The sequence below is a fragment of the Scyliorhinus torazame genome, chromosome 14, assembly GCF_047496885.1.
Source record: "Scyliorhinus torazame isolate Kashiwa2021f chromosome 14, sScyTor2.1, whole genome shotgun sequence".
Classification (NCBI taxonomy): Eukaryota; Metazoa; Chordata; class Chondrichthyes; order Carcharhiniformes; family Scyliorhinidae; genus Scyliorhinus; species Scyliorhinus torazame.
Window position 1 is genome coordinate 210031065 of NC_092720.1, and position 288358 is coordinate 210319422.

Genomic DNA, 288358 nt, shown 5'->3' on the forward strand with positions numbered 1-288358 from the left:
AAGGTCGCACATAGCAGATTAATATGTAAAGTTAAAGTGCATGGGATTATGGATGGTGTCTTGAGATTGATAGAAAGCTGGTTAGCAAACAGGAAGCAAAATGTTTTCTAATTGGCAGGCAGTGACGAGTGGGGTACTACAGGGATCTGTGCTTGCACCCAACTGTTTACATTATATATTAATGATTTGAACGAGGGCAATAAATGTATTATCTCCAAATTTGCAGATGATACAAAGTTGGGAGGGAGGGTGAGCTTTGAGGAGGATGCAGAGATACTTCAGCGGGATTTGGGCAGGCTGAGTGAGTGGGCACATGCATGGCAGGTGCAGATTATTATTTGAATAGGAAGGCATATTATTATTTGAATGGGTGTGAATTGAGAGAGGTGGATACTCTGAGACTTTGGGTATCCTCGTGCATCCGTTGCTGAAAGTAAACACGCAGGCACAGCAGCAGGCAGTAAAGAAGGCAAATGGTATGTTGGCCTTCATAGTGAGATAATTTGAGTATAGGAATAGAGATGTTTTACTGCAATTGTATAGGACATTGGTGAGGCCACACCTGGAGTATTGTGTGCAGTTTTGGTGTCCTTATCTGAGGAAGGATGTTCTTGCTATGGAGGGAGTGCAGCGAAGGCTGATTCCTGGAATGATGGGAGTGTCATATGAGGAGAGACTAAGTCGGTGAGGATTATATTCATTGGAGTTTAGAGAAGAGAGAGGGGATCTCATAACTTTAAAAATTCGAACAGGATTAGACAGGGTAGGTTCAGAAAGAAAGTTCCTGATGGTGTGGGAGTCCAGAACTGGGGGTCATAGTTTGAGGATATGGGGCAAACCTTTTAGGACAGAGGTGAGGAGAAATGTCTTCACTCAAGAGACTGGTGAATCTGTGGAATTCACTCCTTCAACAAGCAGTTGAGGCCAAAATGTGTAATTTCAGGAAGTAATTGGATATAGCTCTTGGGGCTATAGGGATCAAGGGATATAGGGGGGAAGGCGCGATCAGGTTATTGATCAGCCGTGATCATAATGAATGGTGGAGCAGGCTCGAAGGGCCGAATGGGCTCTTCCTGCTTCAATTTTCAATGTACGTTTCTATATTACGTTATGACCAGACGTGATTTTAAAATTGTTTTGGGGTGATGCAGGCTAATAAGGCCTCTGGCCCGGATGGCTTTCTGTTCGAATTTTATAATAGGTTCTCGGAACAGCTCACACTGTTAGTATTAGATATGTTTAATGACTCCCAGTCCCACATTTCATTGCCTCTGACCCTTACCCAAGCCTCTTCCCTTGCTCCTTAAGAAGGACATGGAGGGACTTCCGGGTGCGGCTATGCAGAGCTAGGTTGCATATTTGGTCGCTCCCGCTTGGAACGGACTTTTGGGCTCCTTCGCAGGGCCCCCACGGCATTTGTTTGACATTTTCCGGTGTGGCAAGAGGACTGCAGCACTCCCCTGACGGTGTCCCCCAGGAGTCTTGTGTCTTTTGGCTACCAGACCTGGCAGAAACAGTAAAGGATTTGGCTGCAACAGGATAAACAGGGCCTCTTCCAGCGTGCAGGCGGGGGAAGGGCAAGCTTAAAGCTGCAAACTACCTGAGGGCCTTTATCAAAAGTGAACTCGAACAACTGTGAAAAGATCTCACCAAGGCCACTGAAGAAGCGGGGACGAGGCTTCCGGTGGGGGCCATGGAGGAGTAGGTCGCGCATTCGGCAGCTCCCGTCTGAAACGGACTCTTAGACCTTTTTCAGGAGTTTCCACAGACATTTTGGGGCAGATTGGTGAAGCGAACACTGCCAAAAGGATTCCCTCTCGAGACTTTTGGGCTCTTTTCAGGGCCCCCAAGGGCACTTTTTCGAAGTTTCCCGGTGTGGGAAGGAGTTAATAATAGCTCCCCGTCAGTATATGGCTTTAACTCGGAGCGTGGTGACAAAAAAGGTGGCAGTGGACCAGAAGAAAGGAGGGAAGAAGGACAAAATGGCGGCGGGCGGAGACCAGGCAGCGGGGCGGAGGAGCAACAGAAGGGTATCCAACGCTGCCTCAGAGATTAAAACGGACCTGCTAGAGCCGATGAAGGCTTCTATTGATAAGCTGCTGGAGACACAGACGGCCCAGGGGGTGGCAATCCGAGAGGCTCAACAAAAGATCTCTGACAATGAGGACGAGATCTCAGCCCTGGCGGTAAAGGTGGAGGCGCACGAGGCGCTCCACAAGAAATGGCAGGAGCGGTTCGAGGAGATGGAGAATCGGTCGAGGCGGAAGAATCTGCGGATTCTGGGCCTCCTGGAGGGGCTGGATGTGGGGGCCTATGTGGTCACCATGTTAAACTCACTGATGGGAGCGGGGTCCTTCCAGGGGCCCCTGGAGCTGGAAGGGGCCCATAGAGTGTTGGCGAGGAGGCCCAAGGCTAACGAGCCTCCGCGGGCGGTGCTGGTGCGGTTCCATCGGTTCGTCGATCGGGAGTGTGCGCTCAGGTGGGCCAAGAAGGAGAGGAGCAGCAGGTGGGAGAACGCAGAGGTTTGGATATATCAGGACTGGAGGGCAGAGGTGGCGAAGAGGAGGGCCGGGTACAATCGAGCGAAGGCGGTGCTGCACAGGAAGGGGGTGAAGTTTGGCATGTTGCAGCCGGCGTGATTGTGGGTTACCTACAAGGACCGGCACCGTTATTTTGAGTCTCCGGAGGAAGCGTGGGCCTTTGTTCAGGCCGAGAAGCTGGACACAGACTGAGGGTCGGGATGGGCGATTGGGGACTGCGGTGGATATGTTATGCCTATTTCTGGTGGGGGGGGTTGGGTTTCTTTTTCTCCTGTGTTTTTCTCTTTCGGGTTGGGCACTGTTTTGGTTGGTGGCGGGGCCTGGTAGGTGGAGGGCGCGGGATTTTTTCCCGCGCCGAAGACTGTGGGGGGCGGGACTGGGGCGGGGAAGCGAGGAATTTTTTCCCGCGCTGAGAACGGAGGGGGAGAGCCTGTGAATGGGGAGCTGGAGAGGAGGGTGTGCCACACAATGGGAGGAGTCGAAGGGGAGGCGGGAGTGGCCGGGGTCAGCAGGAGTCAGCTGACTTGCGGAAGTGCAATGGGGGGAGTAAACCAGCTAGGATGGGTCCTAGCCGGGGGGTGGGAGGGGGAATCGAGTTGCTGCTGCTAAGCTCAAGGAGGAGCTGGAGCGAGTGGGGTGGGTCGAGACGGGGGTATGCCGCTGTGGGGAACGGGCCGGGTGTGGGGTGCGGGCGCGTGGCTGGCCGAGGAGGGGTCATGGCTAGTCGGCGGGGGAGGGGGGGGCGGGTAGCCCCCTAATCCGGCTGATAACCTGGAATGTAAGGGGACTGAATGGGCTGGTTAAGCGGGCCCGCGTGTTCGCACACCTGAAGGGGCTGAAGGCGGATGTGGTTATGCTCCAGGAGAGAGACCTGAAGGTGGCAGACCAGGTAAGACTGAGGAAAGGGTGGGTAGGTCAGGTGTTTCACTCGGGGCTAGATGCCAAAAATCGAGGGGTGGCGATCTTGGTGGGAAAGAAGGTGTTATTCGAGGCGCGAGCATTGTGGCAGATAATGGCGGTAGGTACATAATGGTAAGTGGTAAGTTGCAGGGAGAGAGGGTGGTACTGGTCAATGTGTGTGCTCCGAACTGGGATGATGCGGGTTTTATGCGGCGTATGTTGGGTCGAATCCCAGACTTGGAAGTGGGGGGCCTGATAATGGGGGGAGGCTTTAACACGGTGTTGGATCCTGCACTGGATCGCTCCAGGTCTAGGACGGGTAGGAAGCCGGCGGCGGCTAGAGTGTTGAGGGGATTTATGGACCAAATGGGAGGGGTGGACCCTTGGAGATTTGCAAGGTCGGGGGCTAGGGAATTTTTATTCTTCTCACATGTTATTCTCGAATCGACTTTTTCATTTTGAGTAGGGCGCTGATAGCGAGAGTAGAGAATAGAGTATTTGGCAATAGCCATTTCGGACCACGCCCCGCATTGGATGGACTTGGAGATGGGGGAGGAGAGGGACCAGCGCCCGCTGTGGCGCTTGGTGGTGGGGCTGTTGGCGGACGAGGAGGTGAGCGAGCGGGTCCGAGGAAGTATAGAGAGGTACTTGGAGACCAACGACAACGGGGAGGTCTGAGTGGGGGTGGTATGGGAGGCACTGAAGGCGGTGGTGAGGGGAGAGCTGATCTCCATCAGGGCCCACAAGGAGCGGAGGGAGCGGGGGGGAGAGGGAGAGGCTGGTGGGGGAGATGGTGAGGGTAGACAGGAGGTATGCGGAAGAACCTGAGGAAGGATTGTTGAGGAAGAGGCGCAGCCTCCAGGCCGAATTCGACCTGGTGACCACCAGGAAGGCGGAGGTGCAGTGGAGGAAGGCCCAGGGGGCGGTCTACGAGTATGGGGAAAAGGCAAGTCGGATGCTGGCGCATCAGCTTCGGAAGCGGGACGCAGCTAGGGAGATCGGGGGAGTTAAGGACAGGGGAGGGAGCGTGGTGCGGAGTGGGGTTGGTATCAATGGGGTCTTCAGGGACTTCTACGAGGAATTGTACCGATCCGAGCCCCCACGGGAGGAGGGAGGGATGGGCCGTTTCCTGCACCAATTGAGGTTTCCAAAGGTGGAAGAGGGACTGGTGGCGGGACTGGGGGCCCCGATTGGGCTGGAGGAGCTGATCAAAGTGATAGGAAGCATGCAGGCGGGGAAGGCACCGGGGCCGGACGGTTTCCCGGTCGAGTTCTATAAAAAATATATGGACCTGTTGGGCCCGCTGTTAGTTAGGACCTTCAATGAGGCAAGGGAGGGGGGGGCTTTACCCCGACGATGTCACGGGCACTGGTCTCCTTGATCCTGAAGCGGGACTAGGATCCCCTGCAATGTGGGTCTTACAGACCGATTTCCTTGCTAAATGTAGATGCCAAGGTGCTGGCGAAGGTCTTAGCCACGAGGATTGAGGATTGTGTGCCGCAGATCATCCATGAAGACCAGACTGGGTTTGTGAAGGGGAGACAGTTGAACGTGAATGTGCGGAGGCTTTCGGAGTAAACCCGCGTTTGCCAGACGGCAGGTGGTGGAATTCCCACGCCTACTGCCACACACACTACAGGACAGGGCGCTCTCGGGGGGGGGGGGGCGGGAGTGGGGATGATCTCGGAAACTTACCAGGTGATGCAGGAGGAGGAGGAGGAGGCCTCGGTGGTGGAGTTGAAAGGTAAGTGGGAGGAGTTGGGAGAGGAGATCGAAGAGGGGACATGGGCAGATGCCCTAGGGAGGGTGAACTCTTCCTCTTCATGCGCGAGGCTCAGCCTCATACAGTTTAAGGTGCTGCACAGGGCACACATGACCGGGACAAGGATGAGGACAGGTGTGTTAGGTGCTCAGGGAGCCCAGCAAATCACACCCATATGTTCTGGGCATGCCCAGCGCTGGAGGAATTTTGGAAGGGCGTAGCGAGAACGGTGTCGAGGGTGGTAGGATCCATGGTCAAACCGGGCTGGGGGCTCGCAATATTTGGGGTGGCAGAGGAGCCGGGAGTGCAGGAGGCGAAAGAGGACGGAATTCTGGCCTTTGCGTCCCTGGTAGCCCGGCGAAGGATTCTCCTGCAGTGGAAAGATACGAGGCCCTCAAGCGTGGAATCCTGGATCAGCGATATGGCAGGGTTCATTAAATTGGAGAGGGTGAAATTCGTCTTGAGAGGGTCGGTACAAGGGTTCTTCAGGCGGTGGCAACCGTTCTTAGACTTTCTGGCAGAACGCTAGACATTGGTCAATGGCAGCAGCAGCTCGGGGGGCGGGGGGGGGCGGGTTTACTTTATTTTTGTTTGTTATTTGCACTGGAAGGGTCTGAGGGGATGTATACACCTGTTGTCTTAAGTCGGGGTGTTAATGTTAATTTATTATTTAGGTACAGGGGGAGGTGTTTGGGGGGTTGCTTTTTTAGATTGTGTTTTGTACCTAACCCTGTTGGGTTCTTTTTTCTTTCTCATTTTGTTATTGATATTTTATGAAAACCTTTAATAAAAATTATTTTTTAAAAAAAGGACATGGAGCCGAACGAGTACGGTTCACACTGACCCATCTCAATTTTAAATAGAGATTTCAAACTGTTCGCTGAGCCGGTTGGAGCCTTGCCTTCCAAGTATAATCTCGGAGGATCAAACAAGCGATGTAAAGGGCCGTCATATCAGCCAATATACGGTACCTTTTAAATGTTATACTATCCCCCTCCCCTGCATCAGAGCCAGAGGTGATAGCATCTCTCGACGCTGAGAAAACTTTTGAGTGTGGAATGGGAATATTTATTTGAGATTCTCGAGAGACTTGAGTTTGACCATAAATTTACCTCATAAATTTACTACAAGTGCTTGTTGTGTAATGCCCCTACTTTATATTCAAACTGCTTACCCTTGAATAGAGGCACCATGCAGGGCTATCCACTTCCTCTACTTTTATTCGCCCGGACAATAAAGCAGCTATCTATAGCCCTGGGGATTTTGAGTCAATGGAGGGATATTAATCAAGCTGGGGTGGAACATCGGGTATCTCCTTATACGGATGACCCACTTATATATATTACAGACCTAACTTCCTCCATCAATGGCATAATGAAGACACTGAATACATTTGGCGCCTTCTCCGGCTATAAGTTAAATCTAGGCAGGAGTGAATGTTTTCCGGTCAACCCTCCTGAGGTACATTGTCCTTGCAGCTCTCCAGTACAAGTTTGGGGTCAGGGTAGCCCAGCATTGGGCCTCACTTCGTACATTGAATTATTCAAGCCTGATTGTTAAGACGGACCTACAGAGGTGGAACGACTTTCCCTCAATCAATTGATTTTTAAAAAATTACTTCTTCTGAGTTACAAAGCCAGGGCTCCGAGTATGGACAGCTCCTAATCCAGCTCCTCGTCTGCTCCAAAAAACAATTCAAATTCAAATTGAATCCAATTCATGGTCCCCACAAGGGAGGCATACCAGATCTCAGCCAATAAGAACAGATACTACACTTGATCTTAACCAAAAGGCCGAGAAGCGATACTTTCCTTCAATCAATAAAAATTAACATATTCCCTAGGTTTTTACTTCTCTTTCAATGCCTCCCCATTTTCCTGCCCAAATCCTTTTTACTAAGATTAGTAAATTGATATCTGCTTTTATTTGCCACACTGCTTACCTTTGTTCTGCTTAACACATTCACCCTCATTTACATTTCTTTAGTCTTTCTGGTCATGGCATCTTTGTCAATCTCCAGCTATCTCTGGCCCTCTATCCAGCCCCATCTCCACACCCCCCACAACAGTATAAATCTGACCCTATTTCCAGTTCTCCAGCTTTGATAAAGAGTCATCCAGACTCTACGTTAGCTCCCTTCCCTCTCCACAGATGTGTCAGACCTGCTGAGGTTGACCAGCATTTTCTGTTTCAGATTCCAGCATCTGCAGTTATCGGCTTTTATTTGAGTGGGTAAGTTTCCCAGAAGCGACTCCAGAGGGACAGGAGGCTTGGCCATCCCAAACCTGTTGTTATATTTACTGGGCTGCCAATATTCAAAAAATCAGTGATCCCGATTCAATTTGAGGCCAAATGCAGGCTCGCTCTTGCACTGGTGAGCAGCATGGTAACGCAGTGGCTAGCACTATGGCTTCACAGCACCAGGGTGCCAGGTTCGATTCCCGGCTTGGATCACTGTCTGTGCGGAGTCTGCACGTTCTCCCTGTGTCTGCGTGGGTTTCCTCCGAGTGCTCCCGTTCCCTCCCACAAGTCCCGGAAGACATGCTATTAGGTAATTTGGACATTCTGAATTCTCCCTCTGTGTACCCGAATAGGTGCCGGAATGTGGTGACTAGGGGCTTTTCACAGTAACTTCATTGCAGTTTTGATGTAAGCCTACTTCTGACAATAAATATTATTATTATTACATCCATTCTCCTTGACATAGTTACTGCATCCTTGCCCTTTTCTCCCATTAGATTCTCCTCGAACCCAGTGGTGGAATCTGGAAACAGGTTCAGTAACATTTTAAACTCCTTTCCCTGTCTTCACTGACCCCTATCTGTAACAACCGCCTAATCTTACTTCTGGACTGGACTCAATATTTAACTCATGGAAATTGAAGGGACTCTAGAACTTTGGTGACCTATTTGTGGAGGGGAGGTTTGCCAGCTTTAGAGAATTAGTAGAAAATTTTCAGCTGCCCAACTCTAGTCTTTTCGTTACCTTCAAGTTTGGGATTTCTCTCGCAAGGCTTTCCGTTCCTTTCCTCTGGCTCCACCTTAATCCTTGCTGAAGAGGCCCTTTCCAGGGTCAACTCCACGTCTTCATGTGCCCGATTGGGCCAAATTCAGGTTTAAGTTGTCACATAGGTCATGCTTGACCAAGGTGAGGATGAGTGGTTTTTATTCCAAATATCGAGAATAGATGTGATCACTTTTCTCTTGCCCCAGCTGACCACAGTCCTGTCCTAGACTTGCCAACTTCTGGGCTTCCTCTTTCAGCACCATGTTGGAGATGCTCAGTTTGGAATTACTCCCATGTCTGCTGGTAGCCATATTTGGGGTTTTGGATTTACCAGCAGTTCACTGGGGTGGAGGTGAACATTGTCGCCTTTGCCTCAGTAATAGACTGGAGGTGGATGCTCCTCGGTTGCAGGACTCTCGCTCTGCCTAGTGTGTCTGGCTGGGTGGGGGGATTTAACACTCTCCTTGCACTCGGAGAAAATTAAATTCACCATCAGGGGAGCAGTGGAGAGATTCTACCTGAGATGGTAACCGTTCATTTCCTCTTTTAAAGATTTAGACCCCCATCAGTTGTTCGGGGTTTTAGGTAGTGTTTAAGTTTTTAATTTTTTCTGTTTCTGGTACTTTGATTCTCGTATTTCTGTTGATGTTTGTTATTATGTAAAACTTTAATAAACATATTTTTTAAATAAACAAACAGCACAGCTTTGTCACTGTGTGAGAGTCAGTCAGTGTCACTGGGCGAGTGCGGGCCTGTCGCTGGGCGACTTTGTGGGTCCTCTGTTTCTTGTACATTCCACAGAAGGAGATTAAAACATTCCCTTCATTCTGCTCGCTGGATTAATGCCAGATTCCACGAGGTGACAGGATTTAGAAGGATCACACACTGATATGATTTGTTTCATGTTGCTGTGATATATTAAGACACTGAGCTCAGTGTAGCTTGCTGTTTGGGGAGGGGGGACAGACATATGACCCCTAGTTGATTAACAGAGCAGTGATGTGAGGTGTTTGGTCAAGATGACTTTATAGTGCTTGTCATATTGAACTGATCTTCTGCCAGGAAGATATTTCTGATCCTCTGCCTCAGAATGGGGTTGTGGTAGCCAGATCTCCTGTGTTGTGGAGAACGGCACTGTCATTGATTTGGTGTCTGGAGACTCTAGTCATCCTTACAATATTCAGCCTTACCCATGAAAGGCACTGACTGAGACACTGGAGATCACTCCGAAGAATCACGTGTTTGACATGAGGGAACAGATGGGTGCTGAAGCAATGTTTCTAGAGTCATATAATGCGATTATCAAGCAGCATCAGCTCCATCACATCCACATTCAGGAAGTGTTATAAAATGAGACAGCACAAGAGGCCATTCAGCCCATCTGTCTGCCATCTTTGTACAATCCTATCGATTTGTTTTCTCCTGTTTTATAAAGGGTTTATCTGATTCCCTTTTGATGTGACTATTGGCTTCAGTTCCACTGGCCTTTGAGGTGCTGCGTTCCAGATTGCAACAGGTTTCGCCATCCCTCCCCTCTTTCTCTGCCAATCCCCTTCAATCACTGTCCCTCTGGTTCTTGACCCTTCTCTGCCTTTATTCTTAACAATACCATTCCGGGTTTAAAACCCCTCAATCAATTCTCCACCTCAACATTCACCACTCAACCCAGGGCAAACCCGACTTCTCCGGACTGTCTCTAACTGAAGTCACCGTCCCTCATAAACCTTCTCGACTACACCCTTTCTGTGTTCTCATGAACATCCAAAGTTGGCCATTTGGTGAAGTGGGTTTGAAGACCCAAAGGAAAATACGATATTTCAGGGGGGGGGGGCGCATGTGTCACAGTGGTTAGCACTGAGACTGCGGTGCTGAGGTCCTGGGTTTGAATCCTGGCTCTAGGTCACTGTCCTTGTGGAGTTTCAACATTGTCCCCTGTCTGCGTGGGTTTCACCCCCACAACCCAAAGATGGGCAGGTTAGGTGGATTGGCCACACTAAATTGCCCCTTAATTGGGAAAAAAAATAATTGGGTACTCTAAATTTTTTTTTAAATATATTTCAGAATCTGCTGAGATGCTTTAATTTCAACACATGCAGACAGAACTTTTTTCTTTGCCATGTGAGCTGGCAAGACAACCATTTATTGTCCATCCTTAATTGCCCTTTGAGAAGGTGGTGGTGAGCTGCCTTCCTGAACCACTGCAGTCCCAGAGGTGTAGGTACACCCAGTGCTGTTCGGGAGAGTTCCAGGATTTTGGGCCAGGGACTGTGAAGGAATGGTAATATATTTCCAAGTCAGGAAGGTGTGAGGATTGGAGGGGAATATCCAGGTGGTGGGGTTCTCGGGTATCTACTGCTTTTGTCCTAGATGCGAGAGGTTGTGGGTTTGGGATTTGCAGTAGAATGAGTCTTGGTGAGATCCTGCAGCCCATCTTATAGACGATACACACGGCTGCCACTGTACATCGGTGGTGGGAGGGAATGAATGTTGTTAATGGGGTGCCAATCCAGCAGGCTGCTTTATCCTAGATGGTGTTGAGATTCTTGTCTGTTGTTGTAATTGAGGTTTATATTAAAAGGTGAAGAGTTTGGATTTGATTTAAGCGGTTAAGTGATCTGAGATGTGGAGACACACGTATAAAGGTAGCAGATAGAAAGATTAGAATTATTCCCTTGCCCCTCAGTCGCATCCCTCTGGAGCAAACTATCAAGCAATAATGCGGAGGAAGTTACTGGAATTAATTTGAATTCAGTGTAAAAGAGAATAAGTTAACATTCCACAAATTGTCTATAAATTGAGGCGTCTCTCTGGCCACTGTAAGAGAGAAAAGTCCATACAATGGCAATGGTGTCTCAGTTAAAGCCACTTGATTGCACCATATCTGAAGTGGGAATGCTCAACATTAACAGGGGCTTCCCAAGGTGAAATAATAACCACTGACATCATCAAAAGGGTCATCCACAACTCCAATACAAAATTAGTTTCAGAATCGGAGAATGAACTTTAATTTTACTGGGGAAAAAGTTAGCATTTCTTCCACATGTCCCACAATGTCCCAGAGCACTCAACTATGTTTGAAATGTAGTCACTGATGCACTGCAGGAGGAATCACAACCAAATTGCATATATCAAGTTCACACTCAGCCCAACGCATCACACAAGCTTGCCACCCCCACATTGATTCTGTCTACACCTCCCGCTGCCTGAGGAAGGCAGACAGCATTATCAGAGATCCCTCCCACCCAGACATTGCCTTCTTGCAGACCCTTCCATCAGGTAGAAGATACAGAAGTGTGAGGACTTGCACATCCAGGCATAGGAACATCTTCGCCCCCACAGCTACAAAACTCCTCAACGATTCCCCTTCGGACTAATCTGTTCCCTGTAAGAACACTATTCACAAAACCCTATGCTGCTCTTGCTCATGTATTCGCTTTGTTTGGCCCCTTGTTCTTCACTGTAACCAATCACTGTTTGTCGATGTACCATTTGTCAATGTTGTCTGTTGATTATTCTGTTGATGTACCATTTGTCAGTATTCTCTGTTGATTATTCTTTTGTCTACTATGTACGTACTGCGTATGTTCCCTCAGCCGCAGAAAAATACTTTTTACTGTACTTCGGCACATGTGACAATAAATCAAATCAAACATAGACCGCTTGAGTTAACTCTGGATCATCTCTCATAGCAATCTTGGTTGAGCATACACAAACAAGGAGTCGGCCATTCATTCTCTTGAGACTGCTCAGCCATTGGAGACATGATTGTGCAGTGGTATTGTCACTCGACTGGTAATCTAGAGACTCGGGTTACGAGCACGGGGAAGCACTGCTGCCTCATGGTGTGGCATAGTGGTTAGCACTGCTGCCTATGGCACTGGGGACCCGGGTTCGATCCCGGCTCTGGGTCACTGTCCGTGCGGTGTTTGCACATTCTCCCCGTGTCTGGGTGGGTTTCACCCCCACAACCCAAAGATGTGCAGGTTAGGTGGATCGGCCACGCTAAATTGCCCCTTCATTGGAAAAAATAATTGGGTACTCTAAATTTATTAAAAAGAAAAAAAAGCACTGCTGCCTCACAGCGCCAGGTACCCAGTTTCAATTCCGGCCTTGGGTGTCTATGTGGAGTTTGCACGTTCTTCCTGTGTTTGCGTCGGTTTCCTGCAGGTGCTCCGGTTTCCTCCCACAGCCCAAAGATGTGCAGGTTCGATGGGTTGGCCATGATAAATTGCACCTTGGTGTCCCAAGATGTGCAGGTTCGGTGGCGGTGCAGGGATAGGGCAGGAGAGTGGGCCTAGGCAGAGTGCTCTATCAGAGGGTCGGTGTAAACTTGATGGGCTGAATGGGCTCCTGTATTATAGGGATTCTATGAAAGCACAGCAAATGGTGAAATTTCAATAAATATCTGGAATTAAAAGTCTAATGACGACCATGAAACCATTGTCAATTAATGTAAAAACCCATCTGGTTCACTAATGTCCTTTAGGGGATGAAATCTGATGTCTTTACCTTATTAGGGATGGGTAATAAATGTTTTCCTTGCCAGTTACAACCACATCCCATGAATTAATTTTTAAAATAATTATATAAGATGATGACAAATCTGATAGTAACCACAAATCTGTATCCCGCCGGCCCCCGATAATCTTTCAAGCCCTTGCTTATCAAGTTTCTATCCACCTCTGCCTTCAAAACATTCAAAGACTCTGCCCCCACACCCTTTTCAGGAAGAGAGACATATAAATACTGGTCAGGCCAACAGGGTGAACATCCCTTCGGAAGAGCAGCTTCAGCACAAGCCTCTGTTTAATGTCTCATTTGTAAAGGTAGAACCTCTGGCAGTGTCACGCTCCCTCTGAACTGCAAAGACATTTCAGCCTGGACTATCTGCACATGGAGTGGGGTTTGAATCCATGATTCGATTCTGACGAGAGTGTTACACCCCGAGTCACAGCTGACACACGGGGAGGATAATGCTCCTGCACTTGTAACCTGGAGTGTTCAGCTCATGCTGTGGCCAGCTGTGAATTTCAATGAAGCTGTCCTTTTGTCAGAGTTGGCACCAGAAAAAATCAACGGCCTCAAAATAGCCCGTCTTGTTATTAAAACCTAACTGATGCCCTTCAGGGAGATGAAGCAGCTTCAGACCCTCCTTCCCCCAGCCAGCCTGGTCTTACCTGCGACTCCAGTCCCCACTCTACACTTTGACTCTTAATGCCCCTTGATATGCCCTCTGCATGACAACCAGGCATTGAGCACCTTAGGCCTGGACAATAACTACCTGCCTTGCTGGTGACTCGCCACAATCCCAGAGAAAATATAACACAGAGTCCTAATCCTATCAGAGTGCATTGAAAACATGGTACACTCACATGCTGTGACTGCTACCAGCATCCTGTGCACATTCCTGCCCAGATTCTGGTTTTAATCCCTCCCTGGTCTCTTCCCTCCCAATCTCTGTCATCTCTTCCAGCCTCTGATTTGGGTCTCTTGAGTATCTTTGATTTTAATTGCCGTGCCTTCAGCTGCCAGGCCGTAAGCTCTGGCATTCCCTCCCTAAACCTCTCCATCTCTTCTCTCTCCTCCTGAGAGAGGCAGGTAGCAGAAGGGGGTGAATGGGAAATGTTGATAGGATGAGATGGCAAGGGCTGGAGGAAAGGAGCTCGCATGGGGTATCAACCAGGTGGGGCAAATGGCCTGTTTCTGCATTGTGAAACTGCGTAATGCTGGAGCCTATTGACAGGCTCGGGCAGAGTCTCACACACAAGGGGTGGTGGGGTCAGTAAGTAAATAGAACATTGTAAGTGACTTGGAATCCATTGTCCCAAGCGTAGAGGAGCTTGTCCGTTGGGTTGTAGTCCAGCTGGGTGAGGTAAGAGTATTTGCTGTGGATGATCAGCCCTGGGTTAGACTCGAAACCGGTGTGGGTATCAAAAGCGTATGTGATTGTGCCTTCCTTCTGCTCCCCCCGCAGGTCCACTGCGTAGAAGACCCCGCAGATGAGGAAATAGTTGCTGTACCAGGACCGCTGCACTTGGGTTTTCCAGGTAGTCTCCTTCCTGGCGGTCAGATCAACGGGGTCCAGCTGGCTGAGCACAAGGACCTCCTCGGGTAGGTAGCCAAAGTCGCTGGAGAAATAGGCCACCCAGAGGCCTCCCTCATCCACTGTGAAGTCCACCTCGGAGTAGCCCTTCCAGCCAAACAGTTGACTGGGCCCGGTCACCAGATCGTCCAGCGAGGCCCAGCTGGCGGCCGCACGTTGCCCAAGGTCATAGCGGATGATGTTCCGCGTGTAGGCCTTGTTGTAGTAGAAGGAGCCGTTGTAGATAGCGTGGCCCGTCCCCATCCAGCTGTACGGGAGTTTGTAGGTGTTGCTCCACCGGCCTGGGGAAAGCAAGCATAATGGATGTCAGCCATCTTTACAACAACAACTTCAATTTCTGTAGCACCTTATATTCACAACCTCAAGAAATCTCGAGGCCCTTTACAGCCAATGGTGCTCTTGAAATGTCAGGGCTGGTGGAAATGTAGGAAAGGCGCCAGTCAATTTGTACACAGCAAGATCCCACAAGCAGCAACATGCTAATCTATTTTCAAGTCATGTCAGTTGGTCAGGCTCCAGTACACCGGGTAGAACTCCCTCACCACCTCCCCTGGACCCCTCCTCACCCAAGCCCCTCATTCATATTCATAGCGAATATGAGATCTTGTCCATCCACCTGTGATAGTAGGCGGGATGTCGATCAAACGTCTCGTCCAAAAGCCCTCGGGCAGTGCAATGCTCCCTGGGTACTGCACGAGGGATGTCAGCCTGGGTTCTGTGCTCAGGATCTCTGAGGCATTAGTCTGACTCAGAGGTAGACGTGCTGCCCACTGAACCATGGCTCTTGGTAGCAGCAGCAACAACAACAATTTGCATTTACATGGCAACATTCAGACAATAAAATATCCCAGGGTGCTTCACAGGAGGGAACAGCAAAAGAAATTTGGTTTTGAGTTGAGGGAGGAGATATGAGAGAGAGAAAGAGGGCAGTTTCGAGAAGTCTTAACGAGGCAGAGACAGAGAGAAGGCAGGGCAAGATCCCAGAGGTCAGGACCCAGGCAGTGGATGACATGATCACCAATGGCGGAGCAACTGAAATCATGGAGGGTCAAGAGGCCAGAATGAGAGGAGTGCAGAGATCTTCAGTGGGCCGAGGAGAGATTACAGAGATCAGAAGGGGTGAGGGAATGGAAGGATTTGAACACAGAAATGAGAATTTTAAAATGGAGATGTTGCTGGACCGGAGGGGGAGCCAGTGTACGTCAGCGAGCACAGGGAGTGACGTGTGAACCATGTTCATATGTTTTGGTCCTGTCCAACACAGGAGGGGTTTGGAGGGAGATTTTCAACAGTGGTACATGTGAGGCTTGAGCCGGGTCCTCTGGAGGCCATATTCAGGGTATCGGATCGGCCGGGGTTGGACGCGGGTGCGGAGGCAGATGTTTTTGCCTTCGCCTTGCTGATCGCCCGAAGGCGGATTCTGTTGGGGTGGAGGTCAGCTTCTCCACCCTGTGCCCTGGTGTGGCGGGGGGGGGTCTGTTGGAGTTTTTAAACACTTGAGGAGGTGAAGTTTGAGTTGAGGGGAAGGATGGAAGGGTTCTACAATTCTTGGGCTTTGTTCATTATTCACGTAACTACATAAACACCGGCATCGGGTGAAGCATACAGGGGTGGTGTGTTAATCAGCCAGTCCATAAGAGGGTCCTTTAGGAGTCTGGTGACAGTGGGGAAGAAGCTGTTTTTGAGTCTGTTCGTGCGTGTTCTCAGACTTCTGTATCTCCTGTTCGATGGAAGAATTTAGAAGAGTGAGTAAGCCAGGTGGGAGGGATCTTTGATTATACAGCCTGCTTTCCCCAGGCAGCGGGAGGTGTAGATGGAGTCAATGGATGGGAGGCAGGTTTGTGTGATGGACTGGGCATTGTTCACAACTCTCTGAAGTTTCTTGTGGTCTTGGGCCGAGCAGTTGCCATACCAGGCTGTGATGCAGCCCGATAGGATGCTTTCTATGGTGCATCTGTAAAAGTTGGTAAGAGTTAATGTGGACATGCCGAATTTCCTTAGTTTGCATCTAAAATGTTTGTTAGTTTGTATCTAAAATGTTGAGGGTTGTTTGGGGGTTGGTGTGAGGAGGGGATTGTTGACCAAGGGTTTGACATTGTATTTGTTATTGTTGATTGTTGGTGGGTGTAAATTTGGATGAAAATGTGAAAAAGGAGGAGAATAAAAAATTTATGAAGAAATAAATAACTAAAATGTGGAATGGAAAGCTATAGTCTGAATAATGGTGACCTATCATCGATTGTCGTAAGAACGCATCTGGTTCACTAATGTTCTTTAGGGAAAGAAATCTGCTGTCCCTTACCTGGTCTGGCCTACATGTCACTCCAGACCCATGGCAAATGTGGTTGAGTTTTAACTGTCCTCTGAAATGGCCGTTAGGGCAATTAGGGATCGGCAGCAAACACTGGGCTTGCCACACATCCCACAAAATAATTTTTAAAAAGTTAACAAAGACATAAGTGAGTGAAGTGGCCCATGTCTACAAGGTCAGACAATCACGTTCCGACCAATTTAATCTCCGAACAGCTCGAGTTGTATATGTGCTGGCTTTGAACCTGTCCCAAGGTGTCAGCTCAGGCTTAAGTTACAAGGGCGAGTAGAGGAAGAAAGATGGGAAGAGGTGCAAGTGAAGCATATGAAGGACAGCATAGATTGGATGGGCCAAATGACCTGTTTATGTGCCTTACATCCCATGTAATCCCGTGCCAAATACAATGCCTGTCATCTTGTCTGTGTCTGGAATCAATCCCAACTTGTGGTCCACAAAATGCCTTCGAACAGCACTCAGTGTGAATGTGTCAGACAGTTGAGAGAGAGAGAGCGAGAGAGTGGCAGGGGTCCCACTCCCTTCAATTGCAATGCCACGTATATTGAGTGTGAACCACAGTTGAAGGCATCCCTGAGCTGCACCATATTAATTATGACCACAACAGTCAGACCATCAGCACTCTGTGGGCTCACTGTGGGAGAGACGCCAGTCCCACTGCAGGAGGATCTCACCAAGTTCGAGTCCCATTGCAGAGACTCAGCACAAATTTCAAGCTGAACCCACCTGTACGGAGGAATTTGCTTCTCTTTATACGGTGAGCTGCTGTGATCTGCTGTTTGGAAGCGCGGTCGAGGGGGATTTAATAGCAAGAGGTTTGGACAATATTTGCAGGATTATAAGGAAAGTGTGGCATCTGGGGTTGAATGAGAGTGGAGCAAATCCTCAATCGAATGCCTTTACAACTTTAAGCACCTCAATGTGAGGTAAAGAAATTGTCACTAGAACTGGCAATCGAGACCCAGGTTAATGCTCTGGGAACCTGGGTTCAAATCCCACCACAGTAGCTGATGGAATTTAAATTCAATAAAAATGTGGAATTAAAAGTCTAATGATGACCATGAACCCATTGTCGATTGCAATAAAAAAAAACATTTTGTTCACTAATGTCCTTTAGGGAAGGAAATCTGCCATCCTGACCCGGTCTGGCCTACATGTGACTCCAGACCAACAGCAACGTGGTTGACTCTCAATGCCCTGTGAATTGGGCTAGCAAGTCATTCAGTTCAAGTGTAATTAGTAATAGGCAATAAATGTTGGTCCAGCAAGCACCAGGGTATATAATAGAAGCAAATGTGACATTGGGGCCGAAGAGGTAGCACCTGGATGATGGGCTGAATAGCCGTCCACATCTCTGTGACCTAAGATGGGGAAGCTGGTGTGTGGTGTATTCAGAAGCCTTACCCAGTCTGAAATGCTCCAGGCTGCGGAACTCGATCAAAGTGGTGCCAAAGAAATAGTTGGCGACGTACACTCGCTCCTGATTGATCACCGAGTCCTTCATCCAGACACCTTCCCCACGCCCGTAGCTGCTATGTGTCCTCGGGTCCCTGATCATTACTGGAGTTCCACCACAGCCATCCTCCTGAACTAGACCCCAGAGAGACAGAGAGAGGGAGAGTTTTTTCTGGATCAAAACATTTACTTCAGAGGAGGCAGCTTCAGGAACAAACCACCTCTCTCCCATAACCACCAAACTAACAAAACTACTATATTCGCCAAACTAATAAAACTACGATAACCACCAAACTAACAACGGCAAGGTAGCACAGTGGGTAGCACTGTTGCTCCACAGCTCCAGGATCCCAGGTTTGATTCCCGGCTGGGTCACTGTCTGTGCGGAATCTGCACGTTCTCCCAGTGTCTGCGTGGGTTTCCTCCGGGTGCTCCGGTTTCCTCCCACAAGTCCCGAAAGACGTGCTGTTAGGTGAATTGAACATTCTGAATTCTCCCTCTGTGTACCCGAACAGGTGTCGGAATGTGGTGACAAGGGGCTTTTCACAGTAACTTCATTGCAGTGTTAATGTAAGCTTACTTGTGACAATAAAGATTATTATTAAAGTTACTGTAGTTATCAAACTCGCAAAATTACCACAACTGTCAGATGAACAAAACTGCTACAACAACCAGGCTCCCGTAACCACCACATTAATAAAACTGCTATAACCACCAGACTCCAGCAACAATCACAGTAACAATATTTCAATAATTGCCACATTCCCATTACTCACTTTCGTCACACAAACTCAACAATCACACACACAGGACCAGTGAATAATAAAGCATTTGAAGACAGAACTAATCTATACCAGTTACAAGAGAGCTCAAAAATATTTGGGATTCACTGCACATATACCCACACACATGAACACGTGTACACATACATGAACACAAACACACAAACCTACAGACACATATGTAAGTCACATGCTGCTTTCCATCCTGCTTCAGTAATTTATTTATTTTGGTCCAATTAAGGGGCAATTTAGTGTGGCCAATCGACCCATCCTGCACATCTTTTGGGTTGTGGGTGCAAACTCCACACAGACAGTGACCCAGGGCCGGGATTCGAACCCGGGTCCTCAGCGCCATAGGCAGCAATGCTAACCACAGTGCCACCGTACTGCCCCCCCATCCTGCCTCAGTAATGACACGTGCACAAATTTGCACATTCAATATCACAACAGTGACCACCACACTTCCAGGCTGTGCCTTCCAGACCCCAACCACTCGCTGTGTGAAAAGGTTTTATCTAACATCACATTTGCTTCTTTTGCAAATTACTTTAAATAAGACCATAAGACATAGGAGCAGAATTAAGCCACTCAGCCCATCGAGTCTGCTCCGTCATTCAATCATGCCTGATATTTTTCTCATCCCCAATCTCCTGCCTTCTCCCCATAACCCCTGATCCCCTTATTAATCAAGAACCTATCCATCTCTGTCTTAAAGACACTCAGTGCCTGCGGCAAAGAGTTCCACAGATTCACCATCCTCTGGCTAAAGAAATTCCTCCTCATCTGTTTTAAAAGATCGTCCCTCAACCGTTCGTCATGTGACAAGCTCTTCATTCCACGGATCATTCTTGTGAACCTTGTTAAGACACATTTCTGTGCCGTCTTGTACTTGATCATTTTATGAGTGGGAACAGTTTCTCCGTGTCTACTCTGCTGCACCCCGCCCCATTGATTTGGAACAATACCTATCAAATCTCCGCTCAGCCTTCTTCTCTCCAAGGAGAACAGTCCCAACCTCTCCAATCTATCCTCATAACTGAAGTTTCTCATCCCTGGAACCATTCTTGTGCACTTCTGCACTCTCTCCAATGTGTTCACAACCTTCCTATAGTGTGGGGGCCAGAACTGTACACAATATTCCAGCTGAGGTCTAACTAGTGTCTTGTATAAATTCAGCTTAACCTCATTACTCTTTTACTCCATGTCCCTATTAATGAAACCCAGATCACTGTATACTTTATTTATTTTATATTTTTAAAATGTTTTATTCTCCTCCTTGTTCACATTTTCTCCCAAATTTACACCCACCAACAATAAACAATGAGCAGTAACGAATGCAATGTCAATCCCCACATCAATAACAACAATCCCATCCTCCCACTAAACCCGCATGTTGACATAAACAAAAAGGAATCAGGAATCACGCATAGACACCATTAACACAAAAAGTCCCCTTCCCCCCAACTCTCCCAACACCCCCCCCACCAAAATGTTCGATGTAATCCAATTCTCGAAAGTGCATAAATGAATAACGCCCATGAATTGTAGAACACTCCACCCTTCCCCTCAGTTCAAATTTGACCTTCTCAAGAGTGAAGAATTCCAGCAGGTCCCCCCCCGCTACGCCAGGGCACAGGGTGGAGAGGTTAATCTCCACCCCAACAGGATCCGCCTTCAGGCGATCAATAATTTAAAGGCTACAACATCTGCCTCCGCACCCATTTCCAACTCTGGCTGGTCTGACACCCCAAATATGGCCTCCTGAGGGCCCAGGTCCAGTTTCTCGTGCCACTATACACTGTATTAACTACTCTTTCCACCTGTCCTGCCACGTTCAGTGATCTATGCACATATACACCCAGGTCCCTCTGCTCCTGCACCCCATTTAGAATTGTATCCTTTATTTTATATTTTCTCTCAAGACTATCACAATATTGTGATTGGTCACTCACTGAATACAGAGGAAAGTGCCTGGACCAGTTGATTGGTCACTCACTGGATACAGTGGGCAGTACCTACACCAGGTGATTGGTCACTCACTGGATACAGAGTGCAGTGCCGACACTGGGTAATTGCTCACTCATTGAATAGAGTAGTCAACCCCTGCACAAAGTGATCGGCACATACTGGACACAGTGGGCAGTGTCTACACTAGCTGACTGCTCACTCACTGGTAGAGTGGGAGCGTCTACACTCAGTGACTGGTCACTCACTTTATGTCATAGGCAGTGCCTAAATCAGGTGACTGCTAACTCACTGGCTATAGTGAGCAGTGTCGACACCAGGTAAGTGCTGACGCATTGGATAGAGAGAACAGTGCCTACTCCAGGTGAATAGGCGCTCACTGGAGACAGTACACAGTCCCTACCCCCAGATAATTGGTCACTTACTGGATACTCTGGGTGGTGCTTACACAAGGTGATTGGTCACTCACTGGATACAGTGGGCAGTGCTTACATCAGGTGATTAGCCACTCACTGGATGCAGTGGGCAGTGTCTACACAAGGTAACTGCTCGCTCACTGGATACAGTGGGCAGTGCCGACAACAGGTGATTGCTCACTTATTAAATAGTTCAGACAGTGCCTATACCAGGTGAATGGTCACTCACTGGATACAGTGAACAGTGTCAACAGCAGATGTCTACTCACTCACTGGACATTGTCAACAGCAGATGTCTGCTCACTCACTGGACACTGTCAACAGCAGATGTCTGCTCACTCACTGGATACAGTGGACAGTGTCAACAGCAGATGTCTGCTCACTCACTAGATACAGTGGATAGTGTCTACACCAGATGTCTGCTCACTCACTGGATACAGTGGACAGTGTCTACACCAGATGTCTGCTCACTCACTGGATACAGTGGACAGTGCCTGCACTAGGTGATTGGCCGCTCATTGGACACAGTGGACAGTGTCTACACCAGTCAAGCCTACTCTCAATCATCACCTTCCAAACAGCCTAAGACAATGATAATGGTGGAATTCTAAGGATTCCTGGATTTTTGGAACCATCATTCCTGAACTTACTCATGTTTCCGTTCTCATCCGGAGGTGTTCCAGTAACTGCCTTGGTGAAGGGGACTGCGGGGTGAGCAGTGGTTGTGTGTGGTCTCACCCAGGGAGTCCGAGTGGCCGGGGACTGGGAGCTGGACAAATATTTTGGGCTGATGTTCTTCGACATGTTCCCATTCAGAGATGATGGCTTGCTCGGATTCAACTTGACCAGGCCCTGCAAGACAGCAACAGATGTTCTATAAAGCAGAGATGATAAAGTGTTCAAAACCAGGTTTTAACAGAAGAAATATAATACCAGAGGGCTCAGTAACCAGAGGGTCGAATAATCTAATCTTTATTGTCACAAGTAAATAAAAAGCTCAGCCGCCTGAGATAAGAGTCCAGAGGACAGGATATCCTGCGCCTTCTCAACGTTCTGTCTTCATCTGATCCCGGGTATGGAGGGACCACCAATGAGGAAAGATTAATCAAGTTGGGTCTGTACTCCATGGAGACCAGAAGAATGGGAGGTGATCTGATTGAAACATATCAGATTCTGGCGCTGAGACAGGATAAATGTTGGAAGGATGTTTCCACTTATGGGGTAGTGTAGGACCAGGTGGCATAGTCGCAGAATAAGGGGGAGCTCATTTAAGACGGATTTGAGGAAGAATTTCTTCTCTCAAAGAGCGGTGTATCTTGGAATTCTTTACCCCGGGAAGCCGAGTCCTTAAACATTTTCAAGGCTGAGATTATTAGGCTTTTAATCCCTAGGGGATTAACAGTTACAGAGAGAAGGCAGCAAAGTGGATTTAGTAAGTGTTTGATCAGCCATGATCTTATTAAATGGTGGAGCAGGCTTGAAGGGGAGAATGGCCTACTCCTGTTCCTATCTGTTATGGTCTTAATGCAGCAGAGTCTGTCTGCCACAGTGGAGCTCCCGAGCCACACCAGGTGATGCTGAGCAAAGAGTTGACTATCATAGCACAAACCATCACCTGCTGAGCAGAAGGACTGGAGCAGATCAGGAGTTTGGAGTCCTGCGATGAGTAACACACATCCTCAACCCCTGAAGCCTTTTCACCATCCAAAAGGCACAAGTCAGGAGTGTAATGGAAAACTCTCCACTTGCCTGGATGGGAGCAGCTCCAACAACACTCAAGAAGATCGACACCATCCAGGACAAAGCAGCCCGCTTGATTGCTCCCCCTTCCACAAACATTCACTCCCTCCACAACTGATGAACAGTGGCAACCGTGTGTAACATTTACACGGTGCATTGTGGGAACTCACCAAGGTTCCTCAGGCAGCACCTTACAATCCCGTGACCTCTCCCATATGGAAGGACAGGGATAGCAGGTACATGGGAACACCGCCAGAGAGTCATTACAGTACAAAAGGAGACCATTCTGCCCATTGAGCAGACGCTGACTCTCTGCAGAGCAATCCAATCAGTCCCAGACTCCTGCACTGTCCTGTAATCAGGCAAAGTAATTTCCCTTAAGTACCTGTCTAATTTTCCTTATGAAAACTCCCCTCCCATCATCTTCATTGTCATTTCCACTCACTGTGTAAAATAAGTCTTCCTCACCTCCCTGCCTCTGTATCTCTTACCAAAACTTTAAATCTGTGCCGCCTTGCCTTTGAACCATCAGCTAAAGAAAACACCAGGGGATACTGAACACCTGGTCTTCAGGTTACCCTCCAAACCTCACACCATCCTGAAATATATCGCCGTTCCTTCACTGGGTCAAAATCCTGGTGCTTCCTCCTTGCACCACATGGACTGCAGGAGTTCAAGGAAGCAGCTCACCACCACCACCACCTTCTCAAGGGACAATTAGCAATGGACAAGAAATGCTGTCCTAGCCAGTGACAGCCATACCCCATTGAAGAATAAAAAGAGGTTTGAGGTTTTCAGTGACGGAGCTCACTGTCATCACAAGCCACACATTTTTATTTATTTATTTTAAGTTAGTGATTGATTAGATCATTGAGGGATCCCCTCAAACCCTGTCATGTGCAAGTACCTTTAAGAAATGGGTGTTTATCGAATAGCTGTAGTGGGTGTACCTTTAAGTAATGGGTGTTTGTCAGATAGCTGCAGTGATGTTCGAGAGTGGGTGGAGCAGAGCTGTCTGTCTTTCACTTTTGTTTTTGAGCAGGCAGCTACAGTGTGTTTTAGTTTCGTTTTGAGAGCTGGATAGCTGCAGGCAAAGCAAACAGTTGTATAAGGATCTCTCTCTGCAATCTAAAGACTGTCTCCAGATCATTTGAGGATTTCAAAGTGATAACTGCTCTCAGTAGTGAATTTAAACCTGATCTCTGTGTTAAAAAGGTCTTTTGTCTTATGGCTGTTGTCAGGAAAGATTAAGGGTTACTTATAGAATACTGTATTCTTTGGGGGAGTATTTTAGTTGATAGTTGCTAAGATGTTTACTGTGTGTGTTTAAAAATATTAATGGGATTCATGGAATAAACATTGTTCTTGTTTAAAAATACTCTTAGTTCTCTATTGCATCACACCTGGAAAGTGGGCCTTTGTGCTCCCCATAACCAAAATCTATTTAAAGTTGTGGGTCAGGTGAACTCCATGATACACTTTGGGGTTCTCTAAACCTTGGCCCATAACAAACCCTGTGGCAGAACCTAACAGGCGGTTGGTATTCTGTACCCGCTGGGTGCCTCGCTGCACTGGTACCTTTGCAGATGTATCCGGTGGGAAGAGCTGCTGTTTCTGCAGTAGAAAGTTGAGTTTGCTGATCTCCTTCCTGGCATTCTTCATGGTGATGGAGAAGTTCTGGTAGATGAAACGATGCTGAACAATCCTTTCAAAGGTCTCTTTCAGGAGGGTGTTGACGCTGGGCACATTACGTTCCAGCCTCTAGTTCAAAATAAACACCCCCATGAATGCAAAATGTCATCAAACAAATACAACAATCTTTGCAGCCACTTCCTTAATGATATAGAATGTACAGCACAGAAACAGGTCGTTCGGCCCAATTGCATCAGACTACTCCTTAACTCTCAATCATGGGGGAACCAGTTATCTGCTTTTGCTGATGGCATTAAATTAAACAGCACCATTAACTAGGAATGATGGAGTAGCAGAGAGTCAGGGGGCCACATACAGGAATCACTAAAAGCTGACAATAGTAATTTGGCAGTGCAGAACTAGAGTATTGCTAACAATGTCGAAGCTTAACTTCTTATACTCATCAGGACACTTTGCAACCATACCAAAAAGGGGAAACAACAATTTATACTGGATAGGAAGAGGATTGGCAAGTGGTCTCTGATTTGTACAGGCATTGCCATGGGGAATGCACCAGTTGATGGTGACTGATAGTGAACTGAATAGTTATTTTGCCTCAGTCTTCATGGTGGAAGACGCCAATGGGATACCAGAACTTCAGGAAAATCAGGGGACAGTGGTGAGTGTCACTAAGGAGAAGGCTCTGGGGAAACTGAAAGGTCTGAAGGTGGATAAACCTGGGCCGGATGGACTACACCTCAGGGTTCTAAAGGAGATAGCTGAGGAGATTGTGGAGGCATTGGCGGTGATCTTTCGGGCATCACTGGAGGCAGGGAGGGTCCTAGAGGATTGGAAAATGGCTAATGTTTAAGAAGGGAGGCAAAAGATGGGAAATTATAGGCCAGTTAGCCTGACTTTGGTCATTGGTAAGATTTTAGAGTCCATTATTAAAGATGAGATCGCGGAGTACTTGGAAGTGCATGGTAAAATAGGACTGAGTCAGCATGGCTTCGTCAAGGGGAGGTCATGTCTGACAAATCTGTTAGAGTTCTTTGAGGAAGTAACAAGGAAGTTAGACAAAGGAAAACCAGTGGACGCAATCTATTTAGATTTCCAGAAGGCCTTTGACAATGTGCCATATAGGAGACTATTAAATAAGTTAAAAGACCATGGTGTTAAAGGTAAGATCCTGGCATGAATAGAGGATTGGCTGACTGGCAGAAGGCAGAGTGAGGATAAAGGGGTCTTTTTCAGGATGGCAGTCAGTGACTAATGGTGCCCCTCAGGGGTAGATGTTGGGTCCACAACTTTTCACAATATACATTAATAATCTGGAACAGGGCACTGTTGCTAAGTTTGCAGATGGTACAAAGATTTTATTTTTAATTCGTTCATGGGAAGTTGGTGTTACTGGCTGGGTCACTTATTGCCCATCTCTGAGGGCATTTAAGAGTCAATTACATTGCTGTGGATCTGGAGTCACATACTGTTGGATCTGTAGGCCACACCAGGTAAGGATGACAGATTTCCTTCCCTAGAGGACATTAGATGGATTTTTACAACAATTGACAATGGTTTCAAGGTCATCTTTTAGACTTTTTATTTTTATTTGAATTCATGGCAGGATTCGATCCCGGGTCCCCAGAGCATGACTCTGGGTCTCTGGATTACTAGTCCAGCTGCAATACCACTACACCACTGCCTCCCCTGCAGATGAACAGGTAGTATTGAGGAAGCGGGGAGGCTGCAGAAGGACTTGGACAGGCTAGGATAGTGGGCAAAGAAGTGGCAGATGGAATACAATGTGGAAAAGTGTAAGGTTAAGCACTTTGGTAGGAAGAATGGAGGTATAGGCTATTTTCATAATGGGAAAAGGCTTAGGAAATCAGAAGGACAAAGGGACTTAGGAGTCCTAGTTCAAGATTCTCTTAAGGTAGGGTACTTTCCAATTAAAGGGCAATTTAGTGTGGCCAATCCACCTTCTACATTCCTTTGGGCTGTGGGGGTGAGACCCACGCAGACATAAGGAGAATGTGCACATGCCACATGTACAGTGACCCGGGGCCGGGATTGCACCCGGGTCCTTGGCGCCGTGAGGCAGCAGTGCTAACCACTTTGCCACCGTGCCGCCCCCAGATTCTCTTACGGTTAATATGCAGGTTCAGTCGACAGTTAGGAAGGCGAATGCAATGTTAGCATTAATGTCGAGAGGGCTAGAATACAAGAGCAGGGATGTACTTCCGAGGCTGTATAGACTCTGGTCAGACACCATTTGGATTATTGTGAGCAGTTTTGGCCCCATATCATAGGAGTATGTGCAGGCCTTGGAAAGGGTCCAGACGAGGTTCAGAAGAATGAGCCCTGGAATGTAGAGCTCCTAATATGAGGAACAGTTGAGGACTCTGGGTCTGTACTCATTGGAGTTTAGAAGGATGAGGGGGGAATTTTATTGAAATTTACAGGATACTGCGAGGCCTGGATAGAGTGGATGTGGAGATGCTGTCTCCACTCGTCGGAAAAATTTGAACCCCAGGGCACAGGCTCAGACTGATGGGACGATCTTTTAAAACTGAGATGAAGAGGAATTTCTTCAGCCATAGGGTGGTGAATCGGTGGAACTCTTTGCCGCAGAAGGCTGTGGTGACCAAATCATGGAGTGTCTTTAAGACAGAGATCGATAGGTTCTTGATTAATATGTGGATCAGGGGCTATGGGGAAAATGGGGATGAGAAATATATCAGCCATGAATGAATGGCAGAGCAGACTCGATGGGCCGAATGGCCTAATTCTGCTTTTATGTCTTATGGTCTTAACTGCCGAGCATTGTTTGACATTTAAACCAGGCTGCTTGATTCTGATTGGTCAAGGCATTACCATGAGGAATGAACAAGCGAATGGCTGTCACCTATTTTATTTAGCTGAAACAGGCTCAACGTGTGTACAGGTTCTTTTTATTAGCAAAACCAGGGCCCTGTGTATTAATATGTGTAACTTCCAGCACAACTCAACTGACTATCTTAAATTGGTTGTCAACGTAATTCTCAGCCCACTGAAGATTATTTAGCAAATGTTGTTCAATCGCAGAATCACATTTAATGTCGGAACCTGTGTTTTGAGCTTGCCGTTTCCTGCTGGGTGCAAGGCCAACAGCTTTGCTGTGTCTCTTTTTTCAGCAAAAGCTGGTGAACATCGATGTGACGACTCTGGGAAAATGTCCTAAGTCACTTCACAGGACACATATCTAACGCTGAGCGACACAGAGTTTTGTCAGAGTGGCAGATTTTAAGGAGTGCCCTTAAATCGGAGGGAGGTTTAAGGAGGGAATTCCAGAGCTTGGGGCCCAAGCAGCTGAAGGTACAACCACCAATGATGGGGCAAAATAACTGAGGGATGCTCATGAAACCAGAATTGGAGGAGCAGAGATATCTCAGAGGGTTGTGGGGCGGGAGGAGAGGACAGAGACAAGGGAGGGGCAGCGAGATCATGGAGGGATTTGAACACATGGATGCAAATTTTTAATTTGTGGCAAATGCCGGAACGGAAGCCCGTGTACATCAAGGGGTACAGAGGGTGACCCACTTTCACACCATGTCTCTCCTCTGACCAGAAATGCAGTCAATTGTCTTTTTCACTCTCTGATCCAATTCAATAATTTGCCCTGTCAGGGTAATTTGATGTTGTGGAATTGGATGGTTGCAGGCAGGAACGCAGCCTCCATGCAGAAACATTTACTGCCCCAAGATCAGCTGGTGAGAAACCAATCCTCACGATCACCATCCGCACCAATTCCCCACTGCCTTTAGTTCCAGGGCTGTCGGCGCTTGGCCAAGGTGCCAGTTTCAGCAATGGGAACCATCGTTAACACCGACATCCAATCTCCCTGACATCCCCATCTAATTCCTCCACACTTAGCACATACCTGGATCATTCCTGTAGAATTATCCTTCAGTCATGAGCTGACACTTAATAACTCGATCCAGGGAGTATGTTAGTGCAATGGCTATGATACTGTATTAGGAATTTAGAGATCTAATAATCCAAGGAATATGAGTTTAAACTTTTTCCCATTGCACTGCACCCTCCCCCCCCCGCACCCGTCCCCCCACAATGTCTCCCACCCCAACACTGACCCCAGCCCTCCCCCATTCCCCACTCCATCCTCAGTTTGAGAACATGAGCTCTGTGGAAAACTATCTGGAAATAGATAGCTGGGCTCAGTGAAGTGACCATGAGATTATCAGACTATCGGAAAATCTCAACTAGAGTTCTGAAGGAAGGAAGCCCAGTGTCCTGACTCAGTCCAGCCATATATGTGACTCCAGCCCCACACTACTGGCAAGTCGCCAGTTGGACCCTTCCCTGTCCCTGGGTCAAAATCCTGGAACCCTCCCTAACAGCACTGTGGGTGTACCTACATTACATGGACTCCAGCAGCTTCAAGGAGGCAGCTCACCACCACCTTCCCAAGGGCAATTGGAGATGGAGAATAAATGGCAGCCTTGCCCACATCCTGAGGGTGAATGTCCACATACCTTCTCCAGCTTCTTCAGTTGACTGTTCAGTTTGGCCGAGAAGGAGTTTAGTCTCTTCGTCTCTGCGTTGTCGAAGATCTCTTGGAGGTCAGTAGCCAGTGCCTGGATCTGTGGGAACCAAAACACCAGAGTCAGATACCAGGGGAACCTGGGTCTGCACGAACCATGAGGGGTCAAATGTCACAGTGACCAGTGAGAACAATCGGCTGGACTGCTGGGTGGGAGAGGGGGAAATAACATTCACGCCACACGTGCCAGACAATGACCACCTCCAACAAGAGAAGAAATCTAATCATTGCCCCTTGACAATCTGTGACCATTGCTGAATCCCCCACTTCCCACTGACCAGAAACTAAACTGGACTAACCATATACATACTGTGGTTGCAAGAGCATGTTAAAGGATAGGAATTCTGTGGAGGGTAACTTATCTCCTAACTGCCCAAAGCTTCCCCAAAAAGTATGTATAAAGCACAAGTCAGGAGTGTAATGGAATACTCTCCACTTGCCTGGATGAGTGCAGCTCCAACAACACTCAAGAAGCTCAACACCATCCAGGACAACGCAGCCCGCTTGATTGCCTCCCTATCCACAAATATTCACTTCCTCCACCACTAACGAACAGTGGCAGCGTGTGTGCCATCTACAAGATGCACTGCAGTAATTTGCCAAGGCTCCTTAGACAGCACCTTCCAAACCCACGACCACTACCATCTAGAAGGACAACAGCAGCACATACCTGGGAACCCCATCACCTGAAGATTCCCCTCCAAGTCACTCAACTCCCCGACTTGGAAATATATTGGCCGTTCCATTACTTTCCCTGGGTCAGAAGCCTGGAGCTCCCTCCCAAACAGAACAGTGGGTGTACCTACACCACAACGGTTCAGGTAGGCAGCTTATCACCACCATCTCAAGGGAAATTCAGGATGGACAGTAACTGTTGGCCTCGCAAACAACATTCAGATCCTATCAACAAACATTCAAAAGGTATTGGAGGGAGATATGAGGGCAATAAAGGATATAGGGAATGCTGGAAGGAGTGAGAAAGACCTATGGAGCGAAGGAAGAACAGAGGGAACACCAGCCACCCATCATTACGCGAGAGGTAATGTTTGCACTGCTCTGACTGCATTATTCCTTCTCTCCTTCCCTGTCTCCTTTTCCTCTTTTTTTCCTTCTGCCCCTTTTCCTCTTTTTTTCCTTCTGTTTCATTCACTGTGTTTCTTCCAGCATTGATGACAGCTGAAACATTTTCTCCTTGCAGACTGACTGACCTACTGCATATTGCCAGCATTGGCAGTCTGTTGGTTCCTGTACTATCTGTCCTGGTTTACCATGTGGCCTACAAAATTCACCAGACTGTGAGCCTTTCACCGAGATGTGGGCACGATTGGCTGTTCTCATCTATATTTCTGTCTCTTGGTTTATGTCCTACCACAGTCCTCAGATGACAACGCCAAAGACTGCTGGTTAGACTCTGAAACTTACTGTTGTTAAGTCCGAGACTTGTATCTTTGTCCTCACCGCTTCCTGCTTGCTCTTGCCTTCACAGGGGTCGACCCCGCAGTAACACTTGCACTTTGACGCCGAGCTTGCCATCTCCTGTGGGTGGAGGCCCCCGGCCCAAGCTTTGTCACTGCTCCACCCTGTCTCCTCAGGGCTGGGCATTTTGAAGGCGCAGTTACAGTCAGCTTCCTCAGTTCTCCTCAACACAGCCTTGATCTGAGCAGGTTAAATAAACACATAAAATTACACAGAATTTACAGCAGAGGAGACGTCCATTCAGCCCATATGGTCAGAGCGGATTTGCTGAGTGGCCCAGTGTTAAATAAAAGGAAGTGTGCTCTGTGGATGCTCATAGGCCAGCTGCAAACAGTAAAGTCTTTCAGTGCAACAGTTTTATGGGAAGATAGCCGTATGCAGCTCCCAAACTAAAGAAAGCAAAAACCTTGCTTTTATTCAACTCCTTTGATGGCCTCAGATCTCAACAAGCACTTTACAGCCAGGAAAATTATTTTTGAAGTGGAATTACTGTTGTCATGTAAACAGTTCATTTGCACACAGCAAGCCCCGCCCACGCATGGTCACATGATAAACAGCCAGATGAGTGATTTGAAGTGATTCTATTTTTTTTAAATTTAATGTACCCAATTCATTTTTTTCCAATTAAGGGGCAATTTAGCGTGGCCAATCCACTTAACCTGCACATCTTTGGGTTGTGGGGGCGAAATCCACGCAAACACAGGGAGAATGTGCGAACTCCACACGGACAGTGACCCAGAGCCTGAGTCCTCGGCGTGTGAGGCAGCAGGGCTAACCCACTGCCCCACCGTGCTGAAGTGATTCTATTTTAAAGGGATAAATATCGACCAGGGCACCAGGGAGAGTTTAGCTAATTTCCGTCCAGATTGTGGGATTAATTAGATTCACCCGAGCGGCAAGACGGGACCTCAGTTTAATATCTCGTGGGAAAGTCAGCACCTGCGAGATTGCAGCATTCCCACAGTGGTGTGGGAGTGGAACCCACCACCGTCTAACTCGGAGATGGGAGAGAGCTGGGCGGCCAGCTAATTGCTGACAATGTCCCAGAGAACACCAAACATCCTGACTCAGTCATCGTATTACCACGGCATCCACGTTCATAAAGCACACATCACACACACACATGGGAGAGTGAGATTTAACATTCTGAAATAGCATCAGATATTTTACATTGGCTCAGTGGTTAGCACTGCTGCCTCACAGCACCAGTGACCCGGGTTCAATTCCAGCTTTGGGCGACTCTCTGTGTGGAGTTTGCACATTCACCCCGTGTCTGTGTGGGGTTCCTCCAGGTGCTCCGCTTTCCTCCCACAGTCCAAAGATGTGCAGGTTCGGTGGATTGGCCACGCTAAACTGCCCCTTAGTGTCCAAAGATGTGCAGGTTACAGGAACAGGGTGGGGGAATGGGCCTATTTAAGGTGGTCTTTCAGAGGGTAGGTGCAGATTCGATGGGCAGAATGGCCTCGTTCTGCACTGTAGGAATTCTATGGAACACAGACATATAGAGAGGAAAGCGAGATTTAACATCTTGAAATAGCACCGGAAATTTTACATTAGTAACACAGGCGCACACAAACACCTCACTTGCACACGTACCCCCACACCCTCCCCTTGCCCTGATCCAGGCTGGTTTCTCTAGTGGCACTAATTCTGTTGCTGGGTTTTAAGTAACAACAGAATTCAGAAAATGGGAATGAGGAACATTGAGGCAGGAGACCATTCAGCCCCTTGAAACTGTTCTGTACTTCAATTAGACGCTTGTTGCTCTGAATATTAATCCCATCAATCTGCCTTAGCTCCTGATTCTTCAGTACCCTTTACCTAACCAAAATCTATCAAGCCCAGTTTTGAAATGTTCACCTGCACCCCCCACAAAACACCTCCCCTGTACCCCCTCGCCTCCTTCCCCCATTAATCTCCCAGATTCAACAGTATTTCTTGGGCGACAGATTTCCTGACATAACTCCCCTTTGTGTAAAGATGTGCTTCCCAACATCACCCCTGAATATCCTGGCTCTAAGTTTAACGGGGCAATTCTCCGAGCCCCCGCTGGAGAATCGTGCCACGATGGCCCGACGTCCAGCTCGCTATTCTCCGAGGTGCGGAGAAACGGCGCCATTTACGACGGCGCGTTTGGTCGCTGCCAGCGGGAATCTGCGGGAACGCTCAGGGGACGGCCTCCGGGGGAGGGGGGGGCCTCTGATAGGGTCTGGCCTGCGATCGGGGCCCACCAATCGGCGGGCCGGCCTCTTCCCCCTCCCCACTTTCTGGAATGGCCCGCCCCTGAACACCGACCCCATGTTGGGTCGGGGCCGGCGCGCGTAAGAAGTTTCCCGCGCATGCACAGGATGGCGCGGCCCAACTGCGCATGCGCAGGATTGAGCTGTCCCAACTGCGCATGCGCGGGTTGGCGTGGCGCCCATTTTGCACCGCGTACGGAGGCTGGAGCGGCGTGATCCGCTCCGGCGCTGTGCTGGCCCGTGCCCTGTTCGCGCCGTCATGAGACGCAACGGCGTTCGCGACGGCGCGAACACTTGGCCGCCATATTGGTGAATCGCCCCCTAAGGTTGTGCCCCTCTGGAGCCATGTCCCTCCCTTCCCTCCTCAGGCAACTAAGGAAACCATCCCTCTCTCTCTCTCTCTCTTCTCTCTTTCAAGTCCTTGAACCACCTTAACAGTCCCAAAGCACTTTACAGCTCTGCAGTACTTTTGAAGTGCTGTTAGTATGTAGGAAAGTCAGCAGTCAATCTGTGCACAAGACCCCATGAATATCATTGGGATCATGGTCAAATCATCCGCTTTTTTGTGATTTTGCTTGAGGGATGAATAGTGCACAGGTCATCCCCTCCCTCACGACCCTCACCCCAAACCCCACCCCCATTGGCTCATCTTCCAAACAGTACCATGGCGTATCTAACCCACCCGAAAGGGCACACAGGGTCCTTGGTTTAATGATTCACTCAAAAGACAGCACCTCTGACAGCGCAGCACTGCCCTCACTGGGCGTGTCCGCTGGAATCCACACTCAACTCTCTGGAGTGGGACTTGAACTCTGCATGTTCAGACTCCAAGGTGTGTGAGAGAGAGGGGGAGAGAGAGAGAGCTGCCCACGCAGCCACACAGGAGTTAGTAAAAGTGGTTGTGAAGCTGTCAAACTCGTGCAAATCCAATTGTTTCCCTGATGCCTCTTTGGGGATAGAAGACTGCCACCCTTAGCTCTGGGTGACCCCAGGCCCACACCCAACTGGTTCCTGACCCACTTAGGGCAGCTCGGTAGCACAAGTGGTTAGCACTGTGGCTTCACAGCACCAGGATCCCAGGTTTGATTCCCCGCTGGGTCACTGCCTGTGCAGAGTCTGTACGTTCTCCTAGTGTTTGCGTAGTTTTCCTCCGGGTGCTCCGATTTCCTCCCACAGTCCAAAGACGTGCAGGTTAGGTGGACTGGCCATGAAAAATTGCCCTTAGTGATCAAAAAAAGGTTAGGAGGGGTTATTAGGTCACAGGGATAGGGTGGAAGTGAGGGCTTAAGTGGGTCGGTGCAGATTCGACGGGCCGAATGGCCTTGTTCTGCACTGTATGTTCCATGTTCTTTCATGACCCACTACCAGGGTTTGGGCAATTCCGCATAGCCAGTAAGTGCCAGCCTTGCCCACAACTTGGGAATGAAGTTTAAAATCAGAGATCTCAATGCCACCATTAAAGCACACTCCACCACTCAGCACATCGGCTGCCAGCCGGCCCACATCCCCTAGGAAATAAACCCTCGTCCTTACCTGGGATAAGGTGACCAGCACGGAGTTGAGCAGCAGTGTAAAAACCATCAATCCAGCCCTCATTGTATCACTAGCTCGGCTCGCACCTCCTGCCCCTACAGCTTGCACTGCAACATCATCCCGCCCAGTCCAGGAGCTGGCATCTTGGCAGAGTCAAGCCAGGGTGCCACTCTGCCTCTCCATCCTATGCCAGGCTAAAAAAGGAGGTGGTGGGTTGGGGTGTCAGGAGCAGAGTAATCCTTGCGCTAGAGTTCCATCTCTTTCTCTTGTCCACTGAGATTCTGTCAATCGCAGGTTAATGCCCAGTTTCCCAGGAGCAGCGTGGATTCAGTCTCTCAGGGTGGTGGTTGGGGTAGGCGGCTCGGTGTTCACAGCCCCACCCGTGTCCTCACCCTCACACCAATCAGCATTTAAACACGATGCAGTGTCAGGCACGACTGAAGAGGGCATGCACGCCAGTCCCGTTTCCTTTCGCTTTCTCTGTCGTCCTGTCTAACACTCTCTCTCTCGCTCTGCCTCTCTGCACATACCACCCTGCCTTTGTTGTGCTTTCTTATAGCCTATGTTAGTAACTGCTTAACCCGTCACACGCTAGGATTGCACTCCTCTAACATCCCTCTCCAAGCCAACAGCACCACCTGGAGGCAGAGCACAATGCCAGCAGCCAGGAGCCTGCACCCTGTTCCACCAGATGGCAGCAGAGCCCGACTATTTGACCACAGAGGACCACAGCTGAGATCCCCAGGCTACATACATGCAGGACTCACTGATCGTTTATATTTATTAATTCACTTCGGGTGACACAGTGGTTAGCACTGCTGCCTCAAAGCTCCAGGGACCCGGGTTCAATTCCGGCCTTGGGTGACAATCTGTGTGGAGTCTGCACGTTCTCCCCGTGTCTGCGTGGGTTTCCTCCGGGTGCTTCGGTTTCCTCCCACAGCCCAAGGATGTGCGGGTTTGTTGGATTGGCCATGATAAACTGACCCTTAGTGTTCAGGGATGTGCAGGTTAGGTAGGGTCACAGACATAGGGCGGGTGGACAGGGGAGTGGGCAAGAGTAGAGTGCTCTTTCGGAGGGCCAGTGCAGACCCAATGGGCCAAATGGCCTCCTTCTACACTGTATACACTGTAGAGATGCTATGATTTATGGGATGTGGGCATCACTGGATAGGCCAGAATTTAGTGCCCATCCCTAATTGAAAAGGTGGTGGTGAGCTGCCTTCTTGAACAATTGCAGTCCCTGAGGTGTAGGTACTATTGAGGAGGGACTTCCAGGATTTGGACCCAGTGACAGCGAAGGAACTGCCAATATATTTCCAAGTCAGGAGGTGAGTGGCTTGGTGGGGACCTACAGCTGGTGGTCATTGAATCAGCAAATTTTAAAGCACAGAAAGAGGCCCATCGTGTCTGCTCCTGCCATCAAGCACCTATCTATTTAAATCCCATTTCCCAGCACTTGGTCTGCAGCCTTGCATGCTATGATGTTTCAAGTGCATATCTAAATGCTTCTTAAATATTGTGAGGGTTCTCATCTCTACTACCCTTTCAGGCAGTTCTGAATTTATACACCCCTTTGTGGAAAGGTTTTACCTCAAACCCCCTCTAAATCACCTGCCCATTATCTTAAACCTATACCTCTTAGTTATTGACCCCACTACGAAGGGGAAAGGTTTCTTCCTATCTACCCTACCTATGTTCCTCATAACTTTGTACACCTCAGTCAGGTCCTTCTCAAACAAATTACCCCGACCTAAGCAGCATCTGTTCATAGCTGAAACTCTGTCAACATCCTGGTGAATCTCCACTACACCCTCTAGTGTAATCAGCTTCTTCCTATAGTGCAGCGACCAGAACTGCACACAGTAGTCTAGCTGTCGCCTACAACTGTTTTATACAGCTCCATCATAACCTTCCTGCTCTTATATTCTATGCCTCAGATAATAAAGGCAAGTATCCCAGATGCCTTCTTATCTAGCTTATCTATCTGCCCTGCTGTCTTCAGGATCCCAAGGTCCCTTTAATCCTCTGCACTTCCTAGCAGCTAACCATTCATTATATTCTCTTGGCTTGTCAGTCCTCTCAAAATGCATCACCTCACACTTTTGACAAGCTGCCCTGGTAGCCACAGTATTAATATGGCTAATCCAGTTCAGTTTCTGGTAACTCCCAGGATGTTGATAGTTAGGGATTTAGTGATGATAATGCTATTGAATGTCAAGGGGCGATGGTTAAATACTCTCTTGTTTGAGATGGTCATTGCTTGGCACTTGTGTGGCGTGAATGTTACCTGTTACATGTCAGCCCAAGCCTGGATATTGCCTGCTGAGACTGCCTTTCCTCCAACCATTTCACACTCCAACAGGTGACTTCCCTTCCCATCACTCAGGAGGAAGTTCCGCCTTAGAGAGCTGTCGGCTCAATCTGATTGGCCAGCAGCTGTCCAGTGACTGAAGCGCCAGAAACTGCAGTGGACAGAATTGGCACTTCATGCAGCCTCAGGTCCAGGAGCGAAGGAACAGGTAAGTTTTAGGGGAGGTAAGGAAAGGCCTGAGAGGGTGGGATTGAGGTGTCGGGGAGAGGCCAGGATGGGGTGGGGTTGAGGTAGTTCCAGCGGTAAGTGGTCCTTAAGGGGGTGGGTGCCTGTAGTGAAAAGGGGGCTGCTGGACTGGAACGGCCCTGAAACAGCTGAATAATTAGTCTCTGAAGGCTTTGGGACAATATTGGCAGCCTGTCCGAGACCTATTATTTGACGATATTCAGGTGTATCTCTCTTCGGTGCTGTAGATAGAGGGAGGAATGTTGTCCAGGAAACTGAGAGAATTTACCTGCTCATTTTCAACATGCAGATAAGTGGAACACTGTTTACTGAAACTCTGCATATTGGGTTAAAATTACTCAGAAACATGTTTATGGTTAGATTGTAACATCAATCGTTTAATATTGAAGGATTACTGTTGACCTCCAAAGTCTGTCCAGCAGAGAGGAACAGTGTGTGGGAAGTACAAAGTTCTCTCCACAGTGCACAGAGCAGGGAAAATGATAGGCTCTGTCTGTCCCGGGTTTTTAAAATATTAATTTCCCTGATTTATTTGAGAAGGGAATAAACAGATGAAATAGTCACTGACGTTTGAGCACATTATCGAACTCATGAATCTCTGCATTGAATTTCACACGCCATTTGTCTGCCTCTTCCACCAGTCTGCCCCAGGCCTGACCCCTGGGAACTTCACCATAAGATATTCTGCAGTTCGCAAAACACACATTAGAAATATAGAAATTGGGAGCAGGAGGAGACCATAATGATAATTATTATTATTTTCACAAGTAGGCTTACATTAACACTGCAATGAAGTCACTGTGAAAAACCCCTAGTCGCCACATTCCGGCGCCTGTTCGGGTACACAGAGGGAGAATTCAGAATGTCCAATTGACCTAACAGCAAGTCTTTTGGGACTTGTGAGAGGAACCTGGAGCACCTGGAGGAAATCCACGCAGGCACAGGGAGAACGTGCAGACTCTGCACAGACAGTAACCCAAGCCGGGAATTGAACCTGGGACCCTGGAGCTGTGAAGCAATGGTGCTAACCACTATGCTACCGTCCTTATTTTGCTGGGCAGCCTCAGGGCTCTGTTTAAAGAACCGCTTGTGAGCCGCTGAAATCCCGCCTGACAACTAGGTGATAATTTGGAGCTGGTTCCTGTGTTTTGGGCAGGAATGATGTGAACAGAGGAATAAGAAGATGAAGAGCACAATGTAATGTTGCAGTGTGGGTGTCAATCAGTGTGTGTAATGTTTGAATGGAGCTGCTGAATCAGTGGGACTCAGGGTGACAGAATGTGGTGAGAAACCTGAATCAGCTGAATTTGGGACATTGTCACTTTCTAAAGCCCGGGGCTCCGAGGCCTTTCCCACGCTTCCCTCGCGCGCGTGCGCGTGCGCGCGCTTCCCATCACGTGACGCTGTGCCGCGTACAGCCCCTCCCCTTGCTGACGCTATCTGATCCTCCAATCAGAGCCGCGCTTCTTCCAGCGCTCTCTCTGTCTTGGGCTTCTCGCGCTCACTTCACTTCAGCTGAAATCAACTTTGAAAATGTGGATTTGATCCGATCCGAATATCAGTGACGCAACAATCACAATATGATGTCACAATGGAAAGAGACCATTCGGCCCATCGTGTGTGTGAACCTTCAAAGACACTCCCCATTTCTCGGGCTGTTTTTAATGGGGAATTCTTTCCTGCAGCACCGACATTCTGTCAGCAGGTGCTCTTTGTAACAATGAAAGACTTGAGTTCACACAGCCAAAATGTGCAAGGTTGGAGGGATCAGGCCGGGGACTGGGAATCGGTAAAATGCAGTTGCAGAGAGCTAATGCCAGTGACAGGCCGAATGGCCTCCTGCACTGTAAATATTCTGCGATGGGGGTGTGGGGGGAGAGACGGGGTGGGGGCAGAGTAGGAGGATGAAATATGACTGATGTATATACTGTATAATAAGTTCCCATGTTAATGTCAATAGAAAAAGCCCTCCATCAGCACCAAAATAATACTGCAGCTATTACTCTAACTCATGGCCAGCCTGTGTCTCACAGCAAGAATTCAATGTGGAGTAGGTCTCAGGAGCAAGGAGAATTGAAAATAATTAAAATAAAACCCACAACAGCACCCGTTTTCCCCAACCAGTGACTCGTTTCTGCAACAACACCTTCACAGAAAAAGCCCAGCGTTGTTTATTTGTTTCTAAAAAAGGCAGTATTTTCACCCAAATTAAATGGTCACTGCAATTATGTACAGGAAAAAAGATTAAATATGAAGAGATAAACATATTTTCTCCACCTCAAATAAATGTGCTTTTTACCCGCTCAACTGAACTGACAAAGTGTGTGTTTGGTGGGTGGGAAACTGGTGAATTTCTCCTGACGCACAATTTTAAATTTGTTGGGTACTCAGTGTACACACAGACGGTGCACCAACCTTATGGCGGCTCTGTCAAAATAATTCCATTTAGATTATGTTTTATCTCCATCTTTTCCGGATGGAAGTTCACCACTTCACATTTATCCACATTAAATCTCATTTCCCATGAGTCTGCCCATTTCACCGGCCCTGTCCTCCCGAAGTCAGTTACTCTCCTCCTCACTAATTAACTTGCTGATAAGATTTGTATCATTCCTTAATTTAATAATTGTACTTTCTATACTTGTCATAGAACATACAGTGCAGAAGGAGGCTATTCGGCCCATTGAGTCTGCACCAACCCACTTAAGCCCTCACTTCCGCCCTATACCCGTAACCCAATAACCCCTCCGAACCTTTTTGGTCACTAAGGGCAATTTATCATGGCCAATCTACCTAACCTGCATGTCTTTGGACTGTGGGAGGAAACCGGAGCACCCGGAGGAAACCCACACAGACACGGGGAGAACGTGCAGACTCCGCACAGACAGTGACCGAGCAGGGAATCGAACCTGGGACCCTGGCACTGTGAAGCCACAGTGCTAATCACTTGTGCTACCATGCTGCCCACTTAACCCATCCCCCTGCCCACTTCCCTCAGCCCCTCCCTCTCTCCACAGCCCCTCTCCTTACCCCATCCCCGAGTCCATTAACACCCTCCCCCTCCTTGACACCTTCACTTTTAGAAGCTCCCCCTACTGCACCACCTCCCACTTCCATGTTTCCTCCTCCTGCTCTGCCCCCACCCCTCTCCCCCCAATATTTACAGTGCAGGAGGCCATTCAGCCTATCACTGGCACTGGCTCTCTGCAACTACATTCTACCTATACCCACTCCCTGGCCTTATCCTTGTAACCTTGCACATTCTGTCTGATAGAAAATCACAGATTAAATCTGTCTGAAATTGCTTCCAATACTTTCCCCACTACTAAGGTTAGACTGACTGGCCTGTAGTTTCCTGCTTTATCTCTTTCTCCCTTCTTGAATAATAGTTCCACATTGGCTATCCTTCAGTCCTCCGGCACCTCTCATGTAGCCAGAGAGGAACTGGAAATTATTGCCAGCGGCCTTGCTATTTCTTCCCTTGCTTCAACAGCCTGGGATACATTTCACCTGGTCCTGGATATTTGTCTACTTTTAAGCCTGTCAGACCACTCAGAACCTCCTCTCTGTCTATGTTAATTTCTTTAATCTTTCCACAGTCGTACTCTCTGATTCTTATACCCACGTCGGCCCTCTAACATGTGAGGGGTGAATCTCTACAGTGCAAAAGGAGGCCATTTGGCCGATCGAGTCTGCATCCCACTTGGCCCCACTTCCCTTGCCCTAACCCCACACATCCCTGGACACTAAGGGGCAATTTAGCACACCCAATCCACCTAAGCTGCACATCTGTGGACTGGTCCTGAAAGCAGATTTTAGGGAGTTAGGAAGGAAATTAAAAAGCAGAACATCAACAGCAGTAATCTCAGGATTACTCCCAATGCCTTATGGAATAGGACGATTGAGCAGTTCAATACATGGCTGAAGAAATGGAGTAAGAGAGAGGGCTTCAGATTTGTGAGGAATTAGGACTAGTTCCAGGGCAGATGGGTCCTGTACAAGAAGGATGATTTACACTTTAACAGAACTCGGGGAGGTCTGCTAGTGTTTTTAGGGAGAATTTAAACTTGATTGGCAGGCGGATGAGAACTTGAGGGGAACTCAGAGTGAAAAGGAGAAAAACTGGCAATGGGAAGGAGAGAAGTATTAATTGATAAAGAATATTAATTAGAGAGTACTATTAAGGTAAACAGAATACTCGGCGAGCTTGATAGAAATACAGTCGGCATTAGATGGGGTCAGAATAAGGGGGAAATTTTAAAAGTAGAAATCAGGATTAATGCACATGTATGTTAGTGTACAGAGAGTTGTTAATAAAATTGGTGAACTACAGGCACAGGTTGACAAATGGAACTATAATATTATTGCGAAAACAGAGACCTGGCTGAAAGAATGACTGGGCTGGGTTTTAAATATTCCTGAGAGACAGGAAAGGAAGAAAAGGGTTAGTGGAGTGACAGTATTAATTAAAAATAGCATGACAGTACTGGAGAGAGAGATTATCCAGATGGGTCAAGGATGGAATCTCTCTGGATAGAGTTAAGGAATGAAAAAGATGCAACAACATTGATTGGCGTAGTATACAGACTCCCAGCTCATGGAAGGGATGCAGAGAAATTTGCAAGGAAATTACAGACGTACAAGAATTATATGGTGATTATAATGGGGGACTTCAATTATCCAAATATAGACTGGGAGCAGAATAGTGCAAAGAAGGGTGAGAGTTCCTGCAGAGCGTTCAAGATCATTTTCTGCAGCAGTATGATTCCGATCCACTGAGAGGACAGACACTGTTGGACCTGGTTCTGGGGATACATTTCTAGCTCATGGAATAAAAGGGAAAATTTGCATCTGGATAAGAATTTGGCTGAGTGACTGGAAACAGTCTCGACAGGTTTTCATATTGGGGAAGGTTTGTTGTGGAGATCCCCAATGCTCAGCGTTGGGGTCCTTGATCTTCCTGATATATTAATGACCTGGACTGTGACGTGCAGGACATGATTTAAAAATTTGCAGCTGATAAAAAGATTGTGGGCGGGATTCTCCGTTGCCCGACGCTGAAATCGTGTTCGGCGATCAGGCGGAGGATGGGCTCCGACACTTTGCGATTCTCCGTCCCCTCCAAACCTGCCTCATCCTGACGCGCGCTGTGCGCAGTCGCAATGCCGTTGGCACCACATGGGCCTTCCCACTCGCGCTAGGCTGAGTTCCCGACAGCGCGGGACATGTTTCCTCGCAAAAATCGTGAAACCGGCGTGGCAGCTGCGGCCGGTGTCCAGCATCGCCACATTCAACCGGGATCCGTGCCGCTGGTCGGGGGAGGGTTCAGCAAGGGCTGGGGGGACTGGTGGGGGATGGTCAGGGTGTGGGATCGCAGTTTATAGGTTGGGTCCGGCACGGCCCGCGCCACGTTGCACAGCGTGACCGCTGTTGGTCGTTAGCCGTGCATATGAGCGGCCTGGGACCCGGCCATTCTCCAGCTGTTTCAGCGCGGGTGGCAGGAGTTTTGGTCGGCACCGGTGCTAGCCCCTCACCGGCCTCGAAATCGGTGAGGGGTTTGCACTGATTGTTTACATGTGGAACTCCTGCAGAGTCTCCGTTTCAGCCGGCACTTAGCCACAGGAACAGGGAATCCGCCCAGTATCTGTGATTCTGTGAAGTGCTGACTTTTTGATTTGTTCCAGGAGCCAGAATTTTGCTCAGAGTCTGTTGTGTGGCACTGTATCAAAAGCCATTTGAAAATCCATATACCACATCAGCGTTTTATTTCTTTTTGAAAAAAACTTTATTGAGGCTGTTATATATTTACACATCAAACATAATCACAAAACAAAACAAGTCAACAGGGCTGCAAATAACCAAATCAACTAAATCGCTGGCTTTTAAAGCAGACCAAGGCAGGCCAACAGCATGGGTTCAATTCCCATACCAGCCCCCCCGAACAGGCGCCGGAATGTGGCGACTAGGGGCTTCTCACAGTAACTTCATTTGAAGCCTACTTGTGACAATAAGCAATTTTCATTTCATTTTCATTTCATTTTTCAAATACCCTGCCAATTGCTAGCTCCCCAACCTCCCCATTTTATCCCCCCCCCCCCCCTCCCCCGCTGCTGGCATCTTAACTGTTCTCAAAGAAGTCGATGAATGGCTGCCATCTCTGGGCAAACCCCCCCACAGACCCTCTCAAGGTGAACTTTATCTTCTCCAGCCTGAGAAATTCTGCCAGGTCCCTCACCTATACCCCTGGTTTTGGGGGCCTCGAGTCCCTCCATTCTAATAATATCCATCTCCGGGTTACCAGGGAGACAAAGGCCAAAACATCGGCCTCTCTCGCCCCTGGACACCCGGGTCTTCTGACACTCTAAAGATCGCCACATCTGGAGTCTGGACCACCTTCACCTTCCGGACCTCCGACATAACATCGGCAAATTCCTGTCAGAATTCCCCCAAGCTTCGGACAAGCCCAAAAACATATGGATATGATTCGCGAGCCCATACGCACAATACCCACACCTATCCTCCACCCCTTCAAAAAACCTGCTCATCCTGGCTACCGTCATGTGTGCCCCTGCCTACCATCTTGAACTGAATAATGCACAACGAGGATGCATTCATCATCCTCAGAGCCTCCTGCTATAGCCCAGCCTCCAACTTCCTGCCCATCCTTTGCTCCCACTTGAGCTTCACTACCCCTATCGCGGCTCCCTCCCAAATATCAACTTATATATTTACGACACTTTACCCTCACCTACCCCTGTTCTTAACACCACCTTCTCCTGCAGCCCCTGGGGCGGCAGGTGAGGAAAGGACAGCACCTGTGTTATGGGCCAGGGTTTAGAGAACCCCAAAGTGTATCATGGAGTTCACCTGACCCACAACTTTTAATAGATTGTGGTATGGAGAGCACACGGTCCACCCAGGTGTAGTACTGCAGAGGTTGAAAAGTAATTTTTAAAGCAAAACTATGTTTATTCTATGAACTCGAGTTAACCTTTTTAAAACATAGTGAACATCTTAGCAACTATTAATTCAAATATAACCCCCCAAAGAATACAACACTAAGTAATCCTTACTTTCCTTTTAACATCCATAAGACATTAAAAAAAAACTTTTAACAGAAGCACATCAAGTTTAAATTCACTATTGAGAACAGTTATCACTCTGAATTCACCAAATGATCAAGAGATAGTCTTTACATGGCAGAGAGAACAACATTACACCTTCTGTGGCTGGCTGCAGCTCCAACACTAAAAACGAAACCAAAAGTACACAGACACACCCTTAAATTCACTATTGAGAACAGTTATCATTCTGAATTCACCAAATGATCAAGAGATAGTCTTTACATGGCAGAGAGAACAACATTACACCTTCTGTGGCTGGCTGCAGCTCCAACACTAAAAACGAAACCAAAAATACACAGACATACCCAAGCTTTTCTCAAAGTGAAACTAAAAGCTGACAGACAGCCCAGCTCCACCCACACTCTGACACTACTGCAGTAACATGAGCTGACAAACATTTCTTAGTGACATTCTCATGACACCTGCTTCCGGACAAAATCCCTCATCTGTAAATACCAAAACCCATTCCCGGTGGGCAACTCAAACTCCTCCACCAACCCCTGCAAGCTTGAAATGCTGTCCCCCATGAAGAGATCTTGAAACCGCTCAATCCCCACCCATTGCCACCCCTGAAGCCCCCCATCCAGTCCCCCTGGAACATCTGTTCCACGATGGAGGCTAGGCCAGTTGCATGCTCCTCCTGTAGGATGTGGGTGGTGAGGGATACCACCGGTGTCCCCGCTGACTATACCTGCGGGAAGTGCACCCAACTTCAGCTCCTCAAAGACCGTGTTAGGGAACTGGAGCTGAAGCTGGATGAACTTCGGATCATCCGGGAGGCAGAGGGGGTGATTGAGAAGAGTTACAGGGAGGTAACCACACCCAAGGTACAGGACAAGAATAGCTGGGTTACAGTCAGGGGGAAAAAAACAAACAGGCCGACAGTGCAGGGATCCCTCGTGGCCGTTCCCCTTCAAAACAAGTATACCGTTTTGGATGCTGTTGGGGGGGATGACCTACCGGGGGAAGGCCCTAGCAGCCAGGTCTCTGGCACTGAGTCTGGCTCTGGGGCTCAGAAGGGAAGGGGGGAGAATAGAAAAGCAATAGTTGTAGGAGATTCAATGGTTAGGGGAATAGATAGGAGATTCTGTGGTCGCGAGCGAGACTCCCGGAAGGTATGTTGCCTCCCGGGTGCCAGGGCCAGGGATGTCTCGGATCGTGTCTTCAGGATCCTTAAGGGGGAGGGGGAGCAGCCAGAAGTCGTGGTGCACATTGGTACCAACGACATAGGTAGGAAAAGGGGTGTGGAGGTAATAAACAAGTTTAGGGAGTTAGGCTGGAAGTTGAAAGCCAGGACAGACAGATTTGTCATCTCTGGTTTGTTGCCGGTGCCACGTGATAGCGAGGCTAGGAATAGAGAGAGAGTGCAGTTGAACACGTGGCTGCAGGAATGGTGTAGGAGGGAGGGCTTCAGGTATTTGGATAATTGGAGCGCATTCTGGGGAAGGTGGGACCTGTACAAGCAGGACGGGTTGCACCTGAACCAGAGGGGCACCAATATCCTGGGAGGGAGGTTTGCTAGTACTCTTCGGGAGGGTTTAAACTAATTTGGCAGGGGAATGGGAACCGGATTTGTAGTCCAGCAACTAAGGTAGCCGATATTCAGGACGCCAAAGCTTGTAATGAGGCAGTGGGGAAGGGAACACTGACAAAGGAGAGTATTTGCAGGCACGGAGATGGGTTGAAGTGTGTATACTTCAACGCAAGAAGCATCAGGAATAAGGTGGGTGAACTTAAGGCATGGATCGGTACTTGGGACTACGATGTGGTGGCCATCACGGAAACTTGGATAGAAGAGGGGCAGAAATGGTTGTTGGAGGTCCCTGGTTATAGATGTTTCAATAAGATTAGGGAGGGTGGTAAAAGAGGTGGGGGGGTGGCATTATTAATTAGAGATAGTATAACAGCTGCAGAAAGGCAGTTTGAGGAGTATCACCCTATTGAGGTAGTATGGGTTGAAGTCAGAAATAGGAAAGGAGCAGTCACCTTGTTAGGAGTTTTCTATAGGCCCCCCAATAGTAGCAGAGATGTGGAGGAACAGATTGGGAAACAGATTTTGGAAAGGTGCAGAAGTCATAGGGTAGTAGTCATGGGCGACTTTAACTTCCCAAATATTGAGTGGAAACTCTTTAGATCAAATAGTTTGGATGGGGTGGTGTTTGTGCAGTGTGTCCAGGAAGCTTTTCTAACACAGTATGTAGATTGTCCAACCAGAGGAGGGGCAATATTGGATTTAGTACTGGGTAATGAACCAGGGCAAGTGATAGATTTGTTAGTGGGGGAGCATTTTGGAGATAGTGACCACAATTCTGTGACTTTCACTTTAGTAATGGAGAGGGATAGGTACGTGCAACAGGGCAAGGTTTACAATTGGGGGAAGGGTAAATACGATGTTGTCAGACAAGAATTGAAGTGCATAAGTTGGGAACATAGGCTGGCAGGGAAGGACACAAGTGAAATGTGGAACTTGTTCAAGGAACAGGTGCTACGTGTCCTTGATATGTATGTCCCTGTCAGGCAGGGAAGAGATGGTCGAGTGAGGGAACCATGGTTGACAAGAGAGGTTGAATGTCTTGTTAAGAGGAAAAAGGTGACTTATGTAAGGCTGAGGAAACAAGGTTCAGACAGGGCATTGGAGGGATACAAGATAGCCAGGAGGGAACTGAAGAAAGGGATTAGGAGAGCTAAGAGAGGGCATGAACAATCTTTGGCGGGTAGGATCAAGGAAAACCCCAAGGCCTTTTACACATATGTGAGAAATATGAGAATGACTAGAGCGAGGGTAGGTCCGATCAAGGACGGTAGCGGGAGATTGTGTATTGAGTCTGAAGAGATAGGAGAGGTCTTGAATGAGTACTTTTCTTCTGTATTTACAAATGAGAGGGGCGATATTGTTGGAGAGGACAGTGTGAAACAGATTGGTAAGCTCGAGGAAATACTTGTTGGGAAGGAAGATGTGTTGGGCATTTTGAAAAACTTGAGGATAGACAAGTCCCCCGGGCCTGACGGGATATATCCAAGGATTCTATGGGAAGCAAGAGATGAAATTGCAGAGCCGTTGGCAATTATCTTTTCGTCCTCACTGTCAACAGGGGTGGTACCAGGGGATTGGAGAGTGGCGAATGTCGTGCCCCTGTTCAAAAAAGGAACTAGGGATAACCCTGGGAATTACAGGCCAGTTAGTCTTACTTCGGTGGTAGGCAAAGTAATGGAAAGGGTACTGAAGGATAGGATTTCTGAGCATCTGGAAAGACACTGCTTGATTAGGGATAGTCAGCACGGATTTGTGAGGGGTAGGTCTTGCCTTACAAATCTTATTGAATTCTTTGAGGAGGTGACCAAGCATGTGGATGAAGGTAAAGCAGTGGATGTACATGGATTTTAGTAAGGCATTTGATAAAGTTCCCCATGGTAGGTTTCTGCACAAAGTAAGGAGGCATGGGATAGTGGGAAATTTGGCCAGTTGGATAACGAACTGGCTAACCGATAGAAGTCAGAGAGTGGTGGTGGATGGCAAATATTCAGCCTGGATCCCAGTTACCAGTGGTGTACCGCAGGGATCAGTTCTGGGTCCTCTGCTGTTTGTGATTTTCATTAATGACTTGGATGAGGGAGTTGAAGGGTGGGTCAGTAAATTTGCAGACGATACGAAGATTGGTGGAGTTGTGGATAGTAAGGAGGGCTGTTGTCGGCTGCAAAGAGACATAGATAGGATGCAGAGCTGGGCTGAGAAGTGGCAGATGGAGTTTAACCCTGAAAAGTGTGAGGTTGTCCATTTTGGAAGGACAAATATGAATGCGGAATACAGGGTTAACGGTAGAGTTCTTGGCATTGTGGAGGAGCAGAGAGACCTTGGGGTCTATGTTCATACATCTTTGAAAGTTGCCACTCAAGTGGATAGAGCTGTGAAGAAGGCCTATGGTGTGCTCGCGTTCATTAACAGAGGGATTGAATTTAAGAGCCATGAGGTAATGATGTAGCTGTACATAACCTTGGTAAGGCCACATTTGGAGTACTGTGTACAGTTCTGGTCGCCTCATTTTAGGAAGGATGTGGAAGCTCTGGAAAAGGTGCAAAGAAGATTTACCAGGATGTTGCCTGGAATGGAGAGTAGGTCTTACGAGGAAAGGTTGAGGGTGCTAGGCCTTTTCTCATTAGAGCGGGGAAGGATGAGGGGCGACTTGATAGAGGTTTATAAGATGATCAGGGGAATAGATAGAGTAGACAGTCAGAGACTTTTTCCCCAGGTGGAACACACCATTACAAGGGGACATAAATTTAAGGTGAAAGGTGGAAGATATAGGAGGGATATCAGAGGTAGGTTCTTTACCCAGAGAGTAGTGGGGGCATGGAATGCACTGCCTGTGGAAGTAGTTGAGTCGGAAACATTAGGGACCTTCAAGCAGCTGTTGGATAGGTACATGGATTACGGGAAAATGATATAGTGTAGATTTATTTGTTCTTAAGGGCAGCACGGTAGCATTGTGGATAGCACAATTGCTTCACAGATCCATGGTCCCAGGTTCGATTCCAGCTTGGGTCATTGTCTGTGCGGAGTCTGCACGTCCTCCCCGTGTCTGCGTGGGTTTCCTCCGGGTGCTCCGGTTTCCTCCCACAGTCCAAAGATATGCGGGTTAGGTGAATTGGCCAATGATAAATTGCCCTTAATGTCCAAATTGCCCTTGGTGGTGGGTGGAGGTGTTGAGTTTGGGTAGGGTGCTCTTTCCAAGAGCTGGTGCAGACTCAAGGGGCCGAATGGCCTCCTTCTGCACTGTAAATTCAATGATAATCTATGATTAATCTAGGACAAAGGTTCGGCACAACATCGTGGGCCGAAGGGCCTGTTCTGTGCTGTATTTTCTATGTTCTATGTTCTATGTTCTATGAACCGAGCCAAATTCAGCTGGTGCAGCTGCTCTCACCCCCGCGCCACCTGAATGCCCAGATACTGAAAGTTTCCCAAAACCACTCGACGCTGCAACTCCTCCAACATCTTCTCCAGCCCCCTCGCTTGTATTGGAAAAACCTCGCTCTTCCCTGTATTCAATTTGTACCCCGAGAACCGGCCAAATTCCTCCAATATACTCATAAACCCCCCAATACCTCCCAACAGGTTTGAAATATAAAGCAGCAAGTCGTCCGCGTACAGCGCGACCCTATGCTCCACCCCCTATACTATCCCCTGCCAGTCCCTTAACGCTCTCAGCGCCATTGCCAATAGCTCTTTGGCCTCGTCCCCCAATGCAGCCTGAAATATTCCGAACTTACCCGGTTCGTTCGCACACTCGCTACCAGTGCCCGGTACACCAGCCAAACCCAATCCACAAACCCTTCCCCAAACCCAAACTGCTCCAGCACCTGCCACAAATAGTCCCACTCCACCAGTCAAAGGCCTTCTCTGCATCCATGGCGACCACCACCTCCTCACTTCGTCCCTCCGGGGGCATCATAACATTATAACATTCAACAGCTGCCTGATGTTGGCCGACAAATGTATCGCCTTAACAAACCCCGTCTGGTCCTCCCCTATCACTCCCAGCAGACATTCCTCAATCCTTGAGGCCAAGATCTTGGCCTATAACTTGGCGTCCATATTTAACAGCGAAATTGGCCTGTAGGACCCACACTGCACCGGATATGTGTCCCTCTTTAAAATTAAGGAGATCAAGGCCTACGATGGCGTCGGGGGAGCACCCCTACTCCCTCACCTCATTAAATGCTCTTACCAGCGGTTGCCCCAGGTATCCCGAAAACATTTTGTAAAATTCCACTGGAAACCCGTCTGGGCCTGGGGCCTGCCCCGCCTGCATCGTCCCATACACCAGGTACTCCTCCACCCTCGGGAACTCCAACCCCTCCAAATAACGCCTCATTCCATCCACCCCATTCACCTCCACCGGGTCCAAGACCACCTTCCCTCCCCTATACTTCACCTTCCCGATCTCCCTTGCTGCCTCAATTGATGTTCCAACATCCTACTGCCTTTTCTCCATATTCATATATCGTCCCTTTAACTCCCCACAAATGCCCCACCGCCTTACCTGTGGATATCAGTCCAAACTCCATCTGTAGCTTCTGCCACTCCCTCCGAATATCTCCTATATCCAGCTGCAAAATCTCATCCACTAATCTCGCCATCTCCGCCCGCTCTGTCTTATTCCCGTATCAAAATAACCTCCCCCCTTACTACTGGCTTCAATGCCTCCCACAGCAGCTGAACACCCCCCCCTCCCCAGCCGGCCCCCTCCCCCCCACGCCCTACCGATTCATCTGCAAGTCCACCCAGTGCGGTGCATGGTCCAAAACCACAAACGTCAAATACTCCGAACCAACCACCCCCGCCAACAACGTGCTGTCCTATACAAAATGGTCGATTCGGGAGTGCACCCTATGCACGTGGGCGAAAAACCAGAATTCCCTCGCCCTCAACCTGCCAAATCTCCATGGATCCACCCCCCCATGCGCTCCAGAAACCCCCTCAGTTCCCTCGCCATCGCCGATACTCTCCCCCTCCTCGGACTCAACCAATCGAATTTCAGCTCCTGAATCCCCCCAACCCCCCCGCGCCCATTGTCAACCGGTGTGAGTCCAAGTCCGGGACATTCCCCAACACCGCCTTATAAACTCTACATCACCCCAGTTTGAGGCATAAACATGCACCAATAACCCCTCCAATTTCCCACTCACCCGAACGAACCTCCTCCATTATGTTCCCCACTTCAAAAGTAACCCGTTTATTTATCAAGACCACCACCCCCCCCATCTTCAAATCCAGTCCTGAGTGAAATGCCTGCCCTACCCACCCTTTCCTGAGCCTATTTTGGTCACCTATCTTCAGGCGCAGTTCCTGTAAAAATGCCGCTACTGCCTTTAGGCTCCTCAGATGCTTGAACACGCGAGCCCTCTTGACTGGCCCATTTGGCCCTCTCACATTTCATGTGGACTACCAGGTCGCACCCCTGCCCCCTCCCCCACCGATCAGCCATATCCCCCCCCACCGGGCCAGCCTCCAGCCCGCATCCCGCACCCCCTCACATGTCCACTGTCATCGACCCTCCCCATACCACATTTCAAAATGTCAGCATTTCCCTGTCAGCAGTATCCCCTGCTCCCCCCCTCAAAACAACAATCCCAACCCCTATCAACACTCTAACCACCTGCTCACCCCGACTGCGCTTGCATGAACTAGCTCCCCCAGCTAGCCTGGCAGCCCCCACCCATGGCGTCTAGCATGCTACCCCCCCTCTGATTCCCCTGCTCAAACACTATCCCGATGCAAACAACTCCAACATTGAAAGACCAAAAATATAGAAAAAAGCAACCACCCACCCCCAGAGAAGTACATTGGATAGTGGCCCCCAAATAAAAAAAGACCTCCTTCAAAGTTCAATATCCTCCTTCTCCTCCCAGTCCATTGTCCTTCAAAAACTCTCATCGCTTCCTCCAGGTCCCAAAATAATATTCTCAGCCATTGTAGGTCACCCAGAGGTGAGTGGGGTACAGCATCCCAAATTTCACCCCCTCCTTAAAGAGGGCAGCCTTCACTCTGTTAAAGCCCGCTCTCCTCTTGGCGAGCTCTGCACCCAGGTCCTGGTACACGTGGAGTTCACTGCCCTCCCAGTTACACCGCCTGGCCCACCTCAGGATCTGCTCCTTATCCAGAAACTGATGCAACCGCATCACCATCGCACTCGGCGGCTCATTACCCTGCAGCTTCCACATCAGTGCCCTGTGCCCCTGGTCCACCTCCAGGGCCATTCAAAGACCCCCCTCTCCCAGCAACTTCTCGAACATCCTGGCCACATACGAGCCCGCATTCGCTCCCTTGCTGCCCTCCGGCAGCCCCACGATCCTCAGGTTCTGTCTCCAAGACCGGTATTCCAAATCCTCAACCTTCTCCTGTAGCCGCCTCTGAATATCCCACATCAAACCCAACTTGGCCGCTATCGAAGTGAGCTGCTCCTCATACTCCCCCATCATCTCCTCCACTTTCCGGAATGCCTGGCTTTGAGACTCCAACCTCATCTCCACGCGGTCGATCCCCACTTTAATCGGATCCACCGTCCTCGCCAGGTCTGCCAGAGTCTCCTTTCTCTGCTGGGTGAACTTCTCGTTCAAGACATCCACCAGCTGTTCCTTAGACCACTGAGATGTTAGGGCCGATCGCTTACCCTCCGCCATCTTCCTCTGTGTCACAGGCACAGTTTCTCACTCCAACAGCTCCTTTCGCTAAAAAACACTTCTGGTCCATGAATCCATCCATCGGGGAACACACTCTTCCATCACTCCAGCACCTTTTCCCATCAACAGGTCCGCCTGATAGCCGGGGAAAAGGTCCATAAACACCGCCGCAAACGGGAGCTACTAAATGTGCGGCCAGTCACACCATGGCCTCCACCGGAAGTCCCAACAACGTTTCCTTTACCGACATTCCCAGTTACGTCCATAGTAAACTGAGCAAGTTACTGAAACCTGATTTTTCCCTGAATGAATCCATCTGGCACCCCTTCATTATCCAGTACTTGTCCACTTAGGTGGATTGGCCATGATAAATTGACTTTAATGATCAAAAAGGTTAGAGGGGTTATTGGGTTATGGGGATGGGATGGAAGTGAGGGCTTAAGTGGGTCGGTGCAGACTCGATGGGCCGAATGGCCTCCTTCTGCACTGTGTGTTCTATGTTCTGTCCCAGTGGCTGCTGATTTTACTGAAGTTTCCGATAGTTTCCCTCCCAGTGAGGTTATACTGACTGGCCTGGAGTTCCCGGCTTTATCCTTGTTCCCCTTTTTGAACAAGGCTGTAACATTCTCAATTCTCCGGTCCTCTGGCACCATCCCTGTTTCCAAGGGAGACTGGAAGATTATCCCTGGAGCCTCTGTAATTTCCATTCTCCCTTTCCCCACTAGCCTTGGCTGCATCTCATCCAATCCTGGTCCTGATATTCGAAAGTAAAGAGCGTTTCAAATACCTCCATCTTCTCAATTGTAAATTCTTCTCATGTCACCGTCAGCTCCTCACCCCACCCGACTCTGAGTGACAGTCACTGTGGCCAATCCACATTCTCAGTTCCCAAATGCCCGCCTCTCTCCGTCTGAGTGACAGGTGCTTTGGCCAATCCGTCTCCCTCAATCTCTGCGATCTAACCAATCAGCTTGCTCATTCCCTGAACCCCCGCCTACCTCACTCTGAGTAACAGGAACTCCGGCCAATCCGCTTCCCCATTCCCCGGAAACCCGCCTCCCTCACTCAGTGACGACACAAACAACATGTTGAGTTTCTGCTTCTTGGATTTAATGATGAACTGTGTAAACTTTGAGAAAAACTGTTTCTATTCCAGTGGTTCTCAGATTGTTTTCTTTTGTTTAAAGAATCAGTTTAAAATGTAATCTGGAGCCCCCAATGTAAATTATAATTCTCTATAATAACCAGAATATGAACAGGTTTCATCAGTTTACAGCTGGCAGGAGGCAGGGAGATGGTGTGAAAAATGGGATGGATCTATTAGTGATCTTTAATCCCACAGATTGTCAGCGGGGCCCAGTTGTTCCTGTCGATATTCCATCCCGGATTGAAGATGGGAAAGATTCTCTCAGTGAAAGTGTGGGTGAAAGTGTGGAGATGGGACATGTTGTCCGCATTGTAAAATGACACCTGTCCCCCCTCATAGTCCAGGAAAACCCCGATCTTCCCGGGATGCACACTCGAGGTGAGGCGGGTTGATGAGGGGGAGGTGGTGGCAAAATACCCAAATCCGGGATCCAACCTGACAATCCAGAATCCAGACTCTGAGCTCGGGTAGATTCCCCCTTTCCTGGTCACAGACTCTCGGGCCACTCCCAGCTCCCACCAAGTCTTCTCCCCACCTGCACCTCCCAGTAATGTCTCCCTGATGTGAATCCCTCTGCTCCCAGGACACATTCCCAGGAATCAAACCTCTGCGGGATGTCAGTGAGCAGCTGCCGTTTGTCTCCAAGTCTCACACTGGTCCGGTCCTCAGACACAATGACCCAGGAATTTGCTGTTTTCGGATCCAGAGTCAGAGAGGCTGGAGCTGGGGAAAAGTTAAAATAACACAGTCAGTGATTTCACGAGGGGGTGGGAAGGGGAGAGAGTGTGAGGAGTGAGGAGCAGAGGAGAGAGGTTTGGGAGAGGAGAGGAGAATGAGTGTTAGAGGAGAGGGAGCAGGAATGGGATGAGAACATGGAGAGAGGGGAAGGAAGAGGGGAGAGAGGGAGTGACAGAGACATGGAGAACAGAAGAGAGGGGAGGGGTGCAGTTGAGAAGAGAGTAAACTGGGCAGCAGTGAGAGGTAGTGGAGGGAGCAAGTGTGTAAAGAGGGATAATAAGAGCAGGATGAGGGAGAGAGTCCAGATTAAAGAAATTGGGAGAGGGTGAGAAAGAGAGGGCATCATACAGAGAGCAGGATAATGTGAGGCTGTGAGAGAATGAGATGGATCGGTAGAGAGCTCAGGCTGGCAGGGAGAGAGTGTCAGACAGACAGCAGGAAGGTGAATACAAAATTGGGAGAGTGTAAGAAATAGAGAGTGAGATGGTAGTGAGAGCAGGAATGCGGGAGAGAGAAAGGAAGAGTGTGTGAGAGATAGAATGGGAGGGAGAATGTGCAAGACAGGACAGGAAAGAAAGCGGCAGGGAAAGTGGGAGGGCTGTAGCAGAATGATGAGGGAAAAGTAGAGGAAGTGGGGAAAGAGTATGTGTAGGTGGAAGACAACATGGGAAGGTGCTGAGAGGGAGAGTGGGTGGAGAATGGAGATTCAGAGCTGGAGGTACAGATGAGTACATGGGAGGAAGAGGGAGCGATTGTGGGGAAGGGAAGAGAGATTGTGGGAAACACTGAGGGAAGGAGGAGAGAGGAAGCTAAAGAGGGAGGGAGAGAGTTGAGGGGAATGAGGAAAGTGTTGGTGGAGGTCGGCACAGTGTCATTGTGATTAGGACTGCTCCTTTTTGGTTTGGAGAAGTCTTGATTGGCCGAATGGCCTCCTTCTGCACTGGAGGGATTACGAGAATACAAGAATTAGGAGCAGGAGGAGGCCATTCAGCCCCTCATGACTGATTTGATTGAATATATTTCATGACCCAGTCACTACTGCTCACTGGGGAAGAGAGTCCCAAACACTAACAACCCTCTGACAGCAAACAAATTCTCCTCATCTAAGTCTCAAATGTCAGATCCCTCATTTTTAAACTGTCCCTTCATGCTCGACTCCTCCACAAGGGAAACATCCTCTCAGCATCCACCCTCTCAACTCACCTCAGCGTTTTATATGTTTCAATAAGATCACCTCTCATTCTACTAAACCCCAATGGGTATCGGCCCAACCTGCTCAACCTTTCATCATAAGATAACCCCTTCATCCCAGGAATCAGGCGACTGAACCTTCTCTGAACTGCTTCTAATGTAATGCTCATTTAAGTAAGGAGATCGAAATGGTAAACAATACTCCCGATGTGGCCTCACTAAGACCCTGTACAACTGCAGCAACATGTTTTTATATTTGATTCACCTTGCACTAAACAACAACATTCCTGTACCTGCAGACTAACCTTTTGTGATTAGTGTACCAGGACAGCCAGATCCCTCTCCATCGTACAGTTATGCAGTTTCCTTTAGTGCGATATCAGACCGGATGCCCAAATGTGTTATGATCTTGGATGAGACCCCCATATTTGATCATGTTCCAATTAGGAACCATCAACCTTTTTTGTTGGTAGACCAAATTTGAAATCCCAGTTAGGTACTAAGAGACTAAAGACATAAAATTCCATGATTGGAAAGAAACAGGTGAATTTAATTACGCAAGAGTCAACAAAGCAAACAGTTAATACTGCCTCTCTTATATTCAAAAATAAATAATTGTTATGGGCCCAGACTCGAACCACAATTTTGGTTAAGATGCCACACTAGAACCCAACTATATGCATTTGGAAGAGCCGTGAGAACCTGCACCACCGGAGTGATAACACTGACCAGTCGATAGCTTTAATATTGAAACAAACTTAAATTTGACTGAATTAAGCAGATTAGAAACAAAGAAATAGCTTTACAGTTAACAGTTACAACATTTAACTTGTTTCCTGAAACCTACCTCCATGTTCCAATTAAGCAAGCCCAAATATTTCAAATACCACTAATGTATGAAGCTAACAACCAGGTTTTACTTGCTTATCTTGGTGCAGAGTCCTTGGAGAAAGAAAGTTTTTTGGACAGAACTGAAATATCTGCCTGAATATGTAAAGGCAGGTTCTTATTAAAACATTATTTCTAATGTAATTACACCCCTTTATAATCTCAGATTCCATTTCTGTATAGACTTTCAGATTCAACTGCTTCACCTCTGAATCCTTCTGTTGTAACTTTACCAACTTTCCTGAGCTGAAAAGATATCAGCTTCATACCCCACCTGCTTCTGTTCTTTATGAACCATCTGGTCAAAGATTGTTCATGATAACTGAACCTCAGCCTCCCTATCTTTACTCCTTGAATTCACCTCCTCCAGTCTCAACCTGTGGCTTTGTAATCTTGTTGCCACACAATCTGTCAGCACCCCAGAAAATGCTTCTTGCAACACCCCAGTTGTTTGACTTTCCACAGGCTTTCCAACCACAATCGGCATCACTTCTACCTGTGATTCAGTTATATCGTTACCCAGAATAAACTGTACCCCAGAAAAAGGTCATTTCTCTTATCCTCCTACCACCACTTTTCACCGGACTTTCTGACCTTACCTTACATTGACAAACTACTCAATTTGTCATTAATTCCACAGATTATCACCGTTTCTGGCAATACTCCTCCTGAACTACATATCTCCTTATCTCTCACCATTCGAGATTAAGTTGTTCCTGTGTGTGGTAAGATTTTACCTACTGCATCTTGTACACTTGAATAAACCTTGCCCTCAAAAAATAAAATCTTTAACAAGACCCGATACCGTTTATTAACCAACCACTGAACAGGCTGTGCAAACGTTTGCACCTTCTCAGCTGTAACCCTGGTTTCTTTTGCCACTTTATTAAACCCAACTGGCTTATCCTGTTTTATAGACTCTTCCCGGAATTTTTTGTAAGAAACCAACACTGCAAATTTGTGTGTCCAACTTTATTACAATGAAATCATCTGAGTTTTCTGATCTCTCTTTCACTCTCATAGATTTCCCTTTTAACCTGAGGCTAAATCTCTTTAATATCCCCAACATTTCTCCTTTGCCTTGACCACCTGTGGATTTTTCACTACCTCAGTTTATATCCTTCACAGACTGAAAACAATGTCAAAAACCAAAACTTGATTTGGTTGCCTGCCCGGTGTCAGGGTTGAGGGCACCTGCTCAGAGCTGGAGAGGAACTTACATTGGAAGTGGGAGGATCCAGTCATTATAGTCCATGTCGGTGCCAACGACATAGGCAGGACATGGAAAGAGGTCCTGCACAGTCAGCATGAGAGACTCGGTACCAAATTAAGAAGCAACACCTCAAAGGTAATAATCTCTGGATTATTACCTGAGCCATGTGCAAACTGGCATCTGAAAAATCAGATTACAGAGATGAATGATTGGCTGAGACTGGTGTGGGAGAAGTGGGTTCCGGTTCATGGAACACTGGCACCAGTACTGGAGTTTGAGTAGATGTAGCAAATCCAGGGGTAGATTCAAGGCAGGAGGCCATCATAATAATATGGGAAATGAGGATCATACAATAACAGGAAGAGACAGTCATAAAACCTAAGAATACACCAATAGTCAAGACTAGATGGTACAAAGATAATAGAAAGACAAAACTAAAGGCTCTGGGCTGGATTCTCCGTTGCCCGACGCCAACATCGTAATCGGCAATCAGGCGGAGAATCGACTCCGACGCCCAAATCGGCCATGCTCCGCCCCCTTGGAAATGGCATAATCGCGGCGCGCGGCGCTCGCCATTGCAACGGCGTTGGCGCGTCATTGGCCGGCCCTCCCGCGATGCTCCAATCCTGATGGGCCGCATTCCCTACTGCGCGGGACACGTGTGGTTTCAGCAGTCAGGAACCTGGCGCGGTGGCTGCGGGCTGTGTCCAGCGCTGCCACACTCGGCCGGAGTCCATGCCTCTTGCTGGGGGGCTTCTGTGAGAGCTGAGGGGACTGGTGGGTGGTGGCTAGGGGGTGGCCTGTGGGGTTGCAGATGGCGGGTTGGGTCCCTGCATTGCCTGTCCATGGTGCACCGCACGACCTCTGTAGGTCATCAGCCATGCGCATGCGCGGCCTGGGACTTGGCCATTCTCCGGCCGTTTTCGGCGTGGGAGCCGGAAGTTTCATCCGGCGCCACTGCTAGCCCCTCACTGGTCCCGGTGAGAGGTTGGCACCAATTTTTTCACGGCAAACCTGTGAATTCTCCATTCGAGCCGGCTGAAACAGCGAATCCAGCCTTCTGTATCTGAATTCACACAGCATTCGTAACAAAGTAAATGATTAGATAGCAGACATTGAAGTAAATAAACATGATCTGTTAACCATTATGGAGACCTGGCTGGGGGAGGACAAGAATTGTGTCCTGAGTATTGAGCGGTATTTGACATTGAAGAAGAATAGTAAATTCGGCAAATATAAAGACTCAGGAGGCCCAAGAAGGTAAATTCAAAAGACGTTTAATTCGGCAACAAAAGTAAAGGCTACAACGCGGCTTACAGTCCCAAAGTCCCACTCGGGACTCCTGCTCATGTCAGTCCCATTCTGGGCCGGCTTTTATGAGGTGATTTTCACAAGCCCCAGCTGATGGGCCACTAGCTGGGAAGCTCGTATTCCATGAGTCTCACGGAGAGATTTATTTGGGGTGTCCGTGCGGGTTATTACAGTAGAGGTGCAGGGGTAGCACTGCTGATCAAGGATGGTCTCAGGACAATAGCTGGAGGTGACCTTGGTTCACGAGATCGGGATGGACAATTGGTTTGGGTGGAGATGAGGAATAGTTGGGGGAAAAGTCAACAGGGGGAATGGTCCACAGGCCTCCCAACAGTAACCACAATGTGGGCTACAGTATACCAGGAGAAATATTGGGTGTTTCTGATAAAGGGATGAGAATAATCACGGGTGATTTTAATCTACATATAAACTGGAAAAATCAGATTGGCAGGAGTTGCCTGGATGAGGAGTTTATAGAAAGCGTTCAGAATAGTTTCTTATAGCAGCACGTTCTGGAAAAGACCAGAGAACACCATAGAATCATAGAATCATAGAATTTACAGTGCAGAAGGAGGCCATTCGGCCCATCGAGTCTGCACCGGCTCTTGGAAAGAGCACCCTACCCAAGGTCAACACCGCCACCCTATCCCCATAAACCAGTAATCCCACCCAACACTAAGGGCAACTCTGGACACTAAGGGCAATTTATCATGGCCAATCCACCTAACCTGCACATCTTTGGACTGTGGGAGGAAACCGGAGCACCCGGAGGAAACCCACGCACACACGGGGAGGATGTGCAGACTCCGCACAGACAGTGACCCAAGCCAGAATCGAACCTGGGACCCTGGAGCTGTGAAGCAATTGTGCTATCCACAAGGCTACCGTGCTGCCCTTACACCTTACATTAGACTTGATATTGTGTAATGTGACAGAATTAATGAATCAACTCAGAGTGAAGGCAGCCCTAGGTAGCAGCAGCCACAATATGATTGAATTTGAAATCCTGTTTGAAAGGGAAAAGAGTGACTTTAAGATCAATATTTTAAACTTAAATAGGAGCAACTATGTGGTGATAAAGCTGAGCTAGCTGTTGTGAACTGGGACACCAGGCCCGGGGATACATCAATAGAGAAGCAGTGGCAGAGATGTAAGGGGACATTTCAGAATAGTAGATTCAACGCGGCCTCCCCCCCCCCCCCCCCCCCCCCCGGCGATTCTCCACGCTCGACGGTCCGAATGCCTGCCAAGTTCGGCCGAGTCCCGCAGGCGTCGTTCGCGGGTGGTCCTACCTGGCGGGAACTCGGCGTTCAGGCTGCGGGGGCCTTCCTGGTGGGGTAGAAGGGGGATCCAACTCCAGGGGGGGCCTCAACGGTGGCCAGGCCCGCGATCGGGGGCAGCCGATCGGCCGGCAGCTAATTGCGGGAGGCACCTATGTTCCTCCTCGCTGGGCCCCTTTGGGCTCCGCCATGTTGCCCAGGGCCGGCACAGAGAAGGTATCGCATGGACATACTTGGACCGGCGCCAGCTGTGGCGCGCATGCGTGGGCCCGCGCCGCCCATGCTGGTGCCCATATTGGCAGCTGGAGCTGCATGAAGTGCTCCAGTGCTGTGCTGGCCCCCTGTGCGTTGGGGGATCGCTGCTCCTAGTGGCCAGATGACACCGTCGTAAAACGCTCCGGCATTTACTACGCCGTCAACACTCTGCCACTTAAACGGAGAATCCCATCCCATGTCTCTGTTGGCTCTGATCTGCAGAATCCAGAGGTTTGTGCCATCTGGCTAGATTTATTGTTCAGGGTATGGGAGAAGGAAGGGTTGGAGAGGCTTAGAGATGTGTTTCTGGAGGGTAGGTCCGCCGGCCTAGACAAGCTGTTAGAGAAGTTCCAGCTCCTGAGAGGGAACGTATTTAGGGACTTTCAGGTGCGTGATTTGTTACGTAGGGAACTACCTTCATTTCCGCTGGTGCCATCGCCTTCGCTAATGGACAGGAATCTGTCCGTGGCCGAGTATGGGGACGGTAACATTTCAGAGGTTTATGGGCAGATGTTGGCAACTGAACAGGCATCGTTGGAGGAAGTAAAGAGGAAGTGGGAGGATGAGCTGGGATTAGTCTTGAAGGGGGAATATGGTGAGGCTCTTCATTGGATCAACTTCACATCCTCGGGTACGCAGTTGAGCCTGATCCAGTTCACAAGGTTGTGCACAAGGTGCACCTGAGCAGGGCGGGTATGAGTGGCTTCTTCCTAGGGGTGGAGGATACATGTTAGCGGTGCTCTTGGGGTCTGGAGAATAGACACATATGTTGATCTTGCCCCAAGCTGGTTAGTTTCTGGGGTTCCTTGATTGACGATGTCAGGGATTTTGGGTGTTCAGTTGGAGCTGTGTCCATCGGTGGCCATTTTTGGAGTATCGGACTCGCTGATGCTGCAGATGTCTTCACCTCACTGATAGCCCAGAGGTGAGAACTGTTTGGGTGGAGGTCCTCGGTGCCGCCTAAATCCTCAGCTTGGTTGGGAAACCTAATGGAATTTCTGCACTGAGAGGAGATCAAGTAGACTATGAAGGGGTGGGTGGCAGGATTCTACTTGAGGTGGCAGCATTCATCTGCTTCTTCAGGGAAATGGTCACCATCAGCTGTTAAGAGGGGGGTTGCCTCTTAGCTGGGTTAAGGGTCATTCAGGCTTTGTTTTCTGTATGGGGGAGGGGAGGGTGGTTTGGGGGATGGGGTGGGTGCAAGGGGACTGGTTGTATTGGTCGGGGCTTGTTTGTTACAATGCAAACATTTTCTTGAATAAGGTTACTCTGTTCATGAGGAAAGCGTTTGCAATAAATATTTTTTTAAAGAATATATAGAATGGCAGAGATCAAAGATCAAACCCCTGCAATTATGTAGCAAGAACAAAATCGGTATCTAGTGTTCCCACACTAAACATAAGGAGAAGCCTCAATGTCTCCAATGAGCTTTGCGCACAAGCAGTGGGAGAGAGGCCACATCTGGAGTGAAGCCACAGGCAGAGTGAGCTTTAAGCTTCAAACTTGGGAATTTGAAGCCGAGCGGGTATTCGCTGCACAGTGGTAAGAGGTGCTCTTTGCTTTTTCTCTTAGCTTTGCAACTATTAAATCTTCACAGAAGGGTCTTGCCCTGCTGTAGCTGATTGATAAGTAGTGGACAAGGATGGTAAGTCTTTCCAACTTTCATCAATTATAGTTTGAAAATAAGTTCTGTGGTTTATACTCTGTAAGGGCTCTAATTGGTAGTAACGAGGACAAGCAAAGAAGGGCCATAGAAAATTGGATTTAATCTAATGTCAAGCATCTTCAAAAGCTGTAATTCAAAAGGGTAAGTCATGGCAGGAGAACTCAATATAAAACTATTGAATTTACAGTGCAGAAGGAAGCCATTCAGCCCATCGATTCTGCACCGGCCCTTGGAACAAGCACCCTACTTAAACCCATGCCTCCACCCTATCCCTGGGGAGAAATTGCAAATTTGACATAGACAGTTGCCCGAGGCCAGAATTGAACCTGGGACCCTGGAGCTGTGAGGCAGCCGTGCTAACCACTGTGCCACTGTGCCCACCCCCAAGCCTTGGTTTGCACCTCTTGCTCCATGTGGGAGGCTGAGAACATTTCCAGTGCCCGGGCCAACATTTGTGCAGGAAGTGGCTCCAGCGACAGCTCCTGGGGCTGGGGACACTGTGGGGCATCCGTGCGGCGGAGTGTGTCGTTGATAACATGTATAGAGAGGTGGTCACACCGCAGGCTCAGATGCCACAGGCAGTAAGGGAATGGGTGACACCAGGCAGTGCAAGAGAGCTCGGCAGGCAGAGCAGGGATTTCCTGTGGCCTTTCTCCTACAAAACAGATATAATGTTTTGGATACTGTTGAGGGGAATGACCTCTCAGGGGAAAGCAGCAACAATGAAATGTTTTGCACCACGGTTGGTTCTGCTGCAGAGAGGAGGAGTAAAAGGTCTGGGAATGTAATAGTTATTGGGGATTCACTTGTATGGGGAACAGATAGGAGTTTTTGTAGCCGCAAACAAGACTCCAGGATGGTATGTTGTCTCCCTGGTGCTTGGGTCAAGGATGTCTCGGAGCTGTTACAGGACAGTCTGGAGGGGGAGGGTGAACAGCCAGTAGTTATGGTGCACATCGGTACCAAGACATAAGTTAAAAAAAAGGGATGAGGTCCTGAAAGCAGAATATTGGGAGCTAGGAAGAAAGTTGAAAAGTCAGACATCAAAGGTAGTGATCTCAGGATTACTATCAGTGCCACGTGCTTGTCAGAGTAGAAATAGCAGGATGTATCGGATGAATACATGGCTGAAGAGATGGTGTGAAGGGGAGGGCTCCAGATTCCTAGGACATCGGGACAGATTCTGGGGGAGATGGGACCAGTACAAACTGGATGGTTACACCTGGGCAGGATCAGTACTGATGCCCTTGTGGGGTGTACTTGCTAGAGCGGTTTGGAGGGTTTAAACTAATATGGCAGGGGGATGGGAACTTATGTAAGGATTCAGAGCAGGGGGAATCAAGAACAAGAGAAAAAAACAGAAAGGAGAATAAGAAAAGTGATAGGCAGAGAAATCAAGAGCCTATATCAGTTGACACTGTAAAAAATAGTAGCGAAGGGACACGTTATATTAAAAGAACTAGCCTTAAGAGTGTGTACTTGAACACATGGAGCATTCAAATTCAAATGGATAAATTAGTTGCACAGATAGATGTAAATGGATATGATATAGTTGGGATTACAGAGACATGGCTCCAAGGTGACCAAGGATGGGAACTAAACTTTGAGGGCTATTCAGTTTTTAGGAAGGACAGATAGAAAGGAAGTGGAGTTGCATTGTTGATTAAAGATGTTATTGATACAATATTGAGGAAGGATATTGGTACAGTTGATGTGGAATCTGTCTGGGAGGAGTTATGAAACATCAAGGAGCAAAAACATTCATCGGGATGGTATAAAGTCCACCGAATTGCAGTGGTATTGTTGGGAATAGTATTAGACAGGAAATCAGAGATGCAAATGAGAAAGGAACATCTGTGATTATGGGTGACTTTAATCTGCATATAAATTGGGTGACTCAAATTTGTCACAGTACAAGAGGAGGAATTTCTGGAGTATATACAGGATTGTTTTCTGGACCAGTATGTTGAGTAATGGTAGCACAGTGGTTAGCACGGTAGCACAGTAGTTAGCACTGTTGCTTCACAGCTCCAGGGTCCCAGGTTCGATTCCCAGTTTGGGTCACTGTCTGTGCGGAGTCTGCACGTTCTCCTCACGTCTGCGTGGGTTTCTTCTGGGAGTTCCGGTTGCCTCCCACAGTCCAAATATGTGCAGGTTAGGTAGATTGCCCATGCTTAATTGTCCTTAGCGACCAAAGAGGTTAGGTGGGGTTGCTGGGTTATGGGTATGGGCGGAGGTGTGGGCTTAAGTGGGGTGCTCTTTCCAAGGGCCGGTGCAGTCTCGATGGGCCGAATGGCCTCCTCCTGCACTGTAAATACTATGTCTATTCCATGTCTAGGAATCAACAAGGGAACAGGCCATCCTGGACTAGGTGTTATGCAATGAGAAAGGATTAGTTGGCAATAGAAGCTTTGGGGAATGTGTGACTATAATATGGTAGAATTCTTTATCAATGTAAATAGTGAGGTAGTTGATTCTGAGACCAGGGACCTAAACCTCAATAAAGGTAATTATGATGATATAAGGCATGAGCTGGCAATAACGGACTGGGAAACATTATTTAAAGGAAGAACAGCGAATAAGCAATGGCAGGCATTCAAGGAACGAATAGGTGAACTCCAAAACTTCTTTATTCTTATTTGGTGCAAGAGTTGAAAGGGATATGTGGCCAAACCATGGCTTATAAGGGAAATTAGGCATTGTATTAGATTCAAAGAAGAGCCATACAAATTAGCAAGAAAAAGCATGTGCGGCATGGTGGCATAGTGTTTAGCACTGCAGCCTCACAGCTCCAGGGACCCCAGTTCAATTCCGGCCTCAGGTGACTGTCTGTGTGGAGTTTGCACTTACCCCCGTGTCTGTGTGGGTGTCCTCCGGGTGCTCCGGTTTCCTCGCACAGTCCAAAGATATGCAGGTTAGGTGGATTGGCCATGATAAATTGTCCCTTAGTTTTGAAAATGTTAGGTGATGTTACTGAGTTATGGGGATGAGGTGACGGTGTGGGTTTAAGTAGGGTGCTCTTTCCAAGGACTGGTGCAGACTCGATGGGCCAAATGGCCTCCTGCTGCACTATAGATTCTATGATTCTACCTGAGGATTGGGATCAGTTTAAAATTCAGCAAAGGCAGACCAAGGGATTAATTAAGAAGGGGAAAATACATTTTAAAGTAAACCAGCGGGGAACATTAAAACGGACTGTAAAATTTTCCATAGGTATATAAAGAGAAAAAGATTGATAAAACTATTGTAAGACCCTTACAGTCAGAAACAGGGAAATTCATAACAGGGAACAAAGAAATAACTGAGGAACTCAATTCGTACTTTGCTTCTGTCTTCACAAAAGAAGACATGAATAATGTACTGGAAGTTCTGAGAAGCACAGGTTTTCGTGAGGAGCTGAAGGAAATTAGTATTAGTAAAGTAATGGTTTTGGGGACATTAATGGGATTGAAGGAGGACACATTCCCAGGGTCTGACAATTTGTATTCCAGAGTACTTAAGGAAGAGGTCCTAGAAATAGTAGATCCATTGTGGTCATTTTGCAAAATTCTTTGGACTATGAAATAGTTCCTCAGATTGGAGGGTAGCGAATGTAATCCCGCTATTCAAAAAGGAGGATAGAGAAAACAGGGAACTATAGACCAGTAAGCCTGACGTCCGTAGTAGGGAAGTTGCTGGACTCCATTATCAAGGATTTCATAGCACAGAATTTGGAAATCAGTAGTGTAGTCAGACAAAGGCAGCATGAATTTACGAAAGGAAAATCATACTTGACAAATCTACCAGAATTTTTAAAGTTGTAACTAGGCGAGTTGACCAGAGAGAACCAGTGGGTGGTTTATTTAGACTTTCTGGAGGCTTCAACAAGGTCTCACATAGCAGGTTAATTCTCCCCGTATCTGCGTGGGTCTCACCCCCACAACCCAAAGATATACAGGATAGGTGGATTGACCATGCTAAATTGCCCCTCAATTAGAAAAAAATGATTGGTTACTCTAAATGTATTTTTACAAAGCACATGGGATTACATGTCGTGTCTTGAGATTGATAGAAAGTTGGTTAGCAGACAGGAAGCAAAAAAGTTGGAACAAATGGGTCTTTTTCCGATTGGCAGGCAGTGACTAGTGGGTTACTGCAAGGATCTGTGCTCGGATCCCAACTATTCACATTATATATTAATGATTGGGATCAGGGAACTAAATGTTTTATTTCCAAATTTGCAGATCATACAAAGTTGGGTGGGAGGATGCAGAGATGCTTCAGCGGGATTTGGACAAGCTGAGTGAGTGGGCACACGCATGGCAGGTGCATGGCAGATGCAGTATAATGTGGATAAATGTGAAGTTATCTGCTTCGGTAGCAAAAATAGGAAGGCAGATTATTATTTGAATGGGTATAAATTGAGAGAGGTGGATACTCAGCGAGACATTGGTGTCCTTATGCATCAGTCGTTGAAGGTAAGCGTGCAGATACAGCAGGCAGTAAACAAGGCAAATGGTATGTTAGCCTTCATAGCAAGGGGATTTGAGTATAGGAATAGAGATGTTTTACTGCATCTATATAGGACATCGGTGAGGCAACACCTGGAGTATCGTGTGCAGTTTTGGTGTCCTTATCTGAGGAGGATGTTCTTGCTATGGAGGGAGTGCTGCAAAGGTTTACCGGGCTGATTCCTGGAATGGTGGGAGTGTCATCTGAGGAGAGACTAAATCAGTTAGGATTATATTCCTTGGAGTTGAGAAGAGCGAAAGGGGATCTCATAGAAACTTACATAATTCTAACAGGATTAGACAGGGTCGATTCAGAAAGAATGGGCGGGATTCTCCGACCCCCCCGCCGGGTCAGAGAATCGGCGGGGTGCGGCGTGAATCCCGCCCCCGCCGGCCCCCGCAGTCTTTGGCAGGGGCGGGAATCGTGCCGCGCCGGTCGGCGGGCCCCCCTGGCGATTCTACGGCCCATGATGGACCAAAATCCCGCTGGTTCTATGCCGGTCCCGCCGGCGTAAATTGGACTAGGTCCCATACCGTCGGCACCTGGCAGCGCGGGAGGGCTCTGGGGTCTTGGGGAGGGGCGTGGGTCAAACTGGTCCCGGGGGGTGCCCCCACGGTGGCCTGGCCCGCGATCGGGGCCCACCGATCCGCGGGCAGGCCTGTGCCATGGGGGCGCTCTTTTCCTACGCGCCAGCCATGTCAGGCTCCACCATGGCCGACGCGTAGGTGAACCCCCTACCTGCGCATGTGTGGGGATGATGTCAGCAGCCGCTGACGCTACCGCGCATGCGCAGACCCGTGACGGCCGACGGAATCCCTTCGGCCCCGGCTGGCATGGTGCCAAAGGCCTTCCACGCCAGCCGGCGGGGCGCCAACCACTCCGGGGTTGGCCTAGCCCCTAAAAGTCCGGAGGATTCCGCACCTTTGGGGTGGCCCGACGCCAGAGTGGTTCACACTACTCTGTCCTGCCGGGGCCTCCCGCCCCCGGGTATGGGAGAATCCTGCTCAATGTTCCCAATGGTGAGGGAGTCCAATACTAGGGGTCATAATTTGAGGATAAGGGTAAACCTTTTAGGACTGAGGTGAGGAGAAATTTCTTCACCCAGAAAGTGGTGAATCAGTGGAATTCACTACCACACAAAGTAGTTGAGGCCATTTGTGAATGGTGTGTAATTTCAAGAAGGAATTAGCTATGGTTCTTGGGGCTAAAGGGAAGGTGGGATCAGGATATTGAACTTGATGATCAGCCGTGATCATAATGAATGGCAGAGCAGGCTCAAAGGGCCGAATGGCCTCCTCCTGCTGCTATTTTCGATGTATGTTTCTATGTTACACCATCTGAGATACCTGGAGACTCAATTCTATCTTGATCTTCCACTGCACAGCGATGCCCCACACAGAAGAACAGCCTGTATAATGGTCTGATCACTGGTCTAAGAGGGATCACTAGAAACTGCATCGTAAATCATGCAAGGATTGTGTTCCCTTTCTTTCCTGCCTAATATTTACATCACAAACATCATCAAAACATAAAACATCATCATTCTCACAATGCAGTTTCTGGGATCTTGCTGTTCACAAATTGGTTTTCTCATTTCCTACATTACAACAGTGACTGTTCCTCAACAATATTCCACTGGTTCGGAAGTTCCGGGAATGAAGGCAGTTTTTAAGTTCAAGGTCCATTTATTGTGCAATGATTTCTCCGTGACCAGGAAGTGAGATTTTTCTTACTGCTGCTCGCCGCTCTTTTCCCTCTCTCACCCCCGCTGTATAGTCAAGTCACCCCCATTTCCCTCACCGGAGTCAGAGGAGAGTTTCCTGTCTCCTGTCCCCTCCTCAGGAACCACAGAACCACACTGCAAACCCGTGGGAAACTGGACAGTGATATTGTTCTGAAGATCAGGCCTCAGAATGGACTCTGAGCAAATTCACATAGCGAGCAGTGGCTTCACTGGTTCACTACCTGCTCCATCAATGGAGTCACTCAAAAAATCAACCTCACTCAATCCAAACTCCCTATTCTAGATTTAAAACTATACCGACTTTGATCTGGACTCTGTGACTGTGTTAAACCTGTGGATTTTTGCATTCTCCCTTCTGTTTTGAACCTTGAACATTTCAATAATATCACCACACTCCCTCCCTTATCCAGTGCAGACTCGCAGTTTCTGCAGCCCCTCCTCTTGATGAAGGTGTCCAATTCCACCAGCCAGATTCTCTGCCGTTTAACACTTGCTCTCTAATGTCTCAATGTCTTCCCGATAAACGATGACAAAAAATGTTCCCCAGAAAGACAGACGGGACCAGTCCAGTCTCCTCGACAAATTGGGTTTCCCATCCTGAGATTGGTGCTCTATTCCTCTGGTTAGACAGATCCCTTCACTGCTTTGACACACGGTGCTGATGGCTTCAGACACTCACCCAGAGGAACCCACAGAGAGTCAAATATGAGAATGGAGAGGTTCCCGAGGATTAACAACCGGCAAAGTGAATATTTAATCTGGGACCTTGGAGACCCTTTAGTCCCTTCACAACTGGATTTAAAATCAGAAAAATGAATAGACGAGTTTTACCGGGGTTAATGGAGTTTATCATTTCTCTCCACGCTATGTACTGTAAAGGGCCTTTGAACTTCCCGATAGACAGGGCGGCAGCAGAAACTGAGAGTGAGCGAGTCTCATCATTAATCCTGTATGTTAAAAAAAGATGCAATAAATGTGTCTGTGAGAAGATTTTAGAACGTGTTATTTTCAGCATTTTTGATGATAGAGAAAATGTACAAAGTGCAATATTAATCACGTTTCTATCACTGAGAAAGGGATAACTTGGAAATTCAGAGGCAGAGAATGGAAACCCCCATGTCCTGAAAAAGGTTCACAGTCTGATAACAGATTAGTTACCGGGATATACAAATCACAGGGGAAGAGAAACATTTAGCCTGTCCACTTGCTGTTTTACAAACAAAGCTTGTAGAACAAAGACAAAGGCTGAAAACATCTGGAACTTAATGTTCACCTCTGTAATAACTGATCCCACAACCCGCCGAGATTCCTGCTCTCCTCTCCTGGCATCTTGAATATCTCCGATTTTAGTCCCTCCCCCATTGGGAGCTCGACCTTCAGCTGCCGAGGTCCTGAGCTCTGGAATTCCCTCCCTGATCCTCTCCGTCTCTCTGTCTCTCTTTCTTCCTCAATCACTCTCTCTAAAATCCACGTCCGTCATCCGGATTAATATTTCCTCATGTGTCTCTGTGTCACTTTGTGTTTTTTAACGCTCCTGTGAAACTCCTTTAGACTTTATTTTCCATTAAAGGCGCTATATAAATGCAGCTCCTTGCTGTTGTGGTTGTTAAGGACACAGAACCAGTTTGTATCACAGGATAAAAATAGAATCCGTTCCCCCTTTAACGTCTGAGTTTCTCGGGTTGCTCAGGCTCCATGCAGGGACATGGATGACTCTCTCCTTGGATACATGGACCGTGCGGCTCTCTCAGGGTCAGTCGGAAGGTCACAGACACTAACAGCCAACATTAGGCAAGTGATAACTTCCAGCCTGGGAACCAGGTTGTATTATTTACCTGACTTCTTGCCATTTATACAATATTGTGGAACAGTTCTAGAAAATCTAATACTGTCTAATCACGGCCATAAAGATAGTTAGTATAAAGCAGTTTTATGTGAATTATAAATGGAATTGTTGGCGTCCGAAGAACAATCCTTTAAAGTTGTGACAATCAAGAAATAAATCCACAAGAATTTTACTGAGTTATTTGATCAAACTGCAGATTTTCAGTAAAGAACATGTCCTACCTTCTCTTCCGACAAGCTTCCTCCTGAAAGAAATGAATGAGGAACAGTGAGGATGACAGTAACAGATTTCAGGAGGAGTTAGACAGGCTGGTGAAATGAGCAGACTCAGAGCAGATGAGATTTCACACGGAAGTGGAAAATTATGGATTTTGGAAGGAAGATTGTGGAGAGTCAAATAAACTGGAACTGAGCATCAGCCCCACTCACAGACACAGTGACTCTCACACACCGTACCAGACACACCCACACACTCACAACATGGTGGAACTGAGCATCAGCCCCGCTCACAGACACAGTGACTCTCACACAACGTACCAGACACACCCACACACTCACAACATGCTGGAACTGAGCATCAGTCCCGCTCACAGACACTGTGACTCTCACACACCGGACCAGACACCCACACACTCACAACATGCTGGAACTGAGCATCAGTCCCGCTCACAGACACAGTGACTCTCACACACCGTACCAGACACACCCACACACTCACAACATGGAACTGGAACTGAGCATCAGCACCGCTCACAGACACTGTGACTCTCACACACCGGACCAGACACACCCACACACTCACAACATGGAACTGAGCATCAGCACCGCTCACAGACACTGTGACTCTCACACACCGGACCAGACACACCCACACACTCACAACATGGAACTGAGCCTCAGCCCCGCTCACAGACACAGTGACTCTCGCACACCGTACCAGAAACACCCACACACTCACAACATGCAACTGGAACTGAGCATCAGCCCCGCTCACAGACACAGTGACTCACACACACCGTACCAGACACACCCACACACTCACAACATGCAACTGGAACTGAGCATCAGCCCCGCTGACAGACACAGTGACTCTCACACACCGTACCAGACACACCCACACACTCACAACATGCAGCTGGAACTGAGCATCAGCCCCACTCACAGACACAGTGACTCTCACACACCGTACCAGACACACCCACACACTCACAAAATGCTGGAACTGAGCATCAGCCCCGCTCCCAGACACAGTGACTCTCACACACCGTACCAGACACACCCACACACTCACAACATGCAACTGGAACTGAGCATCAGCCCCGCTCACAGACACAGTGGCTCTCACACACCGTACCAGATACACCCACACACTCATAACATGCAATTGGAACTGGATTACAACGGAGGTTCTAGGAGAAAATTAAAATTGGAAATACGGAAATAATCGCAAAGCAACGATCAAGACCAGGAGAATTACTTTCGCTCCGTAGTTTCTGCAGATAGTGTGGGGGCCGTTAGTTCAGAGACAACAGCAGAATAGTTCAGGAAGGGAAACAATTTCAGTTTAATTCTGATTCTAATGTATCAGTAAATTCTATATTAAGTTCACAATTATCATCAGTTACTTTGTGACTCTGAAGTTTCACTGAACTGACCCGCAATATATTCCCTCACCTTCAGAAATATCAGCTCGTCTTTTTGCTCCATCTGTTTCTGCAACTTTGACAGTTTCTCCTCAATAGAATTTAAATTCTCCTGAATCTCTCGAAGGTTTGCCTCCATTGGTTCCAGAATCCTCTCCTCTTCTTCCCTGAGATCTCTGAGTAAACGCTGCTCTTTCTCAGTGAGAATCTGGTGCATTTTACTGAACTCGGATGTGATGTGGGTCTGCAGACTGCTCGACTGTTCCTACCAAATTAAATGTGAAACATAATTAATGTCCCGCGATAAAGGGAACAAAACTAACCGAGATCCCAGAAAATCAGCACAGGGAGACCTTACCCTAACTTCAGAAATCTTCCCTTTCTGTTTCTGTTCCGTTTCGAGAACCGCCGATTTCTTCACTGTGAGAGAATCTAAGGAAGATTTCAGCTGATCCTGGGATTGGGAGAGAAAATCACAGAATGAAAACGTCAGAGCAGGAAAATGGGAGAAACCTATCAGTTTATAAAATATTTTCTAATTTACCTTGTAGATTTCAGCAGCTTCTTTAATCTGCAGGAAGCGGTGCCCTCTGTGTTCCCGCGAATCGCTACAAATCAGACAGATCAATTTCTTGTCAGTTTCACAAAACAGCTTCAGTTCTTCCTGATGTTCCTCACAGTGAAGTTTACTTTCCTTCTCTTTCCGATTCAGCTTCAATTTTCGAGTTTCCTCTGTCAGATTCACTACGGGCAGATTTGCCCTGAAGTTTCTTTCCGGAAACTCCTCTCTACATTCCGGGCAGGAATTTATCTCCTTCTTTTCCCAACACTGGGAGATACAGGAGCGGCAGAAGTTGTGTCCACAATCCAGAATTGCCGGATCAGTGAAGAAATCGAGACAAATGGGACAAATTGTCTCCTCGGTCAATCTCTGGACCTGCTGTCTGAGAGCCATGTTCACACTCAGCACTTCCTGATTCAAACTGGTTTTAATTTGGATGTTACCGCATTCCTGAACTCATCCAGTTCCGCGATTTCCTGATGACGTTCACTACGATACTGTGATAATTATTATTAAAAGCTACTTACTGTCCTGTCAATTTTTTCACGGGCTGGAATAAAACCTTCGTATTTTAAAGGACAACCCGGTTTAAAACAGGGAGTGCGGATTGAACCCTGGCTGCCAGGTTAAGGTCCATGGGGTGTTGGCAGTGTAGGAGGAAGGAGTTGGAGGGTGGGGACTGATATTATATTGCCCTCTGCCCCAGACTTAACTCGCTGTCGAATACAGAGCCTCTGGTGAAACACAGGCTAAGATCCAGATCCAGAAACTGAATCGTGTTCATGATCGCAGCCACTCAGCCGGAAACACAAAGAGACGGAAACGTCACGGAGTTATTCTCGATGATCGATACAGAGAAGATCTTTCCAGGGATTGGACCTGTGAGGTTCAAATTTATTTGTAAGGTAGTCTTGCATTCATATAGCGCCTTTCACAACCTCTGGGTGTCCCAAGTGTGTTAAAGGCCACAAAGTAATTCCAATGTGGAGATGCTGTTGTCATAGCAACATAGAGTTTACAGCACAGAAAGAGGCCCTTCAGCCCATCGGGCCCACGCTGTCCATCAAGCACCTATCCATTCTAACCCCATTTTCCAGTACTTGGTCAGTTGCCTTGTGTGCTTTGGCATTTCAAACACTCATCTAAATGCTTCTGAAATGTTGTGAGGGTTCTGCCTCTCCCACCCTTTCAGACAGTGAGTTCCAGATTCCCACCCCTTCTGGGTGAAAAAGCTTTTCTTCAAATCCCCTCTAAACCTCCTGGCCACTTTCCTTAAACCTCCTGGTTATTGACCCCTCTACTAAAGGGGGCAAGTTTCTTCCCATCTACGCTGTCTATGTCCTTCATTATTTTGTACACAGTAATTCCCCCCCCCCATCCCCCACCCCCGGCCTTCTCTGCTCTAAGGAGAACAACACCAACCTAAACAGCCTCTCTTCAATGCTGAAACTCAGGCAACATCTTGCTGAATCACCTCTGCACATTTTCTACTGACAACCAGGACTGCAGTCAGTGGTCTAACTGTGGCCTAACCAGTGTTTATTCAGCTCCATCATAACCTCTCCGCCATTATAATCTATGCCTCAGTTAATGAAGGCAAGTATCCCATATGCCTTCTTAACCTGACCTGATACATTCAGGGTTCTATGGACATGCACAGCAAGGTCCCTTGATCATCTGTACTTCCTAGGGGCCGACCGTTCATTGTGCATTCCCTTGCCTTATTAGTCCTCCCAAAATACATCACCTCATGCTTATCAGGATTAAATTCCACTTGTCACTGTTCTGCCCATCTGGCCAATCCATCTATATTGTCCTTTTATCTAAGGCGTTCCTCCTCACTATTTACCGCACCACCAGTTTTCACTGATCATACCCCCCACATTCACATCCAGATCATTAATGTTCACTACAAACAGAAAGGGACCCAGCACCGATCCCTGTGAAACACCGCTGGACACAGGTTTCCAGTCACAAACAATCTTCGACCATCACATAGAATCATAGAATCCCGACAGTGCAGAAGGAGGCCATTTGGCCCATTGAGTCCGCACTGACTCTCCGAAAGAGCACCCTAACCTGGGCTCAATCCCCCACCCTATCCCTGTGAGGCACAATTTAGCATATCCAATCCAACTAATTTGTACATCTTTGGACTATGGGAGGAAATCAGCGAACCCGGAGGAAACACACACAGACATAGGACGAATGTGCAAACTCCAAACAGTCCGAGGTCAGAATCGAACCCGGGTCCCTGTCTCTGTGAGGCAGCAGTGCTATCCACTGTGCCACCGTACCGCCCCTTTTGAAAATATTTTTACTTCATTACATTTAAGGAAGCGAGTGAGTATAAACACCATTGTTAAGCAGCAGTTGATGTCTCCATGAAGTGCAAATTAATACCGAACTGTGAACTCAAGGTGTGAAATGCGGATTCTGGAACACTATCAGTTGTCAAACCTCGGAGTGACCTCTGCTGGAACTTTAGCTTTAGGTGAATTGGGCATTCTGAATTCTCCCTCTGTGTATCTGAACAGGCGCTGGAATGTGACCAAGAGGGGCTTTTCACAGTAACTTCATTGCAGTGTTAACGTAAGCATACTTGTGACACTAATACCCGTACCGGGTATGGTATGAGTGTCCCCACCCTCCGCCATACCCACCCTCACTCGGCGGGGTATCAAGTGGCTGACCCATGGACAATGCCCACCCACTGTAGCCACTACGGGAGTGCTGGCGGGGGTGCAGAGCAGCACCAGCTGGGACGGGTGCCAGGGCCAGAGGCCTCCACGGTGCCGGGCATGTGTGAAAATGCGGGGGGACAAGTGGGGACGTAGCCCGAAGTGCCAACCAGGGGCACCATGTAGGCCGGTAGACCTGGATAGACAAAGGGGTACGCATCATGCTAACATGTCACCCTTTCACCCCCTGCAGACAATGGATATTGGAATTCAACCCACAATGGTGGCCTTCCTGCTGGTCGCCGCAGCCCTGGGGGATGCCCTGCGGCTGTATGAGTTGGTGCTGTTCGAGGAGAAGGAGGAAGCTGCAGCAGCAGAGGAACAGGAGGTAGCTGCCTAGGATAGAGAGCCGGTCATCCAACGTGCCGAGGAGGAGGCGCCAAGGAGGCGCCACATGAGGCCTCATGTATACCGGTACCGCCTGTCATTCGAGGACCTGCCGGACCGTGCATGCCGTCTGTGACACAGGCTGAGCAGGGAGGCAGTGCAACATATCTGCCAGATCATGCCACACATTTGCATTCTAATGACCCATTTTCCCAGAACAATAGGGCTGCACTCAAGAAACCGATACAGCCCCAGACTGATCGGCAGCACCCCCTTTACTAAGATGAGCCTCAACAACCATTGGTTGTAGTGAGGAAAGACAGGACGGGTAAATTGTCCGCCCACTCCCCGCATCGACCACAAGCTGCGAGAATCTCTGCACTTAAAAATTGGTATTTCTTGTCTCTCAAAACGTTATTTCAAAAAAAAAAATGAGGGAGTCACACATGGTGTCGATCATAATGGGTAATTGGAGTAAGGAGAGAAAGACAAATAAAACGAGATATTAACCGAAGATAATAACAGATATTATGCTTGCACCCCCAGGAATACACGGAAAACGGAAGACAGGGTGAAGCAAGGACTGCTGACGTGCATTTTGATCATCGCTGGACTTCTACAACTGCGCGCGCAATGTACATTACACCAGGCCCAACCATTACCATACAACAGGTCACCCCTCGGCCGGACACTACACCACACATAGAGACACCACACATAGAAACAGACACTGAAATCCCCACTTGGTGCGAAAACATTGCCAAATAGAACCCCCTTTCATACACAGTAGAGGCCCTTTTAGTAATTGCAATAATATGCAGTATCATTCAGACACTTCAACTCTGTAAATGGCGAAAAAGAGCCACCCGCTCCTCGATATATACATTCCAAGTCCCCTTCTTTGGAATTCAACAAACTCAACAAACATTTTAACAGCTGCTAAGAAGTGAAACCATGCACCTCTGTAACTTCGCTAGATTAAGTAGAAATGTGATGCTACTGTTTTAAAGTTTTATACTGTACATAAGTTCTTTTTGATATTAGCCAGCAGCATGAGAGTAGCTTAGATAGTATTAGCTAGATATTTAATTGTCCGGATAAGTTAAATATTTAATAGTGACCCGTTAGAGATTAATTAATTTGTGATGTGTTCATAAAATGTTAGGTAAATGCCCCAAAACATAGGATAGAGTAGTGTAGAACCTGGCCTTGACCAAGGGTAACCAATACACCAAGGATGGATAAGGGATCAACAGTGTGATCCACTACGTTTCGCGTTCAGGATCAAGAGGACGGGATGTGGCCATCTGAGATGGCCACCTGCAAAGGACCATGGGAATTGTGGCCAACCCAGGACTCAGACAGATCCAGAGCTTGTGTGTATTTGCAACCCAGATAGCTTGACCTGATCGAAACCCCTGCTCGTTTGCATTCTAATGGCCCATTTCCCCAGAACAATAGGACTGCACACAAGAAACCGATACAGCCCCAGACTGATCGGTGCCACTCCCTTTACTCAGAGAGACCAACTGCCAAGGTCAATGACCGCTAAGGACCCGCCCAGCCACCAAGGCCCTGCCCCTTCATTGGCCAAAATTGAAGGCAGTGATCAGAGCCGTGTCAAAATATTGGGTCCAAGATCAATGACCGCCCCAAAGAGCGCGAAATCCCAGAGGGATAAAAGGGGACACAGCCATGTGTTCTGTCTCTTTTGGATCCGGCGTGTGCCAGCCTCTTTTGGGACCGGCCTGTGCTCACCCCAATCGCAGCATAATGACCAGACAGCCAAGTTCAAGACCAACGATCGCGACCTGACGGCTGAGTCCAGCAGAGACAGAGCCACTTCTTCTAACCAGCCTCGCGAGATCAGGATAAAGGCCTGATCCATCTGCACTGAGCCAGTTGCCCTCAAGTTAAGTATAAGTTATTGTAGATGTTAGGTGTTGTTTAACTTGTAGTATATTGTGTTTGCATGTCAAAATAACCCTTGTGTGTAAATAAACCATCTTTGAACTTGAACAAACTAACTGGTTGTGTGGTCATTTGACCAATATACGGGAAAGCTTTGTGGTTCAGTAAGAGAAATAGTAATACCCACAGTATTGGCAAAGTTGTTGGGACATAACATCATATCATAAAAAGAGCCACAGTATTATATTGGCGACTCTAAAGTGCAACACTCCCACAGTCCAAAGATGTACAGTTGGGTGAATTGGTCATGCTAAATTGCCCCTTAGTACCAGCGTCTGTGCAGACTCAACGGCCCAAATGGCCTTCTTCTGCACTGTAGGGATTCTATGACTTGATGTTGGGTCGTGGCTGTTGAATCTCCAGGGAGGCCAGTATCGGGACTCGTGACGCTCAAAACATCTTGCAAGATTCAGCGGAATCTCATTTGACATCACAATCTGTTTCTCGCTGGACAATCCATTAGGCTCATTTAAATATGGGCTTCCCCAATTCACCAGGGGCCTGGGATTTACCTGCCTCACTAGGAGGACCTCAACTGGGTTCCATTTGTTACTGGTTCACAAAGTTGTGATGGATCGTCGGGGGTTTGCTGGTGAGTTGAGGCCCTTGGGTGGCTGGCAAAATGTCAGGGTGGCACATTGGCACTCCCGTTGACACCTGGGCTCCTTGGCACTGCCAGCCTGCCATTTGGCATTGCCAGTCTGGCACCCTGGTGGTACGAGCCTGTCAGTTCCATGGTGCCCAGGTGGCACTAGCAGATGCACTGCCAGAGTGCCAGGCTGGCAGTGCCATGGTGCCCAGGTGCCAGGTTGTCCTACCGCGGGTCTGGCCTTGCGTATAAGGGGTGGTGTGAGGGGGGCCTCAAGGATCCTGGAAAAGGTAAGTTGGGTGAAGTGACGGGGTCGTGAAGCCCCGGTGGGGGCGTGGGGCGGGCGGGGGGGAGGGGGGGGGGGGGGGGAATCAAAATATTGGGGCTGCCTTTCCAAATGGTGCCCCGATCCGTGGGTAGCCTTCCTGCACTGCCCAGCGCAGGAAATGACTTAAAGAATGGCCTCAATGCTGAGAAACACCCCGTTCAGTGGACTTTAACTCGAGTCCGCTGAATTGCTCCCGCTGTTTCCATTTTGAAGTGTTGGCTATAACGTTTTTTTAAACAAGAAGTATGATTCAACAAAATTGGTGACTATTATGAAACTTTATTCAGTATCAGTGAGATTTGAAACTGTAGCTGATAATTCATTTACATTGAGATTACACCATTTATGTGTCGACTAAAATTCATGTTCACATGTGGCTGAACCTCTGGCCTAAACCTTCGGCTCATTCTCCAAGAATCTCTTGAAGTTTTCTTTGCTGATGTAAGACAGAGTTGCACTCTTTTCAGAACAATATCCGCAACTCAAAACAATTGCATTGATATACAGCATAACAGTCTATTAGGTTAATACAAACAAAATAATACAATTGGGGAAAACAGCAACTAATATTTGTGTAGCACAGTTAAAGTAACAACATTTTCCAAAGTGCTTTACTGGAACATTATAGAACAAAACATAACATTGAACCAGATAATGAACTTTCAGGTTAAAAATCATCGGTATGTACAGACAATCTTTGGATTCGTTTAACAGGTAAGTTTTCTAATTAAGCGTTTATCCCAATAAGCAACCACAGTGAATATCTTGGCAAAATCCTGGAAACAGTACATAAAAAAACGTATTCATAGAATCATAGAATTTACAGTGCAGAAGGAGGCCATTCGGCTCATCGAGTCTGCAGCGGCTCTTGGAAAGAGCATCCCACTTAAGCCCACACCTTGACCCTATCCCCGCAACCCAGTAACCCCGCCAAACCTTTTTTTTTTTTGGACACTAAGGGGCAATTTAGCATGGCCAATCCACCAAAGCTGCACATCTTTTGGGACTTGTGGGAGGAAACCAGACCACCAGGAGTAAACCCACACAGACACGGGGAGAACGTGCAGACTCCACACAGACAGTGACCCAAGCTGGGAATCAAACTTGGGACCCTGATTCTGTGAACCAACTGTGCTAACCAGTGTGCTACCGTGCTGCCGTATTGTTCATGTGTCTGAATTGTCTGTGTCTTCATCAAGAGGCACCCCTTCCACAAACGTCCACTCCCTCCACCACTGATGCCCAGTAGAAGCCGTGTGCACCGTTTACAAGATGCACTGCGTCTTCCAACCCCACAATCAGAACCACCTGCAAGGACGAGCAGAGCAGATGCATGCAGACACCACCACCTGGAGGTTCCCCTCCAGGTCTCACCATCCTGACTTGGAAATATATCGGCCGTTCCTTCACTGTCACTGGGTCAAAATCCTGGAACTCCCTGCCTAGCAGCACAGTGGGTGTATCTACACCTCAGGGATGGCAGCGGGTTCAAGAAGGCAGCTCACCACCACCTTCTCAAGGGGTAATTAGGGATGGGTAAAAAAATGCTGAGCCAGCGAAGCCCAAATCCCTGAAAAATGAATGAAAAATAAAGGTGGTGTCAGAATGGTCGAGCACTGCTTGAAATTAAATAAAATGAAAATCACTTATTGTCACAGGTAGGCTTCAAAAGAAGTTACTGTGAAAATCCCCTAGTCGCCACATTCCAGCGCCTGTTCGGGGAGGCTGGTACAGGAATTGAACCGTGCTGCTGGCCTGCCTTGGTCTGCTTTCAAAACCAGTGATTTAGCCCCGTGCTAAACCAGCCCCTTGTTGTGCTTAGTGTGGTTACTGAGACATGCAAACCAGCCTGGCCTGGATTGTTGCTGAGACACACTATCTGCAGCAGGGGAACAGGGGAGGTGCAGAACACTTTGTCAAAGGAACCAAAGAACATTTGAGGAGGGCGTTTTACACAGCAAGTTATCTGGAAAACACTATCTGAAGGCTGGGGTAAGTAGTTTAATAGTAACTTTCAAAGGGGAATTGAATAACAATGTTACAGTCAAAGCTATTGCCAACTGATGATTGGATGGTTGTACAAGCCATCCCATCTGAAAGAGGGGCCTTTCCCACTGCCCCTAATGCGGTGATGGATGCAATGCCGCTGTAAACATTAGCGCCATTTCTAATGTCTGCCGCTCAGTTTATCAACATCCTGGGGGTTACCTTTGACCAGAAACTGAACTGGACGAGCCATATAAATACTGTGCCTGCAATAGTAAGTCAAAGGCTAGGAATCCTGTGGCGAGTAACTCACCTCCTGACTCCCCAAAGCCTGTCCACCTTCTACAAGGCACAAGTCAGGATGGAATACTCTCCACTTGCCTGGATGAGTGCAGCTCCAACAACACTCAAGAAGCTCAACATCATCCAGGACAAAGCAGCCTTCTTGGTTGCTCCCCCTTCCACAAACATTCAGTCCCTCCACCTCTGACTCACAGCAGGAGCCGTGTGCAACATCTACAAGATTCACTGCAGGAACTCACCACTGTTCCTCAGGCAGCACCTTGCAAATCCATGACCGCTAGCATCTAGGAGGACAACAGCAGCAGATAGCTGGGAACTCCAACACTTGGAGGTTCCTCTCCCAGTCACTCACCACCCTGACTTGGAAATATATTGTCGTTCCTTCACTGTCATTGGTGGACCATCCTGGAATTCCCTCCCTAACAGCACAGTGGGTGCACCTACACCTCAGGAACCTCAGCAGTTCAAGAAGGCAGCTCATCACCAACTTCTGATGGGTAGGTAGGTACGGGACATAATGCTGGTCTAACCAGCGAGGCCCACATCCTGTAAACTAGTTTTTAAAAATTACACTGGTGGCCAATTTATAATCAGGGTCAATTCATTCGGAAATGGATTTTGTAAGAATCCTGAATCGAGCAAGGCCAAAATAAAGGAAATACGTTTGCCGTCTGGTACTCACCACCCTGACTTGGAAACCAGGAATGAATTGCATTTCAAAAAAATAATGAATTACTTCCATAGTCTGAGACCGTTACCAATGAGGCAGGGAGATGGTGTGAAATTATGGGATGGGTCCGTTAGTGACCTTCAATCCCACAGATTGTCAGCGGGGGAGAGTTTTTCCCACTGTCGTTCACTCCCGGACAGAAGTAGGGAAAGATTCTCTCAGTGAAAGTGTGGGTGAAAGTGTGGAGATGGGACATGTTGTCCGCATTGTAAAATGACACCTGTCGCCCCTCATAGTCCAGGAAAACTCCGATCTTCCGGAGATTCACACTTGAGATGTGGAGGATATCAGAGCGGGAGGTGGAAACATATAAACTTTCAGTTCTGATCCACACAATCCAGTATCCACTCTCAGGGATGGTATCGATTTTCCCCTTTCTCCTGACAGACTCTTGGGCCACTCCGATCTCCCACCCAGTCTTATTCCCCACCTCCACCACCCAGTAATGTCTCCCTGATGTGAATCCCACTGATCCCAGGACACTGAACCAGTAATCAAACCTCTCCGGGGTGTCGGGGAGCGGCTGCTGTTCGTCTCCGAGTCTCACACTGGTCCGGTCCTCAGACAGGATGAGCTGGGGATGCGCTGTGTTCAGATCCAGAGTCAGAGAGGCTGGAGCTGGGGGAAAGTTAAAATAACACAGTCAGTGATTTAGAGAGAGCTGCAAATCGCAAGGGTTGATGGGAGAGGGTGCAGAGAGGGAGGAGGGAGAGAGAGAGAGCAGGATCATGTGGCAGGGAGAATTGAGGGAGGAAGAAGAGGGATGAGAGGGAGAGGTGGAGCAGGAAACAGTCTGAAAGGTAAAGAGAGAGGGCGGTGCAAGGGCAACAGTGGGTCAGAGGAGTAATGGAGGGGAGGGAGAGTGGGTCAGAGGAGAGACCAAGAGTCCGGACAAGGGAAGAGAATAGCCACAGAGATTGAGACATGAATGTGAGTGCAAGTGGAGAGATAGAGCCGGAAGGAGACAGCAGCTAGTGAGGGATAAGTGGTTCGACGGAGTGGGGAGAGAGCACAGGAATGGAACAGAGAATGAGAGATGATGAAGGAGGGGTGAGAGTGTTTGAGAATGGGAGGAGAAGGAGTGAAAGAGCAAAAAGAGTATGCGAAAGAGTGAGATGAGTGGGAGGGGGAAGAGTGAGAGAGTGAGAGGGTTAGGGGAGTGGAGGGTGAGGTGATGAGAGAATTTCCCAGGGTCAGAGGGTGGCGGGGGTTGGGGGTGGAAGAGTGACGTCAAAGGGAGACAGCGTTTGGGGTGTGGGGATGCAGGTAGGTGAGAGTATACTCGGAGGAGGAGAATATAGAGAGAGTGTGAGGACAAACAGATGTAGAAAGCTTGTTGGGCTATAGAAGGAATGGAGCAGGAATGGAGAGGACAGTGTGCAGAATGTGGAAGAAGTAAGAGGGGATGGGAAAAGTGAGGATGAGGAGGGAGAGAGTGAGTGTGGGGTGAGAGAAGAGAGTAGGAGGTGGGAGAGAGAGAGAAAACAGGAGGGTGTGAGTGTATAGTGGAGTGAGCATGAAGATGGGGGGGGGGAAGTATAGGGCACAGGGCAGAGCAGAAGGGGAGAGAGGGAACACGAGGGTGGAAGAGAGCATGGGAGAAAGAGGCAAGAGAGGAAAGGAGGTAGGGGGACGAGTGCAGGTGGAATGGGGAAGAGTGCGATGGAGGGAGGAGAGGGCGGGTTAGCACTGCTGCCTCGCGGCGCCGAGGTCCCAGGTTTGATCCCGGCTCTGGGTCACTGTCCATGTGGAATTTGCACATTCTCCCCGTGTCTGCGTGGGTTTCGCCCCACAACCCAAAGATGTGCAGAGTAGGTGAATCGGCCACGCTAAATTGTACCTTAATTGGAAAAAATGAATTGGATACTCTAAATTTTTTTTCTAAACATCTGAAACTTTTCATTTCTCTTCCACCCTCCTGGATTTCTTTTTTAATCTGAGGTACACTATTCTTATTATCTCCCATCAGATCCTCTTTACCTTTACCACTTGAGTATTTCTCCTTTCCCTAGTTTCTATCCCTCACAGGCTGAAACTGGTGTCAAAAACCAAACTTTGATTTCTGAACTAATTCATAATCATATTTAAATAGATCCCCACCAAACCTTTGACTATGACGCTCTTGCTCACTATCCTCATCACTATCCTCGGACTGTAAGTTTCTCTTTATCTCTGCCAATTTAGACTGACTTTCATGTTTCATGGCCAGTTTCTGAAGTTCAAAGTCTCTCTCTTTTTCTTTTTCCTCTCTCTCTTTTTCATTTTCCCTGATCTGTACCTCCCTTACTCTCACTTTTTGTTCTGCTATGGCTATTCTTTCTTTTCCCCACATTTCGCATTCAAACTGCTTTAATTCTTTTTCACGTTAAAGCTTTAAAAAAACATTTTCATGTTCAAGCTTTTCTTTGAGAAGGTGACTGAACAGGTAGATGAGGGTAGAGCAGTTGATGTGGTGTATATGGATTTCAGCAAAGCGTTTGATAAGGTTCCCCACGGTAGGCTATTGCAGAAAATACGGAGGCTGGGGATTGAGGGTGATTTAGAGATGTGGATCAGAAATTGGCTAGCTGAAAGAAGACAGAGGGTGGTGGTTGATGGGAAATGTTCAGAATGGAGTACAGTCACAAGTGGAGTACCACAAGGATCTGTTCTGGGGCCGTTGCTGTTTGTCATTTTTATCAATGACCTAGAGGAAGGCGCAGAAGGGTGGGTGAGTAAATTTGCAGACGATACTAAAGTCGGTGGTGTTGTCGATAGTGTGGAAGGATGTAGCAGGTTACAGAGGGATATAGATAAGCTGCAGAGCTGGGCTGAGAGGTGGCAAATGGAGTTTAATGTAGAGAAGTGTGAGGTGATTCACTTTGGAAGGAATAACAGGAATGCGGAATATTTGGCTAATGGTAAAGTTCTTGAAAGTGTGGCTGAGCAGAGGGATCTAGGTGTCCATGTACATAGATCCCTGAAAGTTGCCACCCAGGTTGATAGGGTTGTGAAGAAGGCCTATGGAGTGTTGGCCTTTATTGGTAGAGGGATTGAGTTCCGGAGTCGGGAGGTCATGTTGCAGCTGTACAGAACTCTGGTACGGCCGCATTTGGAGTATTGCGTATAGTTCTGGTCACCGCATTATAGGAAGGATGTGGAGGCTTTGGAGCGGGTGCAGAGGCGATTTACCAGGATGTTGCCTGGTATGGAGGGAAAATCTTATGAGGAAAGGCTGATGGACTTGAGGTTGTTTTTGTTGGAGAGAAGAAGGTTAAGAGGAGACTTAATAGAGGCATACAAAATGATCAGGGGGTTGGATAGGGTGGACAGTGAGAGCCTTCTCCCGCGGATGGAAATGGCTGGCACGAGGGGACATAACTTTAAACTGAGGGGTAATAGATATAGGACAGAGGTCAGAGGTAGGTTCTTTACGCAAAGAGTAGTGAGGCCGTGGAATGCCCTACCTGCTACAGTAGTGAACTCGCCAACATTGAGGGCATTTAAAAGTTTATTGGATAAACATATGGATGATAATGGCATAGTGTAGGTTAGATGGCTTTTGTTTCGGTGCAACATCGTGGGCCGAAGGGCCTGTACTGCGCTGTATTGTTCTATGTTCTATGTAAGCTGCCTGATCTGTAATTGAATTCTTGCCATTTCCAATGATTCTGACTGTGTCTCAGGCAATTTTAAATGCTCAGCTACCGCTCCAATTACCTCTTCTTTTTGTATTTTGACAGGCAATGTTAACTGCAATGTTGTTGCCAAATCTAAAAGCCTTTTTTGGTCTCCATTTGTAAGGTACTGTATGTAACCATCTCCACCCCCAAAAACCTCTGAGCCTCTGAGAGAGCCTTTGTCCACAACACACTACCTATTTAAACTTGAATACAACACCTGAAAAGGAAACAGAAATATGCTCACCCCTCACTGTCTTTAAGTTCACTAAGCCTACCAAATCACAAAAGATAGATTTGTATCCCACGAGCATCCAATTTTGTTATAGGTTTAGAAAACTCCAAAGTATATTATGGAGTTCGCCTGACCTATACCTGTTTATTGATTTGGCTGGGCTAAGCACAAGAGCCTGCCTTTCAGGTGATATTCAACGGACATCTAAGGTACTTTTAATCAAAAAAAGCTTTATTCTCAGAATTTAGTTAACATTTGTATAAACACACACAGACCCCCCATAGCTACAATAATCTATGTATAACCCTTAATGAATTCCCCCTTAACTGTTCCAATCCGATAACAAAATCCAAGTAAAACCAGAATCCCCTTTTCAACTCATAGAATTTACAGTGCAGAAGGAGGCTATTTGGCCCATCGAGCACTGGCTCTTGGAAAGAGCACCCTACCAAAGGTCAACACCTCCACCCTATCCCCATAACCCAGTAACCCCATCCAACACTAAGGGCAATTTTGGACACTAAGGGCAATTTATCCTGGCCAATCCGCCTAACCTGCACATCTTTGGACTGTGGGAGGAAACCGGAGCACCCGGAGGAAACCCACGCACACACGGGGAGGATGTGCAGACTCCGCACAGACAGTGACCCAAGCCGGAATCGAACCAGGGACCATGGAGCTGTGAAGCAAGTGTGCTAACCACAATGCTACCGTGCTGCCCGGTGTGGCCCAGCACACAGCATTCTCACTTAAAGAAGACTGTTATTGATACTATGTTCCTCATTTCAAACCGTAGATTTGAATTCCTTCCAGAAAGCAATTCTCTCTTTGAAATTACCAAGTAACCTGGAACAGCTTTTAAAATGAAGATAGAGAAAAAACACTTCTTTCAACCTGTGCAATTCAAACCAGTCCAAAACTCAAAGCGAAAGTAAAAGAACTTAGAGCCACAGCCCAGTTCCACCCACACAATGACATCACTGAAGCCATGTGAGAAGACAAAAACATTTCTTAAAAGGACACTCCCATGACAATTGACTTATTTAAAGCGAATTGAGCTGTCGGGGGGGGGGAAGAGAGTTATTTTGTTTTGTTGGGCGGGGGGGGTAAGTGGAAAAAAGGAGGCAGGTTGAAGGATGGAAGAATGGGGGGATGTGGAATGGTTGCGTTGTTGGTCACCTGTTGCCAAGGTTGGTTTTAGTACATATGAAAAATGCCTTCAATAAAAATATTTTTTAAGAACTAGACATATAAGGAAAATTAGGATAATCATTTTACCAGGATTAATGGAGTTTATCATTTCTCTCCAAGCTGTGTACTGTAACGGGCCGTTAAACTTTCCGAGAGACAGAGAGATATCAGCTCCTGAGACTGTGTGAATCTCATCACTGATTCTGTAAACATTAAACAATTTACGTTATAAATTCAACTTTGTTAAAATATTGTGAACATGCTATGAATGGTCAAGTTATCCCAACATTCCCATCTTTCAGCTCTTTGTGTATTAGAGAGAGTGGGCGCGACCTTCTGGCCACGCTGTGCCGGTAAAGCATCTCGCCACGGCGAAGCGTGGCCGATGAAAGCGGGGAGACCCGCTCCAGGGATCCACCTGGCTTGCAATGCTCGTGAGACAACGCAATCTCGCAAGACATTGCAAGGAGAATTTTGGTAAATCTGTATATTAAAGCCTTACTCTAATGTGCAGATTCCTGAGATACCTGAGGCTTTGGGATTCAATCCATTCGCCTCAGGGACCTTGGGCAAGCGCTGTTTGGTACTGGTCGCCACAAATGGGAACCAGATGGACCGGTACTCGTGGGGGTCCCCAAGGGGATCAGAGGCCTCCAGCTGCATGTGCCACTTGGGTGGAGTGGTGCCCTGGCACTGCTGGTCTGGCCTGGGCATGCTGGCAATAACAGCCTGGCAGTGCCATCTGGGTGCCAGGTTGGCACTGCCAAGGTGCCAAGCTGGCATTTGTTGCACGTACATGATTAGGCTGGGGTTTTCCATTGTGGGGGACCCTCCCAAGTTGCGTTCAGGCTGGGGGGATATCACGGGCCTCTCGGTACAAGGGGATTTTTGTCGAGCTGAGCTCCCTGTTTTAAGAAACGGGGCTATGTGAGGTCTTGGTCACGTGTTGCCTGTTTAGGCCCCTTGTTCAAGGCGAGTAGCATTGAATAGCCATGTGTTTCTCGACACTGCGAGTGCCAGGAAACACGCAGCTAAACACGCTCGCTGTGGGCTTTGTTCCCTTTTGGGAAGATTGTGCCCAATGTGATACAAAGTGAAATGTTAATCTTATTCTTATAACTGAGTGAAAGATAGCTTGGAAGTTCAATGCCAAAGAAGAGAAACATTCTAATTTAAAAAAAGAAAAATTTCAATGAAGGGGCAATTTAGCATGGCCAATCCACCTACCCTGCACATCTTTGGGTTGTGGGGACGAAACCCACGCAAACACAGGGAGAATGTGCAAACTCCACACGGACAGTGACCCAGAGCTGGGATCGAACCTGAGACCTCGGCGCCGTGAGGCAACAGGGCTAACCCACTGCACCACCGTGCTGCCCCAAAAGAGAAACAACCTGATGAATAAAACATACTGTAGCCTGGTCACACATTCATTCCTGAGATGTTACATATTGGGGAGGTTTCCTGGTGCAGTGAGGGGCGCCTCTGCCTCTGAGCCACAAGCCCAGATTAAACTCCCACTCGAAGACTTGCTGACCAAGGAAAGTGTGTTCAGTATCCCGCCTGTCAAGAGTGGGAGAGGTTCCTGGTCTACTAGATGACCAAAAAAAATTGGAGCTTCAGCCATCACTATTGAAAGCTCCTCCTATAACGTGCATGTAAAGTATGTGTTGCCACGGCAACTCGGTCTCCTTAGTGAGCCAATTTGCTGCATGACAGATGTGGATCCGATTTGCGTCAACACCAATGGGCTGGATCCGCGTCAGGTATGGATTTGGGATCTTTTCCCTTGGTGGGGTTGTGGTGCTGTGGGTTGGAGATGCCTTTGTGTAGAGAACTCAAGAAGATACCACATATAACAGGACAAGATATGCATTTCGTCTGCACACTTGCTCCTTTACTATCGAAATGCTTGAAATATTAGAAGCTGTGTAAACATTAAAAAATTGAGCGTTAGCTTATTCGTCCATTATGTAACATGTGATCCCAAAACGCTCCAAGAATCCTGAACTCCTCAACTTTGATTCCAGTTGCACAGCTATTGGTGGCTGTGCTTTAGTTACTTAGTCCCGAAACTGGAATTTCAACCCCAAATCTCTCTGATTGCCCACCCCTCTTTCCTCCTGAAAGAGAGACATTAGGATAAGTTCAAAGGAAAAATAACTTTGGAGAGGTTACTGATAGAGGTGTTGAGATTCAAAACAGAGCTAAGAAAGCCAACAAAAAGGTACTTTACCTGAATGCTCGTCGTATTCGGAATAAGGTAAATGAGTTGATGGCGCACCCAATCATCGTGAATGACTATGATTTAGTGGCCATTACTGAAACATGGTTAAAGGATGGTCACGACTGGGAGTTAAATATCCAAGGGTATCAAACTATTCGGAAGGACAGAATGGATGGTAAGGGAGGTGGTGTAGCTCTGTTATTTAAGGATGACATCCGGGCAGTAGTGAGGGATGACATCGGTGCTATGGAGGATAAGGTTGAATCCATTTGGGTGGAAATCAAGCAAAAAAGTCACGAATAGTAGTCGACAGGCCACCAAATAGTAACATTACGGTGGGGTGGGCAATGAACAAAGAAATAACTGATGCATGTAGAAATGGTACAGCAGTTATGGGGGATTTTAATCTACATGTTGATTGGTTTCACCAGGTCGGTCAAGGCAGCCTTGAGGAGGAGTTAAGAGAATGTACCCGCGATAGTTTCCTAGAACAGTATGTAAAGGAACCTACAAGAGAACAAGCGGTCCTAGATCTTATTCTGTGTAATGAGACAGGATTAACATTGTCAAACGATGTGGAACACGGAGCTCATCACAGAGCGGTTTGTAATCATCCTCCATCCCACGGGCCAGACCTGTTGTCATTGCCAACCCAGTGCCCCCGGCTCATAGCGCCGCAGGTATGCACAACGGATGGAGTGTTTATGCATATCGTTTGGTGGTGTGGGAGGTGAGGGGGTTTGGTGGTGTGGGAGGTGAAAGAGTGTGGGTCTGGGATGATGGTGTCCATGCCCCTGGCCATCAAATCCCCCCCTTCCCCCTCGTCGGTGAAACGATTCTCGATGAGAGCGTCCAATGCGCACAGGCCCTGGCGGTAGCGTTGTGCGACCTCCTGTGTCTGACCAGGCACCATGTCCCGCTCATTCTCCCCTCCTCCCTCTCATCCTCGTCGTCGGATGAAGCCTGCCCTTCGTCCTCCTCCTCCTCCAGCACATCGCCCCTCTGCTGCGAGGTGTTGTGAAGGAAGCAGCAGAGCATTACAATGCCGGCGACCCTCCTTGCCTCGTACTGGAGGGCCCCTCCAGAGCGGTCCAGGCACCTGAAGCACATCTTCAGGACCCCAAAGCACCTCTCAACAACACCCCTGGTCGCCGTACGGGCATCATTTTGGCGGGTCTCCGCATCGGTCTGTGGCCTCCATTTAGGCGTCATCAGCCACGACCGCAATGGGTAACCCCAGCAGCCAGCCCGCAGCTAGAGGGGATGCCCCTCGAACATGCCTGGGATCACCAAGTGTGCCAGTATGAACGAGTCATGTACACTGCCCGGGAATCGGGTGCAGACATGCATTATACACATCTGATGATCGCAGACCAGCTGTATGTTCATGGAGTGGTTCCCCTTCCTGTTAGTGAATAGCGGCCTGTTATCCGCCAGTGGCCGTAGGGTGGCATGCATCCCATTGATGACCCCCTGGACCATGGGCATCCTGGCAATGGCAGCGAAGCCCATTGCCCAGGCATCCTGGTGGGTGCGGTCCACAGGGTACTCGCTGTACCACTGGGCATACATGGCGTCAGTGATGACACGGATGCACCTGTGCGCCGATGGCTGTGAGATGCCAGACAGGTCCCCACTTGGCAACTGCAAGGACCCCGTCAGTGCAATTGTCACCTTGATGGCCACCGGGAGCGGGTGTCCTTCCCCATACACCTGCAGTGCCAGGTGTGCCATCATCTGACAGATATGTCTGACAGTCTCCCTGCTCATCCACAGTCTCTGTCTGCATGCCCGGTCCGGAAGATCTTCGAAGGACATGCGGCACCGGTAGACGCGGGGCCTTATCTGGCGCCTCTTTGGCACCTCCTCCTACTCAGCCTGTTGGGTGGCTGGCCCTCCAGCCTGAACGGCTGCCACCTGCGCCTCTGCAGCCCGCTCCTCTGCTGCAGCCTCTGCCTCCTCTCTGAGCTGCCCCTGCACCCGCTGCCACAGGACTTCATGCAGGGCTGTGGCCATCGCCACGGCGGCCAGCATCGTGGGTTGATGACCAAAAGCCATTATTGTCTGCAGGGGGTGTAAGGCAAAGATGTCAGCATGGTGCATACAGCAGTGCCCAACCAGGTGCTATGGGCTACATGGTGGCTCCCGTTTGGCACCGTGGGCCCCACCCATGCATGTTCACCTCACCCACCCCCGCACTCCGGTCCCATCGGTGACCCCAGTCCTGGCACCCGTCCCTGCTGCCAGGGGCACCATTGGCTGGCACTGCCCTTACTGGGGTCTGCCGTCGGTGTGGCCGGTGGTCCCCCGGTGGGTGGCTGCCGGTTGGGTGGGGTGGTTGTGGGCATGCCCATCCATACGGCCGGTGTCACTTCATGCACCCAGGGGCCGGGGTGGGTGGCCAGCAAGATGGCCACCGTAATGGCGGTCGGTCCTGTGGGAGGGCTCCCTGGCTGCTTGGACTGTCCCTCCCTCCTTCCCCCTTCCCTCTCCTGGCCCTGGCGGTCACCCACCCTCCGCAGCCAGCACAGCTGGAAGCCCGCAATCACCCCACGCCACTTCCTACCTCCTCCCTCTCGCCAGGTTCACGATTTTTAAAAGCACGTTGTAAAAGCACGTCGCGAAATCGGCCCATCCGAGGCGCTGAATCGCAGAGGCTCCGGAGAATCGAGTGTCAGGCCCGCTAATGATATGCCTCTTGTGCTTTTCATGCCGTGCGGCGCCGCATTTACGTCATATTTGGGGGGCCTGAGAATTCCGATTTGGCGTCAAACAGGCATCTAACACGATTTTGGCGTTGGAAGCTATTCTCCGCCTGATCGCTGTCCCGATTTTGGAGTCGGCTAACGGCTTTGACAAGGAGTCATCGGACTCAAAACATTATCTCTTTTCTCTCCCTACAGATGCTGCCAGACCTGCTGAGATTTTCCAACATTTTCTCTTTCATTACACATTGTAATACACAGGGCCAGTTCTTTGGAGACAGAAAGAACATGGACATGAACATAGACAACTGTGCGGGAATAGTCAGGCCCATTCCCAATCTGGGAAAAGGGGGCCGAGCTTCAAGTGAGGAATGACAAAGGGCAGAATGGACAGAGGAGTGCGAGGGGACATTTAACCTATTAAACAGCGATTGGCAACAGCTCCAGCGTTAGTGCTGCCAGATTTGAGTGGCCCATTCCATTGATACTGTCCCAACAACAGGAATGACTATACTGCTGTAGTGAGGCAGCTACACGGACACTGGGAGCGAGCTGCAGCTTATTACTCTAACCCGCGATCAGCAGTCGCTGTGGGGCTGAGCAGATCCATTCCAGCAATGGACTGTGCAGCCTGCCCAGTGAAAGGGAGGGAACCGCTCACGGTGCTGGGGGAAATAGTCTGACACACGGGACATGGCATCGTGCAAATGGTGAATCTGGGGAGGCTGAAGCCCGGGTCTGATGTCAGAAGAGCTCAATGGGCGAGTCTGCTACTGCCCCCCAATGGCCGGATGACCACAGTCAGGGATGATGGGAATAACCCCCAGGATATCTGAATGTTGAAGGCGAGGATCATGTTTGCGATATAGAGACAGGGGATGAGGAAGTGGACAGAGTGAGGCAGGAACCCCTGGAAGGGGCAGAGATAACGTTATTTGTGGATGGATCCCGGAAAATAACAGCCGGGGACCCGGGAACAGGATGGGCAGTGGCCCAAGGCGGGTTCCTGAAGGCAAGCGGCCGGGTAGCGGCCAGTAAATCAGCCCAAGGAGCAGAGTTAGCGGCCCTGATAGAAGCATTGAGACTATTCAGGGGCAGGCGAGTCAATATCTCCACCGAGAGCCGATGTGCCTTTGGTGCAGGACATGACCGTGCGGGAGCCCGGAGTGGGCGAGGGGACGTCAGCTCTGGTGGGCAGCCGCTCCCACAGGAAACACTGATCGAGAACTTACCCAAACATTCAAGAGACAGAGGAGGCGGTGTAGCGCACAATGACTTACGAGAGACGAATAGAGATGAAGTCGATGAGGCTTTATTAAGCGTGACTTGTTCCCCGCAGTTCAGCAACAGACTGGAGCTGCGGGGAGAACTCCTGGTTCTTATACTCCGCCTTCAGGGCGGAGCTAGAGATCAACAGCCAACCAGGACCCGGGATCTGTCAGCCAGTGGCATCACGGCTTCACAGTCCCACATGACCCCTAATGCATACTACCACAGGCGGCAGTTATTAAAATCAAAGGCCACAGGAGAATGCAAAGCCCTAACAGACAGGAGATGATCAGACAGACAGAGCAGCCACAGAGACAGCGGCACAGGAAGAAGCGGAGGGAGAGGACAGTGTAGCTGTCTCCAGCCTGACAGAAGTGAATATACTGAATGGACACAATAGTTCAAAGGCAGAGTGGGGGGAATGGGGAGCAATCCCAGATAGTGATGGGGTCTGGAGGAAAGAAGGAAAGGTAGTTGCCCCGAAAAGTATCAGAAACTGTTACTGGGAGTTTCCCACGTCCTAGGGACCCAGGGAACAAACACAAACCGATCTCACCGGCCCATTCCCCCCATCAGAGGGAAAGAGGGATTGTTTAGTAATAATAGATCAGTTCGCCAGATGGATGGAAGCATTCCCCACCCGGGGCTGCTCTGCCTTGGCTGCGGCTAAAATACTCGCGGGAGAAAGAATCCCAAAATGGGGAGTTCAAACTGAAATGGAGCCAGACCCGGGCACTCATTTCCCCGGGAATATTGTCAGGGAAGTGAGCAAACAGATGGGGATTGAGCAGAAATTCCACAAATCCCATCACCCACAAAGCTGTGGAATGGTTGCGAGAATGAATCTTAAAACATCGACAGCAAAGGAAATTCGGGAAACCGGGGAAGGCTGGGCAACAGTCTCTCCGGGAATTCGGATGTACCTACCGGCCACTCCAAACCCAAATCCCGGATTTCCACCCTTCGAGTTAATGACGGGCCGAGACATGCAATTACCTGAGGGGTTATTCCGGGAGGAGCCGAGGCGGGACCCCTCAGGGAGAGGATCCGGGAATATGGGAGGGAATTCAGCAACAATTCCACATGATTGGGAAAGAAGTTAGAGATGGACAAGCAGTGCAGGATATAGAGCGAGAGGAGACATGGGAAACATCAATAGTAGCTCAGCTCGGTGAGAGGGGAATGGGAAAAGTGGGGCGGGAAGGGAGCGGTTTGCAGCCGGGGTGACATGGACCGGAGCAGCTCAGTGTGACAGTGAGACAGCCAAATTATTGATCCGGAGACAGGGAGTGGGTGGCAACACTTTACTCAACTAAAACTGGACAAGGGTGGGGACCATTGTTAAATGTTTCACAGGAACCTACTGACTCCCATTCCATTCCTGGGACCATGGGAAGCAGCGACTGGGAATGTGGGGAACAGCAGGGACCTACATCCCGGACAGTCTGTTCACTTCCCAACTGGAGGAAGAGGAGAATGAATCAATAAACCCAATATCTGGATATGGGATTGAGTAACTCCCACCAGTCATCAGACACAAGTAATCCTGTCACCATGGGAGCAAGCAATATGGAGAGAGGGGTTTCCGTGTCCCGAGAGAGAGCAGGCCTGCCAATTGGAATTGCGGCTCCGGGCTGTGATTGGGGTAAGAGGAGCTGGGACGGGACTACAGCCTGGGAACCTGGCACTATGTTTTCTCCGAGAGGTTGGCGATTTGAAAAGGGTTTGAGAAGGGGAAACCTGTTCATTGAACCCTCTGAACTGGGACTGCGAGTCGAGGTAGATTCAGAGGGTAATTTAGGTCTGAAAGGAATATCTGACTCAAATACAGGACTAGGCTTAAGGACATATTCATGTGATGTCACAGAATCGGATGGATCATATTAGATGGTCGATCCTCGATTAAACATAACAGCCGGATAGACCCATCTTCCCCCTTTTGTGTGGGAAGCCGGACTAGACGGTCTTTATTGTCAGGAATGATGTCCTCGGGTAATAGGTAGACTGGATTGTATTGATGTTAGATGTTATAATCTTAGCACATGTGGCTATCAAAAACCTACCCAATGTCCAAAAATGCTCGAGCTTCCCCCAGTTGGGTTAGCGAGGATTGGGAAGGCTAAAAGTTTACTACATGATGTGACAATGGTGTCCTTAGGGGTAAAACACAAAGTTTCTGGGTTATTGAACATGTTACATTCCAAATGCAGCGACCACCCCAAAGCTATAGAATGGATACAGTCCAGATCCAGGGACTCATTGAGGGTTACACGTACCAGATTGCTCCGGAATCCCGAATAAGACATAAAATAATCACCCTGGGAGATATTGGGGAATATTTGGAAATGCAAACTCGGTAGTCACCTCAGTCTAATTATTCAAACTGAACAGCGCCTCCTCTTGGGTGTCGAGAGAAGTCGGGAAGGGGCTACGGTTTGGAGCTTATGGGACCGAGTCCGCACTGACCGCCGTAGATTGACAGGGTGAAGCTCTTGCAGGCACTGAACCGAACAGCTCCGGGGTAGTTAAAGCTGTGGGGACACATGCCTGGCCCGGGACCTGCTGTGGGGGGTTCGTTCACACATAGAGGATTTCAGATTCGGGACTATTCCCCGATATTTATTTGTCTCCCTGGACAAATTACATTTTCTTACCATCCACCCAGACAGACATGAATTGTGGTCACTCGGCCAGGTGAGGCACAGAGAAAGGAGCTATAAAATTCATCGTGGCTGTTCCACAGGAAGGCGCAGCTAACGGGATCTTTGAGGACAGTTATAGATTTGAATCAATGGGGACAGAGAAAGGGGGCTGGGTTTACCCAGCCGGGTCTAAAGGATACAAAACTCTGAAGGAGGGCCTGACATATGTAAGCACTGCAGAATGCTGCTCAGAACCGGAACATAGTGAGTTCTTGTCACAGCTCAGAGTCTCCACACAACAGCAAAGTAACCGTTGACATCTTACCAATGAAGGAGACGTTTGAGGCGGTGCACAGATCCTCAATTGTATTGAGGAAGCTGAATTATTCAAATCAGACCGTGTCTGAAGTGTAACAGATATTACAAGGACACAATGTATCATTGAGAGGCCAGTTTCCGGCAGAGAAACTGCCTGTTACAATTCAAGCTCTATTCTGCAATGTGAATCATGATTGAGTTTATCCCAACTCCATTTACCCACCTTAGCTCCATAACCCTTGATACTCTGGGAAGCTCCAATTGTCCCAGTATCCACAGGCTGCGGGTGGAGAGAATTCCACATTTTCCGGAACTGAAGGTCAAGATGACCTTTCATCAGTGTTCTGAAAGCGGAAACATTAATTCTATTTGCCTCCACAGATGCTGCCTGACCTGCTGAGTATTTCCAGCATCTTTGTTTTTATTTCAGATTTCCTGCTCCCACAGTATTTTACTCTTCTTCCTGTGTTATGGAATTGTCTGGGAGGAACCGGCCACAACAGGAAATCCATCGCATCATCTCCCCTGACCTGCTGGGCAAATAAATATTCCAGAAACAGGTGGAAAACTGCCTGGGTTCCAGTGGTCGGTGTCAATTGTAGTTCAGTGGCAGCGCCCTTATCGCTGAGTGAGAAGAGAGTGGGATCGATCCCAATCCACACTTCAGCACATAACCGGAATTGGAGGGATCTCGCTGATCTCAAATCAGCTCAACGACCCCAGGAGCGAGAAATAAACTTTGTTCTTTGCTTCCTTGCAGACGCTTCCCCATTCCCCGGAAACCCGCCTCCCTCACTCAGTGACGACACAAACAACATGTTGAGTTTCTGCTTCTTGGATTTAATGATGAACTGTGTCAACTTTGAGAAAAACTGTTTCTATTCCTGTGGTTCTCAGATTGTTTTGTGTTGTTCAAAGAATCATTTTACAAATGTAACCATGTACCCTCCAATGTAAATTACAATTCTCTATAATAACCACAATATGACCAGGTTCCATTTACAGAGAACATTAATAATGTTTTAATAAAACAGGTAATTACATACCAGTGATTTCAGGATTATTTCTCTGGTGTGGACAGTGATGAGACAGAGCAGACAAACCAGAGATAAATTACTCACCCAGTAAGGAAACAAAAAACAAAATCACCAAAACATTATTGTCACTCAGCTGGAATCACCCTGAGCTCAGGAACCATTGGAACCATCCGCACCCCCTGTGACTGAGACCCACACCCAGCAGTTTACAGCTGGCAGGAGGCAGGGGGATGGTGTGAAATTATGGGATGGATCTGTTAGTGATCCTTAATCCCGCAGATTGTCAGCGGGGGAGTGTTTTCCCCGTCAATTTTCCATCCCGGACAGAAGAAGGGAAAGATTCTCTCAGTGAAAGTGTGGGTGAAAGTGTGGAGATGGGACATGTTGTCCGCATTGTAAAATGACACCTGTCCCCCCTCATAGTCCAGGAAAACCCCGATCTTCCCGGGATTCACACTCGGGGTGAGGCGGGTCTCAGAGGGGGAGGTGGCGGCAGTATAACCAAATCCGGGCCCAAGCCCCAAAACCCAGAATCCAGACTCAGGGATCAGGGAGATTCCCCCTTTCCTGGTCACAGACTCTCGGGCCACTCCCAGCATCCAGCAAATCTTCTCCCCCACCCCCACCCCCACCTCCCAGTAATGTCTCCCTGATGTGAATCCCTCTGATCCCAGGACACATTCCCAGGGATTAAACCTCTCCGGGGTGTCAGGCAGCGGCTGCTGTTTGTCTCCGAGTCTCACACTGGTCCGGTCCTCAGACAGGATGAGCCGGGGATGCGCTGTGTTCAGATCCAGAGTCAGAGAGGCTGGAGCTGGGGGAAAGTTAAAATAACACAGTCAGTGATTTAGAGAGGGAGGGGGAGGGAAGAGAGAGGGAGGGGTAGAGAGGGGTAAATGGGGTAGGTGAGGGAGAGGATAGTGAGGGAGGGGGAGGGGGAGAGAAATCAGAGCAGCAGAGCCAGGGAGTGGGTGAAGGGAGAGAGCAGGAAAGGAGAGAGGGAGTGTGAGAATGGAGTGAAAGTGAGGCAGAAGTGGGCGACGGAAAGCTGGAGGTTTGAGAGTGTGGAAGCCGGATTACAGAGAGATTGGGAGAAGGTTGAGAAATAGAGGGTGTGGCAAGGAGAACAGGAAGTGACAGGGAGTGTAGGAGGGTGTGAGAGACTGAGGTGGAGGAGTAGAGGCAGCAGGTTAGCAGGGAGAGTGTGAGGGTGAGAGAGAGTGCAGAGGAATGAGTGCAAAAGTGGGAGAGTGAAAAAGAGAGGGGGTGTTCGCAACAGTAGGAAGGTGGGAGAGAAATGGGAGGGTAAGAGAGAGTGGGGGAGAGAATGTACAAGATGGGATGAGAAAGAAAGTGAAGGGACGGGGGATTGCGACGGGGAGGTAGATAGCGGGAGGAGGGGGGAGGGAGAAAGCGGGAGGAGGGGAGGGTGGAGGGAGAGGTTGAGCGGAATGATGAAGGAAGAGGGAAGGAGAGAAATGGAAGAGAGAGTGTGGGTAGGTGGAAGAGAGAATGGAAGGGGCTGAGAGAGAGGGTGGGAGGGGGAAAGGAGATAGAGAGTGGGAGGGAAAGATGTTAGATTGAGCAGAGGGGAGAGTGTGAGTGCATGGCTGGGAGAGAGAGATTGTGGGAAGGGCAGAGGTAAGGAGAGTGGATATGAAACAGAGAGAGAGTATGTGGGAGTAATAGGCTGTGAGGAACAGGGGAGAGGGAAAGTGCAGATGGAGGCAAGGAAGGGGGAGAAGAGGGAGTGACCCGAGCCAGTCAGAGTGTGAGGGACAGGAGTGGGCACAGTGAGATAGCAGGGCAGTGGGGAGAGAGAGAATGTGAGAGAGGGATGAGAGATTGTGAGGAGAGTGGGAGGGGAAAGACAAGAATGTGGAGAGAGGGAGAGGGAACAGAGGGAAGGAGAGAAAGAGCTGGAGAGAGCGAGCGGGTGGGAAGTAATGTTTCCGCTAAGCAGTGTTTCAATGTCACTGCACAGGTTGTACACAATCCGAGCCTGTAAGATACCAGACAAAAATTACATGACAAGAATACAAGAATTAGGAGCAGGAGGAGGCCATTCGGCCCCTCGAGCCTGCCCCACCATTCAGTAAGATCATGGCTGACCTGATTGAATATATTTCCTGACCCAGTCACTACTGCTAACTGGGGAAGAGAATCCAAAACACTAACAACCCTCTGACAGCAAACAAATTCTCCTCATCTCAGTCTCAAATGTCAGATCCCTCATTTTAAACTGTCCCTTCATGCTCGACTCCTCCACAAGGGAAACATCCTCTCAGCATCCACCCTCTCAAGTCACCTCAGTGTTTTATACGTTTCAATAAGATCACCTCTCAATCTCCTAAACCCCAATGGGTATCGGCCCAACCTGCTCAACCTTTCATCATAAGATAACCCCTTCATCCCAGGAATCAGGCGAGTGAACCTTCTCTGAACTGCTTCTAATGTAATTATATAATTTAATAAATAAGGAGACCAAAATGGTACAGAATACTTCAGATGTGACCGCATTAAAGCCCTGGATTGCTGCAACAACAATTATATATTTTTATATTTTATTGCAATGAATAACGGGCGGGATTCTCCGAACCCATGCCTGGTTGGGGAATCGCCGGGGGGGGCACGCAAATCGCGCCATGCCACCCCGACGCCGGGGGGGTGGGGGGGTGTGACTCCAGGGGGGGGCCTCCGTTGTCGCCTGGCCCGCGATCGGGGCCCACCGATCGGCGGGCCGGCCTCTCGGGCTCCTTTCTTCCGCGTCAGCCCCTGTTGCCCTACGCCATTTGGCGTCGGGGCCGGCACGGAGAAGGGAGCATTGGCGCTGGTGCCACTGCACATGCGCGGACCCCACGGCGCCCAGTTGGCACCAGGGTCAGCTGCTGGAGCAGTGTGGGCCGCTCCAGTGCCATGCTGGCCCCCTGTACCCCGGAGAATCAGGCGCCAAAAGGCCTGTTGATGCCGGAGTAAAACACTCTTGTTTTACGCCGGCGTCAACACTTAGTCGCGCGATGGGAGAATCCCGCCCAACATCTCATTTACTTTCCTGATCACTTGCTGTATCTGTGGACTAACGTTTTGTAAATCTTGCACCAGGACAGCCAGATCCATTTGCAGTTCTGCAGTTTCTCTTGACCCGATACCAGAGCAGATACCAAATTCATAACAGTCCCGAACAATAACCCCCAAATTTGGAGTTTTTTTTGGTTAAGGACCATTAAACCTTTTATTAGTTGACCTAGTAAGAGAATAAATGTCATAAGATTCCAGGATCTGAAACCACCAGAAGAAATTTCCTATCATGGGTCATCAAAGCAAATAGCTGGGGGCAGCATGTGGCGCAGTGGTTAGCACTGAGACTGCGGCGCTGAGGACCCGGGTTTGAATCCTGGCCCTGGGTCACTGTCTGTGTGGAGTTTGCACATTCTCCCCATGTCTGCGTGGGTTTCACCCCCACAATCCAAAGATGTGCAGGTTAGGTGGATTGGCCACACTAAACTGCCCCTTAATTGTAAAAAAATAATTGGGTACTCTAAATTTTTTAAAAAAAATCAAAGCAAACAGTTAATACTCGCTATCTTAGACTCTAACATTAAAAAAATAGGTAAACCTGATTAACAAGAAATCTTTGCTGTACTCACCCAAAACCCTGGGCGGGATTCTCCGAGACTGAGGGATGTCCCGTATACAACATGGCACCGGCCACATGCAGACCCAGCCAAATAGCGTCCCCTTTAACCCTCTCGCCGCCCCCGGACCACCCCCCACCAGTTTACCCAGTCCCCGCCTAAGCCCCACAGGCCAGCAGAACGGCTCCCCGTCCCCCGACTGTGGAAGCGCTGGACACAGTCCGCAGCTGCCCTGCGAGGTCCCCGAAAACTGTGAGCAAACGCGGCCCACGCCATCAGGAAGTGGCCAATTGGGGGCGGAGCATCGGGGGAGGGCCTCAGGTGACGTCCTGAGGCCGTCCCGACGGCGTGTGTCATACTCACTGCTGACCCCGCTTTGGAGGGGGCGTGCATCTGAAAAATGCCGCCGCCCCCCATTTTGCCGTAAAAATGGGTTCTCCAGCCGATTGCCGAATGCGGTTTCAGCGCCGGTGATTTGAGAATCCAGCCCTAAGTGTTTCAGCCCTAAGTGTTGGAGCCCCCCACCAAAACCCCCGGCCCACTGTCTAATCAGGCATTTTTATTGTGTCTTGCAGGACCTGCTGGAGATAGGGTGTGTCCACCTGGTGTCCCCCGTCCCCAGCCAGTGCCACAGCCGGAGCACCCCCCCCCCCCTCCCCACCCCCCCCCCCCCCCCGCCCTGTGACCGAGCAGTGATGGGAGCAGCTCGGACACCAGCCCTCAGCCCGAGGCCCAGGACACCCCACACCTCAGGTCGGAGGATGACATTGACTTCCCGTCACAGCGTCTCCAACACCCTCCCCCATCCCGGAGACACACACATCGGTTGGCCATGTTAGTGAAGAGGCTCCTGGGACACTCTCTGGTGCTCAGCACACAGCTGACCCGGTACAGCAGGTGGAGGTAGGAGCACCCGAGGGGGAGGACGGTCGGAGGGCCGATCCCAGGGACTAGCTGCCGTCCAGATGGGTCTCGGGCGTCTGGACAGACAGTCCCATCGATAGTGGAGATGCAGTCGCAGAGCCAGGGACTACATGAGGGGATGTCGGCGAGCATCCAACACCTGCAGGCGCAGGTGGAGGAGTCCAACCGCGTGCCGGAGCAGGAGGTGGTGCCGACCATGCGTGTCACCCAGGGCAACATCGCATGGGTGGGGTCCAGAGTGGAGGGATTGGGGCGATGGTTTTGACTAAGGATCGGCATGCCCAAGGCCTGGGGCATTCTGTGCAGGCGCTGGCCGAGGCCTAGGACAGGGTTTGCTACCCCACAGGCGACCATGTCCCAGAGCCACCTGGAAATTGCAGCGGTGCTCCGGAGCATGGCCCAGTCACAGCAGTGCCAGGTGGCGGGGAGCCTCAGGGGGTAGCTCCCCTCACACCCCAGTCCCAGCGAGAAGCCCAGGGGTCATTGGGCACCCCGAGGGAGGAGAAAGTGATGAGACCCTTGCCAGTGACTCCCGCAGGGGAGGTGCCAGAACACAACAGCACCTCGGACTCCCCATCCTGCTCCTGGCGTATCTGGTAGGCAGCAGGCAGGACATGGTTAGGTGGATTGGCTGTGATAAATTGCCCTTAGTGTCCAAAATTGCCCTTAGTATTGGGTGGGGTTACTGGGTTATGGGGATAGGGTGGAGGTGTTGACTTTGGGTAGGGTACTCTTTCCAAGAGCCGGTGCACTCAATGGGCCGAATGGCCTCCTTCTGCACTGTAAATTCTATGATTTATGACCCAGAAGACGCAGGGCAGGAATCACAGCAGGCCGCCTCCACTCCTGCTGCATTGCCTGGGGAACCACCTAGCCGTAGTGCTAGGACCCGTAAGGCCAGGAAGGTAGACACCAGTTATGTTGGCAGGGGTGCAGGGCACAGCTTGGTTATCGGGGATCGGGAACAAACCTGTACATATTTGTTCACAATAAACATCTGTTACCACGGTTAAACCCTGCCTCGGTGCTCCGTCTGATGGGTGTGAGGGTTGCAGGGGGGGGGGGGGGGGGGGGGGGGGGGGGAGTGAGGGGGGGGGTGCGGTTGGGATGCAGTGTCCGTCCCCCTGGCCAGTCCCCCCCCCTCCCCCCACCCCCTGCCTCCTAGTCGGTGAACCTGGAGGCGATCTGACCGTCCAGTGCACGTAGGCCCAGGCCTCCCGCGCCTACCGGGCATCCTGGTGGGCTCGGTCCACATCGAAGTGGATGTATTGATCCGCCTGGGCATATAGGACCTCCGTGACGGTATTGATGCACCTGTGCACCGAGGTCTGTGAAATCCAGGTCCCCACTCGGCGCCAGGAAGGACCCTGTGGCATAAACATTCAAGGCAACCGTCACCTTGGGAGTGGGTGTCCTCCCCCATACCCCCGCGGTGCCAGGTGTGCCATCATCGGGAGTCTTCGACGGCATGCCCGGTCCGGCAGCTCCTCGAATGACAGGCGGTGCCGGTACACACGAGGTCTCATGTGGCGCCTCCTTGGCACCTCCCCCTCCTCGGCCTGTTGGACAGCCAGCTCTCCAACCTGGGCGGCTGCCCTCTGCCCCTCTGCTGCTCGCACCGCTGCTGCCTGCTCCGCTGCTGCAGCTTCCTCCTCCTCCTCGAGTAGCTCCCGATCGTACAGCCGCAGGGCATCCCCCAGGGCTGCGGCGACCAGCAGGAAGACCACCATTGTTGGTTGAATTCCAATATCCATTATCTGCAGGGGGTGAAAGGTCGTCACGTTAGCATGTTGCGCACCCCCCCCCCCCCCCCCCCCCCCCCCCCCCCACCCCCGTGCCCAACTAGGTCCACAGGGCTACACGGTGGTCCCGGTTGGCACTGCGGGATCCACCCCCGCATCACCCCCCCATCCCCTCACCCCTGGCCCTGTCGGTCCCACAGTCCCAGCTCCTCAGCTGAGCTGCTGCCAACAACTGCTGCTCCCAGCTCCTTAAACTAAAAACAACTGAACACAAACAGTTGTTCACTGACCCTTGAGCTGACCTCTGACCTGTGTCCCTCCATCAGGGTTCAGCCTCCTGCCCTGAGACAGGATCTGAATGTGTCAACCCTCGGGACATTCTGAACCTTAAACGTTACAATCTCCAGTCAACTCAAAGGTCACTCCCACAGGTGTTCCACACTGAAAACCAACACAAGACAATCTCCAGAATATATATTTCCTCACCCTCTCCATGTAATTAATATATTCTCTTTATATTCTTCCTGCCTTTTCCCACATTATACTCCATCTACGAACTGAACTATCAACACACGGCACGGTGACACAGTGGTTAGCACTGCTGCCTCACAGCTCCAGGGTCCCAGGTTCAATTCTCGGGTGACTGTCTGTGTGGAGTTTGCACTTTCTCCCTGTGTCTGCGTGGGTTTCCTCCGGGTGCTCCGGTTTCCTCCCACAATCCAAAGATGTGCAGGTTAGGTAGATTGGCCATGCTAAATTGCCCCTTAGTGTCCAAAAGATTAGGTTGGGTTACTGGGTTACAGGGATAGGGTGGAAGCCTGGGATTAAGTAGGGTGCTCTTTCCAAGGGCCAGTACAGACTCGATGGGCCAATGGTCTCTTCTGCACTGCAAATTCTGTGATGAACATCACTTTGGAGTCGGGGAGAGTGTGAATGGACTGAGGGAGGATCGAGTGAGCTAGAGGGGACAGGGCATATGCTGGAGGGGAGGGAGAGACGGTTAGGGAAGCTGGAAGTGAAGGAATGGAGATTGTGGGGAACAGTGTGTGGGAGTAGGAGAGAGAGTGTGGGATTGAGGGGTGTGGAACAGCAGAATGGTGAGAGTGATGGGATGGGAGACGAGGGAAGGATAGACAGTGGGAGAGAGGTTGTACAGGGAGCAGAGCATGTGTGAGATGGGGAGGAGAGAGCTGTGGGTCATGGGCAGAAGGGGTGTAGATGGAGGGGAGAGAGGGCAGAGGAATGGGAGGCGAGAGAGAATTAGGGAGCAGAAGGGGAGAGGAATAGAGGAATGGAGAGGGGAAAGGTCTAAATAGGCTGGGGGTGGGGAGAAAGCAGGGGTGGGAGACAGTGATGGTGTGTTACTTTCTTAACTTCTGCAGTCTATGTGGTGTAGGTACACCCACAGTGCTGTTAGGGAGAGAATTCCAGGATCTTGACGCAGTGACAATGAAGGAATGGCGATATATTTCCAAGTCAGCATAGTGTGTGGCTGAGAGGGGAACTTCCAGGTGGTGGTGTGTCCAGGCATCTGCTGCTCTTGTCCTCGTTACTAAGGTTACTAAGTGGCAGCAAGTAGATCAGGAAAAGTAGACGATCAAGGATAAAATGTTTGAGAGTCTCCGAGTGGGCACTATGTAGGTGAGACGTGAAACTATTGCTGGAGATACTCTGGCTGTGATAGAATCAGCAAGTGTGGAACCAAATAAAGACAGTGCCACAGAGTCGAGCAATAGAGGAGATAGTTTGGAGGAGAATGGTGGTGTTGACCATGTCAATGTTTGCAGAGAGGTTCAGAGGGATGAGGAGGGATAATGTATCATACTCGTATTGTGTGTCATTTATTAGGACCATTCTGCGCTGTGGTCGGGATGGAAATCTGGTTGCTGTGGTTCAAATATCCATGTGCAGAAAAATTGGACATTTATTTCAGAAGTGCTCATATCTGGAAGACTTTGTAGAAGAATGTAAGGTCAGAGAACAATTATAAATACAGAGGGATCGAGATTGGGGATTTTAACATGGGGCTTAAAACTCAGAAAAGGAATTTAACAGGAGGTGACAGCACAGGAACAAGATCGGAGAGAGAACACAGCCCTGTCTGACTCCGGATTTAACTGGAAAACTTTTCAGTTTCAACACATTGATTGAAATTGCGGTATTTTCGTTTGGAGAGAGCAGTTGGATCCATTTGCAGATTTGCTCCTCAAACTTCATTTTGGAGAGCATATTGACCATGTGGGTGTGTGATATTCTGTTAAAGGCGTTCTACTGGTCCAAGCTGATGAGGCAGGTGTCTACATTCTGTCCCAGATAGAGGTGATTATATCCCTGTAGAAGCCAGGTATTTCTAATACACCTAATATAGGTAAAAGATAGCTGTTTAAGTGTAAATATTAAGCCCCAGTTTTAAATTAAGGATTAAAAAACACATATTCTGCAAATTCATTTACATAGTTTTAAAATAACACAGAAGTCTGATAAGACAAAATACTTTTCATTACATTTCTCCAAGGACAAGGGCTGAATCCAGCCCAGTAACTTAAAGGCTCTATTGTTCTCATTTCAGATGATTAGTGATAACAGCCTGAACCAAATTCCATAACTTATACAGGCTGAAACATTCTAGACTATTGCTGGTTTGTTTTTAATAAATGGACAGTTAGAACATCAAATCAAATATATTTGATTCCAACATTCTCACAACATAACAATTTCACAGAAACAGCATAATTCACTTTACTAGATTAAAAACAGACAGTTTGATTTACATTTTTCAAGTCATTTTTCAAGCATGGCATGACGAGATAACATGAAGTCTCCATTGTTACAATAGCCAAGCCAGCATAAAACCAGTTTTTGCTGGCTTTGTAAAGCACAATATCGCATTCTTTAACATACACAAGTATGCAGATACGCATCAATTAGAAGTATTGGGGGCAGCACGGTAGCATTGTGGATAGCACAATTGCTTCACAGCTCCAGGGTCCCAGGTTCGATTCCGGCTTGGGTCACTGACTGTGCGGAGTCTGCACATCCTCCCCGTGTGTGTGTGTGGGTTTCCTCCGGGTGCTCCGGTTTCCTCCCACAGTCCAAAGATGTGCAGGTTAGGTGGATTGGCCATGATAAATTGCCCTTAGTGTCCAAAATTGCCCTTAGTGTCCAAAATTGCCCTTAGTGTTGGGTGGGGTTACTGGGTTATGGGGATAGGGTGGCGGTGTGGCTCTTGGGTAGGGTGCTCTTTCCAAGAGCCGGTGCAGACTTGATGGGCCGAATGGCCTCCTTCTGCACTGTAAATTCTATGAAATTCTATGAAAGTAATGTTACATTTTGAAGATGGACGGCTTGCCGTCAAATCAGATGTGTTTTGAGTCTAACCCAAACCAATTAGGATTATATTGGGGTGTGATCAGATGATTTAAGACAGATATGAAACAGTATAACTGAGGAGTTTCATTCTGCCATTTTTTGCTTAGTTTTAGGTTAGTTTTTTGGGTAGGTAGCTTCAGTTCGTTTTTGACTTTGACTTTTAAAGTTTTGCCTAAGCAAGAAGATATTTCTGTGATTCTTTGAAAGCTTCAAATTGTCTACGAATTGCCTTTGAAATGACTTTCAAATTGTAATCAATAGAAGACAAATAAAACAATTCTTATTTGCACCTGAGAAGTTTTAACTTAAATTTCTACTGAGTTCCAGTAATCGCAAGTGCAGCTGGTAACCTGAATGCTTTCAAAATCCCTCAACTGGCACAATCGAATCCTACAATCCCTGAGGAGCACAAGACTATCAGAGATCGTCCTTCCGGATACAGCAGAGGTCTGATCAAAGTAGATCACCAACTCTAGAGCAGACTTGACTCGATTGATCACCTTGGACAGAATTCTATTGTCCATGTTAAGCAGTGAAATGTCACCAATTTCTAAATCCGCTCTCTTCTCTTCCACTTGTAGATGAAGGTGAGGAAGCCTTTCCTCATGGATTCTAAAATCTTCTCAGTCAGAATCAAACTCTCACCCACTGGCCTGATCCAGTCTCACAGAGTCAAACACAAATGATCTGATGAACTGTCACTTCCTCTCAAGGAGCTGGCAGTTTGTGTCAACTCATCCAAAATTAGTGTTTTTTCTCGTGTCATCTAAGATTTCTGTGATAGAGGACAGTAAGGTGTGGGGGGGGGGGGTCTGTGGGCTTCATGTCACACAATCTGGCACAAAAGGATTTGTTGATCCTCAGTATGTCAGACTGCGATGATGTCACTGAACCGACTTCTTTCTTCAGGCTGTTGTTCACAGATCTCTCTCTCACTGACTCTCTCTCTCTCTCTATCTCTCTCTCTCTCACTGTCTCTCTCTCTCTGTCTCTCTCTCTCTCACTGTCTCTCTCTCTCTGTCTCTCTCTCTCTCACTGTCTCTCTCTCTCTGTCTCTCTCTCTCTGTCTCACTCTCTCTCCCTCTCTCTATCTCTCTCTCTCTCTCTGTCCCCGTCTCTCTCTCTCTGTAACCTGTGGAAGATGAAACGTGAGCGGAGTCTGGAATGAATGATAATCTTGGAGCCTCTGCAGCGAAGAGTGAGTCATGAATAACAAAGAACAAACAACAGTACAGCACAGGAACAGGCCGTTCGGCCCTCCAAGCCTGCGCCGACCATGCTGCCCGTCTAAACTAAAATCTTCTACACTTCCAGGCTCCGTATCCCTCTATTCCCATCCTATTCATGCATTTGGCATGATGCCCCTTAAACGTCACTATCGTCCCTGCTTCCACCACCTCCTCCGGTAGCGAGTTCCAGGCACCCACTACCCTCTGTGTAAAAAAACTTACCTCGTACACCTCCTCTAAACATTGCCCCTTGCACCTTAAACCTATGCCCCCTAGGGAACCTGGGAAAAAGTCTCTGACTATCCACTCTGTCTATGCCCGTCATAATTTTGTAGACCTCTATCAATTTGCCTCTCAACCTCCAATGTTCCAGTGAGAACAAACCAAGTTTATTCAACCTCTCCTCATAGCTAATGCCCTCCATACCAGGCAACATCCTGGTAAATCTCTTCTGCACCCTCTCTAAAGCCTCCACATCCTTCTGGTAGTGTGGCAACCAGAATTGAACACTATACTCCAAGTGTGGCCTAACTAAGGTTCTATACAGCTGCAACATGACTTGCCAATCCTTATACTCAATGCCCCGGCCAATGAAGGCAAGCATGCCATATGCCTTCTTGACTACCTTCTCCACCTGTGATGTCCCTTTCAGTGACCTGTGGACCTGTACACCTAGATCTCTCTGACTTTCAATACTCTTGAGGGTTCTACCATTCACTGTACATTCCCTACCTGCATTAGACCTTTCAAAATGCATTACCTCACATTTGTCCGGATTAAACTCCATCTGCCATCTCTCCGCCCAAGTCTCCAAACAATCTAAATCCTGCTGTATCCTCTGACAGTCCTCTTCCCTATCCGCAATTCCACCAACCTTTGTGTCATCTGCAAACTTACCAATCAATGACCCCAATCATCAGCAGCAAGAGCAGATTCTATTTACTTTTCTCGAGTAAGGACATTTCCTTTTGTCTCTCTCACCCTCTGAACACCTCTAAAGATAAACAACATCTCGATTTTCCACTTGACTGCTTCCCCAGGCACCAGGACCTCAAAGAGGAGTTTCAAAGGCACCCACCTTTTTGTAATCCCGTTTGAGTTCCTTGATGTCCTCTGGGGTCACCAATTTCACGTTGCCCGTCGCTCCCTCTTCCCCCCACCCCCGCACCACCCCCTCCCCACCCCTACAACTCGGTTGTCTGCAATTACGGATGTTCAAGGTGTCTGTCAGGGGCACGCGGGAGACAGGTGGGAATGTGGTGTGGTGAACATGGGAATGATCAGGCACGATTTTCCACATATTCAACAAAGTCTGCGCTGTCCAGTGTAGACAAGGTAACCCTGGCCTCCTCTGATAACAAAGCTGGAGGGAGGGTGGGGATTGCTCCCTTACCATCCACCTCAAGGTCATTCTGACCTGCCGTTTGCTGGTCCAAATCCAATCCTGCCTCACAGGCAATGACCCAGATTCTTCAGACAAAAACTCATCCCTTACGATTGACACCCTCCACAGAAAGTATTTGGAGTGATTTACATTTCAGAATCCTCCAGATTTACACAGTAAACGGAGCCGTTAGGAGACCAAAATCACTCTCAGTACTTACTACCCAACTCCCACTAATGTCACCAAACACTCTGCAGTTATGTAGCAGCTGCAGGTATCCAGTGTTCCCACACTGAACACAAGAAGAAGCCTCATTGTCTCCACAAACTGGAGACATTTGATTCAGATGGGGAGTCAATACACTCTTGATCCTCCACTGGATGGTGATACCCCACCCAGAGGAACAGTCTGTAGAATGGTTGAATCACTAGTCTGAAAGTGACCTCCGGAAACTCCATCGGAAATTATGTTCGGAGTTCATTCTCTCTGAGTCCTGCCCAATATTTATAACATCACAACAACGTCATCAAAACAGAAATCTCCCTGATCGGTCAATACTGTTTCTCGGATCTTGCTGTTCACAAATTGGTTTTCTAATTACCTACATTACAACAGTGACTGTTCTTCAACAATATTCCACTGGTTATGAAGCGTTTGGGGTCACACTGCCGGAATGAGGGCAGTTTTTCAGTTCAATATCTATTTTTTCCCCTATTTTGTAATGATTTCTCTGTGACCAGGATGTGAGATTTTTCTTACTGCTGCTCGCCGCTCTTTTCCCTCTCTCACCCCCGCTGTATATTCATGTCACCCCACTCCCCTCACCGGAGTCAGAGGAGGATTTCCTGTCTCCTGTCCCCTCCTCAGGAATCACAGAACATCTTCCCACACTGCAACCCCGTGGGAAAGTGGACAGTGATATTGTTCTGAAGATCAGCCCTCAGAATGGACTGGGCCTCTGAGCAAATTCACAGAGTGAGCAGTGGCTTCACTGGTTCACTACCTGCTCCATCAATGGAGTCACTCAAAAAATCAACCTCGCTCAATCCAAACTCCCTATTCTAGATTTAAAACTATACCTACTTTGATCTAGACTCTGTGACTGTGTTAAACCTGTGGATTTTTACATTCTCCCTTCTGTTTTGAACCTTGAACATTTCAATAAGATCACCACACTCCCTCCCTTATCCAATGCAGACTCGCAGTTTCTGCAGCCCCTCCTCTTGATGCAGGTACCCTACTCCACTCCTACTCCACTCCGAGGTCCCCTCCTGCTTCAACAAGACCACCATCATACCGGTACCAAAAAAGAACCAGGCAACGTGCCTCATTGACTACCGTCCGGTGGCCCTGACTTCAGTCGCAATGAAGTGCTTCAAAAGGTTGATCATGAAGCGGATCACCTCCATACTCCCAGAACGCCTTGATCCACTGCAATTCGCATACCGCTGCAACCGGTCCACATCAGACGCCATTTCCGTGGCCCTACACCCATCCCTAGAGCATCTCAAAAACAAGGACTCCTACACCAGACTCCTATGTATTGACTACAGCTCCTCCTTCAACACCATAATCCCCGCCAAGCTCATATCAAAGCTCCAAAACCTTGGACTTGGCTTCTCCCTCTGCAACTGGATTCTCGATTTTCTTTTTTTTAAAAAAATATATTTTATTGAATTTTTTTTCCCTGAGCAACATTTTTCCCGCTTACAAAACAAGCGAAACGATAACAATAACAAAACAGATTTTTTTTTACTTTTTAACAATAATAATGATAATAATAATATACAAGTAACAAAACCTCGTACTCTATTGACCTATACTCAACTAAGCCTCCTCCCCCCCCCCCCCCCCTCCCCCCTGGGTTGCTGCTGCTGGTCATCCGTCTTCCCTCTAACGTTCCCCTAGGTAGTCGAGAAATGGCTGCCACCGCCTGGTGAACCCTTGAGCCGATCCTCTCAGGGCAAACTTTATCTGCTCCAGTTTAATAAACCCCGCCTCATTGACTACCGTCCGGTGGCCCTGACTTCAGTCGCAATGAAGTGCTTCAAAAGGTTGATCATGAAGCGGATCACCTCCATACTCCCAGAACGCCTTGATCCACTGCAATTCGCATACCGCTGCAACCGGTCCACATCAGACGCCATTTCCGTGGCCCTACACCCCGTTTACCCAGGCCTCCAGTCCGGGGGGTTTCGCCTCCTTCCACATGAGTAGGATCCTGCGCCGGGCTACGAGGGACGCAAAGGCCATGACATCGGCCTCTTTCGCCTCCTGCACTCCCGGCTCTTCCGCAACTCCAAATAGAGCTAACTCCCAGCCTGGTTTGACCCGGGCCTTCACCACCTGCGAAATCACTCCCGTCACTCCCTTCCAATACCCTTCCAGTGCCGGGCACGCCCAAAACATATGTGCGTGGTTTGCCGGGCTCCCGCCACACCTCCCACATTTGTCCTCCACTCCAAAGAACCTGCTCAATCTTGCCCCCGTTATGTGTGCTCTATGTAGCACCGTAAATTGAATCAGGCTAAGCCTGGCGCATGAGGAAGAGGAATTTACCCTGCTTAGGGCATCAACCCACATACCCTCCTCTATCTCCTCCCCTAATTTTTCTTCCCACTTTCTTTTTAATTCCCCCACCGACTCCTCCCCCTCTTCCCTCATCTCACTATAAATCTCTGACACCTTGCCCTCTCCGACCCACACCCCTGAAAGCACCCTGTCCTGTATCCCCTGTGTTGGGAAATTCCCTCACCTGTTGTCTAGTAAACGCCCTCACCTGCATATATCTCAAGAAATTCCCCCGGGGTAACTTATACTTTTCCTCCAGTGCTCCCAAGCTCGCAAAAGTCCCATCTATGAATAAATCTCCCACCTTCCTAATTCCCAACTGGTACCAGCTCTGAAATCCTCCATCCATTCTTCCTGGGGTGAACCTATGGTTGTTCCTGATAGGGGACCCCACCAGGGCTCCCCGCACCCCTCTCTGTCACCTCCACTGTCCCCATATGTTCAGTGTTGCCGCCACCACCGGGTTTGTGGTGTACTTTTTCGGTGAGAACGGTAGCGGCGCCGTCACCAGCGCCTCTAGACTCGTCCCTTTACAGGACTTTCTCTCCAGTCTTTTCCACACCGCTCCCTCACCCTCCATCATCCATCTACGTATCATTGCCACATTGGCGGCCCAATAGTAATCGCCCAAGTTCGGTAGTGTCAATCCTCCTCTGTCCCTATTGCGCTGAAGGAACCCCCTCCTTACTCTCGGAACTTTCCCTGCCCACACAAAGCTCGTAATGCTCCTATCTATTTGATTCTCGATTTTCTGACCAACACACTACAATCAGTAAGAATGAAGAACAACACCTCCTCCACAATAGTCCTCAATACTGGGGCCCTGCAAGGTTCCGTACTTAGCCCCCTACTCTACTCCCTGTACACACACGACTGCGTGGCAAAACTTGGTTCCAACTCCATCTACAAGTTTGCTGACGATGTGACCATAGTGGGCCGGATCTCGAATAACGACGAGTCAGAATACAGGAGGGAGATAGAGAACCTAGTGGAGTGGTGTAGCGACAACACTCTCTCCCTCAATGCCAGCAAAACTAAAGAGCTGGTAATTGACTTCAGGAAGCAAAGTACTGTACACACCCCTGTCAGCATCAACCAAGGTGGAGATGGTTAGCAGTTTCAAATTCCTAGGGAAAAATCTGTCCTGGTCCACCCACGTCAACGCTACCACCAAGAAAGCACAACAGCGCCTATACTTCCTCAGGAAACAAAGCAAATTTGGCATGTCCACATTAACCCTTACCAACTTTTACAGATGTACCATAGAAAGCATCCTATCGGGCTGCATCACAGCCTGGTATGACAACTGCTTGGCCCAGGACTGCAAGAAACTTCAGAGAGTCGTGAATACCGCCCAGTCCATCACACAAACCTGCCTCCCTTCCATTGACTCCATCTACAGCTCCCGTTGCCTGGAGAAAGCATAATCAAAGACCCCTCCCACCCGGCTTACTCACTCTTCCAACTTCTTCCATCGGGCAGGAGATACAGAAGTCTGAGAACACGCACGAACAGACTTAAAAACAGCTTCTTCCCCACTGTCACTAGACTCCTAAATGACCCTCTTATAGACTGACCTCATTAACACTACACCCTGTATGCTTCATCCAATGCCAGTGCTTATGTAGTTACATTGTATATCTTGTGTTGCCCTATTATGTATTTTATTTTCTTCCCTTTTCTTCCCATGTACTTAATGATCTGTTGAGCTGCTCGCAGAAAAATACTTTTCACTGTTCCTCGGTACACGTGACAATAAACAAAATCTAATCCAACCAATCCAATCCAGGTGTTCAATTCCACCAACCGGATTCTCTGCCGTTTAACACTTGCTCTCTAATGTCTGAATGTCTTCCCGATAAACGATGATAAAAAATGTTCCCCAGAATGACAGACGGGACCAGTCCAGTCTCCTCGACAAATTGGGTTTCCCATCCTGAGATTGGTGCTCTCTTCCTCTGGTTATACAGATCCCTTCACTGCTTTGACACAAGGTGCTGATGGCTTCAGGCACTCACCCAGAGGAACCCACAGAGAGTAAAATATGAGAATGGAGAGGCTCCCGAGGATTAACAACCGGCAAAGTGAATATTTAATCTGGGACCTTGGAGACCCTTTAGTCCCTTCACAACTGGATTTAAAATCAGGAAAATGAGTAGAAGAGTGTTACCGGGGTTAATGGAGTTTATCATTTCTCTCCACGCTGTGTACTGTAAAGGGCCTTTGAACTTTCCGATAGACAGGCCGGCAGCAGATACGGAGAGTTTGTGATAGTCATCACTAATCCTGTATGTGAAAAAAAGTGCAATAAATTTGTCTGTTAGTAGATTTTAGAATATATATAAATTAGCATTTTAGCATTTTAGGTCTTTAGCATTTTTGATGATTGGGAAAATGTACAAAGTGAAATATTAATCACGTTTCTATAACTGAGAAAGGGATAACTTGGAAATTCAAAGGCAGAGAATGGAAACCCCCATGTCCTGAAAAAGGTTCACAGTCTGATAACAGATTAGTTACCGGGATATCACAAATCACAGGGGAAGAGAAACATTTAGCCTGTCCACTTGCTGTTTTACAAACAAAGTTTATCGAACAAAGACAAAGGCTGAAAACATCTGGAACTTATAAAAAATAAATTTAGAGTACCCAATTGATTTTTTCCAATCAAGTGGCAATTTAGTGTGGCCAATCCACCTGCCCGGCATTCACATCTTTGGGTTGTGGGGTCGAAACCCACGCAAACACGGGGAGAATGTGGAAACTCCACACGGACTGTGACCCAGAGCCGGGATCGAACCTGGGACCTCGGCGCCGTGAGGCAGCAGTGCTCACCACTGTGCCACCATGCTGCCCCTAAAACATCTGGAATTTAATGTTCAACTCTGGAATAACTGATCCCCACAACCCGAGAATTCTGCTCTCCTCTACTGGCATCTTAAATATCTCCGATTTTAGTCACTGCCCCATTGGAAGCTGGACCTTCAGCTGCCAAGGTCCTGAGCTCTGGAATTCCATCCTTGATCCTCTCCCTCTCTCTGTCTCTCTTTCTTCCTCAATCACTCTCTCTAAACTCCACCTCCGTCATCCGGATTAATATTTCCTGATGTGTCTCTGGATCAATTTGTGTTTTTTAACGCTCCTGTGAACCTCCTTTAGACTTTATATTACATTAAAGGTGCTAAATAAATACAAGTCTTTGCTGTTGTGGTTGTGAAGGACACGGAGCCAGTTTGTATTACAGAATAAAAATAGAACCCGTTCCCCCTTCAACGTCTGACTTTCTCGGGTTGTTCAGGCTCCATGCAGGGACATGGATGACCCACTCCTTGGATACATGGACGGTGCGGCTCTCTCAGGGTCAGTCGGAAGGTCACAGACACTAACAGCCAACATCAGGCAAGTGATCACCTGCAGCCTGGGAACCAGGTTCTATTGTTTACCTGATATCTTGTCATTTATACAATATTGTAGAACAGTTATAGAAAATCTAATACTGTTTAATCACGGTCATAAAGTTTGTTATTGTAAAATGCTCGCCAGTGAACAATACGCCGAGTTTTCATGGCCCGATGGACGACCATTTAAAGATGTGACAACAACCAAGAGATAAATCCATAACAACAATTGACTGAATTATTTTATCAAACTGCAGAGTTTCAGTAAAGAACATGTCCTACCTTCTCTTCCGACAAGCTTCCTCCTGAAAGAAATGAATGAGGAACAGTGAGGATGACAGGAACAGATTTCAGGAGGAGTTAAGACAGGCTGGTGAAATGAGCAGACTCAGAGCAGATGAGATTTCACACGGAGGTGTGAAGTGATGGATTTTGGAAGGAAGATTGTGGAGAGTCAAATAAACTGGAACTGAGCATCAGCCCCGCTCACAGACACAGTGACTCACACACACCGTACCAGACACACCCACACACTCACAACATGCAACTGGAACTGAAACAGTGGGAGTTCCAGGACAAAATTAAACTTGAGAAACACGGAAATAATCACAAAGCGAGTGTGGAAATCAGGGCAACACATTTCGGTCCCTGGGTTCTGCAGACAGTTTGGGAGCCGCTAGTTGAGAGACAACAGCAGAACAGTTCAGGAAGGGAAACAATTTCAGTTTAATTCTGTATTTTTTCAGTAAATTTTACATTTATTTCACAATTATCATCAGTTATTTTGTGACTGTGAAGTTTCACTGAACTGACCCGCAATATATTCCCTCACCTTCAGAAATATCAGCTCGTCTTTTTGCTCCATCTGTTGCTGCAACTTGGAGAGTTTCTCCTCAATAGAATTTAAATTCTCCTGAATCTCTCGAAGGTTTTTCTCCATTGGTTCTAGAATCCTCTCCTCTTCTTCCCTGAGATCTCTGAGTAAACGCTGCTCTATCTCAGTGAGAATCTGGTGCATTTTACTGAACTCGGATGTGATGTGGGTCTGCAGACTGCTCGACTGTTCCTACCAAATGAAATGTGAAACATAATTAATGTCCCGCGATAAAGGGAACAAAACTAACCGAGATCCCAGAAAATCAGCACAGGGAGACCTTACCCTAACTTCAGAAATCTTCCCTTTCTGTTTCTGTTCCGTTTCTAGAACCGCCGATTTCTTCTCTGTGAGAGAATTTAAGGAAGATTTCAGCTGATTCTGGGATTGGGAGAGAAAATAGCAAAATGAAAATGTTATCGCTGGAAATGGGAGAAAATATAAGTTTATAAAATAATTTCTCTTTTACCTTGTAGATTTCAGCAGCTTCTTTAACTGGCAGGAAGCGGTGCTCTCTGTGTTCCCGCGAATCGCTACAAATCAGACAGATCAATTTCTTGTCAGTTTCACAAAACAGCTTCAGTTCTTCCTGATGTTCCTCACAGTGAAGTTTACTTTCCTTCACTTTCCGATTCAGATTTAAATTTCGAGGTTTCTCTGTCAGATTCACTACGGGCAGATTTACCCTGAGGTTTCTTTCCGGAAACTCCTCTCTACATTCCGGGCAGGAGTTTATCTCCTTCTTTTCCCAACACTGGGAGATACAGGAGTGGCAGAAGCTGTGTCCACAATCCAGAATTGCCGGATCAGTGAAGAAATCGAGACAAATGGGACAAATTGTCTCCTCGGTCAAACTCTGGACCTGCTGTCTGAGAGCCATGTTCACACTCAGCACTTCCTGATTCGAACCGGTTTTAATTTGGATGTTGCCGCATTCCTGAATTCATCCAGTTCCGCGATTTCCTGATGAACTTCACTGGAACACTCCGATAATTATTATTAAAAGCTATTTACTGTCCTGGTGACTGTTTCACGGACAGAAATAAAACCGCACTCTGTTGAAGGACAACCCGGTTTAAAACAGGGAGTGCGGATTGAACCGTGGCTGCCAGGTTAAGGTGTTGGCAGTGTCGGAGGAAGGAGGTGGAGGGTGGGGACTGATATTACATTGCCCTCTGCCCCAGACTGAACTCGCTGTCGAATACAGAGCCTCTGGTGAAACACAGGCTAAGATCCATATCCAGAAACTGAATCGTGTTCATGATCGCAGCCACTCAGCCGGAAACACAAAGAGACGGAAACGTCACGGAGTTATTCTCGATGATCGATACAGAGAAGATCTTTCCAGCGATTGGGCCTGTGAGGTTCAAATTTATTTGCAAGGAAGTCTTGCATTCATATAGCGCCTTTCACAACCTCTGGGTGTCCCAGATGTGTTAAAGGCCACAAAGTATTTCCAATGTGGAGATGCTGTTGTCATAGCAACATAGAGTTTACAGCATAGAAAGAGGCCCTTCAGCCCATCGGGCCCACGCTGTCCATCAAGCACCTATCCATTCTAACCCCATTTTCCAGCACTTGGTCAGTTGCCTTGTGTGCTTTGGCATTTCAAACACTCATCTAAATGCTTCTTAAATGTGAGGGTTCCGCCTCTACCACCCTTTCAGACAGTGAGTTCCAGATTCCCACCACCCTCTGGGTGAAAAAGCTTTTCTTCAAATCCCCTCTAAACCTCCTGCCCCTTACCTTTACCCCCTGGTTATTGACCTCTCTACTAAAGGGGGAAAGTTTCTTACCATCTACACTGTGATGCACGATCAATTGCACAAAGACTAAAGGTGGGTACAACTGTGGCTTTATTACAGTCAGATGCGTGGCCTCCTGCTGCAGTTGTCGAAATGGCAGGGTACTGGAGGTCATACATATTTATACAGTTCTCCGTGGGCGGAGCCAGCCGGCAGTAGCTACCGGCGAACCTGTAGTGCAGGTCCTACCTTACATCTCCTATTACAGTGCTTCACCACATTCACCCCCTGTTAAAAATGAGTCCGGCGGGGGTGACGCAAAACTATATACAATTAGTGCAATTATGTACAGTGGTAGGGAAAGAAAAATCCATGTTGACGGTCCGGAGTCCGTCAAAGGTTCAGCCAGTCCAGTGCTTTGGTGCTTCGTTGGGAGCAGCGTCATGGTGGCGGCGAAGTCAGTGCTGGCGGTGGTGGAGGTGGCACTGATGGCGGTGGCGTCGGTGCTGATGCTGGCCAGTCATTGGGGAACTCGGGGAGCATGCCAAAGTCCTCTTCGTCCTCTTGTGCGGGAAAGGGGAGGAGGGGTGGTCTGGTGGGGTCAATATTGGCGGCGCGGTGGGAGGTGGGGTGGGGGGGGGGCACATTGGTGGGGGTGTGTGTTGGGGTGGAACCTGATGGTGCCAGGTCCCTGAGTGAGACAGTATCTTGGCGGTTGACGGGGAACTCAACGTAGGCATATTGAGGGTTGGCGTGGAGCAGGTTAACCCTGTCCACCAAGGGGTCCGCCTTGTGGAGTCGGACGTGCCTACGGAGAAGGACCAGGCCTGGAGCACCGAGCCAAGTCGGGAGCGACACCCCGGAAGTGGACTTCCTGGGGAAGGTAAAAACACGTTCATGGGGTGTGTTATTAGTGGCGGTGCACAATAGTGACTGGATGGAGTGCAGAGCGTTAGGGAGGACCTCCTGCCAGTGAGAGGCTGGGAGGTTCCTGGACCGTAGGGCCAGCTGGACGGCCCTCCAAACCGTCCCATTCTCCCGTTCTACTTGCCTGTTTCCCCGGGGATTGTAGCTGGTCGTCCTGCTGGAGGTTATACCCCTGCTGAGTAGGAACTGACGCAGCTCATCGCTCATGAATGAGGATCCTCTGTCACTGTGGATGTAGGTGGGGAAACCGAACAGAGCGAAGATGGTGCTGAGGGCCTTGATGACGGTGGCAGACGTCATATTGGGGCATGGGATGGCGAAGGGGAATCTGGAGTACTCATTGGCCACACTGAGAATGTACGTGTTATGGTCGGTGGAGGGGAGGGGCCCTTTGAAATCCACGCTGAGGCGTTCAAAGGGGCGCGAAGCCTTCACCAGGCGCGCACGGTCCGGCTGGTAGAAATGCGGCTTGCACTCCGCACAGCCCTGGCAGTCCCCGGTGACTGTCCTTACTTCCTCGTCAGAGTAGGGTAGATTGCGAGCTTTGACCAGATGGTATAACTGAGTGACCCCTGGCTGATAAAGACTGTCGTGCAGGGTCCGGAGTCGTTCGACCTGTGCGCTGGCACATGTACCTCGGGATAGGGCGTCAGGGGGCTCGTTGAGTTTGCCAGGGCGATACAAGATCTCGTAATTATAGGTGGAGAGCTCTATTCTCCACGGCAAGATTTTATCATTTTTGATCTTGCCCCGCTGTGTGTTATTGAACATGAAGGCTACCGACGTTTGGTCCGTAAGGGAGTGAATCTCTTACCGGGCAGGTAATGCCTCCAATGCCGCACCGCTTCAATGATAGCTTGGGCCTCCTTCTCGACGGATGAGTGTCGAATTTCAGAGGCATGAAGGGTGCGGGAAAAGAATGCCACGGGCCTGCCTGCCTGGTTTAGAGTGGCGTCGCTTTCTACTTGGAAAGGCAGTGATTCGTCCACTGCGCGCATCCTGGCCTTGGCGATGTCTGCTCTGATGTGGACGAAAGCATGTTGTGCCTCGGCCGCAAGGGGGAATTGGGTGGACTGAATGAGTGGGCAGGCCTTGTCTGCATAGTTTGGGACCCACTGAGCGTAGTAGGAAAAGAACCCCAGGCACCGTTTGAGGGCCTTGGGGCAGTGGGGGAGGGGAGGTTCCATGAGGGGGCGCATGCGCTCGGGGTCGGGCTCGAGAAGTCCGTTTTGGACTATATAGCCGAGAATGGCTAACCAGGTTGTGCTGAACACACACTTCCCTTTGTTGTAGTTCAGGTTGAGAAGAGTGGCAGTGCGGAGGAATTTATTGAGGTTGGCATTGTGGTCCTGCTGATCATGGCCGCAGATGGTGGCATTATCTAAGTACGGAAGGGTGCCCCGCCAACCGTACTGGTCCACCATTCGGTCCATCTCTCTTTGGAAGACCGAGACCCCATTTGTGACACCGAAAGGGACCCTAAGGAAGTGGTAGAGGCGACCGTCCACCTCGAAGGCCGTGTATGGCTGGTCCGACTTCCGGATGGGGAGCTGGTGGTAGGCGGATTTCAGGTCAATTGTTGAGAAGACGCGGTACTGCGCAATCTGATTGACCATATCAGATATGTGTGGGAGGGGGTACGCGTAGAGCTGCATGTACCGATTGATGGTCTGGCTGTAGTCCACGACCATCCTGTGTTTCTCCCCAGTTCTAACCACTACCACTTCAGCTCTCCAGGGGCTGTTGCTGGCCTCGATAACACCCTCCTTAAGCAGCCGCTGGACTTCGGACCTAATGAAGGTCTTGTCCTGGGTGCTGTACCGTCTGCTCCTAGTGGCAACGGGCTTGCAATCCACAGTCAGATTGGCAAAAATAGAGGGGGGATCGACCTTGAGGGTCGCGAGGCCGCAAATGGTAAGGGGGGGGTAAGGGCCTGCTGAATTTGAGGGTGAGGCTCTGGAGATTGCACTGGAAGTCCAGGCCCAACAGGCCTGCAGCGCAGAGATTAGGAAGGACATAGAGGCGGAAGTTACTAAATTCTACGCCCTGGACCGTGAGGGTGACTGTACAAAAGCCTTGGATCAGAACGGAGTGGGACCCGGAGGCGAGGGAGATCCTTTGATTGGCAGGGTGGACCGCGAGGGAGCAGCGCCTTACCGTATCTGGGTGAACAAAACTTTCGGTGCTCCCAGAGTCCAGCAGGCACGAGGTCGCTTGGCCGTTGATTTTAACCGTTGTCGACGCGGTGGCCAGGTTGTTCGGGCGAGATTGGTCCAGCGTCATCGAAGCGAGCTGCGGGTAGCCATCGGATGCTTCGGGTGGCGAGCGTGTGCGGTTTCGATGTCAGGATGTCCAGAGACCCTGTGGGGGACAAATTGGCGGCGCCCATGGTGCGCACATTGTGGTGTCGGGACAAGATGGCGGCACCCATGGTGTGCATATTGCGGGGTTGGGCCAAGATGGCGACACCCATGGTGCGCACATTGTGGGGTCGGGACAAGATGGCGGTGCCCATTGACCCGGGAGGAGAAGTTGGCGGCTCCCATTGTGCGTCTGGCATGGGGGAGGGGGCGATAGTGGGTGCGATCGCAGCGACTGCGCAGGCCTGGCACACAGCCACGAAGTGGCCCTTTTTACTGCAGGCTTTACAAACGGCAGTGCGGGCCGGGCAGTGTTGGCGGGGGTGCTTCTGCTGACCGCAGAAGTAGCAGCGGGGACCCCCGGGGTGCGCGGATCCGCGTACGGCGCAGGCGTATTGCAAATGCAGGGCCCCGGCTGAGGAGGTCGTCGGCGGGGTCCAGGAGGGATAGGAAGGAGTAGAAGGGTGGGCAGCGCGGCGGGAGAGGTACGATTGTACGTTACAGGACGCAACCGTCATGGAGAGCGCCAAGATTTTTGTCTCCGCCAGTTTGAACATGGCCCCTTCCAGCAATCGTTCTCGGATGCGGTCCGGCGCAATCCCCGTCACGAAGGCATCGCGCATGAGGAGATTCGAGTGTTCGGCGGCCGTGACGGCCTGACTGTCACAGACCCGGACAAGTGGCATTCGGGCCCACCAGAAGTCGCCGATGGACTCACCAGGTAGTTGCGAGCGGGTGGCAAGTACATGCCTGGCGAAGATGGTGTCGTCTTCTGCGCGTAGTGCTCTTTGAGGAGTTCCATTGCTTTTGTGTAATTTGTGGTGTCTTGGATCTACGGGAACACACTGGAGCTCAGTCTGGAGTGCAGGACGTTTATCTTCTGAGCCTCCGTTGGCGCGGGGTCCGCCGCATTGATGTAGGCCTCAAAACATGCTAGCCAGTGAGTAAAGTCTTTCCTGGCGTCGGGCGAGTGCGGATCCAGCTTCAGGCGATCGGGCTTAATTTGGATATCCATTCTGTGGAAAATCTGACTGTAATAAATTGATGCACGATCAATTGGACAAAGACTAATGTTGGGTACAACTGTGGCTTTATTACAGTCAGGTGTGTGGCCTCCTGCTGCAGCTGGCGAAATAGCAGGGCACTGGAGGTCATACATATTCATACAGTTCTCCGTGGGCGGAGCCAGCCGGCAGGAGCTACCGGTGAACCTGTAGTGCAGATCCTACCTTCCATCTCCTATTACAGTGGTTCACCACACGCTGTCTATGTCGTTCATTATTTTGTACACAGCAATCAGCCACCCCCGCGAGCCTTCTCTGCTCGAAGGAGAACAACATCAACCTAAACAGCCTCTCTGCATCATTGAAACTCAGGCAACATCTTGCTGAATCACCTCTGCACATTTTCTAGTGACAACCAGGACTGCACTCAGTGGTCTAACTGTGGCCTAACCAGTGTTTATTCAGCTCCATCATAACCTCTCTGCCATTATAATCTATGCCTCAGCTAATAAAGGCAAGTATCCCATATGCCTTCTTAACCTGACCTGATACATTCAGGGTTCTATGGACATGCACAGCAAGGTCCCTTAATCATCTGTACTTCCTAGGGACCTACCGTTCATTGTGCATTCCCTTGCCTTATTAGTCCTCCCAAAATACATCACCTCATGCTTATCAGGATTAAATTCCACTTGTCACTATTCTGCCCATCTGACCAATCCATCGATATCGTCCTTTTTTTTTCTCCAAAAAATATACTTTATTCATAAAATCTATCATAAACATTACAGAACATTTCGAATTGTCTTGACTGTACATTTCCATCAGAGTTACACATTCCCTTGATTTTCTTCCATTCAATTTTGATAACCATACACACATACCGCTCTTTACGTTACAATTCCTTCTTAAACATTTACATTGTCATGTTTCTTTTATACATTGGAGTGTTAATGACCCAGACCGAGGGGGGTTTACACTGTTACCCGCCCGTCGGTGTACATTTGCTGGTAAGACCTTACACAGTGGTCTTTCCCCATTGCGCCTTGGCGGCAGCTGCCCCAATCTTGAGTGCGTCCCTCAGCACGTAGTCCTGGACCTTGGAATGTGCCAGTCTGCAACACTCGGTCGAGGACAGCTCTTTGCACTGGAAGATCAGCAAGTTTCGGGCAGACCAAAGAGTGTCTTCCACCGAGTTGATGACCTTCCAGCAGCAGTTGATGTTTGTCTCGGTGTGTGTCCCTGGAAACAGTCCATAGAGCACAGAGTCCTGTGTCTCAGAGCTGCTCAGGATGAACCTTGACAAATACCACTGCATCTCTCTCCAGACCTTCTTTGCAAAGGCACATTCCACAAGGAGGTGTGTGACCGTCTCATTTCCCCCACAGCCACTCCGAGGGCAGCGTGCACAGGCGCAGAGCCTTCGGGTGTACATGAAGACTCTGACGGGGAGGGCCCTTCTCACTACCAGCCAAGCTAGGTCTTGGTGCTTGTTTGTAAGTTCTGGTGATGAGACGTTCTGCCAGATGACTCTGACAGTCTGCTCAGGGAACCACCCAACGTCCTCCACAGTCTGCTTTTCCTTGATGCCCTCGTGGACATTACGTGCTGACCACTGCTTCATTGCCTTGTGGTCAAAGGTGTTTTTCTTCAAAAACCTTTCCACAAGGGACAGGTGGTACGGCACGGTCCAACTACTTAGAGCGTTCCACGACAATGAGGCCAGGCCCATCCTTCGTAACACTGGGGACAGGTAGAACCTCAGTATGTAGTGACACTTGGTGTTTGCATACCGAGGGTCCACACACAGCTTGAAGCAGCTGCACACAAAGGTGGCCAGCAGGATGAGGGAGACGTTGGGTACGTTTTTCCCTCCCTTATCCAGAGGTTTGTACATGGTGTCCCTTCGGACACTGTCCATCTTGGATCTCCAGATAAATTTGAAAGATGGCCTGGGTGACTGCTGTGGCGTAGGGTCGGGTAATGGGCCAGACCTGCGCTACGTACAGTAACACCGAGAGTGCCTCACACCTGATGACCAGGGTTTTGCCCGCAATGGAGAGGGAGCGTTGCTCCCACCCGCCCAGTTTCTGTCTTACCTTGGCGATGCGCTCCTCCCAGTTTTTGGTGCACACCCCGGCCGCTCCGAACCATATCCCCAGCATCTTCAGGTAATCTGACCTGACAGTGAAGGGGACAAAGGACCGGTCGGCCCAGTTCCCAAAGAACATGGCCTCGCTCTTGCCCCGGTTTACCTTGGCTCCCGAGGCCAATTCAAACTGGTCGCAGGCATTCAAGAGCCTGCATACAGACGTGGGATCTGAGCAGAAGATGGCGACGTCGTACAGGGAGGCCTTAACTTGCACGCCTCTGCTGCCTGGGATCGTCACTCCTCTTATACCCGGATCCTTCCTGATGGACTTGGCAAAAGGTTCTTTGCAGCACACAAACATGGCCGAGGAGAGAGGGCAGCCCTGCCTGACTCCAGATTTGATCTGGAACTTTTCTGATTCCCACCCATTGATTGAGACTGCGCTATATAGATGTTTGTGTAGAGCAGTTTGATCCAATTGCGAATTCCCTCCCCAAACCCCATTTTGGAGAGCACATCCATCATGTAGGTGTGCGATATTCTGTCAAAAGCCTTCTCCTGGTCAAGGCTGATGAGGCAGGTGTCCACCTTCCTGTCCTGCACGTAGGCGATCGTATCCCTGAGTAGTGCGAGGCTATCAGAGATCTTCCTGACAGGTACAGCACAGGTTTGGCAGGGTGGATCACCGACTCCAGAGCAGACCTGACCCGATTGGCGATGAGCTTGGCTGGAATTTTATAATCCACATTCAACAGTGAAATGGGGCGCCAATTTCGAATTTCTTCCCTTTCCCCCTTCTGCTTGTAGATGAGGGTGATGATGCCTTTCCTCATGGATTCTGGCATGCTGCCGTCCAGAAGCATAGTCTCGTACACTTCCAGCAGGTCTGGGCCCATCCAGTCCCACAGAGCCGAATACAACTCAACCGGTAAGCCGTCGCTTCCGGGAGTTTTACTTGTCTCGAAGGAGCTAACGGCCTTTGTCAGCTCTTCCAGGGTTTGCGGTTTGTCCAGGTATTCCCGCTCGCTGTCACCTAAGACCTCCGTGATAGACAACAGGAAGGTCTGAGAAACAGTGTTATCTGTTGGCTTCAGATCATACAGTCCGGCATAAAAGGATTTGCTGATCCTCAGGATGTCAGACTGCAATGACTTTACAGAGCCATCTTCTTCCTTCAGGCTGCTGATCACAGAGGAGTCTCTGTGCACCTTTTGGAAGAAATAGCGTGAGTACTTTTCATCCTGCTCCACTGAGCGGACTCTGGAACGGAAGATAACCTTGGAGGCCTCCGAGGTGTAGAGCGAGGTTTGCTGGCTCTTCACCTCTTGGAGATCCTCCCTGACATCAACCCCCATTGACTGCAGCTTGAGCAAATTTTGCATACATTTCTGGAACCTGGACATGACCCCTCGTCTCTCTTTCACCTTTTGAATGCCCTTGAGGATGAAAAACCTTTTGATGTTCCCCTTGATTGCTTCCCACCAGAGATGTGGAGACTCAAAGAGGGGTTTCACGGTTCTCCAACCTTTGCAATCCCTTTTAAGTTCCTCGAGGTTCTCTGGAGTCAACAATTTTACATTCAGCTTCCATGTCCCCCTGCCCGCCCCCTGGTTTTCCTGCAGGTGGCAGTCGGCCAGTAGGAGGCAGTGGTCAGAGAAGAACACCGGCTTAACGACGGTGGACCTGACCGTGAAAGCACGGGACACAAAGAAGAAGTCTATCCTGGAGCGGACGGACATGTCTGGCCGTGACCATGTGTATCTATGCTGCGCTCCGTCTGCAGGGTTGCTGAAGACGTCAAGCAGCTTGGCGTCTTTTACCGTTTCCATCAGGAGCCTGGGCGTAGCGTCTAGTTTGCTGTCGGCTCTGCTGGATCGTCCAGCCTCATCGATGATGCAGTTGAAGTCCACCGCCCAGAATGACAGGCTTGGAGGTGGCCAACAGCAGCGGGAGTTGCTGAAGGACTGGCAGCCGCTCACTCCTTACGGCCGGGGCGTACACGTTAATGAGTCTGAGAGGGACGTTTTTGTATTCGCTCATGGACACTAGTGATGTCCAGGGGAAGCATAGCTGCAGTCAGTGACTGTGGTTTGAGGAGCTTTAGCTCAGAATGATTCAGCTGGAGGCTGAGCTGCGGATACTACGACACATCAGGGAGGGCGAGAGTTACCTGGAAGCTTTACTTCAGGAGATGGTCACAACCCTTAGGTGAGGATCTTCTGGTTTGGAAAGTGATGAGGGACAGGAGGATGTGACTGCTGCTGAGGCAGGTAAGAGGATCCAGAAGACAGGAGTGCCAGCCTCTGTAATTGTCCAACAGGTTTGAGATTCATTCAACTTACTTGGAGAGAGTGTGGGCTCAGGGTGGATGAGCTGATTAACCATGGCACTGCGGTACAGTGTCCATTCAAGTGGGGGAGGGGGGGGGGTCCTTTTAACTAAGACGTTCCTCCTCACTATTTACCACACCACCAGTTTTCATGTCAGCTTTGACCTTACTGATCATACCCCCCACATTCACATCCAGATTACTAATGTGCACCACAAACAGAAAGGGACCCAGCACCGATCCCTATGAAACACCACTGGACACAGGCATCCACCATTGTTAAACACCATTAAAAAAATATATATATTTTATTAAAGTTTTCAAACACAATTTTTCCCCTTACAAATCAAAATAAAAAATACAAGTAACATGATAACTACAATATAACATTGTGTAACTAACATGGTAAACTAACCAAATAACACGAAGTAATACTCCCCCCCGTCCCCTCTCCCCCTCCCAAAAACCCAAACACTTTACCCCCCCTCCCTCCCTCCCCCCCCTCCCCCTGGGTTGCTACTGCTGGTCATCTATCTTCCCTCTAACGTTCCGCTAGGTAGTCGAGGAACGGTTGCCACCGCCTGGTGAACCCTTGAGCCGAGCCTCTCAGCGCAAACTTCATCTGCTCCAGTTTTATGAACCCCGCCATATTGTTTATCCAGGCCTCCAGTCCGGGGGGTTTCGCTTCCTTCTACATGAGTAAAATCCTACACCGGGCTACTAGGGACGCAAAGGCCACGACATCGGCCTCTTTCGCCTCCTGCACTCCCTGCAACTCCAAATAAAGCTAACCCCCAGCCTGGTTTGACCCGGACCTTCACCACCTTCGAGATCACTCCCGTCACTCCCCTCCAATACACCTCCAGTGCCGGACACATCCAAAACATATGTGTGTGGTTCGCCGGGCTTCCGCCGCACCTCCCACACTTGTCCTCCACTCCGAAGAACCTGCTCAACCTTGCTCCCGTTATGTGTGCTCTATGCAGCACCTTAAATTGGATCAGGCTAAGCCTGGCACACGAGGAAGAGGAATTTACCCTGCTTAGGGCATCAGCCCACAAACCATCCTCAATCTCCTCCCCGAGCTCTTCTTCCCATTTTCCCTTCAGTTCGCCCACCAACTCCTCCCCCTCTTCTCTCATCTCCCGGTATATCTCTGACACTTTGCCCTCCCCGACCCACACCCCCAAAAGCACTCTATCCTGGATCCCCTGTGTCGGGAGCAGCGGGAATTCCCTCACCTGTTGTCTTGTGAACGCCCTCACCTGCATATACCTAAAGAAATTTCCCCGGGGCAGCTTATAGTTTTCCTCAAGCGCTCCCAAGCTCGCAAACGTCCCGTCTATAAATGAATCTCCCACTCTCCTGATTCCTACCTGGTGCCAGCTCTGGAATCCTCCATCCAGCCTCCCGGGGCAAACCTATGGTTGTTCCTGATCGGGGACCCCACCGAGGCTCCCAACACGCCCCTCTGTCGCCTCCATTGCCCCCAGATACTGAATGTTGCCGCCACCACTGGGTTTGTGGTAAATCTTTTTGGTGAGAGCGGTAGTGGCGCCGTCACCAGCGCTTTTAAACTCGTCCCTTTACAGGACTTCATCTCCAGTCTTTTCCACGTCGCTCCCTCTCCCTCTCTCATCCATTTACGAATTATCACCACATTGCCCAGTAGTAGTCGCCCAAATTCGGCAACGCCAGTCCCCCTCTGTCTCTACTACGTTGTAAGAACCCCCTCCTTACCCTCGGGACCTTCCCTGCCCACACGAAGCTCGTGATGCTCCTATCTATTTTTTTTTAAAAGGCCTTAGTGATCAGTATAGGGAGACATTGGAACACAAATAGGAACCTCGGGAGGACCATCATCTTAATTGCCTGCACTCTGCCCGCCAATGACAGCGGCTGCATGTCCCACCTTTTGAAATCCTCTTCCATTTGTTCCACCAGTCGTGTCAGATTAAGTCTGTGTAAGGTTCCCCAGCTCCTGGCTATCTGAATCCCCAGGTATCGAAAGTTTCTTTCCACTCTCCTTAGCGGTAGGCCATCTATCCCTCTACTCTGGTCCCCAGGGTGTATCACAAAAAGCTCACTCTTTCCCATGTTAAGCCTACATCCCGAGAAATCTCCAAACTCCCTCAGTATCTGCATGACCTCTGTCATCCCCCCCACTGGGTCCGTCACATACAGCAGTAGGTCATCCGCGTAGAGTGACACTCGGTGTTCCTCTCCCCCTCTAATCACCCCTCTCCATTTTCTGGAGTCTCTCAGCGCTATGGCCAGTGGTTCAATTGCCAACGCGAACAGTAATGGGGACAGCGGGCATCCCTGTCTTGTTCCCCTGTATAGTCGAAAATACTCCGACCTTTGCCGACCCGTGACCACACTTGCCGTTGGGGTTCCATAGAGGAGTTTAACCCAGCTGACAAACCCGTCCCCGAATCCGAACCTCCTCAGCACCTCCCATAGATACTCCCACTCCACCCTATCAAATGCCTTCTCTGCATCCATTGCCTCCACTATCTCTGCCTCTCCCTCTACTGGGGGCATCATTATCACCCCTAATAGCTGTCACATGTTGACATTTAGTTGTCTCCCCTTTACGAACCCTGTCTGGTCTTCGTGCACCACCCCCGGGACACAATCCTCTATCCTCGTTGCCAGCACCTTTGCTAGCAACTTGGCGTCCACATTTAGCAGTGAGATAGGCCTATAGGACCCACACTGCAGAGGATCTTTATCCCGCTTCAAGATTCACGATATCGTCGCCTCCGACATTGTCGGGGGTAGGGTCCCCCCTTCTCTGGCCTCGTTAAAAGTCCTTACCAACAGCGGGGCCAACAAGTCCACATATTTTCTATAAAATTCCACCGGGAACCCATCTGGTCCCTAGGGCCTTCCCTGTCTGCATGTTCCCCAGCCCCTTGGTAACCTCGTCCACCCCAATTGGCGCCCCCAGGCCTTCCACCTCCTGCTCCTCCACCCTCGGGAACCTTAATTGGTCCAAAAACTGCCGCATCTCCTCTTTTCCCTCCGGGGGTTGGGACCTATAAAGTCTTTCGTAAAAGGTCTTAAACACCTCGTTTATCTTCCCTGCTCTCCGCACCGTAGCTCCCTTTTCATCTCTAATTCCCCCTATCTCCCTCGCCGCTGTCCTCTTCCGCAGCTGATGGGCCAACAGGCGACTCGCCTTTTCCCCATATTCATATCTCATCCCCTGTGCCTTCCTCCACTGTGCCTCCGCCCTCCTTGTGGTCAACAGGTCGAACTCCATGAGGAGTCGTCGTCTCTCCCTGTATAGTCCTTCCTCCGGGGCCTCCGCGTATTCTTTATCTACCCTCAAAATCTCCCCCAGTAGTCTTTCCCTTTCCTTGGCCTCTATTTTCCCCTTGTGGGCCCTGATGGAGATCAGCTCTCCTCTGACCACCGCCTTTAGTGCTTCCCATACTACTCCCACTCGGACCTCCCCATCGTCATTGGCCTCCAGGTATCTCTCGATACATCCCTGCACCCTTCCACAGACTCCCTCATCCGCCAGTAATCCCACATCCAGTCGCCAGAGTGAACGCTGCTCCCTCTCCTAGTTCCAGGTCCACCCAGTGTGGGGCATGATCTGAAACAGCTATGGCTGAATACTCAGTTTCTTCCACCCTCGAGATCAGCGACCTTCCCATAACAAAGAAATCTATCCGGGAATACACCTTGTGAACATGGGAGAAGAAGGAGAACTCTTTGGCCTTCGGCCTAACAAATCGCCACGGATCCACTCCCCCCATTTGGTCCATAAACCCCTTAAGCACCTTGGCCGCTGCCGGCCTTCTTCCGGTCCTAGATCTAGATCTATCTAATCCTGGGTCCAACACAGTGTTGAAGTCTCCCCCCATTATCAGGTTTCCTACCTCCAGGTCCGGGATACGTCCCAGCATCCGCCTCATGAATCCCGCATCATCCCAATTCGGGGCATATACGTCAACCAACACGACCTCCATTCCCTCCAGTCTGCCACTCACCATCACATATCTGCCTCCGCTATCTGCTACAATGTTCCTAGCTTCGAATGATACCCGTTTCCCCACCAGTATGGCCACCCCTCTGTTCTTTGCATCCAGCCCTGAGTGGAACACCTGTTCCACCCATCCTTTCCTTAACCTAACTTGGTCCGCCACCTTCAGGTGCGTCTCCTGAAGCATTGCCACGTCTGCCCTCAGTCCTTTCAAGTGCGCAAACACTCGGGCCCTTTTAATCGGCCCATTTAGGCCTCTCACGTTCCACGTGATCAGCCGAACTGGGGGGCTACCTGCCCCCTTCCCGTGTCGACTAGCCATCACCCTCTCTAGGCCAGTCCCACGTCCCGGTTCCGCGCTCCCACCCGTTCCCCAGGCGGCGCATTCCCGCCCCGACCACCCTTTCTTTTACCAGTTCCTCTTTGATTTCTGCAGCAGCAACCCAGTTATCCTTCCCCCCCCCCCTTCCCCCCCCCCCCCCCCCTGCTAGATCCCCATCTAGCATATTGCTCCCCCCATATTGCTTCCAAAAGTCAGCTGACTTCAACTGACCCCGGCTTCTCCCGCTCTCTCCTTGACCCCCCCATTGGGGAACTCCCATCTACCTTGCGCCTATCTTCCCACCATCATCTTTCTGGCGCGGGAACAAGAACAGTAAACCCCGTGTTCTCTATAGTTATCCCGCCCCTTGTGGCGCAGCTCCCTCTGTCGTCCCACTCCCATTCCCCATCCCCCGCCTATGTCTCTTCTTCCCCCCCACCGGCGCCCACATTTCTTAGTGTCCCCCCCTTCCCAATTTACATCTCTATATACATCGGCATTGTCATTTCCCCTCTAACATCAGTCCCTCAGTTCTGATCCAGTTTCTCGTTTTTAATGAAGGTCCATGCTTCTTCCGCCGTTTCGAAGTAGTGATGTCTCTCCTGGTGCGTGACCCACAGTCGCGCCGGCTGCAGCATCCCGAACTTCACCCTCTTCTTGTGTAGCACCTCCTTGGCTCGATTAAAACTCGCCCTCCTTCTCGCCACCTCCGCACTCCAATCCTGGTACACCCGTACCACCGCATTCTCCCATCTACTACTTTGTACCTTTTTGGCCCATTTCAGAACCACCTCTCTATCATTGAAGCGATGAAATCGCACGATCGTCGCCCTAGGTGGTTCTCCCGCCTTTGGTCTCCTCGCAGGGACCCGATGAGCCCCTTCCACTTCCAAGGGGCCCGAGGGGGCCTCAGCTCCCATTAGCAATCGTAGCATCGTGCTCACGTAAGCCCCGCCGTCCGCTCCTTCCACTCCCTCGGGGAGACCCAGGATCCGAAGGTTCTTTCTCCGTGATCTGTTTTCTAGGGCTTCAATCCTTTCAATGCACTTTTTGTGGAGCGTCTCGTGCGTCTGCGTTTTGACCGCCAGGCCCAGGATCTCGTCTTCGTTGTCCGTCACCTTCTGCTCCACCACGCGGAGCTCCATCTCCTGGGTCTTTTGTGCCTCCTTAAGCCCCTCAATTGCCTGTAGCATCGGTGCCAGCACCTCCTTCTTAAGCAGCTCCACACACCGTCTCAAAAATTCGTCCTGGTCCGGCCCCCATGTCGCCTGGGCTCTCTCCGCCGCCATCTTACTCCTTTTTTCTTCTGTCCCTGTCCTCGAGGATTCTTCGCGATCTGTGAACTCAAGGTGTGAAATGCAGATTCTGGAACACTATCAGTTGTCAAACCTCGGAATGTCCTCTGCTGGAACTTTAGCCTTAGCAAACAGCAAACAGCTAGACAAACATTTCCTGATGCACAATTTTTGTGAAGTCAATCTTATTTGTGCCTTTGCAAACAAGTTTGAATCTTTTTCGTGGTCAACACTCTGCATCCTGCCCATAAGCCAATTTTAGATCCAATTTGATAAATTGTCCTGGATCAAGTGGGCTCTTACTTTCTTCACGAGTCTCCCATGTGGGACTTTGTCAAAAGCCTTACTGAAGTCTATATAGATTACATCAACTGCACTGCCCTCATCTGCACTCCTTGTCACCTCCTTGAAAAATTCAATCAGATTTGTGAGATGTAATCTCCCCCTGACAAAGCCATGCTGATTATCATAGAATCTACGGCATGGAGACAGGCCATTCGGCCCAAACTGGTCTATCCCACCAAAGAACCATCTAAGCTAACCCCATTTGCCTACATTTGGCCCATATCCCTCCAGATCTTTCCTCTCCTCATATATGTCCGAATTATTTTTAAATGTTGTCAATATGCCTGCCTCAACCACTTCCTCCTGCAGCTCATTCCACATACATACCACCCTCTGTGTAAAAAGGTTGCTCCTCAGGTTCCCATCATTTTTTTCCCCTCTTAACTTAAACTTATGCCCTCTAGTTGTAGATTCCCCAACCCTAGGAAAAAGACTGAGTGCATTCACCCTATCCATGCCTCTCATGATCTTGTACACCTCTGTAAGATCACCCCTCAGTCTCCTACGCTCCAATAAAAAAAGTCCTAACCTGTCCAATCTCTCCTTATAACACAGTTTCTTGAGTCCTGGCAATATCCTTTCATGTCTCTTCTGCACCCTCTCTAGTTTAATAACGTCTATCCTGTAGCAAGGCGACCATAACTGGACACAGTATTCCAGGCGTGGCCTCAACAACATCCTGTACAACTGCAACATAACTTCCCAACTTCTCTACTCAATGCCCTGACTGATGAAGGCCAGCATGCCAAAAGTCTTCTTCGCTGCCCTATCTATCTGTGATTCCACCTTTTGAGAACCGTGCATATGAACTTCAAGGTCCCTCTGTTCCACGATACTCCCTAAGGTCCAACCATTCACTGTGAAAGTTCTATCTTGATTTGACTTTCCGAAATGCAACACCTCACACTTATCTGTGTTGAACTCCATTTGCCATTTCTCAGCCCATTCCCCCAGCTGATCATGATTCTGCAGCAATATTTGATAACCTTCCTTACTGTCTACAATACCACCTATTTTAGTATCATCGACAAGCTTACTGATCATGCCTTGTACATTCTCATCCAAATCATTAATATAGATAACAAACAGCAATAACAAATAGTCCCAGCACTGACCCCTGAGGTACACTACTAGTCACAGGTCTCCGGTCCGACAAGCGTCCTTCCACCTTTGCTTCCTACCATCAAACCAATTGTGTATCCAATTTGCCAGCTCTCCCTGGATTCCATGTGATCCAACCTTCCAGAGAATCCTCCCATGTGGAACTTTATCAAAGGCCTTACTGAAGTCCATTTAGACTACGTCTACTGCCCTGCCTCCATCAAACTTCCTGGTCACTTCATCAAAGAACTCTAACAAATTTGTAAAGCATGATCTGCCATGCACAAAGCCATGCTGACTACTCCTAATCAAACCCTGTCTTTCCAAATGTCTGAATATCTTATCCCTCAGAATCCTCTCCAATAACTTATCCACCACAGATCACCGGTCTATAATTCCCAGGTTTTTCTTTGTAGCCCTCCTTAAATAAGGGCACAACATTTGCTACCATCCAGTCTTCTGGCACCTCACCCGTGGCTAATTATGCTGCAAATATCTCAGCCAAGGCTCCCGCAATTTATTCTCGAGCCTCATGCAGTGTTCTTCAATATATCTGGTCAGGGCCAGGGGGTTTATCCATTTTCATACATTTTAATACGTCCATCACCCCCTCTACTGTAATGCAAACTGTCCCCAATATATCGCCACTCACCTACCCAGGTTCTCAAGTCTTCATGTCTTTCTCCACAGTAAACACAGAGGAGAACCTCATCCATCTCCTCCGGTTCCACACATATGTGTCCTCTTTGATCCTTGAGGGGTCCTATTCTCTCTTGTTATTCTTTTTCCTTTAATATACTTAAAGAATCCCTTTGGATTCTCCTTAATCCTCTCAGCCAAAGCGACCTCATGCCCCCTTTTTGCCCTCCTAATTTCCTTCTTGAGTATACTTCTGTGTCCCCTGTACACCTCAGGAAATCCCTCGAGTCCAGATGCTTGTACTGGAACCATGCCCTGGCCAAAATTTCAGTATGTTTTGTCATCCAGGGTTCCCTACTCCTGCCAGCCCTGCCCTTCATCCTCACTGGAATATGTAGACCCTGAACTCTAAATTTAGAACTTGCACCTGTGGACCAGTTGTGGCCCATTCTGTAACTATTGTAAAATTAATAGAACTATGGTCACTGGTTCCAAAGAAGTCCTCCATCGTCACCTCAGTCATTTGCCCTGCCCTATTGCCCAAGAGTAGGTCAAATTTTGCCCTTTCTCGAGTAGGACCCTCCACATACTGCCTAAGGAAACTTTCCTGAACATGCAGAACAAATTCCACCCCTTCTAAGCCCGACACTGTGGCAGTCCCAGTCTATGTTAGGAAACTTAAAATTATCTATTATGACAAACCGATTACTCCTGTAAGTTTCCCCAATCTCCCTGCATATTTGTTCTTCTAAATCTCGTTGAGTATTTGGGATCTATAGTAAAACCCTAATTAAGTCACCATCCCCTTCTTATTTCTTGGTTCCACCCACAAAAGTCTTGCTGGATGATCCCTCATTTATTTCATCTCCGACTACTGCCGTGATGCTCCCCTTAATTAAAAATGCAACTCCCTCTCCTCTCCTTCCTCCATCTCTGTCCTACCTAAAGCACCTGTACCCTGGAACATTAAGCTGCCAGTCCTGTCCCTCCCTTAGCCATGTTTCAGTTATCGCTATAATATCCCAATCCCACATATCTACCCTTGCCCCGAGTTCATCAGCCTTACCTGTCAGCCCTCTTGTATTGAAATGGATACAATTTAATCAAACAGGTTTTACCCACTCCCTGTCGTGCTCCTGTCTATCATGTCGTTGCTGAGTGTGCATCGCCTTTCAACCCCTCATTTGCTTCCCTGCTGCTGAGGATCCCACCTCCTGTCAATCTAGTTTAAACCCTCCATTGTAGCACGAGCAAATTTGCCCTCTGTTGATCTCCCTCCAGTTCAGATGCAACCCGTTCCTCTTAAACAGGTCACCTCTGCCCCAGAAAATATCCCAATGATCGAAGAATCGGAATCCTTGCCCCCTGCACCAATTCTTTCGCCACACATTCATCTGTCTCATTCTCCTGTTCTTACCCTCAGTAGCAGGTGTCACTGGAAGTAATCCAGAGATTACTACCTTTGAGGTCCTGCTTCTTAACCTTTTTCAAAGTTTGAGCATCAACTACGTCCTGTGGTCATGAATTCCACAGGCTCACCACTCATTGTTCCAGCGCAGAAGGAGGCCATTTGGCCCATCGGCTCTGCACCAGCCCTCCAAACCAGCATCATGATTTAGTGCCATTCACTTGCCTTTCCCTGTACCCCTGCACATTGTTTATATTCAAGTAGTCATCTAATGTCCTGTTAAATACCTCAATTGAACCTGCCTCCACCACACTACCAAGCCGTGGACTCCAGACCCCAACCACTGGACATTTGTTGTGTGAACATTTTTTTTCTCACATCACGTTTGCTTCTTTTGCCAATCACTTTAATTCTGTGCCCTCTCCTTCTTCATCCTTTTACGTGCTGGAACAATCTCACCCTGTGGACTCTGTCCAGCCCCCTCTTTTTCTTGAACATCTGCATCAAATCTCCTCTTCACCTTCTTCCCTCCAAGGAGAAATTGTTTTGATTATCTGATAACTTCCTTCACTAATTTTGTAAATAAAAAATATTCAACACTCAGAAAAATGAGAAACGTTTCAATCTGCGGCTTTACAAAGTTGCTCAGAATGTTTGTAGAACTTGGTGAGTCTCGGTTCTTCCAACACTCTCCTAATACAGACAAAAACAAACCCTAACAAGTGACCCAATGACACTGAGCACAGTGAACACGGCAGACCTTGGCGGGTGGAAGAACAGGAATAACAAATTACATCCTGAGCTCCAGCTTCCCCGGCGTCTCGTAAACCCGCCCCCCTCAGTCTGAGTGCCAGGTGGCCGAGCCAATCCGATTACAGACAATCTGTGATCCCGCCTCCCTCACACTCCGTGCCAGGTGGCTGAGCCAATCCGATTACAGACAATCTCTGATCCCGCCTCCCTCACTCTCCGTGACAGGTGGCCGAGCCATTCCAATTACAGACAATCTGTGATCCCGCCTCCCTCACACTCCGTGACATGTGGCTGAGCCAATCCAATTACAGAGAATCTGTGAGCCAGCCTTCCTTAGTCTGAGTGACATGCAGTCTAGCCAATCGCATTCCAAAGATTCGTGGGCCCACCTCTCAGTCTGGGTGACAGGATAGATGTGTAGGTTAGCTGGATTGGCCTTGTTAAATTGCCCCTTGGTGTCCAAAAGATTAGGTCGGGTTACTGGGTTCCAGGATAGGGTGGAGGCTGGAGGCATGGGCTTAAATAGAGTGCTCTTTCCAAGGTGTGCAGCAGACTCAGTGGGCCGAATGGCCTATTTCTGCACCAAGGCCTCGGTCAGTAATATCTATCAGGGGAAACTAGGGTCCCAACACTGAACCCTGGGAACTCCACCAAAACCCATCCTGCTGTTCAAAAAACATACATTAACCACAAATCTGTTTCCTACCACTCAGCTAAATTTCCAGCCATGTTACTACTGTCCCTTTTATTCCATGAGCTATAACATTGGTCAATAGCTTTAAGTTCCTGGGGGTCGCCATCACCATCAGTCTGTCCTGGTTATATTTTCTCATATACCCGTCCTTGTTTTCTTCATTAATCCATTAATCTTCCCAAGTGAATATTAACTTTGTCCTGAATTATTGTTTCTCAAAGTTTGCCATGACCAAAGTAACAAATAATTCTCAGTACTCCACATGGCATTGATATAGGTGACGGTGAATTGAAGTGAAAGTGAGGAAATGGGTTTGAGATACAGACCACACACAATCTACTCAAAAGACTGAAAAGTCTGAGTAACTTGCTCCTGTTTGTAGCTTCCTGCGACTTACTCAGTTTGCGAATCTGCAGACATTCTGCTCCTTGCAATTCAATCAATGCCACATTCGGCTCAAGTGAATGTTTCAGGTTTGAAAACAAAACGGAGAAAACAATTCTCTTCATCCCTCACCTTGTCCCTTTGAAGAAAGTGATTAACAGATCGTTCATTTCATTCACTATTTGTAGATTCTCGCTGAGTGTTAAATGGCTGCTGCATTTTCCTACCTCAAGGCATCCCCCGCAATCGGCAGTACGACATTCCATTTGTAGGAAATGTCTGGAATTAAACAGATGCTGGAAATACACAATAGCATCTTTCGGGGAGAGAGAGACAGACAGAGTTAATTTCACGTATCTTTCCCCAGCCATTTCATTTTGTTCCCAGTGCTGTGTAAGATTGGTGAGGTAACAGGTATTAAGCAAATGCAGAGACAGGGAAAGCAGTCAGGGGATGTGCTTTTCCACAGTGTACCCGAGATGGCAGATTCTTGCTGTACTTCAACTAAAATAGAAACAGCCAAATATTTTCTCTTGTTCACAGATGCTGGTTTTTCCAGTGTAGATATTCCTCGAGCCAAGTCTACAAAGTTGGACAGGCAAACATCAGTAGGATTATACTTTAAACGTATATCAAAACCTCCTTGTTCAAAGACCACCAAGTGCTTGAATGGGTTTGTGTCTGACAGAGATGTTTGCATTTATTTCATTGTATGATTCAACCAACGTAGAACTCTGTGTGACAATTTTAATCTTACATAGTCCAAAGATGTGCAGGTTAGGTGGATGGCCATGCTAAATTGCTCCTAAATGTCCAAAGGTTGGATGGGGTTCCAGGGATTGGGCGGGGGATTGTGCCCGGTGGGTGTTCTTTCGAAGGGTCAGTGCAGACTCGATGAGCTGAATGGCCTCCTTCTGCACTGCAGGGATTCTATGATATCTGGCCCTTTACGTCAGGCTAAGCGACAATATCCCATTGCTGCAGAATCCCTCAGCGCTGCCGGGATATAATCGGGGATTTAGAGGAACAGGGATTAGTTTAGAAACAGCCTCCTGCACCAACTGACCTATTTGGCCAGGGGAAAAATGCTGATGGGTCAGCCAGACTGACCATTGACTAAACCAATTTGAATGTAGTCACCCCCCCCCACCCCCCGCATTCATCCAATTGGGACAAGCCTATCTTCCAGTTGCCGTTGCTGAGTATGCATCTCCTTTCAACCCCTCATTTGCTTCCCTGCTGCTGAGGATCCCACCCCCTGCCAATCTAGTTTAAACCCTCCCTTGTAGCATGAGCAAATCTGCCCTCCAGGATATTGATCCCCCTCCAGTTCAGATGCAATCCGTCCCTCTTAAACAGGTCACCTCTGCCCCAGAAAATATCCCAATGATCTAAGAATCTGAATCCTTGCCCCCTGCACCAATTCTTTAGCAATGCATTCATCTGTCTCATTCTCCTGTTCTTACCCTCAGTAGCAGGTGTCACTGGAAGTAATCCAGAGATTACCACCTTTGAGGTCCTGCTGCTTAACCTTTTTCCTAGCTCTCTATTCATATACATAGATACATAGAAGATAGGAGCAGGAGGAGGTCTTTTGGCCCTTTGAGCCTGCTCCACCATTCATCACGATCATGGCTGATCATCCAACTCAATAACCTAATCCTGCTTTCTCCCCATAGCCTTTGATCCCATTCTCCCCAAGTGCTATATCCAGCCCCCTCTTGTATATAGTCAAAGTTTTAGCATCAACTACATCCTGTGGTAATTAATTCCACAGGCTCACCACTCTTTGTGTGAAGAAATGTCTCCTAATCTCTGTCCAAAATAGTTTACCCTGAATCCTCAGGCTGTGACCCCTGGTTCTGGACATACCCATCATTGGTAACATATTCCCTGTATCTACCCTGTCTAGTCCTGTGAGAAATTTATAAGTCTCTATGAGAACCCCCTCATTCTTCTGAACTCCAGTGAGAACAATCCCAACCTAGTCAATCTCTCCTCATATGACAGTCCCGCCATCCCTGGAATCAGTCTGGTAAACCTTTGCTGCATTCCCTCGAGAGCAAGAACATCCTTCCACAGAGAAGGAGACCAAAACTGCACACAATACTCCAAGTGCGGCCTCACCAAGGCCCTGTACAATTGCAGCAACAAATCCCTGCTTCTATACATGAAACCTCTTCCAATGAAGGCCAACATACCATGAGCCTTCTTTCCCACCTGCTGCACGTGCATGCTTACCTTCAGCGAATGGTGCACACGGACACCCATGTCCCGCTGCACACTCCCCTCTCCCAATTTACAACCATTCAGGTAGTACTCTATCTTTTTGTTTTTGCTTCCACAATGAATAACCTCACACTTATCCAAATTATACTGCATTTGCCATTGGTTCACCCACTCGCCCAACCTCTCCAGATCTTGCTGTCGGATCCCTGCATCCTCGTCACAATTCACCCTCCCACCTAATTTGGTATTATCTGCAAACTTTGAAATGTTACATTTTGTTCCCTCATCCAAATCATTAATATATATTGTGAATAGCTGGGGTCCCAGCACCGATCCTTGTGGTTCCAGAGTCTATAGAATCCCGGAAGATGACCACCAATGTATCCATTATTTCCACTATAATCACTCCTCAGGACCTCATCCCTATTTCTATTTACGTAATTTGTGCCAACGTGCACAATGACTTCTGGCTGCTCCCCCTCCGCTTAAGAATGTTTTGCAGCCACTCTGAAATATCCTTGATCCTGGTACCCGGGAGGCAACACATCATCCTGGACTCCCGTTTGCGGCCACAGAATCTCCTGTCTGTCCCTCTAACTATTGAGTCTCCTATCACTAAATGTCGTGTTTACATTTACATTTACTCTTTCTTGCTGTGCCCCAGAGCCAGTCGTAGTGCCACAGATCTGTGATTAATCCTTGCCAATCGAAGTGGAGAGTAATTCTGTCCCTCAGAATATTTTCCAATAATGTCTCTACCGCTGATGTCAGTTTGTAATTACTTGTTTTTTTCCTGACTGCCCTTCTAGAATTATCTTACCACATAGCTAACACTGGAACCAAAATACCATCATTAGCTAATGTGGTACCAGCTAATGTTGGGAAATACATTCGTTGGTTCAGGTGGCACCCAACGTTTTATTTATTCTTTTCTGGGATGTGGACATTGTCATAATATCCACTCATGTATATAATGAGATGCAGACAGGCAGTGATTGACACATAGGATGGCCAGTAAGCATACAACACAGAACAGCCAATCACCGACAGGTCACTACTACTATAAAGCCAGAGGGTATTAGGTTTCCCGCTCTCTCTCGATACCCAACTACTGAGACAGTCAGAGTCCACGAGCTAATGAGCACAAACACCATGCGGTAGCTAGTAAGTCTGGTCAGGCTACTACGAGGTCACTAGTCAGGCTGTCAACACACAGCTGAATATGTACAGCAATTCTCTAGTTGAATAAAACAGTGTTGGATCATCTCCGGTGTTAGACGTCTGCTTCTAACTTCCCTGCATCAAGTTGCAGTCCACATCGAACCAACCTGCCCAACACATCATGGTACCAGAGTGCTATTGATCTTGACAGACCTACCTCGAGTGAATCAGCATCGACCAGCAAGCAGCCATCCAGCGACATGGAAAACATCCAGCCTCCTCCGCTACTCCGCATCTCCGGCAACCTCGGCGCCAACTGGAAAATATTCAAGCAAAAGTTCCTCTTGTATATCGAGACTTCCAACCTCAAGGCATCATCAGATGCCAGGAAGATCGCCCTATTCCTCTCCACTGCGGGGGGATCACACCATCCATATCTTCAATTCGCTTACGTTTTCCGACGGCGAAGACAAAACGAAATTCAAGACATTTTGCTAAAATTCATCAGCCACTGCGGCATTCAGGTGGATGAGAGCTTTGGACGGTACATCTTCCAACAGAGGCTTCAGGGTAAGGATGAGCCTTTTCAGTCCTTCTTGACCCATCTCCACATCCTAGCACAGTCATGTAACTATGACTCGACGGCTGATTCCATGATCCGGAATCAGATCGTTTTCGGGGTCCACTCCGACTCCCTGCAGCAGCAGCTCCTTAAAATCAAACAGTTGACCTTCCCTGTCGCAATCGAGACGTGCGTTGTCCATGAGCATGCCAAGAATCGTTACTACCACATCAGGGCGGCAGAAACTGCAAAGCTGGCCTCCCATGAGGCGGAAAGGGTGCAGGCCATTGCACAAATGCAGAGCCTGAGCATCGAGGAGAGTGGCCGTTTTGCACGCTTTTCCCGGATCCCTGCGCATGTGCGCCATGACCGGGTGGACGACGAGACCGAAAACCCGACTGTGCAGAGTGCGTACATCAGTCAACCGCACTGCTCATCGCGCTGACGTCAGCGTCATGACGTGTCCTAATTGTGGCTCCGCCCACTTAAAGCGGCAATGTCCGGCAAAAGGACGCCAATGTCTCCAGTGTGGCAAGCCTGGCCATTACGCAGCCCTCTGCAGGTCCCCTCCACCGTTTAGCAGCCAGCGATCCCAGCTGCAGGCAAAAGTGTCCACTCAATGCAAGACATGCAGGATTCGGATCCCGACAGCCCAATGGACCTTGATGCTGACTGCCTCAAGTCCCCATATCGGGTGGGCATCATAACCACACACGAGCTGGCCTCCACCACACCTGTGCAACGCCTCTCGATCCTCAGTGTGGATCCCGACGACGAGTGGTGTGCTGTCCTCACAGTTAACAAGGTTCGCATCTGATTTAAACTGGACACCAGCGCGCCTGCAAACCTCATCTCACAGTCAGACCTCGACACCATCCAGGCCCAACCAAGCATTCTTCCACCAGCCTGCCAGCTCCTTGACTACAATGGCAATGCCATAGCTGCCAGTGGCTCATGTCAACTAGGGCTATATAACAAGGCAATCAAGGCAACATTATGATTTGAATTAGTCAGGCCTGACAGGGCGTTCTGCTCGGTGCTCGCGCCTGCAAGCTCCTGAACCTGGTCCAGCGAGTCCACACCATGTCATCGTCACCGGCGACGGCCTCGCCCGATGTGAATTTGCAAGCCGACATAGACGACATTATCATGCAGTACCACAATGTATTTGATGGAATGGGGACGCTCCTGTACCGCTACAAAATACTGCTCAAGCCAAACGCCACCCCTGTAATCCATGCACCACGCCGGGTGCTGGTGCCTCTCAAGGATTGTCTGAAAAAGCAACTGCAGGACCTCCAAGACCAGGGCATCATCTTGAAGGTCACGGAGCCAACAGACTGGGTCAGCTCCATGGTCTGCGTAAAGAAGCCACCTGGGGAGGTCCACATTTGCATTGATCCCAAGGATCTAAACCGCAATATCATGCGGGAGCACTACCCGATCCCGAAGCGTGAAGAGTTAACCAGTGAGATGGCTCATGCCAAATTCTTCACTAAGGTGGACGCCTCCCGGGGTTTTTGGCAAATACCGCTGGATGTGTCCAGTCGGAAGCTGTGCAAGTTTAACACTCCCTTTGGTCGCTACCGTTAGAACCGCATGCCTTTCGGTATCATATCTGCCTCCAAAGTGTTTCATCGCATCATGGAGCAGATGATGGAGGGCATCCAGGGGGTGCGAGTCCAAGTCGACGACGTGATCATCTGGTCCACAACGCCACGGGGCAGGGGGGACGGGGGACGGACTGGTGTTGTTTTACAATGCTGACAGCAAGTCCCATCTCCATACTTTCACTGAGAGAATCTTTCCCATCTTCAATCCGGCGGAATAATGACAGGAAAATCTCGGCCCCGCTGACAATCTGCGGATTAAAGGTCACTAAAAGATCCATCCCATAATTTCACACCATCTCCCTGCCTCCTGCCAGCTATAAACTGATGGGTGTGGGGTGTCAATCAAAGGTGGAGACAGAAACCAGGTTAACATTCCGGGTATAAACGCTGTATGGGAACTGGGAACTGAAAGATCAGCAAGGACCTCTGTAGGGCTGGGGGAAAGGAGGAGGGAGAAATCAATAGAAGCTCAATTGTCGAGAGGAACTGACTGGGTAGAATGAGCTGTGAACTGCAGGAAGCCGGTGACCTTCCTGCCTGTAATGTTGCTCCACAGGCGGAAGGTGGCGATAGATCACCGTGTTCGAGGTGAAACACTCAGCTGCCGAACACTTATTAAACTAGGCAATAGAAGGAGCAGTTAAAGAAACACGCTGATTGTGTTAAAATAGTCGCAGAAGCATCAAATACATGTGATTTTTATTTGTACCTTGATGCAGACTCTGGATCCTCAAATCCTCCAAATTTATCCGATTTTTAAATTTCCCGCCTGTTGTAAAGTGAGTGACATTTGTCTGGAAATGACACGAACGATGGCGTTGGTCCTTCGCCCTTCACTGCTCTGGGTAATATCCTCAGATGGCCGTGGGAACCAGCGCCTATTTTGGGGGAAGCTTTGTAATGGGCAAAGTCGGTTCCTGGCTCGAACCCCTGATTGTAATTTTAAAGATATTGGGCTGAATTAACAGCCCGCATTGCATTAATGGAGAAATTCTAGCTCTCCATCTTTCTCTTCTGTCTCTCTTCTTTCTTTTGAATATCAAGAGATTGATAAAAAGATTCCTGACTTGCTGAATTTTGGCTTTCTAATTTATTTTAAGTGTTCCGCATCCTACAAATCGTTTCTTCGTCGAAGTGTTAACATTTTATGGTGAAAGTTTCTTCAATCCTGTGTCATTGATTTTCATGTTTAGACCGTTGGGGAAATCGATGTGTGGGATTTAAAAATTGAGCTCAAGTGTTTCATAAAAACGCGTTGATTAGAATAATCACGGAATTGTTCCAGCGCAGGAGGCGGCCATTTGGCCCCTCGGCTCTGCACCAGCTCTCCAAACCCACAGCATGATTTAGTGTCATTCCCTTGCCTTCCCCTGCACATTGTATAGATTCAAGTAGTCATCTAATGTCCTGTTAAATACCTCAATTGAACCTGCCTCCACCACACTGCCAAGCCGTGCATTCGAGACCCCAACCACTGAACATTTGTTGTCTGAACATTTTTTTTCTCACATCACATTTGCTTCTTTTGCCAATCACTTTAATTCTGTGCCCTCTCCTTCTTCATCCTTTTCCGAGCTGGAACAATCTCTCCCTGTGGACTCTGTCCAGCCCCCTTGTGATCTTGAACATCTGTATCAAATCTCCTCTTCACCTTCTTCCCTCCAAAGAGAAATTGTTTTGGTTATTTGATAACTTCCTTCACTAATTATGTGAATGAAAAATATTCAAGTCAGAAAAATGAGAAACTTTTCAATCTGCGGCTTTACAAAGTTGCTCAGAATGTTTGTAGAACTTGGTGAGTCTCGGTTCCTCCAACACTCTCCTAATACAGACAAAAACAAACCCTAACAAGTGACCCAATGACACTGAGCACAGTGAACACGGCAGACCTTGGCGGGTGGAAGAACAGGAATAACAAGTTACATCCTGAGCTCCAGCTTCCCCGGCGTCTCCGAAACCCGCCCCCCTCAGTCTGAGTGCCAGGTGGCCGAGCCAATCCGATTACAGACAATCTGTGATCCCGCCTTCCTCACACTCCGTGCCAGGTGGCTGAGCCAATCCGATTACAGAGGATCTGTGATCCCGCCTCCCTCACACTCCGTGCCATGTGGCTTTAGCCAATCCGATTACAGAGGATCTGTGATCCCGCCTCCCTCACACTCCGTGCCAGGTGGCTGAGCCAATCCCATTACAGAGGATCTGTAATGCTCCAGTTGAGGAAGAACCAATCTTTTATAGAAATGTATCATTTAAAAAAAAATATTATGATTGAAGTATTTACAAAATTGTTATAAAAACAACAACATTGACATGGTAAAATAAACATTTCCCCACCCGACCCACTCCTCACACATCACAACCTATCAGCCCCTACCCCCCTCGGAATTCTGCTTCTGCTGACATTTTAATTTTCCCCGAGAAAGTCGACGAACGGCTGCCACCTCCGGGTGAACCCGACCATTGACCCTCTTAAGGCGAACTTTATTTTCTCAAGACTAAGAAGCCCAGCCATGTCACTAACCCAGGTCTCTACACTCAGGGGCTTCGAGTTCTGTGGTGAACGTATTGCATTAACCATTCACCATGTATGTAACTGCATCACGCTGTTGCCCGTGTTGGCTCCACCTATGGACCATTGTAAGGACCTATGGACCTGTAATGTATTATGTTGGTGCCTTTGTCTGCTCCACCCCTGGCTCCACCCCTTGAGGGGAGGTATAAAGAGCAGTAGCCCTGTAGGCGGCACTCACTAGCAGACCATCACAGGCAGGCACTGTTCTAGTCGATTAAAGTCACAGTTTACTTCTACTCTTGGTTTCACGTGAATTGATGGTCACATCAAGTTCCTCCACATAAAAAGGATCCGTCTCCAGGCTACTAAGAAGGCAAAGGCCAGGACATCGGCCTCTTTCACTCCCTGAACACCCGGATCTTCTGACACTCCAAAGATCGCTCTGGACTCAGCACTACCCGAGTTCCTAGTGGACATTGCGTTTGCAAACCCCTGCCAAAATCCGCGGAGCTTCAGGCATGCCCAGAACACGTGGAGATGATTTGTTGGGGTTCCCGCGCACCTCATACATCTATCGTCTACTCCGAAAAACTTGCTCATCCTCACCGCCGTCATATGTGCCCGGTGGACCACCTTAAATTGTATTAGGCGAAGCCTGGCACATGAAGAGCAGGAATTGACCCTGCTTAGGGCATCCGCCCATAGACCTGCCTCTAACTCTCCACCTAGCTCGTCCTCCCACTTGCCTTCAAGCTCCTCCACCAGGGTTTCCTCCGCCTCCAACAGCTCCTGGTAGATATCCGATACTTTCACCTCCCCCCACCCAGGTACCGAACATTACTCTGTCCTGTATCCCCCGTGGCGGCAGCAGCGGAAAGGCCGGTACCTGCTTTCTCAGGAAGTCTTGCACTTGCAAATATCTAAAACCATTCCCTGGCGGCAGTTTAAATTTATCCTCCAGTGCCTTCAAGCTTGGAAAGCTCCCGTCTATAAATAGACCCCCCATCCTTCTAATTCCTGCCCTCTGCTAGCTCTGGAACCCGCCATCCAACCTGCCCGGTGCAAACCCGTGGTTGTTAAAAATCGGGGTCCAGACCGACGCACCCTCCACCTTCTTATGCATCCTCCATTGCCCACAGATCCTCAGTGTCGCCACTACCACCAGACTTGTGGAGTACCGGGCCGGCAAGAACGGCAGAGGTGCCGTTACCAATGTCCCCAGACTGGTGCTTTTACAAGACGCCGCCTCCAATTGCTCCCATGCCGACCCCTCCCCATTACCCACTTCCAAATCATGGCGATGTTAGCCGCCCAGTAGTAGTTGCAGAAGTTCGGCAGCGCCAACCCACCCTCCCCCCAACTACACACCAACCACATTTTCTTCACCCGCGGGGTTATTCGCCCACACAAAGCCCGAGATGATCTTGCTCACCCGCTTGAAAAAGGCCTTAGGGATGAAGATGGTGAGGCACTGAAAGACAAACAGAAATCTGGGGAGAACCATCATTTTCATGGTCTGTACCCTCCCCGCCAGTGACAACGGGAGCATGTCCCATCTCTTAAAATCCCCTTCAATTTGCTCTACCAACAGGGATAGATTAAGCTTATGAAGTACCTCCCATTTCCGAGCCACCTGGATTCCCAGACAGCGAAAGCTCTTCCCTACCATTCTAAGCGGCAGCTCTCCAGTCTCTCCTCCTGCCCTTCAGCCTGAACCATGAACATTTCGCTCTTCCCCATGTTCAATTTATACCCCGAGAAACTGCCAAATTCCCCCAAGATCCGCATGACCTCTCCCATCCCCTCCAGCAGGTCCGAAACGTACAAAAGTAAATCGTCCGCATAGAGTGAGAACCGGTGCTCCCCCGCCGAACCAGCCCCTGCCAGTTACTCATAGCTCTTAGCGCCATGGCCAGTGACTCTATAGCTAGAGCAAACAACAATGGGGAGAGGGGGCACCCTTGCCTCATCCCTCGATGTAATTTAAAATACCCCGACCCCAGCAGGTTCGTATGCACGCTCGCTACAGGCGCCTGTTAGAGCAACCGCACCCAGCCAAAAAGCCCTCACCAAACCCAAATCTTTCCAGCACCTCCCACAGTTACTCCCACTCCACCCGATCAAAAGCCTTCTCCGCATCCATCGCTACCATCACCTCCGCTTCTCCTCTTTCTGAGGGCATCATAATAACATTTAACGTTGGCCTTGAGTTGCCTGCCCTTAACAAATCCCGTCTGGTCTTCCCCGATCACCCCCGGAATGCAGTCCTCTATCCTTGTGGCCAATATCTTAGCCAACAACTTGGCATCCACATTCAAAAGCGAGATCGGCCTGTATGACCCACACTGCTGAGGGTCCTTCTCCTGTTTAAGAATAAGTGAAATTGAGGCCTGCGACATTGTTGGGGGGGAGGATTCCCTTCTCCCTAGCCTTGTTAAATGTCCTCACCAGCAGTGGGCTCAATATTTCTGAGAACTTCTTATAAAATTCCGCCGGGTAGCCGTCTGGCCCTGGAGCATTGCCCGACTGCATGCCCTCCAGCCCCTTGATAACTTCCTCAATCTCAATTGGGGCTCCCAGCCCCTCCACCAGATCCTCCTCCACCCTCAGAAACCTCAACTGATCCAGAAATTGCCTCATCCCCTCCACCCCAGCCGGGGGTTCCGACTCATATAATTTACTGTAAAATTCTTTAAAAACTTCATTCACCCTCCCTGAGTACAAGACCATGTTACCGTCCCTATTCTTCACTCTACCAATCTCTCTGCCCACCTCTCTCTTCCTAAGCTGTTGCGGCAACATTCTACTCGCCTTTTCCCCGGACTCATAAACCGCCCCCTTTACCTTCCTCAACTGTTCCACTGCTTTCCCTGTGGTCAACAACTCAAACTCCGCTTGCGACTTCTGTCGCTCCCTCCGGAGCCCCACGTCCGGGCCCTCTGCATATCTCCTGTCCACCCGGAGTATCTCCTCCACTAATCTCTCCCTCTCCACCTGTTCACCCTTTTCCCTGTGGGACCGAATCAAAATTAGCTCCCCTCTAACAACTGCCTTCAGAGCTTCCCACACCGTCACTGCAGATACCTCTCCCATGTCATTTGTTTCCAAGTAGTTCTGGATGGACTTATTCACCCGTCCGCAGACCGCTTCATCTGCTAACAACCCTAGATCCAGTCTCCATAATGGACGTTGCCCTCTCTCCTCGCTAACCCGCAAATCCACCCAATGCGGGGCATGATCCGACACTACAAATGCCGAGTATTCCGTTCCCACCACCCTCGATATTAGCGCCCTGCTCAGAACAGAAAAGTCAATAAGAGAGTAAACCTTATGAACGTGTGAGAAAAAAAAGAAAACTCCTTCGCCCTTGGCAGTATAAACCTCCATGGGTCTATACCCCCCATCTGTACCATAAAGCCCTTCAATTCCTTTGCCACAGCCGGCCTCCTCCATAACCTGGATATTGACCGGTCCAATTCCGGATCAATGACTGTGTTAAAGTCCCCCCCATAATCAGGTTATGTGACTCTAAGTCTGGGATCTTACCTAGCATCCACCTCATAAATTCCACTTCGTCCCAATTCGTGGCATATATGTTCATGGGCACCACTCGTACCCCCTCCAACCTTCCACTCACCATTACGTACCTATCCCCCTTATCTGACACGATTCACCCAGCCACAAAAGCCACTCGCTTACTAATCAAAATTGCTACCCCCCTGGTCTTTGAGTCCAGCCCTGAGTGGAACACCTGGCTATCTCAACCCTTCTTTAATCTCGTCTGATCTATGACCTTAAGATGTGTCTCTTGTAACATTGTCACGTCTGCCTTCAGTTCCCTTAGATGCGTGAACACACGAGCCCTCTTGACTGGCCCATTCAGTCCTCTCACGTTCTATGTAATCAGCCTGGACGGGGTATAGAAATGTATCATATTTCACTTGCTCTTCTATGCCCCTATTGATAAAGCCTTGGGTTATGTATGTTTTATTAACGGCTCTATCAAACTCTCCTGTCACATTGCCTTATCTACATATGTACCCGGGTTCCTCTGCTCCTGTAGCAACACTACAATTGTGTTTGTTTTATATTCACACTTCTCTGCACTGAATTTCACACACCACTGCCTCTTCCATCAACCAGTCTATGTCCTTGAGAAATTCTACCCCATTCACAAGTCACAATGGTTCTACATTGTGTATCTACTGCAAGTTTTGAAATTGAGCCTGTACACCAAGGCCTCGGTCAGTAATATCTATCAGGGGAAACTAGGGTCCCAACACTGAACCCTGGGAACTCCACCAAAAATCATCCTGCTGTTCAAAAAACATACATTAACCACAAATCTGTTTGCTACCACTCAGCTAAATTTCCAGCCATGTTACTACAGTCCTTTTTATTCCATGAGCTATAACATTGGTCAATAGCTTTAAATTCCTGGGGGTCACCATCAGTCTGTCCTGGTCATATTTTCTCATATACTCATGCTTGTTTTCTTCATTAATCCATTAATCTTCCCAAGTGAATATTAACTTTGTCCTGAATTATTGTTTCTCCAAGTTTGCCATGACAAAAGTAACAAATAATTCTCAGTACTCCACATGGCATTGATATAGGTGACGGTGAACTGAAGTGAAAGTCAGTAAATGGGTTTGAGATACAGACCACACACAATCTACTCAAAAGACAGAAAAGTCTGAGTAACTTGCTCCTGTTCGTAGCTTCCTGCGACTTGCTCAGTTTACGAATCTGCGGACATTCTGCTCCTTGCAATTCAATCAATGCCACGTTCGGCTCAAGTGAATGTTTCAGGTTTGGAAACAAAACGGAGCAAAACAATTCCCTTCGTCCCTCACCTTGTCCCATTGAAGAAAGTGATTAACAGATCGTTCATTTCATTCACTATTTGTAGATCCTCGTTGAGTGTTAAATGGCTGCTGCATTTTCCTACCTCAAGGCATCCACCGCAATGGCCAGTACGACATTCCATTTGTAGGAAATGTCTGGAATTAAACAGATGCTGGAAATACCCAAATAGCATCTTTCGGAGAGAGAGACATACAGAGTTAATTTCACGTATCTTTCCCCAGCCATTTCATTTTGTTCCCAGTGCTGTATAAGATTGGTGAGGTAACAGGTATTAAGCAAATGCAGAGACAGGGGAAGCAGTCAGGGGATGTGCTTTTCCACAGTGTACCCGAGGTGGCAGATTCTTGCTGTACTTCAACTAAAATAGAAACAGCCAAATATTTTCTCTTGTTCACAGATGCTGGTTTTTCCAGTGTAGATATTCCTCGAGCCAAGTCTACAAAGTTGGACATACAAACATCAGTAGGAATATACTTTAAACGTATATCAAAACCTCCTTGTTCAAAGACCACCAAGTGCTTGAATGGGTTTGTGTCTGACAGATGTTTGCATTTATTTCATTGTATGATTAAACCAACGTAGAACTCTATGTGACAATTTTAATCTTACATAGTCCAAAGATGTGCAGGTTAGGTGGATGGCCATGCTAAATTGCCCCTAAATGTCCAAAGGTTGGATGGGGTTCCAGGGATTGGGTGGCGGATTGTGCCCGGTGGGTGTTCTTTCGAAGGGTCAGTGCAGACTCGATGAGCTGAATGGCCTCCTTCTGCACTGCAGGGATTCTATGATATCTGGCCCTTTACATCAGGCTGAGCGACAATATCCCATTGCTGCAGAATCCCTCAGGGCTGTCGGGATATAATAGGGGATTTAGAGGAACAGGGAATAGTTTAGAAACAGCCTCCTGCACCAACTCACCTATTTGGCCAGGGAGGAAATGCTGATGGGTCGGGCAGACGGACCATTGACTAAACCATTTTGAATGTAGTCACCTCCCGCATTCACCCAATTGGGACAAGCCCATCTTCCAGATTGAATTCCCTTCATCCATCACACAGGATTTTCACCGGGTTGGATATTTCCAACGGACTGTGGGCAATACCTCTTGACGTGGATTTCCAATCTAAATTCACCTTTACAACAGGGGAAAGACAATTTACCTGGACCCGAGTCCCACAGGAGTTTCAGACCAGTCCGGGGAGATTCCACCCAAATATGGCCAAAGCCATTGAGGAAATAGATTTTACAGGGACAGGGGGAGTTTTACTGCAAGACGTGGATGACGTCCTTTAGACCTCCGATGGCCATAGGAGCCACACCCTGGAGTTAATACAATTACTGCGAGTCAGCGAGGAAGCAGGACTAAAAATTAACCCTACAAAGGCTCAAGTGGGACAAGCAACAGTCACCTATCCGGGTGAGCTCATTTCTCAGGGATCCAAGACATTGCCCCCTGAACGGAAACAGGCCATTCGGCCCTTCCAATTCCCCGGACTGTCCGAGGGGTCAGGCAGATACTGGGACTGTTTAACTATTGCCCGAACTTTATAGACAACTGTGCGGGAATAGTCAGCCCCATTCCCAATCTCGGAAAACGGGGACCGAGCTTCAAGTGAGGAATGACAAAGGGCAGAATGGACAGAGGAGTGTGAGGGGACATTTACCCTATTAAACAGCGAATGGCAACAGCTTCAGCGTTAGTGCTGCCAGATTTGAGTGGCCCATTCCATTGATACTGTCCCAACAGGAATGACTACACTGCTGTAGTGAGGCAGCTCACGGACACTGGGAGCGAGCTGCAGCTTATTACTCTAACCCGCGATCAGCAGTCGCTGTGGGGCTGAGCAGATCCATTCCAGCAATGGACTGTGCAGCCTGCCCAGTGAAAGGGAGGGAACCGCTCACGGTGCTGGGGGAAATAGTCTGACACACGGAACATGGCATCGTGCAAATGGTCAATCTGGGGAGGCTGAAGCCCGGGTCTGATGTCAGAAGAGCTCAATGGGCGAATCTGCTACTGCCCCCCAATGGCCGGATGACCACAGTCAGTGATGATGGGAATAACCCCCAGGATATCTGAATGTTGAAGGCGAGGATCATGTTTGCGATACAGAGACAGGGGATGAGGAAGTGGACAGAGTGAGGCAGGAACCCCTGGAAGGGGCGGAGATAATGTTATTTGTGGATGGATCCCGGAAAATAACAGCCGGGGACCCGGGAACAGGATGGGCAGTGGCGCAAGGCGGGTTCCTGAAGGCAAGCGGCCGGGTAGCGGCCAGTAAATCAGCCCAAGGAGCAGAGTTAGCGGCCCTGATAGAAGCATTGAGACTATCCAGGGGCAGGCGAGTCAATATCTCCACCGAGAGCCGCTGTGCCTTTGGTGCAGGACATGACTGTGCGGGAGCCCGGAGTGGGCGAGGGGACGTCAGCTCTGGTGGGCAGCCGCTCCCACAGGAAACACTGATCCAGAACTTACCCAAACATTCAAGAGACAGAGGAGGCGGCAGTTATTAAAATCAAAGGCCACAGGAGAATGCAAAGCCCTGAACAGACAGGAGATGATCAGACAGACAGAGCAGCCACAGAGACAGCGGCACAGGAAGAAGCGGAGGGAGAGGACAGTGTAGCTGTCTCCAGCCTGACAGAAGTGAATATACTGAATGGATACAATAGTTCAAAGGCAGAGTGGGGGCAATGGGGAGCAATCCCAGATAGTGATGGGGTCTGGAGGGAAGAAGGAAAGGTCGTTGCCCCGAAAAGTATCAGAAACTGTTACTAGCAGTTTCCTACATTAGACTCCTATTTATTGACTACAGCTCCGTCTTCAACACCACAATCCCAGCCAAGCTCATACCAAAGCTCCATAACCTAGGACTTGGCTCCCCACTCTGCAACTGGATCCTCGATTTTCTGACCAAGAGACCACAATCAGTAAGAATGAACAACAGCACCTCCTCCACAATAGTCCTCAAGGCTGTGTACTTAGCCCCCTACTCTACTCCCTGTACAAACACAACTGCGTGGCAAAACTTGGTTCCAACTCCATCTACAAGTTTGCTGACGGAACGACCATAGTGGGCCGGATCTCGAATAACGACGAGTCAGAATACAGGAGGGAGATAGAGAACCTAGTGGAGTGGTGTAGCGACAACAATCTCTCCCTCAATGCCAGCAAAACTAAAGAGCTGGTCATTGACTTCAGGAAGCAAAGTACTGTACACACCCCTGTCAGCATCAACGGGGCCGAGGTGGAGATGGTTAGCAGTTTCAAATTCCTAGGGGTACACATCTCCAAAAATCTATCCTGGTCCACCCACGTCAACGCGACCACCAAGAAAGCACAACAGCGCTTATACTTCCTCAGGAAACTAAGGAAATTCGGCATGTCCACATTGAGTCTTACCAACTTTTACAGATGCACCAGAGAAAGCATCCTATCAGGCTGCATCACAGCCTGGTATGGCAACTGCTCAGCCCAGGACCGCAAGAAACTTCAGAGAGTCGTGAACACCACCCAGTCCATCACACAAATCTGCCTCCCATCCATTGACTCCATCTACACCTCCCGCTGCCTGGGGAAAGCAGGCAGCATAATCAAAGATCCCTCCCACCTGGCTTACTCACTCTTCTAACTTCTTCCATCGGGCAGGAGATACAGAAGTCTGAAAACACGCACGAACAGACTCAAAAACAGCTTCTTCCCCACTGTCACCAGACTCCTAAATGACCCTCTTATGGACTGATTTCATTAACACTACACCCTGTATGCTTCATCCGATGCCAGTGCTGATGTAGTTACATTGTATATGTTGTGTTGCCCAATTATGTATTTTCTTTTATTCCCTTTTCTTCTCATGTACTTAATGATCTGTTGCGCTGCTCACAGAAAAATACTTATCACTGTACCTCGGTACACATGACAATAAACAAATCCAATCCAATTCCCACGGGACACAACACACCGGCCGGAATAACATGTTGGGCCTGATGGGCCGGTGCTGGTGGTTTGAGGGGTTAGGAAGGGACACAGCCCAGTTATTACCTGTGCCCAATATAACCCTGGAAAAGCAATGGGAATAAAACTTCACCACCAACCCCGTCCAGGGACCCTGGGAACAAACACAAACCGATCTCACCGGCCCATTCCCTTCATCGGAGGGATAGTTTAGTAATAATAGATCAGTTCGCCAGATGGATGGAAGCATTCCCCACCCGGGGCTGCTCTGCCTTGACTGCGGCTAAAATACTCGCGGGAGAAAGAATCCCAAAATGGGGAGTTCCAACTGAAATGGAGCCAGACCCGGGCACTCATTTACCCGGGAATATTGTCAGGGAAGTGAGCAAACAGACGGGGATTGAGCAGAAATTCCACAAATCCTATCACCCACAAAGCTGTGGAATGGTTGCGAGAATGAATCTTAAAACATTGATAGCAAAGGCAATTCGGGAAACCGGGGAAGGCTGGGCAACAATCTCTTCGGGAATTCTGATGTACCTACCAGCCACTCCAAACCCAAATCCCGGATTTCCACCCTTCGAGTTAATGACTGGTCGAGACATGCAATTACCTGAGGGGTTATTCCGGGAGGAACCGAGGCGGGACCCCTCAGGGAGAGGATCCGGGAATATGGGAGGGAATTCAGCAACAATTCCACATGATTGGGAAAGAAGTTAGAGATGCACAAGCAGTACAGGATATAGAGCGAGAGGAGAAATGGGAAACCAATAGTAGCTCAGCTCGGAGAGAGGAATATGGGAAAAGTGGGGCTGGAACGGAGCGGTTTGCAAATTTCTCCTCCAGCTCCTTCAGACTAGAAAACTCCCCTCAATAAATATATCCCCCACCCTCTCAATCCCCGCTCTCTGCCATCTCCGGAACCCTCCATCCAGCCTTCCCGGGGGCAAACCGGTAATTATTACAGATTGGAGACCACACCGATGCTCCCTCCACTCCCACATGCCTCCTCAATTTCCCCCAGACCCTCAGGGCCGCCACCACCACGGGGCTGGTGGAGTACCTTGTCGATGGGAACGGCAGAGGCGCCGTTACCAATGCCCCAAACTGGTGCCCTTGCACACGCTCCCATACCGACCCTCCCCCCACCACCCACTTCCTGATCATGGCTATGTTCACCGCCCAGTAATAATTACTGAAGTTTGGCAGTGCCAGCCCGCCCTCTCCCCTGGCTCCGCTCAAGCATTCCCTTTTTTACTCGCGGGGTCTTACCCGCCCAGACAAAGCCAGAGATCACCTTATTAACCCGTTTAAAGAAGGACCGCAGAATAAAGACTGAAACACAAACAGGAATCTCGGGAGGACCGTCATTTTCACTGTCTGCACCCTCCCAGCTAGTGATAACGGGAGCACGCCCCACCTTCGGAAATCGGCCTTCATTTGCTCTCCTAATCGGGCCAAATTTAACTTGTGAAGCCGTTCCCATTCGCGTGCCAGCTGGATGCCGAGGTACTGAAAGCTTCCTCCTACCACCCTAAACGGCAGCTCCCCCAATCGCCTCTTCTGCCTCATTGCCTGGACAGCAAAACATCTCACTTTTCCCCATATTTAGTTTATATCCCGAAAACCAGCCAAAATCCCCCAGAATCCTCATACTTTCATCCATCTCTTCCAGTGGGTCGGAAACATACAGGACAGGGTCGTCTGCGTAATGCGAGACTCTGTGTTCCACTCCCCCCAGACCAGCCCCTTGAGGCTCGCAGCGCAATTGCCAGCGGCTCTATGGCTAATGCGAACAGCAGTGGGGAGAGGGGGCATCCCTGTCTCATTCCCCGATGCAGCCTAAAATAGTCCGATGTTGACCTGTTCGTCTGTACGCTCGTGACCAGAGCCTGATACAACAACCTGACCCAGTCAATAAAGCCCCGCCCAAATACGAACCGTCCCAGTGGCTCTCTCAGGTAGTCCCATTCTACCCGGTCAAAAGCCTTCTCTGCATCCATTGCGACCACTACCTCCACATCCCTACCTTCTGGGGGCACCATGATCACATTGATCAACCTTCTTACATTGGCCACCAACTGCCTACCCTTAACGAATCCCGTCTGGTCCTCCTCAATAACGTTTGGAACACAGTCTTCAATCCTAGAGGACACGATTTTGTCCAGCAGTTTGGCGTCCACAGGCAATAGGGATTTCGGCCTGTAGGACCCATATAGCTCCGGGTCCTTGTCCCGCTTCAGGATTAATGAGATCGTGGCCTGTGACATTGTCGGGGGAAGCACCCCACGTTCCCTCACCTCGTTGAATGTCCTCATCAACAGTGGCCCCAATATCCCAGAGAACTTTTTATAGAACTCCACTGGGTACCCATCCAGCCCCGGGGCTTTACCCGACTGCATGGCCTTCAGTCCCTCAGCTATTTCCTCCAACCCGATCGGGGCCCCCAGCCCTTCAACCAACCTCCCGTCCACCTTCAGGAAGTTCAGCCCCCCTAAGAAGTGCCTCATCCCCTCAGGCCCCGCAGGGGGTTCGAACTCATACAACCGACTGTCAAACTCCTTGAACGCCTTATTCACCCCTGCTGAATCTCCTACCAGTTTCCCGTCCCCATCCTTTGCTTTCCTCATCTCCCTGGCTGCCTCCCTTTTTCTAAGCTGCTGTGCAAGCATCCTGCTGGCCTTCTCCCCGTGATCATAGATCACCCCCCCCCCTCAACTTCCTCAGCTGCTCCACTGCCCTCCCTGTAGTTAACAAGCCAAACTCCGCCTGTATCCTCCGTTGTTCCATTAAAAGCACTGCCACAGGGTCTCCGCATACCACATGTCGACCTGCAATATCTTCTTTATCCGTCTCTGCTCTGTCCACCTTCTCCCTGTGGGCCCCTTATTGAGATCAGCTCCCCTCTAAACACCGCCTTCAATGCCTCCCAGACCACCGCTGCCGAAACTTCACCCGTGTCATTGACTTCTATGTAGTTCTGAATACATTTCCACAGCCGCCCACACACCTCTTCATCAGCTAAAAGTCCCACGTCCAGCCTCCAGTGCGGGCGCTGGCTACTCTCCCTGCTAACCTGCAGGTCAACCCAGTGCGGGGCATGATCTGAGATTGTGATCGCCGAATAATCCAAGTCATTTATAAAACCCACAAAGAGCAGAGGTCCCAGAACAGATCCCTGTGGGACACCACTGGTCACCGACCTCCAGGCGGAATACTTTCCATCCAATACCAGTCGCTGTCTTCTTTCAGCCAGCCAATTCTGTATCCGGACTGCCAGATTTCCCTGTATCCCATGCCACCTAACTTTCTGAATGAGCCTACCATGGGGAACCTGATCAAATGCCTTACTGAAATCCATATACACCACATCCACTGCCCGACCTTCAGCAATGTGTCTCGTCACATACTCAAAGAATTCAATGAGGCCTGTGAGGCATGACCTGCCCCTCACAAAGCCATAGATTTCATAGAATTTACTGTGCAGAAGGAGGCCATTCATTCCATCGAGTCTGCACCGGCTCTTGGAAAGAACACCCTATCCAACCCCACACCTCCACCCTATCCCCATAACCCAGTAACCCCACCCAACACTAAAGGCAATTTTGGACACTAAGGGCAATTTAGCATGGCCTCCACCTAACCTGCACATCTTTGGACTGTGGGAGGAAACCGGAGCACCCAGAGGAAACCCACGCCCACACAGGGAGAACGTGCAGACTCTGCACAAACAGTGACCCAAGCCGGGAATCGAACCTGGGACCCTGAGCTGTGAAGCAATTGTGCTAACCACTATGCTACCATGCTTTACAAGCCAGCTATTAGCCCACCATGCTGACTATCTTTAATCAAACTATGTTTTTCTAAATAATCATAAATCTCAGAATCCTTTCCAGTATTTTGCTCACCACAGACATAAGACTGACTGGTCTATAATTCCCAGGGATTTCCCTATTCCCTTTCTTGAACAGGGGAACAACATTCGCCTCCCTCCAATCATCCGGTACTACTCCAGTGGAGAGTGAGGACGCAAAGATCATCGCCAATGGAGCAGCAATCTCCTCCCTCACTTCCTGTAGTAAGCTTGGGTATATCCCGTCAGGCCCAGGGGACTTATCTGATTTAATGCTTTTCAAAATTTCCAGCACATCCTCCTTCTTAATATCAACCTGTTTGAGACTATTAACGTGGTTCACGCTGTTCATATGAGCAACAAGATCCCTCTCTCCACTGAATACTGAAGCAAAATTTAAGGCCTCCCCTCCCTCCTCAGATTCTAGGCACAAGCATTTAATAAAGGCAGGACTTTAATCATGGATGATTTTGATCTTCATGTAGATTGGGAAAATTAAATTGACAGAGGAAGCCATGAGGAAGAATTCATTGAGTTTATTTGGGACAGCTTCCTAGAACAATATGTTGTGAATCAAACCAGGAATTAGGCTACTTTGGACATGGCAATGTGTAATGAGGCAGGTTTAATAGACCAGAGTAAATCTGAGTTTATAAACTCAGAGTAAAAGATCTGTCTGACTCACTGTCCCACCAAGTCCCAGAGGTGGAAAGGACAGTGTCTGACCCACTGTCCCGCCCAGTGCCAGAGGGGGAAAGGACAGTGTCTGACTCACTGTCCCACCAAGTCCCAGAGGTGGAAAGGACAGTGTCTGACCCACTGTCCCGCCCAGTGCCAGAGGGGGAAAGGACAGTGTCTGACCCACTGTCCCACCCAGTCCCAGAGGGGGAAAGGACAGTGTCTGACCCACTGTCCCACCCAGTCCCAGATGGGGGAAATGACAGTGTCTGACCCACTGTCCCACCCAGTCCCAGAGAGGGAAAGGACAGCGTCTGACCCACTGTCCCACCCAGTCCCAGAGGGGGAAAGGACAGTGTCTGACCCACTGTCCCACCCAGTCCCAGATGGGGGAAAGGATAGTGTCTGACCCACTGTCCCACCCAGTCCCAGAGGGGAAAGGGCAGTGTCTGACACACTATCACACTGATATTAATTGAGACAGGGCTGTCGGCATCAATCCTCCGAAGAATTTTTAGGTTCCATGAGTGAATGAATAATAAGACATTCATGTGGAGAATGTTTACTTAACTATTGGTTGTTGTAACGAACATGATGTGTGTAATTCTGGTAACTAATTTCTCATTCATTTCCAGGATGTGGGCGTGATCAGCAAGACCAGCATTTATTACCCATCCCTAATTGCCCCTTGACAAGGTGGTGCTGAGCTGTATTCTTGAAGCTGCTGCAGTCCCTGAGGTGTAGGTACATTCACCATGCTGTTAGGGAGGGAGCTCCAAGATTTGGACACTGAAGGAACGGCCGGTATATTTCCCAGTCAGGATGGGGAGTGACTTGGAGGGAGCTGATGTAATATGATTTCTAAATCCTTTCCAATGGAATCTACATGAAGCACCTTAATGGAGGCTGTTGGATGAAGGAGATCAGCATCTACAGAACACTCTTCATACAATTCATGCAGGATTAGTAATTCACCATCCTGTCTGTTTCTTGGAGCTATTCCCATCATAGCTGATTGTTTTCCTGGACTGTGTGATGGGGGCTTCCTGTTTCAGAGCTCTTGTCTTTTTGTCCTTTATATTAGAACAGAAGATGCAATTTCTGAGGACCCAAAACCAGCACCTTGTTCTGCATTATCGAAAAGAGTCACATGTTGTTCTTTGTTGGGCATCTTGAAAAACATTCAGGTAGATAAGTCCCCAGGGCCGGATGGGATCTACCACAGAATACTGAGGTAGGTAAAGGAGGAAATTGGTGGGGCCTTGATAGAAATCGTTGAATCCTCATTGGCTACAGGTGATGTCGCAGAGAACTGGAGAATAGCTAATGTTGTTCCTTTGTTTAAGAAGAGTAGCAGAGATAATCCAGGAAATTACAGGCCGGTGAGCCTTACGTCAGTAGTTGGGAAATGATTGGAGAGGATTTTTCGGGATAGGATTTACTCCCATTTGGAAACAAATGGACTTGTTAGCGAGAGGCAGCACGGTTTTGTGAAGGGGAGGTCGTGTCTCACTAACTCGATTGAGTTTTTTGAGGAAGTGACAAAGATTATTGATGAATGTAGGGCAGCGAAGTCCCATGGACTTCAGTAAAGCCTTTGACAAGGTCCTTCATGGCAGATTGGTAGAGAAGGTGAAGTCTCACGGGATCAAATGTGAGCTGGGAAGATGAACACAGAACTGGCTGGGTCACAGAAGACAGAGGGTAGCAGTGAAAGGGAGCATTTCTGAATGGAGGGCTGTGGCTGGTGGTGTTCCACTGTGATCAGTGCTGGGACCGTTGCTGGTCTTAGTATGGTAAGAAGTCTTACAACACCAGGTTAAAGTTCAACTGGTTTGTTTCGAATCACTAGCTTTCGGAGCGCTGCTCCTTCCTCAGGTGAATGCAGAGGTATGTTCCAGAAACATATATATAGACAAATTCTTAGTATGGATAGTGATGAGGACCATCAGAGGATACAGCAGGATATAGATCAGTTGGAGATTTTGGCGAAGAAATGGCAGATGGAGTTTAATCCGAACAAATGTGAGGTAATGCATTTTGGAAATCGAAGACAGGTGCGAAATATACAGTAAATGGCAGAACCCTTAAGAGTATTGACAGGCAGAGGGATCTGGGTATACAGGTACACAGATCACCGAAAGGGGCAACACAGGTTGAGAAAGTAGGCAAGAAGGCATACGGAATGCTTGCCTTCATTGGTCGGGGTATTGAGTATAAAATCTGGCAAGTCATGCTGCAGCTAAATAGAATACAGTGTTCAATTCTGGTCACCACACTACCAGAAGGATGTGGAGGCTTTGGAGAGGGTGCAGAAGAGGTTTACTTGGATGTTGCCTGGTATGGAGTGTATTAGCTATGAGGGGAGGTTGGATAAACTCAGTTTGCTCTCACTAGAATGACGGAAGTTGAGGGGCGACCTGATAGAAGTCAACAAAAGTATGAGGAGCATGAACAGAGTGGATAATCAGACGCTTTTCCCAGGGTAGAAAAGTCAATTACTCGGGGACATAGGTTTCAGGTGCGAGGAGGAAAGTTTAGAGGAGATGTGCGCGGGACGTTTTTTACACAGAGGGTGGTGAGTGCCTGGAACTCGCTGCCGGCGAGGTGGTGGAAGCAGGGACGATAGTGACATTTAAGAGGCATCCTGTCGAATGCGTGAATAGGATGGGAATAGAGGGATACGGCCCAGAAGTGCAGAAGGTTTTAGTTTACAGGGGCATCATGATCGGCACAGGCTTGGAGGGCTGCAGAGCCTGTTCTTGTGCTGTACTGTTCTTTGGAGTTTGTTCTTTTGGCATTTGCCTTTGTGACACTCTAAGGAATGTGTTAGGAGGAGGAGAAAACCTTTGTGGTTGAATAATTGGGACATTGCTGGATAGTTGGAATGAAAGTAGAATTAGATTACCACCCCCTGGCAATATGTGGTATTGCAGCAATAATATTCGATTTTTAAAAACCAATCTCCACCTAATGGCTGCCGGTGATATTGCAAAGAAACGTTTCCTTCTTCAATTAACCAGTGGTAATGCTGTATAAATATAGTTCACTTGCTTCTTGTCAGCAAAACAGTACACATAAAAAACAAACTCTGTCTACAGATGTATTTAAAGCCTGGTTATTTCGAACAATCTTTTAAAATTATTTAGTAAGAACAGGGGGAGGCCATTCAGAGCTCGTTTGTTTCACCGTTCAACTGGATCAATCATCTTATTTATTATCAGGACCATTGTCACTACTTTTCTGATGATATACCGCCTGGTTTACTCTGTATCGGCGTTTATTGAGGGACAAGAACAACTTTTGACATAATACTTTTTGTGGAGTTACACCGCCATCTGCTGGCTGAAAGCGACATTTTACAAATTATTTTTGTCCCGTAGTACCGCTTCCGAGCGCGTGGTGGGGCTATTGCACAGCTTTTTTCCAAATGTTTTAATTTTGTTGATAAGACAATTCTGTTGACTGGTTTTTTCTAACGAGTTCAAGGCCAATGACGTTTTTTAAAAAATATAAATTTAGAGTACCTAATTCATTTTTGTTTCCAATTAAGGGGCAATTTAGCGTGGCCAATCCAGCTAGCCTACACATCTTTGGGTTGTGGAGGCGAAACCCACGCAAATACGGGGAGAATGTACAAACTCCACACGGACAGTGATCCAGAGCCAGGATCGAACCTGGGACCTAGGCGCCGTGAGGCATCAGGGCTAACCCACTGCGCCACCATGCTGCCCTATGACGTTTTCAGTCATGCAACGAACGGCACTATGAAACTTCGAAGACATTTGCTGTTGTAAAGTAAGTGGAAGTGTACAGGAAAAAAGAAAGAGAACACGAGAAACAAGCTGTCCCAATTCTCCACGGCACCTTTCTATTAATCGCATTTTCACAGTCCAGGGTCACAAACTATCCCCCGAGGTGAAAGTGATTTATTGTACTTTCTTCAAGTTCGTGTCCAGTCTTCACTGCTGGAGATTGTCTCTAAATGCAGATTGCCAAATCAGAACATCTCTGTTCAGTCTGTTAGCATGACCCTGAGCTCCCAGGCGTCTGTCCTTTTCATTCTCTGTCCCAATTTCACTGCAACTTTGCTGTTTTGCCCATCTGCACTGTTCCAATGAAGCTTAATCAAAGAAAGGACATTTTTGTTGAGGCTCTTCATCACTCAACATCGAGTTCAACAATTTTAGATCGTAAATGTTATCCCTATATTTTCAGAGAGAATCTTCGATTCTCATTTGTGTCCACTTTTGGATGTTACTTGGTTTCTTTACTTGTCCCATTATCATCACTTTTTGTCATTTAATCTCACCTTCCCTCCATTACAGGTCTCCCCTTATCCTGCCCTTGTACATGCTTAAAATCCGTCAGATCTCAACCCTTTTATCGAGTTCTGATAATAAGGTACAATCACTAAACGTTAACTCCACTTCTCTCTGTACAGATGCTGCCGGGTCTGCTAAGATTTTCCAGCGTTTTCTGTTTTTATTTCGGATTTCAGCAGCCGAGGTCCTTTGCATTTGTACGAAGTCTTACAACACCAGGTTAAAGTCCAACAGGTTTGTTTCGATGTCACTAGCTTTCGGAGCGCTGCTCCTGCCTCAGGTGTCTCCTTCACCTGAGGAAGGAGCAGCACTCCGAAAGCTAGTGACATCGAAACAAACCTGTTGGACTTTAACCTGGTCTTGTAAGACTTCGTACTGTGCTCACCCCAGTCCAACGCCGGCATCTCCACATCTTTGCATTTGTGCCAACGCCATCTGGTGGATGTGATCGGCACTGAATGATATTTGGCTGCAGTGCCGTTTCTCGCCAGCCGGTGGCGGTGCTGTACCCTTTGCACCGAATTCTCAGCGCCGCCTGTGGGATAATTTATTGGCGAGACCATGCAGACGCTGCGACAACGAATGAATGAACATCGCGCAACAATCACCTGGCAGGAATGTTCCCTTCCAGTTGGAGAACACTTCAGCAGTCAAGGGCATTCAGCCTCTGATCTCCGGGTAAGCGTCCTCCAAGGCGGCCTTCAGGACGCGCGACAACGCAGAATCGCCGAGCAGAGACTTATAGCCAAGTTCCGCACACATGAGTGCGGCCTCAACCGGGACGTGGGATTCATGTCGCATTCCATTCATCCCCCACCATCTGGCATGCAAAATCCTACCAACTGTCCTGGCTTGACACAATTCACAACTCTTTAACCTGGGGTTACCCCATCTCTGGATCTGTAAAGATTTAATCCCCTGCTAATGGTCGCATTCCAAGCATTGTTTGGCATCTTTGAATTTGTCTATATATGTGTTTCTGGAACATACCTCTTCATTCACCTGAGGAAGGAGCAGCGCTCTGAAAGCTAGTGACATTGAAACAAACCTGTTGGACTTCAACCTGGTGTTGTAAGACCTCGTACTGTGCTCACCCCAGTCCAACGCCGCGCATCTCCACATCATGGATAATTTATTGACAGCAGTACTGGTCATCGCCAGCAGGTGACAATATTGCACTGACTAGTTTTTAAAGTTCAACGAGAAACAGGTTTAAACACCGATTTCCCGCACTATCTACATGTTGTTTGATATATTTAACATGTAAAAAGTCTATAGATCTTTAATTTACTCAATGACTGAGTCTCCATACTCCCCTGGAATAGAGAATTTCAAAGATTTACCACTCTCTGTTCCCGGTTCCTCATGAACACTAAGGACCTCACCAACATCAACCTCACCAACATCTCACTCAATCCCTCCACTGCCTCTGTGTTGTCAAACTGCTTGTCTAAAGTACTTTGGATGTGTTAAAACTTCCTCCTTATAAACTCTGCTGTCCATCACAAAGCTCATTCCCTCACCACTGAACCCAATCCTTCTCCACATTCGCTGTTGTTTGAACCAGATTGTTTTCATGTTGTGGAGATGCCGGCATTGGACTGTGGTGAGCAAAGTGAGAAGTCTGACAACACCAGGTTAAAGCCCAACAGGTTTGTTTCGAATCACTAGTTTCGGAGGAAGGAGCAGTGCTCCGTAAGCTAGTGAATCAAAACAAACCTGTTGGACTTGAACCTGGTGTTGTCAGACTTCATACAGATTGTTTTCAGCCTGGGTGTCCTATTTAACCTGGATCAGAGCTTCAGACCACAAATCCTCATCATCACTAAAACCTGCTATATCCACCATCACAACATCACCTCACTCCAGCCCCGCCTCAGTTCATCAACTCAAACCTTCATCAATCTCTTTATCCCCTTTGGACTCGACCATACCCTCCGATGCCAAGGGCCTGATCTCTGCAATTTACCCCCCTCCCCCAAACCACTTCCCTGATGGTTCCTGATGGTTCCTGTCTTCCACGTGTGTGATAGGCTCCAGGAAAACCAAGAAACCAAAAAAGAGTGCAGCCTGGAACATTCAACATTGACATGGCTCAAAGATTCCACAAGACTGCAAAAATGGCAGGGCCCTTGGGCATCTGTGAAATGGTGCAAATGGTGGTTACAGGGTAGTGTTGCATGCATCACCTTCCACCACAGGTCACCAAGATTGAGGGGGAGGACACCTCCGTAGAGGGACTTCCAGTGGGGACCTCCGCTGCCAGACGCAACGAGGCACGCCAAGGCATTTCTAAATGGCGGGCAAGGGCAAGGAGGTGGATGGTGTGCAGCAGCAGCCCGTACAGGAAACCCCGCCGCGCGGTGTGAAAAGGCACGGAGGGTTAAGGACTGTTTAGCACAGGGCTAAATCACTGGCTTTGAACGCAGACCAAGGCAGGCCAGCAGCACGGTTCAATCCCCGTACCAGCCTCCCCGAACAGGCGCTGGAATGTGGTGACTACGGGCTTTTCATAGTAACTTTATTTGAAGCCTACTTGTGACAATAAGCGATTTTCATTTCAATTTTTTTCATTTTCATTTATCCCATAATCCTTGGGGAATATGAGCTTCCCCAATGAGGGGAGGGTGGGGCAATCATTAGCAGTAGAGCTATATAAATAGAGCTGGCCAGGGTGGTGCTGGCTGGAGACGGAATCAGTAGTGAACTGCTGGTACTCTGTATATATTGTTTTTTTAAAGTAAATGTTTTCCAAATAAGGGGCAATTTAGCGTGGCCAATCCACCTACCCTACACATCTTTGGGTTGTGTGGGTGAAATCCATGCAGATACGAGGAGAATGTGCAAGCTCCACACAGACAGTGACCCAGGGCCGGGATCGAACCCCGGTCCTCAGCACCGTGAGGCACCGTGTACATATTGGTGTAAATAAAGTTACTTTCTGTCTGACTCTACAAAAACATGGCCCTCACAAAAGTGGGTTACAGAACGGGACGGGCCAATGTACCTGGCTAGGGTGCCCTTTCAGAGGGTTGGTGCAGACTTGATGGGCTGAATGGCCTCATTCTGCACTGTCAGGATTCGGTGATTCTGTGACCTGCAGCAAATATTCTCCAAACCTCTTGTCTCAGGAAAACAGTCACATTATTTTCCAATCAATCAATGTCAGGGAAGCGCCTCACTCCGGACCCAATCTCGTGAATCTTATCTGCACTCTCGCTCTCAAATATCGTCACATATGTTTCATGAAGTGTGAGTCTCTTAATGCTCCACACAATGCTTCAGTTGAGGAAGAACCAATCTTCTATAGAAATGTATCATATTTCACTTGCTCTTCTATGACCCAATGATAAAGCCTCATGTTATGTATGTTTTATTAACGGCTCTATCAAACTCTCCTGTCACATTCCCTTATCTACATATGTGCTCAGGTTCCTCTGCTCCTGTAGCAACACTACAATTGGACCCCTTATTTTATACAAATCTGTTTCCTACCACTCAGCTAAATTTCCAGCCATGTTACTACTGTCCCTTTTATTCCATGAGCTATAACATTGGTCAATAGCTTTAAATTCCTGGGGGTCACCATCACCATCAGTCTGTCCTGGTCATATTTTCTCATATACCCATGCTTGTTTTCTTCATTAATCCATTAATCTTCCCAAGTGAATATTAACTTTGTCCTGAATTATTGTTTCTCAAAGTTTTCCCATGACAAAAGTAACAAATAATTCTCAGTACTCCACATGGCATTGATGTAGGTGACGGTGAATTGAAGTGAAAGTCCGTAAATGGGTTTGAGATACAGACCACACCCGATCTACTCAAAAGACAGAAAAGTCTGAGTAACTTGCTCCTGTTCGTAGCTTCCTGCGACTTGCTCAGTTTACGGATCTGCAGACATTCTGCTCCTTGCAATTCACTCATAGTCATAGAATTTACAGTGCAGAAGGAGGCCATTCGGCCCATCGAGTCTGCACCGGCTCTTGGAGAGAGCACCCTACCCAAGGTCAACACTTCCACCCTATCCCCACAACCCAGTAACCCCACCCAACACTAAGGGCAATTTTGGACAATAAGGGCAATTTATCATGGCCAATCAATGCCACGTTCGGCTCAAGTGAATGTTTCAGGTTTGAAAACAAAACGGAGCAAAACAATTCTCTTCATCCCTCATCTTGTCCCATTGAAGAAAATGATTAACAGATCGTTCATTTTGTTCACTATTTGTAGATTCTCGCTGAGTGTTAAATGGCTGCTGCATTTTCCTACCTCAAGGCATCCCCCGCAATGGCCAGTACGACATCCCATTTGTAGGAAATGTCTGGAATTAAACAGATGCTGGAAATACACAAGAGCATCTTTCGGAGAGAGAAACAGACAAGAGTTAATTTCACTATCTTTCCCCAGCCATTTCATTTTGTTCCCAGTGCTGTATAAGATTGGTGAGGTAACAGGTATTAAGCAAATGCAGAGACAGGGGAAGCAGTCAGGGGATGTGCTTTTCCACAGTGTACCCGAGGTGGCAGATTCTTACTGTACTTCAACTAAAATAGAAACAGCCAAATATTTTCTCTTGTTCACAGATGCTGGTTTTTCCAGTGTAGATATTCCTCGAGCCAAGTCTACAAAGTTAGACAGGCAAACATCAGTTGGAATATACTTTAAACATATATCAAAACCTCCTTGTTCAAAGACCACCAAGTGCTTGAATGGGTTTGTGTCTGACAGAGATGTTTGCATTTATTTAATTGTATGATTAAACCAACGTAGAACTCTGTGTGACAATTTTAATCACACATAGTCCAAAGATGTGCAGGTTAGGTGGATGGCCATGCTAAATTGCTCCTAAATGTCCAAAGGTTGGATGGGGTTCCAGGGATTGGGCGGGAGATTGTGCCTGGTGGGTGTTCTTTCGAAGGGTCAGTGCAGACTCGATGAGCTGAATGGCCTCCTTCTGCACTGCAGGGATTCTATGATATCTGGCCCTTTAGGTCAGGCTGAGCGACAATATCCCATTGCTGCAGAATCCCTCAGGGCTGTCGGGATATAATAGGGGATTTAGAGGAACAGGGAATAGTTTAGAAACAGCCTCCTGCACCAACCCACCTATTTGGCAAGGGGGGAAATGCTGATGTGTCGGGCAGACTGACCATTGACGAAACCATTTTGAATGTAGTCACCCCCCCCCCCCCCCCGCATTCATCCAATTGGAACAAGCCCATCTTCCAGATTGAATTCCCTTCATCCACGACACAGGGGCGCGATTCTCCACTCCCACGGCGGTTGGGAGAATCGCCTGGGCCGCCAAAATTTCCGGGGATGCCCTCCCGCGATTCTCCCAAGCGGCGGGAATGGCCCGGTCGAGTTTCGCGGGCCGCAGGCCGGAGAATCGCCGGAGACACCCAAAATGGCGATTCTCCGGCACCCCCACTATTCTGAGGTCCGGATGGGCCGAGCGGTCAGGCCAAAACGGCAGGTTCCCCCCCGGCGCCATCCACACCTGGTCGCTGCAGTCGTGGGCGGTGCGTGAACGCTGGGGGGGGGCCGGCCTGTGGGGGGGCGAGGGGGGATCCTGCACCGGGCTTTACCTGGAATGTGGGGTGGCCCGTGATCGGTGCCCACCGATCGTCGGGCCGTCCTCTCTGAAGAACAAAAGAACAAAGAAATGTGCAGCACAGGAACAGGCCCTTCGGCCCTCCAAGCCCGTGCCGACCATGCTGCCCGACTAAACTACAACCTTCTACACTTCCTGGGTCCGTATCCCTCTATTCCCATCCTATTCATGTATTTGCAAGATGCCCCTTAAATGTCACTATCGTCCCTGCTTCCACCACCTCCTCCGTTAGCGAGTTCCAGGCACCCACTACCCTCTGCGTAAAAAACGTGCCTCGTACATCTACTCTAAACCTTGCCCCTCTCACCTAGTAATTGACCCCTCTACCCCGGGGAAAAGCCTCTGACTATCCACTCTGTCTATGCCCCTCATAATTTTGTAGACCTCTATCAGATCGCCCCTCAACCTCCTTCGTTCCAGTGAGAACACACCGAGTTTATTCAACCGCTCCTCATAGCTCATGCCCTCCAGACCAGGCAACATTCTGGTAAATCTATTCTGCACCCTCTCTAAAGCCTCCACATCCTTCTGGTAGTGTGGCGACCAGAATTGAACACTATACTCCAAGTGTGGCCTAACTAAGTTTCTATACAGCTGCAACATGACTTGCCAATTCTTATACTCAATGCCCCGGCCAATGAAGGCAAGCATGCCGTATGCCTTCTTGACTAGCTTCTCCACCTGTGTTGCCCCTTTCAGTGACCTGTGGACCTGTACTCCTAGATCTCTTTGACTTTCAATACTCTTGAGGGTTCTACCATTCACTGTATATTCCCTACCTGCATTAGACCTTCCAAAATGCATTACCTCACATTTGTCCGGATTAAACTCCATCTGCCATCTCTCCGCCCAAGTCTCCAAACAATCTAAATCCTGCTGTATCCTCTGACAGTCCTCATCGCTATCCGCAATTCCACCAACCTTTGTGTCGTCTGCAAACTTACTAATCAGACCAGTTACATTTTCCTCCAAATCATTTATATATACTACAAACAGCAAAGGTCCCAGCACTGATCCCTGTGGAACACCACTGGTGTTTCTTCCTTCCTTCCGCGGCCCCGCAAGATCCGTCCCCCATCTTCTTGCGGTGCGGATTTAGAGAGGGCAACAACAACCACGCATGCGCGGATGACGCCGGTTATGGGGTGCCGGCCGCGTTATCTATGTGGCGCCGCTTTTACGCGGGCGACAAGGCCTGGCGCGTGTAGATGACGCGGCCCGGATCCTGGCCCGTTGTCAGGGCCTGAATCGGTCGGGACTGGGGCCGTTCCGCGCCGTTGTGAACCTCGACGGCGTTCACGACGGCGCGGCCACTTCGGCGTGGGAGTGGAGAATCCCGCCCAGGATTTTCACCGGGTTGGATATTTCCAATGGATTCTGGGCAATGCCTCTTGACGTGGATTCCCAATCTAAATTCACCTTTACAACAGGGGAAAGACAATTTACCTGGACCCGAGTCCCACAGGAGTTTCAGACCAGTCCGGGCAGATTCCACCCAAATATGGCCAATGCCATTGAGGAAATAGATTTTACAGGGACAGGGGGAGTTTTACTGCAAGACGTGGATGACCTCCTTTCGACCTCCGATGGCCATAGGAGCCACACCCTGGAGTTAATACAATTACTGCGAGTCAGCGAGGAAGCAGGACTAAAAATTAACCCTACAAAGGCTCAAGTGGGACAAGCAACAGTCACCTACCCGGGTGAGCTCATTTCTCAGGGATCCAAGACATTGCCCCCTGAACGGAGACAGGCCATTCGACCCTTCCAATTCCCCGGACTGTCCGAGGGCTCCGGCAGATACTGGGACTGTTTAACTATTGCCCGAACTTTATAGACAACTGTGCGGGAATAGTCAGGCCCATTCCCAATCTGGGAAAAGGGGGCCGAGCTTCAAGTGAGGAATGACAAAGGGCAGAATGGACAGAGGAGTGCGAGGGGACATTTACCCCATTAAACAGCGAATGGCAACAGCTCCAGCGTTAGTGCTGCCAGATTTGAGTGACCCATTCCATTGATACTGTCCCAACAACAGCAATGACTACAGTGCTGTAGTGAGGCAGCTCACGGACACTGGGAGCGAGCTGCAGCTTATTACTCTAACCCGCGATCAGCAGTCGCTGTGGGGCTGAGCAGATCCATTCCAGCAATGGACTGTGCAGCCTGCCCAGTGAAAGGGAGGGAACCGCTCACGGTGCTGGGGGAAATAGTCTGACACACGGAACATGGCAACGTGCAAATGGTGAATCTGGGGAGGCTGAAGCCCGGGTCAGATGTCAGAAGAGCTCAATGGGCGAGTCTGCTACTGCCCCCCAATGGCCGGATGACCACAGTCAGGGATGATGGGAATAACCCCCAGGATATCTGAATGTTGAAGGCGAGGATCATGTTTGCGATACAGAGACAGGGGATGAGGAAGTGGACAGAGTGAGGCAGGAACCCCTGGAAGGGGCGGAGATAACGTTATTTGTGGATGGATCCCGGAAAATAACAGCCGGGGACCCGGGAACAGGATGGGCAGTGGCCCAAGGCGGGTTCCTGAAGGCAAGCGGCCGGGTAGCGGCCAGTAAATCAGCCCAAGGAGCAGAGTTAGCGGCCCTGATAGAAGCATTGAGACTATCCAGGGGCAGGCGAGTCAATATCTCCACCGAGAGCCGCTGTGCCTTTGGTGCAGGACATGACTGTGCGGGAGCCCGGAGTGGGCGAGGGGACGTCAGCTCTGGTGGGCAGCCGCTCCCACAGGAAACACTGATCCAGAACTTACCCAAACATTCAAGAAACAGAGGAGGCGGCAGTTATTAAAATCAAAGGCCACAGGAGAATGCAAAGCCCTGAACAGACAGGAAATGATCAGACAGACAGAGCAGCCACAGAGACAGCGGCACAGGAAGAAGCGGAGGGAGAGGACAGTGTAGCTGTCTCCAGCCTGACAGAAGTGAATATACTGAATGGACACAATAGTTCAAAGGCAGAGTGGGGGGAATGGGGAGCAATCCCAGATAGTGATGGGGTCTGGAGGAAAGAAGGAAAGGTCGTTGCCCCGAAAAGTATCAGAAACTGTTACTGGGAGTTTCCCACGGGACACAACACACTGGCCGGAATAACATGTTGGGCCTGATGGGCCGGTGCTGGTGGTGGGAGGGGTTAGGAAGGGACACAGCCCAGTTATTACCTGTGCCCAATATAACCCTGGAAAAGCAACGGGAATAAAACTTCACCCCCAGCCCCGTCCTCGGGACCCTGGGAACAAACACAAACCGATCTCACCGGCCCATTCCCCCCATCAGAGGGAAAGAGGGATTGTTTAGTAATAATAGATCAGTTCGCCAGATGGATGGAAGCATTCCCCACCCGGGGCTGCTCTGCCTTGACTGCGGCTAAAATACTCGCGGGAGAAAGAATCCCAAAATGGGGAGTTCCAACTGAAATGGAGCCAGACCCGGGCACTCATTTCCCCGGGAATATTGTCAGGGAAGTGAGCAAACAGATGGGGATTGAGCAGAAATTCCACAAATCCCATCACCCACAAAGCTGTGGAATGGTTGCGAGAATGAATCTTAAAACATCGACAGCAAAGGAAATTCGGGAAACCGGGGAAGGCTGGGCAACAGTCTCTCCGGGAATTCTGATGTACCTACCGGCCACTCCAAACCCAAATCCCGGATTTCCACCCTTCGAGTTAATGACGGCCGAGACTTGCAATTACCTGAGGGGTTATTCCGGGAGGAACCGAGGCGGGACCCCTCAGGGAGAGGATCCGGGAATATGGGAGGGAATTCAGCAACAATTCCACATGATTGGGAAAGAAGTTAGAGATGGACAAGCAGTGCAGGATATAGAGCGAGAGGAGACATGGGAAACATCAATAGTAGCTCAGCTCGGAGAGAGGGGAATGGGAAAAGTGGGGCGGGAAGGGAGCGGTTTGCAGCCGCGGTGACAGGGACCGGAGCAGCTCAGTGTGACAGTGAGACAGCCAAATTATTGATCCGGAGACAGGGAGTGGGTGGCAACACTTTACTCAACTAAAACTGGACAAGGGTGGGGACCATTGTTAAATGTTTCACAGGAACCTACTGACTCCCATTCCATTCCTGGGACCATGGGAAGCAGCGACTGGGAATGTGGGGAACAGCAGGGACCTACATCCGGACAGTCTGTTCACTTCCCAACTGGAGGAAGAGGAGAATGAATCAATAAACCCAATATCTGGATATGGGATTGAGTGACTCCCACCAGTCATCAGACACAAGTAATCCTGTCACCATGGGAGCAAGCAAAATGGAGAGAGGGGTTTCCGTGTCCCGAGAGAGAGCAGGCCTGCCAATTGGAATTGCGGCTCCGGGCAGTGATTGGGGTAAGAGGAGCTGGGACGGGACTACAGCCTGGGAACCTGGCACTATGTTTTCTCCGAGAGGTTGGCGATTTGAAAAGGGTTTAAGAAGGGGGAACCTGTTCATTGAACCCTCTGAACTGGGACTGCGAGTCGAGGTAGATTCAGAGGGTAATTTAGGTCTGAAAGGAATATCTGACTCAAATACAGGACTAGGCTTATGGACATATTCATGTGATGTCACAGAATCGGATGGATCATATTGGTTGGTCGGTCCTCGATTAAACATAACAGCCGGATAGACCCATCTTCCCCCTTTTGTGTGGGAAGCCGGACTAGACGGTCTTTATTGTCAGGAATGATGTCCTCGGGTAATAGGTAGACTGGATTGTATTGATGTTAGATGTTATAATCTTAGCACGTGTGGCTATCAAAAACCTACCCAATGTCCAAAAATGCTCGCGCTTCCCCCAGTTGGGTTAGCGAGGATTGGGAAGGCTAAAAGTTTACTACATGATGTGACAATGGTGTCCTTAGGGGTAACACACAATGTTTCTGGGTTATTGGAAATGTTACATTCCAAATGCAGCGACCACCCCAAAGCTATAGAATGGATACAGTCCAGATCCAGGGACTCATTGAGGGTTACACGTACCAGATTGCTCCGGAATCCCGAATAAGACATAAAATAATCACCCTGGGAGAGATTGGAGAATATTTGGAAATGCAAACTCGGTAGTCACCTCAGTCTAATTATTCAAACTGAACAGCGCCTCCTCTTGGGTGTCGAGAGAAGTCGGGAAGGGGCTCCGGTTTGGAGCTTATGGGACCGAGTCCGCACTGACCGCCATAGATTTACAGGGTGAAGCTCTTACAGACACTGAACCGAACAGCTCCGGGGTAGTTAAAGCTGTGGAGACACAGGCCTGGCCCGGGACCTGCTGTGGGGGTTCGTTCACACATCGAGGATTTCAGATTCGGGACTATTCCCCGATATTTATTTGTCTCCCTGGACAAATTACATTTTCTTACCATCCACCCAGACAGACATGAATTGTGGTCACTCGGCCAGGTGGGGCACAGAGAAAGGAGCTATAAAATTCATCGTGGCTGTTCCACAGGAAGGCGCAGCTAACGGGATCTTTGAGGACAGTTATAGATTTGAATCAATGGGGACAGAGAAAGGGGGCTGGGTTTACCGAGCCGGGTCTCAAGGATACAAAACCCTGAAGGAGGGCCTGACATATGTAAGCACTGCAGTATGCTGCTCAGAACCGGAACATAGTGAGTGCTTGTCACAGCTCAGAGCCTCCACACAACAGCAAAGTAACCGTTGACATCTTACCAATGAAGGAGACGTTTGAAGCGGTGCACAGATCCTCAATTGTATTCAGGAAGCTGAAGTCTTCAAATCAGACTGCGTCTGAAAAGTGTAACAGAAATTACAAGGACACAATGTATCATTGAGAGGCCAGTTTCCGGCAGAGAAACTGCCTGTTACAATTTAAGCTCTATTCTGCAATGTGTGACAAAGTACCATTGTAATGGCCCAGTATGTCTGCTGATAGCAATAGGGAGAAAACACGAATGATGGCTGCACCCCAGTTAATGGACTCCCGATATTTACTCATTTCGAGACAACATACGTGCCTTTGTAATGATTGGATAGTTTAATTAAACAGTTGGACCTTTAATATGATTGGTTAATTATTTTTATATACTATGCACGATCTAACCTTAATCGAGTCATAATTTAACGTAGATAAATAGTACCAAATGATTAGTACTGTCATTAAATCAGGGCTGTTGGTGACCGAATGGGAATGCCGAAAGTCCTCGCTGTTGCTTGAAAAATAAAGGCTATTTTTTTAACTCCAAAGTCTTTGTCTGGTCTCACAAGAGAATGAAGGTGAAGTATTCTGCAGTCGAATAGCTGGTCAATTGTACTCCCTCTGCACAGCCGTCCGGACTTAACGTTGAGTTCAACAACTTAAGGTTGTAATTTCTCTCCTCCACATTTCACCCCATTTTTATTTCTATCCATTTATTATCATTTCTTCTATTGATCAGTTTATCCCTCACCATTGTCCCCCTCTGCCCCCACCCCACTTGGGCCATCTGTTCCCGGTTCCCAGTTGCTCTTTGACACACTGCTGGCACTAACACATTTGTTCTGGCACTAACACATTCTAATCTCTTTATGTGCTTCTATCAGCCCTTCTTAGCCTTGATCACCTCCATTTACATTATCTTTGACTTCCGGTCCGCAGAATCGTTTTCAATCTCCACCTAGGGGCAGCACAGTGGTTAGCACAGTAGCTTCACAGCTCCAGGGTCCCAGGTTCGATTCCTGACTTGTGTCACGGTCTGTACGGAGTCTGCACGTTCTCCCCGTGTTTGCGTGGGTTTTCTCCGGGTGTTCCGGTTTCCTCCCACAGTCCAAAGATGTGCAGGTTCGGTGGATTGGCCATGATAAATTGCCCTTCATGTCCAAAATGGTTAGGTGAGGTTACTGGGATAGAGTGCTCTTTCCAAGAGCCGGTGCAGACTCGATGGGCTGAATGGCCTCCTTCTGCACTGTAAATTCTATCACAGGCCCTCTATCAAGCCCCACGACTCCACACCCACCACAACTGTATAAATCTGACCCTATTTCCAGTTCTCTCCAGCTTTGACAAAGAGTCACCCAGACTCGAAACGTTACCCAGACTCGAAACGTTATCTCTCTTCTCTCTCCAGAGGCTGTCAAACTTGCTGAGGTTGTCCAGTACTTTTTGTTTTTGTGTCTTTAATGGTCAACTTTTGGGCCGTAAAACAGCCGCCTGACAACTAAACTTGGTGATAATTTGGAGATGTTTCCTGTGTTTGGGGCAGGAATGATGTGAACAGAGGAATAAGAAGATGAAGAGCACAATGTAATGTTGCAGTGTGGGTGTCAATCAGTGTGTGTAATGTTTGAATGGAGCTGGTGAATCAGTGGGACTCAGGATGACAGAATGTGGCGAGAAACCTGAATCAGCTGAATTTGGGACATTGTCACTTTCCAAAGCCCGGGGCTCCGAGGCCTTTCCCGCGCTCCCCTCCTCCACTCGCGCGCGTGCTTCCCACCACGTGACGGTATGCTGAGTACAGCCTCGCCCTCGCCGAGCCTGTCTGATCCTCCAATCAGAGCCGCGCTTCTTCCCGCGCTCTCTCTGTCTTGGGTTCCTCGCGCGCTGTTCTCTTCAGCTGAAATCAACTTTGAAAATGTGGATTTGACCCGATCCGAATCTCAGTGACGCATCAATCACAATATGATGTCACAATGGAAAGTGCCCATTCGGCCCATCGTGTGTGTGAACCTTCAAAGACACTCCCCATTTCTCGGGCTGTTTTTAATGGGAAATTCTTTCCTGCAGCACCGGCATTCCGTCAGCAGGTGGCAGCGGTGCTCTTTGTAACAAGGAAAGACTTGAGTTCAGAGTCTCAACACATCCCTGAAAATTACTGCACCTTCAATAAATTACTCACAAGTACAGGAGCCGCCAATAAATAGGAAATTGCAGCAGCAACTTTATACACAGCAAGATCCCACAGACCAATAAACAGAAATGAGAAGTCAACACCACGTGACTCTTTTTAATTATCTTTATTAGTGTTAGGCTTACATCAACACTGCAACAAAGTTACTGTGAAAATTCCCTAATCGCCACACTCAGACAGCTGATCAGGTAAACTGAGGGAGAATTCAGAATGTCCAATTCACCAAACAAGCACGTCTTTCAGGACTTGTGGGAGGAAGCGGAGCACCTGGAGGAAGCCCACATAGACACGGGGAGAACGTGCAGACTCCGCACAGTGTCCCAAGCCGGGAATCGAACCCGGGTCCCTGGCGCTGTGATGGTGGTTGAGGGAAGACTGTTGTCCAGGACACCGGGAGAACTCCCCTGCTCTTCCTAACCTTGGAATCTGAAGCACCCACTCGAGGCAGTGGTTTAATATCTCACCAGAAGGACTGAGCTGGTCAGAGAAAAATAGGAACAAAGTGGGCCATTCAGTCCCTCAATTTTTTTCCACCTTTAATGTGAATCATGATTGAATTTATCCCAACTCCATTTACCCACCTTCACTCCATAACCCTTCATACTCTGGGAAGCTCCAATTGTCCCAATATCCACATCCAAAATGCGGGTGGAGAGAATTCCACATTTTCCGGAACTGAAGGTCAAGATGACCTTTCATCAGTGTTTTGAAAGCTGAAACATTAATTCTATTTGTCTCCACAGATGCTGCCTGACCTGCTGAGTATTTCCAGCATCTTTGTTTTTAATTTCAGTTTTCCAGCTCCCGCAGTATTTTATTCTTCTTCCTGTGTTATGGAATTGTCTGGGAGGAACCGGCCACAACACGAAATCCATCGCATCATCTCCCCTGACCTGCTGGGCAGAGAAACATTCCAGAAACAGGTGGGAAACTGCCTGGGTTCCAGTGGTCGGTGTCTGTTGTAGTTCAGTGGCAGCGCCCTTATCGCTGAGTGAGAAGAGAGTGGGATCGATCCCAATCCACACTTCAGCACATAACCGGAATTGGAGGGATCTCGCTGATCTCAAATCAGCTCCATGACCCCAGGAGCGAGGAAAGAAACTTTGTTCTTTGCTTCCTTGCAGACAAAACCGAATCTCACATTTCCCTCCCCTCGAAAGATTTCCTCTGTGTGACAGGATGTATTTCCCTAAACCAAACCTGTGACACTGTCATCCTTCCTTTTGGTGAAAATGTATCAGTCAACCACAGACATCAGATTGATGGAGAAATTCTGGCCTCACATCTCGAACATATTTAATAGCAGAAAATAAAACAAACACTTCAATCTGTTACTATATAATGTTGCTCAGTTATTTTTGGAGAACGTGCCGTCGGATGTACTCTCCTGAAATAAACAAAAACACAAATGTTAGCACACAGTAAACTGATGGCCGTCCACAAATAGAGTAAAAAATCCTCGACTTTGCAGCGTGAAAGAAGACGAGAGTCAATAGTAAAATGTTCAGCAAATTGCTGATCTCAGCTGCCAAGAAGCTGAAGGGAAAGTTTTGGGTCTTGGACAGGAGTGGATGTGAATTAATGGAAGGAAGCGATTGGAAAGCGAATTAGAAAAGGTGAGTGAATAAAACAGGAATAATCGAGTAATGGTTCAGCAAAGTGGACGGGCTGGTGCTCAATATTGAGGGTGAAACACTGGAGAACTGTGACAGCGATTTTTACCAACAGGCACAGGGTCAGCAAGAAACAGGAATAAGTGCTGGGGAAAACCAAACACAGAAAATAATAGAGGACGTACTGACACCAGGAAGAACACTTGTAAAGACAGTGAGAAAGGCACAACAATGTGAAACTACAGGAACAGGAGGAGGCCATTCAGCCCCCTGAGCCTGTCCCATAATTCGATTAAATGAAGAGACCCTATCGTGGAGGGGATAGTTCAGATCCTAGAGAACGTGGTTAGGATAAAGATGGAGTTGGGAAGGTGCAGGGAGATCCTGCCTGTGGGTAGTGATGAGTGTGGGAATGATGATGGAGTTAGTTACCTGAACACAGGTCTGTGCACATTGAAGATAAATGACAAAAGGTACTGGAGGAGCCGGAAGGAGTAAATGACAAAGTAAGAAAAGATGAAGATTATTCAGGAAATGAGAGCCAGACCTCACAGGAGTGAAATGAGGAAATATTTCAAGTTAAAGAGGGTGGTCGAAGTCTGCAACTCCCTTCCCCAGATGGCAACTGATGCTGGATCGAATTGAGTTTCAAATCTGAGACAGAGAGATGTTTGTCAAGCAAAGGTTAATGGGAAAGGCGAGTATCTGGAGTTAGATCGTAGCTCAGTGAATGTCTCACTGAAAGACAGAACAGGTTTGAGAGTTAAATACCTCCCGCTGCTGTTCTTATGTTCTTTCAGGAGAAATTTGTATTTTGATGCCCTTTTCAGTTGTTTGTAGGAATATTTAGTGAATGTTTCAGAAATGAAACTAATCTCAGAAGTTTATGATCAAAATTATAAAGAATAAGAATAACATTTCAGCTCAGTGGCAAATAATCAAAACAGTAAACACTGAACTAATAAATAACGATAATGATAAAAATAAAACCTTGTTCACCAAGATACCGGAGTCACATCATTTTCGACAGACAGGATGACCAGTGAAGACAGTCTGTACTCTCCCACAGTTGATCACTGCTGGATTTTATAAGCTACAACTTCAAGAGGCTCCGTTAACAGCTCACCGCTGACGTGAACACGGTTAACAGGGTCCCGAGTGTTCTCCTTGTGTCGACATTGCTGTTGGCATCACAACTGCACATCTAAATACTTTGTAAAGACTTCCGGGTGCGGCGATGACCAGCTAATTCGCACGTTTCGGCAGCTCCCGGTGGAATGGACTTTTGGGCTCTTAATAGGAGCCCCAACGGCAATTTTAACGGCAAAAAACACTGTGCTGTAATCCAGAAGGGAATCCCCCCTGGACACGGATGGAAAAAGAGAGGAAGGTGGCCGGATTGCGGTGGATCCTCTAGAGCAGCGGCGAGGAAGGCAGGCACAAAGCAAGATGGCGTCGGAAGGAGGCAGTTTAATATGGGGCCCTGACCAACAAGAGTTCCTGCGGCGTTGCGTGGAAGAACTCAAAAAGGAGATGAAGAAGGAGCTGTTGGCCCCGATATTACAGGCGATTGAGGGGCTAAAGGAGGAGTAAAAGATCCAGGAACAGGAGCTTCGGGTCGTGAAGGCAAAGGCTGCTGAGTATGAGGACGACATACAGGGCCTGGTGGTGAAGACAGAGATGCACGAGGTACAACACAAAAGGTGTGTGGAAAGGCTGGAGGTGCTGGAGAATAATGCGAGGAGGAAGAATTTAAGGATTCTTGGTCTTCCCGAAGGTGTAGAAGGGGCGGACCTCGGGACATATGTGAGCACGATGCTGCACTCGTTAATGGGATCGGAGGCCCCGACGGGTCCGCAGGAGGTGGAGGGAGCCTATCGAGTTATGGCGCGAAGACCGAGGGCTGGAGAAATTCCTCGAGCCATAGTGGTGAGATTTCTCCGATATAAGGACAGAGAGATGGTCCTCCGATGGGCAAAGAAAACTCGGAGCAGTAGGTGGGAGAACGCGGTGATCCGCGTATATCAAGATTGGAGTGCGGAGGTGGCGAGAAGGAGGGCAAGCTTTAATCGGGCCAAGGCGGTGCTGCACAAATGGAAGATTAAATTTGGAATGCTGCAACCGGCAAGACTGTGGGTCACACATCAAGGGAAACACCACTACTTCGAAACGGCAGATGAGGCGTGGACATTTATTGTCGAGGAGAAACTGGAGTGAGCGGGCCATAAAAAGAATGTTTGGGACGAAGTGGGGGGGGTGAATATGTGGGATGACGGGGGGGAAAAGAGGGAAGAGATGACTTCCCAAGTTGTTAATTCTGCGACCCTGTAACTTTTCTCTCTTCCCCATGTCGTGGGGGAGGGAGGATGAGGAGCTGAGGGCGCCGGCCATTGGGGGCGGGGCCAACAGGGAAGCGCAGGCTTTGTTCCCACACTATGGTAATCACGGCGGGAACAGGGAAGCAGGAAGGAGGGGGCCTTGCACAGTGTGAGCCGAGGTCACGGGGGGAAGCCGAGATCGGCCAGAGTTTGCTGACTTCTGGGAGCAACATGGGGGGTGCAATTACGCTAGTTTGGGATCTAGCGGGGGGGGGGGGGTTAACTGGGTTGCTGCTGCTGGGGAGAAGGGGGAGCTGGTATGGGGGGGGGGTCGGGGCGGGGGGGCGCCGCTTGGGGAGATACGGCTACGTGGGAACCGGGTGAGGAGCTGGATTGGAAAAGGAGATGGCTAGGCGTCAAGGGGGGGTTAAAGAGCCCCCAAACCCGGTTGATCACGTGGAATGTGAGCGGGCTGAATGGGCCGATTAAGAGGGCACGGGTACTCGCACACCTAAAGAAACTTAAGGCAGATGTGGTTATGCTTCAGGAGACGCATCTGAAGCTGATAGACCAGGTCAGACTACGCAAAGGATGGGTGGGGCAGGTGTTTCATTCGGGGCTAGACGCAAAAAACAGGGGGGTGGCCATACTAGTGGGGAAGTGGGTAATGTTTGAGGCAAAGACTATAGTAGCGGATAGTGGGAGCATATACGTGATGGTGAGTGGCAAATTGCAAGGGGAGGCGGTGGGATTAGTGAACGTGTATGCCCCGAACTGGGATGATGCCAACTTTATGAGGCGTATGTTAGGACGAATCCCGGACCTAGAAGTGGGGAAGTTGATAATGGGTGGAGATTTTAATACGGTGCTGGACCCAGGGCTGGACAGATCGAGGTCCAGGACCGGAAGGAGGCCGGCTGCAGCTAGGGTGCTTAAGGACTTTATGGAGCAAATGGGAGGAGTAGACCCCTGGAGATTTAGTAGACCTAGGAGTAAGGAGTTTTCGTTTTTCTCCTATGTCCACAAAGTTTATTCACGGATAGACTTTTTTGTTCTGGGAAGGGCACTGATCCCAAAGGTGACGGGGATGGAGTACACGGCTATAGCCATTTCGGATCATGCTCCACATTGGGTGGACCTGAAGATAGGGGAAGAAAAACAACAGCGTCCACCCTGGAGAATGGACATGGGATTATTGGCAGATGAAGGGGTGTGCTTAAGGGTGAGGGGGTGTATTGAAAGGTACTTGGAACTCAATGATAATGGGGAGGTACTGGTGGGAGTGGTCTGGGAGGTGCTGAAGGCAGTGGTTAGAGGGAAGCTGATATCTATTAGGGCACATAGAGGAAAGCAGGAGGGTAGGGAAAGGGAGCGGTTGTTGAAAGAACTTCTGAGGGTGGACAGACAATATGCGGAGGCACCGGAGGAGGGACTGTACAGGGAAAGGCAAAGGCTACATGTAGAATTTGACTTGTTGACTACGGGTAAGGCAGAGGCACAATGGAGGAAGGCACAGGGTGTACAGTACGAATACGGGGAGAAGGCAAGCAGGTTGCTGGCCCACCAACTGAGGAAAAGGGGAGCAGCCAGGGAGATGGGGGGGGGGGGGGTGAGAGATGAAGAGGGAGAGATGGAGCGGGGAGCGGAGAGAGTGAATGGAGTGTTCAATGCATTTTACGAAAGATTATATGAAGCTCAGCACCCGGATGGGAAGGAGAGAATGATGTGCTTTCTGGATCAGCTGGAATTTCCCAAGGTGGAGGAGCAGGAGAGGGTGGGACTTGGAGCACAGATTGAGACGGAGGAAGTGGTGAAAGGGATTGGGAGTATGCAGGCGGGGAAGGCCTCGGGACCAGACGGATTCCCAGTTGAATTCTATAGGAAATATATGGACTTGCTGGCCCCGCTACTGATGAGAACCTTTAATGAGGCGAAGGAAAGGGGACAGTTGCCCCCGACTATGTCAGAGGCAACGATATCGCTCCTCCTAAGGAAGGAAAAAGACCCGCTGCAATGCGGGTCCTACAGGCCAATTTCCCTCCTGAATGTGGATGCTAAGATTCTGGCCAAGGTAATGGCAATGAGGATAGAGGATTGTGTCCCGGGGGGGGGGTTCATGAGGACCAAACTGGGTTTGTGAAGGGGAGACAGCTGAATACAAATATACGGAGGCTGCTAGGGGTAATGATGATGCCCCCACTAGAGGGGGAAGTGGGGATAGTGGTGGCGATGGATGCCGAGAAAGCATTTGATAGAGTGGAGTGGGATTATTTGTGGGAGGTGATGAGGAGATTTGGTTTTGGGGATGGGTATATCAGGTGGGTACAGTTGCTGTATAGGGCCCCGATGGTGAGCGTGGTCACGAATGGACGGGGGTCTGACTATTTTCGGCTCCATAGAGGGACGAGGCAGGGATGTCCTCTGTCTCCGTTATTGTTTGCACTGGCAATTGAACCCCTGGCCATAGCATTGAGGGGTTCCAGGAAGTGGAGGGGAGTACTCAGGGGGGAGAAGAATACCGGGTATCTTTGTATGCGAATGATTTGTTGCTATATGTGGCGGACCCGGCGGAGTGGATGCCAGAGATAATGCGGATACTTGGGGGAGTTTGGGGATTTTTCAGGGTACAAACTGAACATGGGGAAAAGTGAGGTGTTTGTGGTGCATCCAGGGGAGCAGAGCAGAGAGATAGAGGATTTACCTTTGAGGAAGGTAACAAGGGACTTCCGGTACTTGGGGATCCAGATAGCCAAGAATTGGGGTACATTACACAGGCTTAATTTAACGCGGTTGGTGGAACAGATGGAGGAGGACTTTAAGAGATGGGACACGGTGTCCCTGTCACTGGCAGGGAGGGTGCAGGCGGTTAAAATGGTGGTCCTCCCGAGATTCCTCTTTGTGTTTCAGTGCCTCCCGGTGGTGATCACGAAGGCTTTTTTCAAAAGAATCGAGAAGAGTATTATGAGTTTTGTGTGGGCTGGGAAGACCCCGAGAGCGAGGAGAGGATTCTTGCAGCGTAGTAGGTACAGGGGGGGGGGGCTGGCACTACTGAGCCTAAGTGAGTACTACTGGGCCGCCAATGTTTCAATGGTATGTAAGTGGATGGGAGAAGAGGAGGGAGCGGCGTGGAAGAGATTGGAGAGGGCGTCCTGCAGGGGGACTAGCCTACAAGCAATGGTGACAGCGCCGTTGCCGTTCTCACCGAAGAAATACACCACAAGCCCGGTGGTGGTGGCTACATTGAAAATTTTGGGGCAGTGGAGACGGCATAGGGGAAGGACGGGAGCCTCGGTGCAGTCCCCGATAAGAAACAATCATAGGTTTGTTCCGGGGAGAATGGATGGGGGATTTGGAGCATGGCAAAGAGCTGGGGTAGTACAACTGAGAGATCTGTTTGTAGATGGGACGTTTGCGAGTCTGGGAGCGCTGACCGAAAAATATGGGTTGCCCCAAGGGAATGCATTTTGGTACATGCAATTGAGGGCTTTCGCGAGGCAACAGGTGAGGGAATTCCCGCAGTTCCCGACTCAGGAGGTGCAGGATAGAGTGATCTCAGGGACATGGGTGGGGGATGGTAGGGTGTCGGATATATACAGGGAAATGAGGGACGAGGGGGAGATCATGGTGGATGACCTGAAAGGGAAGTGGGAAGGGGAGCTGGGGGAGGAGATTGAGGAGGGGCTGTGGGCTGATGCCCTACGTAGGGTAAACTCATCGTCCTCGTGTGCCAGGTTAAGCCTGATACAATTTAAGGTGTTACACAGGGCGCATATGACAGGAGCACGGCTCAGTAAATTTTTTGGGGTAGAGGATAGGTGTGCGAGATGCTCGAGAGGCCCAGCGAATCACACCCACATGTTCTGGTCATGTCCGGCACTACAGGGGTTCTGGGTGGGGGTGGCAAAGGTGCTTTCGAAGGTGGTGGGGGTCCGGGTCGAACCAAGCTGGGGGTTGGCTATATTTGGGGTTGCAGAAGAGCCGGGAGTGCAGGAGGCGAGAGAAGCTGACGTGTTGGCCTTTGCGTCCCTCGTAGCCCGGCGCAGGATATTGTTAATGTGGAAGGAAGCCAAACCCCTGGGTGTGGAGACCTGGATAAACGACATGGCAGGGTTTATAAAGTTAGAATGGATTAAGTTTGCGTTAAGGGGTTCACCAGGCGGTGGCAACCGTTCGTCGATTACCTCACAGAAAGATAGAGGGAATGGAAAAGAAGTAGACAACAGCAGCAACCCAGGGGGGGGGGGGGGGGGGGGGGCGGGAGGAATCGAACGGATTCTCAGAGATGTTATTGTATATGTATAATATGTATAGGTAGTTGTTATAGGTAATTGTATGTTGGATTGCTGGATTGTATTTTTGGAGAGTATTTATTTTGAACAAGGCAGTTGTCATTCAGTTTTGTTTTTGTTTATATATTATTTATCTATTTGTTTAAAACTGGCCACTGTTATTTATATTGCTTTATTGCTGTGTAAGAGAAACACTACGTACTGTTATGTTTGGCCAAAAATCTCGAATAAAACATATATTTTTTTAAAAATAAATACTTTGTAAATGTTATGAGGGTCTCTGCCTCCACCAGGTTTTCAGGCAGTGAGTTCCCGACTCGCACCAGCCTCTGGGTGGAAAGGTTTTCCTCACATCCCCTCTGAACCTTCTGCCAATTACCTTAAAGCTCTGCCCCCTGGTCACTGATCCCTCAACGAAGGGAAAAAGGTGCTTCCTGTCCACTCCACCCATCCTCTTCAGAATTTTATACATCTCAATTACGTTCCCCCTCAGTTCCCTCCATTCCAAGGAAAACAACCCCAGTCTGTCCAATCTCTCTTCATAGCTAAAACTTTCCAGCCCAGACAAGAGGCTGGGAAATCTCCTTTGCACCCTTTCCAGTGCGATCACATTCCTTCTGCAATGTGGATTTGAGAACTGCACACAATACTCTAACTGTGGCCTAATCAATGTTTTATACAGTTCCAGCATAACCTCCCTGCCTATTAAACTCTAAACTTCGCCCGATAAGACATATTTTCTTACCCACTGTATCCGCCTGCCCTCCTACCTTAAGAAACCGGTGTACATGCACACCAAGGGCCCTCTGATCCTCAGTACGTCCCAGGGTCCTGCCATTTATCCTGTATTCCGTTGCCTTGTTTGTCCTGCACAAATGCATCACCTCACACTTATCCGGACTGAACTCCATTTGCCACTGATCAGCCCATCTGACCAGTCCATCTATATCCTCCTGTAATCTCAGGCTATCCTTCTCACTAATTACTGCCCCACTAATTTCCGTAACATCCGCAAACTTATTGATCAACCCTCCTACATTCAAGTCTAAATCTATATGCAAACCACAAACAGCAAGGGCCCCAACATTGATCCCTTCGGACCCTACTGGACACAGGATTCCAGTCAGGAAAATACTCCTCGCCCATCATCCTCTGCTTCCTGCCACTCAGCCAATTTTGGATTAAATTTGCAAAATTTCCTTGGATCCCATGGGTTCTTACACAATAAATGGAAGAACTCTTGCGAGTACTGACAGGCAGAGAGATCTGGGCATGCATGTCCAGCGATCACTGGAAGTGGCAAGGCACGTGGATAAAGTGGTGAAGAAGGCATACGGCATGCCGGACTTCGTCGGTCGTGGTTTCAATATAAAAATTGGCAAGTCATGTTGCAGCTGTACAGGACCTTAGTTAGGCCTCACTTGGAATATTGTGTACAATTCTGGTCGCCACACTACCAGAAGAATGTGGATGCTTTGGAGAGGGTACAGAAGCGGTTTACTCGGGTGTTGCCTGGTATGGAGGGCATTAGCTATGAGGAGAGGTTAGATGAACTTGGTCTGCTCTCACTGGAATGACGGGAGTTGAGAGGCGACCTGATAGATGTCTACAAGATTATGAGTGGCATGGTCAGCGTGGATAGTCAGATGCTCTTTTCTAGGGTAGGAGAGTCAAGTACTCGGGGACATGGGTTTTAAAGTGTGTGGGGAAAATTTAGATCAAATGTTCTAGGCAAGTTTTTTTTACACAGAGGGTGGTTAATACGTGGAATGCGCTGCCTCGGGAGGTGGTGGGAGCAGGTACGATAGTGGCATTTTAGGGACATCTAGACAAATATATGAAAGGGTGGGAATGGAAGGATATGGACTCCCTAAGTGCAGACGGTTTTAGTTTAGGCAGGAACCATGGTTGGCGCAGGCTTGGATGGCCGAAGGGCTTGTTCCTGTGCTGTATTGTTCTTCGTTCTTACCTTCGTTATCAGTCTCCTGTCTGGAATCTTACCAAAGTCCTTGCTGAAGTCCAAGTAGATTACATCAGATGTATTGCCCTCTTTTAAAAATTCAATGAAGTTGGTCAGACATGACCTGCCCTTAACAAAACCATGCTGACTTTCTTGATTAATTCCTACCTCTCCAAATACAGATTAATTCTGTCTCTCAGAATTACCTCCAGTATGTTAGACTGGCTAGTCTGTAGTTTCCTGGTTTATCCATTCCACCCTTGTTGAATAATGGTACCACATTGACTGTCCTCCAGTCCTCTGGCACCTCTTCTGTTGCCAGAGCGGAATTGAAAATTATTGCCAGCGCCTTTATTTCCTCCCTTGCCTCATTCAAAAGTCTGGGATACATTTCATCTGGCTCTGGAGATTTGACAATTTCTAAGTCTGCCAGATCACTCAGAATCGATGTTAACTTCTTTGATTTTAATCACAGTCGTTCTCCCTGATTTCTGTACCCACACGTCACTTTCACGAGCAAACATGGACACATTTAGAACCCTACCTATGTCCTCCTGCTCCACACACAAATTACCACTCAGGTCCTTAATTCTTTCCCTAGTTACCCTTTTACCCTTAAATGGACTTGTAAAGCAACTCAGGATTTTCCTTTATTTTACCTGCCACTGTCCTTTCATATTATCACTTACTTACATGGACACCAAGGTCCCTCTGTTCCTAAACTTCCTTTACAGTTTCTCCCTTTAGTTTAGACTGTCTATCTATATTCGTGGGTTTCCTCCGGGTGCTCCGGTTTCCTCCCACAGTCCAAAGATGTGCAGGTCAGGTGGATTGGCTGTGCTAAATTGCCCTTAGTGTCCAAAAAAAGGACAGATGGGAAAGGGTGGAGGTGTAGGGATAGCATGGAGATATGACCTTAGGTAGGATGCTCTTTCCAAGGGCCGGTGCAGACTCGGTGGGCCGAATGGCCACCTTCTGCACTGTAAATTCTATGATGACTCTATGATGATTCTGTGATGATTCTTAACAAAATGATTTACTTCACACTTCTCTGAATTGAACTTAATTTGTCACTTGTCTGCCCAATCAAATATATCAATGTTCATTTTGAAGTTCAAGACTATCCTCATCACAGTCAGCAATGCTTCAAATATTTGTGTTATCTCTAAATTATGAAATCAAGCCCTGGACACTAGTGTCTCAGTCATTAATATATATATCAGAAAGAGCAAGGGTCTCAACACAGACCCCTGGAGATCTCCACTAAAAACCTTCCTCCAAACTTAAAAAAGCCATTGATCACAACTCTCTGCTTTCACTGTCATCGAGGAATATTTGAGCTTTAATAGGAGTGAAGAGATTTCCCCTTCCACGCTATGGGACACACTGAAGCTAATCGTTAGAGGGTAAGGCACAGGGAGGCGGAGGTTGGCGGACACCACCTTAGAGGTGGACCGCCAACACTCAATCAGACACCAGAATTGCTGGCAAGGAGGAAGAAGGGAGTTTGGGCTTCTATGCACAGAGAGGGCGGTGCACTGGCTGCAACATTCACGCTGGGGCAGGGGGCGGGGAGGGGGGGTTGCTCTTTATGAACACCATGTGTTACCTTTAAGTCCATTACAGGGCTCTTGACAGCAAGACACTGAATCACTATTAGGAGTGGGGATCATGGCTAAATGTTCCCATTCTCAAACTAGGGATACTGAGGCTAACTGTCGTACATCAGATCAGGAAAAATCAAATTTGGGTTTTCTGAGTTGAAATCAGTCTGTTTCATGTCACAGACATTGAGCCTTTATTGGAGGTGGAACAAGAAACAACAGAAAATAATTTTAATCCACTTTCTCAGGCTAATTCTGTCCATTGTATTTCTTCATTTCTTTTAAAGGAGAATTTGGCCTCAAACCCCTTGAGTGTAAAAGACACTGAATTCTTCTTGTCATAATATACACACAGGTACATGATGGTGCACAGACAGGCAGTGATTGACACACAGGATGACCAGTGAACACACAGAACACAGCAGCCAATCACCAGACAGGACACAACCACTATAAATCCAGAGGGCACTAGTTTTCCCGCTCTCTCGGGACCCAGCCTCTGAGACAGTCAGAGCCCTTGAGCAGCAACTAGAACACACACCATGTGGTAGTAAGATAGTCTGGTCAGGTTAGCCTCAGGTCTCCAGTCAAGTCAGCATAGTGTCAACCCACAGTTTAAGTATGTATGATAGTTAAGAGTTCAATAAAATCGAGTTGCATTTCTTCAAGTGTTGGAAGCCTGTCTCTCTCACTGCTGCAGTAAACGCAGTCCTCACAGACCCAGCTTACCCAACACATCAGTTCTGACACAATATTCTGTACAGTTCAGGGCAGTGAAAACTCCTAAAGAATGTGTTCTTTAAGATTCAGGTCTTGTGAGAAAGACAGTCCCCCTTCCCCAGCCCCCCTCAATGAAAAGGGAGCCCCTCTTACCTGTGCCTGTTACCGGGTGGACAATGCCTCCTTCTCCCATTGACGGCTCCCAATTTGATCTCCCAGTAACCACTCTTGCTGGGTGGGGCCTTCAGGCTGTGGTGAGGTCTGACTTTCACTGACCTCGCACTGACCTCTGCTGAGAGCAACAGGACGTCATCACTCTGAGTGACAGGGGCTCCGACCAATTCATTTCCCCATCTGCTGGGATTCGCCTTCCGCACTCTGAGTGACAGGTCGGTTAGCCAATCGGCTTCTACGTTGCCAGAAGAGCCGCCGCCTCATTGTGAGCGGGCGAATAACTGACCAATCCACTTCCCGTACCACGCTCGGTTTCTCGGTCTCTTTGTGAGTGGCACTTTGACCAATCCACTTCCGCATTCTCCGGAAACCCGCCTCCCTTAGTCTGAGTGGCAGGACGAGCGACGAATCCGCTTCAACAATCCGCATTAACCCATCTCACTTGCTCAGTGTCTGGAATATCAACCAATCAGCTTTCCTAGTGACCGGAAACCACCTCCCTCACTCTGAGTGACATGCGCTCTGCCCAATCCGCTTGTCCATCTTCAGGAATCCCGCCCCCTCACTCAGTGACGACACAAACAACATGTTCAGTTTCTGCTTCTTGGATTTAATAATGAACTGTGTAAAGTTTGAGAAAAACTGTTTCTATTCTAGTGGTTCTCAGATTGTTTTGTGTTGTTTAAAGAATCATTTCACGACTTCCGGGTGCGGCTATGCAGAGCTAGGTCGCATATTCGGTAGCTCCCGCTTGGAACGGACTTTTGGGCTCTTTTGCAGGACCGCACGGCATTTGTTTGACATTTCCCGGTGTGGGAAGAGGACTGCAGCATTCCCCTGACGGTGTCCCCCAGGAGTGTTATGTCTTTTGGCTGCCAGGTCCGGCAGAAGCAGTGGAAGATTTGGCTGCAATCAGGATAAACAGGGCCCCTTCCAGCAAGCAAGCGGGGGAAGGGCAAGCTTAAAGCTGCAAACTGACCTGAGGGCCTTTATCAAAAGTGAATTCTAACAGCAGAGGGAACAACTGTGAAAAGATCTCACCAGGGCCACTGAAGAAGCGGGGACGAGGCTTCCGGTGAAGGCCATGGAGGAGTAGGTCACGCATTCTGCAGCTCCCGTCTGGAACGGACACGTAGACCTTTTTCAGGAGTTTCCACAGACATTTTGGGGCAGATTGGTGAAGCGAACACTGCCAAAAGGATTCCCTCTCGAGACTTTTGGGCTCTTTTCAGGGCCCCCAAGGGCACTTTTTCGACGTTTCCCGGTGTGGGAAGGAGTTACTAATAGTTCCCCGTCAGTATATGGCTTTAACTAGGAGCGGGGTGACAAAAAAGGTGGTGGTGGACCAGAAGAAGGGAGGGAAGAAGGACAAAATGGCGGCGGGCGGAGACCAGGCAGCGTGGAGGCAGTGGGCGGAGGAGCAACAGGAGGGTAGCCAGCGCTGCCTCAGAGAGATTAAAACGGACCTGCTAGAGCCGATGAAGGCTTCTATTGATAAGCTGCTGGAGACACAGACGGCCCAGGGGGTGGCGATCCAAGAGGCTCAACAAAAGATCTCTGACAATGAGGACGAGATCTTAGTCCTGGCGGTAAAGGTGGAGTCGCACGAGGCGCTCCGCAAGAAATGGCAGGAGCGGCTCGAGGAGATGGAGAATCGGTCGAGGCGGAAGAATCTGCGGATTCTGGGCCTCCCGGAGGGGCTGGAGGGGTCGGACGTGGGGGCCTATGTGGTCACCATGTTAAACTCGCTGATGGGAGCGGGGTCCTTCCAGGGGCCCCTGGAGCTGGAAGGGGCCCATAGAGTGTTGGCGAGGCGGCCCAAGGCTAACGAGCCTCCGTGGGCGGTGCTGGTGCGGTTCCATCGGTTCGTCGATCGGGAGTGTGTGCTCAGGTGGGCCAAGAAGGAGAGGAGCAGCAGGTGGGAGAACGCGGAGGTTCGGATATATCAGGACTGGAGTGCGGAGGTGGCGAAGAGGAGGGCCGGGTACAATCGAGCGAAGGCGGTGCTGCATGTTGCAGCCGGCGCGACTGTGGGTTACCTACAAGGAACGGCAGCATTATTTTGAGTCTCCGGAGGAGGCGTGGGCCTTTGTTCAGGCCGAGAAGCTGGACACAGACTGAGGGTCGGGATGGGCGATTGGGAACTGCGGTGGATATGTTATGCCTATTTTTGGTTCGGGGGGGGGCCTTTGCATTGTTTTGGGTTTCTTTTTCTCTGTGTTTTTTTCTTTCGGGTTGAGGAGGGTGGATGGGGCGGGTTGGGCACTATTTTGGTTGGTGGCGGAGCCTGGTAGGTGGAGAGCGCGGGATTTTTTTCCCGCGCCGAAGACTGGGGGGGGCGGGACCGGGGCGGGGAAGCGAGGCTTGTTTCCCGCGCTTAGAACGGGGGGGGAGAGCCTGTGAATGGGGAGCGGGAGAGGAGGGTGTGCCACACAATGGGAGGAGTCGAAGGGGAGGCGGGAGTGGCCGGGGTCAGCAGGAGTCAGCTGACTTGCGGAAGTGCAATGGGGGGAGTAAACCAGCTAGGATGGGTCCTAGCCGGGGGCGGGGGGGGGGGCGGGTGATGCTGCTAAGATCAAGGAGGAGCTGGAGCGAGTGGGGTGGGTCAAGACGGGGGTATGCCGCTGTGGGGAACGGGCCGGGTGTGTCATGCGGGCGCGTGGCTGGCCGAGGAGGGGTCATGGCTAGTCGGCGGGGGAGGGGGGCGGGTAGCCCCCTAATCCGGCTGATAACCTGGAATGTAAGGGGACTGAATGGGCCAGTAAGGCGGGCCCGCGTGTTCGCGCAGCTGAAGGGGCTCAAGGCGGATGTGGTTATGCTCCAGGAGACACACCTGAAGGTGGCAGACCAGGTAAGACTGAGGAAAGGGTGGGTAGGTCAGGTGTTTCACTCAGGGCTAGGTGCCAAAAATCGAGGGGTGGCGATCTTGGTGGGAAAGAAGGTGTTATTCGAGGCGTCGAGCATTGTGGCAGATAATGGCGGTAGGTACATAATGGTAAGTGGTAAGTTGCAGGGAGAGAGGGTGGTACTGGTCAATGTGTATGCTCCGAACTGGGACGATGCGGGTTTTATGCGGCGTATGTTGGGTCGGATCCCAGACTTGGAAGTGGGGGGCCTGATAATGGGGGGAGACTTTAACACGGTGTTGGATCCGGCACTGGATCGCTCCAGGTCTAGGACGGGTAGGAAGCCGGCGGCGGCTAGAGTGTTGAGAGGATTTATGGACCAAATGGGAGGGGTGGACCCTTGGAGACTTGCAAGGCCGGGGGCTAGGGAATTTTCATTCTTCTCACACGTCCATAAGGCTTATTCTCGAATCGACTTTTTCATTTTGAGTAGGGCGCTGATAGCGAGAGTAGAGGATACCGAGTATTCGGCAATAGCCATTTCGGACCACGGCCGGCATTGGGTGGACTTGGAGATGGGAGAGGAGAGGGACCAGCGGCCGCTGTGGCGCTTGGAGGTGGGGCTGTTGGCGGACGAGGAGGTGAGCGAGCGGGTCCGAGGAAGTATAGAGAGGTACTTGGAGACCAACGACAACGGGGAGGTCCGAGTGGGGATGGTATGGGAGGCACTGAAGGCGGTGGTGAGGGAGAGCTGATCTCCATCAGGGCCCACAAGGAGCAGAGGGAGCGGGGGGAGAGGGAGAGGCTGGTGGGGGAGATGGTGAGGGTAGGCAGGAGGTATGCGAAAGAACCTGAGGAAGGATTGTTGAGAAAGAGGCGCAGCCTCCAGGCCGAATTCGACCTGGTGACCACCAGTAAGGCGGAGGTGCAGTGGAGGAAGGCCCAGGGGGCGGTCTACGAGTATAGGGAAAAGGCAAGCCGGATGCTGGCGCATCAGCTTCGGAAGCGAGATGCAGCTAGGGAGATCGGGGGAGTTAAGGACAGGGGAGGGAACGTGGTGCGGAGTGGGGTTGGCATCAATGGGGTCTTCAGGGACTTCTACGAGGAATTGTACCGATCCGAGCCCCCACGGGAGGAGGGAGGGATGGGCCGTTTCCTGGACCAATTGAGGTTTCCAAAGGTGGAAGAGGGACTGGTGGCGGGACTGGGGGCCCCGATTGGGCTGGAGTAGTTGATCAAAGGGATATGAAGCATGCAGGCGGGGAAGGCACCGGGGCCAGACGGTTTCCCGGTCGAGTTCTATAAAAAATATATGGACCTGTTGGGCCCGCTGTTAGTTAGGGCCTTTAATGAGGCAAGGGAGGGGGGGGCTTCACCCCCGACGATGTCCCGGGCACTGATCTCCTTGATCCTGAAGCGGGACAAGGATCCCCTGCCATGTGGGTCTTACAGACCAATTTCCTTGCTAAATGTAGATGCCAAGGTGCTGGCGAAGGTCTTAGCCACGAGGATTGAGGATTGTGTGCCGCAGATCATCCATGAAGACCAGACGGGGTTTGTGAAGGGGAGACAGTTGAACGCGAATGTGCGGAGGCTTTTGAACGTTATCATGATGCCGGCGAGGGAGGGGGAGGCGGAGATAGTGGTGGCGATGGACGCTGAGAAGGCCTTCGATAGGGTAGAGTGGGGGTACCTGTGGGAGGTTCTGAAGAGGTTCGGGTTTGGGGAGGGGTTTGTCAGGTGGGTTAGGCTGTTGTACGAAGTCCCGATGGCGAGTGTGGCCACAAATAGGAGGAGGTCCGAGTACTTTCGGTTGCACCGAGGGACGAGACAGGGGTGTCCCCTGTCCCCCCTGCTCTTCGCACTGGCGATTGAACCCCTGGCTATGGCACTGAGAGAGTCGAGGAACTGGAGGGGGTTGGTGCGGGGTGGGGAGGAGCATAGGGTGTCGCTTTATGTGGATGTCCTGCTGCTGTATGTGGCGGACCCGGTGGGGGGAATGCCAGAGGTAATGAGGATCCTTAGGGAATTCGGGGACTTTTCGGGGTACAAGCTCAATATGGGGAAGAGCGAGCTGTTCGTAGTTCAGCTAGGGGACCAGGAGAGGGGGATTGGCGAGCTCCCACTAAAAAGGGCGGAGAGGAGTTTCAGATATTTGGGGGTCCAGGTGGCCAGGAGCTGGGGGGCCCTGCATAGGCTTAACTTTACAAGGCTGGTGGAGCAAATGGAGGAGGAGTTCAAGAGGTGGGACGCGTTGCCGCTGTCCCTGGCGGGTAGGGTGCAGTCAATCAAAATGACGGTGCTCCCAAGGTTTTTGTTCCTGTTCCAGTGCCTCCCCGTGTTTATCCCGAAGGCTTTTTTCAGGCGGGTTAACAGGAGTATAATGGGGTTTGTGTGGGCGCGAGTGACTCCGAGGGTGAGAAGGATGTTCCTGGAGCGGAGTAGAGATAGGGGGGGGCTGGCGCTGCCCAACCTCTGTGGGTACTACTGGGCCGCCAATGCGACAATGGTGCGCAAGTGGGTGATGGAGGGGGAGGGGGCTGCATGGAAGAGGCTGGAGACGGCGTCCTGTGTGGGTACGAGTCTGGGGGCGCTGGCAACGGCACCGCTGCCACTCCCTCCAAGGAGGTATACCACGAGCCCGGTGGTGGTGGCGGCCCTCAAAATTTGGGGGCAGTGGAGGCGGCATAGGGGGGAGGTTAGGGCCTCGGCGTGGACCCCATTACGGGGGAACCACCGGTTTGCCCCAGGAAGAACGGGTGGAGGGTTTTCGGGGTGGCACAGGGCAGGCATACGAAAGTTGGGGGACCTGTTTGTGGACGGGAAGTTCGCAAGCTTGGGTGAGCTGGAGGAGAAGTACGGGCTCCCCCCGGGGAACACCTTCAGGTACTTACAGGTAAGGGCGTTGGCCAGACGGCAGGTGGTGGAATTCCCACGGCTACTGCCACACACAGTACAGGACAGGGTGCTCTCGGGGGGGTGGGTGGGAGTGGGGAAGATCTCGGAAACTTACCAGGTGATGCAGGAGGAGGAGGAGGCCTCGGTGGTGGAGTTGAAAGGCAAGTGGGAGGAGGAGTTGGGAGAGGAGATCGAAGAGGGGACGTGGGCAGATGCCCTAGGGAGGGTGAACTCTTCCTCTTCATGCGCGAGGCTCAGCCTCATACAGTTTAAGTGCTGCACAGGGCACACATGACCGGGACAAGGATGAGCAGGTTCTTTGGGGGTGAGGACAGGTGTGTTAGGTGCTCTGGGAGCCCAGCAAATCACACCCATATGTTCTGGGCATGCCCAGCGCTGGAGGAATTTTGGAAGGGCGTAGCGAGGACGGTGTCGAGGGTGGTAGGATCCAGGGTCAAACCGGGCTGGGGGCTCGCAATATTTGGGGTGGCAGAGGAGCCGGGAGTGCAGGAGGCGAAAGAGGCCGGAATTCTGGCCTTTGCGTCCCTGGTAGCCCGGCAAAGGATTCTCCTTCAGTGGAAAGATACGAGGCCCCCAAGCGTGGAATCCTGGATCAGCGACATGGCAGGGTTCATTAAATTGGAGAGGGTGAAATTCGCCTTGAGAGGGTCCGGACAAGGGTTCTTTAGGCGGTGGCAACCGTTCTTAGACTTTCTGGCAGAATGCTAGACATTGGTCAATGGCAGCAGCAGCTCGGGGGGTGGGGGTTTATTTTATTTTTGTTTATGTTATTTACACTGGAAGGGTCTGAGGGGGTGTATACACCTATTGTCTTAAGTCGGGGTGTTAATGTTAATTTATTATTTAGGTACGGGGGCAGGGGCTTGGGGGGGATTGCTTTTTTAGATTGTGTTTTGTACTTAACCCTTTTGGGTTCTTTTTTCTTTCTCATTTTGTTATTGATATTTTATGAAAACCTTTAATTGAGAATTATTTTTTAAAAAAAGAATCATTTTACAAATGTAACCATGTACCCTCCAATGTAAATTACAATTCTATATAATAACCACAATATGAACAGGTTCCATTTACAGAGAACATTAATAATGTTTTAATAAAACAGGTAATTACATACCAGTGATTTCAGGATTATTTCTCTGGTGTGGACAGTGATGAGACAGAGCAGACAAACCAGAGATAAATGATAACTGTGACTCCACCAACATTCTAGTGCAGCAACTGAACTGCTTTTCACCTGGTTAAACATTGTCTGTTAATGTCATACAAACCCCATCAGTTCACACATCATGTTCAATACAGACAGACTGACAAATCAGTGTTCACAGCAGTGTCACATCATTTACATCTTTCAACTGTCTCAAAGCAGCTTCCTGTTTTAATGTCAAATTAAAACTCCCAGAAACACGATTTTCCTTTATTCCAATTTTATTACAGATTACCCACTGGAACAAAGACATTCTGGACAATATTTACAGACCTGTACAAACCCAGCCCAGTTTGTCAGTGTTATTTAATCACACAAGGAAGTTACATTATTGAAACTCGGTGAGAGTTTGAAGTGAGATAAACTGACAGATTTATCACAATGTCAAGACAGAAACTAACTGGAGATTAATATAAACAGAGAATGATGGAAATACTCAGCAGGCCGGGCAGCTCGATAACGGCACTTACTCACTGCCTGAGCCCAAGCTGAAGACAGCGAGTATCACAGCAGCAGCTGATCTCCCACCTCCCTCCCCTCCCACTGAAAGTCAATGTGAGACTCACCGCTGAAAACCATGACAGTGAAATGTCCATCACCGTGAAGAAGGGAGAGGATTCGGGAGGTTGGGGTGGGAATATTGACAGCTGCTCAATGCAGAACTAACACTAACTCCTGGGAATTTAGACAAACCGGATAAATTGAGATTTTTTTCCTCTTAATTTCTTCTTCCTCTTGTGTTTCTCTCTCTCCCGCTCTCCGGAGAAATTATTTTTAAACCCCCTGGAAAGACTCCCCGATCCCAGTTTGAGAATCACTGAACTGATTCATCTCAAACACGGTGATCTATCGCCACCTGCCGCCTGTGGAGCAACATTACAGGCAGGAAGGTCACCGGCTTCCTGCAGTTCACAGCTCATTCTACCCAGTAAGTTCCTCTCTACAGTTGAGCTTCTATTTGTTTCTTCTCTCTCCCTCCTCTTTCCCCCCAGCCCTACAGAGGTCCTTGCTGATCTTCAGTTCCCAGTTCCCATACAGGGTTTATAGCCGGAATGTTAACCTGGTTTCTCTCTCCACACCTTTAAACACTCCAGGCTGTCGAATGTTTTGTTCATTTCCAACCCCTGGTTTGTGAGTGTTTCTGATTCTCCTGCCTGTTCCCTATTGGTTTTGCTTCTATGTACTTGTGAATTTTCCTTTGTACTTCCCTGGGTATTATTTAATTTTCCCGCTCTTGGATTTTCTCCTTTGTCATTTCCTTGCCATTGGTGATCAATCTCACCCTAGTTCCTCTTCCCTGCCCCTCTTAACGTTCAATTTCCCACCCGGAGTCTCGGAGACCCTGAGTTTATTTCTGTCTGGGTTTTAATTCTCCATCGCCTCTGCGCTTTGATTATTCTCCATTATCTTGGGGATTTTAATCTATTTTCCAGGAGTCACTGGAAAAGTTCCCGCGGGTTTGTTGCTCCTCACCCAGTAAGGAAACAAAAAACAAAATCTCCAAAACATTATTGTCACTCAGCTGGAATCACCCTGAGCTCAGGAACCATTGGAACCATCCGCACCCCCTGTGACTGAGACCCACACCCAGCAGCTGACAGCTGGCAGGAGGCAGGGGGATGGTGTGAAATTATGGGATGGATCTGTTAGTGACCTTTAATCCCGCAGATTGTCAGCGGGGCCGAGTTTTTCCCGTCAATATTCCATCCCGGATTGAAGATGGGAAAGATTCTCTCAGTGAAAGTGAGGGTGAAAGTGTGGAGATGGGACATGTTGTCCACATTGTAAAATGACACCTGTCCCCCCTCATAGTCCAGGAAAACCCCGATCTTCCCGGGATTCACACTCGGGGTGAGGGGGGTCTCAGAGGGGGAGGTGGCGGCAAAATAACCAAATCCGGGGACCAGCCTCAAAACCCAGAATCCAGACTCAGGTCTCAGGGAGATTTCCCCTTTCCTGGTCACAGACTCTCGGGCCACTCCCAGCCACCACCGAGTCTTCTCCCCCACCCCCACCTCCCAGTAATGTCTCCCTGATGTGAATCCCTCTGATCCCAGGACACATTCCCAGGAATCAAACCTCTCCGGGGTGTCAGGCAGCGGCTGCTGTTTGTCTCCGAGTCTCACACTGGTCCGGTCCTCAGACAGGATGAGCCAGGGATGCGCTGTGTTCAGATCCAGAGTCAGAGAGGCTGGAGCTGGAGGAAAGTTAAAATAACACAGTCAGTGATTTAGAGAGGGAGGGGGAGGGAAGAGAGAGGGAGGGGGAGGGAAGAGAGAGGGAGGGGGAGGGAAGAGAGAGGAAGGGGGAGGGAAGAGAGAGGGAGGGGGAGGGAAGAGAGAGGGAGGGGGAGGGAAGAGAGAGGGAGGGGGAGGGAAGAGAGAGGGAGGGGGAGGGAAGAGAGAGGGAGGGGGAGGACGAGAGAGGGGGGAGGGAAGAGAGAGGGAGGAGGAGGAAGAGAGAGGGGGGAGGGATGAGAGAGGGAGGGGGGGAGGGAAGAGAGAGGGAGGGGGGGAGGGAAGAGAGAGGGAGGGGTAGAGAGGGGTAAACGGGGTAGGTGAGGGAGAGGCTAGTGAGGGAGGGGGAGGGGGTCAGGGGAGAGAAATCAGAGCAGCAGAGCCAGGGAGTGGGTGAAGGGAGAGAGCAGGAAAGGAGAGAGGGAGTGTGAGAATGGAGTGAAAGTGAGGCAGAAGTGGGTGATGGAAAACTGGAGGGTTTGAGAGTGTGGGAGCCGGATTACAGAGAGATTGGGAGAGGGTTGGGAAACAGAGGGTGTGGCAGGGAGAACAGGAAGTGACAGGGAGTGTAGGAGTGTGTGAGAGACCGAGGTGGAGGAGTAGAGACAGCAGGTTAGCAGGGAGAGTGTGAGGGTGAGAGAGAAAGTGCAGAGGAATGAGTGCAAAAGTTGGAGAGTGAAAAAGAGAGAGGGGGTGTTCGCAACAATAGGAAGGTGGGAGGGAAATGGGAGGGTAAGAGAGAGAGTGGGGGAGAGAATGTACAAGATGGGATGAGAAAGAAAGTGAAGGGACGGGGGGATTGCGAGGGGGGAGGGAGAGAGTGGGAGGAGGGGAGGGTGGATGGAGAGGTATAGCGGAATGATGAAGGAAGAGGGAAGGAGAGAAATGGAAGCGAGAGTGTGGTTAGGTGGAAGAGAGAATGGAAGGGCTGAGAGAGAGGGTGGGAGGGGGAAAGGAGATAGAGAGTGGGAGGGAAAGATGTTAGATTGAGCAGAGGGGAGAGTGTGAGTGCATGGCAGGGAGAGAGAGATTGTGGGAAGGGCAGAGGTAAGGAGAGTGGATATGAAACAGAGAGAGAGAGTGTGGGAGTAATAGGCTGTGAAGAACAGGGGAGAGGGAAAGTGCAGATGGAGGGAAGGAAGGGGGAGAAGAGGGAGTGACACGAGCCAGTCAGAGTGTGAGGGACAGGAGTGGACACAGTGAGATAGCAGGGCAGTGGGGAGAGAGAAAATGTGAGAGAAGGAGGAGAGATTGTGAGAAGGAGAGTTGGAGGGGAAAGACAAGTTTGTGGAGAGAGGGAGAGGGAAGGAGAGAAAGAGCTGGAGAGAGAGCGGGTGGGAAGTAATGTTTCCGCTAAGCAGCGTTTCGATGTCACTGCACAGGTTGTACACAATCCGAGCCTGTAAGATACCAGACAAAAATTACATGACAAGAATACAAGAATTAGGAGCAGGAGGAGGCCATTCGGCCCCTCGAGCCTGCCCCACCATTCAGTAAGATCATGGCTGATCTGATTGAATATATTTCCTGACCCAGTCACCACTGCTCACTGGGGAAGAGAATCCCAAACACTAACAACCCTCTGACAGCAAACAAATTCTCCTCATCTCAGTCTCAAATGTCAGATCCCTCATTTTAAACTGTCCCTTCATGCTCGACTCCTCCACAAGGGAAACATCCTCTCAGCATCCACCCTCTCAAGTCACCTCAGCGTTTTATACGTTTCAATAAGATCACCTCTCATTCTCCTAAACCCCAATGGGTATCGGCCCAACCTGCTCAACTTTTCATCATAAGATAATCCCTTCACCCCAGGAATCAGGCGAGTGAACCTTCTCTGAACTGCTTCTAATGTAATTATATAATTTAATAAATGAGACCAAAATGGTACAGAATACTCCAGATGTGACCGCATTAAGGCCATGGATTGCTGCAACAACAATTATATATTTTTATATTTTATTACAATGAACAACGGGCGGGATTCTCTGAACCCCGGCCGGGTCGGGGAATTGCCGGGGGGCACACAAATCGCGCCATGCCGCCCCGACGCCGGGGGGGTGGGCCTCCGTTGTGGCCTGGCCCACGCGATCGGGGCCCACCGATCGGCAGGCCGGCCTCTCGGGCTCTTTCCTTCCGCGCCGGCCCCTGTTGCCATTTGGCGTCGGGGCCGGCACGGAGAAGGGAGCCACTGCGCATGCGCGGACCCAGTTGACGCCAGGGTCAGCTGCTGGAGCAGTGTGGACCGCTCCAGTGCCATGCTGGCCCCCTGTACCCCGGAGAATCAGGCACCAAAAGGCCTGTTGACGCCGGAGTAAAACACTCTCGTTTTACGCCGGCGTCAACACTTAGTCACGCGATGGGAGAATCCCGCCCAACATCTCATTTACTTTCCTGATCACTTGCTGTATCTGTGGACTAACTTTTTGTAAATCTTGCACCAGGACAGCCAGATCCATTTGCAGTTCTGCAGTTTCTCTTGACCCGATACCAGAGCAGATCCCAAATTCATAACAGTCCTGAACAATAACCCCCAAATTTGGTTTTTTTTTTGGTTAAGGACCATTAAATCTTTTATTAGTTGACCTAGTAAGAGAATAAATGTCATAAGGTTCCAGGATTTGAAACCACCAGAAGAAATTTCCCATCATGGGTCATCAAAGCAAATAGTTGGGGGCAGCATGTGGCGCAGTGGTTAGCACTGAGACTGCGGCGCTGAGGACCCGGGTTTGAATCCTGGCCCTGGGCCACTGTCTGTGTGGAATTTGCACATTCGCCCCATGTCTGCGTGGGTTTCACGCCCACAACCCAAAGATGTGCCGGTTAGGTGGATTGGCCACACTAAATTGCCCCTTAATTGGAAAAAATAATTGGGTACTCTAAAAAAAATTTTAAAAATCAAAGCAAACAGTTAATACTCGCTATCTTATACTCTAATATTTAAAAAATAGGTAAACCTGATTAACAATAAATCTTTGCTGTAACTCACCCAAAACCCTGGGCGGGATTCTCCGAGACTGAGGGCTGGATTCTACAATTTTTAGGCCATGTCCGGAGGAAGCATCTGGTCTTACGACCAAAATGCCTGAGCCGCCCCCGCACCGATGCCCCGCCCAGTGGGGGGTCAGCAGCCGCGCCACGTAAATCCCCCGGCTTTACCTGTAGATACAGATATACAGATGGAGAATTGCCGGGTCCGGCGACGCGTATACGCGCCGTACAACATGGCGCCGGCCACGTGCAGACCCAGCCAAACAGCGTCCCCTTTAACCCACTCGTCGCCCCCGGACCACCCCCCACCAGTTTACCCAGTCCCCGCCTAAGCCCCACAGGCCAGCGGAACGGCTCCCCGTTCCCGACTGTGGAAGCGCTGGACACAGTCCGCAGCTGCCCTGCGAGGTCCCCGAAAACTGTGAGCAAACGCGGCCCACGCCATCAGGAAGTGGCCAATTGGGGGCAGAGCATCGGGGGAGGGCCTCAGGTGACGTCCTGTTACCATGGTTACAACCTGCCTCGGTGCTCCGTCTGATGGGTGTGAGGGGTGGGCTGGTCTGGGCTGGCCGGGGGGAGGGGGTGGGGGAGGGGGGAATGGGTGAATGTTGGGGAGGATCTGGGGAATGGTGTGGACCCTGTGGGTGGCCCGTGATCCCCACCCTCCTCATCTCACCCCGACCGCCCCGACCACCGCCACGCCAGGGGTTCGATGGGACCGCGTGTTGGAATGACCAGCCCGCATGCAGGGATCACCCAGGTGGACGGTGGAAAGTGCCACCGTGGGCAGGAGTCAGACATTGTCATACGATGCAGAGCAGCAGAGATCATCACTGAGCGGCTTGTCATCATCCTCCATCCCAGGGTCCCCACCCCACAGTGCGGCAGGTACGTATCACGGAGGGGGTTGCAGGTGGGGGGGGGGGGGGGGGGTGGCAGGGGGGGGGGAGGTGGCTGGGGTGGGAAGTGAGGGGGGTGCGGTTGGGATGCAGTGTCCGTGCCCCTGGCCAGTCCCCCCCCCCCCCCCCACCCCCCCCCCCACCCCCCACCCCTTACCTCCCAGTCGGTGAACCTGGAGGCGATCTGACCATCCAGTGCACGTAGGCCCAGGCCTCCCGCGCCTGCCGGGCATCCTGGTGGGCTCGGTCCACATCGAAGTGGATGTATTGATCCGCCTGGGCATATTGGACCTCCGTGACGGTATTGATGCACCTGTGCACCGAGGTCTGTGAAATCCAGGTCCCCACTCGGAGCCAGGAAGGACCCTGTGGCATAAACATTCAAGGCAATCGTCACCTTGGGAGTGGGTGTCCTCCCCCATCCCCCCGCGGTGCCAGGTGTGCCACCATCGGGAGTCTTTGACGGCATGCCCGGTCCGGCAGCTCCTCGAATGACAGGCGGTGCCGGTACACACGAGGCCTCATGTGGCGCCTCCTTGGCACCTCCCCCTCCTCGGCCTGTTGGACAGCCAGCTCTCCAACCTGGGCGGCTGCCCTCTGCCCCTCTGCTGCTCGCACCGCTGCTGCCTGCTCCGCTGCTGCAGTATCCTCCTCCTCCTCGAGGAGCTCCCGCTCGTACAGCCACAGGGCATCCCCCAGGGCTGCGGCGACCAGCAGGAAGACCACCATTGCTGGTTGAATTCCAATATCCATTGTCTGCAGGGGGTGAAAGGTCGACACGTTAGCATGTTGTGCACCCCCCCGTGCCCAACCAGCTCCACATGGCTACACGGTGGCCCCGGTTGGCACTGCGGGATCCACCCTCGCATCTCCCCCCCATCCCCTCACCCCTGGCCCTGTCGGTCCCACAGTCCCAGCTCCTCAGCTGAGCTGCTGCCAACAACTGCTGCTCCCAGCTCCTTAAACTAAAAACGGACATCGCGCGACAATCACCGGGCAGGAATGTTCCCTTCCAGTCGGGGAACACTTCAGCAGTCAAGGGCATTCATCCTCTGATCTCCGGGTAAGCGTTCTCCAAGGCGGTCTTCAGGACGCGCGACAACGCAGAATCGCCGAGCAGAAGCTTATAGCCAAGTTCCGCACACATGAGTGCGGCCTCAACCGGGACCTGGGATTCAAGTCGCATTCCATTCATCCCCCACCATCTGGCCTGCAAAATCCTACCAACTGTCCTGGCTTGACACAATTCACACCTCTTTAACCTGGGGTTACCCCATCTCTGGATCTGTAAAGATTTAATCACCTGCTAATGCTCGCATTCCAAGCTTTGTCTGGCATCTTTGAATCTGTCCATATATATGTTTCTGGAACATACCTCTTCATTCCTCTTTATAAAGCATTAGTTAGGCCCCATTTAGAATACTGTGAGCAATTTTGAGCCCCACACCTCAGGAAGGACATACTGGCACTGGAGCGGGTCCAGCGGAGATTCACACGGATGATCCCAGGAATGGTAGGCCTAACATACGATGAACGTCTGAGGATCCTGGGATTATATTCATTGGAGTTTAGGAGGTTGAGGGGAGATCTAATAGAAACTTACAAGATAATGAATGGCTTAGATAGGGCGGATGTAGGGAAGTTGTTTCCATTAGCAGGGGAGACTAGGACCCGGGGTCACAGCCTTAGAATAAAAGGGAGTCGCTTTAGAACAGAGATGAGGAGAAATTTCTTCAGCCAGAGAGTGGTGGGTCTGTGGAATTCATTGCCACAGAGGGCGGTGGAGGCCGGGACGTTGAGTGTCTTTAAGACAGAAGTTGATAAATTCTTGATTTCTCGAGGAATTAAGGGCTATGGAGAGAGAGCGGGTAAATGGAGTTGAAATCAGCCATGATTGAATGGTGGAGTGGACTCGATGGGCCGAATGGCCTTACTTCCGCTCCTATGTCTTATGGCCTTATTCACCTGAGGAAGGAGCAGCGCTCCGAAAGCTACTGACATTGAAACAAACCTGTTGGACTTTAACCTGGTGTTGTAAGACTTCGTACTGTGCTCACCCCAGTCCAACGCCGGCATCTCCACATCATAAAAACAACTGAACACAAACTGTTGTTCACTGACCCTTGAGCTGACCTCTGACCTGTGACCTCACATCAGGGTTCAGCCTCCTGCCCTGAGACAGGATCTGAATGTGTCAACCCTCGGGACATTCTGAACCTGAAACGTTACAATCTCCAGTCAACTCAAAGGTCACTCCCACAGGTGTTCCACACTGAAAACCAACACAAGACAATCTCCAGAATATATATTTCCTCACCCTCTCCATGTAATTAATATATTCTCTTTATATTCTTCCTGCCTTTTCCCACTTATACTCCATCTACGAACTGAACTATCAACACACGGCACGGTGGCACAGTGGTTAGCACTGCTGCCTCACAGCTCCAGGGTCCCAGGTTCAATTCCGGCCTCGGGTGACTGTCTGTGTGGAGTTTGCACTTTCTCCCTGTGTCTACGTGGGTTTCCTCCGGGTGCTCCGGTTTCCTCCCACAGTCCAAAGATGTGTAGGTTAGGTGGATTGGCCAGGCTAAATTGCCCCTTAGTGTCCAAAAGACTAGGTTGGGTTACTGGGTTACAGGGATAGGGTGGAAGCCTGGGCTTAAGCAGGGTGCTCTTTCCAAGGGCCAGTACAGACTCGATGGGCCAATGGCCTCTTCTGCACTGTAAATTCTGTGATGAACATCACTTTGGAGTCGGGGAGAGTGTGAATGGACTGAGGGAGGATCGAGTGAGCTAGAGGGGACAGGGCATATGCTGGAGGGGAGGGAGAGACGGTTAGGGAAGCTGGAAGTGAAGGAATGGAGATTGTGGGGAACAGTGTGTGGGAGTAGGAGAGAGTGTGGGATTGAGGGGTGTGGAACAACAGAATGGGGAGAGTGATGGGATGGGAGACGAGGGAAGGATAGACAGTGTGAGAGAGAATGTACATGGAACAGAGCATGTGTGAGATGGCGAGGAGAGAGCTATGGGTCGTGGGCAGAAGGGGTGTAGATGGAGCAGAGAGAGGACAGAGGAATGGGAGGTGAGAGAGAAAACTGCAGCGAAAGGGGAGGTGGCTGGCAGCAACTTCTGGACGAGTGGGAGGGCAGAGAGAATTAGGGAGCAGAAGGGGAGAGGAATAGAGGAATGGAGAGGGGAAGGGTCTAAATAGGCTGGGGGTGGGGAGAAAGGGGTGGGAGACAGTGATGGTGCGTTACTTTCTTAACTTCTGCAGTCTATGTGGTGTAGGTACACCCACAGTGCTGTTAGGGAGAGAATTCCCAGATTTTGACCCAGTGACAATGAAGGAATGGGGATATATTTCCAAGTCAGCATAGTGTGTGGCTGAGAGGGGAACTTCCAGGTGGTGGTGTGTCCAGACATCTGCTGCTCTTGTCCTCCTAGATGGTAGCGGTTGTGGGTTTGGAAAGAAGCCTTGGCGAGTTTCTGAAGAGCATCTTGTAGACGGTACACACGGCTGACATTGTTCGCTCTTGTTAGAGGGATTGCATGTTTGTGGAAGGGGGAGCGATCAAACGGGCGACTTTGTCCTGGATGGTGTTCAACTTCTTTAGTTTTGTTGGAGTTGCAGATAAGCTGACAAGACACTGGCAGTGGGGGGGTCAAGAGAGGTAATGGAGAGATCGAACTGGGTGTTATTTGAAAACTGTCCCTCTTTCTGTGGGTGAGGTTACTAAGTGGCAGCAAGTAGATCAGGAAAAGGAGACAATCAAGGATAAAAAGTTTGAGAGTCTCCTCGGGTGCAGTATGGAGGTGAGAAGTGAAACTATTGCTGGAGATACTCTGGCTGTGATAGAATCGGCAAGTGTGGAACCAAATAAAGACAGTGCCACAGAGTCGGGAAATAGAGGAGATAGTTTGGAGGAGAATGGTGGTGTTGATCATGTCAATGTTTTCAGAGATGTTCAGAGGGATGAGGAGGGATAATGTATTATACTCGTTATGTGTGTCATTTATTAGGACCATTCTGGGCTGTGATCGGGATGAAAATCTGGTTGCTGTGGTTCAATTATCCACATGCAGAAAAATTGGACATTTATTTCAGAAGTGCTCATATCTGGAAGACTTTGTTGAAGAATGTAAGGTCAGAGAACAATTATAAATACAGAGGGATCGAGATTGGGGATTTTAACATGGGTCTTAAAACTCTGAACAGGAATTTAACAGGAGGTGACAGCACAGGAACAAGATCGGAGAGAGAACACAGCCCTGTCTGACTCCGGATTCAACTGGAAAACTTTTCAGTTTCAACACATTGATTGAAATTGCGGTATTTCCGTTTGGAGAGAGCAGTTGGATCCATTTGCAGATTTGCTCCTCAAACTTCATTTTGGAGAGCATATTGACCATGTGGGTGTGTGATATTCTGTTAAAGGCCTTCTCCTGGTCCAAGCTGATGAGGCAGGTGTCTACATTCTGTCCCATATATAGGTGATTATATCCCTGTAGAAGCCAGGTATTTCTAATACACCTAATATAGGTAAAAGATAGCTGTTTAAGTGTAAATATTAAGCCCCAGTTTTAAATTAAGGATTAAAAAACACATATTCTGCAAATTCATTTTCATAGTTTTATGGGGGGGGGGGGGGGGGGGGGCGGGCGGCGGGGGGGGGGGGGTTGTTGTCTGTGGACTTCATGTCACACAATCTGGCACAACATGATTTGCTGATCCTCAGTATGTCAGACTGCGATGATGTCACTGAACCAACTTCTTCCTTCAGGCTGTTGATCACAGATCTCTCTCTCTCTCTCTCTCTCTCACTGTCTCTCTCTCTCTGTCTCTCTCTCTCACTGTCTCTCTCTCTGTCTCTCTCTCTCTCCCTCTCTCTCGATCTATCTCTCTCTGTCCCTGTCTCTCTCTGTCTCTCTCTCTCTCCCTCTCTCTATCTCTCTCTCTATCTGTCTCTCTCTCTGTCCCTGTCTCTCTCTCTCTCTCTCTCTGTAACCTGTGGAAGATGAAACGTGAGCGGAGTCTGGAATGAATGATAATCTTGGAGCCTCTGCAGCGAAGAGTGAGTCATGAAGAACAAAGAACAAACAACAGTACAGCACAGGAACAGGCCCTTCGGCCCTCCAAGCCTGCGCCGACCATGCTGCCCGTCTAAACTAAAATATTCCACACTTCCGGGGTCCGTATCCCTCTATTCCCATCCTATTCATGAATTTGTCCTGATGCCCCTGAAACGTCACTATCGTCCCTGCTTTCACCACCTCCTCCGGTAGCGAGTTCCAGGCACCCACTACACTCTGTGTAAAAAACTTAACTCGTACATCTCCTCTAAACCTTGCCCCTTGCACCTTAAACCTATGCCCCCTAGGAAACCTGGGAAAAAGTCTCTGACTATCCACTCTGTCTATGCCCCTCATAATTTTGTAGACCTCTATCAATTTGCCTCTCAACCTCCGACGTTCCAGTGAGAACATAAGAACATAAGAACTAGGAGCAGGAGTAGGCCATCTGGCCCCTCGAGACTGCTCCACCATTCAATGAGAACATGGCTGATCTTTTGTGGACTCAGCTCCACTTTCCGGCCCGAACACCATAACCCTTAATCCCTTTATTCTTCAAAAAACTATCTATCTTTATCTTAAAAACATTTAATGAAGGAGCCTCTACTGCTTCACTGGACAAGGAATTCCATAGATTCACAACCCTTTGGGTGAAGAAGTTCCTCCTAAACTCAGTCCTAAATCTACTTCCCCTTATTTTGAAGCTATGCCCCCTAGTTCTGCTTTCACCCGCCAGTGGAAACAACCTGCCCGCATCGATCCTATCTATACCCTTCATAATCTTATATGTTTCTATAAGATCCCCCCTCATCCTTCTAAATTCCAACGAGTACAGTCCCAGTCTACTAAACCACTCCTCGTAATCCAACCCCTTCAGCTCTGGGATTAACCTAGTGAATCTCCTCTGCACACCCTCCAGTGCCAGTACGTTCTTTCTCAAGTAAGGAGACCAAAACTGAACACAATACTCCAGGTGTGGCCTCACTAACACCTGATACAATTGCAGCAGAACCTCCCTAGTCTTAAACTCCATCCCTCTAGCAATGAAGGACAAAATTCCATTTGCCTTCTTAATCACCTGTTGCACCTGAAAACCAACTTTTTGCGACTCATGCACTAGCACACCCAGGTCTCTCTGCACAGCAGCATGTTTTAATATTTTATCATTTAAATAATAATAGAACAAACCAAGTTTATTCAACCTCTCCTCATAGCTAATGCCCTCCATACCAGGCAACATCCTGGTAAATCTCTTCTGCACCCTCTCTAAAGCCTCCACATCCTTCTGGTAGTGTGGCGATCAGAATTGAACACTATACTCCAAGTGTGGCCGAACTAATGTTCTATACAGCTGCAACATGACTTGCCAATTCTTATACTCAATGCCCCGGCCAATGAAGGCAAGCATGCCGTATGCCTTCTTGACTACCTTCTCCACCCGCGTTGCCCCTTTCAGTGACCTGTGGACCTGTACACCTAGATCTCTCTGACTTTCAATACTCTTGAGGGTTCTACCATTCACTGTATATTCCCTACCTGCATTAGACCTTCCAAAATGCATGACCTCACATTTGTCCAGATTAAACTCCATCTGCCATCTCTCCGCCCAAGTCTCCAAACAATCTAAATCCTGCTGTATCCTCAGACAGTCCTCTTCGCTATCCGCAATTCCACCAACCTTTGTGTCGTCTGCAAACTTACTAATCAATGACTCCAATCATCAGCAGCAAGAGCAGATTCTATTTGCTTTCCTCGAGTCAGGACATTTCCTTTTGTCTCCCTCACCCTCTGAACACCTCTAAGGATAAACAACATCTCAATTTTCCACTTGACTGCTTCCCCAGGCACCAGGACCTCAAAGAGGAGTTCCAAAGGCACCCACCTTTTTGTAATCCCGTTTGAGTTCCTTGATGTCCTCTGGGGTCACCAATTTCACGTTGCGCGTTGCCCCCTCTTCCCCCCACCCCCGCACCACCCCCTCCCCGCCCCTACAACTCGGTTGTCTGCAATTACGGATGTTCAAGGTGTCTGTCAGGGGCACGCGGGAGACAGGTGGGAATGTGGTGTGGTGAACATGGGAATGATCAGGCCCGATTTTCCACAGATTCAGCAAAGTCTGCGCTGTCCAGTGAAGACAAGGTGACCCTGGCTTCCCCTGAGAACAAAGCTGGAGGGAGGGTGGGGATTGCTCCTTTACCATCCACCTTCAAGGTCATTCTGACCTGCCGTTTGCTGGTCCAAATCCAATCCTGCCTCACAGGCAATGACCCAGATTCTTCAGACAAAAACTCATCCCTTACTATTGACACCCTCTACATAAAGTATTTGGAGTGATTTACATTTCAGAATCCTCCAGATTTACACAGGAAACGGAGCCGTTAGGAGACCAAAATCACTCACAGTACTTACTAGCCAACTCCCACTAATGTCACCAAACCCTCTGCAGTTATGTAGCAGTTGCAGGTATCCAGTGTTCCCACACTGAACACAAGAAGAAGCCTCATTGTCTCCACAAACTGGAGACATTTGATTCAGATGGGGAGTCAATACACTCTTGATCCTCCACTGGATGGTGATGCCCCAACCAGAGGAACAGTCTGTAGAATGGTTGAATCACTAGTCTGAAAGTGACATCCGGAAACTCCATCGGAAATTATGTTCGGAGTTCATTCTCTCTGAGTCCTGCCCAATATTTATACCACAAACAACATCATCAAAACAGAAAACTCCATGATTGGTCAATACTGTTTCTGGGATCTTGCTGTTCACAAATTGGTTTTCTAATTTCCTACATTACAACAGTGACTGTTCCTCAACAATATTCCACTGGTTATGAAGCGTTTGGGGTCACAGTGCCGGAATGAGGGCAGTTTTTCAGTTGAATATCTATTTTTTCCCCTATTGTGTAATGATTTCTCTGTGACCAGGAGGTGGGATTTTTCTACTGCTGCTCGCCGCTCTTTTCCCTCTCTCACCCCCGCTGTATATTCATGTCACCCCACTCCCCTCACCGGAGTCAGAGGAGGATATCCTGTCTCTTGTCCCCTCCTCAGGAACCACAGAATATCTTCCCACACTGCAACCCCGTGGGAAAGTGGACAGTGATATTGTTCTGAAGATCAGCCCTCGGAATGGACTGGGCCTCTGAGCAAATTCACAGAGTGAGCAGTGGCTTCACTGGTTCACTACCTGCTCCATCAATGGAGTCACTCAAAAAATCAACCTCACTCAATCCAAACTCCCTATTCTAGATTTAAAACTATACCTACTTTGATCTGGACTCTGTGACTGTGTTAAACCTGTGGATTTTTACATTCTCCCTTCTGTTTTGAACCTTGAACATTTCAATAAGGTCACCACACTCCCTCCCTTATCCAGTGCAGACTCTCAGTTTCTGCAGCCCCTCCTCTTGATGAAGGTAACCGACTCCACTGTAGAAGCCAGGTATTCCTAATACAACTAGTATAGGTAAAAGATAGCTGTTTAAGCATAAATATTAAGCCCCAGTTTTAAATACCCATTTAAAAATGAGAATTTCAGCACCCATACCCTCAGGTCATCTCAAAACATATAGCTTCAATAGATACATGAAACAGCATAAAATCCCATCATAGATTAAAACAGCACAGTTGCAAGACAATTTGACACTGCTTGTGCTACTGTCAAGGACAAGGGCTGAATTCCATGGCAACGAGGTGGCAGGAGTCCAGTGCAGTTTGTAGAGCATTGAATCAAATATATATTTGATTCCAGCTTTCTCGATATGAAGTCTCATTGTTACATTAGCCAAGCTAGCTTAAAACCAGTTTATTGCAGGTAAAGATTAGCAGAATTTCAAATTCCATAACGTGCAGACATGAAACAATTAAAAGCTAATGTTGCACATTGAAGATGGACGGCTTGCCATCAAATCAAATGTGTTTGAGTCTAACCCAAACCAATTAGGATTATATTGGGGTGTGATTAGATGACTTAAGACAGATATGAAAGTGTATAACTGAAAAGTTTCCCCCCGCCATTCTGGGGGTTCTGTCTTTAATTCTCTGAGTCTGTCTGTCTGTCTGTCAGTCTGTTTAGTCAGTCTGTCTTTGTAGTGTTGTAGTGTTTTTGACTTTGAGTTTGAGTTTAGTTGAAGATTAGCTCTCTCTTTTCATGTTTCATTTCCAGACTTTGACCTTTTAAAAGTTACTTTCGAGCTGTCTGCCTAAGCAAAAAGATAATGTCTGTAATTCTCTGAAAGCTTCAAATTGTCTACAAATTGCCTTTTAAATGATTTTCAAATTGTAATCAATAGAAGACAAATAAAAGAATTATTTTGGCACCTGAGAAGTTTCAACTGCAAATTTCTGCTGAGTCCCAGTATTCGCAAAGTGCTACTGGTAACCGAATAGTAGAAATAATATAAATTCCTTCAACTTTACACAGTCGAATACTACTAGGAATCCAACAACTTGGCGCAGTCCAAAAATATTATTAGATCTTTCAACTTGTCATAGTTCGGCAGGAATAGATCCTTCAATTAAGGTTTCCTTCAACTTGGCGTAGTCGGCAGCTGGGGGTAGTACTGAGAACGACCTTCGGAGGCCCAGGTGATGACGGAAAGCTTCAAAGATAATCGGAGGAGGTCCGGAACCTTCGGGAAGCTTCGGAGATAATCGGAGGAGGCCCAGAAAACAGCCGGAACCCACGGCTAGACTGGGTAAGAAATATCTTTTTTACCCATTAAAAGTCTTAAAGCCGCATCAATCAGTACCTCGACCCTTGAAAAGAACATTTTTATAGACTGTATTAAATCAATCAGGCGCCGGTCGTTGAAACTAAAATAAAACGGGACTGAAAAAATAGTCACGGCAGTCAGCGATCAAGGAAAATTTATGGCTGATCCAAATCAAAGTGTAGATTCAGAGCCTTTAGCAGGCAGAAAATTACTCCCCACTACATCCAAGGGGGATGCTGGAATACCAGATGTTTCTGTTGAAGATATGTTGGGGGATTGTAGATCTTTCATTGGTAGACAATTTGACCTCTGTGAAACCTCAAAAAAAATTGAATCAAAGTATGATATCCCCAGAGTACAGTGGTCCTTCGATAATATCAAGAGAGCATGGGGAAAATGCACAAGATTACACGGTGCAGAACGTGGAAAATGGTCCCTGGTACTTACGGGACAGATACACAGTCAGCAAGAGATCATTGTTAAAAATAAAAGTGATCATCAGCTTCAGTCCACTAAATACCAACTAATTGCAGTTGTTGAAGAATTGCGAGATGCAAAATCCAAACTTGAGCATTATGATGAAATTAAAACAGAATTGCAAAATAAAACCTCTGAACTCCAGCAGTTATCTCTTCAAAAAGTAGAATTCCAAAATCAAGTTTTTGAAGTGGAGTCAAAATACCGACAGTTGCAATTAAAAACTGAGCGAATTGAACTTGAAAATTGCAAGTTAATCGAGGAAAGATATGTTTTAAAAAGAGATATAAACAACGTTACTGAACACTGCAAATTTTTGAGTCTTTCTGTGCAGAAATTTGAACAAACAGCACAAACTCAGAAAGCAGCCCAAGCACCCCACCTAGTGGCACAATCGGCAATTGCACAGCCGAGATCATTTGTCAAGAATAAGTCAATTCCTTTGTCAGATGAATCAGACGAAGATAGTGTTCCTACAATGCAAAATATTAAATTAATTCGACTAGCCCCTTTAAAACGCAAACGGGTTTGAGTTGGAAGCAAAAAAATAGAAGAAGACGGTGAAACTATCACTGGAAACATATTTGACCACCAATGGATTCATGAACAAATAGATCATTCAAAAATTGATGAATGGTCCAAAGATCTTCCACACCCTAAAAAAGGTGGTATGACCACATGGTGGGAATTCACAGATTACAAGCCATTTACAGTCTCCACCCATTTGATGGAGTACAAATTCTGACTATCATGCTAGGTACTCGTGTAATTTCAACCCTTAGAAATGAAGTAGAAGTTGCCCTTGGAGACGATTTGCAAAATTTAGAAGCTGGCTGGCTAGCAGTCAAGAATTGGCTATTAAAATTTCGCCTCCCCCGAGGACCAATTGGTCGAAGATCACATCTTGCATTCAAAAAAATAATGAAGATATTCAGGATTTTGAGGAAAGGTTTTTACATACTTGGATGGAATATTCAGGGATGACACTCGACCAGGAAAATGACACATGGGATGAAAGCACTTTAAGTCCTTTAAAAACGGCTTTTATAGCCGGTGTTAAACCTGACGTTTCTGCTGCCTTGAATTTGGTTTTACCAGCTTGGGCCACAGCTGGCACATACCGAGACATAGTTGACCAAAGCATTCAGATAGATCGTGGTTTGCACAATCAGGCAACTTTTAACACTGCAGCTGCTCAAATGCAGCCTATTGCTCAAATCCTGCCGACTACCCCAAGTTGAAGGAAACCTTAATTGAAGGACCTATTCCTTCCGAACTACGACAAGTTGAAAGATCTAATAATATATTTGGACTGTGCCAAGTTGTTGGATTCCTAGTATTATTCGACTGTGTAAAGTTGAAGGAATTTATATTATTTCTACTATTCGGTTACCAGTCGCACTTTGCGATTACTCGGACTCAGCAGAAATTTAAGTTAAAACTTCTCAGGTGCCAAAATAATTCTTTTATTTGTCTTCTATTGATTACAATTTGAAAGTCATTTAAAAGGCAATTTGTAGACAATTTTAAGCTTTCAGAGAATTACAGACATTATCTTTTTGCTTAGGCAGACAGCTCGAAAGTTACTTTTACAAGGATCAAAGTCTGAAAATGAAACATGAAAAGAGAGAGATAGAGCTAATCTTCAGCTAAACTCAAACTCAAAGTCAAAAACACTACATCACTACAAAGACAGACTGACTAAACAGACTGACAGACCGACAGACAAATAGACTCAGAGAATTAAAGACAGAACCCCCAGAATGGCGGGGGGAAACTTTTCAGTTATACACTTTCATATCTGTCTTAAGTCATCTAATCACACCCCAATATAATCCTAATTGGTTTGGGTTAGACTCAAACACATTTGATTTGATGGCAAGCCGTCCATCTTCAATGTGCAACATTAGCTTTTAATTGTTTCATGTCTGCATGTTATGGAATGTGATAGTCTGCTAATTATTACCAGCAATAAACTGGTTTTAAGCTAGCTTGGCTAATGTAACAATGGAGACTTCATATCGAGAAAGCTGGAATCAAATATATATTTGATTCAATGCTCTACAAACTGCACTGGACTCCTGCCACCTCGTTGCCATGGAATTCAGCCCTTGTCCTTGACAGTAGCACAAGCAGTGTCAAATTGTCTTGCAACTGTGCTGTTTTAATCTATGATGGGATTTTATGCTGTTTCATGTATCTATTGAAGCTATATGTTTTGAGATGACCTGAGGGTATGGGTGCTGAAATTCTCATTTTTAAATGGGTATTTAAAACTGGGGCTTAATATTTATGCTTAAACAGCTATCTTTTGCCAAGACTAGTTGTATTAGAAACACCTGGCTTCTACAGTGGAGTAGGTTACCTTCATCAAGAGGAGGGGCTGCAGAAACTGCGAGTCTGCACTGGATAAGGGAGGGAATGTGGTGGTCTTATTAAAATGTTCAAGGTTCAAAACAGAAGGGAGAATGTAAAAATCCACAGGTTTAACACAGTCACAGAGTCCAGATCAAAGTAGGTATAGTTTTAAATCTAGAATCGGGAGTTTGGATTGAGTGAGGTTGATGTTTTGAGTGATTCCATTGATGGAGCAGGTAGTGAACCAGTGAAGCCACTGCTCACTCTGTGAATTTGCTCAGAGGCCCAGTCCATTCTGAGGGCTGATCTTCAGAACAATATCACTGTCCACTTTCCCACGGGTTTGCAGTGTGGTAAGATGTTCTGTGATTCCTGAGGAGGGGACAGGAGACAGGAAATCCTCCTCTGCCTCCGGTGAGGGGAGTGGGGGTGACATGAATATACAACGTGGGTGAGAGAGGGAAAAGAGGGCGAGCAGCAGGAAGAAAAATCCCACCTCCTGGTCACAGAGAAATCATGACACAATAGGGAAAAAATAGATATTGAACTGAAAAACTGCCCTCATTCCGGCACTGTGACCCCAAACGCTTCATAACCAGTGGAATATTGTTGAGGAACAGTCACTGTTGTAATGTAGGTAATTAGAAAACCAATTTGAGAACAGCAAGATCCCAGAAACAGCATTGGCCAATCATGGAGTTTTCTGTATTGATACTCCACTCCGAGGTCCCCTCCTGCTTCAAGAAGACCACCATCAGACCGGTACCAAAAAAGAACCAGGCAACGTGCCTCAATGACTACCGTCCAGTGGCCCTGACTTCAGTCGCAATGAAGTGCTTCGAGAGGTTGATCATGAAGCGAATCACCTCCATACTCCCAGAACGCCTTGATCCACTGCAATTCGCATACCGTTGCAATCGGTCCACATCAGACGCCATTTCCGTGGCCCTACACTCATCCCTAGAGCATCTCGAAAACAAGGGCTCCTACATCAGACTCCTATTTATTGACTACAGCTCCGCCTTCAACACCATAATCCCAGCCAAGCTCATATCAATGCTCCAAAACCTAGGACTTGGCTCCTCCCTCTGCAACTGGATCTTCGATTTTCTGACCAACAGACCACAATCAGTAAGAATGAACAACAACACCTCCTCCACAATAGTCCTGAATACCGGGGCCCCGCAAGGCTGCATACTTAGCCCCCTACTCTACTCCCTGTACACACACGACTGCGTGGCAAAACTTGGTTCCAACTCCATCTACAAGTTTGCTTACGATACGACCATAGTGGGCTGGATCTCGAATAACGACGAGTCAGAATACAGGAGGGAGATAGAGAACGCAGTGGAGTGGTGTAGCGACAACAATCTCTGCCTCAATGCCAGCAAAACTAAAGAGCTGGTCATTGACTTCAGGAAGCAAAGTACTGTACACACCCCTGTCAGCATCAACAGGGCTGAGGTGGAGATGGTTAGCAGTTTCAAATTCTTAGGGGTGCACATCTCCAAAAATCTGTCCTGGTCTACCCACGTCAACGCTACCACCAAGAAAGCACAACAGCGCCTATACTTCCTCAGGAAACTAAGGAAATTTGGCATGTCCACATTAACCCTTACCAACTTTTACAGATGCACCATAGAAAGCATCCTATCAGGCTTCATCACAGCCTGGTATGGCAACTGCTCAGCCCAGGATCCCAAGAAACTTCAGAGAGTCGTGAATACCGCCCAGTCCATCACACGAACCTGCCTCCCATCCATTGACTCCATCTACACCTCCCGCTGCCTGGGGAAAGCGGGCAGTATCATCAAAGATCCCTCCCACCCGGCTTACTCGCTCTTCCAACTTCTTCCATCGGGCAGGAGATACAGAAGTCTGAGAACACGCACGAACAGACTCAAAAACAGCTTCTTCCCCACTGTCACTAGACTCCTAAATGACCCTCTTATGGACTGACTTCATTAACACTACACCCTGTATGCTTCATCCGATGCCAGTGCTTATGTATATTGTATATGTTGTGTTGCCCTGTTACGTATTTTCTTTTCTTCCCTTTTCTTCCCATGTACTTAATGATCTGTTGAGCTGCTCGCAGAAAAATACTTTTCACTGTACCTCGGTACACGTGACAATAAACAAATCCAATCCAAGTGTTCAATTCCACGAACGGATTATCTGCCGTTTAACACTTGGGGCGTCATTCTCCGACCCCCCGCCGGGTCGGTGAATGGCCGTTGGCCGCCGTGAATCCCGCCCCCGCCCCCGCCGAAGTCTCCGAAGGGAGAAAAGTCGGCGGGGCGTTAATGGCGCCGCTGCCGCGGAGAATGTCACGGGTCTGCGCAAGGCAGCCGATTTTCGGCCTGCCGATATTCTCCCTTCCGGATGGGCCGAAGTCCCGTCGACGTGATGACCGTTCACGTCGACGTGAATTAAACCTCCTTTTCATCGGCGTGACCCGGTGCTCCAGGCTCACGCCGACCAGCGAGGAGGTGAGTGACGGCCTGGGGGGTTGGCTCTGGGCAGGAAATGGCGTGGCCGCAGACTGATTGCGTGAGGAGAAGTGTGTCTCGGCTTGTGTGTGTGTGCGGCGGGGGGGGGGGGATGGTTAGAGTAGGCTGGGCTCCGGGGGAGTGCCGGGAGGGGGTCCGTGCCGGGGTGGAGGTTGGGGGTTGGGGGGGGTCCGTGCTGGGGTGGAGGTTGGGGAGGGGGTCCGTGCCGGGGTGGAGGTTGGGGGGGGGTCCGTGCTGGGGTGGAGGTTGGGGGGGGTCCGTGCCGGGGTGGAGGTTGGAGGGGGGTCCGTGCTGGGGTGGAGGTTGGGGGGGGGTCCGTGCTGGGGTGGAGGTTGGGGGTTGGGGAGGGGGTCCGTGCCGGGGTGGAGGTTGGGGGGGGGTCCGTGCTGGGGTGGAGGTTGGGGGCGTGTCCGTGCTGGGGTGGAGGTTGGGAGGGGGGGTCCGTGCTGGGGTGGAGGTTGGGGGTTGGGGAGGGGGTCCGTGCCGGGTGGAGGTTGGGGGGGGGTCTGTGCTGGGGTGGAGGTTGGGGGAAGGGGGTCTGTGCTGGGGTGGAGGTTGGGGGGGGTCCGTGCTGGGGTGGAGGTAGGGGAGGTGGTCCGTGCCGGGGTGGAGGTTGGGGGGGGTCCGTGCTGGGGTGGAGGTTGGGGGGGGGTCCGTGCTGGGGTGGAGGTTGGGAGGGGGGGTCCGTGCTGGGGTGGAGGTTGGGGGTTGGGGGGGGACCGTGCTGGGGTGGAGGTTGGGGGTTGGGGTCCGTGCTGGGGTGGAGGTTGGGGAGGGGGTCCGTGCCGGGGTGGAGGTTGGGGGGGGGTCCGTGCTGGGGTGGAGGTTGGGGGGGGGGGTCCGTGCTGGGGTGGAGGTTGGGGGTTGGGGGGGGTCCGTGCTGGGGTGGAGGTTGGGGGTTGGGGGGGTCCGTGCTGGGGTGGAGGTTGGGGGTTGGGGGGGGTCCGTGCTGGGGTGGAGGTTGGGTGTTGGGGTCCGTGCTGGGGTGGAGGTTGGGGGTGGTCCGTGCTGGGGTGGAGGTTGGGTCCGTGCTGGGGTGGAGGTTGGGGAGGGGGTCCGTGCCGGGGTGGAGGTTGGGGAGGGGGTCCGTGCTAGGGTGGAGGTTGGGGGGGGTCCGTGCTGGGGTGGAGGTTGGGGAGGGGGTCCGTGCTGGGGTGGAGGTTGGGGGTTGGGGGGGGTCCGTGCTGGGGTGGAGGTTGGGGGTTGGGGGGGTCCGTGCTGGGGTGGAGGTTGGGGAGGGGGTCCGTGCCGGGGTGGGTGATGGGAGGGCAAATGAGTTGGTCCACCTGGCCAGGTGCCAGCCTCCAACAGTTGGACCCATGCGGTCCATGCCACCTGGCTGGGGGGAGGAGGGGATATGGGCAATGATGACATGTCGTCGTTCCCCTCCCCCCCACCAGGCCGTCATGTTTTCAGACCATCCAGCGATGTTGGCCGCCGTGGTGGCAGCCGCTCATGTCTATGTTGCCCTGGATGAGGAGGAGGAGGAGGAGGAGGAGGAGGAGGAGGAGCGTGCCAGAGAGGCGGCGCAGGCTGCCGCAGAGGGGCAGGCGGCAGCCGCCCAGGCTGGAGGGACACCTGACCGACAGGACGAGGAGGGGGAGGAGGACGTCGCGGCCCCACGGCAACGGAGGCACCCGAGGGCTCCCCGTGTGTACCGGCCCCGGCAGTCATACCAGGACCTCACGGACTGGGAATGCAGGAGGAGACTCCGGATGAGCCGGGAAACCGTGGCACACATCTGCCACCTGCTGGCACACCTGTCACCGCGTGGCACTGGCGGGGGACACCCTCTCCCCGTGTCCGTCAAGGTTACGGTGGCCCTGAACGTTTATGCAACGGGGTCATTCCAGGCACCGAGTGGGGACCTGTCCGGCATATCGCAGACATCGGTGCATCGGTGCATCCGGGCAGTGACAGGTGCCCTTTATGCCATGGCGCACCGCTACATCCGCTTCCCCGTGGACCGGGCCAGCCAAGGTGCCCGGGCCGTGGGCTTCTCTGCCGTTGCCGGGTTCCCCATGGTCCAGGGCGCGATCGATGGGATGCACGTCGCCGTGCGGCCACCTGCAGATAACAGGGCCGTGTTCACTAATAGGAAGGGGACCTATTCAATGAACGTACAGGTGGTCTGCGACCACCGCATGATGATCCTGCACGTCTGCGCCCGTCACCCAGGCAGTGTACACGACTCATTCGTGTTGTCGCGGTCATCCATCCCCGGCATGTACGAGGGACGCCATCCCCGGCTGAGGGGCTGGTTGCTGGGCGACAGGGGCTACCCATTGCGATCGTGGCTGATGACGCCTATACGGAGGCCACGCAATGAGGCGGAGAACCGCTACAATGATGCCCATGTAGCGACAAGGGGAGTGATCGAGAGGTGCTTTGGCGTGCTGAAGATGCGTTTCAGGTGCCTGGACCTCTCTGGGGGCGCCCTCCAGTATCGGTCAGATAGGGTCGGCCGCATCATTGTGGTGTGCTGCGTCCTGCACAACATAGCCCAGCAGAGGGGCGATGTGCCGCAGGCAGAGGAGGGCGGAGTGGAGGAACAGCAGGAAGAGGCCCAGTCCTCCCCAGATGAGGGGGATGCGGGCAATGGTCAGGGCAGACGGGGTAGACACAGGCGGGTGGCTGTCCACCGTTACCGGCTGGCCCAGCGGGCACGGGACAGACTGATAGACGCCCGCTTCACTGACTAGATGGGCGTGGGAATCGGGTAGAATGGCCACAGACCGCACACCATGACAACAGCCGACCACCCACACCCCCCACCCATCCACCCACCCAGCACCCTCACCCCCCTCCCCAACCCCACACACCCCACCCGCATGCACACCACCCCCCCCCAATTGCCGATCCACCGGCGGCACAACGGGCCGGGCTCACCCAGTTGCGGGTGGACGCGTGTCTATCGCAGGCCATGGAGGATGATGACAACCCGCCTCCGATGAGCTCCTGGCTCTACATCGTTGGACTATGTCTGACCCATGGCCACAGTACCACCATCCACCCGGACCATCCCTGCATGCGGCTGTGACACTGCAGCGCACGGTCCCGTCCTCTGCCCAGGGGGATGTTGATGGCGGCCCAGGGGGAAGGGGGCAGACTCACCTGGGGCTGAGGTAAGACCACCCGTCACACACACACTTGCGCTCAACGTACATGACACGCCCGCACCATTTGGACAGAGCACAAAGGCAGCTTCGGTAGGTGTAACATTGACTTTAATAACCAAAGGAGTTCATGCACGTGCCCTAGCCCCTAAAACTCATCTGTGCCCTGCATCCGTGCCAACTTACTCAGTGTCTAATTGTTTGGCCTTACGGGCCCTTTGACTACGTCTACGTGGTTCCCCAGACGGTACAGCAGAACTGGAGGTGGACTCCTGTGATTCCTGCCCTCTGACACTGGATCCCTTTGGCGGCCGTTTCCTGGGGCGTCCTGGCCTAGATGGGCCAGGCTGCGGCCCGGGCGACTGGGATGGCGAGCTGCCAGCCTGTCCTGCCCGTTGCCCACCCGATGCACCTGGGACGAAGGGGGGGAGTCCGAGGTGTCGCGGTGTACCGGGACCTCCCCTACAGAGGGAGCCGGGACGGATCACACCACCTCCTCCTCCCTCGGGGTGCCCGATGGCCCCCAGGCCTCTACATGGGTGGGGGATGCGAACGGACTGGCCATCCGACGCGCCCCCGACATCTGGCGCTGCCAGTCCTGGAGGCCCGTGCTGGTATCGGCAGGGGTCTGCAGGTTTGCAGCCATGGAGCCCAGGGGTTGTCGAACCCTGTCTGTGACAGTGCGACGCTGGCTCGCACATGGCCACTGGCGCCGATGCCCTCAGCGATGGCCTGCTGAGACTGGGCCATGGCCTGCAGAGACTGGGCCATGGCCTGCAGAGACTGGGCTATGGCCTGCTGAGACTGGGCTATGGCCTGCTGAGACTGGGCCATGGCCTGCTGAGACTGGGGCATGGCCTGCTGAGACTGGGCCATGGCCTGCTGAGACTGGGCTATGGCGTTGAGCGCCTCTGCCATCTGGCGCTGGCACTGGCTCATGGCCTCCTGTGAGAGGGCAGCCATTTCCTGGGCCACAGACGCCGCCTGCACGGAAGGCCCCAGGCCTCGCAAACCGTTCCCCATGTCTGACACCGTCGCACCCATTGCCTCCACCGCGGACGCCACCCGTGCGGTGTCAGCCTGGGTGGCACGCATGACCGAGACCACTCCCAGTTCCTGGACGCGGGTGGACTCCTCCACCTGCGACCGCAGCCGCCGCAAGCCACCCGTCACCCTATTCGCTCGTCTCCGTGTCGGTGGTTGCATCGGATCTATGTGTGGGTGTGGTAACTGCAGGAACCCGGGATCCATCTGGGCGGCAGATGTTCGCTTGGCCTGGGCTGCCCTCTGACCGCCCGGTCCCTCTGCTGCTCCTACCTCCACCTGCTGTACCGGGACGGCTGTGTTGTGCGCACCAGTGAGTGTACCAGACGCCTCATCACTAAAGTGCCCAACCGTGGTGAGTGTTTCTGCGATGGTGGAGGGTGTTGGTGACAGCAGTGGCGTTGTGTCGTGCTCTTCGTCCCACTCTGAGTCCATGGCACTTTGGGGTGGGGGTTCGTCTCCACCCATCCACTCTGAGTCACTGTCCGGTATTTCGTCTTCCCGGGTAGGGGTGTCCCGGGTAGTGCTGTCCCGGGTAGTGCTGTCCCGGGTAGTGCTGTCCCGGGTAGTGCTGTCCCGGGTAGGGGTGTCCTGGGTAGTGGTGTCCCGGGTAGGGGTGTCCTGGGTAGTGGTGTCCTGGGTAGTGGTGTCCTGGCTCGGATGTGACGGGGGCCTGTGGCTGGCCCCCTCATCGCTGGGTGGTCGCTCCCGCACGTGACGGGGGTGTCATCTCCCTGTTGCTCCAGGTCTCTCCGTCTCCCGTGGTGTGCGAGGGGCATCCTGCGGGCGTCGCATGCTGGAGGGTCCGGGTCTCTCCGTCTCCCGTGGTCTCCGAGGGGCATCCTGCGAGCGTCGCATGCTGGAGGGTCCGGGTCTCTCCGTCTCCCGTGGTGTGCGAGGGGCATCTTGCGGGCGTCGCATGCTGGAGGGTCCCGGTCTCTCCGTCTCCCGTGGTGTGCGAGGGGCATCCTGCGGGCGTCGCATGCTGGAGGGTCCGGGTCTCTCCGTCTCCCGTGGTGTGCGAGGGGCATCCTGCGGGCGTCGCATGCTGGAGGGTGCGGGTCTCTCCGTCTCCTGTGGTCTCCGAGGGGCATCCTGCGGGCGGTGTGCATCTGCGGGGATGGGTGCCTGGACGTTTGGTCCTGCGATACACAATGAAGCATGCATGGTTAGACATCAGGCAGTGATCAGGTGATACGGGGGAGGGGGATATAGGGGAGGGGGGATATGGGGACGGGCTGTTGGTGGCTCACTTGCTCGTGGGGCCCCGACCTCTGCATCAGCAACCTCCCGGTCCTCAGGTCCGCCAGCCAGTTCCAGGGCCCTTTCCTCGTGTACGGTCAGTGGCCTCTCATCAGCGGGCCCTCCTCCAGTCCTCACATGCTCCCTATTGTTGTGTGCGTGCTTCTCCTGTGGGGGAGGGGGGGTGCTGGCAGGGTAAAAGGCAACAGTGTTAGGCAGGTATATGAATGCACGCCATCGGTTGCGCGTGCATTGCAGAGGTTAAGGTTAGGGCTGGATTCACTTGGGGATATGGGGGATATGGGGGAGGGGGGATATGGGGGAGGGGGGGATATGGGGGAGGGGGGTATGGGGGAGGGGGGATATGGGGGAGGGGGATATGGGGGAGGGGGGATATGGGGGAGGGGGGATATGGGGGAGGGAGGGAGGGATATGGGGGAGGGGGGATATGGGGGAGGGGGGATATGGGGGAGGGGGGATATGGGGGAGGGGGGATATGGGGGAGGGTGGATATGGGGGATATGGGGGAGGGGGGATATGGGGGAGGGGGGATATGGGGGAGGGGGGGATATGGGGGAGGGGGGGATATGGGGGAGGGGGGATATGGGGGATATGGGGAGGGGGGTATGGGGGAGGGGGGATATGGGGGAGGGGGGATATGGGGGAGGGGGGGATATGGGGGAGGGGGGATATGGGGGATATGGAGGAGGGGGGATATGAGGGAGGGGGATATGGGGGAGGGGGGTATGGGGGATATGGGGAGGGGGATATGGGGGAGGGGGGATATGGGGGAGGGGGGATATGGGGGAGGGGGGGATATGGGGGAGGGGGGATATGGGGGAGGGAGATATGGGGGAGGGGGGATATGGGGGAGGGGGGATATGGGGAGGGGGGATATGGGGGAGGGGGATATGGGGGAGGGGGGATATGGGGGCGGGGGGATATGGGGGAGGGGGGGTATGGGGAGGGGGGATATGGGGGAGGGGGGATATGGGGAGGGGGGATATGGGGGAGGGAGGGAGGGATATGGGGGAGGGGGGATATGGGGGAGGGGGGATATGGGGGAGGGGGGATATGGGGGAGGGGGGATATGGGGAGGGGGGATATGGGGGAGGGGGGATATGGGGGAGGGGGGATATGGGGGATACGGGGAGGGGGGATATGGGGGAGGGGGGATATGGGGGAGGGGGGATATGGGGAGGGGGGATATGGGGAGGGGGGATATGGGGGATATGGGGAGGGGGGTATGGGGGAGGGGGGATATGGGGGAGGGGGGATATGGGGGATATGGGGGAGGGGGGATATGAGGGAGGGGGATATGGGGAGGGGGAGGTATGGGGGAAATGGGGAGGGGGGATATGGGGGAGGGGGATATGGGGGAGGGGGGATATGGGGGAGGGGGGATATGGGGAGGGGGATATGGGGGAGGGGGGATATGGGGGAGGGGGGATATGGGGGAGGGGGGATATGGGGGAGGGGGGATATGGGGAGGGGGGATATGGGGGAGGGGGGATATGGGGAGGGGGGATATGGGGGAGGGGGATATGGGGAGGGGGGATATGGGGGAGGGGGGATATGGGGGAGGGGGGATATGGGGGAGGGGGGATATGGGGGAGGGGGGATATGGGGGAGGGGGGTATGGGGGAGGGGGGTATGGGGGAGGGGGGATATGGGGGAGGGGGGATATGGGGGAGGGGGGATATGGGGGATGGGGATATGGGGGATATGGGGAGGGGGGATATGGGGGAGGGGGGATATGGGGGAGGGGGGATATGGGGGAGGGGGTATATGTGGGAGGGGGAGATATGGGGGATATGGGGGAGGGGGGATATGGGGGAGGGGGGATATGGGGGATATGGGGGAGGGGGGATATGGGGAGGGGGGATATGGGGGATATGGGGGAGGCTCACCCTGCCTGCTCTGACGAGGTCGTTCACCTTCTTGTGGCACTGGGTGCCTGTCCGTGGTGTTAGGGCCACAGCGGTGACGGCCTCTGCCACTTCCCTCCACAGACGCCGGCTGTGGCGTGGGGCAACTCTGCGGCCGTGCCCGGGATACAGGGCATCCCTCCTCTGCTCCACCGCGTCCAGGAGCGCCTCCACATCGCGTGACTCGAACCTCGGGGCTGAGCGACGGCTAGCCATCCAGTCGGGTGTTGCGGTAGGGTGTTCCGGTCGGGTGGGGGGAGCTGCGCGGCCTTATGAGCCGTCACGCGTGCAGCGCGTATGACGCTGCACGGCGTGAACCATTGCACAAGCGCGGATCCCGTCACGTCGCTGCTAGCCCATTTCGGGCCGGAGACTATCGGCCCATTTTTATGACGTGACGCAAGTGGGATTTGCGCCGTTTTTTGCGCCGATTGGCGGACTTTCCGCCGATAACGGAGAATTTCGCCCTTGCTCTCTAATGTCTGAATGTCTTCCCGATAAACGATGATAAAAAATGTTTCCCAGAATGACAGACGGGACCAGTCCAGTCTCCTCTACAAATTCGGTTTCCCATCCTGAGATTGGTGCTCTATTCCTCTGGTTATACAGATCCCTTCACTGCGTTGACACACGGTGCTGATAGCTTCAGACACTCACCCAGAGGAACCGACAGAGAGTAAAATATGAGAATGGAGAGGCTCCCGAGGATTAACAACCGGCAAAGTGAATATTTAATCTGGGACCTTGGAGACCCTTTAGTCCCGTCACAACTGGATTTAAAATCAGGAAAATGAATAGAAGAGTTTTACCGGGGTTAATGGAGTTTATCATTTCTCTCCACGCTGTATACTGTAAAGGGCTTTTAAACTTTCCGATAATCAGGCCGGCAGCAGATACTGAGAGCATTGAAGCATCATCACTAATCCTGTATGTTAAAAAAAAAACAATACATTTTTCTGTTAGAAGATTTTAGAACGTATGTAACTGGTCAGGTCTTTAGCATTTTTGATGATTGGGAAAATGTACAAAGTGAAATATTAATCACTTTTTCTATAACTGAGAAAGGGATAACTTGGAAATTCAAAGGCAGAGAATGGAAACCCCCATGTCCTGAAAAAGGTTCACAGTCTGATAACAGATTAGTTACCGGGATATCACAAATCACAGGAGAAGAGAAACATTTAGCCTGTCCACTTGCTGTTTTACAAACAAAGTTTGTAGAACAAAGACAATGACTGAAAACACCTGGAATCTATAAAAAATAAATTTAGAGTACCCAATTCATTTTTCCCAATCAAGTGGCAGTTTAACGTGGCCAATCCACCTGCCCGGCACATCTTTGGGTTGTGGGACTAAACCCACGCAAACACGGGGAGAATGTGCAAACTCCACATGAACAGTGACCCAGAGCCGGGATCGAACCTGGGACCTCGGCGCCGTGAGGCAGCAGTGCTCACCACTGCGCCACCGTGCTGCCCCTAAAACATCTGGAACTTAATGTTCAACTCTGTAATAACTGATCCTCCCTGATCCTCTCCCTCTCTCTGTCTCTCTTTCTTCCTCAGTCACTCTCTCTAAACTCCACATCCGCCATCCGGATTAATATTTCCTGATGTGTCTCTGGGTCAATTTGTGTTTTTTAACGCTCCTGTGAACCTCCTTTAGACTTTATATTACATTAAAGGTGCTAAATAAATACAAGCCTTTGCTGTTGTGGTTGTGAAGGACACGGAGCCAGTTTGTATTACAGAATAAAAATAGAACCCGTTCCCCTTTAACGTCTGACTTTCTCGGGTTGCTCAGGCTCCATGCAGGGACATGGATGACCCACTCCTTGGATACATGGACCGTGCGGCTCTCTCAGGGTCAGCTGGAAGGTCACAGACACTAACAGCCAACATCAGGCAAGTGATCAGCTCCAGTCTGGGAATCAGGTTGTATTATTTACCTGACATCTTGTCATTTATACAATATTGTAGAACAGTTATAGAAAATCTAATACTGTTTAATCACGGTCATAAAGTTTTGTTATTGCAAAATACTCGCCAGGGAACAATACGCCGAGTTTTCATGGCCCGATGGACGACCGTTTCAAGTTGTGACAACAACCAAGAGATAAATCCATAACAACAATTGACTGAATTATTTTATCAAACTGCAGAGTTTCAGTTAAGAACATGTCCTACCTTCTCTTCCGACAAGCTTCCTCCTGAAAGAAATGAATGAGGAACAGTGAGGATGACAGTAACAGATTGCAGGAGGAGGTAGACAGGCTGGTGAAATGAGCAGACTCAGAGTAGATGAGATTTCACACGGAGGTGTGAAGTGATGGATTTTGGAAGGAAGATTGTGGAGAGTCAAATGAACTGGAACTGAGCATCAGCCCCGCTCACAGACACAGTGACTCTCACACACCGTACCAGACACACCCACACACTCACAACATGCAACTGGAACTGAGCATCAGCCCCGCTCTCAGACACAGTGACTCTCACACACTGTACCAGACACACCCACACACTCACAACATGCTGGAACTGAGCATCAGCCCCGCTCACAGACACAGTGACTTGTCATGATATTCAAACACACACATCATGATAGACACACCAACAGACAAATCAGAACACACAACACCACAACCAATGACAGAAAGATATAAAAGCACAGACACGACCCCCGGTGGTCAGTATTAGCTGCAGAGGAGGACCAGGACAGACCTACTACACGACACACTCAGGGAGACAGCACGTGCAGAGTATCCAGAACGAACTGTATTATAAGAGTTAAAATAAAATAGAGTTGTACCACATACAACTGTGTTGGCTCATCTGTGCACCAGAGCACCCAACACCACATGGTACAGGAGTGGATCGATACCTGCCGGCATACCTCAGTGTACACAGACAACCAGCAGTGCCCAGGCAAAATGATAGAGCTCCCGGTTCCGCAGCCGCTCCAGTGCTACGGCGATCTCCGCGAAAACTGGCGGCGATTCCGGCAAGTGTTCGAATTGTTCCTGGTGGCAGCTGAACTCCAAGACCTGGATGATAGCAAAAAAATTGAATTTCTCCTCACCATCGCCGGTGCAAGGGCAAGAGAAATATTCACAAGCTTCAGGTTCTTCAGGAGGCAGCAAAGGTACGATTACCAGGCAGTCCTGGACAAATTCTCCAAGTACTGTGAAGAAAACGCAATCCAATCGGCAAGTAAAGGTAAGAAAAGCTGCAGTACTCACCTCGTGGCTGGGATCCCGGAGCCCGAATTCCCAGAGGCCGAAATCCCGGGCCTGAGAGAGGGCTGGGTCGAGGTCGGCGGCCATCTTACTAAAGGTATCACGCTAGCACAGTTGCGCGAGCAGTGCGCAGAACCGGAAGTTTCGTTTGCGCATGCGCGAGATGCTGCGCATGCGCAGTCAAGAAAACGGCCATCGGTAAAGGAACAGCGATCTGAGCATGCGCAGTCGCTTCCTACGTGCTACATACCGAGCGTCAGGATGTCAGAGGCCCCAGACCGCACCAAATTAAAAGGGAAACGTCCCAAATCAAAAAAAACAAAAATCTGTTAAAGCTGTAAAACAACCTTCCCTCACCTGGAATGACAGCACATTGCCGCAAATTGACCCAGGAGATGAATTTGACCTCCGAAGAACCCTCCGACAAGCAGTTACCTACGCACAAGCCGATGATTCCGACCTCGAATACTTCGATGACGATCTTTACAGTGTTTCCGGACCTCGCGAGCCCAATGATAGCTCCGTGGTCCTATACGACTATGACTCGGACGAACCTTTCGTGTTGCACATTGGCGGCCCCCACATTGAATCCGACGCAGATGCGGATTCATTTTTCGGATTTGAGGATCTTCAATCCAGCAGATATGACGTCCCAACTTATCAGTACCGGATGATGCTGCAGCCTGACATTAACAGACAGGGAGCGCTGCAAGCACACGGAGAGCGCCCTGCTGCCACACAGAGCGTGGTCCACGTCCGCTCAACGTTCCCGACTCTATGAAAGAAGACATGCAAGACTCCAGAGCGCAGTCCTTGCACGAACAAGAAGTGACTCCAGTGTCACAAGCCTCCACAGAGAGCTCGTGGACAGCCTCCACGATAGAAGCAATGCAAGACTCCAGAGCGCAATCCTTGCATGAACAAGAAGTGACTCCAGAGTCACAAGCCTCCACAGGGAGCTCATGGACAGCCTCCATGATAGAAGCAACGCAAGACTCCAGAGCGCAGTCCTTGCACGAACAAGAAGTGACTCCAGTGTCACAAGCCTCCACAGAGAGCTCGTGGACAGCCTCCACGATAGAAGCAACGCAAGACTCCAATGTGCAGTCCTTGCAGGAACATGACCATGAGGGTCTAGCAACCTCTCCTGACCAACCAGCGGCAGACGATGCAAGTCTGCCATGCTCACGTGAACAGCAAGAAGGCTATAACAGCCTACCATGCTCCACTACACAGCAGCATGACCATGACGGTCTCTCATGCTACAATGAAGGGCACAGCGCTGAAGACTGTTCAAGCCCAACTGAAGACAAGCCAAAGGAATCGCCTCGTCCAAGCCCGAAGAAAAAAGGTTTATGTGCTGACCTTCAGGATCATTATAGCCGAACAGAGATTAATAATGCTGCACGGCCACAGAAGGATGCTGAGGATTTGCTAAAGAAATTAATTGAATGTTTAACTTGCAAGGAGCAGACTGAGAATTGCCAGTGTTTTAGTACGGATCGAAAAAATGGACAAGACATTGATCCTCAGGTAATGGAAATAACACAACCTGAATCATATCTACAGCAGGGACAAATGTCTCCCTTCAACACAACGCCGCAAAGTCTCAACTTCGGAGACCAGCAGTTAGTCAGTAATGACTCTTCAAACCTTGAGGGGAACATTAATTGCATTGAACCTATACACACTCCACTGATAAATGAGCAGAACATTGGAGCAAGAATCCTGAGGACACCGACATCGAGTAGCCAGATAACGAATTTAAAACCCACAGCAGTTTCAAGTGAACCAAGTGTGCTTTCCACTAATGGTGAAGATGCAGATAAGGTTGACCCGATTATCCATTGTACCACACTAACCCCAGTGATTAAGCAGTTATGTATGGGGAGTATAATGTGGGCAATTGAGAACAGTAAAAGAGAGACTGTGACCATGCCAGTCCCAGCAAAATCAGACCCAGAGACCATGAAGGCATGTACATTAGACAAAGATACATATGAGGTACCTGAGAAGAAAAGTGAAACGGAATGTTCTTTGGAAAATAGTACAATGTCGATAGAAACATTGGATCCTATATTCGAGACCATACATATGGGAGAATTTGGGGGTAATAAACAAGGTTCTGCAATGTCTGGGGGAAGATTTAAAATTCCAAAGAAGAAAAGCCCAAATGAAGGACAACGGCAAGACAATGACAGTCCACCGACATGGTGTGCACCACCAGATGAAAACTCTGACAATTTACCCAACCCTAGTGAACAGCAAGCTGCTAATGAGGATCTATCCACGGGATGTGAGACGAGTGACGACAGCATCCCACTTCCCATGCAAAAGGTGCAAGGTGACAGACCTCGCCCAGTGCGTACCGAGGCACTCGACTATCACGGTGGGACCACTGACGACTGCAGTGGCGGCGCACCGCTTCCACCCTCGATGGCTCGAGCCTCTCCACTGGTTGGTGCATTCCTGCATGTTCCGACTCCAGAAGTGCAGCTTCAGGGAATCTCGGCTGCCTCCAGTGAACCTGTTGGGACTCCGGACGGGGGGCATCGACGGAAGGCAGACCGGACTCCAGATGGGGAGCAGCCAAGCGCCGACTCTGATTCGCGCACGCCAGACCTTGCTCCGGACGGGCGGTGTCGCGGCCTCGGTGATGGCACGCTCAGGGTGACGGCGGATGCCACGGCGACAGGGAATGGATCGCGTGGCAGTCCCACTGGGTCGGCAGTGGCAACCAGCACCGGCGGTCCAAGATGGACACACCAATTCGCGCCATCGCCAGACGTTGATGCGAGCAACAATTCTCTCTCCAAGGCGACATGCTTCGACGTTTCTCTGCGGAGTCGCCCTTCCGGCACAGCAGGTGGCTGGAACCAGCGTGCACGGTCTCGGCCAACTTCCACATCTGGCACCGTCATCGCCTTGCATGATATTAGTGATGGTGCTACTTCGATGGCAACGACCCATCGGCTACAAGATGCCGTCCACCACGAACATAAAAAAGGAAAAAGACTCCACCTTGTTCCTGGCATGCAGGGCGGATGGATTGGTGCGTAGGCGCAATCAGCGAGCTTTGCGCCACCTTCCACGCTCGCAACTGAACCGTACGCACACGCCGGATCCTCCACTGGTTCCCAAGGATGACTTCGTGGAGATGCCACGGATCATGCCCCTTCCATCGCCAACAGAACCAAACCACAGCCAAGGCAACACTAACAAAGATGTTGAATGTTATATTTGCACGAATGAAAAACCAAGCACTGCACGAAGTACAACAAATGGTACAGTAGAGACTTCGGCAACAGCATCACCTCCAACAGTCCAAGGTGAACCAGTGTGAACCCAAATCTCCACAGCTGAACCGGCTTGAGGACCAGCCTATTCTTGAGGCGGTCACCCATTAGACTGGACTTATAACGCTGTTCATACGTTCAAAAAGTCAAACACTTCTGTATTATAACCTGTTGTTGTTTATTGTTCCAGATATCGCCTGACCGGACCACTGTTCAAGTTTTTTTTTTCTCTCGCATCCATGTTTTGTTATGGTACAACCTTGTTAGTGTGACGCACCCGACATCGCCCCATGTAAATAGTTACGTCATATACACACGCTGTACACAACACACTCTTAGATGCACTCACGACACGATTATATTTATAACCACGTAGGCACATATCTTTGTAAAAAGGTGGGATGTCATGATATTCAAACACACACATCATGATAGACACACCAACAGACAAATCAGAACACACAACACCACAACCAATGACAGAAAGATATAAAAGCACAGACACGACCCCCGGTGGTCAGTATTAGCTGGAGAGGAAGACAAGGACAGACCTGCTACCAGACACACTCAGGGAGACAGCACGTGCAGAGTATCCAGAACGAACTGTATTATAAGAGTTAAAATAAAATAGAGTTGTACCACATACAACTGTGTTGGCTCATCTGTGCACCAGAGCACCCAACACCACAACAGACACAGTGACTCTCACACACCGTACCAGACACACCCACACACTCACAACATGGAACAGAGCATCAGTCCCGCTCACAGACACAGTGACTCTCACACACCGTACCAGACACACCCACACACTCACAACATGCTGGAACTGAGCATCAGTCCCGCTCACAGACACAGTGACTCTCACACACCGTACCAGACACACCCACACACTCACAACATGCTGGAACTGAGCATCAGTCCCGCTCACTGACACAGTGACTCTCACACACCGTACCAGACACACCCACACATTCACAACATGGAACTGAGCATCAGCCCCGCTCACAGACACAGTGACTCTCACACACCGTACCAGACACACCCACACACTCACAACATGCAACTGGAACTGAGCATCAGTCCCGCTCACAGGCACAGTGACTCTCACACACCGTACCAGACACACCCACACACTCACAACATGCTGGAACTGAGCATCAGTCCCGCTCACAGACACAGTGACTCTCACACACCGTACCAGACACACCCACACACTCACAACATGGAACTGGAACTGAGCATCAGCCCCGCTCGCAGACACAGTGACTCTCACACACCGTACCAGACACCCACACACACTCACAACATGCAACTGGAACTGAGCATCAGCCTCGCTCACAGACACAGTGACTCTCACACACCGTACCAGACACACCCACACACTCACAACATGGAACTGGAACTGAGCATCAGCCCCGCTCACAGACACAGTGACTCTCACACACCGTACCAGACACACCCACACACTCACAACATGGAACTGAGCATCAGCCCCACTCACAGACACAGTGACTCTCACACACCGTACCAGACACACCCACACACTCACAATATGCTGGAACTGAGCATCAGTCCCGCTCACAGACACAGTGACTCTCACACACCGTACCAGACACACCCACACACTCACAACATGGAACTGAGCATCAGCCCCGCTCCCAGACACAGTGACTCTCACACACCGTACCAGACACACCCACACACTCACAACATGGAACTGAGCATCAGCCCCGCTCACAGACACAGTGACTCTCACACACCGTACCAGACACACACACACACTCACAACATGCTGGAACTGAGCATCAGTCCCGCACACAGACACAGTGACTCTCACACACCGTACCAGACACACCCACACACTCACAACATGGAACTGAGCATTAGCCCCGCTCACAGACACAGTGACTCTCACACACCGTACCAGACACCCACACACTCACAACATGGAACTGAGCATCAGCCCCGCTCACAGACACAGTGACTCTCACACACCGTACCAGACACACCCACACACTCACAACATGGTGGAACTGAGCATCAGCCCCACTCACAGACACAGTGACTCTCACACACCGTACCAGACACACCCACACACTCACAACATGGAACTGGAACTGAGCATCAGCCCCGCTCCCAGACACAGTGACTCTCACACACCGTACCAGACACACCCACACACTCACAACATGGAACTGGAACTGAGCATCAGCCCCGCTCCCAGACACAGTGACTCTCACACACCGTACCAGACACACCCACACACTCACTACATGGAACTGAGCATCAGCCCCGCTCACAGACACAGTGACTCTCACACACCGTACCAGACACACCCACACACTCACTACATGGAACTGGAACTGAGCATCAGTCCCGCTCACTGACACAGTGACTCTCACACACCGTACCAGACACACCCACACACTCACAATATGCTGGAACTGAGCATCAGCCCCACTCACAGACACAGTGACTCTCACACACCGTACCAGACACACCCACACACTCACAATATGCTGGAACTGAGCATCAGTCCCGCTCACAGACACAGTGACTCTCACACACCGTACCAGACACACCCACACACTCACAACATGCTGGAACTGAGCATCAGTCCCGCTCACAGACACAGTGACTCTCACACACCGTACCAGACACACCCACACACTCACAACATGCTGGAACTGAGCATCAGTCCCGCTCACAGACACAGTGACTCTCACACACCGTACCAGACACACCCACACACTCACAACATGGAACTGGAACTGAGCATCAGCCCCGCTCACAGACACAGTGACTCTCACACACCGTACCAGACACACCCACACACTCACAACATGCAACTGGAACTGAGCATCAGCCCCGCTCACAGACACAGTGACTCTCACACACCGTACCAGACACACCCACACACTCACAACATGCAACTGGAACTGAGCATCAGTCCCGCTCACAGACACAGTGACTCTCACACACCGGACCAGACACACCCACACACTCACAACATGCTGGAACTGAGCATCAGCCCCGCTCACAGACACAGTGACTCTCACACACCGTACCAGACACACCCACACACTCACAACATGCTGGAACTGAGCATCAGCCCCGCTCACAGACACTGTGACTCTCACACACCGTACCAGACACACCCACACACTCACAACATGCTGGAACTGAGCATCAGTCCCGCTCACTGACACAGTGACTCTCACACACCGTACCAGACACACCCACACACTCACAACATGGAACTGGAACTGAGCATCAGCCCCGCTCACAGACACAGTGACTCTCACACACCGTACCAGGCACACCCACACACTCACAACATGGAACTGAGCATCAGCCCCGCTCACAGACACAGTGACTCTCACACACCGTACCTGACACACCCACACACTCACAACATGGAACTGGAACTGAACATCAGCCCCACTCACAGACACAGTGACTCTCACACACCGTACCAGACACACCCACACACTCACAACATGCTGGAACTGAGCATCAGCCCCGCTCACAGACACAGTGACTCTCACACACCGTACCAGGCACACCCACACACTCACAACATGGAACTGAGCATCAGCCCCGCTCACAGACACAGTGACTCTCACACACCGTACCTGACACACCCACACACTCACAACATGGAACTGAGCATCAGCCCCGCTCACAGACACAGTGACTCTCACACACCGTACCAGACACACCCACACACTCACAACATGCTGGAACTGAGCATCAGCCCCGCTCACAGACAGAGTGGGCGGGATTCTCCGAAAACTGGCGCGATGTCCGGGACCCGGTGCCAAAACGTCGAAGATCACTCCGGCGTCGGACCCCCCCACAAACAACGCAAATTCTCCGGCCCCGAATGGGCCAGCAGCGGCGTGACGCCATTCGCGATGGCGTCACCCAACGTGGATGCTGCATGGCGTGATGGCTCAAAAGACGGGCCCCGCCCACCCCGGTAGATTCGACAAGATGGCCGCCCGCCGCGCAGCGCCGAGGTTGCAGGACCGCGACATCGAGGCGCTCCTGGACGAAGTGGAGGAGAAGAGGGAGGCCCTGTACCCCGGACACGGCCGCAGGGTCGCCCCACGCCTCAGAAGCGTCTGTGGAGTGAGCTGGCAGAGGCCGTCAGCGCTGTGGCTCTGACACCACGGACAGGCGCCCAGTGCCACAAGAAGGTGAACGACCTCGTCAGGGCAGCCAGGGTGAGTTCCCCCCCTCCTCCCTGCCCGATGTGCGGCACACCCCCAGGTGAAACCAACCCTAACCCTAACCTCTGCATTATACGCGCAACCGATGGCGTGCATTCATATACCTGTCTAACACTGTTGCCTTTTACCCCTGCCACCCACCCGCCCCCCACAGGAGAAGCGCGCTCACAACAATAGGGAGCATGAGAGGACTGGAGGGGGCCCAGCTCATGAGAGGCCACTCACCGTACATGAGGAAAGGGCCCTGGAAATGGCTGGCGGACCTGAGGACCGGGAGGTTGCCGACGCAGAGGTTGATGGCCCACCAGCAAGTGAGCCACCGACAGCCTGTCCCCATATCTCCTCTCCCCCATATCCCCCATATCCTCCCTCCCCCATATCCCCCCTCCCCCATATCCCCCCTCCCCATGTCCTCCCTCCCCCATGTCCTCCCTCCCCCATGTCCCCCTCCCCCATATCCTCCCTCCGCATATCCCCCCTCCCCCATATCCTCCCTCCCCATATCCCCCCTCCCCCATATCCCCCCTCCCCCATATCCTCCCTCCCCCATATCCCCCTCCCCCATATCCTCTCTCCCCATATCCTCCCTCCCCCATATCCTCCCTCCCCCATATCCCCCCTCCCCCATATCCCCCCTCCCCCATATCCCCCCTCCCCCATATCCTCCCTCCCCCATATCCCCCGTCCCCCATATCCCCCTCCCCCATATCCTCCCTCCCCCATATCCTCCCTCCCCCATATCCCCCCTCCCCCATATCCCCCCTCCCCCATATCCTCCCTCCCCCATATCCTCCCTCCCCCATATCCTCCCTCCCCATATCCCCCTCCCCCATATTCCCCCTCCCCCATATCCCCCCTCCCCCACGCCCCCATATCCCCCTCCCCATATCCCGCTCCCCCATATCCACCCACCCCCATTTCCCCCATATCCCCCTCCCCCATATCCCCCCTCCCCAATATCACCTGATCACCGCCTGCGTGTCTAACCATGCATGCTTCATTGTGTATCGCAGGAGCAAACGTCGTGGCATCCATCCCCGCAGATGCCGACTGCCCGCAGGCTGCCCCAGGGCGACCACGGGAGACGGAGAGACCCGGAGCAATAGGGAGACGCCGACCCAGTCTTGTGTGGGTGCGGCGACGCAGGCGTGTGCCACCCAGCGACGAGGGGGGCAGCCACAGGCCCCCGTCGCAGCCGAGCCACGAAACCACTACCCAGGACAGCCCTACCCAGGACAGCCCTACCCAGGACACTCCTACCCAGGACACCCCTACCCAGGAGACCCCTACCCAGGACACTCCTACCCAGGACACCCCTACCCAGGAGACCCCTACCCAGGACAGCCCTACCCAGGACACTCCTACCTAGGACACTCCTACCCAGGAGACCCCTACCCAGGAGACCCCTACCCAGGAGACCCCTACCCAGGACACTCCTACCCAGGAGACCCCTACCCAGGAGACCCCTACCCAGGAGACCCCTACCCAGGACACTCCTACCCAGGAGACCCCTACCCAGGAGACCCCTACCCAGGAGACCCCTACCCAGGACACTCCTACCCAGGAGACTCCTACCCAGGAGACCCCTACACAGGACAGCCCTACTCACGACACCACTACCCAGGACATCCCTACCCAGGACACCCCTACCCAGGAGACCCCTACCCAGGAGACCCCTACCCAGGACACCCCTACCCAGGAGACCCCTACCCAGGAGACCCCTACCCAGGAGACCCCTACCCAGGAGACTCCTACCCAGGAAACCCCTAGCCCAGAGACCCCTACCCAGGAAACCGAAATACAGGACAGTGACACAGAGTGGATGGGTGGAGACGAACCGCCACCCCAAAGTACCATGGACTCAGAGTCGGACGATGCGCACGACACAACGCCACTGCTGTCTCCAACACCCTCCACCATCGCAGAAGCACTCCCCTCGGTTGGGCACTTTAGTGATGAGGCGCTTGGTACACTCACTGGTGCGCAAATCACAGCTGTCCCGGTACAGCAGGTGGAGGTAGGAGCAGCAGAGGGGCCGGGAGATCGGAGGGCATCCTGGCGCAAGCAAACATCTGCCGCCCAGATGGATCCCGGGTTCCTGGAGTTACCACACCCACCCATAGCCCCGATGCAACCACCGAACCTGGGACGAGCGAAGAAGGTGACGGGCGGCTTGCGGCGGCTGCAGTCGCAGGTGGAGGAGTGCACCCGCGTCCAGGAGCTGGGAGTGGTGCCGGTCATGCGTGCCACCCAGGCCGACACCGCACGAGTGGAGTCCGCGGTGGAGGCAATGGGTGCGACGGTGTCAGACATGGGGAGGAGTATGCGAGGCCTGGGGCTTTCCGTGCAGGCGGCGTCTGTGGCCCAGGACATGGCTGCCCTCTCACAGGAGGCCATGAGCCAGCGGCAGATGGCAGAGGCGCTCAATGCCGTGGCCCTGTCTCAGCAGGCCATGGCCCAGTCTCAGCAGGCAACGGCCCAATCCCTGCAGGCCATGGCCCAGTCTCAGCAGGCCATGGCCCAGTCTCAGCAGGCCATCGCTGAGGGCTTCGGCGCCATTGCCCATGTGCTAGCCGGCGTCGCACAGTCACAGGCAGGGATGGCCAACTCCCTGAGCTCCATGGCTGCAAACCTGCACAATACCAGCACGGGCCTCCAGGACTGGCGGCGCCAAGTGTCGGAGGGGCGTCGGATGGCCTGGGGGCCATTGGGCACCATGTAGAGGCCTGGGGGCCATTGGGCACCCCGAGGGTGGAGGAGTTGCTTGCGCCCGTCCCTGGTCCCCATGTAGGGGAGGTCCAGGAACACTGCAGCACCTCGGACTCCCCCCTTCTGTCCCAGGTGCATCAGGTGGGCAACGGGCAGGACAGGCTGGCAGCTCGCCATCCCAGTCACCCGGGCCGCAGCCTGGCCCATCTAGGCCAGGACGCCCCAGGAAACAGCCGCCAAAGGGATCCAGAGTCAGAGGGCAGGAATCGCAGGAGTCCACCTCCAGTTCTGCTGTACCGCCTGGGAAACCACCGAGGCGTAGTCAAAGGGCAAATAAGGCCAAACAATTAGACACTGAGTAAGTTCGCACGGGTGCAGGGCACAGACGAGTTTTAGGGGCTCGGGTACGTGTATGCACTGTTTGTTATTTAAATCACTTTAACACCTACAGTAGCTGGCTTTGTGCTCTGTCCAAAGCGTGCGGGGGTGTCATGTACGTTGAGCGCCAGTGTGTGTGTGAGGGGTGGTCTTACGTCGGCCTCAGGTGAGTCTGCCCCCTTCCCCCTGGGCCGCCCTCACCATCCCCACGGGCAGAGGACAGGACCGTGCGCTGCAGTGTCACAGCCGCATGCAGGGATGGTCCGGGTGGATGGTGGTACTGTGGCCATGGGTCAGACATCGTCCAACGATGTGCCACCAGGAGCTCATTGCAGAGTGGGTTGTCATCATCCTCCATGGCCTGCGATAGACACGCTTCCACCGGCAACTGTGTGAGCCCGGCCGTTGTGCCGTAGGTGGATCGGCAATGGGGGGGTGGTGTGCATGCGGGTGGGGTGGGTGTGGTTGGGGGGGGTGAGGGTGCTGGGTGGGTGGATGGGTGGGGGGGGTGAAGGTGTTCGGGTGTTGCCATGGTGTGCGGTATGTGGCCATACTCGCCGATTCCCATGCCCCCGAGTCACTGAAGCAGGTGGCTATCAGCCTGTCCCGTGCCCGCTGGCCCAGCCGGTAACGGTGGACAGCCACCCGCCCGTGTCTACCCCGTCTGCCCTGACCATTGCCCCCATCCCACTCATCTGGGGAGGACTGCGCCTCTTCCTGCTGCTCCTCCACTCCGCCCTCCTCTGCCTGCGGCACATCGCCCCTCTGCTGGGCTATGTTATGCAGGACGCAGCACACCACAATGGTGCGGCCGACCCTATCTGACGGATACTGGAGGGCGCCCCCAGAGAGGTCCAGGCACCTGAAACGCATTTTGAGCACGCCAAAGTATCTCTCTATCACACCCCTTGTCGCTGCATGGGCATCATTGTAGCTGTTCTCCGCGTCATTCTGTGGCCTCCGTATAGGCGTCATCAGCCATGACCGCAACGGGTAACCCCTGTCGTCCAGCAATCAGTCCCTCGTACATGCCGGGGATGTAAGACTTCCTGGGTAGCGGGCGCAGACGTGCAGGATAATCATGCGGTGATCGCAGACCACCTGGATGTTCATGGGATAGGTCCCGTTCCTATTGGTGAACACGGCCCTGTTATCTGCAGGTGGCCGCACGGCGACGTGCATCCCATCGATCGCGCCCTCGACCATGGGAAACCCGGCCACGGCAGAGAAGCCCATGGCCCGGGCATCTTGGCTGTCCCGGTCCACAGGGAAGCGGATGTACTCCGCAATGGCATATAGGGCGTCTGTCACTGCCCGGATGCACCGATGCACCGATGTCTGCGAGATGCCGGACAGGTCCCCACCTGGCGTCTGGAATGACCCCGTGGCATAAAAGTTCAGGGCCACCGTAACCTTGACGGACACGGGGAGAGGGTGTCCCCCCCCAGTGCCACGTGGTGCCAGGTGTGCCAGCAGGTGGCAGATGTGTGCCACGGTTTCCAGGCTCATCCGGAGTCTCCTCCTGCATTCCCGAGCCGTGAGGTCCTGGTATGACTGCCGAGGCCAGTATACACGGGGCCTCCTCGGGTGCCTCCGTTGTAGTGGCGCTGCAACGTCGTGTTCCTCCCCCTCCTCGTGTTCCTCCTCCACTACGTGCTCCCCCTGCTCCTCCTCCTTCTTATCCTGTTGGGCGGGTGTCCCTCGAGCCTGGGCGGCTGCTGCCTGCCCCTCTGCGGCATGCTCCTCTGCGGCAGCCTGCGCCGCCTCTCTGGCACGCTCCTCCTCCTCCTCCCCCCCCAGGGCAACGTGGAGAATAGCGGCTGCCGCCATGGCGGCCAACATCGCTGGCTGATCAGAAAACATGATGGCCTGCAGGGGGGGGGAAATGACGACATGTCATCATTGCCCGTACCCCCCTCCCCCCAGCCAGGTGGCATGGGCTGCATGGGCGCGACTGTTGCAGGATGGCACCTGGCCAGGCGGACAAACTCCCTTGCCCTAGCACCCCCCGGCACTCACACCCCCGTACCCGGCACTCACCCCCCCGTACCCGGCACCCATCCCCCCGTACCCGGCACTCATCCCCCCCGTACCCGGCACTCACCCCCCCGTACCCGGCACTCACCCCCCCGTACCCGGCACTCATACCCCCCGTCCCCCTCGCCGGCACTCAACCCCCCTTCCCTGATACCCCCCCGAAGCCCCCCGCAACCCCCCCCCCCCACCCCCGCCCCACACACACCTCTCCCCCGCAAACAGAGACTGCGGCCACGCCATCACCTGTCCTGCGGCCACCCCCCAGGCCGAGACCTACCTCCACGCTGGACGGTGTCAACCATCAGCACTGGTTGACGCCGTTAAAAAGGTGTTTTGATTTACGCCGACGTAACCACGGGTCGGCTTCGGCCCATCAGGCCGGGAGAATATGGGCAGCCCCGGAGTCCATTGTCTCACGCCCGCCCCAGCCATTCTCCGAGGTGGGCAGCGCGATTGACGCCCCGCCGACATTTCACCCTTCGGAGAATTCGGCGGGCGGCAGGGGCGGGATTTATGCCGCCCCCCAGCGATTCTCCGACCCGACGGGGGGTCGGAGAATCACGCCCAGTGACTCTCACACACCGTACCAGACACACACACAACATGCTGGAACTGAGCATCAGCCCCGCTCACAGACACAGTGACTCTCACACACCGTACCAGACACACACACAACATGCTGGAACTGAGCATCAGCCCCGCTCACAGACACAGTGACTCTCACACACCGTACCAGACACACCCACACACTCACAACATGGAACTGGAACTGGATTACAATGGGAGTTCCAGGAGAAAATTAAACTTGAGAAACACGGCAATAATCACAAAACGAGTGTGGAAATCAGGGCAACACATTTCGGTCCCTGGGTTCTGCAGACAGTTTGGGAGCCGTTAGTTCAGAGACAACAGCAGAACAGTTCAGGAAGGGAAACAATTTCAGTTTAATTCTGTATTTTTTCAGTAAATTCTACATTTATTTCAGAATTAGCGTCAGTTATTTTGTGGCTGTGAAGTTTCACTGAACTGGGCCGCAATATATTCCCTCACCTTCAGAAATATCAGCTCGTCTTTTTGCTCCATCTGTTTCTGCAACTTGGAGAGTTTCTCCTCAATAGAATTTAAATTCTCCTGAATCTCTCGAAGGTTTTTCTCCATTGGTTCCAGAATCCTCTCCTCTTCTTCCCTGAGATCTCTGAGTAAACGCTGCTCTTTCTCAGTGAGAATCTGGTGCATTTTAGTGAACTCGGATGTGATGTGGGTCTGCAGACTGCTCGACTGTTCCTACCAAATGAAATGTGAAACATAATTAATGTCCCGCGATAAAGGGAACAAAACTAGCGGAGATCCCAGAAAATCAGCACAGGGAGACCTTACCCTAACTTCAGAAACCTTCCCTTTCTGTTTCTGTTCCGTTTCGAGAACCGCCGATTTCTTCTCTGTGAGAGAATCTAAGGTAGATTTCAGCTGATCCTGGGATTGGGAGAGAAAATAGCAAAATGAAAATGTTATAGCTGGAAATGGGAGAAAATATCAGTTTATAAAATAATTTCTCTTTTACCTTGTAGAATTCAACAGCTTCATCGATGGGCAGGAAGCGGTGCTTTCTGTGTTCCTGCGAATCTTTACAAATCACACAGATCAATTTCTTGTCAGTTTGACAAAACAGCTTCAGTTCTTCCTGATGTTTCTCACAGTGAAGTTTACTTTCCTTCTCTTTCGGATTCAGATTTAATTTTCGAGCTTTCTCAGTCAGATTCCCCAAGGCCCGATTTATCCTGAGGTTTCTTTCCGGAAACTCCTCTCTACATTCCGGGCAGGAGTTTATCTCCTTCTTTTCCCAACACTGGGAGATACAGGAGCGGCAGAAGTTGTGTCCACAATCCAGTATTACCGGATCAGTGAAGAAATCAAGACAAATGGGACAAATTGTCTCCTCGGTCAAACTCTGAACCTGCTGTCTGAGAGCCATGTTCACACTCAGCACTTCCTGATCCAAACTGGTTTTAATTTGGATGTTACCGCATTCCTGAACTCATCCAGTTCCGCGATTTCCTGATGAGGTTCACTGGAACACTCCGATAATTATTATTAAAAACTATTTACTGTCCTGGTGACTGTTTCACGGACAGAAATAAAACCGCACTCTGTTGAAGGACAACCCGGTTTAAAACAGGGAGTGCGGATTGAACCCTGGCTGCCAGGTTAAGGTCCATGGGGTGTTGGCAGTGTAGGAGGAAGGAGGTGGAGGGTGGGGACTGATATTACATTGCCCTCTGCCCCAGACTGAACTCGCTGTCGAATACAGAGCCTCTGGTGAAACACAGGCTAAGATCCAGATCCAGAAACTGAATCGTGTTCATGATCGCAGCCACTCAGCCGGAAACACAAAGAGACGGAAAAGTCACGGAGTTATTCTCGATGATCGATACAGAGAAGATCTTTCCAGGGATTGGGTCTGTGAGGTTCAAATTTATTTGCAAGGTAGTCTTGCATTCATATAGCGCCTTTCACAACCTCTGTGTGTCCCAGATGTGTTAAAGGCCACAAAGTATTTCCAATGTGGAGATGCTGTTGTCATAGCAACATAGAGTTTACAGCACAGAAAGAGGCCCCTTCAGCCCATCGGGCCCACACTGTCCATCAAACACCTATCTATTCTAACCCCATTTTCCAGTACTTGGTCAGTTGCCTTGTGTGCTTTGGCATTTCAAGCACTCATCTAAATGCTTCTTAAATGTTGTGAGGGTTCCCGCCTCTACCACCCTTTCAGACAGCGAGTTCCAGATTCCAACCACCCTCTGGGTGAAAAAGTTTTTCTTCAAATCCCCTCTAAACCTCCTGCCTCTTACCTTAAACCCCCTGGTTATTGATCCCTGGGGAAAAGTTTCTTCCTATCTCCCCCATTAATGTCCTTCATTATTTTGTACACCGCAATCAGGTCGTCCTTCAGCCTTCTCTGCTCGAAGGAGAACAACTCCAGCCTAACCAGCCCCTCTTCGTAGCAGAAACGCTCCAGCCCAGGCAACACCCTGGTGAATCTCCTCTGCACCTTTTCTAGTGCAATTACCTCCTTCCTACTGTAATGGCCAGAACTGTACACAGTCCTCTAGCTGTGACGTAACGAGCGTGTTATACAGTTCGATCATAACCTCCCTCCTGTTATAATCAATGCCTCTATTCATAAAGACATTATCCCAAAAGCCTTTTTAACCACCTTATCTACCCGTCCTGCTGCCTTCAGGGATCTATGGACATGCACCTCCAAGGGCCCTATGGTCCTCTGTACTTCCTGGTATCCTATGGTACATTGTGTATTTCCTTGCCTTGTTAGTCCCCCAAACTGCATCATCTCACACTTATTTTGGTTAAATTCCATTTGCCACTGTTCTGCCGATCTGCCAAGCCCGTCTATATTACCCTGTAATCTAATGGTTTCCTCTTCGCTATTTACCACACCATCAATTTTCATGTCACCTTCCAACTTCCTGATCATACCCCCCACATTCGGATCCAGGTCATTAATGTTCACTACAAACAGAAAGGGACCCAGCACCGATTCCTGGGGTAGACCACTGGACACAGGCTGCCAGTCACAAAACCAACCTTCAACCATCACCCTCTGCCTCCTGCCACTAAGCCAATTTTGGATCAATTTGCCAAATTTCCCTGGAACCCACAGGCTCTTACTTTCTTGATCAGCCTCCCGTGGGGAACCTTGTCGAAAGTCCATGTAGATTACATCAACTGCACTTCCCTCATCTACATTCCTAGTTACCTCCTCGAAAAAGTCAATTAAATTTGTTTGACATGTTTCTCCCCTGACAATGTCATACTGACTATCCTTGATTAATCATTCTCAATTGAACTGGAGATTAATTCTGTCCCTCATAATTTTTTCCAACCATTTCTCTACCGTTGATGTCAGACTCACTGGTCTGTAATTCCCTGGTTTATCTCTGTTTCACTTCTGGAATAATGGCACCACAGGACGATTATTCACTAATGTGGCAGCAGCTAATGTTGGGAAATACATTAGTCACCTTGAACACAGCAAAGAAACAAATGACACCATCCAGCTGTTTATAGGGGTTGTTGAGGGGGTATTTAAGTCACGATGTGAGGAAAATATCCTCATTTTCATGTTGGAATCATGTCATGCTATTATTTACCCCTGCCTGACAGGCCAGACTGGGCGATCGCGTACTGTTTCATCCGAGAATCTGGTGCGTCCGTCTGAATTATATGTCCAGATCTTAATTACCTGACCTGATTTAGAGATTAACAGCACAAACACTGAACCACAGCTACCATCTACCACTGGAGCCAACCCAGCTTCCCAGCCATCTCTGTAATGTTTGTTTGCAGAGGGAATCTGTAGAGATGACACAGTGGGAGTGGATATTCTGTCAATGCTGTGACCTCCCAGAGAACTTTGTAACTTTGGGGGCAGCACCATAAGACCATAAGACAGAGGAGCAGAATTAGGCCACTCGGCCTATCGAGTCTGCTCCGCCATTCAATCATGGCTGATATTTTCTCATGCCCATTCTCCTGCCTTCTCCCCATAACCCTTATAAATCAAGAACCTATCTATCACTGTCTTAAAGACACTCAGTGATTTGGCCTTCGCAGTCTTCTGCGGCAAAGAGTTCCAGATTCACCACCCTCTGGCTGAAGAAATTCCTCCTCATCTCTGTTTTAAAGGATCATCCCTTTAGTCTGAGATTGTGTCCTCTGGTTCTAGTTTTTCCTACAAATGGAAACATCCACTCCACGTCCACTCTATCCCGGCCTCGCAGTATCTTGTAAGGTTCAATAAGATCACCTCTCATTCTTCTAAACTCCAACGAGTACAGACCCAGAATCCTCAGCCGTTCCTCATACGACAAGCTCTTCATTCCAGGGATCACTCTTGTGAACCTCCTCTGGACCCTTTCCAAGGTCAGCACATCCTTCCTTAGATACGGGGCCCAAAACGGCTCACAATACTCCAAATTGGGTCTGACCAAGCCTCAGAAGTACATCCCTGGTCTTGCATTCTAGCCCTCTTGACATGAATGCTAACATTGCATTTGCCTTCTTAACTGCCGACTGAACCTGCACGTTACCCTTGAGAGAATCGTGAACAATGACTCCCAAGTCCCTTGGTAGCACAGTGGTTAGCACAGTTGCATCACAGCTCCAGGGTCCCAAGCTCAATTCCTGTTTGGGTCACTGTCTGTGTGGAGTCTGTACGTTCTCCCCGTGTCTGCGTGGGTTTCCTCCGGGTGCTCCGGTTTCCTCCCACAGTCCAAAGATGTGCAGGTTTGTTGGATTGGCCATGCTAAATTGCCTTTACGTTAGGTGGGGTTACTGGGTTACAGGGACGGGGTGGAGGTATGGGCTTAAATGGGGTGCTCTTTCCAAGAGCCGGTGCAGACCCGATGGGCTGAATGGCCTCGTTCTGCAGTGTAAATTCTATAACACAGGCCTCTGTATTCAATGAATTATTCCCACTGACACTGGTTCAGATAAAAGACACTTAGTAAGTCAGAGCCTTAAGTTTAAAAATAAATTATGGGATGTGGGTAGCAATCAAGTGTAGCTTTGTCCTGGATGATGTTGAGCTTACTGAGTGTTGTTGGAGCTGCACACTTCCAGGCAAGTGGAGAGTATTCCATTTCACTTCTGACTTGTGCGGTGTAGATGGTGGACAGGCATTGGGAGCCAGGGGGTGAGTTACTCGCCTCTGACCTGCTCTTGTAGCCACAGTATTAATATGGCTAGTTGAAGGAATCTTTAATTTATAAGGATCTTAACCTGTCGAACTACGCCAAGTTTGGGGGAAGCTTAGTTGATGAATCAAGTCCTGGCGCAATACGACAAGTTGTAAGATTTGTAATATTTGCAGACTGTGTTAAGTTGTTCGATTCCTTGTATTATTCGACTGTGTAAAGTTGAAGGAATTTATATAATCTCTGCTATTCGGTTATCAGTAGCACTTTGCGAATACTGGAACTCAGCAGAAATTTGCAGTATAAACTCCTCAGGTGCCAAAAAGAATTGTTTTATTTGTAGTCGCTTGATTACAATTTGAAAGTCATTTAAAAGGCAATTCGTAGACAATTCGAAGCTTTCAGAGAATTACAGACATTATCTTTCTTTGCTTAGGCAGACAGCTCGAAAGTAAGTTTTAAAAGGTCAACGTCTGGCAATGAAACATGAAGAGAGAGAGAAAGCTAATCTTCAGCTAAACTCAAACTCAAAGTCAAAAGTGGACTAACATCACTGACACAGACTGTTAGGCTGACAAGCTGACAGAACCCCCAAAGACAATACCTAAAATGGAGACTATAAAGGACAAAACTGACTAAACGAACAGAAAGACAACACAGCACAACACACCCCCAAAGACAATACACCACAGACAACACACTAAAAACTAAACCTAAAATGGAGACTATAAAGGACAAAACTGACTAAACTAACAGAAAGACAACACAAAGACATCTCCTCAACACACACCCCCCCAAAGACAATACACTACAGACAACACACTTAAAAGACAACAAAACCTAAAACTAAACACTAAAACCAAAAAACAACTGGAGACTAGAATCAAAGGCAAAAACTGACTAAACTAACAGAAAGACAACACAGCACAACACACCTTCAAAGACAATAAAACCACAGACAACACACGAAAAACTAAACTAAAATGGCGGGGGAAACTTTTCAGTTATACACTTTCATATCTGTCTTCAGTCATCTAATCACACCCCAATATAATCCTAATTGGTTTGGGTTAGACTCAAACACATTTGATTTGATGGCAAGCCGTCCATCTTCAATGTGCAACATCAGCTTTTCTGACCCAGCTGTTATCTGCATTGTGAACAATGGTGTCTTCATGTTGCCGTGTAGTCAGTCCCTGTCAAACAAACAAAGAACAAAGAAATGTACAGCACAGGAACAGGCCCTTCGGCCCTCCAAGCCCGTGCCGACCATACTGCCCGACTAAACTACAATCTTCTACACTTCCTGGGTCCGTATCCTTCTATTCCCATCCTATTCATATATTTGTCAAGATGCCCCTTAAATGTCCCTATCGTCCCTGCCTCCACTACCTCCTCCGGTAGTGAGTTCCAGGCACCCACTACCCTCTGCGTAAAAAACTTGCCTCGTACATCTACTCTAAACTTTGCCCCTCTCACCTTAAACCTATGCCCCCTAGTAATTGACCCCTCTACCCTGGGGAAAAGCCTCTGACTATCCACTCTGTCTATGCCCCTCATAATTTTGTATAACTCTATCAGGTCGCCCCTCAACCTCCTTCGTTCCAGTGAGAACAAACCGAGTTTATTCAATCGCTCCTCATAGCTTATGCCCTCCATACCAGGCAACATTCTGGTAAATCTCTTCTGCACCCTCTCTAAAGCCTCCACATCCTTCTGGTAGTGTGGCGACCAGAATTGAACACTATACTCCAAGTGTGGCCTAACTAAGGTTCTATACAGCTGCAACATGACTTGCCAATTCTTATACTCAATGCCCCGGCCAATGAAGGCAAGCATGCCGTATGCATTCTTGACTACCTTCTCCACCTGTGTTGCCCCTTTCAATGACCTGTGGACCTGTACTCCTAGATCTCTTTGACTTTCAATACTCTTGAGGGTTCTACCATTCACTGTATATTCCCTACCTGCATTAGCCCTTCCAAAATGCATTACCTCACATTTGTCCGGATTAAACTCCATCCGCCATCTCTCCGCCCAAGTCTCCAGACAATCTAAATCCTGCTGTATCCTCAGACAGTCCTCATCGCTATCCGCAATTCCACCAACCTTTGTGTCGTCTGCAAACTTACTAATCAGACCAGTTACATTTTCCTCCAAATCATTTATATATACTACAAAGAGCAAAGGTCCCAGCACTGATCCCTGTGGAACACCACTGGTCACAGCCCTCCAATGAGAAAAGCATCCCTCCATTGCTACCCTCTGCCTTCTATGGCCTAGCCAGTTCTGTATCCACCTTGCCAGTTCACCCCTGATCCCGTGTGACTTCACCTTTCCCTTGACAATTAGCACAAGCAGTGTCAAATTATCTTGAAAATATGCATTTGCCAGAACAACGGACTTCAGTAAAAGTGAACTATGCTGTATAAATGGGTATTTAAAACTGGGGCTCAACATTTATGCTTAAACAGCTATCTTTTACCTATACTAGTTGTATTTGAAATACTTGGCTTCTACAGTCGGCCCTTTGATAAATCGAAAAATTGAGATATATCAGAAAAGATTAAAATACATCATTAATGCGATAGGATAGGTAAAAGCGCAAAGAATCATTGCAGTTTTAAACAATAAAATGGAATTAACATTGCAACAGGCATTTCAAAATAATTATTATAATTAATAAATTAATCAAATTTGATCACATTGGTAATTAATAATAACTTCATGTAAAATTATTATACAATAAAAGTTGAACATATGATCTAGTAATAAATGGTAAAATGATTATCAAAATGGACATCCTCTGGATTATGCACAAAAGCTTGTTGAAAGGGTTAATTTTCTTACAGAGACAAAAAGAGGCGTATAGCTTGGAATGATGCCATTCGCATCTTTAAACTTTTTTTTTGTCACTCAAATGGACTGGGAGTAAAAGTTGGATTGCTGGGAGTAAAAGTTGGATTGCTGCCAAATTCCCGTTATCAAATTTCTTTGAACAACCTGTTCTTTTGGCTTTTAATCAAAGATTGTTGTTGTTTTTTTAAACCAGCTTCCACATTGTTTGAAGTTTTAATTTCCAGGCTAATTTTAAACATTTATTTTAAAATATCAAATACAATAACTTATTAAATATATAACTGAACCAATCTTGTGCTTTATCTTGATTTTTCTGTAGATGAAGTTGTCGATTCTGTTAAAGGAAACACAGCTAATAAGATATGTTAATTTCTTTAAATTAATAAAGCAACGTTCAGAATAATGACAGTTTTCTCAAGTTGACAGTTCTTGGCAACTTTTTAGCGATACATTGAGGTTTCTTTAGCTGCTTTGATGGCAGCCGTTCTCTTCTGAGTAAGTTCCCTTTCTCGTTTGGAAATTTTCTGTCCCAAGTAAACATCTTTCTGGGCAGTTTGTGCTTTGTGAAAGCTAGCTTTGTGACTGTTAGTACTGAGGTGGTTCAAGACCACCCGTAAGTCTTTGTCATGATCATCTTTATTGATGGAGGTTATCAGAACATCATCTTCATATTGGATAATGGTGGAAGGCCGAACAGGCAGTTGCCTGAGATGATTCTGTAAAGCCATGTGGTAAACAGTTGGGCTATTATGATACTGTTGTTGATTAACTGTAAAAGCAAACCATGGTTGTAGTTGCTTAGCCAGTGTTGTTGACCAGAAGCCATACTGGGTGTGTCTTGTTGGTACGTGTTACATGGTTGACCACGAGGTGGAGATGTATTGTAGTGAACATTGTCTACTTCATTATCAACTCTTGAATCTATCTGTTGTTTTTGATAGCATTTTGCCATCCAGTGTCCTACTCTACCACAGAAAATACATTGTGGTATTTTCTTACATGATTTTAATGGAGCAAGGGTACATGTGTGCTCTGGCGCTGGTGGTGAAATTGTAGTTACTGCTGATATTCCTGCAGGTGCTGCAACAGCCGCCGCTGGAGCAGCAGGTAACATGGGCTGGATTTCAAAACTATCTTCGTCTGATTCATCTGACAAAGTAACTGATTTATTCGTGACATTTGTTCTTGGCTCTGCAATTGCCGATTGTGCCACTAGGTGGGGTGCTTGGGCTGCTTTCTGAGTTTGTGCAAATTTCTGCACAGAAATTTTGCAGTGTTCAGCTAAAACACATCTTTCTTCAATTATCTTGCAATTTTCAAGTTCAATTCGCTCAGCTTTTAATTGTAATTGTCGGTATTTTGACTCCACTTCAAAGACTTGATTTTGGAATTCTGTTATTTGAAAAGATAACTGCTGGAGTTCAGAGGTTTTGTTTTGCAAATCTGTTTTAATTTCATCATAATGCTCAAGTTTGGATTTTGCAACTCGCAATTCTGTTTTAATTTCATCATAATACTCAAGTTTGGATTTTGCATCTTGCAATTCTTCAACAACTGCAATTAGTTGCTTTTTAGTGGACCTATACTCATCATCACTTCGCTCAGTATTGAATTGTAACTGTTGGTATTTTGACTCCACTTTAAAAACTTGGATTTGAAATTGCTGGAGTTCAGAGGTTTTGTTTTGCAAATCTGTTCTAATTTCATCATAATGCTCAAGTTTGGATTTTGCAACTTGCAAATCTGTTTTAATTTCATCATAATGCTCAAGTTTGGATTTTGCATCTCGCAATTCTGTTTTAATTTCATCATAATACTCAAGTTTGGATTTTGCATCTTGCAATTCTTCAACAACTGCAATTAGTTGCTTTTTAGTAGACCTATACTCATGATCAAATTTAATTTTTGCAATTGTCTCTTGATGTTTTTGGAGCTGTGCCATTACTGCAAAAGACCATTTCATACGTCTTCCACCGTTTAACCGTGTGGTCTTACCCCATGCCTTCTTGATATTATCAAGGGACCACTGTCCTTTGGGGATATCATATTTTGTTTCAATTTTTGTAGCAACTTCAGACAGTCCAAATTGTCTACGAATGAAAGATCTAAAATCCCCCAACATATCTTCAACAGAAACATCTGGTTTTCCAGTACCCCCCCTTGGATGTAGTGGGGAGTAATTTTCTGTCTGCTAAAGGCTCTGAATCTACACTTTGATTAGGATCAGCCATAACTTTTCTTGATCGCTGACTGCCGTTTTATTTTAGTTACTGCAGTGACTAATCTTCCAGTCACGTCTGATAGTCTGACCAACTGGCACTTGATTTATTTAACACAGTTTATAAAAAATGTTCTTTTCAAGGGTCGAAGTACTGATTGATGCGGCTTTAAGACTTTTAATGGGTGAAAAAGATATTTCTTACCCCAGTCTAGCCGTGGGTTCTGGCTGTCTTCTGGGCCTCCTCCGATTATCTCCAAAGCTTCCCGAAGGTTCCCGACCTCCTCCGATTATCTTCAAAGCTTTCCGTCGTCACCTGGGCCTCCGAAGGTCGTCCTCAGTACTCCCCCCCACTGCCTGACTACGCCAAAATTAAAGGAAACCTTAATTTATAGGGATCTTAACCTGTCGAACCACGCCAAGTTTGGGGGAAGCTTAGTTGATGAATCAAGTCCTGGCGCAATACGACAAGTTGTAAGATTTGTAATATTTGTAGACTGTGTTAAGTTGTTCGATTCCTTGTATTATTCGACTGTGTAAAGTTGAAGGAATTTATATCATCTCTGCTATTCGGATATCAGTAGCACTTTGCGAATACTGGAACTCAGCAGAAATTTGCAGAAGAAACTCCTCAGGTGCCAAAAAGAATTGTTTTATTTGTAGTCGCTTGATTACAATTTGAAAGTCATTTAAAAGGCAATTCGTAGACATTTCGAAGCTTTCAGAGAATTACAGACATTATCTTTTTTGCTTAGGCAGACAGCTCGAAAGTAACTTTTAAAAGGTCAAAGTCTGGCAATGAAACATAAAGAGAGAGAGAAAGCTAATCTTCAGCTAAACTCAAACTCAAAGTCAAAAGTGGACTAACATCACTGACACAGACTGGTAGACTGACAGAACCCCCAAAGACAATTACCTAAAAACTAAACACTAAAACCAAAACCTAAAATGGAGACTATAAAGGACAAAACTGACTAAACTAAACACTAAAACCAAACCTACCTAAAATGGCCGGGAGAAACTTTTCAGTTATACACTTTCATATCTGTCTTAAGTCGTCTAATTACACCCCAATATAATCCTAATTGGTTTGGGTTAGACTCAAACACATTTGATTTGATGGCAAGCCGTCCATCTTCAATGTGCAACATCAGCTTTTCTGACCAAGCTGTTATCTGCATTGTGAACAATGGTGCCTTCATGTTGCTGTGTATTCAATCCCTTGACCTTGACAATTAGCACAAGACAGTGTTAAATTATCTTGCAACTGTGCTGTTTTAATGTCACACTGTCTTTGAAAATATGCATTTGCCAGAACAACGGACCTCAGTAAAAGTGAATTATGCTGTATAAATGGGTATTTAAAACTGGGGCTCAACATTTATGCTTAAACAGCTATCTTTTAGCTATACTAGTTGTATTCGAAATACCTGGCTTCTACAGTCGGCCCTTTTCTACACTAGTCCAATTCAGTTTCTGATCAATGGTAACCCCCAGGATGTTGATTGTGGGGGATTCAGTAATGGTAATGCCGTTGAATGTAATGGGGCGGTGGTTAGACCCTCTCTTGTAGGAGATGGTGATTGTGTGGCACGAATATAACTTGCTACTTGTCAACTGCAGCCTGGATAATGTCCAGGTCTTGCTGCATTTGAACATGGACTGCTTCATCATCTGAGGATTGGTGAAGGATGCTGACCATTGTGAAGTTATCCGCAAACACCCCCACTTCTGACCTTATGATGGAAGGGTGGTCATTGATGAAGCAGTTGAAGATGGTTGGGCCTAGGACACTACCCTGAGGAACTCCTGCAGTAATGTCCTGGAGCTGAGATGATTGTCCTCAAACCACGACAATCATAATCCTTTGTGCCAGGTATGACTCCAACCACTGGAGAGGTTCCCCCTGATTCCCATTGACCCCAGTACTGCCAGTGCTCCTTGATGCCATACTGCCTTGATGTCAGGGCAGTCACTCTCACCTCACCTCTGGCGATTAGCTCGGTTGCCCATGTTTGAACTAAGGCTGTAATGAGGTCAGGAGCTGAGTGAATCTGGTGGAATCCAAAGGAGAAAACTCCTGTCCGGAATGTAGAGAGGAGTTTCCGGAAAGAAACCGCAGTATAAATTGAGCCTTAGTGAATGTGGTCGAGAAAGCTCAAAAATAAAAGCTGAATCCGAAAGAGAAGGAAATTAAACTTCACTGTGAGGAACATCAGGAAGAAGTGAAGCTGTTCATGAGCAGGTTATTGTGACATTGTACAAATGTACAGCATGTGAAGAGTTAACGTTGTGTTAAAACTAGCCACTAGATGGAGCTAAGGGACAAAATTATAAATGTCACTGACTCTTAGGATTCATGACTCTTAGTTCCGCACACATGAGTGCGGCCTCAACCGGGACCTGGGATTCATGTCGCATTACATTCATCCCCCAGCATCTGGCCTGCGAAATCCTACCAACTGTCCTGGCTTGACACAATTCACACCTCTTCCACCTGGGGTTACCCCATCTCTGGATCTGTGAAGATTTAATCACCTGCTAATGCTCGCATTCCAAGTATTGTCTGGCATCTTTGACTTTGTCTATATATGTGTTACTGGAACATACCTCTTCATTCACCTGAGGAAGGAGCAGCGCTCCGAAAGCTAGTGACATCGAAACAAACCTGTTGGACTTTAACCTGGTGTTAAAAGACTTCTTACTGTGCTCACCCCAGTCCAACGCCGGCATCTCCACATCTTAGGATTCTGGGAGAGAAGGGGAGGAGAAGGAGAGAGGAGAGGAAAGTAAGAGAATACTGGAGTTAAGTGCATTGTAGAGCTAGAGAAGATAGGGTATACTTATAGATAGAATATAGAGATAGTGTTAGTGGGTGTAGTTTAATTATATATTTGTTTACTATTGGAATTAGTGTCAAACTCTAATTTAAGTAGTGCAAATAAAATTAGTTTAGTTCATGAAAAGAGCTTCAAGTGTCTTTGTGATCACTACGCCTTCCATCTTGGAGATACCCTCACAAAGATCACCACAGTTATTGCTGAGTAAGTAGTGCTTGATAGCTCTATTGGTGACCCTTTCCCATCACTTTCCTGATAATGGAGGGTTGACTGATTGGCCGGGTTGGATTTGTCCTGTTTTTGTGTGCAGCACAGAGCTGGGAATCTTTCCACATGCCAGTGTTATAGTTGTAGCGGACAAGCTTGCTTAGGGAAGCGGCAAGTTCTGGAGCACCAGTTTTTGGGATTATTGCTGGAATTTTGTCAGGGTCCAGAGCTTTTTCCTTCGAGTGCCTTCAGCTGTTCCTTGATATGATGGGGAGGTGAATCAAATTTACTGAAGGCTGACAGAGGAGACCGAGATCGATCATTCACATCGCTCTCCTGGCAATTTAGCCTGTCCAATCCGCCGAACCTGCACATCTTTGGACTGTGGGAGGAAACCGGAGCATCCGGAGGAAACCCACGCAAATACGGGGAGAATGTGCAGACTCCGCACAGTGACCCAGTGGGGAATCGAACCTGGGTCTCTGACACTGTGAGGCAGCAGTGCTAAGCACTGTGCCGCCAAATGTGCTCTCCCCTTCTCTGCATCGTATACATAACAATCAGCTTTTTAATATTAGGATCTACTTTCTGTCCATTTCTTTCCTCTCTCTCCATTTGCCTCGCTTATGGGTCAGTGTTCCTCCTGATGCACATTAATGACCGAGACCAGGGAGTTCCCAAACTGCGGTGAAGGGTCCACAGTGGGTCCGTGGAGCTGGCGGCTGCCAAGTGACTGGTAAACGCCGGTTAAAACAAGCAAAGTTTCAAATAATTATAAATTTAAGTAGGCCCATCAGAGCAAGGCATCCGGGAGCTCTGGATGGTGATAGGCTGACTGTGTTTGGCCCATTTGATTTGTTCAATCTGGTAGTTGCTGAGCATAAAGACCCGCGGCAAAGAGAGACGTTTGGAGGGAGCCGGCAGGAGACGAGTTGGTCAGAAATGGTGAAGTTACAGAGACAGCAGTGACAGTGTGTATGTGTGTGATGCAGAGAGAATGAGTGTGTGTGTGTGAGGATGTGTGCGTGTGTGAGAGGATGAGAGTGTGAGAGAGGATGAGCGTGTGTGTGAGAGGCTGAGTGTGTGTGAGGATGAGAGTGTGTGTGAGAGGATGAGTGTGTGAGAGGATGAGAGTGTGTGTGAGAGGATGAATGTGTGAGAGGATGAGTGTGTGAGAGGATGAGAGTGTGTGTGAGAGGATGAATGTGTGTGTGAGAGGATGAGTGTGTGAGAGGATGAGCGTGTGTGAGGATGAGTGTGTGTGTGAGAGAGGATGAGTGCGTGTGTGAGAGAGGATGAGTGTGTGTGTGAGGATGAGTGTGTGAGAGAGGATGAGTGTGCATGTGAGAGGATGAGTGTGTGAGAGAGGATGAGTGTGTATGTGTGTGAGGATGAGTGTGTGTGTGAGAGGATGAGTGTGTGAGAGGATGAGCGTGTGTGAGGATGAGTGTGTGTGTGAGAGAGGATGAGTGCGTGTGTGAGAGAGGATGAGTGTGTGTGTGAGGATGAGTGTGTGAGAGAGGATGAGTGTGCATGTGAGAGGATGAGTGTGTGAGAGAGGATGAGTGTGTATGTGTGTGAGGATGAGTGTGTGTGTGAGAGGATGAGTGTGTGAGAGGATGAGAGTGAGAGGAGACTTCCGGGTGCGGCGATGACCAGCTGAGTCGCACGTTTCGGCAGCTCCCTGTGAAACGGACTTTTGGGCTCTTGGTAGGAGCCCCAACGGCAATTTTGACGGCTAAAAACACTGTGCGGTAAACCAGAAGGGAATCCCCCCTGGATACGGATGGAAAAAGGAGAGAGTGGCCAGATTGCAGTGGATCCTTTAGAACAGCGGCAAGGAAGGCAAGCAAAAACCAAGATGGCGTCGGAAGGTGGCAGTTTAACATGGGGCCCTGAACAACAAGAGTTCTTGAAATGCTGTGTGGAAGAGATCAAAAAGGAAATGAAGAAAGAGCTGTTGGCCCCGATACTACAGGCGATCGAAGGGCTAAAGGAGGAACAAAAGACCCAGGAGCGGGAGCTTCGGGTCGTGAAGGCAAAGGCAGCCGAGAATGAGGAGGATATACAGGGCCTTGTGGTGAAGACGGAGACGCAGGAGGCACATCAGAAACGATGTGTGGAAAGGTTGGAGGCACTGGAGAACAACGCAAGGAGGAACAACCTGAGGATTCTTGGTCTTCCTGAAGGTGTGGAGGGAGCGGACGTCGGGGCATATGTGAGCACGATGCTGCACTCGTTAATGGGAGCGGAGGGCCCCGGCGGGTCCGTTGGAGGTGGAGGGAGCATACCGAGTGATGGCGCGAGGACCGAGAGCAGGAGAAATTCCCAGAGCCATACTGGTGGGATTCCTCCGTTTTAAGGATAGAGAAATGGTCCTTAGATGGGCGAAGAAAACTCGGAGCAGTAAATGGGAGAACGCGGTGATCCGCGTTTATCAAGACTGGAGTGCAGAGGTGGCGAGAAGGAGGGCGAGCTTTAATCGGGCCAAGGCGGTGCTTCATAAAAAGAAGATAAAATTTGGAATGCTGCAACCGGCAAGACTGTGGGTCACATATCGAGGGAGGCACCACTACTTTGAGACGGCGGATGAAGCGTGGACTTTTATTGTGGAAGAAAAACTGGAATGAGCGGGTTATTAAAAAGAACGTTCGAACAAAGTGGTGGGGCGAATGTGGGGGGCAAAGAGGGGTTTTATGTACTAATCCTGCGATGTGGTAACTTTTCTCTCTCCCACAGGTGGTGATGGGGGGAGGAGGGGAGGTGGAGGAGATGGGGCGTTGGCCATTGGGGGCGGGGCCAAGGGAGAAGCGCGGGCTTGGTTCTCGCGCTATGATAATCATAGCGGGAATAGAGAAGCAGGAAGGAGGGGGCGTCGCACGGTGCGAGCCGAGGTCACGGGGGGAAGCCGAGGTCAGCCAGAGTTTGCTGACTTCTGGGAGCAACATGGGGGGAGTAATTACGCTAGCGGGGGATCTAGCGGGGGGGGGTGGGGTGGGAGGGGGGAATTACTGGGTTGCTGCTGCTGGGGAGAGGGGGGAGCTGGTATGGGAGAGGATGGGCGGGGGGGCACCGCCTGGGGGAGATACAGCTGCGTGGGAACCGGGTGAGGAGCTGGAAAAAGGTGATGGCTAATCGACAAGGGGTGGGCTAAAAAGCCCCCCAACTCGGCTGATCACGTGGAATGTGAGAGGGCTGAACGGGCCGATAAAGAGGGCACGGGTACTCGCACACCTTAAGAAACTTAAGGCAGATGTGGTTATGTTACAGGAAAAGCACCTGAAACTGATAGACCAGGTTAGGCTACGCAAAGGATGGGTGGGGCAGGTGTTCCATTCGGGGCTAGATGCGAAAAACAGGGGGGTGGCTATATTAGTGGGGAAGCGGGTAATGTTCGAGGCAAAGACTATAGTGGCGGATAGCGGGGGCAGATACGTGATGGTGAGTGGCAAACTACAGGGGGAGGCGGTGGTTTTGGTAAACGTATATGCCCCGAACTGGGATGATGCCAATTTTATGAGGCGGATGCTAGGATGCATTCCGGACCTAGAGATGGGAAAGCTGATAATGGGGGGAGATTTTGATACGGTGTTGGAACCAGGGCTGGATAGGTCGAAGTCCAGGACTGGAAGGAGGCCGGCAGCAGCCAAGGTACTTAAAGATTTTATGGAGCAGATGGGAGGTGTAGACCCGTGGAGATTTAGCAGACCTAGGAGTAAGGAGTTCTCGTTTTTCTCCTATGTCCATAAAGTCTACTCGCGAATAGACTTTTTTGTGCTGGGTAGGGCATTGATCCCGAAGGTGAGAGGAACGGAGTATACGGCTATAGCCATTTCGGATCACGCTCCACACTGGGTGGACTTGGAGATAGGGGAGGAAACAGGAGGGCGCCCACCCTGGAGAATGGACATGGGACTAATGGCAGATGAGGGTGTGTGTCTAAGGGTGAGGGGGTGCATTGAAAAGTACTTGGAACTCAATGATAATGGGGAGGTCCAGGTGGGAGTGGTCTGGGAGGCGTTGAAGGCGGTGGTTAGAGGGGAGCTGATATCAATAAGGGCACATAAAGGGAAGCAGGAGAGTAAGGAACGGGAGCGGTTGCTGCAAGAACTTTTGAGGGTGGACAGACAATATGCGGAAGCACCGGAGGAGGGACTGTACAGGGAAAGGCAAAGGCTACATGTAGAACTTGACTTGCTGACTACAGGCACTGCAGAGGCACAATGGAGGAAGGCACAGGGTGTACAGTACGAATATGGGGAGAAGGCGAGCAGGTTGCTGGCACACCAATTGAGGAAAAGGGGAGCAGCGAGGGAAATAGGGGGAGTGAGGGATGAGGAAGGAGTGATGGAGCGGGGAGCGGAGAGAGTGAATGGAGTGTTCAAGACATTTTATAAAAAATTATATGAAGCTCAACCCCCGGATGGGAGGGAGAGAATGATGGGCTTCTTGGATCGGCTGGAATTTCCCAAGGTGGAAGAGCAGGAAAGGGTGGGACTGGGAGCACAGATCGAGGTAGAAGAAGTGGAGTCAGTAATTAGGAGCATGCAGGCGGGAAAGGCCCCGGGACCGGATGGATTCCCAGTCGAATTCTATAGAAAATATGTGGACTTGCTCGCCCCGGTACTGACGAGGACCTTTAATGAGGCAAAGGAAAGGGGACAACTGCCCCCGACTATGTCTGAAGCAACGATATCGCTTCTCTTAAAGAAGGAAAAGGACCCGCTACAATGCGGGTCCTATAGACCTATTTCCCTCCTAAATGTAGATGCCAAGGTCCTGGCCAAGGTAATGGCAATGAGAATAGAGGAATGTGTCCCGGGGGTGGTCCACGAGGACCAAACTGGGTTTGTGAAGGGGAGACAGCTGAACACGAATATACGGAGGTTGTTAGGGGTAATGATGATGGCCCCACCAGAGGGAGAAACGGAGATAGTAGTGGCGATGGATGCCGAGAAAGCATTTGATAGAGTGGAGTGGGATTATTTGTGGGAGGTGTTGAGGAGATTTGGTTTTGGAGAGGGGTATGTTAGATGGGTGCAGCTGTTGTATAGGGCCCCAGTGGCGAGCGTGGTCACGAATGGACGGGGATCTGCATATTTTCAGCTCCATAGAGGGACAAGGCAGGGATGCCCTCTGTCCCCATTATTGTTTGCACTGGTGATTGAGCCCCTGGCGATAGCGTTGAGGGGTTCCAAGAAGTGGAGGGGAGTACTTAGGGGAGGAGAAGAGCACCCGGGTATCTTTGTATGCGGACGATTTGCTACTATACGTGGCGGACCCGACGGAGGGGATGCCAGAAATAATGCGGATACATGGGAGTTTGGGGATTTTTCAGGGTATAAATTGAACATGGGGAAAAGTGAGTTGTTTGTGGTGCATCCAGGGGAGCAGAGTAGAGAAATAGAGGACCTACCGTTGAGGAAGGTAACAAGGGACTTTCGTTACCTGGGGATCCAGATAGCTAAGAATTGGGGCACATTGCATAGGTTAAATTTAACGCGGTTGGTGGAACAGATGGAGGAGGATTTCAAGAGAATGGATATGGTATCCCTGTCAATGGCAGGGAGGGTGCAGGCGGTTAAGATGGTGGTCCTCCCGAGATTCCTCTTTGTGTTTCAGTGCCTCCCGGTGGTGATCACGAAGGCTTTTTTTTAAAGGATTGAAAAGAGCATCATGGGTTTTGTGTGGGCCGGGAAGACCCCGAGAGTGAGGAAGGGATTCTTACAGCGTAGCAGGGATAGGGGGGGGCTGGCACTACCGAGCCTAAGTGAGTATTATTGGGCCGCTAATATTTCAATGGTGAGTAAGTGGATGGGAGAGGAGGAGGGAGCGGCGTGGAAGAGATTAGAGAGGGCGTCCTGTAGGGGGACTAGCCTACAGGCTATGGTGACAGCCCCATTGCCGTTCTCACCGAGGAACTACACCACATGCCCGGTGGTGGTGGCTACACTAAAGATTTGGCGACAGTGGAGACGGCATAGGGGAAAGACTGGAACCTTGGGGGGGTCCCCGATAAGAAACAACCATAGGTTTGCCCCGGGGGGAATGGATGGGGGATATGGAATGTGGCAAAGAGCAGGAATAACGCAACTGAAAGATCTGTTTGTGGATGGGAAGTTCGCGAGTCTGGGAGCGCTGACCGAGAAATATGGGTTGCCCCAAGGGAATGCATTCAGGTATATGCAACTGAGGGCTTTTGCGAGGCAACAGGTGAGGGAATTCCCGCAGCTCCCGACACAAGAGGTGCAGGACAGAGTGATCTCAAAGACATGGGTGGGGGATGGTAAGGTGTCAGATATATATAGGGAAATGAGGGACGAAGGGGAGACTATGGTAGATGAACTAAAAGGGAAATGGGAAGAAGAGCTGGGGGAGGAGATCGAGGAGGGGCTGTGGGCAGATGCCCTAAGCAGGGTAAACTCGTCGTCCTCGTGTGCCAGGCTAAGCCTGATTCAGTTTAAGGTATTACACAGGGCACATATGACTGGAGCACGGCTCAGTAAATTTTTTGGGGTAGAGGATAGGTGTGCGAGATGCTCGAGAAGCCCAGCGAATCACACCCACATGTTCTGGGCATGTCCGGCACTACAGGGGTTTTGGGTGGGGGTGACAAAGGTGCTTTCGAAAGTAGTGGGGGTCCAGGTCGAACCAAGCTGGGGGTTTGCTATATTCGGGGTTGCAGAAGAGCCGGGAGTGCAGGAGGCGAGAGAGGCTGATGTTTTGGCCTTTGCGTCCCTAGTAGCCCGGCGAAGGATACTGTTGATGTGGAAGGAAGCCAAGCCCCCGGGGGTGGAGACCTGGATAAATGACATGGCGGGGTTTATAAAGCTAGAGCGGATTAAGTTCGTCCTAAGGGGGTCGGCTCAAGGGTTCACCAGGCGGTGGCAACCGTTCGTCGAATACCTCGCAGAAAGATAGACGGAATGGGAAAAAGAAGGCAGCAGCAGCAGCCCAGGATCGGGGGGGGGCGGGGGGGGGTGGGGGTGAGGGGGGGGGGGGGGGGGGGGGGGGAGGAGGAACCAGAAGGACTCTCAGGGTTGTTAATATATACTGTATCGTATGTATAGGTCGTTGCTACAGATAATTATATATTGGACTGTTAAATTATATTTTTGGAGAGTGTTACTTGTGACAAGGCAGTTGCCAATTAGGGCTAGTTTTCATTTTTGTTATTTATTATTTATTCATTTTTTTTGTTTTTTTTTGTTTATAAAATAGGTCATTGTTATTTGTGTTGTTATAATATTGTGTAAAGGATGCACAATGTACTGTGTTGGTTGACCAAAAATTTTCAATAAAATATTTAATTAAAAAAAAGAGAGTGAGAGGATAAGAGTGTGTGAGGATGAGTGTGTGTGTGAGGATGAGTGTGTGTGAGGATGAGTGTGAGAGGATGAGTGTGTGTGATAGGATGAGTGTGTAAGATGAGTGTGTGTGTGAGGATGAGTGTGTGTGAGAGGATGAATGTGTGTGTGAGAGGATGAGTGTGTGAGAGGATGAGTGTGTGAGAGGATGAGTGTGTGTGAGGATGAGAGTGTGAGAGGATGAGTGTGTGTGTGTGAGGATGAGTGTGTGTGAGAGGATGAGTGTGTGAGAGGATGAGAGTGAGAGGATGAGTGTGTGAGAGGATGAGTGTGTGTGATAGGATGAGTGTGTAAGAGGATGAGTGTGTGTGTGAGGATGAGTGTGTGTGTGAGAGGATGAGTGTGTGAGAGAGGATGAGTGTGTATGTGTGTGAGGATGAGTGTGTGTGAGAGGATGAGTGTGTGAGAGGATGAGAGTGAGAGGATGAGAGTGTGTGAGGATGAGTGTGTGTGAGGATGAGTGTGTGTGAGGATGAGTGTGAGAGGATGAGTGTGTGTGATAGGATGAGTGTGTAAGAGGATGAGTGTGTGTGTGAGGATGAGTGTGTGAGGATGAATGTGTGAGAGGATGAGTGTGTGTGAGGATGAGTGTGTGTGTGAGAGAGGATGCGTGTGTGTGAGGATGTGTGTGTGTGAGGATGAGTGTGTGAGAGCATGAGTGTGTGAGAGAGATGAGAGTGTTTGAGGACATGAGTGTGTGAGGATGAGTGTGTGAGAGCATGAGTGTGTGAGAGCATGAGTGTGTGCGAGGATGAGTGTGTGAGAGGATGAGAGTGTGTGTGAGAGGATGAATGTGTGTGAGAGAGGATGAGTGTGTGTGTGAGAGGATGAGTGTGTGAGGATGTGTGTGTGAGGATGAGTGTGTGTGTGAGAGAGGATGAGTGCGTGTGTGAGGATGAGTGTGTGAGAGAGGATGAGTGTGCATGTGAGAGGATGAGTGTGTGTGTGAGAGGATGATTGTGTGAGAGAGGATGAGTTTGTGTGTGTGAGGATGAGTGCGTGTGTGGGAGGATGAGTGTGTGTGAGGATGAGTGTGAGAGGATGAGTGTGTGTGATAGGATGAGTGTGTAAGAGGATGAGTGTGTGTGAGGATGAGTGTGTGAGGATGAATGTGTGAGAGGATGAGTGTGTGAGGATGAGTGTGCGTGTGAGAGAGGATGTGTGTGTGTGAGGATGAGTGTGTGAGGATGAGTTTGTGTGAGGATGAGTGTGTGAGAGGATGAGCGTGTGTGTGAGAGGATGAGTGTGTGAGAGGATGAGAGTGTGTGGGATGATGAGAGTGTGTGGGATGATGAGAGTGTGAGAGGATGAGTGTGTGAGGATGAGTGTGTGAGGATGAATGTGTGAGAGGATGAGTGTGTGTGAAGATGAGTGTGTGTGTGAGAGAGGATGCGTGTGTGTGAGGATGCGTGTGTGTGAGGATGAGTGTGTGTGAGGATGAGTGTGTGTGAGGATGAGTGTGTGTGAGGATGAGTGTGTGAGAGGATGAGAGTGTGAGAGGATGAGTGTGTGAGAGGATGAGTGTGTGAGAGGATGAGTGTGTGTGAGGATGAGTGTGTGTGAGGATGAGTGTGTGAGAGGATGAGAGTGTGAGAGGATGAGAGTGTGAGAGGATGAGTGTGTGAGAGGATGAGTGTGTGTGAGGATGAGTGTGTGTGAGGATGAGTGTGTGTGAGGATGAGAGTGTGTGGGATGATGAGAGTGTGAGAGGATGAGTGTGTGAGGATGAGTGTGTGAGGATGAGTGTGTGAGAGTGGATGAGTGAGTGAGAGTGGATGAGTGTGTGAGAGAGATGAGAGTGTTTGAGGAAATGAGTGTGGGAGGATGAGTGTGTGCGAGCATGAGTGTGTGAGAGCATGAGTGTGTGAGAGCATGAGTGTGTGAGAGCATGAATGTGTGCAAGGATGAGTGTGTGCGAGGATGAGTGTGTGTGAGGATGAGAGTGTGTGGGATGATGAGAGTGTGTGGGATGATGAGAGTGTGAGAGGATGAGTGTGTGTGAGGATGAGTGTGTGAGGATGAGTGTGTGAGGATGAGTGTGTGAGAAGATGAGTGTGTGGAGAGGATGAGTGTGTGAGGATTAGTCTGTGAGATAATGAGAGTGTGTGTGTGTGAGGATGAGTGTGTGTGAGGGTGAGTGTGTGTGAGATGATGAGAGTGTGAGAGGATGAGTGTGTGTGAGGATGAGTGTGTGAGGATGAGTGTGTGTGAGGATGATTGTGTGTGAGGATGAGTGTGTGAGATGATGAGTGCGTGTGAGCATGTGTGTGTGTGAGGATGAGAGTGTGTGAGGATGAGTGAGCAAGAGTGGATGAGTGTGTGTGAGATGATGAGTGTGTGAGAGAGATGAGAGTGTTTGAGGACAAGTGTGTGTGTGGATGAATGTGTAAGGATGAGTGTGTGAAAGGATGAGTGTGTGAGAGCATGAGTGTGTGCGAGAATGAGTGTGTGTGAGGATGAGTGTGTGAGAGGATGAGTGTGTGTGAGGACGAGTGTGTGAGGTTTAGTGTGTGAGATAATGAGAGTGTGTGTGTGTGTGAGGATGAGTCTGTGTGTGAGGATGAGTGTGTGTGAGGATGAGTGTGTGAGGATGAGTGTGTGTGAGATGATGAGATTGTGAGAGGATGAGTGTGTGAGAGGATGAGTGTGTGAGAGGATCAGTATGTGTGAGGATGAGTGTGTGTGAGGATGAGTGTGTGAGGATGAGTGTGTGTGAGGATGAGTGTGTGTGAGGATGAGTGTGTGAGATGATGAGTGCGTGTGAGCATGTGTGTGTGTGAGGATGAGTGAGCAAGAGTGGATGAGTGTGTGTGAGATGATGAGTGTGTGAGAGAGATGAGAGTGTTTGAGGACAAGTGTGTGTGTGGATGAGTGTGTAAGGATGAGTGTGTGAAAGGATGAGTGAGTGAGAGCATGAGTGTGTGAGAGCATGAGTGTGTGAGCATGAGTGTGTGCGAGAATGAGTGTAAGTGAGGATGAGTGTGTGTGAGGATGAGTGTGTGTGAGGATGTGTGTGTGAGGATGAGTGTGTGTGAGATGATGAGATTGTGAGAGGATGAGTGTGTGAGAGGATGAGTGTGTGAGAGGATGAGTATGTGTGAGGATGAATGTGTGTGAGGATGAGTGTGTGAGAGGATGAATGTGTGTGAGAGGATGAGTGTGTGAGGTTTAGTGTGTGAGATAATGAGAGTGTGTGTGTGTGTGTGTGAGGATGAGTGTGTGTGAGGATGAGTGTGTGAGAGGATGAGTGTGTGTGTGTGAGAGGATGAATGTGTGAGAGGATGAGTGTGTGTGAGGAAGAGTGTGTGTGAGGATATGTGTGTGTGAGGATGTGTGTGTGTGGATGTGTTTGGGTGTCTCTGAGGATAAGTGTGTGAGGGAGAGTGTGTGGCTGTGAGAGAGGTGTGTGTCTGTGAGAGAGGTGTGTGTCTGTGATAGAGGTGTGTGTCTGTGAGAGAGGTGTGTGGCTGAGAGAGGGAGATGTGAGTCTGTGTGGAAGATGTGTGTGCCTCTGTGAGAGAAGTGTGTGTCTGTGAGAGAGATAGTGGTGTGAGTGAGGGGTGTGTGTGTGAGAGAGAGAGAGTTGAGTGCCTGTGATAGAGAGAGAGGTTTGTGTGTGAGAGAGGAGTGTGTCTGTGACAGAGAGAGAGGTGTGAGTGAGAGGTGTGTGTGTGAGAGGTGTGTGTGAGAGGTGTGTGTGAGAGGTGTGTGTGTGTGAGAGGTGTGTGTGAGAGGTGTGTGCGAGAGAGAGAGAGGTGAGTGTCTGTGACAGAGAGAGAGGTGTGAGTGAGAGGTGTGTGCGAGAGAGAGAGAGGTCAGTGCCTGTGACAGAGGGAGGTCTGTGAGTGAGAGGTGTGTGTCTGTGAGAGTGAGAGGTCTGTGTGTGAGAGGTGTATGTCTGTGATAGAGAGGTGTGAGTGAGAGGTGTGTGTGTGAGAGGTATGTGTGTGAGTGTGTGTGAGAGGTGTGTGTGTGAGAGGTGTGTGTGTGAGAGGTGTGTGTGTGAGTGTGTGTGTGAGGTGTATGTGTGAGTGTGTGTGAGAGAGGTGTTTGTGTGAGTGTGTGTGAGAGTTGTGTGTGTGTGAGTGTGTGTGTGAGGTGTGTGTCTGTGTGAGAGGTATGAGTGAGAAGTGTGTGTGAGCGGTGTGTGTCTGTGATAGAGAGAGGTGTGAGTGAGAGGAGTGTGTGTGAGAGAGAGAGGTGAGTGTCTGTGACAGAGAGAGGTGTGTGAGTAAGAGGTGTGTGTGTGTGTGAGTGTGTGTGAGAGGTGTGTGTGTGGCAGGTGTGTGTGAGAGGTGTGTGTGAGAGGTGTGTGTGTGTGTGTGAGAGGTGTGTGTGTGAGAGGTGTGTGTGTGTGAGTGTGTGTGTGAGAGGTGTGCGTCTGTGATAGAGAGAGGTGTGTGTGAGTGAGAAGTGTGTGTGTGAGTGTGTGTGTGAGGTGTGAGTGAGAAGTGTGTGTGTGTCAGAGGTGTGTGTCTGTGATAGAGAGGTGTGTGTGAGTGAGAAGTGTGTGTCTGTGTGAGAGGTTTGTGTGAGAGGTGTGTGTGTGTGTGCAAGTGTGTGTGTGAGGTGTGAGTGAGAAGTGTGTGTGTGTGCGAGTGTGTGTCTGTGATAGAGAGAGGTGTGTGCTAGTGAGAAGTGTGTGTGTGAGAGTTGTGTGTGTGTGTGTGAGAGGTGTGTGTCTGTGATAGAGAGAGAGGTGTGAGTGAGAGGTGTGTGTGGGAGAGAGGTGAGTGTGAGAGGTGTGTGTGTGTGAGAGGTGTGTGTGTGTGAGTGAGAGGTGTGTGTGTGACTGTGTGTGAGAGGTGTGAGTGAGAAGTGTGTATGTGTGAGAGGTGTGTGTCTGTGATAGAGAGACATGTGTGTGAGTGAGAAGTGTGTGTCTGTGTGAGAGGTTTGTGTGAGAGGTGTGTGTGTGTGAGGATGAGTGTGTGAGAGGATGAGTGTGTATGAGGATGAATGTGTGTGAGGATGAGTGTGTGAGATGATGAGTGTGTGAGAGGATGAGTGTGTGAGATGATGAGTGTGTGAGAGAAATGACAGTGTGTGAGAGCATGAGTGTGTGAGCATGAGTGTGTGCGAGAAAGAGCGTGTGTGAGGATGAGTGTGTGTGAGAGGATGAGTGTGTGAGAGGATGAGTGTGTGAGAGGATGAGTGTGTGAGAGGATTAGTGTGTGTGAGGATGAGTGTGTGAGGGGATGAGTCTGTGTTAGGATGAGTGTGTGAGGTTTAGTGTGTGAGATAATGAGAGTGTGTGTGTGAGGATGAGTGTGCGTGAGGATGAGTGTGTGTGAGATGATGAGATTGTGAGAGGATGAGTGTGTGAGAGGATGAGTGTGTGTGAGGATGAGTGTGTGAGAGGATGAGTGTGTGTGAGAGGATGAGTGTGTGAAGTTTAGTGTGAGATAATGAGAGTGTGTGTGTGTGTGTGAGGATGAGTGTGTGTGAGGATGAGTGTGTGAGAGGATGAGTGTGTGAGAGGATGAGTGTGTGAGAGGATGAGTGTGTGTGAGGATGAGTGTCTGTGAGGATGAGTGTGTGTGTGAGAGAGGATGAGTGTGTGTGAGGATGAGTGTGTGAGAGGATGAGTGTGTGTGAGGATAAGTGTGTGTGAGGATGTGTGTGTGTGGATGTGTTTGGGTGTCTCTGAGGATGAGTGTGTGAGAGAGAGTGTGTGTCTGTGAGAGAGGTGTGTGTCTGTGAGAGAGGTGTGTGGCTGTGAGAGGTGTGGGTCTGTGAGAGGTGTGCATCTGTGAGAGAGGTGTGTGTGTCTGTAATAGGTGTGTGTGTCTGTGAGAGAGGTGTGTGGCTGAGAGAGGGAGATGTGAGTCTGTGTGGAAGGTGTGTGTGCCTGTGTGAGAGAAGTGTGTGTCTGTGAGAGAGATAGTGGTGTGAGTGAGGGGTGTGTATGTGAGAGAGAGAGAGAGAGAGACAGGTGAGTGTCTGTGATAGAGAGAGAGGTTTGTGTGTGAGAGAGGAGTGTGTCTGTGACAGAGAGAGAGGTGTGAGTGTGGGAGGTGTGTGTGTGAGTGTGTGTGGACGAGAGAGGTGTGGGTGAGAGGAGTGTGTGTCTGAGAGAGAGAGGTGAGTGTCTGTGATAGAGAGACATGCGAGTGACAGGTGAGTGTGTGTGTGTGAGAGGTGTGGGTGTGAGAGGATGAGTGTGTGTGAGGAAGAGTGTGTGTGAGGATATGTGTGTGTGAGGATGTGTGTGTGTGGATGTGTTTGGGTGTCTCTGAGGATAAGTGTGTGAGGGAGAGTGTGTGGCTGTGAGAGAGGTGTGTGTCTGTGAGAGAGGTGTGTGTCTGTGATAGAGGTGTGTGTCTGTGAGAGAGGTGTGTGGCTGAGAGAGGGAGATGTGAGTCTGTGTGGAAGATGTGTGTGCCTCTGTGAGAGAAGTGTGTGTCTGTGAGAGAGATAGTGGTGTGAGTGAGGGGTGTGTGTGTGAGAGAGAGAGAGTTGAGTGCCTGTGATAGAGAGAGAGGTTTGTGTGTGAGAGAGGAGTGTGTCTGTGACAGAGAGAGAGGTGTGAGTGAGAGGTGTGTGTGTGAGAGGTGTGTGTGAGAGGTGTGTGTGAGAGGTGTGTGTGTGTGAGAGGTGTGTGTGAGAGGTGTGTGCGAGAGAGAGAGAGGTGAGTGTCTGTGACAGAGAGAGAGGTGTGAGTGAGAGGTGTGTGCGAGAGAGAGAGAGGTCAGTGCCTGTGACAGAGGGAGGTCTGTGAGTGAGAGGTGTGTGTCTGTGAGAGTGAGAGGTCTGTGTGTGAGAGGTGTATGTCTGTGATAGAGAGGTGTGAGTGAGAGGTGTGTGTGTGAGAGGTATGTGTGTGAGTGTGTGTGAGAGGTGTGTGTGTGAGAGGTGTGTGTGTGAGAGGTGTGTGTGTGAGTGTGTGTGTGAGGTGTATGTGTGAGTGTGTGTGAGAGAGGTGTTTGTGTGAGTGTGTGTGAGAGTTGTGTGTGTGTGAGTGTGTGTGTGAGGTGTGTGTCTGTGTGAGAGGTATGAGTGAGAAGTGTGTGTGAGCGGTGTGTGTCTGTGATAGAGAGAGGTGTGAGTGAGAGGAGTGTGTGTGAGAGAGAGAGGTGAGTGTCTGTGACAGAGAGAGGTGTGTGAGTAAGAGGTGTGTGTGTGTGTGAGTGTGTGTGAGAGGTGTGTGTGTGGCAGGTGTGTGTGAGAGGTGTGTGTGAGAGGTGTGTGTGTGTGTGTGAGAGGTGTGTGTGTGAGAGGTGTGTGTGTGTGAGTGTGTGTGTGAGAGGTGTGCGTCTGTGATAGAGAGAGGTGTGTGTGAGTGAGAAGTGTGTGTGTGAGTGTGTGTGTGAGGTGTGAGTGAGAAGTGTGTGTGTGTCAGAGGTGTGTGTCTGTGATAGAGAGGTGTGTGTGAGTGAGAAGTGTGTGTCTGTGTGAGAGGTTTGTGTGAGAGGTGTGTGTGTGTGTGCAAGTGTGTGTGTGAGGTGTGAGTGAGAAGTGTGTGTGTGTGCGAGTGTGTGTCTGTGATAGAGAGAGGTGTGTGCTAGTGAGAAGTGTGTGTGTGAGAGTTGTGTGTGTGTGTGTGAGAGGTGTGTGTCTGTGATAGAGAGAGAGGTGTGAGTGAGAGGTGTGTGTGGGAGAGAGGTGAGTGTGAGAGGTGTGTGTGTGTGAGAGGTGTGTGTGTGTGAGTGAGAGGTGTGTGTGTGACTGTGTGTGAGAGGTGTGAGTGAGAAGTGTGTATGTGTGAGAGGTGTGTGTCTGTGATAGAGAGACATGTGTGTGAGTGAGAAGTGTGTGTCTGTGTGAGAGGTTTGTGTGAGAGGTGTGTGTGTGTGAGGATGAGTGTGTGAGAGGATGAGTGTGTATGAGGATGAATGTGTGTGAGGATGAGTGTGTGAGATGATGAGTGTGTGAGAGGATGAGTGTGTGAGATGATGAGTGTGTGAGAGAAATGACAGTGTGTGAGAGCATGAGTGTGTGAGCATGAGTGTGTGCGAGAAAGAGCGTGTGTGAGGATGAGTGTGTGTGAGAGGATGAGTGTGTGAGAGGATGAGTGTGTGAGAGGATGAGTGTGTGAGAGGATTAGTGTGTGTGAGGATGAGTGTGTGAGGGGATGAGTCTGTGTTAGGATGAGTGTGTGAGGTTTAGTGTGTGAGATAATGAGAGTGTGTGTGTGAGGATGAGTGTGCGTGAGGATGAGTGTGTGTGAGATGATGAGATTGTGAGAGGATGAGTGTGTGAGAGGATGAGTGTGTGTGAGGATGAGTGTGTGAGAGGATGAGTGTGTGTGAGAGGATGAGTGTGTGAAGTTTAGTGTGAGATAATGAGAGTGTGTGTGTGTGTGTGAGGATGAGTGTGTGTGAGGATGAGTGTGTGAGAGGATGAGTGTGTGAGAGGATGAGTGTGTGAGAGGATGAGTGTGTGTGAGGATGAGTGTCTGTGAGGATGAGTGTGTGTGTGAGAGAGGATGAGTGTGTGTGAGGATGAGTGTGTGAGAGGATGAGTGTGTGTGAGGATAAGTGTGTGTGAGGATGTGTGTGTGTGGATGTGTTTGGGTGTCTCTGAGGATGAGTGTGTGAGAGAGAGTGTGTGTCTGTGAGAGAGGTGTGTGTCTGTGAGAGAGGTGTGTGGCTGTGAGAGGTGTGGGTCTGTGAGAGGTGTGCATCTGTGAGAGAGGTGTGTGTGTCTGTAATAGGTGTGTGTGTCTGTGAGAGAGGTGTGTGGCTGAGAGAGGGAGATGTGAGTCTGTGTGGAAGGTGTGTGTGCCTGTGTGAGAGAAGTGTGTGTCTGTGAGAGAGATAGTGGTGTGAGTGAGGGGTGTGTATGTGAGAGAGAGAGAGAGAGAGACAGGTGAGTGTCTGTGATAGAGAGAGAGGTTTGTGTGTGAGAGAGGAGTGTGTCTGTGACAGAGAGAGAGGTGTGAGTGTGGGAGGTGTGTGTGTGAGTGTGTGTGGACGAGAGAGGTGTGGGTGAGAGGAGTGTGTGTCTGAGAGAGAGAGGTGAGTGTCTGTGATAGAGAGACATGCGAGTGACAGGTGAGTGTGTGTGTGTGAGAGGTGTGGGTGTGAGAGGATGAGTGTGTGTGAGGAAGAGTGTGTGTGAGGATATGTGTGTGTGAGGATGTGTGTGTGTGGATGTGTTTGGGTGTCTCTGAGGATAAGTGTGTGAGGGAGAGTGTGTGGCTGTGAGAGAGGTGTGTGTCTGTGAGAGAGGTGTGTGTCTGTGATAGAGGTGTGTGTCTGTGAGAGAGGTGTGTGGCTGAGAGAGGGAGATGTGAGTCTGTGTGGAAGATGTGTGTGCCTCTGTGAGAGAAGTGTGTGTCTGTGAGAGAGATAGTGGTGTGAGTGAGGGGTGTGTGTGTGAGAGAGAGAGAGTTGAGTGCCTGTGATAGAGAGAGAGGTTTGTGTGTGAGAGAGGAGTGTGTCTGTGACAGAGAGAGAGGTGTGAGTGAGAGGTGTGTGTGTGAGAGGTGTGTGTGAGAGGTGTGTGTGAGAGGTGTGTGTGTGTGAGAGGTGTGTGTGAGAGGTGTGTGCGAGAGAGAGAGAGGTGAGTGTCTGTGACAGAGAGAGAGGTGTGAGTGAGAGGTGTGTGCGAGAGAGAGAGAGGTCAGTGCCTGTGACAGAGGGAGGTCTGTGAGTGAGAGGTGTGTGTCTGTGAGAGTGAGAGGTCTGTGTGTGAGAGGTGTATGTCTGTGATAGAGAGGTGTGAGTGAGAGGTGTGTGTGTGAGAGGTATGTGTGTGAGTGTGTGTGAGAGGTGTGTGTGTGAGAGGTGTGTGTGTGAGAGGTGTGTGTGTGAGTGTGTGTGTGAGGTGTATGTGTGAGTGTGTGTGAGAGAGGTGTTTGTGTGAGTGTGTGTGAGAGTTGTGTGTGTGTGAGTGTGTGTGTGAGGTGTGTGTCTGTGTGAGAGGTATGAGTGAGAAGTGTGTGTGAGCGGTGTGTGTCTGTGATAGAGAGAGGTGTGAGTGAGAGGAGTGTGTGTGAGAGAGAGAGGTGAGTGTCTGTGACAGAGAGAGGTGTGTGAGTAAGAGGTGTGTGTGTGTGTGAGTGTGTGTGAGAGGTGTGTGTGTGGCAGGTGTGTGTGAGAGGTGTGTGTGAGAGGTGTGTGTGTGTGTGTGAGAGGTGTGTGTGTGAGAGGTGTGTGTGTGTGAGTGTGTGTGTGAGAGGTGTGCGTCTGTGATAGAGAGAGGTGTGTGTGAGTGAGAAGTGTGTGTGTGAGTGTGTGTGTGAGGTGTGAGTGAGAAGTGTGTGTGTGTCAGAGGTGTGTGTCTGTGATAGAGAGGTGTGTGTGAGTGAGAAGTGTGTGTCTGTGTGAGAGGTTTGTGTGAGAGGTGTGTGTGTGTGTGCAAGTGTGTGTGTGAGGTGTGAGTGAGAAGTGTGTGTGTGTGCGAGTGTGTGTCTGTGATAGAGAGAGGTGTGTGCTAGTGAGAAGTGTGTGTGTGAGAGTTGTGTGTGTGTGTGTGAGAGGTGTGTGTCTGTGATAGAGAGAGAGGTGTGAGTGAGAGGTGTGTGTGGGAGAGAGGTGAGTGTGAGAGGTGTGTGTGTGTGAGAGGTGTGTGTGTGTGAGTGAGAGGTGTGTGTGTGACTGTGTGTGAGAGGTGTGAGTGAGAAGTGTGTATGTGTGAGAGGTGTGTGTCTGTGATAGAGAGACATGTGTGTGAGTGAGAAGTGTGTGTCTGTGTGAGAGGTTTGTGTGAGAGGTGTGTGTGTGTGAGGATGAGTGTGTGAGAGGATGAGTGTGTATGAGGATGAATGTGTGTGAGGATGAGTGTGTGAGATGATGAGTGTGTGAGAGGATGAGTGTGTGAGATGATGAGTGTGTGAGAGAAATGACAGTGTGTGAGAGCATGAGTGTGTGAGCATGAGTGTGTGCGAGAAAGAGCGTGTGTGAGGATGAGTGTGTGTGAGAGGATGAGTGTGTGAGAGGATGAGTGTGTGAGAGGATGAGTGTGTGAGAGGATTAGTGTGTGTGAGGATGAGTGTGTGAGGGGATGAGTCTGTGTTAGGATGAGTGTGTGAGGTTTAGTGTGTGAGATAATGAGAGTGTGTGTGTGAGGATGAGTGTGCGTGAGGATGAGTGTGTGTGAGATGATGAGATTGTGAGAGGATGAGTGTGTGAGAGGATGAGTGTGTGTGAGGATGAGTGTGTGAGAGGATGAGTGTGTGTGAGAGGATGAGTGTGTGAAGTTTAGTGTGAGATAATGAGAGTGTGTGTGTGTGTGTGAGGATGAGTGTGTGTGAGGATGAGTGTGTGAGAGGATGAGTGTGTGAGAGGATGAGTGTGTGAGAGGATGAGTGTGTGTGAGGATGAGTGTCTGTGAGGATGAGTGTGTGTGTGAGAGAGGATGAGTGTGTGTGAGGATGAGTGTGTGAGAGGATGAGTGTGTGTGAGGATAAGTGTGTGTGAGGATGTGTGTGTGTGGATGTGTTTGGGTGTCTCTGAGGATGAGTGTGTGAGAGAGAGTGTGTGTCTGTGAGAGAGGTGTGTGTCTGTGAGAGAGGTGTGTGGCTGTGAGAGGTGTGGGTCTGTGAGAGGTGTGCATCTGTGAGAGAGGTGTGTGTGTCTGTAATAGGTGTGTGTGTCTGTGAGAGAGGTGTGTGGCTGAGAGAGGGAGATGTGAGTCTGTGTGGAAGGTGTGTGTGCCTGTGTGAGAGAAGTGTGTGTCTGTGAGAGAGATAGTGGTGTGAGTGAGGGGTGTGTATGTGAGAGAGAGAGAGAGAGAGACAGGTGAGTGTCTGTGATAGAGAGAGAGGTTTGTGTGTGAGAGAGGAGTGTGTCTGTGACAGAGAGAGAGGTGTGAGTGTGGGAGGTGTGTGTGTGAGTGTGTGTGGACGAGAGAGGTGTGGGTGAGAGGAGTGTGTGTCTGAGAGAGAGAGGTGAGTGTCTGTGATAGAGAGACATGCGAGTGACAGGTGAGTGTGTGTGTGTGAGAGGTGTGGGTGTGAGAGGTGTGTGTGTGTGAGAGGTGTGTGTGAAAGGTGTGTGTGTGTGTGAGAGAGAGAGAGGTGAGTGTCTGTGACTGAGAGAGAGAGGTGTGAGTGAGAGGTGTGTGTCTGAGAGAGTGAGAGGTGTGTGTGTGAGAGAGGTGTGTGTCTGTGATAGAGAGGTGTGAGTGAGAGGTGTGTGTGATAGAGAGAGGTGAGTGTCTGTGACAGAGAGAGGTCTGTGAGTGAGAGGTGTGTGTGTGAGAGGTGTGTGTGTGAGTGTGTGTGAGAGGTGTGTGTGTGAGTGTGTGTGTGAGAGGTGTGTGTGTGTGTGAGAGAGAGGTGTATGTGTGAGAGGTGTGTGTCTGTGTGAGAGGTGTGTGTGTGAGTGTGTGTGTGAGTGTGTGTGTCTGTGTGAGAGGTATGAGTGAGAAGTGTGTGTGAGCGGTGTGTGTCTGTGTGAGAAAGAGGTGTGAGTGAGAGGAATGTGTGAGAGAGAGAGAGGTGAGTGTCTGTGACAGAGAGAGGTCTGTGAGTGAGAGGTGTGTGTGAGTGTGTGCTTGAGAGGTGTGTGTGAGTGAGAGGTGTGTGAGTGAGAGGTGTGTGAGAAGTTGTGAGTGAGAGGTGTGTGTGAGTGTGTGTGTGAGTATGTGTGTGTGAGAGGTGTGTGTGTGAGAGGTGTGTGTGGGAGAGGTGTGTGTGTGTGAGTGTGTGTGAGAGGTGTGTGTCTGTGATAGAGTGAGGTGTGTGCAAGTGAGAAGTATGTGTCTGTGTGAGAGGTGTGTGTGTGTATGAGAGAGGTGTGTGTGTGCGAGTGTCTGTGTGAGTGTGTGTGTGAGGTGTGAGTGAGAAGTGTGTGTGCGAGTGTGTGTCTGTGATAGAGAGAGGTGTGTGCGAGTGAGAAGTGTGTGTGAGAGAGAGAGGTGAGTGTGAGAGGTGTGTGTGAGTGAGAGGTGTGTGTGAGGTGTGTGAGTGAGAGGTGTGTGTGAGAGGTGTGTGTGAGTGAGAGGTGTGTGTGAGGTGTGTGAGTGAGAGGTGTGTGAGTGAGAGGTGTGTGAGTGAGAGGTGTGTGTGTGAGGTGTGAGTGAGAAGTGTGTGTCTGTGTGAGAGGTTTGTGTGAGAGGTGTGTGTGTGTGCGAGTATGTGTGAGTGTGTGTGAGGTGTGTGTGAGGTGTGTTGTGTGTGTGAGAGGTGTGTGTCTGTGATAGAGAGAGAGGTGTGAGTGAGAGGTGTGTGTGAGAGAGAGAGGTGAGTGTGAGAGGTGTGTGTGAGTGAGAGGTGTGTGAGTGAGAGGTGTGTGTGAGTGTGTGTGTGAGAAGTGTGTGTGTGTGAGGTGTGTGTGAGTGTGTGAGTGTGTGTGAGGTGTGAGTGAGAAGTGTGTGTGTGTGAGAGAGGTGTGTGTCTGTGATAGAGAGAGAGGTGTGAGTGAGAGGTAGTGTGTGAGAGAGAGGTGAGTGTGAGAGGTGTGTGTGTGTGTGTGTGTGTGAGCTGTGTGTGTGTGTGAGAGAGGTGTGTGGAGTCCGTCATAGGAATTTGCTTTCCAGCATCATCCCTCCTTTAAAAATGCCAAAGTATAACACTTGATTAATTTTAAATAAGAGAATATTTTAATTATTATCAGATTATCCACTCCTACTTAAGTGGGCATGGGAGGATGGCTGGGCCAGGGGATAGTGAGGGGGCCATATAGCTGGTGAATGTAGTTGTGACTGAGTTGTAGTGGTCTGAGGCAATGGAAGAGCTCCTACGCGACTATTTGGAGTCAGTGGACTGGTCCATATTCAAGAACTCAGCGGCCAAGCTAGCCGAGTATGCCACCACCGTCACAAACTTCATCAGTAAGTGTGTCGAGGACTGCGTGCCAAAGAAGGTAGTATGTACGATCCCCAACCAGAAACCATGGTTTAATCGGGAGTTCCACTCCCTACTGAAGGCCATGTCTGAGGCGTTCACGACGGGTGACCCTGACCTATACACAAAATCCAGGTACGACCTCCGCAAAGCCATCAGGGATGCCAAGAGACAATATCAGACTGAGCTCGAGTCCCAGACTAACAACACAGATTCTCGTTGGTTGTAGCAAGGCTTAAAAAACATAACGTGCGACAAAGCAAAGCCGAGTAGAATCTCCGGCGGCAGCGCTCCCCTCCCCAATGAACTCAATGCATTCTAAACTCGTTTTGAGCAGGAAGCCAACAAACTGGTGTCAACGTCCCAACAGCCTCGGACACACTTATACCGACCGTCACAGCCTCCGAAGTCAGATCGGCCTTCTTGAAAATGAACCTACGGAAAGCGACGGGTCCTGACGGAGTCCCTGGTCGTGCATTCAGAGCCTGCACGGACCAACTGGCGGGTGTATTCACGGACATCTTCAACCCCTCCCTACTCCGTTCCGAGGTTCCCACCTGCTTCAAGAAGACCACCATCATACAGGTGCGAAAGAAGAACCAAGCAACGTGCCTCAATGACTACCGAGTGGGGGCCCTGACATCTATCATTATGAATTGCTTCGAGAGGTTAGTCATGAGACACATCAACTCCATACTCCCAGAATTCCGTGATCCATTGCAATTTGAAAACCACCACAACTGGTACACAGCAGATGCTATCTCCCTGGCCCTACACTCATCCCTGGAGAATCTCAACAACAAGGACTCCTACCTCAGACTCATATTCATTGACTAGAGTTCCGTCTTCAACGCCATAATCCCAGCCAAACTCATATCAAAACTCCAAAACTTAGGACTTGGCTCCTCCCTCTGCAACTGGATCCTCAACTTCCTGATCCATAGACCACAATCAGTAAGGATAAACAACAACACCTCCTCCATGATAGTCCTCAATATGGGGCCCCACAAGGCTGCGTACATCGCCCCTACTATACTCCTTATACACACACGACTGTGTGGCAAAATTTGGCTCCAACTCCATCTTCAAGTTCGCTGATGACATGACTGTCGTGTGTCGGATCACAAAGAACGATGAGTAGAGTACCGGAGGGAGATAGAGACCCAAGTGATGTGGTGTAACGACAACAATCTCTCCCTCAATGTCAGCAAGACTAAGGAGCTGGACATTGATTTCAGGAAGCAAAGTATCGTACACGCCCCTGTCTGCAACAATGGTGCAGAAGTGGAGATGGTTGACAGCTTCAAATTCCTAGGTGTAAACATCACCAATAATCTGTCCTGGTCCACTCAAGTCGACGCTACGACCAAGAAAGCACAACAATGCCTATACTTCCTCAGGAAATTAAGGAAATTCGGCATGTCCACATTAACTCTTACCAACTTTGACAGTAAGAAGTCTTACAACACCAGGTTAACACTTTTACAGGTACACCATAGAAAATATCCCATCTGGCTGCATCACAGCCTGGTATGGCAACTGCTCGGCCCAAGACCGTAAGAAACTACAGAGAGTCATGAATTTAGCCCAGTCCATCACGCGAACCCACCTCCCATCCATTGACTCTATCTACACCTCCCGCTGCCTTGGGAAAGTGGGCAGCATAATCAAAGACCCCTCCCACCTGGCTTACTCACTCTTCCAACCTCTTCCATCGGGCAGGAGATCCAAAAGTCTGAGAATGCGCACTAACAGATTCAAAAACAGCTTCTTCCCCACTATTACCAGACTCCTGAATGACCCTCTTATGGACAAAACTGATCTTACTCCGCATCTTCTCTCCAGTTATAGCACAATACTCTGTATGCTTCACCCAGTATCTATGTCTATGTATTTACATTGTGTATTTATCGTATGTCCTATGTTTGCACATGCGGAACGATCTGCCTGGTCGGTAGGCAGAACAATACTTTTCACTGTACCTCTTCCTAATTCTAATATATGTGTAGATATAGCTAGACAGGACTTGGTTACATTTGATTTCTTTGTTCCCAACTATTTCAGGGCAGAGAAAAGGACGTTGACATTATGAGAATATTTAGGATTCCCTGATGCACTTGAGAGGTCACTTGGAGTTCCGCAGGTCAGAAAGTTTGGGAAACGCTGATCTAAGTCATTAATATAGATTGTAAAAAGCTGAGGCCCCAGCACTGATCTTGTGGCAATTGCACTGTGCCAACCTGACTCCACTAATTACACTGTGCCAACCTGACTCCACTAATTACACTGTGCCAACCTGACTCCATTAATTACACTGTGCCAATCTGACTCCACTAATTACACTGTGCCAACCTGACTCCACTAATTACACTGTGCCAATCTGACTCCACTAATTACACTGCGCTGACCTGACTCCACTAATTACACTATGCCAACCTGACTCCACTAATTACGCTGTGCCAACCTGCTCCCCTAATTACACGGTGCCAACCTGACTCCCCTAATTACATTGTGCCAACCTGACTCCACTAATTACATTGTGCCAACCTGACTCCACTAATTAAGCTGTGCCAACCTGACTCCAGTAATTACACTGTGCCAACCTGACTCCACTAATTACACTGTGCCAACCTGACTCCACTAATTACACTGTGCCAATCTGACTCCACTAATTACACTGCGCCAACCTGACTCCACTAATTACACTGTGCCAACCTAACTCCACTAATTACACTGTGCCAACCTGACTCCACTAATTACACTGTGCCAACCTGACTCCCCTAATTACACTGTGCCAACCTGACTCCACTAATTACATTGTGCTAACCTGACTCCACTAATTACTGTGCCAACCTGACTCCACTAATTACACTGTGCCAACCTGACTCCACTAATTATGCTGTGCCAACCTGACTCCCCTAATTACACTGTGCCAACCTGACTCCACTAATTACATTGTGCCAACCTGACTCCACTAATTACACTGTGCCAACCTGCCTCCACTAATTACACTGTGCCTACCTGACTCCACTAATTACACTGTGCCAACCTGACTCCACTAATTACACTGTGCCAACCTGACTCCACTAATTACACTGTGCCAACCTGACTCCCCTAATTACACTGTGCCAACCTGACTCCCCTAATTACATTGTGCTAACCTGACTCCACTAATTACTGTGCCAACCTGACTCCACTAATTACACTGTGCCAACCTGACTCCACTAATTACGCTGTGCCAACCTGACTCCCCTAATTACACTGTGCCAACCTGACTCCACTAATTACACTGTGCCAACCTGCCTCCACTAATTACACTGTGCCTACCTGACTCCACTAATTACACTGTGCCAACCTGACTCCACTAATTACACTGTGCCAACCTGACTCCACTAATTACACTGTGCCAACCTGACTCCACTAATTACACTGTGCCAGCCTAACTCCACTAATTACACTGTGCCAACCTGCCTCCACTAATTACACTGTGCCAACCTGACTCTCTGTTTCCTGACAGTTGGCCAGCACTCCATCCATGCTAATCGTCAACTCAAGGATGACGTCTACTCAGGGGCAGGCGTTTCCATCATGGTTCTTCATGTTTGTGAACGGTCGATCCTCGACCCACTGATCTTTGGATAGGTGTGGCAGGATGCCCCACGAGGTGGTGGGATCCAGAGAGCAGGGTTTCATTCCTTTTCTTTCCTTCGCCGCTGTTGCTCTGCCTCATTATTTAAAGGGTTTAGATGCAAAGTGTGATGCAGTTTGAAGGACATTGTCGCCATTTTGAACGTTGGGCCGCAAACTCCTCCCAGTTGGAAATGTCAACACTGCTGTGTCTCACTGAGAGATTGTGTTGTTAAAGCGTTTTCTTTTTCTCCTGCTCTTGACCATTTGAGTGTTGAATTAACAGGACTGAGGCGGGGAGACACATTCTAGTCACACACACACAGTATTCAGCCCATTGCTATTCATTTTCTAGGAGTTTTCACAAAGTATTCATGCAGTTGGCTGCGAAAGGGGCACTAAGAGTTTGTCTGATGGAGTTGAGAGAATGTGACAGAGCCAACAGACTGGACCTTTATTCTTTGGAGTTTAGAAGAATGAGATCCTGACAGGGTGGATGTGGAGGATGTTTCCTCTTGTGGGAGAATCTAGAACTAGGGGTCACTGTTTAAAGATAAGGAGTCGCTCCTTTAAAACAGAGATGAGGAGTATTATTTTCACCGAGTCTCTTACTGAAAAGGCATTGGGAGCTGAGTCCCGGTGTGTTTTAATACAGATCTCAATCGATTTTGATGAACAACAGGGTGAAAGGTTATTGGGGTAGGTGGGAGCTTCTAGTCAGATCATCCATGATCTTGTTGAGCGGTGGGACAGGTTCGAGGGGCTGAGTGGCCTATTCCTGCTCCTAATTGGTATATTCAAACATACAGAATTCTTCACAGAGTTGTCATGTGAGAGTACCTTTAAGAAATGGACGTTTAAGCAATGTACCTTTAAGAAATGGAGTTGATCATATTACTGAAGTGATGTCAGAGGGTGGGGGAGCTGAGCTCACTTCTGCTTTTTGAGTTTCAGTTTGGAGAAGGCAGCTGGGAGTGTCTGTGTGTTTTGCTGTGAGCTGCATGAAGAAACACAGAGCTGGTCTGTTGATTTTTGCAATCCAAAGACTATAATTATATTGAATGTAACCTAATGTGCTCCTATTTTTGAAGGTTTGAAGTCTTTTGGATGTTTAAAGGAATGTTTGAAGGATTATTTAGTGTTGTAGTCTTTTGGGGTTATCTTTGAAGTAATGGGTGTTAAGATATTCAATGTTTATTTTTAAAAGGTTAACTTGAGTTCATAGAATAAACATTGTTTTGTTTTAAAAACTTGTCCATTTCTGCTGTTCACACCTGGAGAGTACGCCGTGTGCTTCCCACTCCACAATCTATTAAAGGTTGTGGGTCGGTTGAACTCCATGAAACACTTTGGGGTGCTGCAAACCCGGACCCATAACAGGGTAAATACAGGAAGGATGTCTGCCTGGTCGGAGTGTAGTTTCAGAACAAGGGGCTGGTCATTTAGGGCTGAGATGAGGAGGAATTTCTTCATTCAGAGGGTGGTGAATCTTTGGAATTCTCTGCCTCAGAGGCTGCGGAGGTTCAGTCACTGCATATGTTCAAGACTGAAATTGATAGATGCGGATCTAGCGGGGGGGGCGGGGGGGGGGCGGGGGTGGTGGTGGTGGTGGTGGGGGATTCTAGGGTTGCTGCTGCACTGTCCGAGGGGGAACAGAAAATGGAAGAGGTGGTTGGGGCGGGGGTTCCCCACCTGGGGGACTGGAGGGTGTGGGAGGCACGAGCACGGGACTGGCCTAAGATAGGAGATGGCTAGTCGGCGAGCCAAGTCTACAAAGTTGGACAGGCAAACATCAGTAGGAATATACTTTAAACGTATATCAAAACCTCCTTGTTCGACTTCCGGGTGCAGCAATGACCAGCTGAGTCGCATGTTTCGGCATCTCCCATTGGAACGGACTTTTGGGCTCTTAATAGGAGCCCCAACGGCAATTTAAACGGCTAAAAACACTGTGCGGTAAACCAGAAGGGAATCCCCCCGGACACGCATGGAAAAAGGAGAGAATAGCGGCCGGATTACAGAGGATCCTCTGGAGCAGCGGCAAGGAAGGGAAGCTCAAAGCAAGATGGCGTCGGAAGGTGGCCGTTTGTTATGGGGCCCGGAGCAACAAGAGTTCCTGCGGCGCTGTGTTGAAGAGCTGAAGAAGGAGTTGAAGAAGGAGGTGTTGGCCCCGATATTACAGGCGATTGAAGGGCTAAAGGAGGAGCAGAGGACCCAAGAGCTGGAGCTTCGGGTCGTGAAGGCAAAGACTGCTGAAAACGAGGATGAAATACAGGGCCTGGTGGTGAAGGCAGAAACGCACGAGGCGCAGCACAAAAGGTGTGTGGAGAGGTTGGAAGCACTGGAGAATAACTCGAGGAGGAAGAATTTAAGAATTCTGGGTCTTCCCGAAGGCGTAGAAGGGGCGGACGTCGGGACATATGTGAGCACGATGCTTCACTCGTTAATGGGATCGGAGGCCCCGACGGGCCCTTTGGAGGCGGAGGGAGCCTATCGAGTTCTGGCGCGAAGACCAAAGGCTGGAGAAATACCTCGAGCTATAGTGGTGAGGTTTCTCCGCTACAATGACAGAGAGACGGTCCTCAGATGGGCGAAGAAAACTCGGAGCTGTAGGTGGGAGAACGCGGTGATCCGCGTATACCAGGATTGGAGTGCGGAGGTGGCGAGAAGGAGGGCAAGTTTCAATCGGGCTAAGGCGGTGCTTCACAAAAAGAAGGTTCAATTCGGAATGTTGCAACCGGCGAGACTGTGGGTCACACACCAAGGGAAGCACCACTACTTTGAGACGGCAGAAGAGGCGTGGACATTTATTGTGGACGAGAAGCTGGAATAGTCTGGCGAGAGAAAGAGCTTTTGGGACAAAGTGGTGGGATGATTATGTGGGGCGAGGAAGGGGAAAGGGGGGGGGGGGAGAATTTTTCAATTTGTTAATTCTGTGATCCTGTAACTTTTCTCTCTTCCCCATGTTTGGGGGGGGGGGGGAGTAGGAGGAACTGTGGGCGCCGGTGGGACGGAAAGGGGAAGAAGGGAAATGCGCCATTAGGGGCGGGGCCGAGTGGGAAACGCGGGCTTTGTTCCCGCGCTATGGTAATTGTGGCGGGAACGGGGACACAGGAAGGAGGGGGCCTCGCACAGTGGGGGCCGAGGATAAGGGGGGAAGCTGAGGTCAGCCAGAGTTTGCTGACTTCTGGGAGCAACATGGGGGGTGCAACTACGCTAGAGGGGGATCTAGCGGAGAGGGGGGGTTAACTGGGTTGCTGCTGCTAAGGAGAAGGGGGAGCTGTTATGGGATGGGGTGGTCGAGGCGGGAGGGCACCGTCGGTGGGATATACGGGTACGTGGGAACCGGGTGAGGAGCTGGGTTAAAAAAGGGGATGGCTAGTCGACAAGAGGGGGGGGTAAAGAGCCCCCCAACCCGGCTGATCACGTGGAACGTGAGAGGGCTGAACGGGCCGATTAAAAGGGCACGTGTACTCGCACAACAAAAGAAATTAAGGGCAGATGTGGTTATGTTGCAGGAGACGCACCTGAAACTGATAGACCAGGTCAGACTACGTAAAGGATGGGTGGGGCAGGTGTTTCATTCGGGTTTGGATGCGAAGAATAGGGGGGTGGCTATCTTAGTGGGGAAACGGGTACTGTTTGAGGCAAAGACCATAGTGGCGGATAGTGGGGGTAGATATGTGATGGTGAGTGGCAGATTGCAAGGGGAGGCGGTGGTTCTGGTGAACGTATACGCCCCGAATTGGGATGATGCAAATTTTATGAGGCGTATGTTGGGACGTATCCCGGACCTGGAGGCCGGAAAGTTGGTAATGGGGGGAGACTTCAATACGGTGCTTGATCCAGGGCTGGAACGGTCGAGGACCAGGACCGGGAGGAGGCCAGCAGCGGCCAGGGTGCTCAAGGACTTCATGGAGCAGATGGGAGGAGTAGATCCCTAGAGATTTAGTAGACCTAGGAGTAAGGAGTTCTCATTTTTCTCCCATGTTCACAAAGTATACTCACGGATAGACTTTTTTGTCTTGGGAAGGGCACTGATTCCGAAGGTGACAGGGGCGGAGTATACGGCCATAGCCATTTCGGACCACGCTCCACATTGGGTAGACCTGGAGGTAGGAGAGGAAAAAGAACAGTACCCACTCTGGAGAATGGATATGGGCTTATTGGCGGATGAGGGGGTATGTTTAAGGGTGAGAGGGTGTATCGAAAGGTACTTGGAGCTTAATGACAACGGAGAGGTTCAGGTGGGAGTGGTCTGGGAGGCGTTGAAGGCGGTGGTCAGAGGGGAACTGATATCCATAAGGGCACATAAAGGGAAGCAAGAGAGTAAAGAAGGGGAGCGATTGTTGAAAGAACTTCTGAGGGTGGACAGGCACTATGCAGAAATACCGGAGGAGGGACTGTACAGGGAAAGACAAAGGTTACATGTGGAATTTGACCTGCTGACCACGGGTAAGGCAGAGGCACAGTGGAGGAGGGCACAGGGAGTGCAGTATGAGTATGGAGAGAAGGCGAGTCGGCTATTGGCCGTATAGAGGAAGAGGGGAGCAGCGAGGGAGATAGGTGGGGTGAGAGATGAGGAGGGAGAGATGGAACGGGGAGCGGAGAGAGTGAACGGGGTGTTCAAGGCATTCTATGAGAGGTTATATAAGGCTCAGCCCTCGGAAGGGAAGGAGGGAATGATGTGTTTCCTGGATCAGCTGGAATTCCCGAAGGTGGAGGAGCAGGAGAGAGCGGGACTGGGAGCACAGATTGAGATGGAGGAGGTGGTAAAGGGGATTGGGAGAATGCAGGCGGGGAAGGTCCCGGGACCGGACGGATTCCCGGTGGAATTTTATAGGAAATATATGGACCTACTGGCCCCGCTTTTGACGAGAACTTTTAATGAGGCCAGGGAAAGGGGGAAGTTGCCCCCGAGTATGTCGGAGGCGACGATATCGCTCCTTTTGAAGAAGGAAAAAGACACACTGCAGTGTGGGTCCTACAGGCCCATTTCCCTTTTAAACGTAGATGCTAAGCTCCTGGCCAAGGTGATGGCGACGAGGATAGAGGACTGTGTCCCGGGGGTGGTCCACGAGGATCAAACTGGGTTCGTTAAGGGGAGACAGCTGAACACGAACATACGGAGGCTGCTAGGGGTGATGATGATGCCCCCACCAGAGAGGGAGGTGGAGATAGTGGTGGCGATGGACGCCGAGAAAGCATTCGACAGAGTGGAGTGGGACTATCTGTGGGAAGTGCTGAGGAGATTTGGTTTTGGAGAAGGGTTTATTGGGTGGGTACAGCTGCTGTATAGGGCCCCGGTGGCAAGTGTGGTTACGAACAGGCAGAGGTCTGACTACTTCCGTCTTTATAGAGGGACGAGGCAGGGGTGTCCCCTGTCTCCGCTACTGTTTGCATTGGCGATTGAGCCCCTGGCCATAGCACTGAGGGGCTCCAGGAAGTGGAGGGGAGTACTCAGGGGAGGAGAAGAACACCGGGTATCATTGTATGCAGATGATTTATTGCCGTATGTTGCGGACCCAGTGGAGGGGATGCCTGAGATAATGCAGACACTCAGGGAGTTTGGGGAATTCTCGGGGTACAAATTGAATATGGGGAAGAGTGAGTTGTTTGTGGTGCATCCGGGGGAGCAGAGCAGGGGAATAGATGATCTACCGCTGAGGAAGGTAACAAGAGATTTCCGGTACTTAGGGATTCAGATAGCCAGGAGTTGGGGAACCTTACATAGGCTTAATTTAACACGATTGGTGGAACAGATGGAGGAGGATTTTAAGAGATGGGACATGGTGCCCCTGTCACTGGTGAGTAGGGTGCAGGCGGTCAAAATGGTAGTCCTCCTGAGATTCCTTTTTGTGTTTCAGTGCCTTCCAGTGATGGTCACGAAGGCTTTTTTCAAGAAAATCGAGAAAAGTGTCATGAGTTTTGTGTGGGCTGGGAAGACCCCGAGAGTGAGGAGGGGGTTCTTGCAGCGTAGCAGGGATAGGGGGGGACTGGCACTACCGAGCCTAAGTGAATACTACTGGGCCGCCAATATCTCAATGGTGTGTAAGTGGATGGGAGAAGGGAGGGAGCGGCGTGGAAGAGATTGGAGATGGCGTCCTGCAAAGGAACCAGCCTACAAGCACTGGCGACGGCGCCGTTGCCGTTCTCCCCGAAGAAATACACCACAAGTCCAGTGGTGGTGGCAACACTGAAAATTTGGGGGCAGTGGAGACGGCATAGGGGAAGGACGGGAGCCTCGGTGCGGTCCCCGATAAGAAATAATCATAGGTTTGTCCCGGGGAGAATAGATGGGGGATTTGGAGCATGGCAGAGAGCTGGGATTGTGCAACTGAGAGATCTGTTCTAAGACGGGACGTTTGCGAGTCTGGGAGCGCTGACGGAAAAATATGGGTTGCCCCAAGGGAATGCATTTCGGTACATGCAACTGAGGGCTTTTGCGAGGCAACAGGTGAGGGAATTCCCGCAGCTCCCGACGCAGGAGGTGCAGGATAGAGTGATCTCAGAGACATGGGTGGGGGATGGTAGGGTGTCGGATATATACAGGGAAATGAGGGACGAGGGGGAGATCATGGTGGATGAGCTGAAGGGAAAATGGGAAGAGCTGGGGGAAGAGATTTGAGGAGGGGCTGTGGGCTGATGCCCTACGTAGGGTAAACTCGTCGTCCTCATGCGCCAGGCTAAGCCTGATACAATTCAAGGTTTTGCACAGGGCGCATATGACCGGAGCAAAGCTCAGTACATTTTTCGGGGTAGAGGATAGGTGTGGGAGATGCTCGAGAAGCCCTGCAAACCACACCCACATGTTTTGGTCATGCCCGGCACTGCAGGGGTTCTGGGTGGGGGTGGCAAAGGTGCTTTCGAAGGTAGTGGGGGTCCGGGTCGAGCCAGGCTGGGGTTTGGCTATATTTGGGGTCGCAGAAGAGCCGGGAGTGCAGGAGGCGAGAGAGGCTGATGTTTTGGCCTTTGCGTCCCTAGTAGCCTGGCGAAGGATATTGCTTATGTGGAAGGAAGCCAAACCCCCGGGCATGGAGACCTGGATAAACGACATGGCAGGGTTTATAAAGTTAGAACGGATAAAGTTCACACTAAGGGGTTCGGTCAAGGGTTCACCAGGCGGTGGCAACCATTCATTGACTACCTCGCAGAACGATAAAGGAAATGGGAAGGTGACAGCAGCAACCCAGAGGGGAGGGCGGGGGGGAGGGCTCGGGTGGGTCCTCAGGGGCGGTTTTTGAATAGATATTTGTACTTGGTTATGTTTATTGGATTGTTTGACTTTATTATCTGGAGAGTTATTATTTTTGTTATGGCAGTTGCCATTTAGTTTATATATTATTTATTTACTTGTTAAAACGGTCACTGTTATTTATATTGTTTTATTGTTGTGAAAAGGGAAAAAAATTTGCATTGTTTTGTTTGGCCGAAAAATTTGAATAAAATATATATTTTTTAAAAACCTCCTTGTTCAAAGACCACCAAGTGCTTGAATGGGTTTGTGTCTGAAAGAGACTTTTGCATTTATTTAATTGTATGATTAAACCAACGTAGAACTCTGTGTGACAATTTTAATCTTTCATAGTCCAAAGATGTGCAGGTCAGTGCTAAATTGCTCCTAAATGTCCAAAGGTTGGATGGGGTTACAGGGATTGGGCCGGGGATTGTGCCTGGTGGGTGTTCTTTCGAAGGGTCAGTGCAGACTCGATGAGCTGAATGGCCTCCTTCTGCACTGCAGGGATTCTATGATATCTGGCCCTTTACGTCAGGCTAAGCGACAATATCCCATTGCTGCAGAATCCCTCAGGGCTGTCGAGATATAATAGGGGATTTAGAGGAACAGGGAATAGTTTAGAAACAGCCTCCTGCACCAACACACCTATTTGGCCAGGGGGGAAATGCTGATGGGTCGGACAGACTGACCATTGACTAAACCATTTTGAATGTAGTCACCCCCCGCATTCATCCAATTGGGACAAGACCATCTTCCAGATTGAATTCCCTTCATCCACGACACAGGGGCGCGATTCTCCACTCCCACACCGGTTGCGAGAATCGCCCGGGCCGCCAAAATTTCCGGGGATCCCGGTCCGACGCCCTCCCGCGATTCTCCCAAGTGGCAGGAACGGCCCGGTCGAGTTTCGCCGGCCGCAGGCCGGAGAATCGCCAGAGGCACCCAAAATGGCGATTCTCCGGCACCCCCGCTATTCTGAGGCCCGGATGGGCCGAGCGGTCAGGGCAAAACGGCAGGTTCCCCCCGGCGCCGTCCACACCTGGTCGCTGCAGTCGTGGGCGGTGCGTGAACGCTGGGGGGGGGGGGCGGCCTGTGGGGGGGCGAGGGGGGATCCTGCACCGGGCTTTACCTGGAATGTGGGGTGGCCCGCGATCGGTGCCCACCGATTGTCGGGCCGTCCTCTCTGAAGAACAAAAGAACAAAGAAATGTGCAGCACAGGAACAGGCCCTTCGGCCCTCCAAGCCCGTGCCGACCATGCTGCCCAACTAAACTACAATCTTCTACACTTCCTGCGTCCGTATCCCTCTATTCCCATCCTATTCATGTATTTGTCAAGATGCCCCTTAAATGTCACTATCGTCCCTGCTTCCACCACCTCCTCCGTTAGCGAGTTCCAGGCACCCACTACCCTCTGCGTAAAAAACTTGCCTCGTACATCTACTCTAAACCTTGCCCCTCTCACCTAGTAATTGACCCCTCTACCCCGGGGAAAAGCCTCTGACTATCCACTCTGTCTATGCCCCTCATAATTTTGTAGACTTCTATCAGGTCGCCCCTCAACCTCCTTCGTTCCAGTGAGAACAAACTGAGTTCATTCAACCGCTCCTCATAGCTCATGCCCTCCAGACCAGGCAACATTCTGGTAAATCTATTCTGCACCCTCTCTAAAGCCTCCACATCCTTCTGGTAGTGTGGCGACCAGAATTGAACACTATACTCCAAGTGCGGCCTAACTAAGGTTCTATACAGCTGAAACATGACTTGCCAATTCATATACTCAATGCCCCGGCCAATGAAGGCAAGCATGCCGTATGCCTTCTTGACTACCTTCTCCACCTGTGTTGCCCCTTTCAGTGACCTGTGGACCTGTACTCCTAGATCTCTTTGACTTTCAATACTCTTGAGGGTTCTACCATTCACTGTATATTCCCTACCTTCATTAGACCTTCCAAAATGCATTACCTCACATTTGTCCGGATTAAACTCCATCTGCCATCTCTCCGCCCAAGTCTCCAAACAATCTAAATCCTGCTGTATCCTCTGACAGTCCTCATCGCTATCCGCAATTCCACCAACCTTTGTGTCGTCTGCAAACTTACTA

At 49.7% G+C, this 288358-nt stretch overlaps 3 protein-coding genes, 1 long non-coding RNA gene and 2 pseudogenes across 6 annotated transcripts; all 6 read right to left on the reverse strand.

Annotated features, from left to right (window-relative positions):
* Positions 1 to 6829: 6829 nt before the first annotated feature.
* LOC140390916 (U2 spliceosomal RNA) lies at positions 6830 to 7007 on the reverse strand (annotated as a pseudogene).
* A 4182-nt stretch (positions 7008 to 11189) lies between these two features.
* Positions 11190 to 53178, reverse strand: LOC140390445 (olfactomedin-like protein 2A). 3 transcript variants are annotated; one of them, XM_072475593.1, is made up of 7 exons: positions 53126 to 53178; positions 30650 to 30883; positions 29160 to 29267; positions 24574 to 24756; positions 21906 to 22107; positions 18042 to 18227; positions 11190 to 14592 (listed from the first exon to the last, which is right to left on the reverse strand). In XM_072475593.1, exons 1-7 carry the CDS (start codon positions 53129 to 53131, stop codon positions 13988 to 13990), a joined length of 1524 nt encoding a protein of 507 aa, XP_072331694.1. In that variant the 5' UTR covers positions 53132 to 53178; the 3' UTR covers positions 11190 to 13987. The 3 variants fall into 3 exon arrangements, with proteins under 3 accessions (XP_072331694.1, XP_072331693.1, XP_072331692.1); XM_072475592.1 differs by lacking the exon at positions 53126 to 53178 and adding an exon at positions 34477 to 35023 and having other exon boundaries at positions 30686 to 30883; XM_072475591.1 differs by lacking the exon at positions 53126 to 53178 and adding an exon at positions 34477 to 35023.
* Positions 53179 to 53657: 479 nt separating this feature from the next.
* On the reverse strand, positions 53658 to 72952 carry LOC140390446 (zinc-binding protein A33-like; annotated as a pseudogene).
* A 5579-nt stretch (positions 72953 to 78531) lies between these two features.
* Positions 78532 to 87191, reverse strand: LOC140389151 (E3 ubiquitin-protein ligase TRIM69-like). Its single transcript, XM_072473310.1, has 3 exons — positions 87169 to 87191; positions 86460 to 86575; positions 78532 to 81905 (listed from the first exon to the last, which is right to left on the reverse strand). The coding sequence occupies exons 1-3, from the start codon at positions 87189 to 87191 to the stop codon at positions 81358 to 81360; spliced, it is 687 nt and encodes a 228-aa protein (XP_072329411.1). The 3' UTR covers positions 78532 to 81357.
* A 9636-nt stretch (positions 87192 to 96827) lies between these two features.
* Positions 96828 to 242971, reverse strand: LOC140389152 (E3 ubiquitin-protein ligase TRIM69-like). The gene is made up of 12 exons (XM_072473311.1): positions 242011 to 242971; positions 241827 to 241922; positions 241448 to 241733; positions 150366 to 150473; positions 137566 to 137772; positions 137319 to 137370; positions 116166 to 116640; positions 115982 to 116077; positions 115655 to 115888; positions 115105 to 115127; positions 113595 to 113710; positions 96828 to 97384 (listed from the first exon to the last, which is right to left on the reverse strand). The coding sequence occupies exons 1-12, from the start codon at positions 242419 to 242421 to the stop codon at positions 96828 to 96830; spliced, it is 2661 nt and encodes an 886-aa protein (XP_072329412.1). The 5' UTR covers positions 242422 to 242971.
* On the reverse strand, positions 176409 to 189226 carry LOC140390447 (uncharacterized). Its single transcript, XR_011934640.1, has 2 exons — positions 188975 to 189226; positions 176409 to 177704 (listed from the first exon to the last, which is right to left on the reverse strand). It is a non-coding gene; the product is annotated as an uncharacterized lncRNA (long non-coding RNA).
* Positions 242972 to 288358: the final 45387 nt, after the last annotated feature.

Bases quoted from the DNA above. Each gene is read 5' to 3' on its own strand.
- LOC140390445 (XM_072475591.1), bottom strand. From the start codon at position 34,539: ATGAGGGCTGGATTGATGGTTTTTACACTGCTGCTCAACTCCGTGCTG. The intron at 30,884-34,476 runs GTAAGGACGAGG...TAACCTGCTCAG, and splicing joins TGCTGGTCACCTTATCCCAG to ATCAAGGCTGTGTTGAGGAG. The intron at 22,108-24,573 runs GTACCAGTGCAG...GCTGTCTTGCAG, and splicing joins CACCGGATACATCTGCAAAG to GGCCTGGTCAAGTTGAATCC.
- LOC140389151 (XM_072473310.1), bottom strand. From the start codon at position 87,191: ATGGAAAACCCCAGCCTAATCAT. The intron at 86,576-87,168 runs GTACGTGCAACA...TAATGTTTACAG, and splicing joins GAAAACCCCAGCCTAATCAT to AATCAGTGATGAGATTCACA. The intron at 81,906-86,459 runs GTAAAATGATTA...ACTTTCCCCCAG, and splicing joins GATAAACTCCATTAATCCTG to CTCCAGCCTCTCTGACTCTG.
- LOC140389152 (XM_072473311.1), bottom strand. From the start codon at position 242,421: ATGGCTCTCAGACAGCAGGTTCAGAGTTTGACCGAGGAGACAATTTGT. The intron at 137,371-137,565 runs GTACACTGTGGA...GTTTAATTCCAG, and splicing joins GCAAGAATCTGCCATCTCGG to ACATTTCCTACAAATGGAAT. The intron at 97,385-113,594 runs GTAACACTCTTC...ACTTTCCCCCAG, and splicing joins GATAAACTCCATTAACCCCG to CTCCAGCCTCTCTGACTCTG.